The sequence below is a fragment of the Loxodonta africana genome, chromosome 23, assembly GCF_030014295.1.
Source record: "Loxodonta africana isolate mLoxAfr1 chromosome 23, mLoxAfr1.hap2, whole genome shotgun sequence".
Classification (NCBI taxonomy): Eukaryota; Metazoa; Chordata; class Mammalia; order Proboscidea; family Elephantidae; genus Loxodonta; species Loxodonta africana.
The window spans coordinates 57,377,779-57,666,136 of NC_087364.1; the positions used below are offsets into that span (position 1 = coordinate 57,377,779).

General features: G+C 44.1%; 2 protein-coding genes across 2 annotated transcripts; both read right to left on the reverse strand.

Moving 5' to 3' along the window:
- Nucleotides 1-31,976: 31,976 nt before the first annotated feature.
- On the reverse strand, nucleotides 31,977-63,780 carry RBP1 (retinol binding protein 1). The gene is given in 5 exon segments (XM_010595986.3): nucleotides 31,977-32,265; nucleotides 34,312-34,413; nucleotides 62,807-62,985; nucleotides 63,454-63,613; nucleotides 63,615-63,780. Coding segments are annotated over 5 exon segments (597 nt in total). The 5' UTR covers nucleotides 63,717-63,780; the 3' UTR covers nucleotides 31,977-32,211.
- A 24,542-nt stretch (nucleotides 63,781-88,322) lies between these two features.
- Nucleotides 88,323-221,670, reverse strand: NMNAT3 (nicotinamide nucleotide adenylyltransferase 3). Its single transcript, XM_010596010.3, has 5 exons — nucleotides 221,323-221,670; nucleotides 158,539-158,688; nucleotides 109,850-110,033; nucleotides 97,629-97,708; nucleotides 88,323-90,252 (listed from the first exon to the last, which is right to left on the reverse strand). Exons 2-5 carry the CDS (start codon nucleotides 158,645-158,647, stop codon nucleotides 89,870-89,872), a joined length of 756 nt encoding a protein of 251 aa, XP_010594312.2. The 5' UTR covers nucleotides 158,648-158,688; nucleotides 221,323-221,670; the 3' UTR covers nucleotides 88,323-89,869.
- Between the last annotated feature and the right edge of the window lie 66,688 nt (nucleotides 221,671-288,358).

The window sequence follows — 288,358 nt, forward strand, 5'->3', positions numbered from 1 at the left end:
TATTACCTACTGTTTTGTTTCTGAGCAGTGGTTTGACCCATGATGGGAATAACAATCATGACCTTTTGTTGAGTGTGCTGAGCCCTTGTCCTGGTTTGTTTCATTTAACTCTCTCACAACTTTTCAAGGGAGGGATTACCACTGAATTCTCACTTCAACAATATGAAGATGAGGTCGAGAGAGGTCGAGTACCTTCCCAAAGGTCACATAGGAGTAAGAAGACAGCAGATTTGAACCCGGACACTTCTCTACCCAGCCTATCAGGTCTCCTTTACTCCTTGAGGAAAATGTAATGTTAAGGAGCCCTGAGGTTGCAACAGTTAAGGATGTGGCTGCTGACTGAAAGATTGGTGGTTTGAACCCACTCAATGGCTTCATGGGAGAAAGACCTGGCGATCTGCTCCCATAAAGATTATAAAAAAAGATTATAGCTTAGATAAATCCTATGGGCAGTTTTACTCTGTCCCATTAGGTCACCCTGAGTCAAAATCGACTTGACAACACATAGCAACAAAGCAGTGTTGAAGATTAAATAGGACAATGTTTGAAAAGAATTCAGTATAGGGGTTCTTAAACTTTAGACCTATCAGAATCACCCAGTGAACTTGGTAAAAACAAAAAGAACAGGCCCCATACTACTTCAGGGATCCTGGACTCTGTGAGCTTTATTAGTTCCCTGGGTGATTCTGATACCCACCAAAGCGTGAGAGCCATTGACGCAGTGTGTTACATGTACCACAACGTGGGATAGCTGGAAAACAAGCAAGCAAAAACAAAATTCTCATGAGGCTTGGATGTACAAAGAGAGCAGAAGGTGTCCAACGATGTAGGGCTGGACAAAACATCGGCATTTTATGATCCCCTCAGTGCCCCACATTACACAGGTGCTGCTCCCTGGACTTGGGAGAACCACGCCTCAGAAACAGGTATTAGTGATGGCCATGGCCAAAGTCACTCTCATGCCCACAGGGGCCTCAGGCCAGCCACTGCGAGAATGTCACTGTGTTTGGGCCAAAGGTGGGGAGCCTATGAGGAGAACCGGTGCTGGCCTTGACCTCCCTTGACTTGCCCTAACCAAGGACATTTGTCAGACTTCATGTTTCCCAACCAACACTGCCATTGGGGGTGGGGGGGAACCAAACCTGTTGTTCTCGAGTAGATTCTGACTCATTAGCAACCCTATAGACAGAGTAGAACTGGATTTCCAAGGAGCAGCTGGTAGATTCGAACTGTCAACCTTTTGGTTAGCACCCAAGATCTTAACCACTGTACCACCAAGGCAGGCAAGTCAAATTTTCATTTGAACCAGTTGTAATATTTTATGGGTTCCTTCATTAATTAATGAGTTAAATAAAACTTTGCCATGTGTTCATTTTATATTTATAAGAGAGTTATAATTTTGTCTTTAAAAGAATGTATCTTTTAACAGTTTTGGAGGTCCTGCTTAGATGCCCAGTAGATTCACCTAATGGACCAAGTAAACTTGGTGCCCAAAAAGCACACTTCATGGGAAGCTTAAGCCAAAGCACATTTTTTTCTTGGCTTCTAGAGGCGAATTCCAAGTGGCAATAAAACGTTAACATTGCTAATTCTTTGGGTTGGTTTGCTTTCTGTCTATTCATTTTGGGTTTTGGTTTTGGTTCATTTAGAGTCAATAAGCTATACCTCCCTGGTGACAACACCAACTGGGAATCTAGTTTTATGGCCTGACCATTTGGTGATGTCTACAGATGAATGACAGATATCATCTGTTGGGTGAGCAATGATAGAGAATTTACTTCTTTAGCCCTTTTTTAAAATTATTTTTCTATTTATTTGTTTTTGTTGATTTCTCTTTTTGTGTATTTTGAGCTCAAATCAATTAAGAATTTTATGCCTCCCTCACACACACACACACACAAAGGATTTTATGCCTGCTGGAAAGGTGAACAGCTCTTTGACATCTGGACAGGTGAGTTATTTTATGTCTGTGTCCCTTGTATTACTTGCCCCGTGGCTAAAAATTGTAGAATTAAAGCTATAAGCTCTCCATCTGCCTGTAATTCAGAGCAGTCTTTACCTCTCAATGTGTGAATGCAATATTTTCCTATCTCCAGAGAGTATAAATAAATTAGATTGCTAAGTCTGTTAAAGGAACTCTGTTCTAGTAGGTTTATAGAATAAGTAAATGCTTAAAACCAAGAACCAAACCTGTTGCCATAGAGTTGATTCTGACTCATAGCGACCCTACAGGACAGAGTAGAACTGGCCAGTAGAGTTTCCAAGGAGCAACTGTTGAATTTCAACTGCCGACCTTTTGGTTAGACGCTAAGCTCTACCCCAAAAAATAACAAAATTGAATTTTTAATATTTTTAAATGTGCTATAAAAATAAGCTAAAAATTATTCTCCATGAAGCTAACTCAGAAATGTTTTCAGAATCCAGATTCATATAATTAAGGTAAATGTTTGGCAAACAAAACTACTTTAATAATGTAATGTTAATAAAAACAGCTTTGTCTTCTTTGATTTATTACTGTTAAGTGTAATACAAGCAAACAGTTTATTTTACTCGGGTATGTTTTAGGAGCCCTGGCGGCACCAGTGGTTAAGCACTGGCCTGCTGACCAAGGGGTTGGCAGTTTGAATCCACCAACCGCTCTTTAGAAACCCTGTGGGGCAGTTCTACTCTGACCTATAGGGTCACTATGAGTCAGATCGACTCAACAGCAAGGGGTTTTACGTTTTTCTTAAACATTTCTGGGTTCACTGATCAAATAAGCTAACATTACCCTTACATAAGGTTTAAGATTACAAAAAATGTAAATTTGTATTCAAATAAGTTAAATCATTATTCTGACAGATTTTAAATTCCGACAGTAATTTGTGTTTTGTAGTGTGTCCGATAACTTCCAAGATTTCTAGCTAACACTCAGTAACTTAAAATCTTAAACTGATGTTAGATTGAGTTAACTAATGTTTAATCCATGGGTATCTTTAAGTAAGATAGAGCACTAACACATTGTTTAATAACATAATTTTGCTTTTCTAAATATTTTACAGAAGAGGCTGTATCAATGGGTCATGTGCTGATTTTTGCCACACAGGGTTGTATGTGACTGTGGAAAATTGTATTAGAGGCTTCGTCAATCTGCTAAAACCCTTGAGTGTGGCAGAAAGTCGTCAATTACCCACTCTCTAGTCTTCTCTGGTGGCACAGTGGTTAAGAGCTCGGCTGTTAACCAAAAGGTCGGCACTTGGAATCCACCAGCCACTCCTTGAAAACCCTGAGGCAGTTCTACTCTGTCCTACATAGTTGCTATGAGTGGAAATTGACTCTACGGCACTGGGTAATTGTAGTTAAAAGTTATGATTAATACAACTGGTTGCAACTGCACTAAGACCAACAACCCCCCCCCCCCAAAAAAAACCCCACCGTTCCTGTCAAGTTGATTCCAGTTCATGGCGACCTACGCGTATCAGAGAAGAACCGCCTGCCCAGGGTTTTAAAGGCTGTGACATTTCTTTGACTTTTTCAAAGCAGACTGCCAGACCTTTCTTCTGAGGCACCTCTGGGTGTATTTGAACCACCAACTTTTTGGTTAGTAGTCAAGCACTTAACTGTTTGCACCACTCAGGGACTCCACTAGGAGCAGCTGCTGTTAGTAGGTGCCATCGGGTCGGTTCCGACTTGTAGCGACCCTGTGCACAACAGAAAGAAACACCGCCCGGTCCTGGGCCAACCTCACGATTGTTATGCTTGAGCCCATTGTTGCAGCCACTGTGTCAGCCCATCTCGTTGAGGGTCCTCCTCTTTCTTCCTGACCCTCTGCTTCACCGAGGATGAGGTCTTTCTCCAGGGGCTGATCCCTCCTGACAACATGTTCAAAATACGTGAGACGTAGTCTCACCCCCTGTGCTTCTAAGGGGCATTCTGGCTATATTTCTTCCAAGAGAGATTTGTTCTTTTGGTAGCCCATGGTATATTCAATATTCTTCGTCAACACCATAATTCAAAGGTGTCAATTCTTCTTCGGTCTTCCTTATTCATTGCCCAGTTTTTGAATGCATGTGAGGCGATTGAAAACACCGTGGCTTGCATCAGGTGCACCTTAGCCTTCAAGGTGACATCTTTGTTTTTTTAACACTCTAAAGAGGTCTTTTGCAGCAGATTTGCCCAGTGCAATGCGTCATTTGTTTTCTTGACTGCTGCTTCCTTAGGTGCTGATTGTGGATCCAAGTAAAACGAAATCCTTGACAACTTCAGTCTTTTCTCTGTTTATCTTGATGTTGCTTATTGGTTCACTTGTGAGGATTTTTGTTTTCTTTATGTTGAGGTGTAATCCATACTGAAGGCTGTGGTCTTTGATCTTCATCAGTAAGTACTTCAAATCCTCTTCACTTCCAGCAAGCAAGGTTGTATCATCTGCATAATGCAGGTTGCTAATGAGTCTTCCTCCAATCTTGATGCCCCACTTCTTCTTCATACAGTCCAGCTTCTCACATTATTTACTCAGCATACAGATTGAATAAGTACGGCGAAAGTATACAAACCTGACACACACCTTTCCTGACTTTAAAACATGCAGTATCCCCTTGTTCTGTTCGAACAATTACCTCTTGATCTATGTATAGGTTCCTCATGAGCACAATTAAGTGTTCTGGAATTCCCATCCTTTGCAATGTTATCCATAATTTCTTATGATCCACACAGTTGTATGCCTTTGCATAGTAAATAGGACAGAGGTAAACATCTTTCAGGTATTCTCTGCTTTCAGCTAGGGTCCATCTGACATCGGCAATTGTGTCCCTGGATCCACATCCTCTTCCGAATCTGGCTTGAACTTCTGGCAGTCCCCTGTAGATGTACCCCTGCAGCTGCTTTTGATTGATCTTCAGCAAAATTTTACTTGTGTGTGATATTGATGATATTGTTCGATAATTTCCACAATTGGTTAGATCACCTTTCTTTGGAATACGCATAAATATGGATCTTTTCCAGTCATTGGCCAGGTAGCTGTCTTCCATATTTCTTGGCATAGATGAATGAGCACTTCCAGTGCTGCATCTCAATTGGTTGGTATTCCATCAATTCCTGATGGCATTTTTGCCAATGCCTTCAGTGCAGTTTGGACCTCTTCCTTCAGTACCACCGGTTCCTGCTCCTATGCTACCTCCTGAAATGGTTGAACATTGACCAATTCTTTTCAGTATAGTGACTCTGTGTATTCCTTCCATCTTCTTTTGATGCTTCCTCCATCATGTACTGTTTTCCCCGTAGAATCCTTCAATATTGCAACTTGAGGCTTGAATATTTTCTTCAGTTCTGTCAGCTTGAGAAATGCCCAGCGTGTTCTTCCCTTTTGGTTTTCTAGCTCCAGGTTTTGCATGTTTCATTATAATGCTTTACTTTGTCTACCTGAGCCACCTTGAAATCTTCTGTTCAGCTCTTTTACTTCATCATTTCTTCCATTTGCTTTAGCTGCTTGGCATTCAAGAGCAAGTTTCAGAGTCTCTTCTGACATCTATTTTGGTCTTCTCTTTCTTTCCTGTCTTTTTTATGACCTCTTGCTTTTTTCATGTATGATGTCCTTGATGTCATTCCACAACTTGTCTGGTCTTCCGTCATTAGTGTTCAACATGTCAGCTCTATTCTTGAGAGGGTCTCTAAATTCAGGTGGGATATACTTAAGGCCGTACTTTGGCTCTCATGGACTTGTTCTAATTTTCTGCAGCTTCAACTTGAACTTACATATGAGCGACCAATGGTCTGTACTGCAGTCGGCCCCTGGCCTTGTTTGACTGATGATATCGAGCTTTTCCATAGTCTCTTTCCGCAGATGTAGTCAATTTGATTCCTGTGTATTCCCTCTGGCAATGTCTACGTGTATAGTTGTGGTTTATGTTGTTTAAAAAAGGTATTTGCAATGACGAAGTTTTTGGTCTTGCAAAATTCTCCCATGTGATCTCTGGCATCATTTCTATCACCAAGGCCATATTTTCCAACTACCAATCCTTCTTTGTTTCCAACTTTCATGTTCCAATCACCAGTAATTATCAATGCATCCTGATTGCTTGTTTGATCAATTTCAGACTGCAGAAGTTGGTAAAAATTTTTAATATCTTCATCTTTGGCCTTTGTGGTTGGTGTGTAAATTTAAATAATAGCCCTACTAACTGGTCTTCCTTATAGGCATATGGATAGTATCCTAGGAGCAGTAGTAGCAAAGAAATACAGCTGAGTATATGCCTTTTTTTTTTTAAAGCAGTGGTTATTGTGGTTTTTGTTCTTCAGACCACTTTACACTCTCAGAACTTACTGAAACCCCTAAAGAGTTGTTGTTCATGTGATTTGTAACTATTTATACTTGCTACATTAGAAATCAAAACTGAAAAATATTTAAAATAGTCATTTATTGATTCATTTGAAGATAGCAATGATTTATGCTTAATTTTTTTATTATTATTATGAAATTCATTTTTACCTGTGAGCCCCTTGAGATCTGTGTTAGAGTAAAAGTATCAGTTTGTAACAGAATATGAAAGAGTGTAATAAAGGATAGAACTTGGAAAGTGGATTTTGCTTGCCTTGGTTTATAATACAAAGTTTGAAAGGAAGCTATAAAATATGTTAAAATTTTTGCAAAGTTCACTCAATCTTGATAAACTTGCATCCTTGGTTTACAGATTAACATCTTCACCTAGAATATGAAATGAGGCAGTGGTGGTTAGGTGTAGAATTCTCACCTTTCATGTAGGAGACCTGGGTTCAAAACCTGGCCAAGGTACCTCATGAACGCCCCTGCTTGTCTGTCAGGGGAGGCTTGCATGTTGCTATGATGTGGAACAGGTTTCAGCAGAGCTTCCAGATAAAGACAAACTAGGAAGAAAGGCCTGGTGATCTACTTCCAAAAATCAGCCAGTGAAAACCCTATGGATCACAGTGGTCTGAATCTGCAACAGATCATGGGGATGGTGCAGGACTGGGCGGTGTTTTGCTCTGATGTGCATGAAGTTGCCACAAGCAGGGGCAATGCTTCCTAGACCATAACCCAAAACCAAACCAAGCCCGTTGTTGAGGCAATTTCAACTCATAGAGACCCTATAGGCCAGAGTAGAAAGGCCTATAGGGTTTCCAAGGCAGTAACTCTCTATGGGAGCTGATTGTCATATCTTTCTCCCGTGGTGCGGCTGGTAGGTTTGAACCACTGACCTTTTGGTTAGCAGCCGAGCTCTTAATCACTGCGCCACCAGGGCTCCTTTCCTAAACAATAACTTCCTCTTTTTTCTCCCTCTCTTCCGCCCCTGGTAGAAATCAAAAACCAAACTAGTTGCCATCAAGTTGATTCCCAGTCATGGCAACCCCAGGTGTTTCAGAGTAGAACTGTGCTCCACAGGGTTTTCATGACTCTGACCTTTTGGAAGTAGGTCACCAGGCCTTGCTTCCAAGATGTCTTTGTTGGTATTTGAACCAACAACCTCTCTGTTAGTAGTCGAGCTCTTGAATGTTAGTGCCATCCGGAGACGACTCCTGCCCCTGGTAACCACTAATAATCTTTGGTCTCTGTGCATTTGTCCATGATCATATCTTAAGGTAAGGGCCCAAGTCTTCCCTGACAAATTTTTGACTTTTTCCTTCCAAAAATTGGGTCTGAAATACAGAAAAAAACACAATAAAACACTTAGGATATCTTTTACACTTAAAATGGTCTTTGAGATTTCCCACAAGACACCTGGAAAATCACAAAGATTGAATCTTTTCCTTTATAAAAAGAGATGCTAGAAATAATTGGGTTTGGTGAGTTGCATGGGAAGTGTTGACATATCAGAAGAGCTATTCCAGTCTTCTCTAAGTTAAATTTGTATAGGTAAGATGTTATTAACATAAATATTTTAGAAATTTCATGCCTTTTGGGAAGTCCCCAGAGATTTGCCATGTTTTCGCTTTCTGTGTTGGCTTTAACTTCAGGGAAAACACTGACCAAAAGTCTTAGGTTGAATTTTCCTGTGTTTTTCCAAGTCTTGTCAGTGCTTTGCCCGATAATATTGAAAACAACAATATATTTTAATTATTGTTAAAAATGTTGATTGACCACGGACTTTTTTTTTTTTTTTAATTTGAGTCAACTAACTTCTAGACCAGTTGTCCTCAATGCACGTCAGATCTGCTCAGGAAGTTTTATAGAAATGTAGGTATCTAGACCCTACTCCACATTTGCTGAGTCTCTTTACCTGATAGTCTTGATATATCGTCTATATGGTAGGTCTTGGGTGCTACAAAACCTCAAGGTTGGTGGTTCAAGCCCACCCAGCAGTGCCTCAGAAGACATGCCTGACAATCTGCTTCTGAAAGATCACAGCCATTGAAAACCCTGTGGAGTGTAGTACCATTCTGTACCCAGAGTTGCCAGGAATCAAAATCGACTTAAAGGCAACTACACAACAACAGCACATATATTGTATATCTTAAGATTACCATATTAGGTGTCAAGAATTTTTCCTCTATAAAAAAATTAAAAAAATACATCCATCCAATTTTATAAATCAGAAATGACATTTACTGACTTCTTAGGAAGTCGACTTAATATATATATACTAATATATGCTAATACATATTTTGTGTAAAATTTTGGGGGAGAATGGGTTTATTATCTTTGTTTTGCATGCCACAGAAACAACCACAATTTCCTTGTCAAGTACATTATTATTATCATTAACTCTATTCAGTCCTTTCACCTTGGAAAATTTTCAGTAATAAAATAACCATAGGTCTGTCATCTACAAATAATTTTTGCTTTACTCTAAAGCTTGTCACAATATTGACATTTCAAAAATAGGCTCTTGGGTACAGGTATCTGAGTTGGCGTTACATAGGCAACTTTCAGACTGTATCTGTGAAATGTCAGGATTTCTAGCACTTTCTTTAGTTGAGAAACAGATGGCTTCATAAGACTGCTACTAACCCAAGACCCAATGGAACAATATGAGTGAAATTTTATTGTGGTTGTCTGGAATATTGTTGATGTTTGTTTAATGTACTATTTTCCAGGTATATAAGGAAGTCTTTTCTCTTTCTTCTTAAGCACTATATAAGGCAGAGAAATTTAGTAGATTCTGCTTTAGTAAACAAAAATGAAACATTTTTCAATGATATCTAATTCTACCAATACCCTAGAATTCAGAAAGTCTTATGGAGTTTCTTCACTTTTCATGGAAATACAATTTTTTGCATAGGTTTAATAAGAATGTGTCTTTTTACCAGAACTTAAACAAATTGATTATACAATCAATGCCTTCCTGGAGTGTCACGTTGGAGAACACTACTCTTCTTTTTCTGTTTTAATAATTTATTTTCTTTTTGTTGCAGTTGTTGAGAATATAAACATCAGAACATACACCAATTCAACAAATTTGTACCTGTACAATTCAGTGGCATTGACTACATTTTTCGAGTTGTGCCACCATTCTCACCCTCCTTTTCTGAGTTGTTCCTCCCCCATTACCATAAACTCACTGCCCTCTAAGTTTCCTATCTAATCCTTTGAGTTGCTGTGGTCATTTTGATCCCTTATAGATAAAAAAAAAAAAAAAAATATAGATAGTTCTTTAAAAAAGCACAATTCTCAAGGCAGACTTTCTTTACTAACTAAGCTAAATTATTATTTGATTTAAAGAAGACTTCAGGGATTATTTTTGGTTTAAGGATTAAAAATTATCTCAGGGCAAGAGGTCTGGGGATTCATCCAGGCTCAATGACTCCAGAAAGTCTGGATTCCATGAGAATTTGAGATCCTGTTCCTCATTGAGAATGATACTCTTTTAATCAAACATGGCAAGTCACTTTTAAGAAACAAAGTTTGACTGTATTTATGGAGCTAACGCCTACAGGGTCTAGCCTCACAGGTGGCCTGCCTCACTTTCTGGCAGGCCAAAAAAGCTAAGATACTTTGGAAACCTTAAGAAGAGAAGAATTCATCTAAATTTGCAGATAAAATCTGGTAGGGAGAGTTTCTTGGGCTTGTTCCCTAGCCTTAGGATAGCAACTAATGTTGTTGTTGTTAGGTGCCATGGAGTCCGTTCCAACTCATAGCGACCCTATGCACAACAGAAAGAAACACTGCCCGGTCCTACGCCATCCTTATAATCTTTGTTATGCTTGAGCTCATTGTTGCAGCCACTGTGTCAATCCACCTCGTTGAGGGCCTTCCACTTTTCCGCTGACACTCTACTTTGCCAGGCATGATGTCCTTCTCCAGGGACTGATCCCTCCTGATAATGTGTCCAAAGTATGTAAGACGCAGTCTCACCATCCTTGCTTCTAAGGAGCATTCTGGTTGTACTTCTTCTAAGACAGATTTGTTCGTTCTTTTGGCAGTCCATGTTATATTTGATATTCTTTGCCAGCACCACAATTCAAAGGCGTCAATTCTTCTTCTGTCTTCTTTATTCACTGTCTAGCTTTCACATGCATATGATGCGATTGAAAATACCATGGCTTGGGTCAGGCGCACCTTAGTCTTCAGGGTGACATCTTTGCTCTTTAACACTTTAAAGGGGTCCTTTGCAGCAGATTTACCCAATGCAATGTGTCTCTTGATTTCTTGACTGCTGCTTCCATGGCTGTTGATTGTGGATCCCAGTAAAATGAAATCTTCAACTTCGATCTTTTCTCCGTTTATCATGATGCTGCTCATTGGTCCAGTCGTGAGGATTTTTGTTTTCTTTATGTTGAGGTGTAATCCATACTGAAGGCTGTGGTCTTTGATCTTCATTAGTAAGTACTTCAAGTCCTCTTTACTTTCAGGAAACAAGGTTGTGTCATCTGCATAACGCAGGTTGTTAACGAGCCTTCCTCCAATCCTGATGCCCTGTTCTTCTTCATATAGTCCAGCTTCTTGTATTATTTGCTCAACATACAGATTGAACAGGCGTGATGAAAGAATACAACCCTGATGCACACCTTTCCTGACTTCAAACCAATCAGTATCCCCTTGTTCTGTCTGAACAACTGCCTCTTGATCTATGTTAAGGTTCCTCATGAGCACAATTAAGTGTTCTGGAATTCCCATTCTTTGCAATGTGATCCATAATTTGTTACGATCCACACAGTCGAATGCCTTTGCATAGTCAATAAAACACAGGTAAACATCCTTCTGGTATTCTCTGCTTTCAGCCAGGATTCATCTGACATCAGCAATGATATCCCTGGTTCCACGTCCTCTTCTGAAACTGGCCTGAATTTCTGGCAGTTCCCCCACGTGTCTGTCAGTTTGTCTTACTGTGGGGGCTTGAATGTTGCTGTGATGATGGAAGCTATGGCACCAGTGTTCAGATACCAGCAGGGTCACCCATGGAGGGCAGGTTTCAGCTGAGCTTCCAGACTGAGAGACTAGGAAGAAGGAACCAGCAGCCTACTTCTGAAAAGCATTAGTGACTAATAGAAGCTTTTAAAAGTTCATTCTGGGGTTTACTATGAAAACTTTTAGGCATGACTTAATTTTATAATGCTCAGTATTGTTTGGCTCCACAAAAAGTCTTTGAATGGTGCAAATGGTTTGCACGTGACTACTAACCTAATGGTTGTAGGTTTGAACCCACTCAGCGGTGCCAAAGAAGAGAGGCCTGGCAATCTGCTTTTGTAAAGATTATAGCCTAGAAACCCCTGTGGAGCAGTTCTACTGTGTAACCAGTGGGGTTGCCATGAGTTGGAATGGACGGGATGGCAACGGGTTAGTTAGTAGTTACATGCTACAAAGCAAACTTAGAGATCTGTATTAACATTCTTACTGCACCTACGGAAATAAGCAGGTCAAACTGAGACAGGATTAACTGTGCTGACGGAACAAAAGAGTTGTTAAAAGATTACCATCTGGAAGTTGGGTAAACAGGAACGACACCCTGTCATCATGAGATAAGGCTAAAATACTATCCCCTTCTTAGTGTTTTTCTAGTCCCTTCCCCCTTTACAGGCTCCTGCATGCACAGAACAAAGTATGACTGCTGTTTAACCTTCCTTAGCCCGCTGAAGATGGTGATGTAGTGCCAAAGATCAGTGCGCCTGTGCTTTATCCTGTAATAAGTGATGCTAAGGCTGCCAAGAGGACTCCATCTTGAATATCAGTGGGTTCCATCTTGAATTCCAGATGCCGTGCGACCTAATTAACACACACCGCCATTCTGAGAAGTACCCACCCCTTAAAAGAAGCCCACTAAATATTCATCACTCTGCTGTCTCCACCAAACCCATGTAAGCCCTAGCCTTACTTCTCTTTTCGAGTCAGTCTTTCGGAGAGGCTTAGATCCCTGCTGACTCCTTTTGCTTGACTCAAGCAAAATAAAGCTTGCTGAAGGTAAAGTTTGTCTTTCGCGTGTATTCTTACACGGGAAAAGACAAGAACACTGTGTCAGATTGGCAATTGGTAACAAAACCTAATGAGAATAGTTTTATTTTGTGATCAGAACAATCTTTCTTGAGATTATTATGATTATAACAAGTAGGGGAGAGTGTTAATAAAAATTAAGTTTGAAAGGAAGCTATAAAATGTGTTAAAATTTTTGCAAAGTTCAATCTTGGTAAGCTTGCTTCCTTGGTTTACAGATTAATGTCTTTACCTAGAATATGAAATGAGGCAGTGGTGGTTAGGTGGTAGAATTCTCACCTTTCATGTAGGAGACCTGGGTTCAAAACCTGGCCAATGTATCCTGGTGGCATAGCCATTAAGAGCTACAGCTGCTGACCAAAAGGTTGGGAGTTTGAGTCCATCAGGCACTCCTTGGAAACCCGATAGGGTAGTTCTACCCTGTCCGATAGGGTTGCTATGAGTTGACGGCAACAGGTTTGTTTTTGGGGGGGCTGCTTTGAGGAGGGTGCTCTCCCTCAATTGTATCTCGAGTGCCTTCCAATTTGAGGTGTTCATCTTCCAACACTATATCAGACAATGTTCCACTGCTATTTATAAGATTTTCACTGGGTGATTTTTCAGACGCAGACTAAGGTCCTTCTTTTTAGTCTAGAAGCTTCACCAAAACCTGTCCATCATGGGTGACCCTGCTGGTATTTGAAATACTGGTGGCATAGCTTCCAGCATCACAGCAACATGCACGCCACCACAATATGAGAAACTGACAGGTGCATGGCCAGGTAAAAACGCTTAGCCATCAAGTCGATTCTGACTTATAGCGACTCCTATAGGACAGAGTAAAACTGCCCCATAGAGTTTCCAAGGAGCAGTTGGTGGATTCAATCTGCTGACCATTTACTTACCAGCCAAACTCTTAACCACTGTGCCACCAAGGCTCATGTGGTGGGGTAATTATGTATTATTCTTTTAATGTGCTTTTTGATTCTATTGATTATATTTATTTAGAATGTTTACATATACATTTATGAATGAGATTAATGGAGGTTTTTTTTTTTTTTAGAGTATCTTTCCAGTTTGGGTATAAATACTGTGCTGGTTTGTATAATGAATTTGGAAGCTTTCTTTCTTTTATTCTCTGTTCCAGGTTATTTTAAGTAAAAAGGTATAAAGATTGGAAATGAAGACATAAAACTATTGTTATTTGAGATGACAAAACCATTTACTTAGGAAAAACCAACAGAATCAACAAGCAATCTGTTGAAACTGATCAGAAAGTTTTCCAGATATAAGAGCAACCTACAGAAATCAGTAGCATTATCCTATGCCAGCCATAACTTACTAGAAAATAAAAGAAAAAAAATTGTTTAAAAGAGCAAGAAATCTACAAAGAATCTAGAAATTAACAGAAGCAAGAACACACAAGACCTCTATGGAAAGTCTTTAAAACCCTGTTAAAGGACATAGAAAATGACTGAATAAAAGACAAGACATTCCATGCTCTTGAATGGGGTAATTTAATATTCTGTAGATCTCTGTTCCTCCAAAATTCAGCCATAAATTGAGTGTAATCCCAATCAAAATTCCAGGTGAATTTTTTTTTTTTTTTTAAGGAACATGATAAAGCTAATGTAAAAGTTATATGAAGGAAGGAAGACCCATAAATAGCTGTCTTTATAAAGAAGAGTGAAGGGCGGGGATTCATCTTACCAGATGTTAAGATCTACTACAAAATGAAAGTAATAAATACAGTGTGTTATGTACATGAACACAGAAAAATAGACCAGTGGAGCAGAATAGAAAGTTCATAGACAAACCCCTGTGTATATGGAAAGTTAATGAGTAATAGAAGGGACACCACAAATCAATGCGAAAGGGACAGAAAGTGAGTGAACTGGCTTACTAAAAAAAAAAAAAAATAAAGCTTACTAGATAGACGAAAATGAAAACAGACACCTAACACCCTATAAAAAAAAAAAAGCCAAACCCAGTGCCGATGAGTCGATTCCGACTCATAGCGACCTTATAAGACAGAGTAGAACTGCCCCATAGAGTTTCCAACAAGCGCCTGGCGGATTTGAACTGCCGACCCTTTGGTTAGCAGCCGTAGCACTTAACCACTACGCCACCAGGGTTTCCAACACCCTATACAATGGGGCTTTTAGGTGAATTAAAGACCTCAGTGGAAATGGTAAAACTACAAAGTTTTTGGAAGAAAATGTAAGAGCTTGTCTTTGGACCTAAGGACAAGGAAAGACTTAAAACTTCTGAGCACAAGCATAATGCAAAGCACACACACATACAAATTATTACATTTATTACACATAAATTAAGGATTTCTGTTCAACAAATAATCCCATTGACATTATATGTAATAGAATGGGAGAAGACAGTCACAGTATCTAAAACCAATAAATGAAAATATCCAGCATATACAAGGACTTCTAACATATCATCAGAAAACAACAGCAATCCCAACAGAAAAATCGGCAAAGGATGTACGCTAGCCATTTACAAAAGAGAAAGCCCCACGTTCTTACAACCATATGCAATGCTGTGCAAACTCATTAGGAATAAGAGAAATGTGAATTAGATAATTAGATATCACTGTACATCCATTAAACCGGCTAAAAGTAGAAAGCTGAATAATGCCAGGTGTGATGGGGATATAGGGATACAGGACCCTTACATGTCGCTGGAGGACGTGTAGACAGTACAGCCATTCTAGGGAGCCATCTTGTCCTATTCAGTCAAATTAAGTCTATGTATTCCCTGGATCCCAACACTTCTGTTCCTGAGTACATACGCCAGGGCAGTTCTCACATAGACCCAAGAGAGGATGTTGGTGGAAACCTATGTATCCGTTACTGAGCAGGTGGAGAGTTGGAATGTGATATATACACAATATAAAATATTATGCCACAAGTAGATGCAATTAATTAAATATATGCAGAGCAAAGTGAGTGAATCAAAAGTACAGTGCTTAGCAAATCAATAAGTAAGACAAAGAAAAAAAGCAGGAAACACGATGAGATATATTACACAATACCATTTATATAAATTAAAAATACAGTGCCACAAACACACACATCTTGCAAGAACATGCTAATATTAAACCTACTAAAATGGCTACTTGTGAAGGGGGAGTGAATGTGAGGACAGAGATAAAAGGGAATAAATATATTCACACTAAAATATGAGAGGACGCCTTGAATGAAAAAAAAAATGCAATGCTATTATTTGTTCTTTGAAGATGTCCTAAAATTTGCCTATGAAACCATCTCAGCCTAGCGCTGTTAGGAGAAAGGGTAATTCTTTGACAACTTTCTCCATTTCATCCAAGGTAATTGCTCTCTTTAGATTTTTTATCCATTCTGAGGTCAGTTCTGGTCATTTATATTTTACTTGAAAGTCTTCTATTTCTTGAAGAAATAATTGTATTTACTTTTATGTCCTCTGCCTCACTGATTAATTCCCTATTCTAATTTTGTGTACTTACGATTTCCTCACTTTTTCTTGGTTTGGTTAGCTAGTCGTTTCTCTGTTTTATTTTTAAACATGCAACTCTTGGATTTGTCATATTTTTCTGTTTTCAAGGTCATTGATTTCTGCCCTTTGCTTTATCGATTCCTTCCTGCCGTACGCTTATTTTACTATTTTTTCTAACTTAAGAATTTTCGATTTACTTATTTCCATGTTTTCTTTGTTGAATAATATTAAGTGTTTAAAGACATGAATATTTTCTCCAAGTCTTATTTTAACCATCCCTTTAGGATTTTATATGTAGTGTTATATTTCAAGTTTTTTTTTTTGAAATAATTATAGACTCACCAAAAGTTGCAAAAACAGTACAGAGAGGTTCCATCTACCTACCACACAGCAACTAACAGCAACAAAAACAAAGGCTTTGTTGTTGTTAACACCTATGACTTTATTTTAGGGCTTTATTGTTAATGTGTTTTTTCTGTTTGATTTTTTTATTTCCTATGAATTCAGAGAATGTAGCTTCTATTATATTTACCATTGGAAATTGGTGACGTTCTCTTTGTGCTCTAATATGTGATCAATTTTTTGTGAATGATCCCTGGGCTTGAAAAAATAACTTTTATGTTCAGTTTTCAGGGTATAAATCCAATATGAAAGTATTAGCTCTACCTAACTAATTATGTGATTTTGGTCCCCTTTGCCCTTACTTATTTTTGTTTCCTTGATCTGATACTGACGGTGTGGGGTTCACGGGAAGAATTTGTGTCTGGCTGGACAATGGTGCCCTAAAACGTTGGCTTAAGCCCCTTGACCAGCTGGAGGAGGCTTTTGGTTGGATACTGGCTCTGTTCTGTGGTAATTTGACTTGATAATGTGTTTGAAAATAGAAGAGGCCTCTGCATAGAATGTACAAATGACACAAAATTAAGATGGAAGCCAAGATGTCGGCAAACAGAAGCAGACCTCTGAAAGGCTGAAACAATGGGCCATAAAAGAAGTAGAAAGGAATAATGTTACAATATCAGTCAGGAGAAGTCATCTGGAACTGATAGGAGAAGGCGTCTTGCTTAGGTAGGGCCGTTAGCTGAGTCTTGAAGAATAGGAAGGGCTTGGGGGAAAAATTGTGGTTGATCACAGCAACCTTGAGGATTATCAGCAGGGGATATAAAATGGCAAGAGTTCCAAAGTGCAAAATAGTAAAGGTTTTCTTAAGATAACCCCAGGCATTATCTTGATACTCCGGATTAGATGTTGCAATGGCTACCTCATCTGAGCAGCCATACTCTCAAGAGTTAGCCTCTTCTATGGGTCAAAGGTCCCCACTCATTGCTTTGTGACAGGGAGATTTCTTAACACAGCCCAGAGGTCCATGTTAAGGACTTCAAAGAAGGACCATAAATGAAAGTGTGGTCAAGGTTGGGCTGATAACCACAGACTGTGAAGTAAAAATTAATTAACTTACCTGAAGAGCCCGGTACCCAGTAACTCAGAGAATACTGGGTGAAGTGAGGAGGGAGAGGAGAACAGCATGAAACCAGGGCTGCCTGACTGGAGATGGTCTGATAGAGACCACACAGGTGATCAAAAGCAAGAAAGAGCTCCTTCGGTGTGCAACCTGACTTGACTGTTTTCTATCAAGAACACAGCAGCACTGAACCAATGAAAACCAAATGGAATTAGTCAGGAAAAGGTCAGTCCAGAAAGACTTCTTGGAGGAGGGATGTTTTGAGCAAGTTCATAATAATTTTCTAGAAAGGGACGAGCAGGGCATTTTCTAGGGGGAAATGAGAAGAGCAATAATGTGGAGTGGGACCCATCATATTCACTTAAGGAAAGGAATCGCTCAAACAGAAAAAGAGTATCCAGGATGTTTAGGGAACATAGTAGCAGCTTAAGGGGGGCTTTGAACACCGAAACGAAGAGGCAGGTGCTATATGACAGGAATAAAGGCAGCACTGGTGGGTGCAGGCAGTTCTCCAGACTCTCTTCTACGCCACCTGTTATGGTATCTGAGATGTCAAGAAGGGCCTAAGACCACTTCTTCAGATTAAGGCATCAACTACTTCATCTTCCTCTTTTACAAGCAAAAGATCTGAAGATACTTCTTCCCCGGTCAGTCCCACCACACGATGAGTGAACCCAAAGTGCTTCAGAAAGGGCTGTATCTCTGTGCTCACATGTGATGAAACACATACGAAATTGTTCACTACAGATTAGTAAGTAAGCACAAGTAAGTCCATGTTTACCTTGGTTACTGGGTCATCTGCCTCATCAAACCCGAAAACCCAGTGCCGTTGAGTCAATTCCGACTCATAGCGACCCTCATCAGGGATGGTAAATTTGAGAGAGGCTTTGGTTCTGTAGGAAGATGCTGTGGGGTTGGAAGAGAGACAGGTGCTGGCCATACCTAGAAGCAGAATCTTTGATGTGGTGAAAAAATGTGCAATTGTTCATTTCAGATGATCTGGTAAGCCTGTTGTATAATCTGCTCCTGCACCAGGGGCATAGCTAAATCCCTCAAGGCCATTTTGAAACTGGTATTTGACATTGCCTCCTGTCTATTTATTTAGTTTTGTTGAGTTTTAAATAGTTAATAAGAGAACCACAGCTTATTCTATCTTCTAATTCCTGGTTTTTCTAGGTTTCAAAAGAATAGGAGATTTGTTGGCTCTTTCCTCCTCCTCTGCAACACTGTCCCCTTTATTCCATCTCCTTGGCATCTAGGCTCAGATACTTTGGCCTCATGGAAAGGGTGCGGGCTCCAGCATTAGAAAGACCCAGCTCTGCCTTTTGGCTCTGCCTGTAAAGCCCTGGAGAGTAGAAGGGAAGTCTTACTATCAACTGATATGTCATACTTACGGGTTCCAGAGGGTAGGCATGACATTCCTTCATGGTTCCCATAAGATATCATCAGTTCACACAGAGGCCACCCTAGTTGTGTATCTGAGAGTTTCTGTATTAGCTTTCTATTGCTGCGAAACAAATACCCCACAACATAAACATTTATTATCTCTCAGTTTCGATGGGTCAGGATTTTGAGAGCAGCTTAGTTGGGCTGGAAAATCTGTTCTTAAAGGTAGCTCATATGTTGTTGGTGAGAGCCTCAATTTCTCCATGTGAGTCTCTCCACAAGGCTGCTCAAGTATCCTCATTTCCTGATGGCTGGTTTCCCTCATAGCAAGTAATCTAAGAGAGTATTCTTTTTGTGCCCTAGCTTCAGAAGTCACAGAATATCACTTCAGCCACCAACCCACACTCAGAAACCAAAATCAAGCCCATTGCCACTGAATTGATTCTGACTACTACCTTTTTATTGAGGTGTGTCAAAGATTTTGCCAACATTCTTTAAAACCACCATAGCTCCTCTCTCCCCTAGGTCTCCCTCCCTCTTCTCTGTCTTCATTTCCTTTGCTCTTCCCTCCATCCCAGAGTCTAGGCTTAAGCCAGAGTGGAGTGCGGAGGGTGCCAAATTAGATCCTAGAAGTCTTCGGAGCATTGGAGGGAGCTTTAGGCCCTTCCAACTTGAAAAATTAAGTACCTGCAAGAGAAATATTGAGACTGTTTCAATATCATCGCCAAATGATAGAGAGCACCTTTTCCCCCCAGTAGTTTCAACTGAAAATCTAGGATGATGTGCTTGTCCCAGGTCCAGTGACCTTGGATTTGATTGGGTCGGCCTGTGTGAAAACTGGTTGGGGCAGGGAGGTCGGCCTTGTCCGAACCGCGTGGATGGAGTATTATTACCAGAAGAAAGCGTAACAGACACAGAACAGACAAATTGGCAATGGTCCACTGCAGTGATGGTGAGGACTGAAGGAGATAAAATAAATAACATGACCAGCACTTTATTGGAATTTTTTTTTTTTTTCCTGGATTCTTCTTTCCTGTCCCTCCATATTTAATCATTTACATTCTATGGATTCTCCCTTAGCATTGTTGCTTGCAATTGCTCCTTCCTCTCCATTCTACTACCCCTGCCCTGCTCTGGCCTCTCACTGACCCTACCTTGGACAATGTTGGGAGCCCCATCCCAGTGACCCCGCTCCAACTCTCTCAGAGCACCTGAATCTGAATCCAGCTCTGGGAGACCTATCACCTCCACACACTTTCCTATGGCCCCTTAGCTACACAGGTCCAACTACATGGGTTATTCCGGAGAAAGATGCAAATGGGCAAGAGAGCTAGCTAGCTGGGATGGAATGAAGGTGCATGGTGACCATGGCGCTGGGCACTTTGTTTTCCAGTGCAACCCAAGAGACCAGAGCATCTGCGAGCTGAGGGAGACGAGACGGCCAGAGTGCACTACAGCCTCCCAGCCTCCACATCTAAGCAGCTTCACCCTCCATCTTCTCCAGAGGAGAAGGGATTACTTTCCATACTTCGATCTAAAATGAAAGTGCCTGGCTCATCTGCTGACCAGCTCTGCAGGGATATTTATAGTGAAGCAAGATGGAATTTGATTTTGCGCAGGCTTGTTTATTTCTTTTAAATTTTGTTTACTTTAGTTTTTAAAGAAGTTTTTATCATGGAAAGTTTATACAAGCTGGCAGAATAGCTGAATAAATTCCATAAGCCTATCACCCAGTGTCAGCATTTCTCAACTCTTAGCCTCCTAAGTTCCCCAATTATTTTGAAGCAAATGTAAGCCACTATATCCTTTTATCCATAATACTATCTTTCCAAAAGATAAAAGTGCTTAAAATACATGGCTCAAATGCCATTATAATACCTAAAAATTTCATAGTAATTCTGATAATATCATCAAATATGCAACCAATATACACATTTCCCTAATTATCTCATATATGTTTTTATTTTCATTTAGTTTAGTTTTTTTTATAGTCTGTTTATTTGAATTAGGGTTCAGATAAGGACTATGTACTGCAATTAGTTGGCTCTTGAGTCTCGAGTCAATTTTAGACTATAGATTCCCTGTCCATATCTTTTTTTTTTATTATTGTGGTAGAGTATTTTTAGAGTATATATGAAGAAACATGAGTCATTTTAACCATTTTTACATGACAATTCAGTGACATTAATTATGCTTCCCGTGTTGTACAAGTATTGCCACTATCCATTTCCAGATTTTTCCATCACCTTTAACAGTGCTCCTTAAGCAATACCTCCTAATCTCCCCTCCCACCCTCCCCTCCCTGGTAACCACTAATAAACATTGTTCTCTATGCATTTGCCTATTCTAGATATTTCATATGAGTGGGCTCATACAATGTTTGTCCTTTTGTGTTTGATATTTCACTCAGTAGGATGTTTTCAAGATTCATCTATGTCATAGCAAGTATCAGAACTTCATTTCTCTTTGTGGCTGAGTAATATTCCATTCTATGGGTATGCCACAGCTTTTTATCCATTCATCTGTTGATGGACATGGGTTGCTTCCATCTTTTGGGCTATTGTGAATAATGCTACGATGAACATTGGTGTACAAATATATGTTTGAGCCCCTGCTTCCAAGTCTTTTGGGTATATAACTACGAGAGGAATTGCTGGGTCATATGGTATCCATATCTTTTTGTTCCTTATGATTTATTTGTTGAAGAAGCCAGGTTGTTTGTCCTGTAGAGTTTTTTTCACAGTCTGGGTTTTGCTGATTACATCCCTGTATGTCTTCCTTTAACATTTTCCTCTGTCCCTGAATTTCTTGTAAATTAATAGTTAGATCCAGAAACTCAATCTGGTTCAGAGTTGATTTCTTGCAAGACCACCTCATAGGTGGTGGTGTGTACGCTGCACACAAGGTCTGATTTTCTATTTTGTGATGTTAATAGAGATTATTCTCATTGTTCCAATTAAGGGTTAGTCACTATTTTTTTATTTCTAAAGAGAATATGTTCTTATTTTAAAAATAACTTAAATCTTATAGGGAGATATAAGGTGGAAATCAAAAGTGAATTGTCATTCTCTCTCTCCTGGCCCTCCAAATTCTAGTCTTCACAGGTAACCACACTTACCATGACTGTGCATTTTCAGGACTTTTAAAACTTGATACAATTACTCCAGGAAAGTGGGCAGGGCTCTATTGTGAAGACATGGTAAGTGTGACACACACACAAACCCACGTAATCTATCATATGTGTAAACAAGTCTATTATATACATAAAACAATCTAGTTAACTAAATATAATATTATATATTATATTTATCTAAACAATATAGAAGACAAATAACAAGCAAGGCAACCACCTACGGAAGTCTCAAGGGATACGTTATGAATTACCAAATGAGTGACTACTTTAGAAAAGACTTTTGGCTTTGAATAAATTTGAGAAGCTGCTTAATATACATTTGTTGAAAACCTCACTGGCTTAAGCCTGAAAGAGAAATTTAATATGGGGATACAGGAATAACTCTTGGAGGGTATGGTTGGGAGGGCACTTGGCATGAGAGAAAGTTGTTGTGTCCAAGACCTGAAAAGCCACCAAGAACACAGCAGCTGTCTTCCCAGCCTGCTTTATTCTTCTCTCTGCAGACTGGCTTTTTTTGCTTTTCTACATGCCATATGCTCACCCTTGGAGCCCTGGTGGTGTAGAGGTTAAGAGCTCAGCTGCTAGCCAAAAGGTCGACAGTTCAAATTCACCAGCCAGCCCTTGGAAACCCTGTGGGGCAGTTCTGATCTGTCCTATAGGGTTGTTATGAGTCAGAATTGACTCTATGGCAACAGGTTTGGTTTTTTTTTTTTGTTTATATGCACCCGCAACCCCCAAAGCTCTGGGTCCTTAATTCAGCAACAGTGCAACCTACCAGCATCCCTGAATCCCCGTTCCCAGGAGAGATATCTGATTGGCCCACAGTCAGGTGTCCATCTACCCCTGGTCCAATCACCTATGGCTGTGGGCTAGGGCATACAGCACTTACATGGCTACAGCTCACATTCCATCCCCCACCTTGTATAAAGGGATGGTATCAGAGAAGGAAGGAGAGTTATGAGATGGGCAAATATCCCCAAGAGGTGTATTAGTCAGGGTTCTTAATGGGAACAGAAAGCATGCTAGCTAACTTAAGTGGAAAAGAAACTTATCACAGAATTTTAGGTATCCCATAAACCTCCAGCGTCAAGCTTGAAGGCTATGTGGCCAGGGGCAATAACAATCTACACTGAACGTTGCTCAGTGTCCACTGACAGGTTAGCTAGCACCCATGGCACTGGACACCAGGGACACCGGAAACCAGAGCCTCTGCCACTGGTGCACCCCAAAGCCAGAATCCTGGGCTGCTACCATTTCCCAAGGATCAAACCCGGACAGTCCACCTTCCTCACATGGTTCTCTTCCAAACCAGAGATACAGTCAGGTGCATCTCATTGGGGAACCTAGGTCTCCTGCCTGAATCCTGGTTGCACAGTGGGATGGGAAAGTGAATTCTTCCTTTTAGTAATTCCTCAGGGAGACGGAATTCCTAATGAAGAAAATTCCCCAAGCATGGAGAAGCTGTTCCCAAGATGGTACCAGTAAACCAGTGGCCATCAAGTAGAGTCTGACTCAGAGTGACCCCTGTGTGTCAGAGTAGAACTGGGCTCCATAGGGTTTTCAAAGGCTGCTTTTTCAGAAGTAGAGTGTCAGGCCTTTCTTTCAAGGCACTTTTGGGTGAATTTGAACTTCCAACCTTTTGGTTAGGAGCTGAGCACATTAACCATTTGCATCACCCAGGGACCCTAAACCACAAGATCATAGGCATCCACAAATGTGACAGATGTCTACCTGGGTGTCTAGGACTATGAAACTACTGAGAGTTACATGTTAGGATCAAACACAGCCTACAGTGGGGACATGCAGTGCTGGGACAGGGGCCCATTTGGCCCAGACATCACATTCATGACCAGCTGTTCAATTTTTGACTTTATCCCCATTATGAATTGAATTGTATCACCCCAAAATGTGTATTGACTTGGCTAGGCTATAATTCTCAGTATTGTAAGATTGTCCACAATTTTGTCATCTGATGTGATTTTCCTAAGTGTTGTAAATCCTATTTATCTTTACGATGTCAGTGAGGTGGGTTTGGCAGCAGTTATGTCAATAAGGAAGGACTCAATCTATACAATTAGGTTGTGTCTTCTGTCAATCTCTTTTGAGATATAAAAGAGAGAAGAGAGCAGAGAGACATACCACCAAGAAACAAGAGCCAGGAGAATAGCACATCCTTTGGACCTGTGGTCCCTGAGCTGAGAACCTCCTGGACCAGGGAAAATTGATGACAAGGACCTTCCCTCAGAGCAGAGAGAAAAAGCTTTCCCTTGGAGCTGGAGCCCTGAATTTGGACTTGTAACCTATTAAACTGTGAGATAATAAATTTCTCTTTGTGAAAGCCACCCACTTGTGGTATTTCTGTTACAGCAGCACTAGATAACTAAGACAACCCCTAAACGAAGTCGTACCTAGAGGTCACAGAGAGACACTGACTGGGCTGAATGAAGTTCATTCTCCATCTTTAAACTTACGTACCACAATTGGACCAGACTACTTCAGGTAGACTGTGAATTCATTAATATTATAAATCCTACAATTATCTTGGAACCAGCACAACATAGTTACATCACATTGTATTTTTTATGTGCTAAATTGTTACATGTAACCATTTAAAATAAACTACAACATTTTTGTAATTCTGATCAGGTATTTCTTCATTAGGCCTCAAAAAACAGGAATGGCTAGGATCACTCTTGAGGGGCTCTGAGTTTAGGGAAGTGATCTGGTGGGCTGTGGTGAAGAGAAATAGGAGGAGGTGGGGGAGGAGCACCCAGACTTGTCTCTGAAGGACTGGTAGCATTTTAATTATTGGAGAGGATTGAGACGTGCCATCAATGGCAAGTTTTCCTCCCAGGGTGGATCAAGTCCCTTTCCAAAGGTATAGCCATTTCTGTCTTTCTCCTCTGACAGGAAAGGCCGTTCCTGTAACAGGGAAGAAATAGCAGGCCCCTCTCCCACACCCCTCGTCCCCAGGTGCATTGTCTCAGCCCTCAGGTCCGCAGCTCAGAGTGGATGTTGAGCTGGAGCTGAGGAAGGTGGAGGAACTCCTAGGAGCTGCGGGTTATGAAGATCTCGATCTGCGGGGGGCGGGGAGGGGTGTGGTGTGGTGGGGGAAGGCTCCCTTTGGTGTTGGCATAAAAAACAAATAAACCCATTGCCATTGAGTCAATTCCAGTTCATAATGACTCTATAGGGCAGAGTATAACTGCCCCATAAGTTTCCAAGGAGCGCCTGGTAGATTTGAACTGCTGACGTTTTGGTCTTAACCAATACGCACCAGGGTTTCCAGGTGTTGGCATGGACAGGAACATTTAGAATCAAGCAGCTTCTAACTGCAGTGCAAGTCAAGTCTTCAGCTGCGGAGCTGTTTATCTGCACCTGAAAAGAACTGTCCAAGCGCTTTGCCCTTGAATTGATTCTGACTCATAGCCACCCTATAGGACAAACTAGAACTGCTCTATAGAATTCCCAAAGCATGGCTGGTGGATTTGAACTGCCGACCTTTTGGTTAGCAGCCATGGCTCGCCGTAGCTCTCAATCATGCATCCCCAGGGCTCCAAAAGGAACTGTAGTGGTGTCCTTATTGATTGAGACCAACCAAACCCAAGTCACTCCTGTGGAGTCAGATTCCGACCTATAGTGACCATGTAGGACAGGGTAGAACTGCACCATAGGGTTTCCAAGGCTGTAAATCTTTAAGGAAGCAGGCTGCCTCATCTTTCTCTCACAGAGTGGCTGGTGAGTTTAAACCACTGACCTTTCGGTTAGCAGCTGAGCACTTAAACACTGTGCCACCAGGGTTCCTATTAATTGAGACAGAGGTTATAAATTAAGGCCTCTAGAGGGGTCCTTGGGGTTCAGCTTGTCAGAATTGTCTTGTAGGGAGGTTTGGGAGCTGCACAGAGAATGACATTCAAGGCCTTGGGAATTTAGAGTACAAAGTCCACCCTCCTGTTGTTACCAATTGCCAATCTGAAACAAAGGGTCCTTGTCTTTTCCCAAGTAAGGGTACACGCAAAAGACAAACTTTATCTTCAGCAAGCTTTATTTTGCTTGAGTCAAGCAAAAGGAGTCAGCAGGGATCTAAGCCTCTCTGAAAGACTGACTCAAAAAGGGAAGGTTAGGGCCTATATGGGTTCAGTGGAGACAACAGAGTAATGAATATTTAGTGGGCTTCTTTCAAGGGCACTTCTCAGAATGGCAGTGTATGTTAATTAGGTTGCACTCGTATCTGGAATCTAAGATGGAACCTGCTGATATTCAAGATGGAGTCCTCTTGGCAGCCCTTGGCATCACTTATTATGGGATATAGCGCACGTGCACTTGATATTCGGCACCACATCGCCATCTTTGGAGGGCTAAGGAAGGTCAAACAGCAGTCACATTGCTCCTCTGCACCTGTGAAGCCTGCAAAGGAGGAGGGGACTACAGAGGCACTAAGAAGGAGATAGTAATTCACGGGCTGCCCCAACCCTATCTCACGTTGACAGGGTGGGTTCCTGTTTACCCAGCTTTTAGATGGTCATCTTTTTAAAAGCTCTTTTGTTCCACCAGCACAGTTAACCCTATTTGTCTCATAATAGGGTGTGGTTTCTGTTTACCCAACTTCCAGATAATCTTTTAAAAGCTCTTATGTTCAGCCACCTGCACAGCTAACCCTATCTGTCACTACCTATTATTGTGGGTCAATGTGTCCAAGCATCAGAAGATCAAAAGCCCCAGGGTCCCAATCAGTATCTGGGGAGGTGGGGGTGGCAGAGAAACTTCACATCAGTTTGGCCTGCTCTAGGCCCTCCCTGGGTCACTGAGGTCAAGTCTGGGACTTCCTGCCCTAAATGGGCACCCCCTCTGGGTTTTCGGGATGCCTTTCCTGATTTTGGAAACCCTAGTGGTTAAGTGCTGTGGCTGTTAACCAAACGGTTGGCAGTTCAAATCCACCAGGTGCTCCTTGGAAACTCTACGGGGCAGTTCTACTCTGTTCTGTAGGGTCGCTATGCGTGGGAATCGACCCGACGGCACTGGGTTTGGTTTGGTTCGTGGTTCCTGATTTTGTTGACTGTCTCCCTGGCTTCAGCCCCTCCCACTCTTCTGCTTCCCACACCTTGTCAGTAGTGAAGTCATGCTGATTCCACCATGAAGTGCCTCTCAGATCTCTCCTTTTTCAACCCACATGTACGTTGGCTTGTTATATGCCAGGCACTGTTCAAATCCCTTTGCAGATAAAATATGTATCTGCTCTAAGTTGTTTATTGTTGTTGTTAACTGCCATCAAGTCAGCCACCAATTCAAGAGAACAAAACACTGCCCAGTCCTGCACCACCTCCATGATTGGTTGCAGTCCAGACCATTGTAATCCATAGGGTTTTCACCGGCTGATTTTTGGAGGTAGATTGCCAAGCCTTTCTGCCTAGTCTGTCTTAGTCTGAAAGTGCAGCTGAAACATTTTCAGCATCATGACAACACCTAAGCCCCCACTGACAGATGGGTGGTGGATGCGTATGGGGTGCCTTGGCCAGAAATCAAACCCAGTCGGAAGGTGAGAATTCTACTACTGAACCACCAACATGTATTAAATTCATTTACCCCTCACAAAAACTCTATAAGGATTTGTTAGTCCTGATTTACAGATGAATAAACTGAGGCACAGAGAAATTGCATGGCTCCCCTTAACTTCATAGAGCTAGGAAATAGCAGACCTGGGATTTAACCCCAGGCTGTGTGGCTCCAGAGCCTGGGTGTGCCACCACTTCATCTGCTACCTGTCCTCAGCACTGGTCTCCCCCTACCCCAGGTTCAGCCTCATCAGCTCCCGTCTGAGTTATAATGCACAGCAGTCCTAATTCTTGCAAATTTGAAATTATGTGACATAAATTTACCAATAACGCTCACTTTGTATGTCTTTTGAAATAACGTAGCCCTATGCTGACGTGTCTGTCAGTTTGTAGTACTATGGGGGCTTGTGTGTTGCTGTGATGCTGGAAGCTATGCCACTGGTATTCAGATACCAGCAGGGTCACCCATGGAGGACAGGTTTCAGTTGAGCTTACAGACTAAGACTAGGAAGAAGGTCTCGGCAGTCTACTTCTGAAAAGCATTAGCCAGTGAAAACCTTATGAATAGCGACGGAACATTGTCTGATATAGTGCTGGAAGATGAGCCCCCCAGGTTGGAAGGCACTCAAAAGATGACTGGGAAAGAGCTGCCTCCTCAAAGTAGAGTTGACCTTAATGACGTGGATGGAGTAAAGCTTTCGGGACCTTCCTTTGCTGATGTGGCAAGACTCAAAATGAGAAGAAACAGCTGCAAGCATCCGTTAATAATCGGAAACTGGAATGTACGAAGTATGAATCTAGGAAAATTGGAAATCATCAGAAACGAAATGGAATGCATAAACATCGATATCCTAGGCATTAGTGAGCTGAAATGGACTGGTATTGGCCATTTTGAATTGGACAATCATATAGTCTACTGTGCTGGGAATGACGACCCAAAGAGGAATGGTGTTGCATTCATCATCAAAAAGAACGTTTCAAGGTCTATCCTGAAGTACAATGCTGTCAGTGATAGGATAATATCCATATGCCTACAAGGAAGTCCAGTTAATACAACTATTATTCAAATTTACGCACCAACCACTACGGCCAAAGATGAAGAAATAGAAGATTTTTATCAACTGCTACAGTCTGAAATTGATCGAACATGCAATCAAGATGCATTGAAAATTATTGGTGATTGGAATACGAAAGTTGGAAACAAAGAAGGATTAGTAGTTGGAAAATATAGCCTTGGTGATAGAAATGATGCCAGAGATTGCATGGGAGAATTTTGCAAGACCAAAAACTTCTTCATTGCAAATACCTTTTTCAAACAACATAAACCAAAACTATACACGTAGACCTTGCCAGAGGGAATACACAGGAATCGAATTGACTACATATGTGGAAAGAAAAAAAAAAAAAAGGAAAGAGATGATGGAAAAGCTGAATATCATCAGTCAGAACAAGGTCAGGGGCCGACTGTGGAACAGACCATCAATTGCTCGTATGCAAGTTCAAGTTGAAACTGAAGAAAATCAGAGCAAGTCCACGGGAGCCAAAATATGACCTTGAGTATATCCCACCTGAATTTGGAGATCATCTCAAGAATAGATTTGACACATTGAACACTAGTGACCGCAGACCAGATGAGTTGTGGAATGACATCAAGGACTTCATCCATCAAGAAAGCAAGAGGTCACTGAAAAGACAGAAAGAAAGAAAAGACCAAGATGGATGTCAGAGGAGACTCTGAAACTTGCTCTCGAACATCGAGCAGCTAAAGCAAAAGGAAGAATTGATGAAGTAAAAGAACTGAACAGAAGACTTCAAAGGGCCTCTTGAGAAGACAAAGTAAAGTATTATAATGACATGTGCAAAGAGCTGGAAATGGAAAACCGAAAGGGAAGAACACACTTGGCGTTTCTCAAGCTGAAAGAACTGAAGAAAAAATTCAAGCCTTGAGTTGCAATAGTGAAGGATTCCATGGGGAAAATATGAAAAGACACAGGAAGCATCAAAAGAAGATGGAAGGAGTATACAGAGTCATTATACCAAAAAGAATTAGCCAATATTCAACCATTTCAAGAGGTGGCATATGATCAGGAACCAATGGTACTGAAGGAAGAAGTCCAAGCTGCTCTGAAGGCATTGGTGAAAAATAAGGCTCCAGGAATTGATGGACTATCGATTGAGATGTTTCCACAAACAGATGCAGCTCTGGAGATGCTCACTTGTCTATGCCAAGATATATGGAAGACAGCTTCCTGGCCAATTGACCGGAAGAGATCCATATTTATGCCTATTCCCAAGAAAGGTGATCCAACCGAATGTGGAAGTTATAGAACAATATCATTAATATCACACGCAAGCAAATTTCTGCTGAAGATCATTCAAAAACGGCTGCAGCAGTATATCAACAGGGAACTGCCAGAAATTCAGGCCGGTTTCAGAAGAGGATGTGGAACCAGGGATATCATTGCTGATGTCAGACGGATCCTGGCTGAAAGCAGAGAATACCAGAAGGATGTTTACCTGTGTTTTATTGACTATGCAAAGGCATTCGACTGTGTGGATCATAACAAATTATGGATAACACTACGAAGAATGGGAATTCCAGAACACTTAATTGTTCTCATGAGGAACCTTTACATAGATCAAGAGGCAGTTGTTTGGACAGAACAAGGGGATACTAATTGGTTTAAAGTCAGGAAAGGTGTGCCTCAGGGTTGTATTCTTTCACCATACCTATTTAATCTGTATGCCAAACAAATAATACGAGAAGCTGGACAATATGAAGAAGAACGGGGCATCAGGGTTGGAGGAAGACTCATTAACAACCTGCGTTATGCAGATGACACAACCTTGCTTCCTGAAAGTAAAGAGGACTTGAAGTACTTACTAAAGAAGATCAAAGACCACAGCCTTCAGTATGGATTACACCTCAACATAAAGAAAACAAAAATCCTCACAACTGGACCAATGAGCAACGTCATGATAAATGGAGAAAAGGCTGAAGTTGTCAAGGATTTCATTTTACTTGGATCCACAATCAACAGCCATGGAAGCGGCAGTCAAGAAATCAAAAGATGCGTTGCACTTGCAAATCTGCTGCAAAGGACCTCTTCAAAGTGTTGAAGAGCAAAGATGTCACCCTGAAGACTAAGGTGTGCCTGACCCAAGCCATGGTATTCTCAATCACCTCGTATGCATGTGAAAGCTGGACATTGAATAAGGAAGACCGAAGAAGAGTTGACGCCTTTGAATTGTGGTGTTGGCGAAGAATATTGAATATACCACGGACTGCCAAAAGAACGAACAAATCTGTCTTGGAAGAAGTGCCGCCAGAATGCTCCTTAGAGGCAAGGATGGCGAGACTGCGTCTTACATACTTTGGACATGTTGTCAGGAGGGATCAGTCCCTGGAGAAGGACATCATGCTTGGCAGAGTACAGGGTCAGCGGAAAAGAGGAAGACCCTCAACGAGGTGGATTGACACAGTGGCTGCAACAATGGGCTCAAGCATAACAATGATTGTGAGGATGGCACGGGCCTGGGCAGTGTTTCGTTCTGTTGTGCATAGGGTGGCTATGAGTCGGAACCGACTAGACGGCACCTAACAACAACAACCCAGTTAAAAAAAATGTTAAGAATTTTGTACTTTCAAGTTGGCTAGCCTATGGCATTGTTGCCAGGTGAGCTGGTAAAGGAAAACCTGGTGGCACAGTGATTAAGAGCTACGGCTGATAAACAAAAGGTCAGCAGCTTGAATTCACCAAGCACTCCTTAGAAACCTTATGGGGTAGTTCTACTCTGTCCTATAGGGTTGCTATGAGTTAGAATTGACTCCATGGCAGTGGGTTTGTTTTTTGAGCTGGTAAATGGGCCACCTCCACCCTTTGTCAGTACCAGAGCTTTGAACCAGTTCATTCCGGTTCCCACTCCCGCTGGAAATTTGCATTTCTAACGAGTTCCCAGGAAGTTATAAATAAGAATCACCTGGGGATCTTGTTAAAATGTAGATTCTGATTCATTATATCTGGGGTAGAAATGCAAATTCTCAGCAGGGGTTGGAACCAAGAAAGAACTGTCTTTTAGGGAGAATTTCAAGTTAAGCCTCATCTATAACGGGAAAAAGGAAGGATTTTCATCAGTCCTTAAATGGGCAGGTGGTGGTTGTGGGGTGGGGAAGGGATGTACTTAAGACGTCTCTGAAATCAAATCTGATAGGTAATCGTCTTTGATTAAGGTTCATCTCGTTCTAGCTTGGGGCTTAAAATTCTGTCCAGTTCCATTTCATTCCCAAACAGTTTCTGGAGTATCTCCTATGTGTATGGTGCAATTGTTAACCTGTTCTCTGTTGACTGGATCTCCTTAAGTAGGCTCTGAGTTCCAGGGGTGGAGGGCTTCTTTTCCTGGTATGCTTTGGCTGTGGCTGGACCCACAGTTGTACTTAATACACAGATGACTGACTGTCACGCCACACGCACACCTGGTACCCAAGGCTGTGCTTCTGGGGAAAGACATGCACAGTATAAGGTCTGGACTCAATCTGCAGGGGGCTGGCTGAATCCCTCTCTTCTGCCCAGGGGTGGTATCAGAGAAGCCAGCCTCAGAAGTCCAGAGAAGTGAGCACAGTGGGGATTTGAAGCTTTTCCAAAACAGACATCAACAGCAGAGATCGCTTTTATTGGGTTGGCTTCGTTTTAAGAGAAGGAAGAGAGACAAAGTCAAGAGACACTCTGCTAACAGATGCCTGGTTGGCAAGGGGCTGGGCATTTTTGCTCCATGCTGTGCAAAGAAGGGGATCCTGGCCCCGTGCTTCACGTCACTCCTTCCTGGAGGGCACGGCCTGGCCGTCCGCTGGGCTTCACTGCACCTTCTTGAACACCTGCTTGCAGACCACACCCTGCACTCTCATCTCCTGAAACACAAGCAGAGGCATGTCAGTCAATGGCCAGAACAAGCTCACACCTGGGGTTCGGTGCGTCAAGGGCAGGAACTCTGAAAATCCTCAATGGCTGCTAACTTCTCCCAATAGTTGGAGCAAACTAACCAATGCCTTGGAAAGTAGGTTGAACTTGAGCAGTGGAGATCCAATTCTGCTGCACAAAATATGTGGAGCTGGCTGGGGAATGGATGTGGCTCAGAGCTGACCAGTAGGACTCCTGATGTCCCCTTCCCAAGGGGTAAAAAGACTCTAAGAACCTCAGGCCAGAGCCCAGGAGAGAGACTGCGCCCAGCCACGCCCAGCATGGAAGAAATCAGGCCCAGACTCATGGTTTAACCCACAAAGGAGCTCAAATAGTTACCACAGACCAGGGGTTGCAAACTAGTAGAGTGGTTCTGAGCTTCAGTTATACCTTAGAGTCACTTGGGGAGTTCGAAGAGCTCCTGGAACCACTCTAGACCAGTTAAACCAGTATCTCAGGGAGTAGAAAAGAGTGGAGCATGGGAATTGGTATTTTTAAAAGCCTCCCAGGTGGCTCTAAAATGCAGCCAAGAAAGCCCATGCTCTGCCCACAAGGGCAGCCCCTACTCGGCCCCTGCAGACTATTTTCAAGGAATGACAGCACAGGGTTGCCACATTTTCCAAGTTTTTTTCTGAAGGAAGCTGGAAATATGGGTAATTATGTGACATCTCCAATTTTTAAGTTGTTGACTGAAAAGTTCGAAGTCTTGTGAGGGCCAAATAAAACAGGCCTCTGTGGTCCCCAGTTTAAAACCTCTGACCTATAGACTCACAGAGCTATTGAGCTGAAAGGGCCAATGGTCATTTCGTCTACCCTCTTTGCTCTGAGTTGAGGAAAAAGAGGCCCAGGGAGGGACAAGCTCACGCTCAGCCCCCTCAGCTAAGCAGCCTCTGAAAATAAAGGCCTCTTGCCCCTCCTCAGCACTCACATTCTCAAAGCTCTCACGGACCTTGGTCTTCACAGAACTCCTGCGTGGTAGGAAGCCATTTTGTAGTTGGGGACAACGGAGGAAGGGACCTGCTTGAGGGCAACCAGTGAGTTGGAGCTAGGACCCAGATCATCTGGATCAAGGTCCTACCACAGAATGAAGACATTTGGTAGGTCCAAGGGGGTGGATGGGGCAATGAGGGCTCTCCCTTTAGAGGACATGTGCTATATCCAGAAAACATGGGGCTCCACTAGGTCCCTGGGTGGTGCAAACTGTTTGTGCTTGGCTACTAAACTAAAGGTTGGCAGTTTGAACCTCCTCAGTGGCACCACAGAATATAGGCCTGGTGATCTGTTTCTGTAAAAATTACCAAGGAAACACTACGGAGCTCAGATCTACTCTGTACCACATGGGGCCGCCATGAGTCTGAACTGGCTTGATGGCAATAGGTTTTTGGGATTTCCTTTACTATGGATCTGTGCATTTTTTCCCCAGTGGACAGAGTGGAAGTGGTTTTGACCTGAGGCCCCAGGCTGGAGGACAGGATGAGTGGGGCCCACCCCCCAACTGAGGAAGACTTCTCCCCGTAATCTAGGCTGCGATCATGTCTTACAGAAGCTAAGAGAATTCGTATTGGCTCTGGTCTGCCACAAGTTGGCAGGGTGAAAATATACACCATTTGGGAGCACATTCTGGTTCTGCCACTTTCTAATGTGCAACCTGTATGTTTAATTTAACCTTCCAGAGCCTCCATGCCCTCATCTCCAAACATAAAAAATAACAGTACCTGGTCCATAGGGTGGCTGAGAAAATTGGAAGAGTGAGGAATGCAAAAGGGCCCAGCTCAGTACCTCACACTTAATGAATGTACCCCTCACCTCCTCCCTCTGACCGGACAACCCCTAGACCTTGAAAATACATTAATCATAACGCTACCTGAGTAACTTCTCCAGGCCCTTGAAAGGGAAGCTTCAGAGAGAAACCAGGGTCCAGCCACAGTGCATTCTTACAAGGCCCATGCAGACCTCTGTGGTGAGCCTGGCCCAGCTCACCCAGCCCAGGAACCTACCAGGTGCAGCTCGTCACCCTCGATCCATTGGGTCCAGCCACGTCCCTCTTTCTCGCCCTTCTGTACACACTCGAGCTTGTCTCCATCCCAGCTCACTGTGGTCTGCCAAGCAAGAAGCACAGTTGTCATCCCTGAGCAGGCAGTCCCTGGAGCCGGGGCGGGGGGGTGGGGGCAGGCTCCAACCTTGATAATCCAGGACGTTCTCACGTCAATTCATTATAGATTTGTACCCCAACACTCCTTACCTGTCCCCTGCTCTAATTACAGTGTGCAAATCAGTTTTAAAATTTATGGAAACCTTCATAAATTTCATTTAAATGAGTAATTGGCAGGGAAAAAGTCACTGGGGCAGAGCTGTCAGTGCCAAGGCTGAGAATGCGGATGAGAGGTGAGGTGGGGCTCCTGAGGCTGAGAGCAGATCAGGTGTGGGCGGGGTGGGGCTGCTTTCCTGCCTGTTGCTGGTGAAGGACAGGCTTCACAGAGTACCCTGCCTGTCCCTAGACATTTCAATCATCCAATCACTGTTTCAACCCTTGCTAGGTCCTGGGACACCAGAAAGACCCGGCCCCTGCCTTCAAAGAACTCATCATCTTCTGGGGAGAATGACCTTAGGCACCAATGGCAGACACTAGCTGCCTGCCTGCACCGCCGGGCCCTCTCTGTGTTGTCTCTAAGTCCTCGTGACTTTTCATCTGGAGCATAGACTGGGATTTCCATTTTACAGATCAAGTCAAGGGTCTTGCCAAGGTCACCCAAGTGGGCAATGGAAGTGCCAGATGTGAGCACAGATCCGTGAGGTGCCAAAGTCCCCTTCTCAGTGTACCACATTGCTTATGTGCCCGGTGTCGCCAGAGCTACAGACCAGAGGCTGTGGGAGCCCAGAGGGGCATCAAGGGAAGTGGAAGCTTGGGGAGGAGAGGGCACCAGGCAGAGGTCTGACGGAGAATGGAGCAAGGAGGTGCTGGGGGAGAGGGGTCCACTGGGGACCACTGATGAAGGCACAGAGATGTGACATCACAGGCACTCTCGGGAAGCTCATCAGGCAGGCACCAGGAGCCACAGGGGAGAGAGGAGGAAGGTCCTGCTGCCCACCTTTGTGCCCTCACAGCTCCCCTGGGCACTGTGTGGCCTGCCAGGCACTGGACATGCTGAGGGGAGACAGACAGGGGGAAGAGAGGGCCAGCCATGACTGTGGGAGGAGATTTCACAGACTTGTTGGAGTGGCAAGGGCCCACCCAGGAACACAAGACTCAAGAGTGCTGGAATTTAGAGCAAGAGAGTCCTGCCTCCCTAGTGTGGCCATGAGCTCATTGTCTAGACTGGGGCCTCTCTTTTTCCTGTGTCCCCAGCGCTGGGGACACAGAAGGTGCGATGGGCATCTCTCATATTCACAGCTGCCTACCTCCTTTTGAATGGCCTTTCTGTATGGAGCAGCACCACAGAAGAGTGACTGAAGGGGCCAGAACTCGGTCTGTGTCTTGCTCACTGTGTGGCTCTGACCAAATCCATCCCTTCTCTGGGCCCAGTGTTCCCAACTGTCACATAAGGGGGTGGGTACTATTAACTCAGAGGTCTTGGCTTTAGAGAACTAAGGTTCTAGGATTCTTGTGTTCCCTGCCAGGTTCAGCTGAGATTCAAGACAGTCAGCCACAGCCTGATAAGGATTTGGCAGAGGAGAAACCTGGGAAATGGGTGTGGAGTGAGTAGCGCCACTTCCTATAGGGTAACACCTTCCTTCCCCCACTTCCTTTCTGGCTTGCTGATCACTACTGCCCTCTGCTGTCCAGAGGATGTCAGCAACGATCCGCACGATGGAGGCAAATGGGGCCAGTGTACCCCCACAGCTTCCACAGGAGGAACTCTGACCTCTGCTCCTGAGCCTGTTCCCAGAGGGAGATGGGACATAGGAGGACGTGGAGCATGGGCTGATGGCTCCTCTTGCTGGTCCAGAGACTTCCCCGGCGCAGACGTCCAACCCCAAGCCAAAGAGACTCCAGGTCAGAACCCAACTTGGTCAATGTCTGAAGAGACATGTCATGGGGAAAGACCACTAACAACCAGAGGCCACATTGACCATGCCAGGCCTGAGAAGGGAAGTGGGGACTGAGAAATCAGGCAGTCCTGGACTTCGAGGAGGTCGTAAGACAATTTAGTTTACTTATCAACTGACCTCTTCGTGTGCTCATCCAGAAGTCTGCTCTTTATACTAAGAGCTTCTGAATTAATCAGAGGCACAAGAGGGAATCGCTGGTTCTCAGTTATGATCTATACACTCTGCCTCTACTGGAAATATTAGAATTAGCGAGCATACTCACACCTTCTGCATTGGAAAATACAAAAAAAGTTCAAAGAAGAAAAATAAATATAATACCTGTAATCTCAGAGATAATTACTCCAACAGTTTGGTATATTTCTGTCCAGTCTTTTTTATTAATCTTTCTTTTTTTTAAACGAAATTAGGATTTCATTTCTTTTTTTAATAAAATTAGGATTTGATCATTTATGATTTTGTATCCTAATTTCTTCATGTTTTTAGGTGCCCTTAACTTGATATCAACTCGTAGTGACCTTCTGAACAACAGAACAAAACACTTCCCAGTCCTGCGCCATCCTCACAATCGTTGCTATGTTTGAGCCCATTGTTGAAGCCACTGTCTCAATCCACCTCATTGAGGTTCTTCCTGCTTTCTGCTGACCGTCTACTTTACCGAGGATGATGTCCTTCTCCAGGAACTGGTCCCTCCTGATAACATGTCCAAAGTACGTGAGAAGAAGTCTTGTCATCATCACTGTTTTTTTTTTTTTTTGCCATCATCACTTCTAAGGAGCTTCCTGGCTATACTTCTAAGACAGATTTATTCATTCTTCTGGCAGTCCATGGTATGTTAAATATTCTTCTCCAATACCATAATTCAAAGGCATCAATTCTTCTCTGGTCTTCCTTATTCATTGTCCAGCCTTCGAATGTGTATGTGACAATTGAAAATACCATGGCTTGGGTCAGGCACACCTTAGTCCTCAAAGTAACATCTTCGCTTTGTAACACTTTAAAGAGGTCTTTTGCAACAGATTTGCCCATTGCAATGCATCGTTTGATTTCCTGACTGCTGCTTCCATGGGCGTTGATTGTGGATCCAAGTAAAACAAAATCCTTTACAGTATCAATCTTTTTTTCATTTATCCTGATGTTGCCTATTGATCCAGTTGTGAGGATTTTTGTTTTATGTTGAGGTGTAATCCATACTGAAGGCTGCAGTCTTTGATCTTCAGCAGTAAGTACTTCAAGTCCTTTTCACTTTCAGCAAACAAGGTTGTGTCATCTGCATATTGCAGTTTATTAATGAGTCTTCCTCCAATCCTAATGCTGTGTTCTTTTTCATATAGTACAGCTTCTTGAATGATTTGCTCAGCATAGATTGAATAGGTATGGAGAAAGGATATAACCCTGATGCACACCTTTTCTGACTTTAAATCACACAGTATCCCCTTGTTCTATTTGAACAGCTAAGCTGCCTCTTGGTTCTGCACGAGCACAGTTAGGTGTTCTGGAATTCCCATTCTTTGCAATGTGATCCATAATTTCTTATGATCCACACAGCTGAATGCTTTTTCACAGTCAATAAAACAGAGGTAAACATCTTTCTAGTATTCTCTACTTTTAGTCAGGATACATCTGACATCAGCAATGATATCCCTTGTTCCACATGCTCTTCTGAATCTGGCCTGAATTTCTGGCAGTTCCCCATTGAGGTACTGCTAGAATGGTTTTTGAATTATCTTCAGTAAAATTTTACATGTGTGTGATATTAATGATATTGTTCAATAATTTCTGCATTCTGTTGGACCATCTTTCTTTAAAATGGGCACAAATACGGATCTCTTCCAGTTGGCTGGCCAGGTAGCTGTCTTCCAAATTTCTTGGCATAGATGAGTGAGTAGCTCCAGTGCTGCATCCGTTTGTTGAAACATCTCAATTGGTATTCCATCAATTCCTGGAGCCTTGTTTTTTGCCAATGCCTTCAGTGCAGCTTGGACTTCTTCCTTCAATACCATCGGCTCTTAATCATATTTTACCTCTGAAATGGTTGAACACTGACCAATTCTTTTTGGTACAGTAACTCTGTGTATTCTTTCCATCTACTTTTGATGCTTCCTGTGTCGTTCAATATTTTGCCCATAGAATCTTTCAATATTGCAACTTGAGGGTTGAATTTTTTCTTCAGTTCTTTCAACTTGAGAAATGCTAAGTGTGTTCTTCCCTTTTGGTTTTCTAACTCCAGGTCTTTGCACATGTCGTTACAATACTTTACTTTGTCTTCCGGAGAAGCCCTTTGAGATCTTCTGTTCGGCTTTTTTACGTCCTCATTTCTTCCATTTGCTATAGGTACTCTATGTTCAAAAGCAAGCTTCGTTTTGGTCTTTTCTTTCTTTCTTGTCTTTTTCATGACCTTTTACTTTCTTCATGTATGATGTCCTTGATATCATCCCACAACTCATCTTGTCTTAGGTCATTAGTGTTCAATGAGTCACAATCTATTCTTGAGATGTTCTCTAAATTCAAGTAGGATATATTCAAGGTTGTACTTTGGTTCTCGTGGACTTGTTTCTTTTCCAGCCTCAACTTGAACTTGCATATGAGCAATTGATGGTCTGTTTTGCAGTTGGTCCCTAGCCTTGTTCTGACCGATGATATTGAGCTTCTCCATCATCTTTTTCCACAGATGTGTTGGTTCAGTTCCTGTGTATTCTATCTGGTGGGATCCACGTGTACATTGCTGTTTACGTTGTTGAAAACATGTTTACTTATTACAATTTCCCACTCCAGCATATATTCTCCATAAGCATTAAGTATTTCGGAAATGGCTACTTAATTTGTGAGGCCCAGTGAAAAATGAAAATGAGGGGCCCCTTGTTAAAAAAGTATTAAGAATTTCAAGGTGGCAAGAGCAGAGTGTTAAATCAAGTGAGGGATCCTTGTGAGCACAGGGCCCTTACAAGTCGCAGCCCATGAAGCCAGCCCTGGTAGTATTGCTTTGTACATACATAGTATATTGCTTTGTACATATAGTTATCTACTCTTGGACATTTAGATTGTTTATAACTCTGTGCTACTATAAATAAGGCTTCCATATAGACAGGATTTTGAATACATTGTTTCCTTAGAATAAATTTCCAGAAAAGAAATTGCTACGTCAAAGACTGCATATTTTAAAGGCTGTTGATAAGTAGTACTGTCAGATTGCTCTTTGTAAAGCTCACGCTTGTTTACATTCCAATACTAGGGTTGGAGAGTGACCATGCAAGTGATAGTACCCTTTCCAGATCATTTGGCACCTTTTAACAGGGGCCATCGGGTATAAGGAAACCCTGGTAGCATAGTGGTTAAGTGCTATGGCTGCTAACCAAAAGATCGACAGTTCGAATCTACCAGGTGCTCCTTGGCAACTCTCTGGGGCAGTTCTACTCTGTCTTGTAGGGTTGCTGTGAGTTGGAATCGATTTGATGGCAACGGGTTTTTTTTTTTTGTTTGTTTATTGGGTATAAACAATGTAACACCTTAGTCCCAAAGAATGATGAATGGCAGAATTTCAGGCATTATCATAGATCGAGAGATACAGCGAGGGGAAGACTACTCGAGTGTCAAGAACTCTTTTCTGGAGTCCTAAAACTCAGGCCTTTCAAAGAGCAGGGTTCCTAACACATGAATATGCATTGGTTTCCAAAGAAGCACTTTCTCAACCCCAAGCTCCTATTGATTCTGATCCTGGTTGAGCTGGACAGAGCAGAGACTAGCCTTTTCTGTATTGGATGTAGATAGGCTAACAAGCTCAGAGAAGGTAAGTGACTTGGTCAGTGTCACGCAGCTAAGAGGGAAAGAACTGGGGCTAGAACGTTGGCCTTGCATGTCTCAGTACCCCTGTGTTTCCCAGCCCAGGGTGGGCACCCCACAGGTGCTAAAGGTGCGGATGCTAAACTAAAGTCTTTGGGCTGCAGAAACATAGACATTGTGTCGCGACTCTGAGCAGAAGAACACCCTTCAGTGCAGTCCAGCCATGGCTGGGATTGGGAGCTGGGAGCCAGAGATGGGTCTTAAAGGCCCCTGCCCCTAAAGAGACCTCTGCAGAGGGCAGACAGAATGCACAGGCTGTGACGGTCCAGTGTGGTGGATGCTGTGATCAGGGGAAGCACAGGGCCTGGGGTGCCCAGAGGAAGGTCCTAATTCTCAAAGGAAACAAACTAGTTACAAAGTGGGAGGACATTCCAGGCAGACTGTTGGGTGGTGAAGGAGAAATGACAAGCAAGCCAGTTATGTACAAGCCTCTACTGGAGTTAAGGATAGGGAGGAACAAGGCTGAGGGGTAGACAGGTTCACAATGCCAGCCTGCAAAACTCAGACTCTGGCCTGGAGAATGTTTTCAATGCCTCGCAATGCTGCCTGCGCCCTCACACAGCCCCCTGGCTGTAATCCACTGGATAGAACCATCGGGGAGGGCACCACAGGTGTGCCTGGGAATCTGCCAGGCTGTCCTCTTGGTCAAAGAGACCTGGAAGCTCAGTAGCCATTTAAACTGGGTTCCTGGTTCTTTATCCCTTCCCACTCCCTCTTTAGAGCAGGCTGGCTGACTCAGAACTATTAACAAAGAACTTGTTCTTGGGAATCAGACCCTGGTCCCACATCCCCGGCCATTTGGAATGTCTTTGAGGAACCAGGTTAACCTTTTTGAGCCTCAGTGCCCTCAAGTGCGAAAGAGGGCTAAATGATTCCTACTGGGGCAGACAGTTCCATATGGGGCCCCCAGTGAATCACAACTCCTGGAATTCATGCCCTTGTGAAGTTCCCTCCCACACTGACTCTGGGTCTGGCCATTCCACTTGCTTTGACCAATGGGACATTAGCAAGCATGATGCAAGCAGAGCTGTCATCTTATGCATTTGTACAGCTGGGGCTTGTCCTCTTGGAACCCAGCTGCCATGCTTTAAGGAAGCCCAGGCTATTCTCCTGGAGAGAAAGGCCACATGGAGACCCCCAGGTGAATGAGACAAAGAGAAGCCACTAGAAGTAAGGCACCACAACTGAGCTTGCAGCCACACGGAGCCAAAGAACTTCCCATTTTACCCACAGAATCCTGAGAATAAATGATTGCTGTTTTAAGCTGTTAAGTTTTGGGCTGGTTTATTACATGGCAATAGATAACTGAAACACCTACTATACCAGGTTGTTCTGAGAATTAGAGAAACTATATGTAAAATGCATAGGGCTGGCACATAGGAAGCACTAGATAATGATAACCATGATTACCATCCTGGTGCTCAGCCCTGAGCTTGAATTTGGATGGCGTTTGCTTATTGACTGGAGTCCCTGAATGGCACAAACAGCTCAGCACTTGACTACTAATTGAAAGTTGGTGGTTCGAACCCACCCTGAGGGGCCTTGGAAGACAGACCTGGTGATCGGCTTCCAAAAGGTCCCACCCAAACCCACTGCCGTCGAGTCGATTCCGACTCATAGCAGCCCTATAGGACAGAGTAGAACTGCCCAATAGCGTTTCCAAGGAGCACCTGGCAGATTCGAACTGCCGACTTCTTGGTTAGCAGCCGTAGCACTTAACCACTATGCTACCAGGGTTTCATCCGAAAGGTCACAGCCTTGGAAATCCTATGGAGCACAGTTCTATTCTGTATATATGGGGTCACCATGGGTCAGAATCAACTCAGTGGCAATTGGTTTGGTTTGGGGTTTCTTTTTCTTTGTTTGTTTTGCTTGCTGAACTCAAACAATAACTGATTTTTTTTTTTTAGGAGTTGGATCTTCATGGGGCAGTGGTGGACATGCTATTGACGAAGGGTAGGTTTTTCGGAAGCTCCTTCCCTTCCAGGAGACTTGGATCCCAGAGGAGACCTCGCAGGGTCTGCCTGCAGAGCTAGGCGCCCAGGAGCACTGTGATTCCTGCTGCCCTGAAAGTTTAATTAGTTTTTGTTTAAGCCAAAGATCCATTTGGAGACTCCCCAGTGAGAGCTGTGATAACTCCGGGAACGTAATTCAGTTCTCCTACTTCACTACCCCATGCTCACTTTTGATGGGATGGGTTTTTTTTTTTTAAGCTTTTTATCCTGTGGGTCACTGTGAGTCAGAATTGACTCAACGGCAACAGGTACGGGTACAGTATCCTGTGGGAATGACCTAGCCATTTTCCAGAGGGGTCGGATTTGTCCAAAGAAGAGAAAAGGAGGGTGGGGAGTCTGGGAGGGGGCAATCACTTGTAAACAAAACAAAACAAAAAAAAAATTTTTTTTTTTTTTTACAGAAGAGAGTAAATAAGGAAATAAGTAATGTTGGAAGAGGGATGGGTAATGAACAATGGCAACTGGCTTTCTTGTGACACAAAATGTAACTTCTGATACAACCTTCCCGAGAACCCGAGAACTCATTCCATGACCTCTCTCTGCGTCAGAAGCCAGCCACCTTTGCTAGACCAGGAGCAGTGGATGGTCTGGAACAAGGATTTTGCCTTATTTGATGCTGGATCTAAGAGAGTTTTTTTTTTTTTTAATTAACTTTTATTAAGCTTCAAGTGAACATTTACAATTCCAATCAGTCTGTCACATGTAAGTTTACATACATCTTACTCCCATCTCCCACTTGCTCTCCCCCTATTGAGTCAGCCCTTTCAGTCTCTCGTTTCGTGCCATTTTTGCCGTCTTCCCTCTCTCTCTATCTTCCCATCCCCCCTCCAGTCAAGAGTTGCCAACACACTCTCCAGTGTCCACCTGATTTAATTAGCTCATTCTTCATCAGCATCTCTCTCCCCCCGCCGCTGCCCAGTCCCTTTCATGTAAGACAGTTTTTAAGAGATTGTTGACTCCACTTTCCTTGCTCAGACACTCTCCATTGCTTAATCCAATTAATAAAGGTCTAATGGGGGAATGGAGCCCTAACGGCGCAGTGGTTAAGAGCTTGGCTGCTAACTAAAAGGGCAGTAGTTTGAATCCAGAAGCCACTCCTTGGAAACCCAATGGGGTGGTTCTACTCTGTCCTATAAGGTTGCTATGAGTCAGAATAGACTCGACAGCAATGAGTTTGGTTTTTGGAATGGGGGAATTTCAGGCAATAGCATGTTTCCGCTGTTTTTCAAGTCAACAAGAAAGGCAGATATATGCCTGTGGGGAGTGGGAGTGGAAATGGGTACAAACCAAGGGGGGCTGGAGAAGGTCATATGGTCCCTGATTCATTCATTCCATACATATTCTGAGTGCTCAGCTGGGGCCCAGCACTGAGCATGGCCTTAAGGCTGGACCCAGGCTCTGCCATGGAGCTGCTCAGTCTGGAGGGAAGACAGAGACATCTATAGTGACAATGACACTCCCTGTGATCTGTGCCAGGATGGGTGATGGGCACCCAACCCCGTCTGGGGGTGGCGGGGTTAGACAAGGCTTCCTTGTCATTAGCACTGTTACCATCATCACCATAACAACATGTATTGAGTACTTGTTAAGTGCCCCCACCCTCCACCATGGGCTCTGGGACACCCACCTTGGAAATGAACCCACCCAGTGCCGTCGAGTCGATTCTGACTCATAGCGACCCTATAGGACAGAGTAGAACTGTCCCATAGAGTTTCCAAGGAGTGCTGGTGGATTCGAACTGCTGACCTTTTAGTTAACAGCCATTCCACTTAACCAGTACTCCACCAGGTTTTCCTTGAAAATGAAGCCCAGGTAAATCCAAGGACAAGGGACAGGTATGGCCGCCTTCAATTCATCTCCACATCAGGAATACTCACACCATGTTGTTGTTAGCGGCTGTAAGGTTAAAGTCTCATGGCAATCCCATGCGCACAGAACAAAACGTTGCCTGGTGCTGCACCATCCCCATGATCGAATCATTTGGACTGAGCCAATGAAATCCTATGCATCACTGACCCCACAGACCCTCTGGACATCTGCAAATGGGCTGGAGCCTAGGGCAGCTGGGTGTACAAGGAAGCTGCTCAGACTTTTCTGTTAAAAACTAAGAATAACTCCCAACACTTTGGCTTTGTCAGCAGCTTTCCCAGAGAGACATGCATCAACAGATGAATGCAGACATCTTTGCACCACTATGACAAGGGGCTGTCACTTAAAAGCCATTATCCAGCTCCCCTGACCACTTAGAAACCCAGCCCACCACTGCTGCAAGGGGACCAGTGACACAGAAAACCTGACTCCTGCAGGCAGCCCGAGTGAGCATGTCCCAAGGATGCCACCAGGCCCACTTGCCCTTTCTGGTGACTAGTATTGGGAGTGACAGACACTTCCCACTAAATGGAAATATCTCTTGGCAGTGACCTGGTTTGATCCATGAATGGCAGGACTCATCTTGGCTGCCGAGAAGTTTGTGACACTCATTAAGGCTCCCACATGCCCAAACCACCCAAACAGCAGAGGGATGATCGGTCACCCTCAGACCCTCTCACTCATCCGCCTCTGCTATGACCTATCCCCCAAGTGCAGGGACTGAATCTTGTCCATCTCTATGGTTCCAGACCAAGGTTTTAGGAGGTGACGTGTCTTGCCCATGAGGATTCTGTTTGCAAAGGCCAGAGCCAGGACTGACCCAAGTCTGACCCCAAAGCCCACGCTCTTTAATTCTGGGGAAACATTTAAAAATCAGTCAGTGACTAGGCACTTTCTATACATAACAGGAATCACTAAAGGTGCAAAATGGCCTTTCTTCCTAGAGTTTGCTTCTCTCTGGGTGATGCAAACAGTTAACGCACTCAACTGCTGAATAAAAGGTTGGAGGTTCAAGTCTACCCAGAGGTTCCTTGGAAGATAGTCATGGTGATCGATCTACTTCTGAAAGGTCACAACCGTTAAAAGCCCTGTGGAGCACAGTTCTACTCTGACACACAAGGCGTTACCATGAATCAGCACCAATTCAAGGGCAACTGTTTTTTTCCCTCACTTTGAGGCTCTGTACGCTCCTGGGGCAAAGAGAAGGGTTCTCAGCCTCTAATTCTTGTGTTAAATCGGAGGCAGAGGGCAGGAGAAGGTAATAGAGAACCTGCAAAGTGCCAGGAGCTTTCCATAATGCTTCACTTAACCTTCAAGCTTCAGAGCGGAAAAAACTTAGCCTCATACTAAGTAACCAGCCCACGTCACCCAGGGGGTCAGGGGCACAGCCATGACTTGAACCCAGTCCTTCCTGTCTGGCTGCAAAGTCCACGAGCTGCCCGTGGGGCTGGGCTGAGTGCACAGCCAGCGTTGGCTCTCTCTTCTTCTGCTACATCCCTAGTGCGCTGGCGATGATCTAAAATCAGCACTTTTGGGGGGAAAGCCAATTTCACCCTAAAAGCTGATTAAAACTAAATTAATAAGGCCTTAAAATACAAATGAGTAATTAGAGACATAAAAGCTGTTAAAAACAAATGCTACGAACCAAGAAGCCACAAGAAGGCCTCTGTGGGCACAAAAGAGTGCAATTCCAGTGCCATAAAGAAGCCAACAGCAACTGATAACACAATTCTTAGGACAAACAAAACGATAAAATGTAAGACTAATCATCTCAATGTCTTATTTTTTTACTCTTTAAACTTGCCAGAAAGTGCCCAAGATCAATTTGAAAACAAGAAACCATCAGACAACTCAAGGCTCCATGAAGGCCAAGGTTTTAGATGAAGGGTTGGGAAGTGGGGGCTGGAGAATGTCACATGGCCCCTGAGGACCTGGATTCATTCTTTCCACACGTATTCTGAGTGCTCAGCTGGGGCCCAGCTCTGAGCACGCCCGACAGCTGGACCCAGGCTCTGCTATGGAGCTGCTCAGTCTGGAGGGCAGAGACGTGTACAGTGGCAATGACGCCCACTGTGATCTGTGCCAGGGTGAGCGATGGACACCCAACCCAGTCTAGGGAGGTTAGGCAAGGCTTCCCAGTGGAAGTAGTAGTATCGCTGTCATTAGCGTGTCACCACCATCACCATGACAACTCTTTCCGAGTACTTGTTATGTGCCAGGCAGAGTAGTAAACAAATCAAGTTGAATGCTTACAACCTCCTGGATCGGGTACTTGTCTCGCCATTTTACAGTTGTGGCAACTGAGGCCTTAAGGTCACCAGCTATGAAGGAGTGAGAGGAAATTTGAGTCTGGAGCCTGTGCTCTGGGACACAGTGCGCTTTAGTTCCCTGATCTAAGCTGACCCTTGAATGGCCCGTAGGATCTGGGGGGAGGAGTTTGCAGCATGATTCTGTGCAAGGGGTCAGGAATCAAGGGTTCTACACTTCTTCCTACACGTTAGCCTTGGGGTGCTGGAAATGGAGCAAGGAGAGGCCCCAGCTCTCCAGCGCTCACAGACTATGGGAGAAGAGAAGCAGATAAAGAATCCCAGCAGACTGGAAAGTGCTGGGTAGGTGTGAGCGCTGGAGGTTACGCAAAGGAGAGATGGGGGCAGAGGACCATCAGGGAAGGTGTCCTGGATTAGGTAAGTCTGGAACTGGAGCCAGAAAACACCGCAGGGATTAGGCTGAGGAGAAGCAGAGAAAGGAACACGGAACCCCAGACAGAGGGAAGAGCACGGACAAACACAGGGAGATCAGGGCCAGCAGGGACTGCATAGGCGAGGCTTCTACGTGGGCTTAGCCAGGCTGGGATCTCTCGGCATGACCCTCCCCACAGTGCCCATTTCTGCACTTCCAACCCCCAAATTTACTGGGGAGACTGCTCACAGCCTCTCTTCCTCCTCGCTTCATGTCTTAGTGGCTCTAGCCCACCAAACCTGGGCGATGGAAATTCCAGATGCTTGCTTATGTAGCAGGCAGAGCTGGCTCTGCTACCCAGGCCAGCACAGTGAATCAGCCTGTTATCATGTCCACCCCCAGGGTTGGGGGAGGGGGGAGGCATCCCGCCAGAGAGTGCTCAGAGGGGCTCTGACCTAGGCCTTCCTTCCATAGGAGCTTCTGGTGCTGCTTTTTATCTTTCAAGACGAATAGCAATAAACAGCCCCAAGAAGATAAGATGCGGTAGCTCCATTACCTGGGAAGCGTGAGCAGGTCAGAATGTCTTGACCAAGTGTGAGTTAATCGGGGTCTAAAAGAAATCAAACCAAACCAGTGGCTGTGGAGTCGATTTTGACTCAAGGTGACCCCAGGTGTGCCAGAGTAGAAGTGTGCTCCATAGGGTTTTCAATGGCTGATTTTTCAGAAGTTGCCAGGCCTCTCTTCTGAGGTGCCTGTGGGTGGACTCAAACCTGCAACCTTTCAGTTAGCGGCACTTAACTGTTTTTGCTCCAGGATTCCTGCCCCCCAGCTCTGAATCCATGGCAGACAAAATGTGCGTTACCATTTGCTGAATGAATGGATGAGTGAATGAATGAATGGGTGAATGAAAGGATGAGTGAATGAATGAATGAATGAGCAAATGAATGAATGGCAGACAATACTCTAGGGGGACTTGCGATTTTTCAGGCAATGACTGCTCCCCTCCGACCCCAAGACAAAATATCCTAGGCAACATGGCTGGCATAATAGCCTTACAGAAATAGGCTAGCAATTGGCCATACATTGGCCCCAAGCCTCTGAGAATTTATTTCTTGGGTCCCTACTACATGCTAGGAACTCTCCACACCTTTGTTTGCGTAACTATCAAGCCACCTTTGGAAGCTGGGTATCATTGTCCCCATTTTATAGTTAGGAAATGGAGGCTCAGGGTGATTAGGCACCCTGCCCAGGGCCACACAGCCAGGAAGACTATGAGCTGGGATTCAAACTCCCTCTGCCTGACTCTGAGCCCAGTCTGCCCACTGTCCCACCTGGACCATAAGTTCCCACGCAGCAGCATCGTGTGTGGGAGGCTGTGGCTGATGAGTAACACTTGGCAGGCTGCAGGCCCAGCCACCAGACAGCAGCTCACCTGCCTGAGTGGGCATTCAGTACGAACCCATTGACAGATCTTGGATAGAGATACACCTGAGCTCAAATCCATCCCCACCTCTTTCTAGCTGGGTGACCCTGAGAAATCTACACACCTCTTTGAGCCTCCATTTCCTAATCTGCAAAACAGGGCTAATAAGCCCTACCGCACAAGACAGCCAGCAGGATGAGATGAAAACAAGAGGCTCCAAGGACCTAGTTCAGTGCAGGACACATGAAATACTCCCGAGGCACTACTCCCCTCTGCTTTTGGCCTTGCCCAGCCTGTCCTCTGTGGGTGAGGAGGGGCACTGTCCTTCCTGCTCATTGAGCCCAGCCAGCTTTTCTCTGGATGGCCAGGTGTCCCTTCACACCTGTGACCACCACCAGAATGTTATCTTCCAGAGGTCATGTCCACAGGGGCACGAGGGTAGTAATCAGAGCTGGTGTTTATGGAGCAGTGGCACTGCAGGCCTTTTCTGTACATCGCTCTTCTAGCCTCACCAGGAAGTAGGTTTTTGCTGTTGTTATTGTCAGCTGCTGTTGAGTTAGCCCCCTACCCATGACGACCCCACGCATGATGCAATGAAACACGGACTGGTCCTGAGCTAGCATCACGAATCGTTGTGGATCGGACCATTGTGGTCCATGGGGTTGTCACTGGCTAATTTTTCAGAAGGAGATTTCCAGGCCTTTCTTCCTAGGACTTCTCAGTCTGGAAGCTGCACTGAAAGCTGTTCAGCATCATTACGACACACCAGCCTCAACTGCTAGACAGGCGGTGGCTGTACATGAGGTACATTGGCCTGGAATTGAAACTGGGTCTCCTGGATGGAAGGTGAGAATTCCACCACTGAGCCACCAATCCTCCCTACGTTACAATTATCCCCATTTTATAGACAGGTAGAGGTGCAGAGAGATGGAAAAACATTCCTAAGGCCACCCAATTTGTAAGTGGCAGAGATGGGATTCCAAAGACAACGGTCTAGCTGCAGAGCTGAAATGGTAATGATTCAGCCCAGCTGCCAGGCCCTGCCTCAGAGAGAGCTGGGCTATAAATAAAAAAGAGCTTAAAGAAGGGCCAGGCACAGCTGCCTTCAGCCCTTAAAGCTGGAGTTCCCAGCCAGGGATGCAGCCTCTATCATCAGGGAGAATGGGATGCCATCCAGACCTCACTCCCCTGGAGCTGACCGTTCTTCCCACACCACCACTCCTTCATCGGGGCATACCTTCCATGTTAGACTTAAAAAGGCTCACAGAGAAATGAGTCCAGAGCTCTCACCCCTTAAAATAACAGCTATTACATCTCTCCCTGGTAACAATATGGAATCAGATGGTCTGGGTTCAAATCCATGCTCCACCAGCTAGCTATATGACCTCAGACAAGTTATAGCTCTGTTTTGTATCTCATTTTCTTCATATAAGTTATAGGAAAAACACTGGTACCTTCAATCATAGAAATGTGACAAATGAAAGAATAAACGCATGAGAAGTGCTTACAAGTGAAAGTAAATAAATAAATAGTTTTAAAAAAAGTGCATAGAATTCCTGGCCCATGGGAAATACCTAGGAAACGTTGTTGTTGTTAGGTTCGGTCAAATTGGTACTGACTCATAGTGACCCCACGTACAACAGAACAAAACATTGCCTGATACCGCTCCATCCTTATAACCAGTGCTATGTTTGAACCCATTGCTGAAGCCTCTGTGTTGAGGACCTTCCTCTTTTTCACTGACCCTCTACCTTACCAAGCATGATGTCCATCTCCAGGGACTGGTCCCTCCTGATAACATGTCCAAAGTACCTGAGACAAAGTCTCACCAACCTTGCTCTTAAGGAGCACTCTGGCTGTACTTCTTCCGAGACAGATTTGTTCATTCTTCAGCAGTCCATGGTATGTATACTCAATATTCCTCACCAACACCGTAATTCAAGTGTATCAACTCTTCTTCAGCCTTCCTTATTCATCGTCAGCTTTCGCGTGCATTTATGAGGCAATTGGAAATACCATGGCTTGGGTCAGACTCTTTAGTTCTCAAGGTGGTATCTTTGCTTTTCAACACTTTAAAAAGGTCTTTGCAGCAGATTGTCAGGAGTCGGAATCGACTCGACGGCAACGGGTTTGGTTTTTGGTTTGCAGCAGACTTGCCCAGTGCAATTCATTGTTTGATTTCTTGATTGCTGCTTCCACGGATCCAAGCAAAACGAAATTCTTGACTTCAGTATTTTCTCCGTTAATTATGATATTGCTTATTGGTCCACTTGTGAGGATTTTCGTTTCTGTTATGTTGAGCTGCAGCCCCTACTGAAGGCTATATAGTCTCTGATCTTCATCGGTAAGTCCCTCAAGTTCTCTTTCTTTAGTTTCAGCAAGCAAGGTTCTGTTATCTGCTTAACGCAGGTTGCTAATGAGTCTTCCTACAATCCTGATGTTGCGTTCTTCTCAAATAGTCCTGTTTCTTGGGTTATTTGCTCAGCACACAGACGGAATAAGTATGGTGAAAGGATACAACCCTGATGCACTCCTGATTTTAAACCATGCAGGAAACGTTAGCTATTATTAAACGGCAGGGGGATCTTGCAGTGATAAAATCGATGGTGACCATTTACATTATTTGAGGTTCTGCTATTTTTAGTTATATTCACTGAATGGGTGCTTTGGAGCCCATCGTGTTAGGCACTTGAGATACAAGGGTATGGGGCCGCTGTCTAGAACCTTACAGGCACCTTGACAAGTGCCACAGGTGCCCCACAAGCACTGTCTGCAGAGAGGAACAGTGGGGTGAAGAAGGGGATCAAGGTGGGATGGGGAGTCAGGACAGGGTTGACGGCGCACTTAAGCCTGGGCTAAGTCTTGACCAATGTGTAAGTATTCTCCCAGGAGGAAGAGGCAAGGAGGTTTAGTTCAGGGAAATAAGCAGAGAGGTCCATAAGAGAATGGAACCCACAAATGGCGGGATGGGACCAAGCACAGGTGTGAGGTAGGGAACAGGGCTAAGGAGTGCCAGGACAAGCCATCTGACCTTTACCTGTCAGCACTGGGGAGTCTGTGAGGGCTCTGAGCTGGGGAGTAGTAGCATGACAAGATTCCCTGTTCAGAGTGTGAAGGATGGGTCAGCAGTGTTGAAGACGGTAGAAGGGAGACCAGTGTGGAGATACTGCAGTAGCTAAATGAGATAACCCATGGAAAGCGCTGAGACTGGCAACTAGCAAGCACAAGAGATGTTTGTTATCATTATTAATGTTATTCCAGGCAGAGATATTCAGAGCAGTAACCAGTTGCCATCAGGTCAATTCCAACTCACGGTTACCCCAAGTGTATCAGAGTAGAACTGTGCTCCATCCGGTTTTCAAGGGCTGATCTTTCAGAAGCAGATCACCAGGCCTTTCTTCCAAGGAGCCTCTGGGTAGGTTCAAACTGCCAACCTTTTGGTGAGCAGTCGGGCGCTTAAGCATTTGTGCCGCCCAGGGATTCCTTTTGGGAGCAGTAGGGATGGAGAAAAGGGGAAAGTGATGTTAAGAGGCAACATCTGTGGAACTTGTTGACTGATTGCCCCTAAAAACTTTTCATTTATCTTCACAGTGATCATTTAGGTGGCTGTGTGGTGGTTTATTGAATTAAAAAGTCAGAGCCTCTCTAGCTAAAACTCTAGCTACTTATGGTTATTTGGCTTTTTTGGAACACCAGCAGGAGGCAGCCTGGTCTATAAATCTTGCAAAACCTAAGAGTTAGATATCTCCAGTCAAATTCCAGGGCCATGGGTAACCAGCGGTATGAACCTGAGCAGGACCCTTGGCTCCGTATCTGAAAAATGGGAGAGTAGCATCTATTCTCTAGGACTGCAAACCAAAACCAAAGTAAATCCATTGCTGTCAAGTCAGTTCTGACTCATAGCAATCCTACAGGACAGAGCAGAACTGCTCCACAATTTCCAAGGAGCGGCTGGTGGATTTGAACTGTCAACTGTGGGAGGCATTAAATAGATAGAATACAGTGTTAGGGCAGGGCTTGCCACGTAGTAGGCCCTCAGATGGTGGTTATGCTGTTATGGGTTGTTAAGGATTATGACCACATAGCTACAAACACCTTTGTACCAATACATAGGTTGTTTTTTTCCCCTCTCTCTTTTGAATGATTTTCCTGGAATATATTCCCAGAAGTAGTATCTCTGAGTCAAAGAGTAAGATGATTTTTCTGACTTGCTGCACCTTGTCAGATGGAATTGGTTTTTTCTCTTCATCTTCTGTGTGCAGGGCCAGTTCCACTGTGAGGCTGGCAAAGGAGGTTTTTGGAGCCTGGGTTCTTCTCCATCCCTACATTTGCACCAATCTTATTTTTATAGTTTTTGCAGAGTACTTCTATGCTGTCCTTGGATCCTCAGGTCAGGAAAGAAAAAGAAGGAAAAAAGGGAGAAGGAAGGAAGCAAAGAAAAAAGGAAGGAAGGAAGCAAAGAAGAAAGGAAGGAAGAGAAGAAAGAAAGAAGGAAGAAAAGCAGGAAAGAAGGAAGGAAGAGGGAACTCATTGATATCCCTGTATTAAAGGTAGGTAGCTACCTAGCACTCTGAAGGAAACCCTGGTGGCATAGTGGTTAAGTGCTACGGCTGCTAACCAAAAGGTCAGCAGTTTGAATCCACCAGGTGCTACCTGGAAGCTCTACAGAGCAGTTCTACTCTTTTCTATAGGGTCACTACGAGTCAGAATGGACTCGATGGCTAAGGGTAGCACTCTGAAGTATCTGCATATTAAAGGAAACATCTAGGTAAGTCTTTAGATATTTACCCAAAATAAATGAGCTCTAATGGTGGAATTTCAGACAACGTGACAGATACCTGGCGTTCTTCTTTGGAGGACAAGAGGGGTCAGGGAGGCTGAACTATAGCACAACTCAACTTACAGAACAGAGACTGCTACAAAGATGGTTCCCAGGGAGGTCCGGGCTACTGTGAATCAGGTACAATCTTTCCTCTCGGTAAGTTTTCAATCAACTCCAAGTCAAAAAATCTAATGAATCCCCTCTTCTCCCCTACACGTGAGATGTCTCTAATAGGACCTGAGGTGCAGGGCTGGTTTCCAGGGGACGTATCACCATGGGGGCAGTTGGTTTGAGGAAAGGCATAAATTTGCTCAACTCACTTTTCTCTTCCAACAAATGGGCAGTCATCTGCTCTCACCTTCAGGACCCCATGATGGACACCCCTCTTGTGGTTCCAGGCCCTATGGGTTAGGGGAACTGGATTGATTGTGAAGTCCAGAAACACTCAGAGTCTAAGATGGTTAGATCAGGGAAAAGGAGGCTCCCATGCTGAGCTCCTGTCTAGAATGTGGCTTTAGCTACTGTTCAGACCCTTCTACTTGGGAGTTTTGGCGGGGGGTGCAGGGCTGAAGGAGAAATCCTGAGCCATCCCCAACACTTGCAGGTTTTCCCACATGACTTTCTCTTTCACCTTCCAGCCTGGGCACCAGCCTCCCCTGCTGGGCCCACCTTGGGTGGCACCAGCCCAGAGAGGTGAGGAGTCCTCTCCCTAATTGTAGAGGCCCAGCTCCGGTGCCACGTACTGCTACTCCACTCCCACACCCGCACAGATTCCACAGCCTCACAAGATTAGTCAGAGGCAAAACAGCCCAACCCTGACAGACCTTCAAGGCTTAGTCAGACAATGTTCCAGCTTCCAGGCACTGCGGGAACAGCTCAGCAGGCACGGAGCACATTCAGTTTTTCTAAAGTAACTTCTACCGCACATGCTCGTTCAGAACCTTGCCACAACCCCATCAAGATGTGGGGTCTATGCCCCTCCCTTGACGATGGGTGGCCTTTTTGACTACTTCACCCCGTAGAGTACAGCAGAAATGTTGTAGTACTTCAGAGGCTAGGTAGATCATAAAAATGCCATACAGTTCTGCCTTGCTCTCTGGGCACTCTCATGCTTGGAACCCAGCTGCCATGTTGTGAGGAAGCCCAAGCAGCCAGTGGAGAATGAGTATGACTGAGAGTGGATCCTCCAACTCCCAGTTAAGCTGCCCCAGCTGACACAGCACACAGCAAGGACAGAGGAATCATCCCCTCTGAGCCCTGCCCGAACTGCAGATTTGTGAACAAAATGAATGATTGTTGTTGTTTTGAGGCACTATGTTTCGGAGTGGCTCTTTACACAACAATAGATAACAAATAATTCATGACCACATTTAATTCCCCAACAACCTCATCAGGTGGGTACATTTTACAGATGAGGACCCAGAGGCTCAGGGGGATAAAACACCTTGCCTGAGAAAACACAGCTGGAAGACAGAACCTGGATTCAAATCCAGGTTGGTCTCAAAGCTAAAGCTCTTAATCTCTCTTGCACCCCACACTTATGCAGGTGCATATACTACTGAGGTCACTTCCTCTGACTCTTGGTTGCAAACCATTGTGGGCTGCTGCCAGTTTGGTGCCTCCAATCAGCCTCCACCCCTGGGGACAGAAACGTACCTCTCCACCCCAACTCACCTCCCAGAGCAGGTATCTTTAACCCCAAACCAAGCCACCGGCTGCCAAGCCAATTCCAACCCATGGCGACCCCATGTGTGCAGAGTAGAACTATGTTCCATGCGGTTTTGAAGATGTGACATTTTGGAAGCAGATCACCAGGTCCTTCCTCCAAGGTGCCTCTGGGTGGGTTTGAACTGCCAACCTTTTGGTTAGTAGTAGAGTCCTTAGCTGTTTGCACCCAGGGACTCCACACCCTTAACTCTAGCGTGAGTTTAATATACGGAGTCCTGACAAGATCGTCCCGATGAGGTCGACACTGTAGGCCAGTCCACCTTGTTATTCTTTCTTACTTATATCAGAACCATGGTCACCGAACCAAGGGCGTCAGCATCACCTGGGAACTTCTTAAAAAAAATTCTCAGGCCCCACCCCAGACCTAATGAATCAGAAACTCTGGAGTTGGGGTACATTCAAGTTTGAGAACTACTGCTCTAAATATTTATATGGGTTTTAGCCCATAATCTCTGGACTCTGAATGTCTTAGGATGTTTTTAGATGTATGTGACAGAACCCAACTCAAATAGCTTAAGGGGAAAAAAGGGTATGTATTGGCTCAAGCCTGTAGAACACTAGGAATGGAGCTAGTGTCTGGAACTCCAGTGATCCTCCAAATGTCTGTCTCTCTCTCTCGTTTCTGCTTCTTTGCTGGCTTCATTTCATTTTTCCCTTCTATGGGGTCTCCATGCAGGAATGGAAGGTGGGGTAGGAGGACAGGCCTCAGAAAGCTCCAGGCTTACATCACACCAGCTAATCAACCTCAGAGGAAAGAGAACTCATTTCTCTCCCAGGGCCCCTAAATAAAATCTCAAGAAACAGTGTGATTGGCTCAGCTTGGATCTCATGAATGTCATGTGACAGGCAGGCCATAGGGCACTGTGGTCATCCTGGTTTGAGCTGCTCATGCCAGGAGAGACAGTATACCAGAACCTACAAGGTGAGATGGGATAATTTCCACCAAAAGGGGGTGTTCCTTGGAGGGGGGGCCAAGGTCAGTCAGAAAAGGAAACAGCTATAATGTACCCAATAACCATTGGCCATTGTGAGTGACTGATTATGCCTCACCCCTCATTCTGGGGTATCAGAAGGGGCCCTGGCTACTTGTTTGACATAAGTAAGTACTTTGGCTTCACAAGGCAAATTCCCTTGAACTGTCCCTACCATCCCCAGAATTCACCTTGTGGGACAGGAGGAGCAGCAATCAGGACACCCGTTATGCAGATGGGGAAACAGAGGCAAACTAACCATTCAAAGTCTCTCCACCAGTTAGGTAATAGGGGAGGATTCTAAATCAGATGTTCTGACTCCTTCTGCACACCCTGTGTCTCTCATCAATACCGTCTGTTTTATCTCCAGGTTGCAATGAGACTTACAATAAGGAATGGAGGTGTCAGCCCTCAGCCCAGCTCCCACTGGTAGACCCTGTGTTAGAGAGCTTTATAGCAAACTGGTTAGAATCCTTCCTCTGCCACCAGCCAGCTGGGTGACCTTGAGCTAAACAGGCACTTGCCCTTTCTGAGCCTCAGATTCTCATCTGTAAAATGGGTATGATACATACAGAACAGCATTTGCTGTGCGGATCAAAGGAGAAAAAACACAAGTACTTGGTGCAGGCATGACAACAAGAACTTTGTGTTATTTTCCTTTGTTCCTGCCTGACAAAAAACAAAACCAAAAAACCAGTGTGATTTTTGGAAGCTGCTTTGTGAATTTTATTTGGGTTGCTTTAATTCCTCTTTCTGTAATCCTCAAAAACATACTGCTGACACTGATTTCAAAGGTCGGAGAACTTTAACTAAGACATGAAAGAGACCCTGTGTTTCCATTCCGGAAAGGGCCCAGCAGAGTGCCAGGAACGAGAGCAGATGGAAAGCAGGTACTTCATCTGGGCAGGGTGGCTGTGAGGAGGCTCCCAAACCTGAGACACTCTCAGCTCTGCAGTCCAGGGAGTTAATGCTGCCATTGGCACTTTGCTTTTCAAAATAAGAACAAAGACTTTAAGGAGTCAAGAACAGGATTAGAAAGCTGGCAAGAGTGTAAACGAAAGCAAGCTTGGTGGATTTCATATTTTACCATTGATAATTGGATGACTGGATTGGATGGATGGATGGATGGCTAGATGGACGGATGTGAGGAAGGAAACAGATAAATGGTTAAAAAATGAATTCAGAAAATCGGTGTAATTGCTGAATATGGAAAGACGTCTAAGAAAAATCATTGAGTGAAAAAAATACAACAATGGACAGAGTAGTGTGTAGTATGGATCCTCTTTTTTTTTGTGATTTAGCAAGAGATACTAACCTACTCGATTGATCAGTCGAAGGATAGCTTATAGATGTGAGGAAATTTCTTTACAGATCTACCAGAAACGTGACAGCGATAACCTCTGGGAGTGGGAATGAAGCCAAGTGAGGGAAGGGGTCCTTTCCTTTTCACTCCACTCTCTCCTGTGTTATTTGAATTCTTTTCCTTTAATAATAAAAACAAAGAAAGCGGCAGGGGGGCTGTGGGCTGGAAGCAGAAGGCAGGCTCTGCAGCAGCGGCAGGGTCATCTGGAGTTCAGAGCTGGATGGGAAGGCGAGGCCTCAGCCAGGGGAGGAGGCGCCAGGCTCCAGAGTGAACAAAGCCACCTCCTTCAGGGAAAACCTGAGCCAGTGTCCACCGTGGAATGACAAATGGCCCTTCTGCCACCACCAAGCAGAGTCAGGCTCATGATTCCTGACCGAGGTTCAGTCTTCTCCCACAAGGCTACTCATGCTGGGAGGAGTTGGGGGGCAAAGAACTAGAACATTCTAAGGGACTCCCTTGCCCATGGGGAACATGGTTTGAAGTTGAAGAGCACCTTCCTTTCTCAAGGGCCCCATCCTGCCAAGTCCACATCTGTTCCATCCAATAGATGACAGTGGTATCCATCTGGGCCCCATATTGCATTTTAATGGGCAAAGGCGTGCAAGAGGCAGTGGAGAAAGGGGCTTCTGATTCCAGCAGCCACCATTTCTACCAAAATGATAGCCCCTGCTACTCTTGGGTCAGAGAAAACCTGAAGACACAGACCAGACTAGAAATCTGGGCTGTGCGGTCCAGGGCTACACAGGTCTGACCCTCTCCACGCCTCAGCCTTGGGAGCAACCACAGAGCAATTTGGGGTGGTTTTGGCCATGGACAGCAGTGTCCACTGGGGTCAGATGATGGACTAAACTGGCCAGGGGCACCTGGCCCTCTCAACCTAACTGTCTCATTTTCCCACCTTTTCTAGAGATGCAGATTAAAAAAAAAAAAAAAACCAAACCTACCGCCGTGGAGTTGATTCCGACTCCTAACGACCCTTTAGGGCAGAGTAGAACTTCCCCATAGAGTTTTCAAAGAGCGCCTGGCAGACTCGAACTGCTGACCTTTTGGTTAGCAGCCGTAGCACTTAACCACTACGCCACCAGGGTTTCCAGAGATGCAGATACAGAGAGATATTTCTTTACTCCAAAGCAGTGTGTCTCAAACTTTAGCTGTATCAGACTCACCTGCAGGGCTTACTAAAACAGAGACTGCTAGCCCTGCTCCCAGAACTGGTGCTTCTGTGGGTCAGGGGTGCAGCCAGAGAATTTATATCTCTAACAAGCTCCCTGGGATGCTGGTCCACGCTTTGAGAACCATGCTCTAAAGAAAGCCAAAGTGCAAACAATGATGACTCGCCACTCAATCCTCAACTTCAGGCAATCGGGTGGGGTGCGGGCTGTGGAAAACTGGAGTGTCCCATCTAAAGCGAGCAACTGCACAGAGCTCTAGGGCTTGAAATCACGTAGGAATAAACGGATGCCCAGTGTTTGGAAACCCTGGTGGCGTGGTGGTTAAGAGTTACAGCTGCTAACCAAAAGGTTGGCAGTTGGAATCCACTAGGCACCCCTTGGAAATCATATGGGGCAGCTCTACTCTGTCCCATAGGGTCGCTATGAGTCAAAATCTACTCGACAGCAATGCGTTTTTTTTAGTGTTTTCAGCAATCTTGACTTTTTCTTTTTTGTATGAACAGCCAGAAATCCAGATTTTTCTATGAAATTTTCTACTCTTTGACAACTACCAGCAGCTAACAGTTTCTGAAAATTTTCAAGTATCATGTAGGTCAAACAAAACACATCTGTAGGCCGGATTTCACCCTCTGGCTGCTGTTCCAGGACACAGATAAGGTTCCCATAGAAAAGAGGCAGGATCAGAGAGCTCTGAGCCAGGGAGCCTCTGGGCCCTCTGGGACGTATGTCTGCCTCATCAAGCCTCTCCCAGAGTACAATTCTGCAAAGGCTCCCAGCTGCCTATCGGCACATCTAGGCTTCTTATCCAGCTGTCTTCACTCCGCTTTTCCTCAGCCACATTGTGGGGTCCAGCAACACTTAAATCTTGGCAGACTGCACCCCTCCCACCACCAACCCCTTCCTCTAACCAGGCTTTTTCTCACCTGTGGGCCTTTGTGCATGTGGTTCCCTTTGCCTGGAATGCTGTTATCCCTTTCCCACATCTGCCCTAATTCTTACTTGTCCTTCAAGGCCCTGCTCAGCGTATCACCTCCTCCGGGTTGCCTTCCCTGACTACTCCCTAGCTGTGCGGTCTTCAGCCCTCTGTGTTTCCACCCCTGAGCTATAACTGCCTGAAGAGGCATCTGTTACCTTTGCTCCCTGGGCACTCCATGAGGCCTTGCTGCCTCTGTGCCTCAGGTCTGAGGCCAGGGCTGGTGTGGGTCAAGTCTGAAAATTATTTGCCAAATGCTGTTCTCTTGGCCTTGACCTTCCTCTCATTCCCTTTCTGATTGCCTGGCTACTTATTGTCTACCCTTCAAGTTACAGCTTAGATCCTACTTCCTGTGGGACCCTTCTCTGACCTCCTGACACACTATCATATCACACTGTGACTGGCTGCTTTGGTCCACCTCTCCCACTACAGTGAATTCTCTGAGGGCAGGAGCCATGTGAGATTCTTCTCAGTACCCCTCTCCCTGGCCCAGAGGCTGCAAAGATGGAGTAAAAACAAACACACACACAAAAAACACCAAACCAGTTGCCATTGAATCGATTCCGATTCATGGCAACCCCAAGTGTGTCAGAGTAGAACTGTGCTCCATAAGATTTTCAATGGCTGATATTTTCAGAAGTAGATGCCGGGCTGTTCTTCCGAGGCACCTCTGGGTGGACTCAAAGCTCCAACCTTCTGGTTAGCAGCTGAGTACATTAACTATTTGTACCACCCAGGGACACAAAGAGAGTAAGCACCATGAGGAATGAGATCCCTGTACCACACTGGGAAGAAGGCATTAGAGTAGGGTATAGAGCCGACCTGATGCTGATAACTGCCCTCCTCCATGCCACTGTTCCTGGCTGCTGGGTAGAGAGGGCACGAGGCTGAAGGGGCAGTAGTGGAAGTTATCTTTGGCAACCACCTTGCTCAGGACCCCTGGGGACCCTCAGAATTGTCAGCCAGTGTAGCCTCTTGGCATGTAGCTTCCCTCAGGCATTCAAAACTCCCAGGCTCCTCCATTTCTATAATTCTATTACCCTGCATGCTCTCCACCCATGGCCCTCACAGTGGTCCAAAGCTGCACACCACACAGTGGGGTGGTCCAGAGAGAAGGGTGGTCAAGGGAAGCCCCGAGTGGAGGGGCCATCCCTCCAGGAGGCAACAAATGACAAGGTGAGCGAGTGGCTGTCTACTGGGAGTGGGCCACTCTGGGACCTCCGGCAGCAGAGGTGACCATGAGTCCTAGCCCAGTTCCATCTAGTTTGTCCAGCTGCAGCTCCCTTGTCTGCTCACCCACTAGTCCTGGTGCCAGGTGTAGAAGAGGTGGCCACATGCTGCTCTGTTCATGGCCCAGATACTCCCTTCCTACCCGCCTTGTCCTTTACAATTAAGTTCTGAAGTCACCTCCCCCAGAAATCCCTCTGGGATCCCTCCTATGCTGTTGTGATCCCCCGTGCTGCCCTTTGTCACTTCTGATCACACTGTGTGAGGGACATCAGCAACAGTGACGTGCTAGCTATGTCCCCACTGCTAGCTCAGGTGAGGAAAAGCAGCAGGCAGAGAGCAGTGGCAACACAGGGACCCTGGAGCTGGATAGATCCAATTCAACGCCCCCTCCAAAAAAAAAAAGAAACAAAAATTTTTTTTTTTTCCACCACTTACTTAACTTGCCCAAGGCCACACAGCAAGTAACCCTGCCCTGGGTTCCTTATCTGTAAAATGGTGTTGTGAAGACTGAGTAAGTTCATATAAAATTAGAATAAAAGCACCTGACACGCAGTCAACACTTGAAGATTATTAGCTAGTATTATTATTAGGTAACCAATAAATTTTTTTTTTTAACCAATAAATGTTTCATGCCCTAATGGATAAAAGAAGGAAGGAAAGAGGGAAGATAATTAGCCAAGCACAAGTCAGCACATTCCAGAAGTCACATTGACCCAAAATAAACAGATATGTTCGATTTGCTCTGTGAATACCTCAAGAGCGTGCTGGGGACAAAGACTGCTCTTACGGTGGCGCGGAGTTCCATGGAGCAGGCTTGAGAAGAGATCTTGGGGTTTGGTCAGAAACACAGGGCCCAACCTCACCAAGACAGGCCCTTCTGAAGGCCTCCTCTCCCACTGAGAGCCTCTCCAGCAGGTAAGAGGCCTTGAGCCTTTTAAAGGCACAATCTGCCATTTCCCTACAACAATAGTGATTTCTCCCACTAGCAGCCCCTCTAAGGACATTCCTGCCGGCCACCCCTTCTTCCTCCATCGTTCCAAACCACAGACTCAGATACCAACTCCTGAGCGCCTTCGGATGAATAAACAAGGTGGGGGAGTGAGTCGTCTAGGCCTGGGGCTTCTTATTCCCAGAAGCGGCACTCCTTCAATCACAGTGCTAACGAACCTCACCCATCTTGTTTCTGCAAAGGCTACCAGCAGAGAGGAGCCTGACAGAGAGCAGGGGTGTGGGTTTCAAAGTCAAAAGGCCTAGGGTTCAAATTCCATCTCTAGCACGTCTCCTCCCCAGTCTGAGCACTAGTCATGGCATGATACAGCGTTACGAATCCCTCCCTCACTGGGCTGTCCTGTAAAGTAACTGGCACCATGCAGGGCACACAGCACAGTGAAGGGTGGGGGTGGGGAAGGGCACCATCAATAAGCAAGGCGGCTCCCTGAGAGCAGGCATAAGCCACTTCTGGACCCAAGGCCACGAAAGGAGACCAGAAGCATCCTGGCCTCCCAGCGACCCGGGAATGTTGATGGAAGCCTGGGGCTGACCTTCCGGAGTCTGTTGTGGCAGTGCTAATTGGGGTCTCCAGGTCACCAGCTTCCCGCCCTTGTGGGGAGGCTAGGCTGCTCCCCCCCTCCCCCCTGCAGCCTAGGTGGCAGCAGCACTAACCTACCCAGGTGTAGGCAGCACCAGTTTTAAGGAAGCACAGTGGGCAAACAGAAGACAGAGTGGGGCAGGAAGTGCCCAGGAGCCGAAACCCAGCTTTGGGAAGAGGAGGGGGTGGGACAGAGGGTCAGAGGGTTTCAAGCGAGAACATAGCGCCCCCTGCCTTTGAGTGGCTTCATGCCAGGCCATAGGGGAAGAAAACACTTCAAAGGGGTCCCTGTGTTTCCTCTTTCTTTTCTCTCTTCTCTTCTTTGTCCACCAGCTGATAGAGCAGTCTAGGAGAAAGTCCAGACTGCAGAGTCAGACAGACCTGCTTGTGATTCCAGCCTCGCCCCTCCCTAGCTCTGCTACTCTGGGCATGTTACTTCTTCTCTTTGTAACTGTTTCCTCATCTGTAAAATGGGTGTACTCATATCTCCCTCAAAGGTTGCTGTGAGGTTTCAGTGAAGTCATGTGTACAAAGTACCTGGCCCAGTGCCTGGCCACAGTGGAGACTCAACAAACCGCAGCCGTCATAACTCTCACCATCCGGTTTCGACGGAGGGGATGCCCGACGAGTCGGTGCTGCCTACCGTGGGAGTGGGAATATCCCTGGCCCTGCGAGCAGGTACAGCCCTTGCTCCCCTCCCAGGTGAACTAACCCAGCCCCTGGCCGGGCCCCCTGGGCAGGAGACACCGGGGACGTGCTCAAGAGTCCTCACCATGCACTTGCGATCGTCTATGCCTGTCAGATCCTCCTCAAACTCCTTCCCGACCTGGAAGTCCATGATGTAGTTCCTAAAAGTGCTCAGCGTGCGGATAATCATATGGTCGCCGTCCTGCACGATCTCTTTGTCTGGCTTCAGCAAGTTGGCGATCTTGCGCAAGGCCACATTCACATCTGCAGGGGGTGCGGGGTTAGAGAGGGGCAGAGGGTTGGCAAGGAAACCTCGGAGAACTGTTCCCAGGGCAGCAGAGGCCCGGGGAGCCCGCTCCGCCCGGAACACCATTAGGGCTTCCAACGGCTTAGCGCTGTCTATGCGCGCAGCCCGTCTGTGTCTTTATTGGCAATAAAGTTTTCTGCCCTGGTGCTAACCCTTTTAAAACAAAAGCTAGCAAACCAAGTCCAGTTTTCCTAATGAAATTACCCAGGTCCAGAGCCAACTGTGAGGCATTTGCCGCCAATTAACCCCAACAACGGCCAGTCCTCCAAGACGCGAGCTACGGGCCACCCCGAGCCGTGGCCGCGGACGCCCCGGGCGCTGGTTCGCCCCGGCCGGGAGCGGCTGCCGCGGGCTCGGGAGGGCTCCGGGGAGGTGCCGGAGCGGCTTCGCTGGCCCCCGGGCCGAGCGCGGCGGCAGGGGCTTACCGAGCGCGCGCAGGTACTCCTCGAAATTCTCGTTGCTCAGCATCTTCCAGTACCCGGTGAAATCGACCGGCATTTCGGCGGGGGACTGGGGCCGGACGGCCAAGGAGCGGGCGGGGGCGGCCTGGACTCTGCCGGGACAGCGGCTAACCGAGGCGCGCGGGGCGGTGGGCGGCCCGGAAATGCGCGCCCTCCGGGGGCCGGGGGCTCTGGGGGGCGGCGACAGCTGGATTCCAAGCGCGCACAAAGCCCGCAGGAGGATCCATTGTAGCCGTCGCTCCTCCCCGTTTAGTGGGACGGGGGCGGGGACAGGAGCGGGGGGATGGCGGAGAGCCAGGTTTGGCCCTGGCCCGCTGCCACTTCCATCCAGACCTTCAATTCGCGTCCCTATAGACGAAGAGATTGGTGGGGTGCTTTATTGGCCCCACCTCTTGGGTTCCTGAGGGATTCCTTCAAACGCCACGAACTTCTCACGTTCAGCGGCCACTTGAGGGTTGGGAAACAGTCTCCTCAGACTTGCTGGAGTGATTAGGGACAAAGGGTCAATTTACAGGCCTTTGTCAACAGCCTTTCAAGCGAGGGCCGAGGCTGGTGGGCGGCCCGGGTCGGGAAAGCTGGGCAGTTCAACTCAGGACGAGAAAAGTGAGGCACTCACCATGTCTCCCTCCAAAAATAAAAGGCAGGGTTGATGCTGTTGGAAGTGGAGGTGGCTAGAAAAAGCTCCACCACCCCAGGGGCTGACTTGGCAGGCTCTGTCCCTGAAAGCCCAACCCTCCAGCCTCCATTCAACTCACTTCCCAACTGTGGCTAGTTTCCCAAGAAACTAAGTAAAAATCAAATCCTCTGGGAAAAGTCACCCAGCACTGTGGGCCATACACTGGACTAGCCACTTTCCACGTTAACTCATTGTATTATCCCCGGATGGAGCAACTACGGTGAGGTTATGTCATCAGCCCAATGGTGCAAGGATTAAGTGGCCTGGATGGGACTGATACCAGGCTCTCCTGTATGAGGACAGGGTGATGCAGTCTGGGCTCAGTAAGGCTGGGGAGCCTGAAATCTCTCACGGTCCCAGAGGCCTAGCCCCACTTTGGACATAGGGAGGCCCCATCCATTTGCTTATTGCCGCTGGCTATGTGCTAGGGTATGGGGACTTTGGTGGTTCGCTGGTAAAATTCTCACCTTCCATGTAGGAGACTTGGGTTCCATTCAGGCCTGTGCACCACATGCGCAGCCTCCACCCATCTGTCAGTGGAGGCTTGGTTTCGGCACCTCTGTTGCTGAATGGGAAACCCTGGTGGCCTAGTGGTTAAGTGCTATGGCTGCTGAACAAAAGGTTGGTAGTTTGAATCCACCAGGCGCTCCTTGGAAACTCCACGGGGCAATTCTACTCTGTCCTATAGGGTCGCTGTGAGTCAGAAGGGACTTGACGGCAACAGGTTTGAGTTTTTTTTTGGTTGCTAAGTGGCGGAGCTACCAGACTAAATCAAGCTAGGAAGACAGGCCTACCTACTTCTGAAAATCAGCCAGTGAAAACCCTATGGATCTCAGTGGTCTGATCCCCAGCATGCACGGGGTCTCTATGAATGATATCCTGGAGGAGAAGGCTGGGCCCACCCAGAGGGCCCCTGCTCTGATAGCTTCAGGCCCAGTGTAAAAATCAAACCAAGCCCATTGCCATCAAATCGACTCATAGCTACCCTATAGGACACTATAGAACACGGTAGAACTGCCCCATAGTGTTTCCAAGGCCAACTTACAGAAGCCAACTGCCGCATCTTTCTCTAGCGGAGCACTGGTGGATTCGAACTGCAAACCTTTCGGTTAGCAGCTCAGCACTGAACCACTGTACCACCAGGGCTCCTTCAGGCCCAGTATGCAGACATGCAAATCCAGAAGTAGGGAAATTAAGTTTCCTACAGCCTTTATTGGAGAAAAGATTGAAGTTGTCAAAGATTTCATTTTACTTGGATCTACAATCAATTACAATCAATAGCCATGGAAGCAGCAGTCAAGAAATCAAAAGACACACTGCATTGTGTAAATCTGCCGCAAAGGACCTCTTCAAAGTGTTGAAGAGCAAAGATGTCACCCTGAAGACTAAGGTGTGCCTGACCCAAGCCATGGTATTTTCAATCGCATCATATGCATGTGAAAGCTGGACAATGAATAAAGAAGATGAAGAAGAGTTGACACCTTTGAATTGTGGTGTTGGCGAAGAATATTGAATACACCGTGGACTGCCAAAAGAACGAACAAACCTGTCTTGGAAGAAGCGCGGCCAGAGTGTTCCTTAGAGGCAAGGATGGCGAGACTGCGTCTTACATACTTTGGACATGTTGTCAGGAGGGATCAATCCCTGGAGAAGGACATCATGCTTGGCAGAGTACAGGGTCAGCGGAAAAGTGGAAGACCCTCAATGAGGTAGATTGACACAGGGGCTGCAACAATGAGCTCAAGCGTAACAACGACTGTGAGGATGGCTCAGGATGGGGCAGTGTTTCTTTCTGTTGTGCATAGGGTCGCTATGAGTAGGAACCGACTCAATGGCACCTAACAACAAGAACATAGCTTTTACTGGAAACCCTGGTGGCGTAGTGGTTAAGTGCTACGGCTGTTAACCAAGAGGTTGGCAGTTCGAATCTGCCAGGTGCTTCTTGGAAACTCTATCAGGCAATTCTACTTTGCCCCATAGGGTCGCTATGAGTCGGAATCGACTCAACGGCAGTGGGTTTTTGGGTGGGATAGCCTTTATTTACTTTCATCGCTGTTTGATTTTTAGTTGCCTTCAAATAAGTAATTCACAAAGTTCAAAGTTCAAAAAATATAGAAAAGTACATAGTAAAAATTGTACTGCTCACCCCTGCCTCCGGTCCCCTAGTTCCCCTCCCCAGAGGCATCCAATGTTACCTCTTCCTTGTCCAGTATTACCTGTTCCTTGTTAATGCTCTCAGAGATCCTTTATGCAGTGGTTGTCAAGGTGTGGTCCCCAGAATAGCAGTACAGTGTCACCTGGGAACTTGTTAGAAATGCCAGTTCTCAGGCTCAACCCAGACCTACTGAATCAAAAGCTTTAGGGGTAAGGTCCAGCAATCCTTGCTTCAACAAGCCCTCCAGGTGATGAACCTCCAGGTTCTCCAAATCTGAGAACCACTGCTTTATGCAAATGCCAGCCATTACCATACTGTTTATTATTATCCTCTCCTTAATTTTTTTTTTTTTTTAAACCTAATGGCAGCACAGTACTCCAGAGTTCTGCACTTGGCTTGTTTCACTTAATATAATATATCCTGGAGATCTTTTCTTTGCATATATCCACATCAAATGTACCCTCCTTCCTTTTCACAGCTGCAGGATATTTCATTGTTTACCCAGCCTGTCCTCTATTGATGGACAATTTCATTATTTCTGATCTTTTACTATTAGAAACAGTGACTCAATGAAGAGCCTTGATCACACCCACTTCCCACCTGTACTGTTATGTCAGAGTGCTTTAAAACGTGTCTTTGCCAGCAAGAAAATGGCATAATCACATGGGTTGACTTTTTGACCCGCTATTAATGACTAAATGTCTTTGTTTAAAATTGCTTTTTGCATAAATCACACAGCCTAGGAGAGGGCTGGTACATTCTTTCTCCTCTCCAGCACACCAAGGCACCCGCAGGGCTCGTGTTAGCTCTCTCAGTGTTTCTGGCTGAATTAGGAAAATGTGCCCGCTCCTGAAGGTGGAGGCAGCTTGGATTTCAGCCCCTCTCCCCTGCTTGTTCTACACCAGGGCTTCTCAACCTCAATGCTACTGACATTTTGTGTCAGATAATTCTTTGTTGTGTGGGGGCTATGCTGTGCGTTATAGGGTGTTTAACAGCATCACTGGTTTCTACCCACTAGATCCCAGTGGCAGATATTCCCTCCCCTGAACTGTCACTATACTCCTGCCCTTCTGGGCCTCTTCTGGGAGGCTTCTTCGAGGTGCAGGTCCTGGCAGCCCCAGAGGCAGCTGGGGTTGGTTGCGTGCACAGGCTCTGGAGGTAGGATGTCTAGTTTGGAGCTGGCTGTGTTACTGTCTAGCTGAGTGATCTTGGGTAAGTTACTTATTCTCTATGTGCCTCAGTTCCCACATCTGTCAAATGGGCACACTTGGACTACATCTCAGGGTTGGTAGGAGCAAAAGAGATAGGGATATAAGGGCATGGTACAGATGACTACTCCAGATACACTGTGCTTGAGCCCCAGGAGACTTAGAAATGAGGAAACGGGGAAGGGAGGGAAGGTTGCTGGTCTGTGCTCCCTTTCTGGGGCCTTAACATCAACCCAGTGATATGAAATGGAAAGTGCTCTCAGGAAGTGTTGAGGCAGCATTAAGGACCACCCTGTTTATCCATCCTCAGCTCGCTCCGTCATATTCAATTTATTCCGTTAATCAGAAAGTATTTTGGAGCTCCTTTCTCTCTGGGGTGATATCACTTGGGATGGGCAAAGCAAAGAAAGAGCAACTGAGGACAGTGTGTGAAGAAGAGGGAGAGGTGGTCTGTGGGGCTGGCAATCAGCGAGGGCTCCCTGGAGGGTGTGAGGCTCTGCTAGATCTTAGGACAGCCCGCATCAGAGAGGTGGGGGGAGGGGAGACAAGGGGGGAGGGAAGAGATGGGAGAACAAAGGATTGTGGAAGGAAGGGACTGACAGGTTAATGAGAGAGAGAGAGAGAGTGAGAGAGTCAAATACACTATGACTTTTCTGATTGGGCTTGCTTTATCCACTAGCTTTAAATAAAAGAGTAGAGATCCAAGACCAATTCTTGGAGGCCCAAAGAGCCACCAAGGGCATGAAGACTAAGAGCCAGGGAAGTGTGAAACTGCCCTAAGACTGTGTGTAGACAGTAGAACAGTCAGGCATCACAGGCAATCCTGGTTTAGGGGGTAAATGGGGAGAGGAGAGAGCTAAGTACCCTGAGGGTGGGCTCCTGAGTAGGGGAGCTCTGGGGAAGCTGCTCTGGGTTCTCTCTGTGAGGAAGGGGAGAAAATGTGCCTTTTCATTCTTTAACTGCTCAGTCTGCCCCACGGGGATAAACAGAGCTCAGGGAAGCATCTCAGTGAAATTATTGCCCGTGATCCTTGCAACCACCCTGTGAGGTGGGAAGTGCTATCCCATCTCCCTTAGAGCCCAAGGAGCTGGCCCAGGGTCCTCAGTTGTAGGGGGGGCCACAGAACTTCCTGAGGGCACTGGGGTTGGAGCTGAGAACACTGGGGCAGACCCCCAGGTTCCGTCCTTCCCCCAAAGAGGCTCCTCCAGAGATACTGGGGTGGGCATATGCCCTCCAGCTTTACCTCCCGGTGGGCCAGGACTCCCACACCTGGAGACACTGCCTGAGCTTTCAGGGAGCCCACTGCTTCTAGCAGGGGATGGGTGGCCTCGTGCTGTGCCTCAGGATTATAAAGAAAACCTTCCTCTGCTGATTGCGCTGGCTCTGACACCACGGACCTGCTACTCTTCTCCAGGCTCAGTGTATTTTGGTGACTTGTGAAATCTTTTCTTTTCCCTGTGTTCCAATGTGTCTCTGGAATTACGCTATGGAGAACAGCCTGCTCGAATCCCCAAGCTGTCCTCTGTGCCACCTGTAAGGTTAATGTCTGATAGGATGAAAAGTGGAGCAACAAAGCTGTCTTCCCGCGGCCACAGTGTCCTGGAGCAAGGGGGCTTGTTAAGAGGCCACAAGGGCTGAGGGGCACTTAGGTCTCCTGAAGAAGCTCTTCTTTGATGAGTTCATGAATATTCAAACATGCAAAATGGCACACCGTGTCTACAAGCTTCTGAATCTTAAACTTGCTCTGAGGGAAGGAAGGCGTGGTCTGGGGATATATTTGTGTTCTAGAAAATGGTTCTGCAGAGTGGGTCAGTTAACCTTCCATCTGACCCCCTCATCCAGTCATGTGACAATTGTTTATACAGATTGTGACACACACTGCATGGGAAGGATTTCTTTCCCTCTCTTCCTCCCTTTCTCCCTTGCCTTTTCTCTTTTTGTCTTACTTTCTTATCTATTTTATTATGCAAAAATTTAAACCTATACAAGCATAAAGGGAATAGTGTATTGAACCCCCACATATTAATTACCCATCTTCAACAATTATTAACCCATGGCCAATCTTTTTTTGTCTATATCCCCATCCACTCCTCCAATTCCAAAATTATTTTGAGGCAAATGCCGGACATTCTGTCACTTCCTATGGAAATATTTTAAGAAGAATCTCTAAAAAATAGGAAATCATTAAAAAAAAAAAAAAACAAAACCACAACACCATTATCACAACCTCAAAACAATAATATTAATTTCTTAATATCATCAAGTATCTAGAAAGTGCTCAGTTATCTCATAATTTTATTTTATTTTTTAATTTGTGTGTTTGAGTTGGGGTCCAAACAAGTGTTGTATGTTGCAATTGGTTGATACTTCTCTTTTATTTTGTGGCTTATCCTTCCATTGAAATATATTAATATATTGCATATTCATATTTCTTTCTTAGATAAATGGTAGCATTAGAGAAAAAGTTGTTGTCAAGTAGATTCTGACTCATGGTGGCCCAATGTGTGTCAAAGTAGAACTGAGCTCCAGAAGGTTTTCAATGACTGACTTTTTTGGAAGTGGATCACCAGGCCTTTTTTTCTGAGGTGTCTCTGGGTGGATTCAAACCACCAACCTTTCAGTTAGTAGCTGAGCACTTAACCATTTGCAATATCCAGGGACTCAAAAAAATGGTAGCTTATCATATACTTTATTTCAACTGAATAGAAAGAACATCCACAGTAACATAGGGAGAGAGTCTTACTTCCTTTTTACTGCTGTGGAGTGCTCCATTGTGTGGATGTATCATGTTTATTGAGCCACTCCCCTACTGATGAACGCTTGGGTTGTTTCCAATCTTTTGCTATTACAAATACAGTCATGTGCCACATAACGTCTGTTCGGGCAATGCCCAACCACATTTACGTCTGTGGTCCCATAAGGGTTATTAAAAAAAAAAAAAAAAAAGCCCATTGCTGCTGAGGCAATTCCAACTCATAGTGACCCTATTAGACAGAGCAGAACTGCCCCATAGAGTTTCCAAGGAGTAGCTGATGGATCTGAACTGCTGACCTTTTGGATAGCAGCCATAGCTCTTAACCACTGTGCAACCAGTGCAGAAATCCCTACTGGAGAACAGAACGTAGCAGACGTAACCACACACAGAGAATGCAACAGCTTCTTGCACACAACGCATGTATCTCATGTCTCTTGTACACAAAGTGATTGTGCTGCCAAGCGTATCATGGTACAGTACATATATAATGTATAACACACATGTCTTGATAGTCATAATAAATGCCTGTGTTACCGGCTTATGTATGCTCTGTACTGTACTTTCTATCATAATTATAATGTGAACTTTCCCTACTCACAGATAAAATCTTTACCGTATAACAGGGTATACTTCGACTCGTAGGCAGCAGCATCCGATCTTGTGTACTGTGCATCTTGAGTGTTGTAGTATTACATGTTTAATTTTCTTTTGAAAATATTTCTGTGAAGTGCCTCGTGGTTCCCAAATGCCGCAAAACTGGCACTAGTGATAGCATCAGCAAGAGGCAGAGGAGAAGTATCAATTTGGAAGTGAAACAAAAGGTAAGTATATAATATGGTGATCCCACAACCTCCAAATCATGGAACATTCTATTTCACAGAATGTATTGTGGCCGTTAAGCAACCCAGGAAGGTAGCATGTGGTACAGTGAATTACTTCATATGGCTCTCCTAGCCATAGTCTATTCATAAGGTTTTCACTGGCTAATTCTTTCCAAGAGTCCTTCTTCCTTGTCTGGACACTCAGCTGAAACCTGTTCGCTATAGGTGACCTTGCTGGTAGTTGAATACTGGTGGCATATCTTCCAACATCACAGCAACACGCACACCCCCACAGTATGACAAACTGTGTGCTGAGCAAATAATCCAAGAAGCTGGACTGTATGAAGATGAACAGGGCGTCAGAATTGGAGGAAGACTCATTAACAACCTGCATTATGCAGATGAACAACCTTGCTTGCTTAAAGTGATGACAGCTTGAAGTACTTATTGATGAAGATCAAAGACTACAGCCTTCAGTATGGATTACACCTCAACATAAAGAAAACAAAAATCCTCACAACTGGACCAATAAGCAACATCATGATAAAAGGAGAAAAGATTGAAGTTGTAAACCATTTCATTTTACTTGGATCCACAATTAACGTCCATAGAAGCAGCAGTCAAGAAATCAAAAGACACATTGCATTGGGCAAATCTGCTGCAAATGACCTCTTTAAAGTGTTAAAAAGCAAAGATGTTACCTTGAAGACTAAGGTGTGCCTGACCCAAGCCATGGTGTTTTCAACTGCCTCGTGTGCATGTGAAAGGTGGACGATGAATAGGAAAGACTGAAGAAGAATTTGACATCTTTGAATTGTGGTGTTGGTGAAGAATATTGAATACACCATGGACTGCCAAAAGAATGAACAAAACTCTCTTGGAAGAAATACAATTAGAATGCTCCTCAGAAGCAAGAATGGTGAGACTTCATCTCACATACTTTGGACATACTATCAAGAGGGATCAGTCCCTGGAGAAGTCCCTTGGTAGAGGGTCATCAAAAAAGAGGAAGACACTCAAGGAGATGGCTTGACACAGTAGCTGCAACAATGGGCTCAAGCATAACAATGGTTTTGAGGAAGGTGCAGGAGCAGGCAGTGTTTTGTTCCATTGTACATGGGGTTGCTATGAGTTGGAACCGACTCGATGGCACCTAACAATAGCAACAGACATAGTCTTTCTGACTCCCACAAAATGGTGTTTGTAGTCCACCAAGAGGATTAGACAGTCTGCTGGGAATGCAAATAAGGGGCATGGAACACTTGTGAGGGTGGGACCATACAAATAAGGTATATAGAACCCTAATGAGGAGATTGGTCAGTTTTGCCATCCCACTAGGCTTAAAAAAGAAAGCCAATCCCAGAACAAAGGGGAGGGAGGGCTTCACTACCACCAAGAAGAAGAGACAGGAGCATTGCATGTTCTTTGGATCTGGGGTCCCTGCTCTGAGAATCTCCTAGACCCAGGAGATAGAGAGAGAGAAAAAAGTAACATCAGAGACGGCTTGAGATGGTGAGAAGTGGCAGCAGAGAAACAGTGGCAGCAGAAGCAGGAGGCTGGCTCAAGATGGTGCATTGGGCTTCCTGGCCCACGGAGCAAGATGGATACAATGGGTGTGCCAACACAGGGAGTGAGAGAGCTGCACTTATTGGAAGAGCTAAAGAGCTTTGTAACACTTATAACCCCCAAATTGTGAGCATTGCCTGTGAATGAGTTCTGTGTGGCCATTGCAACAAATTATCAAAACCAGCAGAGAAGCAGAGGGTGCCATAGGAAGAATAGCTGGTGTCAGAATGGGTAAAAAGGTTGGAGGGTGAAGGTATACTTGATCTCTTCTCATAGAAACCAGACTTGGACTGCTGATCTAGATTCTCCTTCCGCCTTGTGAAATTAGAGGAGTTCAGATGCCTCCACCATACCATTTTTCAATGCAGTGCTACCTACATACAATGAACAACTTAAGTCTTTTTGTATTTTGGATAGTGTATCTTTGGGATAGATTCCTGGAAGTGAGATTCTTGTATCAAAAGACAAATACTTACATACTTTTGCTAGCTATTGTCTAATTTCCCTCCATAGGATTGGACCTTTTGCCTTCCCACAAACAATGTATGACAGCTTGTTTCCCCACAACCTTGCTAACAGATTGTGTTGTCAAACGCTTGAATTTTTGCTGGGTGAAAAATGGTATCTCACAGTAGTTTGCGTTTGCATTTGGGGGGGGCTTTGATACTGAAAAGTGAGCAGTTATTTTCTTATTTATTAAGGATTGTAACAGCCTCAGTTGATCCCGTCTGAATGTGTAAATGACCATCAGAATGGGAGGAAGAGCTGCTGAACACAATTATGACTTTTAGGTTGTTTTATTCAATTAGGTGTATCAAGTCCATCTGCAGTCCTTAATGTGACTTCTCAGTATAACACGTTACCAGGCTCAGGGCTCGAGGAAAGTGGCCCCTCCACCCAGATTTGGGAAGATGGGAGGTGGGCTTTCTTCTGGGGCTTCCCATTGGGTAATGCAAGGGCCAGCCTAGTTTTTGGGAGGGGGGTCATTTTTCACATGCCTTCCTGCTGCTACACCGGCAGAAGATTGCCCGTGGGAAACTCTTCTGGAATGCTCGGAGATGGCTGGGACACTGAAAATGGTGGTAGAGAAGGTGGGCATTGGAAGTGTCCTGCCCAGAGTGAGGACAATGTGGTTCAGTGGGCAGATCCAGGGCCCTTATTGAGGCAACTGTTGTTGATCCTGGCAGTTTTCTAAAAAAGAGAAAACCTTTTTTTTGCAAAGATGTTGTTACTGTTAGCTGCCATCAAGTTGACCTTGACTCATGGCAACCCAATGCATAACGGAACAAAATACTGCTTGGTCCTGTGCCATCCCCGTGGTTGGTTTCAGGTGGGACTGTTGTGATTCATAGGGTTTCCATTGGCTGATTTTGGGAAGTAAATCACCAGACCTTTCTTTCTAGTCCACTTTAGTCTGGAAATTCTGCTGAAACCTGTTCAACATCATAGCAACATGCAAGCCTCCACTGTTGGATGGCTGGTAGCTGCGCATGTGATGCATGTAGTGCATCGGCCGGGAACCGAACCCAGGTCTCCCACATGGGAGGCAAGAATGCTACCATTAAACTACTGATGCCTTATTTTGCAAAGATCCCTGGGTCCAGATTTTCAAATTCTGAGACCTCGAAGACATTTGTTTGTAAAGTAGTCTGAAGCATGGGTCCTGTGGGATCCTATGTTTTGTGTGTCAGAGGAGTTACCCACCAGCTATTGGGATAGTTCAGGCAGAAGCCCTGAAAAGACAGATCACATGTCTAGGGCTCCAGGGCAGTCATTGTACCCTTACCTTTTATTAAGAGAGAAAGGAAATAAACAAGTAACAAATTAAAACAATGGAGATCATTAGGATGATGACATAGAGAATAATTGGGGTGAGTGACTTTGGGTAGGAGGTTTGGGAAAGTTTATAGGAAGTGCTATTTGACCCGAGACCTGAGGGCCGAGCAAGCCTTTGGAAGATTCATGGGGGGAAAGTATTCTGGGAAGAAGAAACCAGTATAAAGGCCTGCAGTCAGGAAAGAGCCCAGTGAATGTGAGGCTGGTGCAGAGTGGGGGATGTTAGAGGATGAGGTGGAAAAGTTGAGCCAGATTATGTATGAACTGGTAGGCCACCATCAGGAATGTAGAATTTATGCCATGTATCTTGGGAAGCCATTGAATGGTTGGAATTACATATGTGAGTGGGGTGATTTACTTTGCATTTTTAATATACCTGTCTTTATGGTAGGTAGAGAGGTCTAGAAAAAGGCCCCTTGGGACTCACTTCCCTACAAGAACCTGGGCCACCCAAGACAGCTGTGTTAGGAAGCTCAAGCCCAGTTGATCTCAAAGGTAGCTTCTCTCCACAACCCACTCAATGCTCCCCATCCTGGGTGAGACAATTTCAGTCTCCTGAGATTTCCACCTTGGAGAGTCCACCAAACTTGTTTCCCTGGAGGGTATCCATCTCACACAAGGCCTTCCAATGATGTTAGGGTTGGTGATTTCATCCCGAATTGTGGGAGTTGATGGTCCTACTCTTGGCTAACTCACCTCCCTCTACCCATTTCTATTTGGTAGCCCTGTTTGAATGCAAAAGTCACCATCTCTTTGCCATCTTCTCACCACTTTGTTCTCAGCAGCACCCCTAGTGTGTCCCCAAAACTGGGGTATCAAAATTCAAGCCATATGCAATTGGACAATTAGAGCCTGTGGAGAATGACCTTGTTGGACCGTCCTATACTGTGGAGACCTTATGGAGTAGAAGTCCTCCACCCTAGAAGAGGAGACTGGGAAGATTTAGTGGAGTTATGGACACCTAACAGGATGGTCCTATAGACAATGGTTCAGCTGAGAGAGTGTCTTTGAGTGTAGTGGCATAGTAGGCAGGAGATCAGAAGCAGTCAGCCTTTGAGTTTTAGTCTTACTTTAGTGTTACATGGCCATTTCATCCCATGGGAGAGCCAGTAGATGGAAAGACTGGAGAAGTCATGTTTCCATGCCTCATCATGTCATGACAGTGATGCAGGGATCATTTTTGGTCAGAAGCAATTACTAAGAAAATTTTAAGAGAAATGTCAGTCGCGGTTAGGTTATATCAGAGTCGCTGAATGGTGGGCAAAGGGACAATATAATTTATCTGCCTACGAATGCCCAGCCAACCTCCCCTCCCTGGGACTTATCCATAAAATGGCTAATGTGGGAGGTGGGACAGGTTATCTGAGAAGCTGGGCAACTAGAAGAGGCCATTGTCAAGTTCATTTTAGATAGAAGATAGGTGTAGACAGATTCTTGATCCACAGGACTGTTTTATTTTTAATAGGCCCATTGGGCCAATGGCTGGGTAAAAAAAAAAAAACCCAAACCAAACCAGTTACCATTGAGTTAATTCTGACTCATGGTGATCCCAGGTGTTAAAACCAAACCAAACCTGCTGATTCCTACTCATAGCGACCCAATAGAAGAGTAGAACTACCCCAATAGGGTTTCCAAGGCTGTAATCTTTACGGATTAGGAGTGCTAGTGGTGCAGTGGTTAAGCACGTCACTGCTAACCAAAAGGTTGGCAGTTTGAACCCACCAGCCTCTCTGTGGGGAAAAAGATGTGGCAGTCTGGCTCCGTAAAGATTATAACCTGGGAAACCCTTGGGGCAACTCTACTCTGTCCTATAGGGTCCCTGTGAGTTAGAATAGACTTGACGGCAAAGGGTTTGGGTTTTTTTTTTTTTTTTTGCAGTCTTTATGAAAGCAAACTGCCACATCTTTCCCCTGTGGAGCAGCTAGTGGGTTCAAACCACTGACCTTCCATTTAGCAGCTGAGAACTTAGCCACTGCGCCACCAGGGCCCCTCAGTGGCTGGGTGGGGGGGCTACATATATATATATATATATATATATATGTATGTATATATATTTATCATTTACCTTGAACACTCTTAAGTACTTGGTGTAAGGTCTCGTGGTTTAGGGTATGATCTCAAGGTTTTGAGACATAAGAAGATTTACAAATTTTGTGTTTTCACTTTGAATGATACTCTTAAGATATTCACTATGGGGTAGCTATGAGTTTGTATCGACTTGACAGCAATGGGTCTTAAGATGTATTTTTGGCCAGTAATAAAACAAAAAAAAAATGATTTTATATATTCACAGCTTATCCCACTTCCATACCTTCCAAGGTAGATTGTGTTTGTTTACTTCACCTCAGGCCTTCTTATTGGGCTAATCAGGGGTATTGGGTGGAGGCGAAATTGGAGGTGGCCTTGAAGAGCTGACTTGGTGGACAGAGAAATAGCAAGCAGTTACACTTGGAAGAAGAGAGGATATTGGGGAAAGGGTGAGGGATGGGAAGCATGGTGTGCGGAGACAGGAATCCTTATACAAAGTTAAGTACTTTTCAAAAGTAATTATTATAACCATATGTAGTTTTTGTGTTGATGATAGAATAGAATCGTGGGTAAGACATGGCTCTATTGGGTCTTTTTTTCAGAAGAAGCTAGGGTTTAGAGAAGTTTTGTGATTTGCTCAAGTTCACGTGGATGATGAGTAGCAGGGCTGGGACGGAATCTGTGTCTGGCTCTGTTGGACCCCAAAGCCCAAGGTCTTAAAATCCACTTATTGTTTCCCAAAGGAGGTCAAGATCCATGGGGATGTGGCGGGTCTGCTACACCTGATAAATATGTCTACAAAGGAAATCCCAGAGATAAAATAAGTCTCCCAAGTCATCATCAACATGGAAGTAGAACTTGAATTCCCATGTGAAACCAAAACACGGGGCATATATTCTAAGCAGAAAAATCTATAAACAGTTAAAGATTAATGTACCTTACTGAGGCTCCAGCCAAGTTTAAAAAGAACAAATCTTGCCAGACCAATGTTTTTGCATTCTTGGGGCAGAATTATACAATGAAGGGATGAAAGGGAAGCAGCTGGTCAAACATACATTGATTTCTGGGAAGCACGTGAGGAGTGTTCTGGGACTTCCCTGCCAGTGAATACAGATCAGGACTTCTGCTGACTCTGGGAGGGGGAAGTGGCCACACAGGGCAGGATGGCAGGAGCAAGGTGGGCCCAGCTTAGGGCTAGCTTCAAGGCCACAGTCTATGTCTTGTCTCCTTAGAAGCAGTAAGGGGTAACAAGTTTTTAGCCGGCGTTCTACTCTTGTGGAGGGTTTGTAGATCCAAAAAGATAAGAAATAGGCCAGGAGCTCAGTGATTCAAGGACAGCGAACACATTTCAAATAGCATTATAATAATCTCTATAAAAAAAAAAAATCTCTATAGTGACCTTCTAATCTGTGACCTTCCTTCCTGCTCAACTCTGCCCACTGCCTCTGGATTGATAAAGAATCCAGTGGAATGAACAAAGCTGGGTTTTGGAGTCACACTGGTTTTGAATCCTCACCATTTCCTAGCTGTGTGATCTTGGGTAAGTCACTTAATATGTCTGAGACACCACGGTCGTAGCACCTGGTGCACACATCTTCTGTAAATTCTAGTTTCCTTCACTTCCTTGTCATGAAGGCCCTCTGCCATCTTGCCCCAATGTCTTTTCCCAACCCTGCACTCATTTTTACTCCAGTCAACCTCCCATGCTTGTCTTCTGTATCCTCACACCAAGCCTTATTTCTGTGGATCCTCCAACCGAAATCCCCTCCCTCTTCTCCTTCTCCTCCACCCATCAAAGTCTTCACATCCCGTTTTCACCATTCTTACTTCTCTGAATTCTGAGCTCTCCCCATCATGTTGCTTTTGCCCACACTGCATCAGGTGGACTGAGATCTTTCTCATCTGTGCACACTTGTGCATGCCTGCTTCAGCTTCCTCAATGAGACTCAATGCTTTGGGGGCCAATGACTGTGTCTTAAATTTCTTCTATATTCCTCACAGCACTGGTCAAGAGCTGGACACACAGTAACATGAGCCCACGGACACTCACTGAGAGAACTGGAGGAAGCACCAAGGCTGTAAGCTTATGTGTCCTACAGGAAACGCTGTTAGAAAAACCTGCTAGGTCCCTGGAAATGGGCTCAATGCTTGGGTTACTGCCATGAGTGAGACAAGACCCTAAGAAAGTTAGAGTCTAGCGGTAGACAGAAATGTAACAAGTAGAAGCTTCAGGGACAAGATGGTGGTTAAGCATAGGAACAAAGCCTGAAGGATAAGTAGGCATTTGCTAGACTGAAGGTGGAGAGGGTACAACAAAGAGGGAAAAGCAAGTGCAAAGGCACAGGGGTATGGGGAAGCCTGGAATCTTTAGGAAACGTGGAGTCATCAAACGTGGTTACAGCATGGCTAATGGAAGTAGTGGGGCAGGAGGGATGGGAGGGTGTGACACACTGGGGGAAATGCTGGAGAGTCACGTGGGGCCAGGCCATGGAGAGCCTTTATGCTGTAACAAGCAACTTGGAGTCTATCCTCTAGGAAATGAGAATCCGTTGAAAAGTTTCAAGCATAGGAGTGTCATCATGATGGAAAGGGAAAAGGGAAAAACTCAGCCATGGTAATAGAGCTCTGGGAGTGAGCCTCCATGGCAAGCCAGTACGTCCAGGAAGAACAAGGCATAGGGCAGGGGTGCAGTGGGAAGGAAGGTGGCATGTTCTGCCTGCCAGGAGATTGTAAGGATTGTACAATGACAAGTGCAGATGCCTTGTTCCTGTGCCATCATGTCCCTGGGGTACAGGGATGAGGGTAGGAGGTAAAAATCACCTGCTCACCTATTCATAAATTTACCTAACCATTTGTCTACTTACAGGTGCAGCCATGCATCACAATCCATTGAGGCAAGTATTCACCCATCCATCCACCCACCTATCAACTGCCTATGTTCACCCATTCCATTGCTGTGGAGTCGATTCTGACTCATAGCAACCCTATAAAATAGAGTATAACTGCCCCATAAGGTTTCCAAGCAGCAGTTGGTGGATTTGAAATGCTGACCTTTTGGTTAGCAGCCAAATTCTTAGCCACTGTGCCACCAGGGTTGCTATGAGTTGGAATTGACTCAATGGGAATGGGTTTGGTTTTATATTCACCCATATACCTACCTATATCCATCCATCTACCCATCCATCCATCCACCCACCCATCCATCCATCCATCCATCCATCCATCCATCCATCCATCCATCCATCCATCCATCCACCCATCCATCCATCCTTTTTTTTTTTGTTTTGTTTTAACAGTCTTTTACTTCAAGGCATAACTAGGAACTATAAGATATACAGATAAATGTTCAAGGCCTGTGGTAGATTGCAAAAGTGGCCATCAGCAATAGACAATTGCTGGGTGCTCACTGGATACAAGGATCTCCTAAGAAACTGTGAGCAATCTGAGAGCTAGGGCTTGGCTTTATGGTCTCTATTCACAGGTACTCAGTAGGTGTTGTCAATCATTACTCTGATGGGAGAGGGCACCACAGAGCCTGAAGAAATCTTTGAGAACTGAATTTTCTAAAATCATTTCCACAGCTGGCTTTATGTTAACATAGATGTGAATGTGTGGGCTTGGTCTGGCTACTCCAAGAAAACAATATTGCTCATCCACTGCCCTGCTGAGGGTAGGCTCTCCATTTAGACTGTGGTCTTGTTTCATTCATTCATTCACTGAGTGTTGGAGTTAGCTTTTCTTTCTTTTTCTTTAATTGTAAGGAAAGGAAACAGAGTCTGGAGAACTTAAAATAAGGAAATTTACTGGAGGATTATATAAAGTATTCACAGAATTTATGGGAGGCTAGGGAAATAAGAATAATAAGTGTGACTTTGTAGTGGGAACTGGTTAGGACATGGCCACCAGGACAAATAAACTAACCATTTTCAACCTGTCACTCTGTTCTAGATTTGAATTCCAGGAAGCAAGCACCTGGGTACACACCATCAGGCTGAATCAAATGAGGAAAGGAAGTCCTTCAGAGAAACGCAGGATGCTGTTAGGAAAGGGGAGTGGAACACGTGGTCTGGCGCTGAGCTGATTCCAACCCCACCGCTGCCCTCAAGGGGCGAACAGTCAGGTGGGGGAGACAGCCATGGAGACAGCAGCAACCAGGGTGACTGGGGCTGCGATGGAGGATGAGCAGGGGCTGTAGGAGCACAGAGGAGAGGCTCTCCTCCAACCTTGGTGATGGGCAGATTGGGGTGGCTAGGGGGGCAGAATTAGGAAAGCTAGGTCTGTGGATGAGATGCCATCTTGAGATGAGAGGGAAATCCATACCTCACAAACATCCATGTGCACCAATTTGCTGTCCTGCTGAGAAGTCAGTTGGCCAAATTAGTACCAGAAAGAATCCTGGTAGTGCATTGGTTAAATGCTCGGCTACTAACTGGAAAGTTGGCAGTTTGAACCCACCCAGTGGCTCCTTGGGAGAAAGACGTGGAGATCTGCTCCCATAAAGATTACAGCCTGGAAAACTCTATGAGGCAGTCCTATTGTGCCACATGGAATTTGCTAGGAGTCGGAATCCACTCAACAGCACTGAACAACAAGAGGGCTCCCAGGGGGACTGTGAAGGACAAGACAAGGCTCTGGGGTTGCCGAAGGGATTGGAACCCCACCCCGGGCTCAGTGCACCACGTTCTGGCTTCTCTGCAGAAACGTGATGCTGCTGACCAGGTCACCACTCCAGTTGCAGTGTTCTCCATCTTCCCCTTACGAAGTCAGGCTCCCCCAGACTCACTGTCATTCAAGTATGTGCCCTGACAATGCCTGTGGGCACAGGGGGGCTCCCTCTAGCTTCTGCTCAGCCAGCCTGCCTTTGACCCAGTTCCCCTCTGCTCACAGCGGAGGGAAGACAAGTGGAGAATGAATGACTGACATCCAGATGCCATCTGCACTCCATCCCTCCTTTCTTCCCTCCAGTGGCATGCTTCTTCCCCCAGCATCCCTTCCTATTCTGGCCTCCAACAAAACAGGAACAAAGGGGACATAAACAAACTGCTGGGTTACTTTGTGATTTATGATCACTTACTCCAAGTGGTGGACGGGCCCATCATTTCCTTCCTGCCTGCCTACCCTCTCCCCTTACGGAAATGTCACTGCCACCACACCCACACAGACTGTGGTGGACAAGTCCATCTCAGGCCAGTGAGTCCCTCTCTGGAAATGTGGAACTGTGATGCTGAGATGAGGGGCTAAGGTAGAAGGTCATGTAGGCACAGGTGTTCAGGCCGCTATGTGAGCAGCAGTGGCTGAGGAGCAGAGAAGCCGTCTGTAGGTAGGGGAGGAGCAGGGAGAGGAGAGTGAGGAAGAGTGAGAAGACAGGAGAGACAGAGAGACGGAAGAAGGTGGAAGAGGAGGAGGAAGTACAGGAGGAGAGAAGAAGGAGGAGGAGAAGAAAAAGAAGAGGGAGGAGGGAGGAGGAAGAGAGAGAAGGATAAGGAGGAAGTAGGGGGGAGAAGGGAGATTAGAAAAAGGAAAAAAAGGAGGGGAGGGGACATCAGTTCCTCCTTTCTTTCCAGTTACCTGTGAAATCTTTAGGTAAGAACTTCTAAACTGTTCCTCTTAGCACTGTGTTCCACGCAGTGTCAAGTGTATGTGCGTAGAAAAATGGATCCTGTGTGCAAACATCCTTAAAGAACACAAGTTTAAACAGAGTCAAACAGGTTTGTTTGTTATGGGCTTTTCAGAACTATTAAGATACTTATTCAAACATTCATTTATGAAGTATTTATTGAGCACCCACTGTGAGTCAGGGAGGAGCGCTTGGTGGTGAAAACGGTTAAGGGCTTGAGTACTAGCCGAAAGGTTGGCAGTTCGAACCAACCCAGAAGCACCTCAGAAGACAGGCCTGGCAATCTGCTTCTGAAAGGTCACAGCCTTGAAAACCCTGTAGAGCAGTTCTACTCTGCACATATGGGGTCACAATGAGTCAGAATCAACTAACGATAACAACACGAGTCAGCAGCAGTGCTGGGGAATAAATGCAATGATCATGGCAAAGTTCTTGCTTTCAGGGAGCTTATACCAAAAAAAAAAAAAAAACCAAACCCATTGCCATCAAGTAGATTCCAACTCATTACAGTCACCACCAAAATGAATGGGCTCAAGTATAACAATGATTGTGAGGATGACGCAAGACCAAGCATTGTTTCGTTCTATTGTACACAGGGTTGCTATGAGTCAGAATCGACTCGATGGCATCTGACAACAACAATGGAGTCACCACTGAATCAGTGATTTCAAAATCTTTGAGTGTTACAAAGGAGGAGCACAGGGAGCTAGGGGTACAGTGGGCACATCTAACATAACCGGAAGTCTGAGAGGGCTTCCTGGAAGAAGTGACTTGGAAAAAGAAGAGGGACTTGGTCCAAAGAAAGGGAAAAGAAAGGTAGGATGACAAATAGAAGGAACACATACGCAAAAGCACTGTGATGGGCAAGAGAAAGATAGATGTGAGAAACTGAGAAACATCCTAAGTGTCTGGAGCAGAGCACAAAAGAGCTGCTGGAGGTAGGGGGGGCCATGCCAGGAGGAGTCGGGCCTTCACCCCAAGGGCGGGTAGAGGAAGCCCAGAATGATATTTTTTATACAGCTTTATTGGGGGTATAATTTAAATACCATAAAATTTCCCCATTTTACATGTAGAATTCAATGAGTTTTTGTGAATTTATATAGTTGTACAACCATCATCACAATCCAGTTTTAGGACATTTCCTTCGCTCCCCAAAATTCTCTTGTGCCCACTTGCAGTAAATCCTCACTCCTACCCCCCAGGCAACCACTGATCTTTCTGCCTCTATAGTTTTGCCTTTTCTAGAAATTTCATACGAATGGAATTATACAATATGTCATCTTATGTATCTGGCTTCTTTCACTTAGCGTGTTTCTGAGGTTGATTCACGTTGTTGCAGGTATCACTAGTCCCTTCTTTTCATTGTCGAATAGTATTCCATTACGCATAGAACTCATTTGGTTTATCCGTTTACCAGCTGATGGGCGTCTGGATTGTTTCTGGTTTGGGGCTACGATGAACAATGCCGTTATGAACAGCCGCGTGCAAGTCTGAATGGACGTATGTTTTCATCCGCTTTGGGTAGACACCTAGGAGCGGAATTGCTGGAGTGATCTTAACCGTTCTAGTGTCTGTGAAGTGGTATCTCATTGTGATTCTAGTTTGCATTTCCCTGATGACCAAAAGGTGGTGCTGAGTCATCTTTTCATGCATTTATTTGTCATTCGTGTACCTTCATTGGTGAAGTGTCTTGTTTTGGGGTCCCACATTTGGTGACTCACTTGAAAGATCCACAGAACTCAGAATCCGTTGATGCTCATGGCTATGGTATAACAGTGAAAGGACACACAACAAGGAAAAAGACATATCAGGTGGAGTTCAGGTGCAGGTTTCCAAAGTTCTATTTCCTGGGGTGGGAGGAGGATCACACAGAACACACCTCATCCCCCAGCAACGAAATGCAGCAACATGTGTGCACTGTCCAGGGTTTACCTCATGGGCTGGCGGAGTCGGTTGCCGTGGAATCAATTCCGACTTATATCGAACCTACGTGGAAGCCCCCCTCCAGAGCAGCATCAGGCCTGCAATTTAACATTTCCTGCTCATGACTTTTCAAATCTTTTGCTTACTTTTTTATTAAGTTGTTAGTCTTCTTATTTTTGAGTTGTAAGAGATCTTCGCATATTCTGGATACAAGTCATTATTTATATACTTTGAAAATATTTTCTTCCAGTTGATAGGTGTCTTTATTTGCTTAATGGTGGCCTTCAGAAGTTTGGGCAGGGAAGTAGTATGACCAGGTTTGTGCGCGCGCGCGCACACACACACACACACACACACACAGCTGCTCTGGCTCCTGGGTGGAGAATGAATTGCAAGGGCGAGGATGGATGTGGGCAATCCCACTAGGAGGCTGTTGCGGTGATCCAGGGAAACGATGATGGTGGCTTGGATACGAAGGTGACAGGAGGGATGGATGAGAGGCTGTGTATGAAGGCTATACAGAGGGTACAAAATGACGGGGCACACAAACACCCATCGTAGATTTCCAACAGGACAGAGAAGGTCAGCCTCTTCAAACTTACTTGTCTACAAAACACATTATTATTCTTTTTTTTTTTTTTATGGTGAAACTCCCGTTAATTTGTGGGATTCTAGAATGTTCTGTCTGGGAAATGTGGAACCAGGTGAACTTTAGGGTCCCTTGTCAATATCTGCTGAATAGGGTTCCATGAACAATCCTTTTTGGGGTTATTTTAACAATCTAAAGTAATCTGAGGTGCGTGCCTGGGTGTACTATTATACATTGTTTATCAGTCACACATGTGTCTCTGTAACTGAATTTTGGCCCAAGAAAATAACTTCACGGTTGAAATTGAACACAATCTATGCACAGAGACCCTTGCAAAAAGCGAGGGCAAAAACATTGTTAGCATAGGAAGTGTGAGAACAGAAAAGAAAATTCATATTCATGTATTAACCCAATTACCAAACGAACCTTGGAAATCTGGGGCGCTAGCGGTTTCAAATGGGTTTTCATATCATTCCGTCCCAAGTCACACAGACTGTATCACAAATGAAAAATTCTTTCCTCGGGCTGGGAGACGGAGCTCTTCTCGTTTGGACAGCGTATGCTATCACAAGAGAACCTTTATTTAAGGCTAGAAATTGTATTTACCCAGGAGCCCAAACCACTGCTTTTCTGTTCTTGCAAAATAAACAAAACACCCTGGCCAATTAGATGCAAAGGCAGGCCTGAGGGAATGGAAAGGAATGTGAAATCAGGTGCGCGGGTCAGTGTCCGTGTAAGAATCAGACACACAGCGGTGATAACAAGCTTTCCCTTCTCATGCTGATAAAAGGCAGGCTGCATGAATCACTGAGGCAAAGCGAGTACAGAAATGAAGATATATGTATATATGTGTGTGTGTATGGATTTTATAAAGTAGGTTTTATTGTGTTTTACTTCCGTAGGAGACCATGTATAGGCTCAGAATGGATGTCTTGCCTGTGGGAACCCCCACGATACAGACATGGAGGCAGGCATACCGGGCAAGCCTGGCTGGGCCAGGTGCCCTGAGCCTATGGAAAAGCTGGGCAAGGCAGACAGCAGCATGCAAAGACACCTGTCAGGAGCTTGCTGTAACAAAGAACCCTTTCTTGAGGGGTGATGATGAATCATCATCTAGCCTCCAAGCCTTTGCACATGCTTTTCCCTTTGCCTGGAAGCAAGTTGCCTCCACCCGCCCTCATGCTTGTGAACTCATCCTTCGCGTCTCAAATCCACCATCATTTCCTGGGGGCCCTGCTGTCTACACTGTCTTCAGGGTGAATCCATTTTGTGAGGCCAAAATCCCTGGTGGTGGAGTGGTTAATCTTTAGGTTGCAAATCAAAAAGGTTGGCAGTTCGAATCTACCAGCCGTTCCTCGGAAAACCTATGGGGCAGCTCTATAGGGTTGCTATGAGTCAGAATTGACTTAACAGCAATGGGTTTGGTTTGGTTTAAACCTTATAACCACCACCAGTCTGTCAGCCTGTCATGCTGTGGTGGCTTGCCTGTTGCTATGATGCTGGAAGCTATGCCACCAGTATTTCAAATACCAGCTTGGTCACCCATGGTGGACAGGTTTCAAAGGAGCTCCCAGACTAGAAAGAAAGGCCTAGTCATCTGCTTCCAAAAATTTGCCAATGAAAACCTTATGGATTGTTCAATATAGTGCTAGGTGATGAGCCTTCATTAGACATGGCGTCAACAACAGACTCAAGCATACCAATGGTTGTGAAGATGGCAGAGGACCAGGCAATATTTCATTCTGTTACATATAAGGTTGCCATGAGCTGGAGCTGATTTGACAACTAACAACAACAAAACCTATACAATTTTTAGGATACTTTTCCAGAAAGAGAATAAAAATTAGGACTTCAAAACTTAGGGCCCCTGTAGGCCCTTGGAAAGAGCTGTGGCTGGTGAGAGACCCTGAAGCTTCAGCTTGATTAGCTTCATGGTGAATCCGCCATGGGCTATGGGAAGACACTGCGGATTTTCCCTCAGGGCCCTCATCAGCTTGCAATCACATTCAGTAGTGTGATTATTTGATTCATGTCCCTCTCCCCAACTGGACCGTAAGCTTCTGGAGAGTAGAGATGTGTGTATTTTGCTCACCATTGTACCCCTCGTGCTTAGCCCAGGGCCTGGCCCATGAGTGGGCCTCAATAAACAGGATGTGAATAAATAAACACTGAATATTGAATAATAATAATAAGTAGCTTCCCCTCACTTGAGTCTCCATTTTCTGGCCCCGGATGTCAGTGCTGAGGACACAGGGCGTTTCTGAATCCTTAGCCTGTAAGAACACGGAAGGAAAGCCACTATGGGAACTTGGACAGAAAGGGAGGCCAAAGCTGAGGTATGCCTGTGAGGCAGGGGTTAGCTTCTATTCCTACTGTCAACAGCACAGTGCCCCTCAGAACAAACGGGGCTTCATGTGTGAGAGGAACCCTCTGACACTACTCATTTACCAGAGGAGTCTATTCTAAGGCTGCGGCTTTCTGATGGCCCCGGTTGGGAAGTAGAGAATCCCGCCCGAGAGAACCCTCCTCATACAGGCACACCCTTAAGCCAGTGGTTCTCAACCAGTGGTGATTATTTTGTACCTCAGGTAACATCTGGCAATGTCTAGAGGCCCTTTTGGTTGTCACAATTACTGAGACAGGACTAGCATATAGTGGGTGAAGGCCAGGGACGCTGCTCAACTTCCTACAATGCACAGGACAGCCCCCACAAGAAGGAATTAGCAGGCCCCAAATGTCAATAATGGAAACCCTGGTGGCGTAGTGGTGAAGAGCTATGGCTGCTAACCAAAAGGTCGGCAGTTCTAATCCACTAGGTGCTCCTTGGAAGCTCTATGGGCCAGCTCTGCTCTGCTCAGCAGGGTCACTATGAGTCAAAATTGACTAGATGGCAATGGGTTTTTCAAAATGTCAATAGTGCTGAGATTAAGAAACTCTGCCTTAAACTCATAAGCTTCTTCTCTATCACTTTTCTGAAGACTACAACTATTTGCAGAGCTTTGTTTGGTTTTCCCCGCTGCCCTCTATATACCACACGGAAGAGGGAGGCAACGTTGCTCAGAGCGTAAGGAGGAAGAGATCTTCACCACAGTAAGTGTGACATAATTTCGACCATACATTCAACTAATATTTATTGTAACAGGCACACCGAGTCCCTTAGGAATGCTATTCAAATGCAGATCCCACGTCAGTAGGTCTGGGGTGGGGCCTGAGATTCTGCATTTCTAACAAGCTCCCAGGCTATGCAAACACTGCCGGTCAGGGGCACACTCTGAGTAGCCAATTTCTAGGCACTTGGGATGCCTCCGTAAACAAAAAAAGGTCCCCTGCCATGGGGGAGCTCCCAGTCTGGCTAGAAGTTACTGGACACAAAGAAGGATGGACATCTGAAGTCAGAGGCACTCAGGGTCTTAGAAAACTAGAGCTGGAAGAGAAATTTAGAGGATGTCTAGTTGCTATGGAGAGTACCTGAGGGACACAAACAGTTCAGTGCTGGGCTGCTAACTAAAAGGTTAGTGGTTCAAACCCACCCAGCGATACCTTGGAAGAAAGGTCTGGTGATAGGCTTCCGGAAGGTCACAGCCATGAAAACCCTACGGAGTGAGACGCCACCCTAAAACACACGGGGCTGCCATGAGTTGGAATTGACTCCACGGCACCTGGCTTAATTGGCAGGAATACTGAGGCTTACAGTAGGGAAAGGAGTCAATCAGAGTCACACAGCTTGGGGCGGCAGCTTTTGGACAAGGCTGTTTGATTTCTAGTCCCCTGAATTATCAGCATCTTCGGGGACCTCTTGAGGGCAGAGGTCAGTCAGGGTGGGGAGTGGCTTTAGCAGTTGCAGGGGTGGTAGTGTGGGGACTCCCCATAGAACGGTCCCACCACTCAGGATTCCGAAAACCCTGGTTTCCTAATTCACTCATCTCCTTATGACACACATGCAAACGCTGAGATATTTTGGGGGGATATTAGATCCTTTCTGGTTGGCCCTTTGTTTTTCTGCTTAAGTAAATCTGTAGGGCAAAACGACAGAGAAAGTAAATTCTGAATGCGTTATGCCATCTGGTTAGCATATGTAAAGAGTAAAGCCAAATAGAATCAGGTCAATCAAAACTGCTTCCTAATCCGGTGTGACAAGACCTCAACACACCCGAGGCTTCTGTTCCCATCTTCCAGGGCCCACCAGAAAGGAGCCGTTCACCCAGCGCTTCAAATTAGAAAACCGTTGGTTATCCTACGGAGAAGCAATTGCTTCCTTCACGGCTACTACTCGGGAACAGAATCCTTTAAATTCATGCCAGTTCGATTGGAATAGTAGCAAATTTCATGGAGTAGCTAAAAAAGAAGAGCAACAGCTGGTACGTTAAAAAAAACGTTAGGCATTAATAATATAACAAAGGAAGGAAAAAAGAGAAACTTTTCATTAGGACTTTTTTGATGTGAATTTATTATTTATCTCTTTGCCAATATTCAAACAGGCAGGCAGTCATAAAACATTCAAAAAGAGCCTCTAAAACAGTCAAGGCATCTGTTCTACCTCAGCTCCTTTTAGAAATCCTGAAATCAGGAGCTCTGCGTTTATAGGACGGTGGTATTAAAAATATCGCTGTTTCAAAAATACTGTTTGAGGACCACTCCTTAGAGTTTAGTTTAAATTTTATCAGTGGTCAGGAGGCAGGCAGGCAGAGTCGATGTGAATCAGCAAAGTGCTGCTCCCAGGTTTTTGACTCCTCAATATTATTCTGTGTGCAAAAAGGGAGACAAAGCCCATTTTTGGGTAAAATTAGCATCCTGTCAAATCTCTCCAATCAAGAGCCGCATGCTGCATGTTGAAGAACACATTGTGGGCAATTTTGATATGACCCTCGGGGTCCCTGCCATGCCTGGAACTGCATCCAGTGTGCACGCTCCCTGTGGCTTGTCACAATTAACGATTTGCAGGAAATGAATAGGCCTCTTCATCCAGGGGTTCTGAGAGACTGCCTAATCCTCTGACCTGCCACCATCTTCTTTGATAAATGTCTATCCCTGAGACGTAGACAGAGAGATCCCCAAAGAAGGAATCGTCCCTGGAGCAGAGAACTCCTCAGAAGTAAAATCATTGTAGAAATAAAACAAATAAAGGCAAAACAAAACAAAAACCATCCCAGCCCTCTCCCCAGGAGGAGCTCTGCGGAGGAGCAGCAGCTGGCTTTTGGGATCTCACTTAACTTGTCTTTTCTTTGTTCCTCGGGGTGCTGTTGCCTGTCGAGGGACTGTCGTTGGTGTAGAGCTTGTGGTCCTTGATGTAGGTGATGACGGAGTCAGGGAGCAGGTACTTGACGCTCTGCCCTTGGCCCAAGGCGCGCCTGACGTAGGTGGCGCTGATGTCGTTCTGCACAGGCTCCCTGGCCAGGTGGATGTTGTGCTGGTACTTTCGGAGGATGGGCGACTTCAAGATGTACTCCTCAGGGTCGTGGCCTGCCCGGCCCACGCACACCAAGCCGAACTTCTCCACTATCTCCTGGACGTGCGCGTCTCTCCAGAGGCCGGGAATCTGGAAGGTCTTCAGGACGTCTGCCCCGCAGAGGAGCTTCAGTTCCGGCACAGCTGGAAAAACAAGGGTGGATCCCAGCAAAGTTACACGAGGGTCACTGCCAGTAAAGATGACAGCATACTCTGCCTGAAAATTTCACAAAATGCTTTCCTTGGAATGTTTCAGAATTCAAATGTCTCGGTGTTCGTGACTTAAAAAAAAATAAAAAAGCATCTAAATGAACCTGAAGCCACTTCAGGATATACAACCAGTAAACCAATTGCCACGGAGTTGATTTCTCCTCGTGGCAACCCCACGTGTGTCAGAGTAGAACTGCGCTCCACAGGGTTTTCAGTGGCTGGTTTTTCAGAAGTAAATCACCAGGCTTTCCTTCTGAGGCACCCGAGTGGACTCGAATCTCCAACCTTCCAGTCAGCAGTCAAGCTTGTTAACTGTTTGTACCACCCAGTGTAATAATTTAATCATTTTTTTAAAAAAGTTATCTGTGAAGTGTCAAATAATACAAAAGATTTTTTTCCTCTTATAACTTGTCTGTCTGTAGGTGCTGGATCCCACGGCAGAGTGGTCCAAAGTGGCTGGCCTGTACCAAGGACCCCATCTTCCATTAGAAGGTGAGGTGCATAAAGCCCTCAGGTGAGCAAGCCGTGGGCCTTGCCTCAGGCAAGTCACTGCTTCACTTCAAATCCATCTCAGAAATCCTTTCCTAACACTCTGAGCGAAGGCCTAGTACTGTTAAGTACAATCTCATCATAAGGTTAATTATAAAGTATCTTTTGATAACCAAAAGATCCCTAAGACCCTGGCTCATGGCCCTTTCGTTTCATTTTTCAATGAAACAAAGTGCTAGAACAGCTGATCAACGTGCACAATCCTTTGGAATTTATTCTCACAGGAAGATGACTGTGGTGATAAAATAATAGCTAACATTCACTGGGTGTGTGCTATGGGCAATATCATTAAGTGCTTTTTGTGTATAATCTCATTTGATCCTCACAGCAACGTTATGAGGAAGGTACTACCATTGTGCCCATTTTGCAGAGGCGGAAACCGGAGCACCGGGAGGCAAGTAACTTGCCTGAGGTCACACAGCTATGCAGAGGAGTTTGAATTCAAACCCAGGCTTCAGATTGGGCAGTCAAAACTGCAGGGCTCTGCTGCCTCCTGCTGGCAGGCATCTGTATATGCATCATAACCAAGAAGGCCTTCTTGGAGTGCTCAGGGCCAGGCTGGAATTTTCCTGACCCCGCTGTTCATATCTCTTTTGAATGGACCAATCTAAAAAGGAAAAACCAAGTCCACACAAGAAGGAAGTGACAGGATTTCTGGTCTTTCTGGAAGCCAATGCCAGCTTCAGAAGAGGACAGAAGCTGGGCGTCTAGAGCACTGGCATCTCCCAGTCACCAGGATGCTGCAGTTAGGAGCGGCTTCTGGGCTACCACCTGCTGGGGCAAACCTAATGTAAGTGTCAGTTCCGGCTCCTCTAATGGGGAAGCTTGGAGGGAATCTGGACATGGGCGAAGGAAAGGGCTCTACAAAGGAGCACTGGACTGACCATGGAACGGAAAGTGAGAAACTGGAAGCGTCACTGAGAGGTCTGAGTTCTGCCTCAGTTGGGCCATGTGCTGCTGTGGGGGGTGGGGCCAAGGCCGTTCCTTCTCTGGGCCTCAGTGTTCCCACCTATGAAGTGATGGGCATCAGACTCATTTACTTATTTTAAAATGGCAGATGTAGCTACAGGAACACACTTTTCAAGCACTTTAGCAGCCTAATTACAGATACAACAAAGGAGCTTAAAGAAAATTCTATTCAAACATTGGCACATTGATGCACACACGTCATTCTGAGTGGTGAAGAGCTAGGACTCTAGAATGGACCCCTGAGGTTCGAATTCTGGCTCTGCCATTCAATAGCTTGTGTGACCTTGGGCAAGTTACTGCTCTGTGACTCAACTTTAAATCGAAGATATGAATAGTACTTACCTTATAGGGACATTTTAGAATTAAATAAGTTCTTAAGTGTGAAGTACTTAGTACCCTGGCACAGAGTAAGTGTGATATGTGTTAACTCTCATTCAGCCATTCACCCATCTACCCATTTATCCACAAATCCATTTATTTAAACAACCATTTAACATTTATGGAGTATCTCCTAAGTGCCTGAGCTTTTGAAACCAATAAAACTGCATTTAAAACTTCAATAACTCACACTTTCACTCTTTTGGGCTGGTACTATGGCTCAAAATGTGTATATGGATTTGGACTGTCCTGCATCTGTGAGATTTTACTCTAGTTTCTTATATTTCAACTATTATAGTATAGCAAGAGACTAGTGTTTGGCCTTTCAAACAACTGGGTGGTTTCTATACCGCCCTCCTATCTGGGAGGTTGAATGATACACATTTAATTACAGGGTTTCCTGTAGCCAGGGACACATTCCCTCTGGTCCCACAGGTTAGAGAACAGAGAAAGACATTCTCTTCTGCTCCCAGTGGATTTTTGCGGGGAGTTTCCACATAACAGCATCAAGATCAGGTGCTGTTTGATTAGTTAATAACACCAGTAGGGAAAACTAAAGGACCCCTGGTGGTGCAGTGGTTAAAGCACTTGGTTGCCAACCAAAAGGTCATCGGTTTGAACCCACTGGCCACTCAGAGGGAGACAATGTGGCAGTCTACTTCCATAAAGATTACAGCTTTGGAAACCGTATGCGGCAGCTCTACTCTGTCCTAGAGGGTTGCTCTGAGTCAGAGTGGATACTATTTACTCTGAGCGCTTGCCTGGAGGGGTCAAGTGCCCCCCCACCACATCAACTAAGACGAGTCTGTGGGGCTGTGGGTTCCTACTCTTCCACGATAATACAGTACGATGGACCACTTGTGGCTACACTTGCCTCAGACCCTAGCTCTGGGCAGTCCTGTCACCTAGGCTCACAAAGGCAATCACATAGCCATTTCAAATCCGTTCAAGCCATCACTATGGCATTTTTAGACTGAGTGTTTGTTCAAATCCAAAGTACCAAGTCTGAGGTGTTGTATTTTTCACTCATAGCGGTCGAGTCAATTCTGACTCAAAGCGACCCTATATAACATAGTAGAAGTGTGCCATGGGGTTTCCAAGGCTGCAATCTTTACGGAATCAGACTGCCACATCTTTCTCCCACAGAGCAGCTGGTGGGTTTGAACCACCGACCTTTCGGTTAGCAGCCAAGTGCTTAACCATTGCACCACCAGGGCTCCTGAGATGTTGCATAATGGCTGCCAATATGGTTTGTCCTAACAGTGAGAAAGTTGCATAAGTAGAATGTTCATGGGCATTTCGGGGCTAGTGTCTTGTCTTTGAGTAGCCATGGGCTTTGAAAAGCACGTGAAGCAGAAGTGTACATAGACCATGGGGTAAGTGCCATCAGGACCTTTTCCTTCGCATGTTTTGTTGTGCTCCATCTGTGACATCAAAGGGTACCAACCTTGAGGCCAGTCAGCACGGGGTTTCAATTTTAGATCTGCTGGGACCCTGGGAAAGTTACTTAGCCTGTGAGCTTCTGTCTCCTCAGCTGCAAAACAGGGATAATAAAACCTACTTTGGAAGTTATGGCAGTTGTATGATGGAGAGAATGCAGGGTGTAGTGCCCGTCTGGCTCAGTATATGAACATAGCCACATAGGGTGATGACTGTCGTGGCACCCCACAGACACACTCAGATGGGTGGGACATCTGGGTTGAAACAGAAGGGGGCACCAGAAGGACAGCCAGGTATTGGAATTTGAAGAAAACAAAACCTGTTACTGTGGAGTCGATTCTGATTCAGGGTGACCCCAATGTGTGCAGAGTAGAGCTGCTCCATAGGGTTTTCTTGGCGGCAATCTATACAGAAGCAGATTGCCAGGCCTCTCTTGTGGTGGCACTAGGAAGGTTCGAACCGTCAACCTTTCAGTTAGCAGCAAAGTGCAAACTATCTGCGCCACCCAGGGACCGGCCTCTGCCGCCTTGGACTATTCAGTGTAAAATGGAAACAGATGAAGTGCCCACTCTAGGTGGGTGGAAAGGGGAGCCTTCAATGGTTACTGTGCTGTGCTCAGCCCATCAGCCAAGGGCAGGACCATCCTTCCCAGAAGACAGACGGACAGAGTGGAGCTGAGGTGTCATTCATTATACAGTGTCACACCCAAGCCGCCCAGAACTCAGCAATCTCCAGGACTTGGTGGGGGAGTCCAAGGAGGGCTGCAAATCACAGGAGGAATGGGCAAAGCTGGGCTCTGGCTGCCAGAAGATGCTGAGGTCATCATGTAATCTGCAGCCGCAGAGCGTAACCGCACACAATAAAATACGCAGTATGCAAAATGGCCCTCTAGAAATATGTCACTAGTAACATACATGCCAGCTCATCAGAAGCAAATTAGGCTGAGAAAAACCCCACCTTGCTTTTTTAAATGGCTGTTCCCTGTCCCCCGCCCCCCCTCCTGCTGCAGATTACAAACATGAAATTTGTAACCATTATGGAACATATGAAAAATATATACTTCAAGTAGAAAATAACAATCATTGATAATTCTGCTTCCTAAAAAAAAAAATCACTATTTTGGTATATTTTCTTAACATGCAAATAGATATGAAAGTATATTCACCTGCTTTTTCTACATACTTGAAATGACAACAGTACTGTAGCTTGGTTTTTCCACTCACCTCATAAATATTTCTCCATTACCTTGAAAACATTTTGTGTAGATTCTTCATCGTATGTATACAGTATAATTAAACATTCCTTATGTTTAAATATCGAGGCTGCTTTTATTGTCTGCCATTGAAACTACTGCTGTGATAAACATCTCTTCTTTTTTGCATAAATCTTTGTTTCAATTTCTAATTATTTCCTTAGTCAGATTCCAAGAAGGGGTATTTATTGATCAGAAGGCATGAACATTTTTAAGCCTCTGTTATATTTTGATAAATAGAAAGGCCTACTTTCTTTTTCTGTTTAGAATTTTCAATCCATTTTATTCATAAAAGCTAAAGAGCCATTTTACATCATGCTAACGATATATGACTGAAATGACTTGAAATTCATAGCATCGATAATTGCTACCACTAACAGTTATAATAATTTCTGAAAAAGAATGAGTAAGAGAAAACTATTTTTCTATCAAACATTCCCAATTTTTCAGATGTTTTCCTGTAAAACATATTTTAAGGAGTTTGCGAAACCACAAAAATGCTAACAATGGGTAACCATAACGTCACCCATATGTGTACTACATCTATTTACTGTTATGATTAATAAGATGTACATATATGAAAAAAATTAAAATCGAAAATAAATTTGTCACTCTGAATGTTTCTCAATCACCAGAAACAAAAAAATGGAGCTACTCTTTCATTTGTTAAAGGTGTAGAGAGTCTGTCAGTTGCTTTAGAAGAGAACAAAATGAGTAGGATGTAGGGCCTGGACAGAGAGAGAGGGGATAAGGGACAAACCCCAATATTATAGTGTCGAGTAGAGTAGGGTAAGAGCCACTAGAAAAATAATGCGGAGTGAGAAAGGCCATCCTAATGAAGGTGGCTGGGACCAGTTTCACAGGGAAAGTGGGTTCTGATTGAACCCCACAGGGGAGGAAAGAAGGGGTAGGCCAGGCAATGAGCTGGGATTCTGGAAGTGTCTGCAGAGAGGTGAAGCGTGAGAAGCTGAGCTTGCCCGCTTGACGGTCTCTCTGGGCATCACTTTGGCTGTTCCCTGCTCTCACTGGACGAGGCTTCAGCTTCCCCAATGCCATAGAGTACCCACCCTTACCTATTTCCTGCCTTACCTAGGCTGTCACTTTGCCCAGAAATGGGCCCAGCCCCAAATAAGCTGCTCGTCCTGCTAGTCCTGGTGCAGGGGTCTCCTCTTCTGGGAAACCTTTCTAATCCATGCCTGGGCTCCCAGCCATTCAGGGGCCTGTCTCCCCAGCTCTGGGCCGGGGTGGGGCTGGCTGTCTCTGTTCTCACTCAGCCTGAGCTCAGAGCCTGGCCAGGGAGGTGCTTAGGGAGCATCTGCAGAACACTGTTGGGAGGGACTGCTGAGGCAGAGATGACAGAGAAAGGAGGCAGAGGCTGAGGATGGAACCCCGTGCCACGTCATGGCTGGGGGCCAATGAGAAGGAGCCCATGCAGCAATGGAGGAGAGACAGAGACCAAAGGAATATAATGAATGTTATACAAGTGGATTACAGAGGAGACATATAACTCCTTCTTTCTCAAATTCCTATTCTAATTCATAGTTCCCAAAACTGGCTGTAAGGTCAATCCCCAGAGCACTTATTACAAATCTAGATTCCTGGGCCCCACTCCCATTCAGGAGGTCTGAGGAGTAGCCTGGGAATCAGTGTTTTTAACGCGTCCTTGTGAGTGGTTCTTTGAGCAGCATCTGGGGACAGCTGCTCCAGGGCATGTCAAGAAACTTCGGCCATTAGGGTCCGGTGGCATTTTCAAGTCCTTTTGGAAGAGTGTTTCCCAGGCTGTGTTCTGGGGAACACTAGGTCTGAGAAATAGTAATATGCACTAAAAAAAGGAGGTCCAAAAGTGATAAGAATCACTGCAGGCTATTTCCTTTTCTTGTAGAGTCCCAGTGCACATGAACCCAGTAAAGGCTCCGAAAAGTCCTGCAGTAAAGAAATTATTTTAGGGTTGTTTGACCTTGGCCTTGCCAAGCCCTTCTGATCTGGGAAGTATTGTGCCATCAACCAAAGTTGGGAGCTCCGGTGGTAGGAGCTGGAATTCTGGCCCAGTGAGCTCAATGACTCTTTGCTCATTCCCCATCCTGCACTCCTACCATGCTATGCCTCTGTTAGCTTGCACGCTGGGGCCCCGGGCACCAGAGTGGACATTAAAGAAGAGAAACTGATCTGACATCACGGTCAACAAGGTTCCACCAAACACTAGGAGTTGGCCACAGGGTAGAAACCCAGGGTTACAAATTAAGAACATAATCCAAATCGGCTTTAAATTCCCTTAAAAATAGTTTCCCTCATCTGTTTTCATAAACCATTGTGTGAAATGTGTACAGTGGCTATAAAGGGTTAGTCTCTCTGTTGAAGTTTTATAATGGCACACTGTGTATTCAAAAAGGGGGAGGCTTTTAAAAGAACCCCAGCATCACTCACCAGTTTATCCCTGTGTGGCCTTGACTGTAATCCATGTCACAAGTACAAATCACAAGGGGAGGTAAGCTCATTTGGGACAGGAAGTGCCAAATTAGCATAATAATTTACAAGGGGGTATTGGTAGTAGATGCTTGTCTAATCCGACCTTTCAATCTCACTAAGTGTCTTCCATCCAGGCAGGCTCGATTCCTCATCTGGGTCCGGAGGCCTGGACTCAAGTCCCATGGCTGTGACTGCCCTGGTTCTTGCAAGAATGCCTGGTACCTCACCCTGTACAGACAAGAGGGTCAGCACCCACCTGCAGGGGCTGGGGAGACTGGCTTGTCACCAGGGCCTTCCGTCTGCGGCAGGGATCTGAGCAGTTCGCTGTGGTGATGCCTGTGTGGAAAACATAGAGCTCAGGCTGTGTCCATCCTCCAGCCCCCACAGCCACCCAAGGGCTCTTGGATTTTAAGTCTCAGCCTGCTTTAGTTCACTCATTCCCCAAATATTTGTGGAGGGTCTCCTATGCGCCAGGCACTGTGTCATGTGCTGGGGTAGGAAGCAGACACCACCCTGGTCCTCACGGAGTGTCCTGCCCAAACAGTTCACCGCCTTCCGAGAGATCTGCGTGAAAGCAGGGAAATTAGCATACCCCTACTCTTTTAACGTTTTCTTTCAATGTTCTCACTTTTTAATAAAGGAAGACAGTGTTGAGTAGTGGTTAAGGACATGGGCTATTAGAATCAGACAGAACTGAGTGAAAATGCCGCTGGGTTCCCTAGTCACGTGACTTCAGACCGTCTTCTTGGAGCCTCGGGTTTTCATTTGTAAAGTGGGGATAATAACACCTACTTTCTAGACTTTTGTGACAGCAAATGAGCGAATGTACACTCAGCACTGGCACAGTGCATGGCCTACAGCTAGCTCTCATAGGGTGTGCTCTCTGGTGATAAGCTAGTAATTTAGAACTCAGTAGACGAAGGCCAAGAGTCAGGGTTCTGGAGCCAGGCATTCGGGGTTGAGTCCCTGCTCGTCTACTGGCTGCTGTGTGACCCTGGCCATTTCAGGTCTCTGTGTGGACGTTTTCTCATCTGCAAAATGAGGAAATACGATAGTAGCCACCTCCAATGCCGGTTGTGAAGATTAAAGGAGTTAAAGTACGCACAGCTAGTTGAACAGTGCTCATTCAATGTTAGCATTTAAACAGGATTATAGTTAATACCATTTTGGCATGCCCAGCTTTTTAATAATCTATCTTCTGCAAATAGACACTTGTACCTTTTTTTTTTTTTTAAACAAAAACAGGTAATCAGTATACACTTTTTCTCCTATCAATTTGATCTTCTGTCTCCCATTTATGTATTATGTACCTACTAAGACCTGTATTTGGGAGAGAACAATGCCTAGTGGAAAAAGCATGTGCTTTGCAGCCAGAGTGAGTGGGTTCAAGTTCAGGCTCTACTGCCTGTATGAAGGTGGACAAGTCACTAACACTCTGGGAGCCTCACAGACCTCATTTAATTGGGCGTGAAAATATGCACCAGTCTTATCTGTGCAGAAGAAGCACAAGCTGTAAGGTGCCCGGGAAGTAGCCTGATGCTGCTTATTACGGGGACGGGGTGCAGCGTAAAGGTTAGGGTCTAGAATTAGACTGCCCGGATTGAAATTCCGATTCCAGCTAGCAGCTGTGGAATCTTGGGTGGGCTCCTTAAGCGATGAGTCTCCAGTTTTCTCATCTGTAAAATGGGGATAAGAGTACCTAGTCCACAGAGTTGTTGTAGTTGTTGTGAGAACTGAGCGAGGTGATGTACACAAAAAGCCCCCAATAAAAGCAGTTGTTATTATTATCATTAAGGAGCCCTGATGGTGCAGTGGTTAAAGCGCTCGAACGCTAACCGAAAGGTTGGCGGTTCGAAACCACCAGCAGCTCTTTGGGAGAAAGATGTGGCCTTATGCTTCCGAAGAGATTTACAGCCTTGGAAACCCTATAGGGTTGCTATGACTCAGAATTGACTTGATGGCAGTGGGTTTGGCTTGGTTTTGGTGTTATCATTACTCTCAGTCTATTCCTCTCTTCCACCCCCTGCCCCGCTGACTGTGAACAGGGATCCCATTTTATTCATATTTATAGTATCTTAGTACCTAGGAAAGGATCCACTGAAGGCTGCTGGATGCAGGAATGATGGGAGTGGAGGAGTAAGTACATTTAGCCCAGGTCAAAGTCCTTCCTGATGACCTCGCCTGGCAGCTGAGTCTTCTTAGGGCCTGGCTGGACTCTGGCTGTAATTACTGTCTTATTTTTTGCTCTGGTTTTGATGAGTTTCATCTCTGAGGATACACTCCTGGGTTGGTCTGGGCTTTAGTGTCAGATTGAGGTAGGTTTGAGTCTCACTTCCACTTACTAACTATAGAATTTAAGTATGTATGTTATTAACCCTCTTTGAAACCTCTGTAAAATGGGGCTAAATCCACCTATCACCCAAGGTTGCTGGGCTGACTAAAAAAAACAAAACCAAACCCGTTGCCGTTGAATTGATTCTGACTCACAGTGATCCTATAGGACAGAGTAGAATTGGCCCATAGGGTTTCCAAGGAGCAGCTGGTGGATTCAAACTGCCAACCTTTTGGTTAGCAGCCAAGCTCTTAACCACCATGGCACCAGGGCTCCACTAAACATAATAAATGTGAAAGAGCCTGGTATTTTCACATATAATAAGTAATGAATAAAAGGTGGTGCTTGGAGGGCGGGGGCCAAGATGGCGGACTAGGTGGACGCTACCGCGGATCCCTCTTGCAACAAAGACTCGGAAAAACAAGGGAATCGATCACATACATAACAATCTACGAACTGTGAACAACAAGCACAGACTTAGAGACGGAAAACGAACAAATACGGGCAGACAGCGACTGTTTTCAGAACTAGGAGCCAGCGCACCAGCTGACTACTTGGAAAATCTAGTTTCCCAGTGATGGCTCGGAGACAGCAGTCCATTTCAAACCACATAAAGAAACAGACCATGACAGCTTCTCCAACCCCCCAAACAAAAGAATCAAAATCTTTCCCAAATGAAGATACAATCCTGGAATTATCAGATACAGAATATAAAAAACTAATTTACAGAATGCTTAAAGATATCACAAATGAAATTAGGATAACTGCAGAAAAAGCCAAGGAACACACTGATAAAACTGTTGAAGAACTCAAAAAGATTATTCAAGAACATAGTGGAAAAATTAACAAGTTGCAAGAATCCATAGAGAGACAGCATGTAGAAATCCAAAAGATTAACAATAAAATTACAGAATTTGACAACGCAATAGAAAGTCAGAGGAGCAGACTCGAGCAATTAGAATGTAGACTGGGACTTCTGGAGGACCAGGGAAACAACACCAACATAGCTGAAAAAAAATCAGATAAAAGAATTAAAAAAAATGAAGAAACCCTAAGAATCATGTGGGACTCTATCAAGAAGGATAACTTGCGAGTGATTGGAGTCCCAGAACAGGGAGGGGGGATAGAAAACACAGAGAAAATAGTTGAAGAACTCCTGACACAAAACTTCCCTGACATCATGAAAGAAGAAAGGATATCTATCCAAGATGCTCATCGAACCCCATTTAAGATTGATCCAAAAAGAAAAACACCAAGACATATCATCATCAAACTTGCCAAAACCAAAGACAAACAGAAAATTTTAAAAGCAGCCAGGGAGAAAAGAAAGGTTTCCTTCAAGGGAGAATCAATAAGAATAAGTTCAGACTACTCAGCAGAAACCATGCAGGCAAGAAGGGAATGGGACGACATATACAGAGCACTAAACGAGAAAAACTGTCAACCAAGGATCATATATCCAGCAAAACTCTCTCTGAAATATGAAGGAGAAATTAAGATATTTACAGATAAACACAAGTTTAGAGAATTTGCAAAAACTAAACCAAGACTGCAAGAAATGCTAAAGGAGATTGTTTGGCCAGATGACCAATAATACCAGGTACCAGCACAATACAAGGTCACAAAACAGAACGTCCTGATATCAACGCAACTCAAACAGGGAAAGCACAAAAACAAACAAATTAAGACTAATTCTAAAAAATAAATAAATAAACAAAATAATACACACAACAGGAAATCATGGAAATCAATAGATAAACGATCAAAATAATCAAAAAGAGGGACTAAATATAGGAGGCATTGAACTGCCAGATGGAGAGTGATACAAGGCGAAATAGAAGGATACAAGTTAGGTTTTTACTTAGAAAAATAGGGGTAAATAAAAAGGTAACCACAAAAAGGAATATCAATTCCATAACTCAAGAAAAAAGCCAAGAAAAACGTAACGACTCAATAAACACAAAGTTAAACATTAAGAAAATGAGGATCTCACAAGCTACTAAGAAAAACGTCTCAGCACAAAAAAGCATGTGGAAAAATGAAATGGCCAACAACACACATGAAAAGGCATCAAAATGACAGCACTAAAAACTTACTTATCTATAATTACGCTGAATGTAAATGGACTAAATGCACCAATAAAGAGACAGAGAGTCACGGACTGGATAAAAAAACACGATCCATCTATATGCTGCCTACAAGAGACACACCTTAGACTTAGAGACACAAACAAACTAAAACTCAAAGGATGGAAAAAAATATATCAAGCAAACAATAAGCAAAAAAGAAGAGGAGTAGCAATATTAATTTCTGACAAAATAGACTTTAGACTTAAATCCGCCACAAAGGATAAAGAAGGACACTATGTAATGATAAAAGGGACAAGTGATCAGGGAAGACATAACCATATTAAATATTTACGCACCTAATGACAGGGCTGCAAGATACATAAATCAAATTTTAACAGAATTGAAAAGTGAGATAGACACCTCCACATATATAGTAGGAGACTTCAACACACCACTTTCGGAGAAGGACAGGACATCCAGTAAGAAGCTCAATAGAGACACGGAAGACCTACTTACAACAATCAACCAACTTGACCTCATTGACTTATACAGGACTCTCCACCCAACTGCTGCAAAATATACTTTTTTTTCTAGCGCACATGGAACATTCTCTAGAATAGACCACATATTAGGGCATAAAACAAATCTTTCCAGAATCCAAAACATCGAAATATTACAAAGCATCTTCTCAGACCACAAGGCAATGAAGCTAGAAATCAATAACAGAAAAACTAGGGAAAAGAAATCAAATACTTGGAAAATGAACAATACCCTCCAGAAAAAAGACTGGGTTATAGAAGACATCAAGGAGGGAATAAGGAAATTCTTAGAAAGCAACGAGAATGAAAATACTTCCTATCAAAACCTCTGGGACACAGCAAAAGCAGTGCTCAGAGGCCAATTTATATCGATAAATGCACACATACAAAAAGAAGAAAGAGCCAAAATCAGAGAACTGTCCCGACAACTTGAACAAATAGAAAGTGAGCAACAAAAGAATCCATCAGGCACCCGAAGAAAACAAATAATAAAAATTAGAGCTGAACTAAATGAATTAGAGAACAGAAAAACAATTGAAAGAATTAACAAAGCCAAAAGCTGGTTCTTTGAAAAAATTAACAAAATTGATAAACCATTGGCTAGACTGACTAAAGAAAAACAGGAAAGGAAACAAATAACCCGAATAAGAAACGAGAAGGACCACATCACAACAGAACCAAATGAAATCAAAAGAATCATATCAGATTACTACATAAAATTGTACTCTAACAAATTTGAAAACCTAGAAGAAATGGATAAATTCTTGGAACAATACTACTTACCTAAACTAACACACTCAGAAGTAGAACAACTAAATAGACCCATAACAAAAAAAGAGATTGAAACGGTAATCAAAAAACTCCCAACAAAAAAAAGTCCTGGCCCAGATGGCTTCACTGCAGAGTTCTACCAAACCTTCAGAGAAGACTTAACACCATTACTATTGAAGGTATTTCAAAGTATAGAAAAAGACGGAATACTACCCAACTCATTCTATGAAGCTACCATCTCCCTGATACCAAAACCAGGTAAAGACATTACAAAAAAAGAAAATTTTAGACCTATATCCCTCATGAACATAGATGCAAAAATCCTTAACAAAATTCTAGCCAATAGAATCCAACAACACATCAAAAAAATAATTCACCCTGATCAAGTGGGATTTATACCAGGTATGCAAGGCTGGTTTAATATCAGAAAAACCATTAATGTAATCCATCACATAAATAAAACAAAAGACAAAAACCACATGATCTTATCAATTGATGCAGAAAAGGCATTTGACAAAGTCCAACACCCATTTATGATAAAAACTCTCACCAAAATAGGAATTGAAGGAAAATTCCTCAACATAATAAAGGGCATATATGCAAAGCCAACGGCCAATATCACTCTAAATGGAGAGAACCTGAAAGCATTTCCCTTGAGAACGGGAACCAGACAAGGATGCCCTTTATCACCGCTCTTATTCAACATCGTACTTGAAGTCCTAGCCAGGGCAATTAGGCTAGACAAAGAAATAAAGGGTATCCAGATTGGTAAGGAGGAAGTAAAGCTATCACTATTTGCAGATGACATGATAGTATACATGGAAAACCCTAAGAAATCCTCCAGAAAACTACTGAAACTAATAGAAGAGTTTGGAAGAGTCTCAGGATATAAAATAAACATACAAAAATCACTTGGATTCCTCTACATCAACAAAAAGAACACCGAAGAGGAAATAACCAAATCAATACCATTCACAGTAGCCCCCAAGAAGATAAAATACTTAGGAATAAATCTTACCAAGGCTGTAAAAGACCTATACAAAGAAAACTATAAAACTCTGCTACAAGAAATTCAAAAGGACACACTTAAATGGAAAAACATACCCTGCTCATGGATAGGAAGACTTAACATAGTAAAAATGTCTATTCTACCAAAAGCCATTTATACATACAACGCACTTCCAATCCAAATACCAATGTCATACTTTAAGGGAATAGAGAAACAAATCACTAATTTCATATGGAAAGGAAAGAACCCCCGGATAAGCAAAACATTACTGAAAAAGAAGAAGAAAGTGGGAGGCCTCACCCTACCTGATTTCAGAACCTATTATATAGCTACAGTAGTCAAAACAGCCTGGTACTGGTACAACAACAGGCACATAGACCAATGGAACAGAATTGAGAATCCAGATATAAATCCATCCATTTATGAGCAGCTGATATTTGACAAAGGACCAGTGTCAGTCAATTGGGGAAATAATAGTCTTTTTAACAAATGGTGCTGGCATACCTGGATATCCATTTGCAAAAGAATGAAACAGGACCCATACCTCACACCATACACAAAAACTAACTCCAAGTGGATCAAAGACCTAAACATAAAGACTAAAACGATAAAAATCATGGAAGAAAAAATAGGATCTACCCTAGGAGCCCTAATACAGGGCATAAACAGAATACAAAACATTACCAAAAATGATGAAGAGAAACCAGATAACTGGGAGCTCCTAAAAATCAAACACCTATGCTCATCTAAAGACTTCACCAAAAGAGTAAAAAGACCACCTACAGACTGGGAAAGAATATTCAGCTATGACATCTCAGACCAGCGCCTGATCTCTAAAATCTACATGATTCTGTCAAAAATCAACCACAAAAAGACAAACAACCCAATCAAGAAGTGGGCAAAGGAGATGAACACACATTTCACTAAGGAAGACATTCAGGCAGCCAACAGATACATGAGAAAATGCTCTCGATCATTAGCCATTAGAGAAATGCAAATTAAAACTACGATGAGATTCCATCTGACACCAACTAGACTGGCATTAATTCAAAAAACACAAAATAATAAATGCTGGAGAGGCTGCGGAGAGACTGGAACTCTCTTACACTGCTGGTGGGATTGTAAAATGGTACAACCACTTTGGAAATCCATCTGGCGTTATCTTAAACAGTTAGAAATAGAACTACCATACAACCCAGAAATCCCACTCCTCGGAATATACCCTAAAAATACAAGACCCTTCACACAAACAGATATATGCACACCCATGTTTATTGCAGCTCTGTTTACAATAGCAAAAAGCTGGAAGCAACCAAGATGTCCATCAACGGACGAATGGGTAAATAAATTGTGGTATATTCACACAATGGAATACTACGCATCGATAAAGAACAGTGACGAATCTCTGAAACATTTCATAACATGGAGGAATCTGGAAGGCATTATGCTGAGCGAAATGAGTCAGTTGCAAAAGGACAAATATTGTATAAGACCACTATTATAAGATCTTGAGAAATAGAAAAAACGGAAAAGAACACATACTTTTGTGGTTACAAAGGGGGGAGGGAGGGAGGGAGGGAGAGGGCTTTTTATTGATCAATCTGTAGATGGGAACTGCTTTGGGTGAAGGGAAAGACAACACTCAAAACAAGGAAGGTCAGCCTAATTGGACAGGATTAAAAGTAAAGAGGTTTCCGAGATAAAATGAAAGCTTCAAAGGATAGCGAAGCAGGGGCTGGGGTCTGGGGAACTTGGTTTGAGAGGACTTCTAAATCAATGGGCAAAACAATTCTATTATGAAAACACTCTGCATCCCACTTTGAATTGTGGCACCTGGGGTCCTAAATGCCAACAAGCAGCCATCTAAAATACATTAATTGGTCTCAACCCACCGGGAGCAAAGGCAAAGGAAGAACACCAAGGTCACACGACAACTAAGAACCCAAGAGACAGAAAGGGCCACTTGAACCAGAGACCTACAATATCCTGAGACCAGAAGAACTAGTTGGTGCCCGGCCACAATCGATGTCTGCCCTGTCAGGGAACACAACAGACAACTCCTGAGGGAGCAGGAGACCAATGGGATGCAGACCCCAAATTCTCATTAAAAGACCACACCTAATGGTATGATTGCGACTAGAGGAATCCCAGAGACAATGCTCCCCAGAACTTCTGATGGCACAGGACAGGAACCATCCCCGAAGACAAATCATCAGGCATGAAAAGGACTGGTCAGTTGGGGGGAGAGAGATACTGATGAAGAGTGAGCTAATTAAATCAGGTGGACACGGGAGAGTGTGTTGGCAACTCTTGACTGGAGGGGGGATGGGAAGATAGAGAGAGAGGGAAGAAGGTAAAATTGGCATGAAATGAGAGACTGTAAGGGCTGACTCAATAGGGGGAGAGCAAGTGGGAGAAGGGAGTAAGATGTATGTAAACCTACATGTGACAGACTGATTGGAATGGTAAATGTTCACTTGAAGCTTAATAAAAATTAAAAAAAAAAAAAAGTAGGAGAGGCATTGAAATGCCATTCTTAGTCTTGGAAAGATTGATGATAAAAAAAAAAAAAAAAGGTGGTGCTTGTCATTTTATTTTACTTACCTTGAAGCTCCTAGGAACCCTGGTGGTGCAGTGGTAAAATGTTTGGCTGCTAACCAAGAGGTCAGCAGTTCGAACCCACCAGCCGCTTTGGGGGAGAAAGATGTGGCAGTCAGCTTCTGCAAAGATTTGTAGCCTTGGAAACCCTATGGGGCAGTTCTAGTTCAAGTTGACCCTTCTTTGAATATTAGCTGCATCTCTGAGCTTTGTTGTGCAAATGATTATTTCCAATAGTAAATACATTTTCCCCCCAGACTTCCACTCTGCCTTTGTGGGCCAGTGGCCACTGCCTTTCTTGTTGTCAGTCTGAGTGGTACCCTGGTCTCCACTGACATGTTCTTTGTGACTTTAGCAGTCTCACTGACCTCCAGGGAGGCCCTATCAGAAGGTCATTGTAGCAGTAGCAAAGTCAGCCACATCGTGTTCTCAGCCTCTAGGTCACCATTTTTGAAGATGGCCATAAGCATGGTTTTGGAGTCCACCAGACTGGGGCTCCACCATGTGCTTATTTGTTGTGTACCCTTGGTTAACTTAGCCTCTTTGAGCCTCGGTTTCTTCATGTGTAAAATGAAGGCAACATGAAGATACATGATGGTGATGGACCACTTCAAAAGACATTGTGACCAATGGGGAAAAGGTGGCTGAAATGCTACCAAATGCCCTTTAAAGCATGGAAGTTGGCCTAGATTAAATAAAAGAAAGAAAAAGAATAAAAACAAGCAACCCGATATGACACAATTTATCTCAGTCACTGTGACGTAGAGTCACTGTGACCCTACCAAGAGGATACTAAGTGGAGCAAAAGGTGGGACAGTTTTCTACCATGCTTCTGAAACTACCTGACTACAATTTTAACCAAATTTTTAAAATCTTAAATAAAATGCATTTGATAATTTCAAGAAAATGTTAGTAGTCAAATTTTATAATTCAATGAACACATTTTGGAGAGGAAGCTCACTCTAAATAATGAAAACGTTTTCTTAACGAGCCATCTTATACAACTGTGTTGAATATTTATATCGAAGATTCTCAACCTTGGTTGCATAAAATATATCATCTGGGGACCTTTAACAAAACACACACACACACCCATGTCTACCCCAGACGGATCAGAATCTCTGAGAGGTGAGGATTTTTAAAGAGCTTCCCAGGAGATTCCTACAGCCAGGTTGAGACCACTGGCTAGATGAATCTCAGCTCCAATCATCAGCCTGATTCAGACAGTTGGTGCCTGATACTGTAAGGTTAACCCCAGCCACCCATTAGAATGCTCAGGAGAGCCCTTAAAAATCCCAGTGATGCCCCACCCTGACCAATTCCATCTGGTCTCTTGATGATAGCCAGGCATTAGTACTTGGGGATTCCAGTCTGCAGCCAGCATTGAGAAGCACTGGACTAAGAGATACAGTAAAACAATAGAGAATACATTCAGCGAAATCTCCGCTCACCCTGTATCGTGCAGGAGTGGTGCTAGTCACATGACGTAGTACCGCGGTCAGCGCCCATCTATCCACGAATGGCTAAATGGCTCTGAGGATAAATGATGAGCCAGTGCTAGGAACACAGGGAAGGTACCTAACATTATTAAGCACTTACCATAAACCAGGTGTTTGGCCGGCATCGTCTCATTTAATTTCCACTGCATCCCAGTGAAGTAGGTGATGTCATCCCTGTCTTCGTAGGTGAGGGACCGAGGCTCAGTGAGGCTAAATCACTTCGATCACGTCACTTAGCTAGAAAATTTGGCTCCGAAGCCCTGTACCCTCGGCCACCCTGCCTCTCATAAGGTGGCAGAGAAAAAATGTCTGTTTCTGGCTCCATATTAAAGCTAAATGACTTGTTGGCTTATCTATGGCTTTGCTTCTATCCCCCTCTATGAGCCTAGATAAATAAGAGATGACTACATGCCTTGTTCTGAAAGGATGATCTAGTTGTCAATTTATTCCTTACATAATTTTCATTGTAAGGTTCTTTTGCTTATACCAATGGGTGGTTAAAAAAAAAAAAAAAACAAAAAACGGCAGCATGTACCCTAAATAATTATTTCCTATTTCTTCTCCTTTTAATTTGGTAATAGGTTCTGAAGCAGCATTGTGACTGAATATTTCCAGTCAGTTCTTTCTAGCATAAAAGGCAAGTCACAGGAACCAGGAATGGAGACTACAAGGCTAAGTCACTCCCAAGTGACTCTGACGATGAGTAAAAAGTGAAAGCCAAAACAGATTATGAAGAGGCCTGCCAATTATTTGACCAGGTGCCTTGTTCTCTAACAATCCTTGTGCTTCAAAATAGACAAAAGACATGGCCCACAATTTGTAGTCCCTTCCAGCAGAGTTGCTTGCTGTGACTGACGGGTGGGCCTGGCTTACCTCACAGCTCTGACAGCTGGGGGTGGTGGGCTTGTGGATCCCACAGGTGAGACCTGCTTCTCTGGTAACCTCCACTTAAAGGTTCCCAGACACAAGTCAGTAGTAATATATCTCCCTAGTGTACAGGGTCTTTTAAACAGTTACCTTACTAATGCGGAATACTAACAGCAATTCCAAAAGAAAAAAATCCTGAGTACCTATGTTTAGATGTATAGTGTATTTTTTTTTCGTCCTATTTTAAATAAAAGTCTGAATTTGTAGAACCCAGGACTTGTACCATTAGAAAAAGTGGCTTATTATCTAAATTCAGTTTTCAACCTAGGCCGTGATGATGTAATAATAAAAGGTTGCCTTTCGTAAATATTATGTGGTCTGGGTCACATAAAAAGTTATTCACATTTTTTAATCCCCCTTAAGTTTCATTGTCCTCATTTTGCACGTGAGAATGTCTCTCAGAGAAGTTAAGTCACTTGCCTATAGCCTACACAGCTAGTAAGTGGTGGTCCTGGAGCCTTAGTGCTACAGCTCTGCAATAAGAGTGGGCATTTCTACAGGGTGCGTCCTGACCCTAGACTGAGGGCAGTAGGTTTGTAACTTCTTTTGCTCAGGAACCTCCCTGAGAATGGGAATCTATTGGTTTCTCTCCTGAAGATGAAACATTTCTTGGTTTTGGCTGAGAAGGTCTGGACAAAGTCCCACTCAGCTCTCAGCCCTGCGTTTCACCTGTGGGCCCTGCAGATGCCTCCCTTGGCCCCTGGTCCTCACACGAGAAGACACCCACCGTTACCTCAGCACCTTCACTGTCTCCATCCACTGCGCCTGCTCACTCTCCCAGGGGTCCACCCGGATCCAGTCAGATGTCTGTAGCGCCAGCTGAGCCATGGCCACCCGGTGCTGGGCTGCTGTGAGGTCTTTCTTCCCGTACTTGTCATTGACAGGGGAGATGATGCCTGCGATCACCTGGTACACACCTAGGCAAGGGAAAGCAGTGACACTCTACACACAGAAGCTTGCCACCTGCCAGCCTTGAAGTCAGCCAGGTGCTAAAAGTCTCTTGCCTCGTCCTGAGTGGGAGCAGACCCTGGCATTCTCTCCTGGGTCTGCCAGCTCCCTTAAACAATGGCAAAGTTGCTACCTCAGGGACCATGAACCTCTCCTCCAGAGTCTTCTACAGGAGAAGCACTTCGCCGAGAGGAGCGCTGTGGAGTGGAGCTCAGGCCAGGCTCCGGATAGCAAAGTGCACCGTTAGGGTCAGAATGTGTTTGAAGACCATCATGACATCCTCCCGGGGCACCACTGTGGGACACAGTTCATGTGGTTATTTAGCACAAATGGGATTTTGTAGATCAAAGATGAAGGGATGGGGCCTAGCATGAGCTGGGCTTGGTGGATGATGGAACATAAATTACCTATAGGCAAGCACCATTGACTTTGGCTGCATGTGGCATGCTGCTAAGGGACCAGGAAGGCCTACTTTCCTAGACTGGAGTAGAAAAATGCGAGGCTGATTCACGATGCTGCATGGCTTAGGGGCTGGAGAATGGGGCATTTTAAACTAGAGCTACAGTGATGTTGAGGAAGCTACAGAGAACTTCCACCGTGGGAAGAGCACAGCTAGGGCTCAGAGCCTCAGGTGGGAGCTCCAGGTCCGTCACTCACTAGGATGCCTTAGGCAAATTACCAAGTTATTTAAAAAAAAAAAAAAAAACAACTTAGACATTTGAACTTCAGTTTTCCCATCTGTAAAATGGGATAATACTTACTTGGCAGGATCTTGCTATAAGGGTGAACTTAAATAACGTTTATGCAGTGGGATACTATTTTGACTTAGTATATAATGTATTTCTTCATAAAATTTTATTATGAAATATAGCGGGCACATAACCCAAAACCCGTTGCTGTCGATTCCAATTCATAGTGACCCTATAGGAAACAGCAGAACCATCCCATAGAGTTTCCAAGGAGCGCCTGGTGGGTTTGAACTACCGACTGTTTGGTTAGCAGCTGTAGCACTTAACTACTATATCACCAGGGTTTCCACAGAGTTGGCAGTGGTGGGATTCGAAACCATACCCCCGCAGAGACTGGAGCCTTAATCCAGGTTCCTTAGACCATTCGGCCATGCTACCGTACAGCAGGCACACAGAAGAGCATAAAGCACACGCAGTGTGCAAACAGTTATAAAATATATCCTGTTTCAACCATCATCTAGTGAGGTACAGAACACTTCTGAAACCCCGGAAGTTCCCTATCATAACCCCCACTCTGACGGGAGGTAATCACTATCTTTACTTTCATGATATCAGTTCCCTTGCTTTCCTTTATAGCTCTACCACATAGTTGCCTATCCTTAAAAAGCAGATTTGTTTGCCTGTTTTTGAAAGTTTTATAAATATGTAGAATCATACTGTATTCTCTTGTTACGTCTTTTCACGTTAGGTAAATAAAATTCAGGTAGTCCATCCCATTCTATTGCTGTATTATATTCTTTTGTATGACTGTATACCAAATAATTGAGCTAGTCTATTCTTGATGGGCTTGGTATGATGATGGGTTTGGACAGTTAAAAATGATGCTGCCATGAAAAACCTTGCACATGTCTCCCTGTGCACACAGGCACACATTCCACTAGGACCCATGCCTAAGAGTGAAACTGCTGGGTCGCGAAGCAGGTTTGTTTCAGCTTCCTTCCACATGATGGAAGTTTTCTGTCCATACTCTTTTTCGGTGGTGGCAGACACAATGCTACGCGTTCACTAAGACCTGCTTACAGTTTCCTCTTCCTGGGCATACCGGAAGCTAATGTTTCCCAGTTTCCCTTGAAACTGGGTTGGGTTTATCTGATTTGACAGAGTTGTGGTCAATGGGACGTGGGTGGAAGTGATGTACGGCTCATCCAGGCTTGGCCATAAAAATTCTTGCATGATCCCCTAGCTCTCTCGCAGTGAATCCGGAAGCCACATTTTAAGACGGGAAAGCCACAAGATGGGGCCTAGTGGAATTCTTGAGACACTGCTTAGAAGGAAACTGCCCTGTAGATCTTCAGAACCCGCATGGGATTTATCTTAGGAGAGATAAACTTTGATGTGGTAGGCCACTGAGAATTGGACAATTTGTTATTGCAGCCTAGACTATCCTGACAAATGTGTTACTTTGTAAGAGACATTCCCTGCTGTTATGGATTGAACCCCATCCTCCAATACCTGTGTTGTAAATCCTAAACCCCTACATCTGTACATGCAATTCATTTGGGAATAGGACTTTCTCTGTTACATTAATGAGACTGTGTCATGTGTATTTTAAATTAATCACCTTTGAGATATAAAAAGGGCAGATTAGGCCCAGAGAAGTAAGGACAAACTGGGGAAGATAGATGCCACAAGGAGATCGCCAAGGAACCAAGGAACAGAGTGGAAAAGAGACAAGGACCTTCCGCCAGAGCCCAGAGAAAATCTCCCTCTTGAATTCAAACTTCTAGCCTCTTAACTATGAGAAAATAAATTTGTTTGTTAAAGCCACCCACTTGTGGTATTTCTGTCACAGCAGCACTAAGAAACAAAGACACCTGCTATCCCTAGTTTAAGAGCTTTTGTCATAAATGCATGCTGAATTTGTATTAAATGTGTCTTTCTGCAACTCTTGAAATGATAGTGTGATTTTTCTCTGTTATTCAGCTAATATGCTGTTGTTACCTGCTGTTGAGCCAGCAGATTGTGATCCACAGGGTTTTCGCTGGTTAATTTTCAGAAGTAGTCAGCCAGGCCTTTCTTCCTGGCCCATCTTAGTCTGGAAACTTGCTTAAATCTGGTCAGCTCTGGAACAACACGCAAGCTTCCACTGACAGACTAGCTGAACTGCACTGGCCAGGAATCAAACCTGGGTCTCTTGCATGGAAGGCAAGAATTCTACCAGTGAACCACCACTGTCCTCACAATGAATTACATTGGTTAATTTTCTAATCTTAAACTAACATGGCATTCCTGAGATAAGCCTGATGTATTATCTTCTTTATGTATTGATGGGTTCACTTTGCTAACATTTTTAAAGGAAGTAACACATGTCTGTAATTTTCCTTTCTCTTTCTGTCCTAGTCAGGTTTTGGTATCAATGTTATGCTAGTCTCATGAAATGAGGTGGGGAGTTCTCCTTTTACTATACCCTAAAAGAGCTTGTGGAGGATTGGAATAATATTTTTTTCTTGTGTTTGATAGAACTCACCAGTGAAATCTCATGATGCTGAAGCTTAATTTGGGTGAAAAAATTTTGACTATTGATTTAGTTTCTCTAATGGTTGTAAGGTGATTCAGGTTTTTTATTTCTTTACTACAATTTTTGGCAACTTATATTTTTCTGTGATTTTATCCATTACATTTAAAATTTGAAATTTATTGGCATAAGGTTGTTCATAATATTCTCTTTTTTGTTTAATGTCTGTAGTATCTGTAGTGATGTCCTTTTTTCATCCCTAATGTTGATTCTGTCTCCTTTCCTTTTCTTTGCTCAATACTGGTCAAGTTGGTCATTTTACTAGTCTTTTCAAAGAACCAACATTTGGTTTTATTAATCTTCTCTGCTGGATTTTATTTCCTATTTCATCAATTTGTTATTTTTATTAATTCCATTTTCCTACATTCTTTGGGGGTTGTTTTGCTGTCCTTTTCCTAACTCCCTCCAATGGATGATCAGCTAATTAATTTGCACTTTATCTTATTTCCTAATTTCCTAATATGCACATTTCAGGCTATAAAATTTACCTCTAAGCATGTCTTTATTTGTATCCCACAAGTTTTGATATGCAGTGTTTTCATGATCATTCAGTTTAAAAAAATTTCTAATTTCCACTATGATACTGTTTGTGATCCATGAGTTATTTAGACACATTTTTCTTTATTACCAAACATATGGGGGATTTTTCTTTCTTTCTTTCTTTTTTGTTATTAATTTCTAGTTTAGTTGCATTGTGATCAGGTTTGGAAACCCCTGGGTGGGTTTATACTCTGTGTTCCACCTGAAATTTCTCTGCAGCCATACAAAACAGCACCAATAGAGGAGAAATGGCAGTGTGGCATGTACAGATCCCCCTCAGCTTCACTTGGGATAGATGTGCATAGCATTTCCCAGAAACCCTGGTGGCATAGTGGTTAAGTGCTATGGCTGTTAACCAAAAGGTCAGCAGTTCGAATCCACCAGGCGCTCCTTGGAAACTGTATGGGGCAGTACTACTTTGTCCTATAGGGTCACTATGAGTCAGAATTGACTCAATGGCAATGGGATTTTTTTGAGTTTATTCACAAAAATCATGGCTCAGGAGCAAGTTGAGTTGTTGTAGAAAGCAAAGTAAGTTACATTTCTGCACACCTGAGTCCCAGCATGTAAAATCAACCCCCTTGTTCAATACATACTTCTCTTTTCCTTTTCAAAAGAAGTGGGGGCTGGGAGAACTAACTCTTACTGGATGCCTACTCTTTTGGGCAATTTACCTTTAAATTTAACCTTACATTAATCTCTGTTTTACAGTTGAGAAATCCTGGGGTGGCACGGAGGACAGGGCTCCTCCAGGTAGCTGTGCTGGGCATTTTGGATACCCATGTGTCACCTGTGATGGTTTAGCTCATCTTGACAAGGCAGGTCGAGCACTGAGAAATCAACACTTTGTTATATAACTCAGGAGAGGAGAGTCAATAAAAATAAAAATTTGAGCTAAAAATGAAAAAGGAGGCCAAGAATAATCCCACTAATCTCTTCTTCCCACCCTCCAAATGGTCACCTGAGTCCCATTCAGGCTTTTCCCCTTCCCCACAACTCTAGTGTTGCTTCTGTGAAACCATGGCCTCTCATTCCTTCTACCTTCTCCCCTCTCCCCTCATTAGATGCAGGTACTTCTCCTGTGCCCCCACTGCTGCCCAGACATACCTGCTGCCCAGACATACCAGACATCTCAGTACCATATGATAATGATCTGCTTACCTTTGTCTTTCCCATGAGACTGATTGGTCCTTCAGGAGAGCCTATCTTTTCATTCCTGGTAACATTTCTAGAACATCACTTAGCAGGAAGCATATGGTAGCTTTATCTTGGGGTTTTCAAAGTAGTACATAGCTGCCAGTTGAACATTGTAGACAGAACACCTTATTTATCTCCACCCCCTCTAGAAGCCCTAACAAAATGACAATAAAGGAATTAAAGAGAGTGGAAAAGGAGACAATAGTGGATAGTAGATAGAAAAGGTCAATAAAATTTTGGAAGCTGGAGAACTGATGAACATGTGGTAAAAGGACAAGTATAGGCTGCAAGCAGGGACAGCTACAAGAAGCAAGTGGATTGGCATATCTGAATTCCAGAGGGGCACAGGAACTGGAGGAGAAAGTAATCTCTCCAGGTCGGGGTGCGGGAAGGCCTGAAGATAGAAGGACTAGTTGAGAGTTTGTCTACAGAGTCCTGAGATCCACTCTCAGCCCTCAATTGCCTACTTTAGTCTCCCATCCTGGAAGAAGGCCAGAAGTCTGCTTTTTGCTGAGGTTGGATCAGAGAGGCCCCTGCTGCCTGACTCCCAGATACAGGTTCAGGTAAGGTCAGGGTTAGGTACCATCCTTAAGACAGGAGGATTAAGTTTGGCTCCCAGAATACCAGAGTAGAGGATGTCTCTCTGGAAACAGGCCCATCCAGGAGAAGAGGCCTATAGCTATTGACTATCATCTGTCTTTGAACTATGGCCTGATCCATATACCTACATGCCCAGTGCTTCCAGTCAACATTTTAGAGCCTGTCTTGTAATGGACAGCCTAAGAGGGGACATATTTTAGAAAGGTACTTAATATGAAAGACAGAGACAAAAATAACCACCAGGAGAAAAGAAATTCAGCAGAAGCGATGCAAACAGCAAAAGAAAATTTCAAGAAACTCCATATAACACTGTCAGAAAGGTAAGAGATGATATCAAATCCATGAAACAAGAATGGGATGCTTTATAAAGCAACAATCAGAAAACAACAAGGAGCTCTTGGAAACTAAAATTATTCACCCACTCAAATATTTGCTGACTGTCTATTACGTGCCAGGTACTAGGGATATACAAAAGCCTGGAACCCATTGCCGCTGAGTTGATTCCGACTCATAGAGACCCTATATGACAGAGTAGAATTGCCCCAAAGGGTTTCCAAGGCTGTAAATCTTTACAAGAGCAGGCTGTCACATCTTTCACATACAGTGGTAATAAAACAGACCTATTCTTGCCCTCATGGAGTTTATAATCTGGTGGATAACAGCAGCAATAAAATCAATTAGTAGAAGAATTGGAAAATAAATTTGAGGAAATCATATGCTGAAAAGAAGATAAAATTAAAAGATCGATTTTTCTGATGGTTCAACATCTAAGTAACAGAAATTCCTGAAAGCAAACAGAAAAACAGAGGGAGGGAATTATCAAAGAAATAATACAAATATTTTCTCAGACCAGGTTTTCAGTCTCAAAAGTCTTCTGATTGCCCAGCACTTTGAAGAGATCAAGATTCAAATGATGGCAAAATATTACAAAATTTCATACCACCAGGTTTAAAGAGAAGATCCTAGAAGCTTCCAGAGAGAAAACCGAGGTGAATGTACAGGACTGGGAACCAGAAAAGCAACCCTGGAATCCAGAAGAGAGTGGAGAAATGTCTTTAAAGCATTGAAGGAGAATAATTTCCCATCCAGAATTCTATATCCAGCCAAACTGCTAATCAATTAGAACAGGAGTCAGCAAGCTTTTTCTATTAAGAGCTAGGCGGTACAATTTTAGGCTTTGTGGGCCACACACAGTCTTTGTTGCATGTTCTTTAAAGATGTAAAAACCATTTGATGCTATTTGCAGGCCATACACGAACGGCAGGATATAGTTTACTGACCCCTGAAATGGAGTAAATTGGAATAAAGTTGTGTTTATATATGCAAGTTGTCAGGAAATTTACTCTCATTCTTTCTCAGAAAGCTGGTGGAGGATGCACTCCACCAAAACAAGAGAGTAACTCAAAGAAGTGGAAGGCATGGGACCAGAGAAACAAGCATTGTGAATCAGCAGATAGGCAAATGGAATCCCCAGGAAAACAGTAAAGGGGAGTCCCAGAATGACAGCTGTGTAGCAGGCATAGAGAATCAGCTGTCCAGGTAGAAGCTGGAGAACAGAAACAATATAAAACAGACAAATTATCTGATGAGTTTGCCTATATAAAGAGTTTTAGAGATCTTTTGGAAGATTTAGGACTGAATTAAGGATAGGTATTTTTTTTTTATAAGGAATCCAAGGAAAGGAATAAATGAAACAGTTATTAAGTATAAGAAAACCAAGTTTATATATGAGAGGTAATGGAATCATAGAGTACCGCATGGTTCAGTTATAAACACTATTTAAAACCAAAACCAAACCTGTTGCTGTAGAGTCAATTCCAACTCATAGGGACCCTATAGGACAGAGCAGAACTGTCCCAGAGGGTTTCCAAAGAGCAGCTAGTGGATTTGAACTGCTGATCTTTTGGTTAGCAGCCAAGCTCTTAACCACTGTGTCACCAGGGCTCCAGACACTATTTACACAGACATAAATTTAAACAATAAACACTGATTTAACTAAATGTTGTGAACTAATCAACTTGGGGGCATATGGTGGAAGTTGGGGTTCTGGGGTGGAAGTGGAGCATGAGTTTAAGGGTGATGGTGTGAGAAGGCTAAGGGTTCACTTTTCATAACTGAATGACGGTAGATCATATCAAAATGGAAAAAGCCTGAAACAATAGTATAAGCTTATTATTTAGAAATAGTGTCAAATACCAGAGAAAACAGCTGAAAAAGACAAGTGATTGCTCTGGAAACCAGGCATCAGGGCTGAGGAAGAATGGAACAAATAACACTATAAGCCTTTGTCTTAGTTATCTTGTGTTGCTCTAACAGAAATAGCACAAATGGATGGCCTTTTTTAACAGAAATTAATTTTCTTACTGGCTCAAAGCCCAAATTCAGAGCGCCGGCTCTAGGGGAAGGCTTTCTTCCTCTGTGGGCTCTGGAGAAAGGTCCTTGTCTCTCTGAACTTCTACTCCTGGGTGATCTTCATGTGGCTTGGCATCTTTCTTCCCCCATCTCCACTTGCTTGCTTATCCTAATCTCTTTTATATCTCAAAAGAGATTGACTCAAGATATACCCTACACAACTCCTGCCTCCTTAATATAACAAAGACAGCCCATTCCCAAATGAGATTATAACCACTGGCTTAGAAGTTAGGATTTATAACACATATTTTGGGGGGACACATTTCAATCCATAACAGCCATATAGTATATTTCATTTTATATATCTATACATATACATGGAAACCCTGGTGGCGTAGTAGTTAAATGCTACAGCTGCTAACCAAAGGGTCGGCAGTTTGAATTCACCAGCTCTTCCTTGGAAATCTATGGGGCAGTTCTACCCTGTCCTATAGGGTTGCTATGAGTCAGAATTGACTCGATGGCAATGGGTTTGGGTTTTTTTTGGTTTATACATATACATATATATTCATGTTGTTGTTATTATGTGCCATCGAGTGATTTTGACTCATAACAACTCCATGTGTTGCATGGTAGAACTGCCCCATAGGGTTTTCTAGGCTGTAATCTTTACAGGAGCAGATTGTCACGTCTTTTCTCTCTTGGAGCTGCTGATGGCTTCGAACTGCTGACCTTTCGATTAGTAGCTAAGCACTTAAGCATTGTATCACCTGGGCTCCTCACACACACACGTATAATACTCTGATAAAAGTGAAAATAAATTTAAAAATTAATGCTCATTGTAGAAATACTGAAGAATACTGGTGAGTATAAATGATCAAAAATTAACAAAATATATCTAAATGGCTAATGCTGTTTGTATTTTGGTTCATTTTCTTCTGTATATTTTTCTTCATGTAATGTAAATTCAATTTTGTGTCTTTTTTATTTGTTGTTGTTAGGTGCCATCAGTCAATTTTCGACTCATAGCGACCCCATGTGACAGAGTAAAACTGCTCTAGAGAGTTTTCTTGGTTGTAATCTTTACGGAAGCAGACTGCCAGGTCTTTCTCCAAGGAGCCACTGGGTGGGTTCGAACCACCAACTTTCAGTTAGCATTGGAGTGCTTAACCATTGTGCCACCAGGTCCCCTTCTTTTTTATTTAGATTGGGCAATGAGCATTTTTTTCATTAACACTCTAGGAGATGTAATGGCAATTACAAAAAATAAAAATAACTTTTTTGGCGGTAGAATCCGTATATGGTGACTATCTGTGTAGATTCATCTCAGTTGCAAGCTTTAGGTAATTTTTAAAGATAAATTATTAGAAAGAAAAATTACTGGCTTGAACATTTTGGGGGCTTTTGCTACATCCCATCAGGCTACTTTTTAGGAGTTCTGAACAAGGAGACAGGGCCGCCAGCAGAGTATGAGAGGGCCATCTCATCCCACACAGCCGGTATTGGACATATTTATTTAAAAACATTATTGTCAATTTGTAGGAACTTTCTGTCGTTTAAAATTCACATTTAAAAATTACTTATGCAACTGATTTTCTCTTACCAGTAAAGCCAGTTGCTGTCCAGTCAGTTCCAACTCAGGGCTCCTCCATGTGTGTCAGAGTAACTGTGCTGTACGGGGTTTTCAATGGCTGATTTTTCAGAAGTAGATCTCCAGGTCTTTCTTTCAAGGCATCTCTGGGCGGACTCAAACCTCCTTTTCCACTAGCAGCTGAGCACACTAACTGCCTGCACTACCCAGGAATTCATTATCTATTAGATATTTATATTTCTCATTTTGTGAACTTGCTGCTCACATTCTTTACCCATTTATCTACTGAGATGTACAAACTCTTTTTAACAAGTATATTAAATGTCTGCCTGTTGAGTTTGTGTGGCAACTGTATAAAAAGGATCCTCTTCCAAATCATGGACCTTTTCTTCCAGCTCCTGTTAAAAAATCATGTCTGGGTTTTAGTCCAACTAAGACACTTCTCCTCTGTCTTAGTCATCTAGTGCTGCTATAACAGAAATACCACAAGTGGAAGGCTTTAACAAAGAGAAATTTATTTCCTCACAGTAAAGTAGGCTAAAAGTCCAAAATCAGAGCGTCAGCTCCAGGGGAAAGGCATTCTCTCTCTGTTGGCCTTCTTATCAATGTTCCCCCGGACTAGGAGCTTCTCTGAGCAGGAACCCCTGGTCTAAAGGACACGCTCTGCTCCCGGTGCTTCTTTCTTCGTAGTATGAGGTCCTCTTGTCTCTCTGCTAGCGTCTCTCTTTTATATCTCAAGAGATTGTCTCAAGACACAATCCAATCTTGTAGATTGAGTCCTGCCTCACTACCATAACTGCTGCCCATCCTCCCTCATTAACATCATAGAGGCAGGATTTACAACATATAGGAAAATTACACAATACCGGGAATCACGGTCCAGCCAAATTGATAACACACATTTTTGGGGGGACATAATTCAATCCATGACACCCTCCCCAATGCAAAGTAAAGCCTCCAATCTTTATCTCATGGATAATTTCTTTAATTGTCATTGTTCTCTGCCTGCTCTATTCTCTTGCTTCGATTCTCTATGTCTCCTCTCTCTAGTAATTTTCATCTCCTTATCTTTTCTTGAGTTCTGGAAGAAGTCCTTGGACTGGTGTTTTAATTCTCTGTTTTAGCTGCAGAAGTATCCTTCCTGCTGCCCATCTCCACTGAGCACTGACTGGGCAATTCTATGTTTCACTCCAAAATCATTTCACTTTCCTCACACTGCTCTTTTTTTATGACAGTCTGTTCCTTTGCTATTATCACATTTTCCTTTTAATCTCATTGAGAAGCAGAGATGTAAAAATTTTTCATCTTCCTCTTAAATGGAGGGTGACTTGCCCTGAATCTGTAGGCTGGTACATTTTTTAGCACTGCAATATCCTCTCAAGCAGAGGGTCAGCTAAAATGAGGGAAACCCTCAATGAGATGGATTGGCACAAGAGCCACAACAATGGGCTTAAACACACCAAAGATGGTGAAGATGGTGCAGGGCCGGGCAAAACTTGGTTCTGTGATACAAAAGGTCTCCGTGAGTTGGAGCCAACTCAACAACTAACAACATCTTCTCATACAACTTGTGACTTTTCTTGACAGTTCGTCCTCCTCCAGGGAGGTCTATCTGTCTAGTATGGGCTGCACGGTTGCCATGTCAGAGCCCAGGTTGGTCCCTGTTTAATTATTTCATCGCAGCAATAGGATAAAGGCAACATTTAGGTTTATTGTAATTTTTCTTTGCACCATTACACTCGTTTGTGTAACGGGTCAAGAGAAATAGCCATTGACACGGAATTCTCTATGCAAAGGGTTTACCCTTAGTATTTTATTGTCTTAAATATATGAGGTAAGAAATAAAATTGTTTTTTTTCCCCCAAATAGTGTGACTGTCCCATTTCCTTTTATTAAATAATCTGTCTCAATCCCCAGTGATTTTTTGTTTTCCACTATCATATATTATCTTTTTATATAGACTTTATCTTCTATTATGCTGTCTGGAGTCAGTATCACACTCATTTAATCACTTTTATTTTATATTACATTTTAATATTTGGGAGAACTTTCTGAGCACCTCATTATTTTTCCAGAAGAACCTCAGGATACTTTTCTCAAGTTAAAACATTAAGAAAAATACCCACTGGCGTTTTCACTAGGAAGTCAGTCAATACATGACCACTTTCCATGAAGAGCTGGTCATATTTCCATTAGTCAAGTATTACAGCAGAGGGGCCAAGCTGCTTCCCTGGGTGCCATTCACGTTCCTGGTTCATGTTAGCCCTGGGTATATGTGTGCCTTGCTGTTTCTGCTGTCAATGGGCCTTCCCCCTGCCCTCTGTTTTACTGTATATATTTTTCATTATAGTGTATTTAACCGTTGTACAGGAAACCCTGTACTTGGATAGGTTTATTTTGAATCTGGGCTGCCTTATTGTTATGGATTGAATTGTGTTTCCCCAAATACGTGTTGGAATCCTAACTCCTGTATCTGTGGATGAAATCCTATTTGGAAATAGAGTTTTCTTTTATGTCAATGAGGCCATACCAGTATAGGGTGTGTCCTAAAACTAATCACTTCCCAGTGACAAAAAAAGCAGATTAGACACAAAAGAACACACACATGGAAGACAGATGCCATGTGAGGATTATCTACAAGCCAAGGGACCACGGAATGCCCAGGGCTTCCAACAAGGAATGAATCGACCCAGCCAAGACCTTGATTTGGACCTTTAGCTTCCAGAACTGTGAGAAAATAAATTTGTTCTTTGAAGCCACTCACTTGTGGTATTTCTGTTATAGCAGCACTCAGAAACTAAGACATGTACTGAACTTATAAGTTTTTCGAATGCTTCTCCTGAATTTTCTAGGGATACAGCACCAACATCTGCAAATAAAGAAAATGGAGTCTTCTTTCTATAGCTGTATTTCTGATGTTTGACTGAAGCCACTGGAAAATAATAGTGGTGAGTAGGTATTCTTATTTATTTCCTTGCTTTTGTGGGAATGTTTCTGACACGTAATACCATGATGTAGCATGCTAGGGAAGGCTCCTAACAGCTCTAATTTACTAAGAGCTTTTTAAAAAAATCCCCGAGTGGGAGTTGGATTTTATTGAATGACTTTTAAGTGTGTATTGAGGTGGTGATTTATTAAGACAAATACCTCGCCTTAGTAATGCGATATATTAATAAATATTTTTATAGTATATTATCCTTGAATACCTGGGATAAATTCTACCTGGTCATGTTGAATTATTCTTTTATTAGCTCTCTGATAACCTCCTACTTTATGTGGGTATTTTTGCATCGAAGATTATACTGTTAAACACTAGCCGTAATGCCACAATATCCTTATTCAATTTTCTTTGTGCTAGAAAATAGCTATGGTAGGATTGAATTATTGGTCCCAATTCCTCTCTTTGCTATTATAGTATTACACATCCACACCTCGGCCACAGCTTCACAATGGGTGGAAGGTACACCTCAATGTCCGTTGACTTCGGGCTTGGCCATGAGATTTGCTGTGGCCCATGGGATATTAGCAGATGTGATGCAAGCAGGAGCTTAAAATTTGTTTGCTTGTTGGGGCTTGTACTCCTGTGCCTCTGGCATCACCTTGAGAATACATTATGTAGCCACTGTCCTTCCTAGTCTCCTAGACCCTAGATGACAAGGCGAGAAACACAACTGACCCACAGAGCTGTCCTCAAGAAACAAACTTCTTGTGCTATTGATATTTTGTGGTTGTTTTTTATGCAGCTGAAACTGATGGATATAATATCAACAAACAAAAAAGTGTGTGGATGCTATTTTCAAGACCTGAGTATTTTAAACTGGTGAGAATTAGGTGAGAGAACATATGAACAGTTGCTGGTACTCAGCTGGTGCTCAGAAATTGTTACTCTCTCCACTCATCAGCCTGGCAAACATAGCAGAGAGGGAATTGTGGCAGATTGTATTAGGTAGGGCCACAACACTATCTCCCATCCCACATGCTCTTTTAGAACTTGGCCACTCCTCCATCAATAGGTGAATTTCATGCTCCTCCCCTTGGAACTGGGCACATATTTGTGACTGCCTTAACCAATGGCGCAGCACTGGTGGTGCAATGGTTAAGAGATCGGCTACTAACCAAAAGGTCGGCAGTTTGAATCTACCATTTGCTCCTTGGACACCCTATGGAGCAGTTCTGGTCTATCCTATAAGGGTCACTATGAGTTGGAATTGATTCAATGGCAGTGGGTTTGGTTTTTGGGTTTAACCAACGGCAGAAGTGATACAATGTGATTTCCAAGGCTAAGCCATAAAAATGTCATGCATTTATGATTTCATGACATCTTCTCTTAAAACCCAACTGCCATGCTGTGAAAGCCCAAACTAGCCTAGGCAGAGAGGCCATGTGTAGGAATGCAGATCAATGGTCCAGCTGCCATCCCAGCAGATAGCCAGCATCAGCTACCTCACGTGTGAATGGAAAAGTCTCCAGATAATTCCTGCCCCTGTCAATTTACTCTCTTTGAGTCTTTCTAGCTGATGCCTTAGATATCATGGAGCATAGACAAAGCACTCTCCCACCCCCTTGTGTTCTGTCCAAATTCCTGACCCACCAAATCTGTTAGCATAACAAAATGGTCAATTAACAATAAATTTTCTAGGTTGGTTTGTTATGCAATAACTGGAGCAGGATCAGAGGTTCAGAAAGGTCACAGGATTTTCCAGTGGTTAGCCAGTTGCCATCGAGTGGGTTTCGATTTACAGTGCCTCCCTAAGGCTCAGAGTAGAACTGTGTTCCTCCACAGAGTTTTCAATGCCTTTTTTTTTTTTTTTTTGGAAGTAGACCTTCCAGTCCTTTCTTCCTAGGTGCCTCTGGGTGGACTTGAATCTCCAAGCTTTTGGTTAACGGCCAAGAGTGTTAACAGTTTGCACCACCCAGGGACTCCTTCTAGTGGTTACTGTACCAGGAAACAAACAGAATTGGGATTTGAACCCAAGTTTGCCTATACTTTTTCTATTGCACCCTACTGATGACAGAAAGTGACTCTGGAGAGGTGGTGACTAAGCTAGCCATAGCTAAGAAGCCACCCCCACCCTATCTGTGTAGCCCCAAACCAGGCCACTCTGGGGTATGATGAAGAAAGTTTCCCTTCCCTCCCTCCACCCTCTCTAGAGCTGACGTGAACAAATGAGATCATCTTGCCTAGCAAGACTGGGCTTCAACAAGATGTTTCTACTGCTTAAAATGCTAGCAGCCTCACAAACCGTGAAGCAAAGACTTAACAGCATTCCAAACTGTGAAGGCTTCATTATTCCCTCTGAGAATGCCTTACTGCATTTATTAGCATTTTATTAAAAAAATCACCATACATATTTAAAACAAAGCTACACTTGTCAAAACAATTGAGAAACGTGTTAGGTAATGCTCTGCCTTGGGTAGTCTGCAGCACAGGTTAATTTCCTAATTTTCCTCTTCCCTCTTCCAGACTTCAGTTCCAGGGCTTTTGCTGGGAGAAGCTCAACGTCTCCACAGGCAAAGCCATGGTCTGCCCCTTACCCCATTCGTGGATCCTTTCATCCGTTTGCTTCTTTCTTTGGTTGTGTTGGCTGAAAAGCACCCTGGGAAACAGGTGCTAGGAAGGCAAAATGTTTGAAGAATGAGCAGGAGCAACTGTTGTAAGTGCTGTTGGGAATCAAGTAAACAAGGAAAGGAAGCCAGGACGATGATATAAAACCAAAACCCATTGCCAATGAGCTGATTCCGACTCATGGCAATCTCGTGATAAGCAAGTTGGAAAAAAAAAAAAAAAAACAGAATGTCAACAGAATGGATATGCATGCCTTTTAGAAGAGATTATTGTGATTAAACGTAGTCTCTAAGCTTGCCTGGAAAACATGGTCTGGCTGAAGCTATTGAGGATTGGAGGCTGTTTTGGCACCCTTCTCCTGATTTTCTTCATCGGATTTCAAGCTTATTGGGTAAGTTTAGTATTTTGTTTTCTCTTCAGCCAGAGCTCTCTTAGCCCTCATGGTCCAAATGAACTTGAGGCAGTCTATTTATTGTTCTGTTCTTTGCCCTGCTGGCCAGAGTGCCCTCCAATTTCAAAAGACACTGCATACTTACATCTCAGAAGCCTGTGAGTGGAAGGGAGTAGAACAGCCTCAGGTAGTCCCATTACCCAGGAGTAGAATTTCGACCCTCTGGAACCTTGAGGGCCTGATGGGACTAGGGGGGCCATTACTATTCACCCGCCCTCCCTCCTCGGTGCCCTCCGAGTCTTCTGTTCCTCTGTCTACCCTTAACTCCCTCCATTCTTTTGGTGCACAGAACCTTCCTTTCAATTAGCAAGCTCTTCCTGCACACTACAAAGCCCCCTCGGGTCCCCAGAATCTTTCAATGCACAAGCTTGTCAGTGTGCGGTTTCTGTTTCTTCCATTTCTTTGTGTGTGACTTCTTAAAATGTGACAAAATAAACAAACCAGCAGTGTTTCATAGGGTTTAAACTCCCTCTCCGATCCTGAATAGAAAGGCCTGTTTTGTTTCCTTGTTCTCCCGCCCTACTCTCCATAAATCATCTTCGCCTTTCAGGCACTTGGCACTGGTCAGCTGGTCTTCTGTTTGAGCAGGATGAGGCCTCCCCATTGGTGGCTGATTCTGTGGGATTCTACACACTTTTAGGATATCAGAACCTTTTTCTCTTGCATGCCTCTGTCTTCCACCATTAACTCCCAGCTATGTAGAATTGACACCTTTGAATTATGCGGTTGGTGAAGAATATTGAACACACCATGGACTGCCAGAAGAATGAACAAATCTGTCTTGGAAGAAGTATAGCCAGAATGCTCCTTAGAAGCAAGGATGGGCAGACCTCGTCTCACATACTTTGGACATGTTATCAGGAGGGGCCAGTCCCTGGAGAAGATCATCATGCTTGGTAGAGGGTGAGCAAAAAGAGGGGAGATCCTCAACAAGATGGATTGACACAGTGGCTGCAACCATGGGTTCAAGTATAGCAATGATTGTGAGGATGGCACAGGATGAGGCATGTTTCGTTCTGTTCTACACAGGGTTGCTATAAGTCGGAATCAACTTGATGGCACCTGACAACAACATGTCTCTCCATCTGATGAATGGAATTAGTGTCCTTTCAGAGTACATTGGTTTTCAAAAGAATTCACTGGTATTCCCAAATGCCAGGATCTCATGACTTCTCAGAAACTCATGGAGGTTTACAACCCAGCAGGAACTTCACACAAGAAAAAAGTAGGGCTTCCAACAGGTTCGAACCAGTTCAGTCATGGCTGACGAAGTGATACCAGAACAGATCTGAATTTTTACAATTTGGGTGATACAGAATGGTAACCAGAATGGGAAAAATTATAGGTTGAAGCCCTGGAATGGGAGACTGAGAAAAGGCATAGTGATCCCTTTCAAGAGCCTGATGAGTGAGACTGGATTACTGGCAGGACTGTGGAGAGCAACGCCTCGTTGTTGGCTGCCATCTCTGAGCGCGGCACCACTGTTTCCGACTCTGCAAAACCTAACAGGCAAGAGATCTGGTTGATAAGCAACGTGTATGCTACCCTTGTTTTCTAAGAGGAAGACTAAGTTTCTAGCGGAGCTTGGACTTGTAATTTTTTTCCATCCCAGCTACTGTTTCAGTCCACCCAAATTCTAAAAATTTGGGTGTGTTCTGGCGTCGCTTCCTCAGTCATGACTGAACCAGAAAGAATCAGTTGAAAGCCCTGGAAGAAAGGCAGTGGGGGGCAGGTTGTAATTGGGCAATTGTGGCTCAGTATGCAGCCCACTGAAGGCTTCGTGGGAAACAGCTCAAAATACTGGCTTGGGCACCCTCTGCAAGTGGAATCTACACAAAGCAGCCCTGTTCACTACTGACAAATAACCAGGCCTGGGCGATACGTCACTTTAACTGTCCTCTCAAGACTGACTGTGTCTTGGCAGGAACTTGGGGTCAAGTGGGCAGAGGCCAATCTGAGCATGAGACTCAGGTTCTGATATTTATGGGCTGTGTGACCTGGGAAAAATTACTTAACCTCTCTGCACCCCTGCCTCTTCACCTGAATAATGAGAGTAATGCCATGGGCTGGTGTGAGAATCAATTGGGCTAGCACAGGAGACAAAGACCAGTTCAGGGGCAGACACACGGTCACAGAGTACACTAGAAATATCATCGAATCTGAATTCTTCCCTACCTAACCATCGTTCTTGTTTTCGGTACAAACACCATTTTTCTTCTGAAGACAAGAGGAGGCCCATTCATTTATTTAGCAAATATTCTGGCATACACCTAAAGCTAGGTAGTGCATTAATAGGAGTCTCTGGGTGGCACAAATGGTTAAGTGCTAGGCTATTAACTGAAAGGTTGGTGGTTCAAACTCACCCTGAGGTACACTGGAAGAAAGGCCTGGCGATCTATTTCTGGAAGGCCACAGTCATTGAAAACCTTGCAGAGCGCAGTTCTATTCTGACGTATCTGGGGTCACCTTCAGTTGGAACTGACTCCATGGCAACTGGTTTTCAGTCCTGTGGGGAGACAGACAGCCACCATGTGGGTGACTGCTGCTAGGACAGAGGTATACAAAGGAAGCTTCTGGAATCCAGGAGGGGCCCTGAACAGGTTGGAGCAGGTTTCTCAAGGAGGGGACATCTACACTGACTCACGTAGGATGTAGAAGGCAGATAGCAACCTGAAGAAAGGTGAAGCCTTGTTAATCAAATCAATTCTTTCCACTTTAACTGTATTGAAAAGAGACTTCTTTTTTTTTTTTTTTTTATATATCTTCAGAACAATTGAAGCTTGATGACTCCTTGATTCTGCACTAATATCCTTGCCCATTTCTTGATACCTTTTCAATTTACCTTCACGGTAATTTATACTCGAGGAAGCTGTCCAAGATCTGCTAAGGGATTCAATAAAACAGGTCATGGAGTTAAATGCTGTGGTGAAACACCGGGCTTAATTTTATGGATAAAATTTAAACTGCTTAGCTGCCTTTTTGCATTATTCGTGTTAAGACTAATGATGACTCAGTGAATGGGAAGGGACTTCCTGCAGAATTGGGAAGCTGCTTTCCTAAGTCTTTAAGCACATCTGGTAGGGCTGTGGACTTTGCCCTTGAGGTTAGCGGACATTACATTAGGGTGAGATCTGAGCGGCCAACTAGTCAGCCTCCACAGCCTGGGCCACAGCTGAAAATGCAGGAAGAACAAGACTCTTGAAACTGGGATTTTCCCCAAGATTGACACTGGGTGGGTTGAGCAGAAGGAGGACAACGCTTTCACATAAGCTCTTTACCTGGTTATTTCTCAAAGTGAGGTCTGCATTGATATGATTGTTAAAGCGCGTATTCCAGGCTGTGCCCCAGACTTGCTCAGCCTAACTCTGTAGAAGTAAGGCCTGGGAATTTTAATTTTTCACAAGCACCCCAGGCGACTCATGCACCAGTGAGAACCAGGGATGGGCACTGACTACAGAGAGGCCACTTCCTTTCGGTTATCCAAGGTCATTTATTAACCCAGCACCGCATCAAAGAAACAAGGACCACTTTTCTCTAAGGACCAAATTATCAGCTTCATGAATATGGAATAAAAGGATATGGGGCTCTTTAGGCTGTAAATGTTTTCTGGAGTTACATGCAATTTCATTTTTGAGGTTCTTTTCTAATAATACCTCTAACTTACATGTCTAATGTATTCATTGATCAATTCTGATTATGTAAATTTAAGATGATCCTTTCCATTTGCAATATAAGACATAATTTGGAGTTGATAAACTAACCGAAATGTAACATTATCACAAAGCACTAAAAAAATCAGTCCCTCTGGGGGGAAATTTTTTTTTTTTTTAAGTTTTCTTTTTCTTTTCATTTCAAGTGTTGTTAATGTTTCTCTTAAGTGTTCCATGTAATGGTTAGTAGGCAGCTACTGCCTCCCCCAAAGAAAAAGGGCTCAGTGATTGAGTAAGGGCGGGAAATATCAGGTAGACGAATTAAAACAGGTTTCTTTACTGCCGATATTTGAGAGTGCGTAACATGCGGGTGAAGGATCCCTGGTGACCCAGTGGTTAAAACACATGGCTGTTAATGGAAAGGTCGCCAGTTCAAACCCACTAGTTGCTCCGTGGGAGAAAGGTGTGGCAGTCTGCTTCTGTAAAGATTACAGCCTTGGAAACTCTATGGGGCAGTTCTACTCTGTCCTACAGGGTCGCTATGAGTCAGAATTGACTCGATGGTGATGGGCTTAACATGCGGATGTGCACGGTAACCCTCCAAGAAGGGGACAGAAATCTCAGGGTTTACCAAGCCTCGCTGGACTTTCATGGAACATTCTGGTGGATGAATATTCAGAGGACCACACTTTGTGAGATACTCAGTTAACTCCATTGGCAAATTATGTCAGGGGATCAGGCCACTTTCATTTAGATGCGCTGCCCATAAGACTCAGACCTAGGACAGTGTTTATGACTGTAGGCGTAAGTTAGGTCATTTGGGGAGTTTCTTCAAATACGAATCCCTGAGACCTCATATTCCGGTTTAAGAATTGCTCTAAATTATGGCCAACGTGGCCACTATCATCAAATCACAATCAACGCTATTGACAAATATCACGATCACTACCACCACGACCCCAATGATATTGCCACCACCATCATACCATGACCAACATTAAGACCACTGCCATCACACCACCATTAACTACACCATCACTACCACTACCACCACCAATGCCATACCAATGCCACCACTACCATGCCATGACCAACACCAGTACCACTGCCAAGACTATACCAGCACCACTGACCCCATCACCAACACCACCGTCACCATCATTATCACACCAATAACATCACCACCACCAACCAGACTACAACCAACCAACATCACTGTCATTATTACCACCATAATCTACACTACCACCACTACCACTAGCTCAACCGTCATCGCCACCACTGCAATCACCAACACTGCTGTCAGGGCAGCTCCCACCACTGCTCCCATTGCTGCCACCATTCATATACCACGTCCAGACTAAAAAAAGAGAAAGGAACCATACCTTTTGTTATTGCAGGTTGTACTCCAAAGTTGGAAGGCTAGATAAATGTACACATCTTTACTTAGTTACTATGGCACCCCCATAATCACCAAGTGGAAGCAATCACGGTATCTCAGTGGAAACCCAGGATCTAAAGTCTACAGTCTAAACAGAACTTCTGATCCAAAGTAGGGGTCCCTCAAGTACCTCCACGACAGGAGTCAAAAATGTCACACAAGGCTACCATGTCAGCCAATTTGACTGAAAGATTCAGCTCCAATCTACCTTCAGAAATGTGCAATCTAGACTTCACCTAGTTGGTAAGGGGTAGCCCTTCCTGCTAAGTCGTGTGGGAACTACTGAGAGCCTTGGAAACCGGCACAGAAATAAAACTCATTATTTTGGTGAGCCAGTTCAGGGGAGTCACAGCAGACAATGCTTAACTGTATGCTCCGATACGTATAATTAAACCAATTTAAAGTTATATTTTATGTATCCCAAACCCAAACCCACTGCCATTGAGTCGATTCTGACTCATAGCGACCCCAGAGGATTTCCAAGGCTGTAGATCTTTACAGAAACAGGCTGCAAAATCTTGCCCCCATGGAGCCGCTGGTGGTTTTGAACTGCCGATCTTTCGGTTAGCAGTTGAATACTTTAACCACTTTGCCACCAGGGATCCTTACACATATCTAAATGTATAATAATAATAATGATAGTAATGGCCAGCATGGATTGAGTGCTAACAAAGTGTCCAGAACTGTTCCAAGGACTTTACAGATACTATCTCTTTAAGCCTCACAACCTGTCTATGACAGAAGTGTGATTGTTATTCCCATTTCCCTGATGAATAAACTGTGGCACAGAAAGTAACTGGCCCAAGTTATTCCCATTTTCCTGATGAATAAACTGTGGCACAGAAAGTAACCAGCTCAAGGTCACAAAGCCAATTAATTGTAGCACTGGATATGAACTCACGTAGTTTGGATCCAGGGCCCATGATCTTATCCAAAACTTGACAGTGTTTACGCAGTCTGCGTTGTCTACACACATAAGTAGTGTATAAACATCAGTTGTACACACATCTTCCTACACAAGATGGTTTAAGGGATTTTCAAGGGTACACAGTTTTACAACAGTTTTTCAACGGATTTTTGATGGTTGCTGCAGTACATCAATCAACAGGGAACTGCCAGAAACTCAAGCCAGATTCGGAAGAGGACGTGGAACGAGGGTTATCATTGCTGATGTCAGACGGATTCTGGCTGAAAGCAGACAATACCAGAAAGATGTTTACCTGTGTTTTATTGACTATGCAAAGGCATTTGACTGTGTGGATCATAACAAATTATGGACAACATTGTGAAGAATGTGAATTCCAGAACATTTGATTGTGGTCATGTGGAACCTATACGTAGACCAAGAGGCAGTCATTCCAACAGAACAAGCGGATACTGCGTGGTTTAAAGTCAGGAAAGGTGTGCTTCAGGGGTGTATCTTCTCACCATACTTAATCTGTATGCTCAGCAAATAATTCCAGAAGCTGGACTACATGAAGAAGAATGCAGCATCAGGATTGGAGGGAAGACTCATTAATGACCTGTGATATGCAGATGACACTATCTTTCTTGCTGAAAGTAAAGAAGACTTAAAGCACTTACTGATGAAGATCAAAAACTACAGCCTTCAGTATGGATTACACCTCAACATAAAGAAAACAAAAATCCTCACAACTGGAAACAGTAAGCAACATCATGATAAACGAAAAAAAGGTTGAAGTTGCCAAGGATTTCATTTTACTTGGGTCCACAATCAATGCCCACGGAAGGAACAGTCAAGAAATCAAATGATCCCAGTTTGACGAGTGGCATATGGGGTCTTAAACACTTGTGAGTGGCTATCTGAGATGCATCAGTTGGTGCTATCCCACTTGGAGCAAAGGAGAATGAAGAAAACAAAAGACACAAGGAAAATATTAGCCTAAGAGACTAAAGGACCAAATGAACCAGAGATTCAATCAGCCTGAGACCATAAGAACTAGATAGTGCCCAGCTACCACCAATGACCGCCCTGAAAGGGAACACAACAGAGAGTCCCAGATGGAGCGGGAGAAAAGTGTAGAGCAGAACTCAAATTCACACAAAAAGACCAGACTTAATGGTCTGACAGAGACTGGAGGAACGCCTTAAACTATGGCCCCCAGATGCTCTGTTAATCCAGAAGTGGAGCCATTCCCAAAGCCCACTCTTCAGACAAAGATTAGATAGGACTATAAAATAAAAAATAATATATGTGAGGAGTGTGCTTCTTAGGTGAATCAGATACGCGGTACCAAACGGGAGGCTCCTGTCCTGAGGCAGGATGAGAGGGCTGGAAGGGACAAGAACTGGTCTAATGGACACAGGGAACCCAGGGTGGAAAGTGGGAGTATGCTGTCACATTGTGGGGATTGTAACTAATGTCACAAAACAGTATTGTATAAATTTTTGTATGAGAAATTAATTTGAGCTGTAAACTTTCACCTAAAGCACAGGTTAAAAAAAAAAGAAGAAATCAAAAGGTACATTGCATTGGGCAAATCTGCTGCAAAAGACCTCTTTAAAATGTTAAAAAGCAAAGATGTCACCTTGCGACTAAGGGGAGCCTGACCCAAGCCATGGTGTTTTCAATCGCGTCATATGCATGCGAAAGCTGGGCAATAAATAAGGAAGACTGAATCCATTCCCTTGAATTATGGTGTTGCTGAAGAATACTGAATATACTATGGACTGCCTGAAGAATGGAGCCCTGGTGGTGCAGCTTGGCTATGAACTAAAAGTTCGGGAGTTGAAATCCACCAGCAGCTCCTTGGAAACCTTATGGAGTAGCTCTACTCTGTTCTGGGCTACTCTGTTCTGTGGGGTCGCTATGAGTTGGAATTGATTCAATAGCAGTGGGTTGCCAGAAAAATGAACAAATCTGTCTTGGAAGAAGTACAGCCAGAATGCTCCTTAGAAGTAAAGATGGCAAGCCTTCGTCTCACATACTTTGGACATGTTATCAGGAGCGACCAGCCCCTGGAGAAGGACATCATGCTTGGTAAGTAGAGCTTCAGCGAAAAAGAGGAAGACCGTCAATGAGATGGATTGACACAGTCTCTGCAACAACGGAGAGGACATCATCGATTTTGTGGATGGCGCAGGACCGGGCAATGTTTCATTCTGTTGTACACAGGATGGCTCTGAGTTGGAACCAACTCAATGGCACTTAACAACAAGGGTACTAAAGATATGTGATTTGTTTCATGTGCTAATTTTTGAGCCTGACCCCAGAGGAGATGTTAAGTCCACTGAAAAATAAGGGTAGAAAAGAGACCTGAAAGACCACCGACTGCAAAACAATTTGGTGTAAAATATGAATGCTGCAGTGATGACCACTCTTGGCAAAATTCTCATTAACTCATGTAGTAGGTGTACAATGAGGGGCTGCTGTGTGCAGGGCTGTGGGCAAGGCAATGCCAGCCAACCTGCTCTTATTCTACAGCTTATAAAGTGTCTTTAGGTCCTGAGCAGGGCTCAAGAATGCTTGTAAAGTTTTCCAAGCATTTCCACTGCTGCCAAGGGTCATGAGAGACAGGCTGGGGATGATTCCTTCAGGGCAGTGCAGAAGGGGCCGGTCAGGCAGCCGGCAATCCTTTCTCCTCTATTTCATTCATTACCCATCTTGATATTTTAAATGCTCACTTTGAGAATGTACCTCTTGTTAAACCTTAAAATACACAAATATATGTAAATTTAGCAGGTATATTCTGCACATATACCCAGAGAGTTTTTTTTTTAAATACCAATGGACTTTCCCCAAAAGTGTTAAGCTGGGCTTCACTCTAAGCGTACACACTGAGGCCCGAACCTTATCAGGCATGCTGGCTCCTGTCCTGGCGGAGGCTGCTGGGCTGGATTTACAGCCAGAGGCACTTAGCTCTAAGGTACCATCATCCATATCACCCATGCCTCCTTCAGCACCCAGGAGGTGCCAGTCTCTGTGCTGATGTTTACAGGGTTTCTACCCTCACAGCAATCTCAAAAGGCGAGTGCCATCATCCTCCCGTTGCTGGCAGCCGTGGAGTTGGCCCCCGACGTGTGGCAACCCCATGCACAATGGGAGTGGACTGTTGGATCCACAGGGTTTTCCTCAGCTCATTTTTGGAAGTAGATCACCAGGCCTCTCTTCCTAGTCAGTGCCATCACTAGGGGAGGCGAAGGGGGTGCAGTCAGAGGAGGTGACACCAAAATGACTGTTCTATAAAATTTTTGTGCAGTGTTTCAGCAGAAATTTATTATTTTTTATAAAAATATCCCTGTAGTTAGTCATAACAATAAAAATTTTTTTTTGTAAGCCCAGCTTAAACCTGTTGCTGTTGACTTGATTCTGACTCATAGTGACCCTACAGGACAGAGTACAACTGCCCTATAGGGTTTCCAAGGAGCAGCTGGTGGATTCGAACTGCCGACCTTTTGGTTAGCCTCTTAGCCACTGAGCCGCCAGGGCTCCCCTGTATTCCTAGTCTCTTCCAATCTGGGACAGCTCCTCAGATCTTTCATGACCTGGAGGTGTTAAAATGGTACTGGCCACTTATTTTGTAGAATGCTTCTCCATTTCGTTTGTCTGATGTTTTCTCCTGATTAGACTGAGTTTATGATCTTTAGGCAAGATCGCCTCAGAAGTGATGCTGTGCCCTTCTCCAGAAATGCATCACGTCAGGGCATACGGCATGCTGACTTACCTTAATCCTGGCGATATTACTTTGATCACTTGGCTAAGGCAGTGTCTGCACATTTCTCTACTGTCAAGTTGCTATGTTTCCTTTTGTAATTGTAATTAATGAGTACCTGGTGGTGAGATACTTTGAGCTGATGCAAATATCCTGTTTCCCATCATACGTCTGCGTATTAATTTTAACACCCATCTCTGATGCCTACCTACAATAACTGTTACTGCCAAATTCTATTTCCATCATTCCTTCTACCTTATAAATCAGAATTCTAAATTGTCCTTTCTCTTGAATTTATTTATTTATTCAATCATTTATTTAAACCAGTATGGACTCGCTGATGTTGATTTTATTCTGTGAGGTATAATCCATTACTATCATTATATATTTTGTTCTTCAAATTATGGCAGATTTTCACCATGGGAGCTCCTTCAAATTGGCTCCTGTGTCTTTCTGACATGGCCTCATCATTTCTTAAGCACTTCCTTGCTTCCTGGAACTATAAAATATTCAGGCTCATACTTTCCATGCCTCAGTCCTGGAATCAACCATTTTTCCAAGGAGTCCTGATTTCTCTTATTGAAGAATGGCACTTACAAACCAAGGGGGCTAGTTGTGCTCACTGTTCCTGTGATATTGTGGCTTCTAGGATCTTTTACAGGACAGAGAGAGAAAATACACACACACACACACACACATACATACATAAAACCCAGACCAAACCTGTTGTGGTCCAGTCGATTCCAATTCATAGTGACCCTATGGGACAGAGCAGAGCTGCCCGATAGGGTTTCCTAGGCTGTAAATATTTATGACTGCCACATCTTTCTCCCATGAAGCAGCTGGTAGGTTCGAACTGCCGACTTTTCAGTTAGCAGCCAAGCACTTAATCACTGTGCCACCAGGGCTCCTCATATATATACATACGTATATTATTAGGTGCCATCAAGCCAGTTCAGACTCGTAACGACACTATGTACAACAGAAGGAAACCCTGACCAGTCCCGTGCCATTCTCATGATCTTGTTATGTTTGAGCCCATAGTCGTAGTTACTGTGTCAATCCATCTCGTTGAGGGTCTTCCTCTTTTTCGTTGACCCTTTACTTTACCATGCACAATGTCCTTCTCCAGGGGCTGGTCCCCCTGATAACATGTCCAAAGTATGCGAGATGTCATCTCACCATCCTCACTTCTAATGAGCGTTCTGGCTGTACTTCTTTCAAGACAGATTTGTTCATTCTTCTGGCAGTCCACGGTATATTCAACATTGTTCACCAACACCATAATTCAAAGGCATCAATTCTTCAGTCTTTCTTATTCAATGTCCAGCTTTCACATGTATATGAGGTGACTGAAAACACCATGGCTTGGATCAGGCTCACCTTAGTCCTTAAAGTAACATCTTTAAGAGGTCTTTTGCAGCAGATTTGGTAAATGCAATGCGTCATTTGATTTCTTGACTGCTGCTTCCATGGGCGTTTATTGTGGGATCCAAGTAAAATGAAATCCTTGACAGGTTCAGTCTTTTCTTCATTTATCACGTTGCTTATTGGTCCAGATGTGAGGATTTTTGTTTTCTTAATGTTGAGGTGTAATGCATACTGAAGGCTGTAGTCGATCTTCATCAGTAAGTGCTTCAGGTCCTCTTCACTTTCAGCAAGCAAGGTTGTGTCATCTGCGTATCTCAGGTTGTTCACGAGTCTTCCTCCAATCCTGATGCAGTGTTCTTCTTCGTACAGTCCAGCTTCTCACATTATTTGTTCAGTGTACAGATTGAGTAAGAATGGTGAAAGGATACAACCCCAGCTCTCACCTTTCTTGACTTTAAACCATGAAGTAGCTATCCCCTTGTTCTGTTGGAAAACTGCCTCTTGATCTATGTACAGGTTCTTCATGAGCATAATCAAGTGTTCTGGAATTCCCATTCTTTGCAACGTTATCCATAATTTGTTATGATCCACACAGTAGAATGCCTTTGCATGGTCAATGAAGCGTAGGTAAACATCTTTCTGGTATTCTCTGATTTCAATCAAGATCCATCTGACGTCATCAATGATACCCCTTGTTCCAAGTCCTCTTCTGAGTCTGGCCTGAATTTCTGGCAGTTCCCTGTTGATGTGCTGCTGCAACCGCTTTCAAATGATCTTCAGCAAAATTTTACTTGTGTGTGATATTAATGACACCATTTCATAATTTCCACATTTTGTTGGATCACCTTTCTTTGGAATGGGCACAAATATGGATCTCTTCCATTTGGTGGGTCAGGTAGCTATCTTCCAAATTTCTTGGCATAGACAAATGAGCATTTCCAGTGCTGCATACGTTTGTTGAAACATCTCAATTGGTATTTCATCAATTCCTGGAACCTTGTTTTTCACCAGTGCCTTCAATGCAGCTTGGATCTCTTCTTTCATTACCACAGGCTCTTGATCACATGCTACCTCCTGAAATGGTTAAATATTGACCAATTCTTTTTGGTGCAGTGACTCTGTGTATTCCTTCCATTTTCTTTTTATGCTTTCCGTGTCATTTAATATTTTCCCCATAGAATCCTTCACTATTGCAACTCGAGGCTTGATTTTTTTTCTTCAGTTCTTTCAACTTGAGAAATGCTGAGCGGGCTCTTACCTTTTGGCTTTCTATCTCCAGGTCTTTCCACATTTCATTATAATACTGTACTTCGTTTTCTTGAGCCACTCATTGAAATATTCTGTTCAGCTCTTTCACTTCATCATTTCAAGCCACCGACTTTTTGGTTAGCAGCCGAGCACCTAACCATCTCATCACCAGGGCTCCTCATATATGCTTGTATATCTATATCTGCCTATATCTATACCTGGGGCCCTGGTGGCACACTGGGTAAGAGTTCAGCTGCTAACTAAAAGGTCAGCAGTTTGAATCCACCAGATGCTCCTTGGAAACCCCCGTGGGGCAGTTCTACTCTGTCTTATGGAGCCGTTATGAGTTGAAATTGACTCGATGGAATTTTTTTTTGTTGTTGTTTGGTTTATAGTTATACCTATATCTATGGAATTATATTTTAGAGTATATGCTCATAAAATATATATAGAAGTCCCTGGCTGGTGCAAACAGTTAACAATCTTGGCTTTTAACTAAAAGGTTGGTGGTGAATGCCTTGGAAGAATGCCATTGCAATCTACTTCTGAAAAACCAATCACTGAAAACCCTATGGAGCACATTTCTACTCTGACACACATGGGGTTGCCATGAGTTGGAGAGTTGGAGTCATTTATTGGCAACTTTTTTTTGTATATATCAGGTGGGTTTGGTTTGGGTATATATATATATATATATATATATATATATATATATATATATATGGAAACCTTAGGGCTGCTTAGCACGACTGAAATGGCTAATCCCAGACCTAAACTGAAATTCTATTTTAAATAAAGCTGCAGCTAGGTTTGAAGAATGCCTCTGCCTTCTACACAAGACAAGTTGGCTTCCTGTGGAAGTTCTGATTGCTTGTGTTACAGAGTATAGAGATCCGGGCCCTAGTTTATGTAAATAATCTTGCTATCTTAACTACTCTCAGTAAATGCCTAGCTGCTAACTCACTCCCTCTTAGCCGGCTGGGCAATGTTTTTATTTCAAAAGGCTTCAGGCTGGGAGCTGATCTAATCTCCTTCCTATCCAAATAGTCGACTTTTACTTTTCAAAGACTCCAACTAGGGTTCACCCAGCCTACAATCAATCAGTAAACCCCCATATGTTTACATGGTGTGCTTTAGAAATATTGCCTTAGTCAATTTGTATCGGGAAACAAGAGATTGATGTTAAGCTAGAAATGGATGTTAGGCAAGTTTGTAACTCGACAATCCCTTGTAAATTTTCTTTCCTTCCCCTGTACCCCTCAACCCCTTTGATATGGAGCCGCTGTTGCTGTGCCTGATAAATACCTCACTGCTCTCCCCGTGAGTCGGCAGAGCATGCGCAGTAGCCTCTTGTTTGAGTGCTGGTGTGTCTATTTTGCAGAATGATTTTGTCTTTTTCCTTCAATAAAACTCTTGTTTCAATTTCTAGTGAAGCATCAATCTCGTGTTTTTCCAGAAGACACACGTGTATATACACATACCTCTATATTTGTTTCTGTGACTATCCATCCAGGTACATATGCTAGAAATCACGAGTTCATACTGATACCTTGGATTCCCAGCCAACACCGCAGAGTTCACTCTAGCCTCCCCACTTTCTTTATTTGTTACTCCTTTCTTCAACAGTGAGAAACCTGGCTCTATTATCTACAACAATTTACTCATTTTTTCAATCCTAGGATGTACATAAAGTAGCTCAAAATTACTAACCTATCCCCTGTGAAAAACAATTTACTAACTACAGAACAATACTTATGTACAGGTCTTTCTGTCTTTTATTTTTCCAGTTCCCAGTCATAATATACTACTTTCCAAAGTTACTGTGGTTAGTGGCTCCATTGTGGTTATGTATTCATTTGTAACACAGCTAGGCTCATTTATCACTGTTTGGTATTTCCTCTTGGGTTTCCCTCACATCCTGGTTGACTTTAATTATGTATTTAATGGTAAAGGTATGTGACATCATGGTTCAAAGAGTCAGAACTATAAAAAGAGGTACACTCAAGGAAGAGTCTCCCCACTCTTATCCCAGCTTCTTCCTGTTCCCATGCCCTCATTTTTTCCACTCCGTTTCCATCCACCCCCTGTAAGTAACCAATCTCATTAGCTTATAAAATCTATTCTTAAATGATTTTGTCCTTTTAAGATAGATTTATTTTCCCTACAATTATTAGTAATTCATAAATCTCCCCCAAGGTCTAACTCTGCCTTGACAACCCCATCTGTAGAAATATTTATACAGACACATCTTTTTCAATTCCTTTTAATTAATGCCCTTTGTGCTGTTGGGATTTTACTTCACTGTTTTATCTGATGTTGGTCTGAGCTTTCTGAATGCTATTTGCTTGGGCTCTCTTTATGGTCTGCTTAGCAAAAAAGCCAAGTGCTGGTTCCTGATTCAGAATGGGTTTCCCACTCGGAAGACAAAGATGGCCACAGGCCCTGCCATATTAACCCTGGAGATGGCCCCTCAGGGCATTTGGCCAGGCTAGCTGGTACGGCAGCAGCAGGTGGAGGACCAGACAGGGTTTTTCAGAAGATGGAGTGCCCCCTGGGGAGATAAGCACTGGCTTTGTAGTCATAAGATGACAAGAGTACTGGCTTTGTTCTCAAGGAGATCTGGTCTTTGTCTTTCACTTGCTGGGGAGAAGGGAGTGGAGGAGCATCTCAGGCAACATAGTTCACATGTCCAGGCCTCAGTTTCCTTATAAAACCAAACCAAAGCAAATCTGTTACCATCCAGTTGATTCTGACTCGTAACCACCCTACAGGACAGAGTATAACTGCCCCATAGGGTTTCCAAGGAGCAGCTGGTGGAGTAGCACCGTCGACTTTTTGGTTAGCTGCCATGGCTTTTAACCACTGTGCCACCAGGGCTCCCAGTTTCCTTACACAAAACAGGTACCTATAAAATGGAGATATTATACTTACTTCACAGGACTGTTTTGAAGATGAAGTGACTCTATTTGAAAACCTCTGGCATGGATGAGGCCCAATGGACAAGGTTACCTCCTCATTTTACCCCTTCATCCTTACATTAATAAAGTATGTTGTTTCAATATTTTTTTGTATTTTCAATTAAATTTTTAAATTTTAAGACAATTGTGGATCATATGCAGTTGAAAGAAATAATACAGAGATCCCATGTGCCCTTTACCAGGTTTCCCCCAATGGTAAAAATGGTAACATCTAGCAAAACTACAGTGCACTATTACAACCAGGATACTGGCATTGATACAATCCACAGATCTGATTCATATGTCATCATTTTTACATGCTCTCGTGTGTGTGTGTGTGTGTGTGTGTGTAGTTCTACAAAATTGTATCACATCTGGAGGTGGTCCAGGTTTCTATATCCTCAAAGCCCTACCCCTAGCCCCTGGCAACCACTAATCTGTTCTTCATTTATATTAATTGTCATTTCAAGAATGTCATATACATGGAGTCATACAAAATGGAACTTTTTAGGATTGTCTTTTTTCACTCAGAATAATTCCAGTTTTGGGCTATTATGAATAAAATTGTAATAAACATTTGTGCACAAGTTTTTCTGTGAACACATGTCTTCCTTTTTCCGGGTTAAATGGCCAGGAGTACAGTTGCTGCGTCGTGTGGTAGCTGCATGTTTCATTTTATAAGAAGCTGCCAGAGACTGTTGGCCAGAGCGGCTGTGCCATTTTATCGTCCACCAGCAATTTCGAGTGATCCAGCTTCTCTGTATCCTCACAAACATCTGGTGTCAGTGTTTTTTTTTTTATTTTAGCCATCCTGACAGTGTACGGTGATACCTCGCTGCGGTTTTATTTTGCATTTCTGTCATGCTTAATGTTGTTGAACATCTTTTCATGTGCTTATTTGCCACTTGTATATCCCCTTTAGTGAAATATCTCTTCATGTCCATTTTCTAATTGGATTGTTTGTGTTTTATTAAGTTTTAAGAGTTCTTTGTATATTCTAGATACTGGTCATTTGTTAGATGCATGGTTTGAAACTTCAAATCTTTTTGAGAATAAAGCAGAGTAAAACAAAATAAGTGAAAACGAAAAACCAGTAAGTTCATTGGCTTTAGTTTTCTAGGTCCCTGGGTGGTGCAAACAGTTTGCAACCAACTACTAACCTAAAGGTCGCCTATTCAAACTCACTCAGCAGTGCTGTGGAAGAAGGTCCTGGCAATTGGCTTCCATAAAGATTACAGCCCAGAAAACCCTATGGAGCAGTTCTACTCTGTGACAAAGGGGGCCACCATGTGTTGGAATTGATTTGATGGCAGTGGGTTTGGTTTGGTTTTCGTTTTGTACTTGGTTGAGGGGAAAAGCGAAGGGGGTGGGAGGGATTTCATAGTTTATGAGACTATGAGTAACGGCTCCTCATTTTTTATAGTACTGTGTGGATCAGCAGTATTAAGACAGTGGAAGCACAGAGAGCAAGTCTTGCGGAAGTGTCCGAGGACCTCATTATGAGGCACCCTCGTCTAGGACGTGGTGTTTATGCCAAACTCACAGGCTGCTCCCCCGGTCTGGAGCAGTCTGAGTCTGGCCTGAGAACACAGCCCATAGAAACTGCTTCCTCAGAGACCCTTTCAAGATCTGTTCCATTTAGACCACATGGCAAGGCAGACGTATAAGGATAAGGAAAAACGCTGATTTGTTATGAAAGCAGAGAACCACCTCCTTTTGAAAGAATTTGGAATGTAACTCTTAGCAGCCTCAGACCCTTAAAGCCACACCTGATAGGGAGAAAATGATCTCAGTCCAAAACAATTGCTGGAGTCATTCAACAGTCTTCAATCCATCTCCTCCAGAAAAATCTTTTAAATTACAAATGTGGAAAAAAACAGTTTTTCAGAGCAGGCTGGAGAATTGCCCATGAATATATATTAAAGTCACTCTACTTGATTAATAAATGTCTGTGTGAGCCCAAGAGCAGAGTAACATGCTAAGCTTATATAATATTAGCTCATGGTCTGCTGATATCTCCTAAAGCTCAGGAGACTCAGAACTGGGGCTGTAGCTGCCTCCAATAGAATTATTACAGCTTAATTTCCCCCCGATCTCCGATTATACTGCATCCCCTTATCAGGATGCATTTAATTCTCTCCATATTCACTGTGTAACAGAGAATCAAAATTAAAATCGCAGGGGTGGCAACAGCACCATATGCCTCATGCTGGACACTGATCAGACACTTTCATTTCACAGAGAAAACTGTGGGCATAAATGATATGGCAATAAATATGCTTCAGTTTAAAATGTAAGTTGCTGAGAAGAAAAACTGGGAGCCATAAAGTATCTTTCCCCTCCTCAAGGTTGTTCAAAGGGAAAAAAAGGACAAGGCTCTGGACTAAGTTGTTATCTTTACGATGCAATTTAATCTGGGATGCCACAAGCACGTGGAGCAGGCTCGTTAGGAAATAACATCATAAAGTATCAAGAAAGGGCAAAAAAGAAAACAGGAGAGACTGTTTTGTGGTTTTCTTACTTCCATGCATAGGGACGAGAATATTATGTTAACCTGTCTGGCCATGGCCACAGGAATGGGGGGATGCTTTAGTTGGGGGCCATCTCAGGATGTAAGAGAAGGGACCAGACATTTATTGGACATGTCACATGGGCTAGGCACTTCATGTACAGCACCTCATTTAAGCCTTATAACAAATAACCCTGCAAGGTTAAACCAAAAACTCACTGCCATCAAGTCGATTCCGACTCATAGCAACCCTATGGAACAGAGTAGAACTGCCCCATAGAGTTTCCACGGAGTGCCTGGAGGATTTGAACTGCCATCCTCTTCGTTAGCAGCCATAGCACTTAACCACTACACCACCAGAGTTTCCCCTGCAAGGATAAGTATTATTCCCATGTTACAGTTGAGAAGACAAAGGCTGGAGGAGTGAAGTAAATTGCTCAAGATCATGCAGCTAGGGAGACATCATGGTGGGGTGCAAAGCCAGTCAGTGCTCTTTCCCAGGGAGGGGAGCAGCATCTTCTCTGTGCTTCAACACTCGCCAGTTGTTTCTCTTGTGCACTGTGGCATCCAAAAGAAAGCAGAAGGATACATGAGAATCCCAGGACCCAGGACCCACCAAGTCAGAGCTGAGCATGGTGGGGCAGCAAGCCAAGGCTAGGTAGCATCTGTGCACTAGGCAGGCTGCCAGCCACACGCTCAGCATCCTGAACCCTGCGTAGGACAGGGCAGAGATTTGGCCAGTAGCAGGTCTGTGCCCGTTCCTGCTCCATGTGCCTAGAGAAACCAATGCCATCCTTTCTGGAAGCACATGTTGAATCAATTACAGAAAAAGCAAAGAGGATAAATTCCGGAGACTATAGTCTGTGAGCTTGAGTTCTACCCAGAGCAAACTCAAGGAGCAGAGTCTGAGATTGACAGTTCCTGAGCACTTGGAGTAAGTGATGACTGCTCAGAGCTAGCAAGATTTCACTGAGAATAAGTCATTTCCCTATTCAGTAGTTTTTCCAGATGAGCAGGCAAATAGCAGCCATGAGTGCGGAACTTTATCCAGGCATTTGACAAGGTCTCACAAGATCACCTTGACAACAAGATGGGAAACGCATGCTGGACCGAAATGCAGGCAGGTGGAGTTGTCCTGGGCTGCACAACTGCCCCCAAGGGGCGAGTCCTGCTACCTCTGGTGAAGAGGGCCCAGGCTCTGAATCAGTGAGTCCTGGCACTGGATGGGGCCTTGGCTATCTAGGTACAGGTGGCTGAGAGCATTCTAGCAATTGCTCCTCCAGAGGCTCTCTGAGGAGACATGTGCCAGAAGGCAGGCTGTGGGAGCTGTAAACCAAGGTTCCTTCCACATCCAAGACTCTACCCGGTGGGCACCCAGTGGGCCACTTGCTTAAAGAACTTCAATGACTCCCTTTCACCTAAAGTCCATCTAAATGCCTTACTTGGCATTTCAGACTCAAAGATCAAGCCTCAACAACTTGTCTACTTTCTGCTAGTCTACCCAGGCTCTGCTCTCACCAAATCTGTCCTTGGGACTTGCAAGCTCAGGGGGTCTCATAAGAGCCTGCTGTTGGATCTCTGCAGCATGGGGCAGTGAGAAGAACACTGGCCTTGGGGTCAGAGACCTGGGTACAAGACCCCGCATCCCCCCCATAATTAGCTGTGTAGGCAACAATCTGTCCGAGCCTCAGTTTCCTATCGGTAATGATAGAGATAGTAGTACCTCCTGACCACTGAACACATTCTGTGTCTCAGCCCTTGTACTTACACAATCTCCCTCAGTCATCTTAGCTCATGTGATGCTCTGTTGTCCGTTGCCATTATTCTGGTGATTAAAGTACTTCTTCTCATTCCAGTCTCTCCACTTGCCCCATTTGATTTCAAAGCTTTTTGAGAGTAGGAACTAGAAGTACTGTACCTTCATCTTTGTAAAATCCTTCTGTACTCAGAGGTTTATACATTAATAAGGTGCTTATCTTCTATCCCATGGTCATTTTCGTAAGGTTCTGTACTTCCCAGTCCTGACTCAGTTGTTCAACCTTCCCAAACTCTTCCACTCTGCCCTCCATATCTCCACACTCTCCTGTATCTTCTTCACTGAGAGGTCCTGATCACACCCTTGCCCTTGGCTTCTATCTATCCAAACTCAAAATCAAACTTGTTGCCGTCAAGTCAATTCCTACTCATAGTGACCCTATAGGACAGAGTAGAGCTGCCCTATAGGGTTTCCAAGGAGAGGCTGGTGGATTTGAACTGCCGACCTTTTAGTCAGCAGCCAAGTCCTTTGATCACTACGCCACCAGGGCTTGCTAATAATAATGATAGCTGATATTAAAGTATAGTTTACCCAACAGCATGGGGATTAAGACTACCTACCCACTGATCTATAAAACCCTAAGTTTACACCGCAGCTTTAGCACACGGGACCTGATGCTCCTCTCTGCCCCTGTCTCCCCGCTACCAAATACCACTTCCCCACATCTGCCCTCGTCCTGCCCCTCTGCCCTTCGTTACAACAGCGCAGCAGTCTCTGGGGAAGTCTGTGTATCTCGGCTTGGGCTCCCATCCCCTCCTGCCCTCACGGAGGCTGCAAACTGGTCAGCTGCGCCCTAAATCTACGACGGCAGGTATGTCTTACTTGGTCTACACTGTGTAATTTTTTTCTTTAATGATTAAATATTTAATACTTTTTTTTTCTTTTAACTTTTTATTTTGACATAACTTCAGACTTAGGGAAAAGATATAAGAGTATCACAAAGAATTTTCATAGACCCTTCACCCAGATTCCCCAGAAGTTAGCATTTTATCACATTTGCTTTATCTCTCTCCACACACACACACAATTTTTTTTCTGAACCAGTTCAGTAAGTTGCAGACACAATATATCCTTTCACGTATTTCCTAAAAACATTCACCTACATAACTACAATGATCAAAATCAGGAAATGAACATTGATACAATGTTATTGTCTAAACTACAGACCTAATTCATATCTCACTACCTATCCCAATAATATTCATTTTAAAAAAAAATTGCCATTGAGTCGATTTCGACCCATATCGACCCTACAGGACAGAACTGCCCTGTAGGGTTTCCAAGGAGTGGCTGATGGATTCGAACTGTTAACTTTTGGTTAGCAGCCAAGCTCTTAACCACAGCACCACCAGGGCTCCAGGTGTTCATTATAGCAGTAAATAAACACATCCCAGATCATAAATTGCTTTCAGCTCTTCTTTAATCTGGACTAGTTCTCCAGTCTCTCCTTGTCTTTTACAATGCTGACCTTTGTACATTTGTATACAGGCCAATTTTTTTGTAGAATGCTCCTTAATTGAATTTTATCTGATGTTTCCTCGGGACGAGATTCAGGTTATGCACTTCGGTCAGGAAAAGCACCAAAATGATGGCATGCTCTTCTCAGAGTATCTCATCATGAAATTCTTGATGTCAGTATGTCCCATACTGGTGACGTTAGCTTTGATCATTTGGCCAAGTGGTGTCTGCCAGGCTACTCTACTGTAAAGTTATTATTTTTTCCTTTGTAATTAGTAAGTATATTGTCAGGCATTATTTTTCCACTATACAGATATCTTGTTATTCTAATCTACTGGTTTTAGAATCTATTCATGAATCTCATGGGAACCAATAATTAGGATGGTGACTGTCTATTAGCTGGCATTCTACTTAAAAAAAAAAAAAAGCTTCTCTTCTTCCCCATTTATTTGTTTAATTATTTAATATAGTTGAGTCTCATGGATTATCTTATTTAATGACTTATAATCCTTTACTTCATCAAGTATTTCTACTCTCAGATTGTTCCGGATTTGACCAGTGGAAATCTCCTTTAAGTTGGCTCCTGTGTCCTTTTGACTTGTCCTTATTATCTCGGTACTTTCTTATTCTCTGGGACCACAAGATGTTCTAGGTTCATCTTGTACTTTTCCTGTCCCAGCCCTGGAACCAATCATTTTTCCAAGGAGCCCTTTTAGTAAAGAATGGTATTTAGAAACCAAGATTTGGTTACTAGGTTGTACTATTGCTGTTGTTGTTGTTAGTCGCTGTCGAGTTGATTCTGACTCATGGCAACCCCACGTGTGCAGAGTAGAATTGCTCCACAGGGCGTTCAAGACTGTGACCTTCCAGAAGCAGATTTCCAGGCCTGTCTTCTGAGGTGCCTCTGGGTGGATTTGAACCACCAATCTTTTGGCCAGTAGTCAAGTGCTTAACTATTTGCGCCACCCAGTCATTCTGTACTGGGGTATAATTATTTCTAAGCCCTCTTAGCAAACAGGGCTAAGATAATAGATGAATGCATTTCTGTATACATACAGAGATCTATGTCTGTCTGTCTGTCTATCTATCTATCATCTATCTAATCTTGCTATCATTTTATCTATCCATGAGTTCACACCCATACTTCTAATTCCAATGCCATATCACAGGGTTATTTCTATCTTCTCTCTATTGATATTTGTAACTCCTTTCTCCAAGATCAAGAAATCTGATTCCCATTATCCACAAGATATTACCTCCTTGCTCAATTCTAGACATATAATAAGTAGTTTCAGAATTGCTAAACCATATCTCTGGGAGAAAGAAACCTACTTATTAGAGTTGAATGTTTGTTTACAGTTGACTATTTCGTTTCCACCTACCAAACAATGCAACAATCAATAATATTTTAGGCATAAAAATTCCTACTTCCAGCTTCTCTTGAAAACTCAGAAGATATGGTTATCCCCTGTGAATAGGACATGTGTGCTCCACTGGGCTGCTGGTCTCAGTGTGCCACTTCTGCCACTCGCTACAAATAAACCCGCCTTTCTCTTGTACATTCAAACTCTGTTCTACCTCTTCTAGTTGCCTCTATATCCTCTCCCCCCATTCTCTCCTGAACTCAGAGTCAATCTGGTTGTCAGTATCACTGCTTCAACAGAACCTCGGCCACAGAGATCGCCACAAAGCCCACATTACTGAACTCCACAGGTATGCTTAATCTTCATCTAATTCGACCTCTTGATAGCGTTAAACGCTGGAGAGCCCTCCTCTTTCTTGTCTTCTATGACAAACCACTCTAGTTTCCTCCTACCTCTTGGATCTCTTGGGCTCTTCTGCAAACTTATCCTCCTTTGTGGAGTTGCTAACTGCTGGGGCTCCTCAGGATTCATCTCTCCTTATAGCTCTCCCTCTGTGATCTCATCTACTCCTGCTGATATCTTTATCATCTACAGGTGACTCACACATGTCTCTCTTCAGTCTCATCTTCTCCTTTGAGCTCTAATCACCAGCTTCTCTTAGATGTCTCACAAGTCCTTCAAATTCAACGTTTCTGAAGCTGAATTGGTCCGTTCCCCAAGTCTGGTCCTCCTTCAGGACCCTCTCTTTCTCAATGGGCAGCACTTTTTTTCTCCTTCAGATCCAATCCATTGCCCGTTCAATTTTACCTTCTGATTAGCTTCCACATCTATCAACTTCTCTTCACTGCCTCCTCATGTCCTTGTCAAAAGTATTACTTCAACTGCCTTCAACTGGTTTCCCTCCAGCTACTATCACTCATTTCAAACTACATGCTATACACCAACACGTGTGTGTGTGTATGTGTGCATATGTGTGTGTGTAAAGTGCAGGTCTTCTCACGGCTCTTAGGAGCCTTGGTGGTGCAATGGTTAAGTGCTCAGCTGCTAACCAAAAGGTTGACAGTTTGAATCTACCCTGCAGCTCTGCGGGGAAAGACCCAACGATCTACTTCTGTAAAGATTACAGCCAAGAAAACCCTATGTGGTAGTTCTGCTCTGTTATGTGGGGTCGCTATGAGTCAGGATCTCAATGGCACCCAAAAACAACTCATGACTCTTAGGATAAAAACAAATGCCTTAAAAATGGCCTGTAAGACCCTCATGGTGTGTTCCTTTCTCTCTCTGTAGCCTCACCTCCTGCAACATTTCCTTTTTCTCCCTGCTACCCGGTCATCATGACCTGTTCATTCCTCAGTGGTCATAGTCTCTTCCACCACAAGGCCTTTGCACACACACTTCTATACCACGAATGCTCTTCCTTGCATCCCTTGCCCCAACCAACCCCACTTTGTACCTAAAAAGTGCCTCATCACTCTTTTCTAGTTCAGTCCTTACCTTCTCAGAAACATCTTCCTGGACTCTCTGCCTAGGTAAAATTTGCCACGTGGATAGCATCAGGAACATCTCCATTGTGGTATCTGTCACTGAAGTGATTTTACCTGTGTGAGATTTGATTAATGCTTGTCTCCCCCACCGGAGTACAAGCCCCAAGAAGGAAAGAGCCCACTTTTGTTCCCTGTATTGTTCCTGTACCTAGCACAGTGCCAAGCACAGACAGGCACGCAACAAGAATTTGTTCATTAAATGGAGACAGTACAGCAGGTGGTTAAGAGCATGGATTCTGGGGTTCTACCACTAACTGGCTCTATCTCATTCAGCTTCAGCTTCCTCGTCTGCAAAATAGGGTTATAGTACCCACCTCGTAGGGCTGTTCCCAAGATTAACTAAAGTTCCCAAGATTACATGAGTTTATTCAATGCACTTAGAACTCTAACTGGCAAATAGTAAGGGTGAGACAAGTGTTTGTTAAATACATAAAATGAAAAATACTGATTCATTTAAACAGTCGCTAAATGAGTAGGCATTCATTAAACTGGCAGAAAGTTTGACTAAAAAAAAAAAAAGAAGATACAAGTGGACTGCTGTTGAAATACAGGCCAATGGTAAAATTACATTGACTAGAACAATATAACAAACAGTCTATCTAACAGAAAACAGGATTTAAATTTAATTCAACCTCCATTAGTGAGTTTGTGACTACACGTTGCAGAAACCACCACTTACAACTGGGAATGCATCCAACATCTTAAGAATGATGCAGGCTCGAATTCTCAATATATTCTATGAATGTTTTAGGTATGTCTGAAGGTATTGCCTAGTCATAGGTTAAGCTGTGTCATTTCTGTCAAAAGTCTGCAAAACAAAAATAAAAATCCCAATTGAACTTTTTAAAAATGCCCACGCCTACTCCACAAATTCATCCATGGGGCTTCTGATAGACTTCCCCCTGAGAGCCCAGCACCACGCACGGCACAAGGCAAGGGTGTGCCTATGATTAACGGACCAGCTTATAAAATACACAAACTCCACAGACAACAAACATTCATACCAGCCCATATTTTGGTCCAAAACATTCTTTCAAGTAAAGGAGTGTTATTAAAAAAAAAAAAAAAAGAAGTTAGGTGCAACATTTTATCCACTGAGTATGTATGACTTTGTCCATGTATTACTAACAGTGAAAATGTCTAGATACAAGTTTCTTTTTTATTTAATGTACAGTTATTTCATTATACCCAGTGCCGTAGAGGTTTTTATTTTTTTAAATCACAGAACTAAAGGTAGTTCATAGTTTCAATAATTGATAATGCCTCTGTCAGCTTTTAAGATTTGTTGTTGTTTGAAGAGAAAAAGGAAGAAGTAAACAGAGGAAGGGCAATTGTGGTTTGAAGAAGGGGTGCTCCTGACGGAAGGGAAAGAGTTGAAAACAAAACAGGAATTAGAGCTACTTCAGCAAACTAATGCAAAAACCAAACCCAGTGCCGTTGAGTCGATTCTGACTCATAGCGACCCTATAGGACAGAGTAGAACTGCCCCAGAGTTCCCAAGGAGCGCCTGGTGGATTCAAACGGCCTACCCTTGGGTTAGCAGCTGTAGCACTTAAAGCCTACGCCACCAGGGTTTCCTTCAGTAAACTAGGAACCAAAAAACCCAAACTCATTGCTGTTGAGTCGATCCCGGCTCATAGCCCCCCTATAGGACAGGCTAGAACTGTTCCATATGCCAATCTTTTGGTTAGCAGCCAAGTGCTTAACCACTGCACCACCAGGGCGCCTTGGCAAACTAGGAGGATGCTATTAATCTGTATTTAAAGGTACTAAACCAATTGCTTCAGTTTGTTTAATTCAATTTATATGCATGCAATATCGAATTAAAATTGTGAGTTGTTTTCGTGAAAATACACCAACAGAAGGGAGATTTATTTTTCTTCACCAAAAAGAGAGTCAGCTGTGGGGCCAGATTTCCAACCAGCCTCAATGGTGAGCTGATTCCAATGGAGAGTCAATGCACTGTTCAGCTATCTGTCCCTGGAGAGATGACGGGTCGGGTTACAGCTCAGTGTTCATCTGTTGGTAGCGGAGCAGTGGCCAGCATCCAAGGCTATGGGCAGGAGATGATGCCTGACATTCACACTTTACATCCCTCACGGTGGCAAGAAAGTCCCCCAATCTATGACCTGGGTCCTCCCTGCCTATTTAGTTATTTGGTACTGCTACAACAGAAATACCACATGTGGCTGGTTTTAACAAACATAAATGTATTTTCTCAGCGTTTAGGAGGCTAAAAGTCTGAATTTAGTGTGCCAGCTCTAGGGGAAGGCTTTCTCTCTCTGTTGGCTCTGGGAGAAGCTCCTTGTCTCTTGCCAGCTTCTGTTACTTGGCTTCTTAGGGATCACCATGTGGCTTGGCATCTGTCCTTCCCATCTCTGCTGGCTTGCTTCCTTGCTTAATCTGCTCTTTTATATCTCAAAAGAAATTGATATAAGACACACCCTACACTAATATTGACTCATTAACATAACAAAGAAAACCCATTCCCAGATGGAATTATAACCACAGGTGGTGGTGGCGTTGTTAGGTGCTGTTGAATCCATTCCGACTCATAGTGACCCTATAGGACAGAGTAGAACTGGCCCATAGGGTTTCTAATGAGCGGCTGGTGGATTTGAACTGCTGACTTTTTGGTTAGCAGCCAAGGTCTTAACCACTATGCCACCAGGGCTCCACTACCATAGGTATAAAAACCAAAACTGTTGCCATCAATCCCAACTCATAGCGACCCTATAGGACAGAGTAGAACTGTCCCATAGGGTTTCCAAGGAGTGCCTGGGTAGATTAGAACTGCCAACCTTTTGGTTAGCAGACATAACTCTTAATCACTATGCCACCAGGATTTCCAATCATAGGTATAGGGATTAGGATTTACAACACATGTTTTTGGGGGCACAATTCAATCCCTAACACTACCCTACCAGCCTAATCTCTCTCCCAGATACTGGAACTTGATTCTCCCCCACCTCTGTGCTGTACCCATGCTGCTCTCTCTGCCTGTAATGCCCCCCTGAACTGTGCTAAGTCTTCCATATTTGTCAAAGCTTGGGTGTTGCTTCCTCTAAGAAATGTCCCCCCACTGCCGGATGGGGAGATGCCCCTCTTCTGTGCCTGGTGCCACAAGCACCTGACACCATGTGTCTCTTGCCACCTACACTGTGCATTCCCTTTGGGCAGAGGTTGCAATTTATTCATCTTTATGTTTGTCAAGAGTCAAAGTGTCAACTCAATGTACGACCTTCAAAGACACAGGTAGGAGAATTCATTCTGGACTTTCAAAAATGACCCAGCACTTTCCATACAGGAATGAGGGAGAATAAAGGGAAGAAGGTGCCTCAGGTCATCTGTGACCTGACCAAGGCCCTTCTACCTCTACCTGTTAATATCCCTAGCAAAAGCAATTATATGATATAAATATACAATGTATCCATATGATTAACTACCTATGCATGGCTGTGGTTACCATGACCTTTGGGAACTAGGAATTTTGGCCATGCCAAAGCCTTACCAAGAGGCTAAAGAGTCTGCAAGTACTTTATCAAGTACCTTACTTCTCCGGTACAGTTTATTGATCTTGTTGTCTGTGAAGCCGCTCATTCTACCCAGCAGAGCACAACTCTGCACCATGATGAACCACATAACAAAAAAAAAAGGAACCCAGCAGCATGTCTGAAGAGTTGGCAGGAAAAGCCACCCAGTGGCTAGGAGTCAAGCTGATATTTATATCAAGTCGAGTAGAAGATATATATCCTGAAAATAAATTTTACATTATTTTCCACATTATTTTAAAATATACCGGGAATACATTCCTTCTTTTCCCAAAATGGAAATATTCTTTTCTTTTTTTTCCTTTCATGCACTTGCCTTTGGATAAATTTTGAGCAGTGGAGTTGTTGGCCCATGGGTACATACTTTATTTCCAAGAGATAAGGACACTTTATTTTCAATACAACAGTAACACTATTATTGGCCCTGAAATTAGACAATAATTCTTTAATACCATTTTTTTTAATATGTAGTCTGACTTCAAATTTCCCGAACTCTCTCATGAATATCATTTTGTAGTTGATTTTGTTTAAAAAAGAATTCAAATAAGGTCCATCTGGTTTTAAAAAACAAACAATAGCCCTCCAGTTGGTTCTGACTCACGGCGACCTCAAGTGTGTCAGTGTTGAACTGTGCTCCACAGGGTGTTGAATGGCTGCTTTTTCCGGAACCTGTCAGGGCTTTATCCTGAGGTACCTCTGAGTGGAGTCCAACCTCCAACCTTTTGATTAGCAGCTGAGCCTGTAAACCCTTTGCACCATCCAGGTATTTGGTTTATGTATCTCCTAAATCCCCATCAAACTGGAGAGTTCCCTATTCCTCTTTCTTGCTATTTATTTGTTAAAGGAACTGGGTCATTTGTCCTACAGAATTTATCATATTTTTTTATACGGCTGAAGCAACCTTATGAAGTCTTTTTATTTTTTTAATTTGACATTTTTTATTGAGGTATAATTGACAATATACTGCACATATTTAAAGGATATAATTTGGTAAGTTTTGACAGGTATACACCTGTGAAATCAACACCAGAATCACCCCCTAAAGTTTCCTTGTGCCACTCTGAAATCTCTCACTCCTGCCCCTTGCTGCTCCCCCAAACCCCAGCTACCAATCTGTTTTCTGTCACCGTAGGTTAGTTTACATTTTCTAGAATTTTACATAAATGAAATATAGTATGGAGATTTTCTGGTCTGGTTTCTTTCAGTATAATTATTTTAGATTCACCTATGTATTTGATTCGTTCCTTTTTATTGCTGAGTATTCTCCTGATTTATTTCTTCGTACCGATAACTCAAAATCTGTTTTTTTTAATTCATATATTGATGGACTTTTGGATTGTTGCCAGTTTACAGCCACCATAATTAAGGTTGCTCTGAGCACACATGTACAAGCCTTTGTTTTTCATAGGTATCTTTTTTTTTTTTTTTTTAATCAGGTTGAGGAAGTTCCCTTCTATTCCTAGTTTACTGAGAGGTTTTTATTTATTTATTTATTTAAATCAGGAACGGATGTTGGCTTTTAACAACTGCCTTTCTTTGTATTTTTGACCACTGCTTTTGACAATTGCCTTTTCATCGAGATGATCATGTTTTTTTCTTTTTTTTAGTTTGTTAATATATTAAATTACATTGATTGGTTTTTAAGTGTTAAACTAATCTTGTATCTCTGGGATTAACTCCACTTTGTGATGCTATGTGATCCTTTTTATGTATATGTGGATTTGATTTGTGAAAATTTCCTTTAGGATTTTTGAATCTATGTTCATGAGAGATATCGGCATACAGTTTTCTTTTCTTTTCTTGTCACGTCTTTGTCTGGTTTTATATCAGAGTAATTCTGGCCTCCTAGATGGATTTGGGAATTTATCCCCCATCTTTCGTTTACTGGGAGAGTTTAAATACAACTGCTATTATTTCTTCCTTACCTGCTTGGTAGAATTCACCAATGAAGCCACCTTTTTCTTTGTAGTAAGGTTTTTAAACCACCAATTAAATTTCTTTTAACCAATGCAGACGTATTCGAGTTATTTATTTCTTCTTGAGTAAACTTTGGTAGTATGTCTTTCCAGGGATTTGCTGATTCCAATGAAGCTGTCAAATTTACAGACAGAAAATTCTTCATAATATTCCCTTACTGTCCTTTTACTATTGGTTGAATCTGTAGTTATGTCATCTCTCTAATTCCTGATACTAGTATTTTGTATTTTCCCTCTTTCTTTTCCCTAATTGTTTGACTAGAGGTTTATCAATTTTATTGATTTTCTCAAAGAAACAGCTACTGGTTTCATTGATCTTCTCTAGCTTGTTAAACAGATCACTGTTATGTTAATTTCCCAAGGGATAGAATCAAAGCACAGGGCAGGTTACAGAAAGTGGCACAGTGGCTAAGTGGCCTACCTGTTAACAGAAAGGTTGGCGGTTCAAACCCACCAGCCGATCTAGGGGAGAAAGATGTGGCAGTCTGCTTCCGTAAAGAGTAAAGAGTACAGCTTTGGAAACCCTACAGGGGCAGTTCTATTCTGTCCTGTAGGGTGGTTATGAGTCGGAATCCACTTAACAGCAATGGATTTGGTTTTCAGTTTGGTATAAGTCATTATCATGTTAATTTCTCAAGAGATAGCATCAAAACACAGGGCAGGTTACAGAAAGTCACCAAGGACATGCCATACACCCTAAAACAGCCTCTAGTCAGATCCTGGGGTTCCTGCTTCCTGAAGCTGACTGCACATAGATAATTTTCCAAAAGAACCCAATGCCTAAGGCAAACACTCTCTGCTAGGCTGCATACTAAACTGTTGATTTGACCTGAAGGCGACTCCAGGGAATCAGTTCCATAGGGGGCAAATGGCCTGGGTGGGTGCCCCAATTCCATGAACCTAGAAATTTGGATTCCAGGAGAATAAAAACAATTTTGTCACTCCTTCTCCTCTTTTCTCCTTCAAGGATTCCAATTAGAAGTGTATTAAGCTGCTGAAGCTATTCCACAACTTACTGATATTTCCTTTTTTTCCTTTCTTTTTTCTTCTTTTTCTATGTGTTTTGTTTTGGATAGTTTCTGTTGCTATATCTTCAAGTTCACTCACTTTTTCTTTTGCAATGTCTAAACGGTTGTTAATCCTATCCAGGGTATTTTTCATCTTACACATTGTAGTTTTCATCTATAAAAACTTGATCTGGGTCCTTTTTATATTTTCCATGTCTCTACTTAACTTTTTGAACATACGGGGTATAATTATAATAACTTTTAATGTCCTTGCCTGGTAATTCTAGCATCTTGTGTTAGTTCTGGTTTGGTTTCAATTGGTTAATTTTTCTTCTCATTATGGGTATGGGTACAGGATTTTGAATTTTTTTTTGACACAGAACACCAAATTGCCCTTCAAGGATGTTTATCGTTCTTCCTATCACCGTTGGCATAGAAGAGTGTTTGTTTCACTATCCTGGGAACACTGAATTTTGTCAATATTTAATCTTTGCCAATCTCATAAGCTAAAACTATTTACTCCCTGCTTAGTTACTGAGTGCTGCTGTAACAAAAATACCACAGTAGGCTGCATTAGAGAAAGAAATATATTTTGTAGACTTGAAGAGGCTACAAGTCACAATTTGGGGCACTAGTTCTAGGGGTAGGATCTCTCTCTCCTGGCTCTAGGGTAAGATCCTCATCTCTTGCAGGTTCTGTAGTCCTGATGCTCCCTGGTTTCTTGGCAACCTTCACATGGCATCTTCTGCCCACCCTCCCACCCCCTACCACATGCTTACTTCTGTATCTGATACGCTTCTGTTATACTTATAACAAAGAAACTCCTGTTCTAAATAGGATTGCATCCATAGGCATAAGGGTTAGGATTCTAACACATACTTTAGGGGGACACAATTCCATTCATAACACCCCCTCAACAGACATTTGCTGAGCATGAGTGTATGCCCAGAGACTAATGGTGCCAATTTTGTGCCACTCAAGCAGCTGTAGTTGCTGTCCTTAGGGTACTTATAACCTTGTGGTGTTTATCATGATTTTATTTGCATTTTTGATCATTATTAGTGATGTTGAGCATCGTTTCTCAAGTATATTGGCCATTTATATTTCTTCTTTGCCAGGCTGCGTATTAACGTCTATTGACGGGTTTTAACTGGATTGTTTGCCTTTTTTATTCCATGGTAAGAGCTATTTATTTACTGAGGGTGAACACCCACTTTCACTTTTGGAATAATAAAAAAAACCCTGTGTTTTGTAAACAAAGACATTTTCCTTAAAATAAACTAACACTTATATATAATTTCTCCAAAGAAATTATTTACACGTTACACAATTACTAACTTCTTCCTAAATTAAAAGTAAATAGGAATTGATTCTGGTATAAAAACAATGCCCTTAAAGGCAAATTTTTTTTTGAAAATACATAAATATAAAATACGTATATAAACACATAATACATAAGTACTTTCATATATATCTTACATTAACATAGAAATGACTTATATTCTTTAGAAATAATCACACAGATTCCAAATGCCGTTTTACTCCCTTAATGATAAAATGGAAAGTCAAGGAGATGAAACATTTCCAGATTAAATATTTCTAGCTGATTAAATATTTCTGGTAAAGCCAAGCCACCTGTATTATAAATGCCCTGCATACAAGCTTGTTAATTTGTAACTGCCAAAGATCTATTCTCCAAAGGAGAAAATGTCAAAATCCTCATTAGCAAATCTCTTACTACCTACTATAAGGTAGCTGTTGTTGTTAGTGGCCATTGAGTAGATTCCTACACATGGTGACCCCATGTGCACAGCATACAACTGCTCCATAGTGTTTTCAAAGCTGTGATCTTTCAGAAGCAGATTGCTGGGCCTCTCTTCCAAGGCTCCCCTAGATGGGTTTGAACTGCCAACCTTTCAGCTAGTAGTCAAGAGCTTAACTTTTTGTGCCACCCAGGGACTCCCCACAGAGTTACAGGAGCTCTCAAAGGCACATGCTACCTAGTAATCTGGCTGTGTAGGTAAGTGTTGGGAGCCCCAGATGGGAGGCCCTAATTGAGGCACAGGTTCTATAAAGGGTCCAGTGTCTTTTTAGCATTCATGCATAATGTGAGGTCAGGTGGTGGGGCAGAAGTGTCCAACTCCATGGCCAGGGGTATGACTTGTACACACATCCCATGGCTAAGAGTGGGGTCACTCTGAGTATGATGGATGAAATGTATGCCACCAATTATGTTGTGAATGAACATACTAAGTAGTTTTACCAATGATGATGATGACAGCAGCCAACAAATCCTCACAAGCACCAACCCACCAGTTCTTTTATAAGACCCGGGCCCCCGGACTGACCTGTTTGGTGTAGGTGGTCTCTGGCCACCTCAAACAAACGCAGGTGCATGTTGGTGATGGGGTTGAAGGAGCCACAGGCCAGGAGAACCACAGGGATTCGGCTCTTCATCTTGTCAGGCACATCCACACCCCCTGCAGCAGCCACCGTGCCTTCATGGGGACAAAAACTCAAGTCAAGGAGTTGGCACTGAGATAATTTTCTAGATCAGTGTTTCAAAACTATACACCGGCCATTATTCCTCACTTGCAAGATGAGTGAAGGAGGCAATAATAAAGATAACAGCATTTATGGAGGGCTCATCATGGGCCAGGAGCTATGCCAAGCGCTACACCAAAGTATATACATTCTCCACCCAAATCTTGCCAACAACCCTCAGCAGTAACTTACATGGCTCAGGGACATTTAAAGCAGCAGGGTCAGGACTAGAACCCAAGCAGCGTGACCCCAGAGCCCACGTTCTGCTCTTAACCCTCCCTGGGCTCTGACAGGTCACCTTAGGCTCAAGAGGAGGTTTGAAAGACCCCCATAACATCATCTCTTACAGTACAAACAGAACTCAGGAGGATCCAGGACAAACTGGCACTTTTAAAAGACTTTTAATTTCAAAATAATTTCAGACTTACAAAATCAGTACAAAGATTTCCTGTATGCCCTTCATTCAGATTACCCAAATGTAATGTATTTTACCACATTTCTCTCTTTCTCTGCATAAAAAACCCCATTGCCGTCGAGTCAATTCCGACTCATAGTGACCCTGTAGGACAGAGTAGAACTGCCCCATAGAGTTTCCAAGGAGCGCCTGGTGGATTTGAGCCGCCGACCTTTTGGTTAGCAGCTGTAGCACTTAACCATTACACCACCAGAGTTTCCCTTTCTCCACGTGTACAATACATATTCACACACGCAAATGCATACATATATCTGTATAAATCTATAAACAAATTTTTTTTTTCCTGAAATGTCTGAGAGTAAGCTGTAGGCATGGTACCTCTTTACTTCTAAATACTACAGCACATGATTTCCAAGAACAAAGGCATTCTCTCATAACTGCAGAATAATCAAAATCAGGAAATTAACATCATTATAGCATTATTATCTAATATACAGACATTATTCTCATTTCATCCACTGTCCTTTATCTGCTGTTGTTGGGTGGCATCAAGTTGACTTTTGACTCATAGTGAATCCATGTGACAGAGCAGAACTGCCCTTAGGGTTTTCTTGGCTGTAATCTTTATGGAAGCAGATCACCAGGTCTTCCTCCCATGCAGGCTCTGGGTAAGTTCGAACCACCAACCTCTTGGTTAGCAGCTGAGCACTTAACTGTTGCACCACCAAAACTCCTCGTTCTTCATCTAGGGCCCAAGAATTATCTCATCTCTCCACTCTGTGGCTTTCAGCACCAGTCTAAGGTTAAAGGAAAGAAGGGAACAGTCTGGGCATGAGGGCAGGCTGGCAGACACAGCTCTCCTGACTCTACTTCACATTCCAGCAACAGAGAACTAATTATCAGTGATTTCTTCATGAGCTCCTCATAGCTTTTTGCCTTGAAGCTTTTGCACATGTTATTTCTGTTTCTTCCAACCAGAACCTCCTAAGCGTGTCCCGATATGTCAAGACTCAGCTAAGGTGATCATCTAATTCATGAATTCAACTACTATTTGTTGACTGCCTGATAGACGCTTGTGTCATTTGGGAATGTATTTGGCTGCAGGCCCCAGAAACCGAAAGTTAGGAATGCATTTGACTTTAAGTCCCAGAAGTCTATCCTCAGTGGGTTAAACAAATAGATGATTATTTGTTTTTCACATGACAAAAAGTCTGGAGGTCTGCAGCTTGGATCACCGTCTCAACATTGACCTGTAGATCTCCTGGCTTTCTCTTCAGGGTCATGAGATTGCTGCAGCAGCTCTAGCCATTATGACCACATTCAAATCAAAAAGATGGAGCTATACAAGCCTGGCTGCCCCTGTTAATCAAGAACCAAACCAAAAACCCATTGCCACTTAGTTGATTTCAACTCAGAGTGACCCTGTAAGACAGTGTAGAATTGCCCCATAGGGCTTTCAAGGCTTTATTCTTTTTTTTAAAAAAAGTAATTTTCACTGTGCTTTAAGCGAAAGTTTACAAATCAAGTCAGTCTCTCACACAAAAACCCATATATACCTTGCTACACACTCCCAATTACTCTCCCCCTAATGAAGACAGTCTGCTCTGTCCCTCCACTCTCTCTTTTCATGTTCATTTCGCCAGCTTCTAACCCCCTCCACCCTTTCATCTCCCCTCCAGGCAGGAGATGCCAACATAGTCTCAAGTGTCCACCTGATCCAAGAAGCTCACTCCTCACCAGCATCCCTCTCCAACCCATTGTCCAGTCCAATCCATGTCTGAAAAGTTGGCTTCGGGATGGTTCCTGTCCTGGGCCAACAGAAGGTCTGGGGGCCATGACCACAGGGGTCCTTCTAGTCTCAGTCAGACCATTAAGTCTGGTCTTACAAGAATTTGGGGTCTGCATCCCACTGCTCTCCTGCTCCCTTAGGGGTTCTCTGTTGTGTTCCCTGTCAGGGGTGTCATTTGTTGTAGCTGGGCACTATCTAGTAATTCTGGTCTCAGGATGATGTCGTCGCTGGTTCATGTGGCCCTTTCTGTCTCTTGGGCTTGTAATCGTCAAGGCTTTATTCTTTACAGGAGCAGATCACCAGGTGTTTCTCCCTCAGAGTGGCTGGTGGGTTCGAACCACTCATTTTTTTGGTTAGCAGCCAAGCGCTTCACCACTGTGCCACCAAGGCTCCTCTAATCAAGAACACAAGTTTTTCCAGAGGCCCCCCTGTAGATTTTGCTTCTGTCCTATTGGTCAGAATTGGGTCACATGGCCACTGCAGGCCTTTTTTCCAAGGCAATTCTGGGTTGACTCAAACTTCTAACCTTTCGGTTAGCAGCCAAGTTCATTAACCCTTTGCACCATCCTGGGACTCCTGCTTCAACTAAACACCCTTCCATACCCAAACCCAGAGAATACAATGATGGGGTTGAAATGGACTCATTCCAGAGACCCACCAGAAGAAAAACTTCCCGTCAGTACTCAAGCCTGGCTCCGATCTGAATGCAAACCTCATCAGACACACGGCGAGGTGTATGCCATGAAGGTGACTCATTTGCCCTCATCATCTAACAATATCCAGTGAGACAAAGTGAGCGTGGGAGACTTGATATTGGGAAGGCTTCTCATCGATAAGCATGTAACGGAGTCCACAGAGCCATTGATAATTTCCGCTAAGGATTTAACAAGTTGAGAAGGTGGTGTATGGTCTTCTTGGAGTTTATCATTAAACCGGAGACAAGATTTTACCTCTGGCCCTTACCCCTCTCCAGCCTCCCGCCTCCTACTTCACAGTCATCTAGACAACACTTTATGCTGCTCCTCAAACATGACACGCTGCTTCCTGCCTCCTCGCCCTGCAAATGCTGTAGTGGCCACCTGAAACACCCTCCTCACCCCTGCCACCCTGGCCATCCGCCTTCAAGGTTATCTCCTTGGGACCTTTACTTGAAGTCCCCTCCCCACCGTGCTAACCTTGTACCTGCTCCACACTTTCTTCTTTCATCCTCCACAGAACTGTCACCACTTTGTTTCCATGTCACTCTTTCCCGTACCAACTGCAAGCTGCTGGCGGGTGGTTTCTTACTCATCTCCGTCCCCTCAAGTCCTAGCACTGTGCTCAGCACACACAGCAGGTATTCAGGAAATGTGGAATGAGAGAAGAAGCAACTGAGCCCAACCAAGTGTTCTCCATCTCAAACAGTCACCTGCTCTCTTTGGTTCTGTCCTTTCTGGGGATGTAATGAGCTGGATCTTCTTGAGATAGAAAATGACCTTTCTAGCTTTCTCCATTTACTGCGGAGTCAGCTCTGACTCATGGCAACTCCATGGGTGTCAGAGTAGACTGTACTTCACAGGGTTCTTGATGGCCAATTTTTCAGAAGTAAATCACTAGGCCTCTCTTCCAAGATACCTCTGGGTAGACTTGAACATCCAACCTTTCAGTTAGCTGCCAAGGGCGTTAACCACCTGCATCACCCAGGGACTCCTGGCTTCCTAGAGGCACTTAAAGCCCCTCCCCAAGACTGAATCCCACCCGACTCAGTTGAAATCAAACAAGACATCTCTGCCATGTTATACCATGATCTCATCAATAGGGATATATCGGCCTCCTGCAAACTGACACCAAGATCATCCCCGTACCCTGGAGAACCAGATGTTAACAGCTGGTGCTCTGCCAGATCAGAGTCAAGATGCATGCCCTTAGAGACCACGCAGTTTCTCCACAACAGCCAGGTGGCTAACAGTGTCCAGCCTTCCAGCTGTGCACTCTGCAACTGAGTATTATGCATTTGCCATTGGTCAGGCCCTCTGCTGGGCACTGGGGGTACAACAGATGGCAAAGCAGATGTGGTCCTTGTCCTCACAGACACCAACGGGAAGGACAACTAAATATGCAGTAACTGCCAGGGTGAGGGCTCATAGCTGGCACAGCTCACTGTAGCAGGCTACCTCATGGCTCCCAGTGATGTGCACGTTCTAATCCCCAGACCCTGGGAACTTGTTACCTCACATGGCAAAAGGGACTTTGCAGGTGTGTTTAAGTCAAAGCCCTTGAGATGGGAAGATTATCCTGTTTATCCAGGGGGCCAATGTAATCACAAAGGTCTTTATAAGAGGGAGGCAGGAGGGTCAGACAAAGAAAAAAGAATTAAGGACAGAAGCAGAGGTCAGAGAGGAGAGGAGAGGCCATGCTGATAGCTGTGAAGATAGAGGAAGGGGCCACAAACCAAGGAATGCAAGTGGCCTCTAGAAGATAAAAAGGCAAGGAAACGGATTCTTCCCAGGGCCTCCAGCCTGCTGACATTTTGATTTCTGACTTCTGACCTGGATCCAGAACTCTAAGAGAATAAACGTGTTGTTTTAGCCACTAAGTTTGTGGTCATTTGTTACAGCAGCAGTTGGCAACTAATACACTCACCTATTTAGGGGCAGGCTCTCAAAAGCAACCTTCAGGCTAAGGCAGAAAAAAGGAGTAGGAATTGAGCTGGTGAGGGGGATCTGGAAGGGTGTGCCTGGCACATAAGCAAAGTTCTAGAAACAACTACTCCACAAAGCAGTGGCTTGCAAGTGGTTGTGCGTCAGCCTGAGAGTGGCCCAAAAAGAAGCTGCATGGGGTGAAGGGCACAGACCACGCAGCTCCCCACCCCCCCCTTGGAGTTTAGATTTTACTCTCTGGGCTCTGAAGGATTTTAAATAGGAGCATGTCTCACTCTGATTTATGTTTCAGGGAGAGCCATCCAGTGCCCCAGGATGAGGGAGTGGTGCATCGGAAGCCCCAGGATGCTGGGCAGAGGAAGCTGCCCCAGGGTCCTCAGCCTGGTGAAGGTCAGGCCGGCCCCAGCTCTCTGGAGGATGGCCTTCCCTGCACCTACACCTGACCTTGTTCGCCAGATCATATGATACTTTCCAATGTCCATACGTACTAAATTCTCACAAAGGGTGCACCACCATTTGTCACAGGCCGTGGCGGAGACACAGAAAAAAAAGGCTAGTGGGAAGGTTAAGTGCCCTCACTGCAGATGTAATGTGCTCATGCGCGTAGCTTGGGAGGCAGTCAATTTACCCTTCCCTGCAGGAGCGCCTGATGCAGGACCTGGGCCCGACAAAGTGGCCACGGCCATGCCTGTTTATTACAGACATAAAGCAGATGACTTCGGGCAGAATGGAAATAGATTCCACAAACATCTTTCATTACACAGACCTCTTGACCAGACTCCTCATCTTAAAGAAAACAAGAGACACAGTTGGTATTTGTGGGGTTGACAGCCACATTTTTCTGGACCCAGGGAAGTCACTTCCATCTGGGCGACTTTGTCAACTTCTCCAGGGCAATCAACCTTCATCCTAACTCCAGGTACTTTTTCTTTTCAGCTTTGTTGGATCACCCACTGTTGCTATGGGCATACTGTGCTGCCAAGAACAAAAGCAGAGAGAGTCTTCTTTGTCAGCTTAAGAATCCTTGTTGCTCACTCCTTCAAGGAAAACGAACATGACAGTTAAGAACTCGCTGTAATTATGCGCCTCCCAGGAAAACAGTGAGCCCATCTCTTCAGTTTTGAGAACTTTTAAAGATTGGAAGGAGCGAACAGGATGCAACAAGGGCTCTTACAACCCCACGCTCATGAGTTTGGGACAGATTTCAACTGCTGGAAAAAGGTACAACTGAGGTACAACTGAGGACCTCATGAGGAGCCCTGGTGGCACTGTGGTTAAAGCAATCAACTGCTAACGAAAAGGTCTGCAGGGTGAAAAACCAGCAGTGGCTCTGTGGGAGAAATAGGTGGCAGTCTGCCTCCACAGACATTTACATCCTCGGAAACCCTATGGGGTCGCTATGAGTTAGACTTGATGGCAGTGAGTTTTGGTTTTGGAGAAATGAATGACTACTGGGTTTATTGGGTGATAGGTCAGGTAGGGTCAAGCTTTACACACAGTGATGCTAATTCTTTGAACACGCCTGGAAGGGAAGTGTTTGTGCTTGCATTCTGGTGAAGAGAATAATCAATTTCTCTAAGCCTCAGTAAGCCATATGGAAAATGGTGATAATTACACACACTTCCTCAGGATATCAGAGGTAGGATGGTTATCAAAGTTGACCCAGGTAGCACAGTGTCTGGTCCAGAGGCAGTTCTCCAGAAATATTAGCTCTTTTCTTGTTTCTTCAAAACATGATTCGCTGCCCCTGGTACTGGCTTCTAACTGCCTGTTCCCTTGGTCTGAAAAAGAACCCAGCATTTTTCTAGTCACCCATGATCAAAACTTGCCAGCCCTCAGGGCAACTTCAGCATCCTCCTGCCTGTTAGTCAGCTTGCTCTGACCAGCTTGGCCTGGGGTGACGTGACCATTGAAAGGTGCTCCTGAGGAAGGCTGATCCCACATGGCCACTGCCAAGTTTTCCACCCAGCTCCAACAACCATGAGCAAGAATCCACTCAACGGCAATAGGTTTTTGTTTTGTTGTAAGCATTACTTTTCTCTGGAATTAAGTCAATACCAAGAGACAGAGGAACAGGTAGTTTAATGTCGTTATCATGTAGAAATAACATCTCCTGATGATGAAGAATTATTAAGCTTTAGAATCAACATCTCCCAAATCACAGCTGACTTGATAACTTGGAACAACAAAGGTAGAAGAGGGGGTAGAAGGTGACAAGGAGTGCCTGGGGAATGCAAATTAGTAGATAATCAAAAACACAAGCTCTGGGGTCGATAGGAGCTGGAATGGGCTCTGTGGCAAGGGGTCTGGTTTTCTGGTTACCAGGTATTGTGCTAGTGACCCTGGAGATAGAGGGATAAATAAAATCTGGTTCCTGTTCTCAAGAAATTTATAGTCTTGCAGGATAAACAAACATCGAGGACCTAAGGTAGTACAAATCTTCTGGTGATCTCCCAATATCCATTGTTCCTTCCTTTTTAGTAACAGGATCCCTGTCTTTAGCTGGGGATATAGCTACCCTTTCCCCATCTCCTTTGCAGCCAGGTGAGGCCATGCAACCAAGGTCTGGCCAATGTGCTATGAATGGAAGTGTTATGTGATACTTCCAGGAACTCTCTTTAAAAGGGAAAGGTATGCTCTCCTCCTCCCCTCCCCTCCCCTCCCCTCCCCTCCCCTCCCCTCCCCTCCCCTCCCCTCCCCTCCCCTCCCCTCCCCTCCCCTCCCCTCCCCTCCCCTCCCCTCCCCTCCCCTCCCCTCCCCTCCCCTCCCCTCCCCTCCCCTCCTCCTTCTCTCTCCTCTCTTCTCCTGTCCTGTTGTCTGGAGTATGGCAGTATAAGGGGCCCTGAGGACAAGGGACAATCTCAAATTTGACAAAGAATAAGCCAAGACAAAAGCAGGACCTTGATGACTTTGTGAAGCTGCCTTACTAGCTCTGGACTGCCCACCTCCAGGTTTATTTGACTGAGGGAGAAATAATCTTCCAAGCTGCCATTGTTCCCTATTTTTCTGTTATAGGTAGTTAAACATAATCCTAACTGATATACTAATACCTCATAAGTGTTTATTGAATAGGAGCTCTGGTGGTGCCGTGGTTAAGAGCTATGGCTGCTAACCAGAAAGTAAGCAGTTCAAATCTGCCAGCAGCTCCTTGGAAACCTTATGGCGCAGTTCTACTCTGTCCTATAGGGTCACTATGAGTCTTGACAGAAATGAGTTTGGTTTATTTTAATGAATGTTTATTGAATTAGTATATAAAGAAATGTAAACTTTTAGAAGTTTCTATTGTCCCAGTTAAACCTATTTTATATGCAGAAACTCAACTGGATATTGTTTGAAAGGGAAAATAAACATAAGAAAAATTTTTTACCATAACCTAATTTTCATATGAATTTTTCAGAGGGGAGAAACCCCTAGTCAGGACTCTAGAAGGTTGAAACCTGCAGCAAATCTGCTTTTCTGTAGATCATAAAAGGCAGATGCTGCCCTATCTCCTTCCCCCCAAAACAGATTCATTATGGTGTGTCGTCGTACCCTGCTTCAAGTGGGCATTTGCCATATGGCTTGGCAGTTTAATGGTCTTCTGATACTTGACAAAAATGAAGCACAATCATTTTGCAAGGAGTTTGCATTCCTAGATGGGCCTTTTCCAAATAACAGCTGTGCCTCAAAATTGAGTTACTCAATTTGCAATTTGTGGACACAATACTCAAACATTTATAAGTGAGCAAAACCTCAAATCACTTGGGCTATTTCCAGGCTTCAGAGTTTATTAAGTTTTTAGCGATGTTATGAGTGTGCAGCTGTCAACAAGCTCAAGCCAACATCTCTGAAGGCAGCAACGTCAGTGGGCCATGTGGAGTCGACCACAAACCAGTGAGAAAGAAAGAACATGAGAGAAAACAAGCCTCACCCAGAGCCCATAGTTAACTCCCTATGCCTTTCTCCTTTCTCCCTTCCCTTTGCGTAGACGATACCCAAATCTACAGCTCTATTCCTGACCCTACTTATGGGCCCCTTTATGTCCAGTGGGATGCCCACCTGGCACTAGCTTGGTAGCAAGCCAAAGAGAGTGCGATTCAAAGCCAATACCACTTCTTAACAGATTTGGGGCCACTCTGCATAAACTGATACATCTTGAGTGACTGTATCAGTCAGGAAAGGCCAGGTGAGCTGCAGTAACAAACAACCCCAAAATCTTAGTGCCTTGAAACAATAAAGGTTTATTTCTTGTTCACATTACATGTACAACTCACGTTGCTTGAGGGCTCTGCTCTGTGTCACCTTTGTCGTCAATCCAGGAGCCAAGCAGATGGAGCAGCTACTATCTGGAATATTGTTAGCCATCAGAGCTGAGAAAAAGAGGGCTCTGGAGGGTTCCTCACCAACAATTATATGCTTGGCCCTAAAATGGCACATATCACTGCGATATGACCCCAACAAATCAAAGAGAGTTAGAAAGTACAATCATACTTTGTGTCCTGAAGGTGGAAAGCCAGAAATATTTGGTGAAAAGCCTTGTGCCTACCACAGCGAGTTAATCAACTTCTCTGAGCCTCAGTAACTCACATGGAAGATGGAGCTAATGACACATACCTCCCAGGGCTGTCATGGGGGCTATCAGAGTTGACTCATGTATAGCACCTAGCATAGTGCCTGGCCCATAAGAGGTTCTCCAGAAATTTTATCTCCTTTCTTTTCCTTTCATTATGTTCAGAACATAATGAACCGTCTCCTATACCTGCTTCCAGCTACCTGTTGCCCTTCTCTGAAAAAAAAATCCCATCGTCTTTCTCTAGTCACCCATGATTAAAACCTGCCAGTCAGCTATGACATCTTCCTCATCCTTTACCATGACCCCCAACACAGCTGGCCAAATATGGTCAAAACCCCCTAATAAAGTCTGCACTTTCTACCACTACTGAGGCCCATCCTAGTATAGGACTTCATTACCTTGTATCAATTAAGATTCTTCTGACTGTAAGCAAGAGAAACAAATTGGTTATCTTGGTCCCTCTCCTCATTAAAGGTAACGCAGGGAAGGAGCATGAAAATCTTAGAAGGCTCCTAGGGCACCTCACAGAATAAAGGAAGAGCTGAACACGAGATCTCAGGTAGGCAAGGAAAAGGGAAGCAACTGGGTCTCAGCATACAAGGCCCCCTATTATAGACATGGTCACTGGAGCCCACACCAGTGTACAATGCTGTTCTCGGAGAGGGGCAATTGATGCGAACTGGTCAGTTTTCACCTCCCGCCAGGTTCCACGCTTGTTAAGGTGAGAGAAACTCTGGAATCACCTTCCCACTCCAATTTGGCCCCAATCCAATCTATTCTCAGTGTGTTAATTCTCAATGTGGATAATCTATTCTCAAGGTTATCCAGTCCTGAAGCTTGGGTTCAACCACTCAAACCAATATGGTAAACTATTGAGGGTCTACCAAGTACTAACTGCCATACTAGGCATGGAGTTCCCAGGATGAATAGAAATCCAGCCTCTTATGTCAACCCACTAATAAAGGCATTGGTAATTTATTCTCCCCTGGCACTTTTCTGCTAGGCCATGTCCTACATCTAGCATCAGGATGCTGGGGATTTGGGTCTCACTCTACCTCTTCTTCTTGTCTCCCAACCACCCTCTGTTCCTGCATGTGCTCTGTTTCCTCACTAAGCTAGGGCCACTTGCCATTTTCTGATGAGTCTTCTGTGTATTCCTGCTTCTTAAGCCTCCGCTTATAATGTTTCCTAGTGCTGGAATCCACCACTCGTCTGTCAGTTTGTCATAATGTTGTAGTTTGTGTGTTGCTGTGATGCTGAAAGCTATGCCACTCATACTTCAAATGCCAGCAGGGTCACCCGTGGTGGGCAGGTTTCAGCAGAGCTTCCAGACTAAGAAGACTAAGAAGAAAGGCCTGGCGATCTGCTTCTGAAAATTAGCCAGTGAAAACACTATGGAGCATAACCGACTCTAGGACCGGGCAACGTTTTGTCCTGTTATACATAAGGTCACCATCAACTGGAGTTGATCTCATAGCAATTAACAATAAGAAGGGTCTCTATGCCAACTTTCCCACTGAGCTTCCCCTGGTGACCCACCTGGCGGTGAGTATGCTTTCCTCTAGCCTTTTAAAGCTCAGGTGACACACTGCCCATGTTGTTGAGCTCTGCTCTCTTGTTGCCTAGCTGATGGTAACTCCCTGAGGGCAGGGACCCTACGGGGTCTAATCAGCTTGGATGGTGAATAAGGAATATTCACTTTATTCCTTGGGGAACAAGGTAAAAGTGAAAAGTAGATCAAAATGAGAACAAGGAACATGGCTCACTTCACGGCATGGACTTGGCCAAAGCAGGTAGAAGCAGCTGAGGAATAAACACCCCCCAAATCAAAATGGCAGCGCCCCAGGTGATCCACCCTCCCATCCCCATTCCCACTTTTCACACCCACACTTCCTGGTTTTCTGGCTTGTTTGGTCTATCCCTCGTGAGTTTCTGTCTCCCAATCTCTGGTGTCAGGCTCCCATCTGGACTTAAATTTGCTCTCACCCAATGGACTGTGTCTACTGCCTTGGTTGGGCCTCACCCCAGGACCCTGATTCCGGATTCCCATCTTAGAGGCATCACCTGATTCCTCTGACCATACCTAGCCCCACAGGCCATGCCCAGGATACCCACTCCTGTCCAGCAGAAGGCAAGGAGCCACTTTTAATGGTGGAAAACCAGTCCCATATCCCCTACAGCCCTGTGGGCTTCTCTGCTGGACCAACTGTTCATGATAGCAGGGGATGGCTAAATGGCCTTTCTAGTGCCCAAACTGTAAAACTGGTGGCCATCCAGGCCCTTCTCTCCCCCTTGCCTGACAGCCTGTCAGCTCCACCTTTGAAATATCTTTATTATCCATCTTTCTCTCACTCTCCATGGTCACTGCATTAGATTCAAACCAAAACCATTGCCACTGAGTTGATTCTAACTCACAGCGACCCTATAGGACACAGTAGAACTGCCCCATGAAGTTTCCAAGGTTGTAATCTTTATGGAAGCAGACTGCCACATCTTTCTCCCACAGAGTGGCTGGTGGACTTGAACTGCCATCCTTTTGGTTAGCAGCCACTGTGAGTCAGAGTCGACTCAATGGCAACACGGCATCTTAGATTAGGGCTCGTTATTTCTCACCTGGACCTGAATACACTCTTAACCTGACCTCTCAGCCTCTAGTGTCGCCTCCTCTGATTCTACACACCATGGAACCTTCTAAAATTATATCTGATTTCCCTACATAAGGCCCTCAAACCCTTCCCTCCCCCAGCTGCATTCTGGACAATGTTAAAACTCCTTAGCTTGGCACCCACAGCCCCTTATAAATAATTTTGTCATGACTGGCTTCCCCAGCCTCATCACTTAGCCTACAATCTCCTAACTCTGCTCTATCATTCTATCCTAACTGTTGTCATCACGCTCATCACTTTATGCCAGGCTAAAAAAACCTACTTCTCCTTCAGATCTCACTGAGAGTAGACCCTTTCCAGGGAACTTCTAAACTCCTGTTCCTCCCAAGCTGAGTTGGGGTCCCCTCTCCCCTGGGCTTCCACATCCCCTTGGACCTTTCTCCTTCCTATCTAATCCCATCTGTCTTAGTTATCTAGTGCTGCTATAACAGAAATACCACAAGCGAATGGTTTTAACAAACAGAAATTTATTCTCTCACAGTCTAGAAGGCCAGAAGTCCAAATTCAGAGCATCAGCTCCAGGGGAAGGTTTTCTCCCTCTGCTGGCTCTGGGGGAAGGTCGTTGTCAGCAATCTTCCCCTGGTCTAGGAGCTTCTCAGGTGCAGGGGTCCTCTGCTCCAGTGCTGCTTTCTTGGTGGTATAAGGACAAGGAAAACTTGCTGAGGAAAACAGACTGAGAGTTGTTTCTCTTATGCTACTGCTGGCTTGGTCCCTGTGGTCTCAAATCTTCTTGGACTGAATTTTAGGACCAGCCCAAAAATCAAACCTAAAAATTCTAATAAAGAAGGAAGCTTTGTTTTAGCTTGCTTACTCATTCATTCACTGATAAAGGAAAGTCAGTTTTCACTGCCACCAAGTTCCTCAACGGAGCAGAGGATGCAGGGGAGATCCTGAAACACTTGGGCAGGTAGAGACCTGGGCAGTCTCCCTACGAAGGCAGAACAGACCAGTGGAGGCCCAGTAAACCACAGTGAGGGTGAGGGTGGGGGTGACAAAGACAAGAGTCTTGACGCTCAAAGGTAGGTGTTCATTTCAGGATTTCACTGGGCACAACATAACCAAGTCCAGAACAATTGTCTCCACTCTCACATCCAAGTAAGCATTTCCTCTAGAAACCATGAGCAAACCAACCCACCTTCCCTCCTTTATTAAGCTGTGAGCAGACCGCCGTGATCACGAGTAGGTAACTGCAAATCTGGGCAATGATGTATGCAGTTGGAGGAGATCTGAGCCAGGTTTGGGGGTGTGACGAATTAAAATTTATAACCAACTTTGCCCAACATATATTTAGTGGTATGCATAATTGCTATTGTGTTGGCTGAAAATTGGGCCAAAAATGGTGGATAGTTTACAGAGACGACTGCAGTCTCCATGAATCTTAAGCAGGCAAGTCTTATTCCACAGTTTTCTTCCCTCAGTTACTGCTTCAAAATCCACTGGCAGGGCTAGCTCAGCGTGCCCTGTCTGTGCTTCCATCAAGCCTACGCGCAGGCTAACATTTCTCATGCTCAGGCACACAAGGACGTGCGCATGCGAACAATGAAAGACATGGGGCACCTCTACCAGCCTTGAACTGAGGTTGCCTGTGCTCGCAGTTGGGAGGATCTCTATGGTGGAAAATGCTGGCATTTACAAGGTCTCTGACCTTCACGAAGCCCTTCAGTTCTCTGTAAGATGAGGTTAACCACAATGCTCATCCCATGGGATTGCTGGGAGGACTAACTAAAAGAAAACTATGCCTCCTCTACCTCCTATGCCCCTTTAAGCAGACAGGGAATAGGATTCACATGTGCCAACCCTGGGTCAAGCTACCACTGTCCATGACAGATCACCTGTTCCTGTAAGAGCAGGCCAAGTAAAGCCAATACTTTGTCTACGGGTGTTCAGCCCCACATAGCACAGAATCAGGGATTTAACAGGGCCACTGTTCCTACCTACTCAGCACTGGGCTGGGCAGTCTGGGAAGCCCGAGACAGGTGCCAGCATTTACACACAACATTCCACTGATCCTGTACCCAGCTCCCTCCCATAAAAGCAGGACTTGTTGACTTTTTTTCACTATGTATGAATTCAAACACCAGCAAAGAAGTTAATTTACTTCTACAACATCCAAAGGACTGGAGTCTTTATCTGCTAGACCTTTGCCACCAGGAAAGGCCAATGTAACACATGGTGATCTGAGAGTGCATGCCACAAACATAGGACATGGATTCCAGGAGGTCCAGGCGAAGAGGGACCTGGCTCCCAGAGGCAGACATCAGACATGTCCCAGGGCCGCAGAGTCAATGGACAGAGCTAGAATCCAGGCAGGTCAGAAGGACTAAAGGGCATTCCAAGCCCAGAGACTGGGGTAAAGCCAGTTGCAGACATCTGGGGGGATCAGTTCCAGGGCAGCTTCACCCCACAGGCATATAACTCATGTGACTTCACCTGTAGGTGGTGGCCTCACATACCAGTAACATAATAGCTTATATGAAATAAAACGTAAGCCGTCAGGAAATGACTTAAGCTCACTGTCTCCCCCAAGCACATGTTCCAGAGGGCGTGTGGTGTGGCAGAGGAGAATCTGCTGGTCCTTCCTGAGGCACAGTGTTCCTGACTTCTCCTTGCTAACAAGCCCTGATTTGGTTCAGCTTCTGGGCAAGGGACACAGCTCCAGACAGGAATGACATTACCACACCCACCATGGCAATCCCATGCCCTTTGCCAGTGATCGGTCTAGGTGTAGGCATGTGACCCAATTCTGGCCAATGAGATGGAAGAGGAAGTGCCTGGAGGCCTCTGGGAAAGATATTCCCACCTGACGAAAGAGTGATGATGAAAAGATCTCCTTTTGCCCCTTCCCTCACTTTCTGCCCTGGACACTATAGTACAGGGATGAGATGCCTGGAGCTGGTACAATCCTCCTGTGACCACCGAGGGAAGGCCTAAAAAACTGCAGAGGTGACAGGCAATCCAGAGACTTGGTTTCATTAAGTCACTGCATTAACCTTAACTACCGCTCCCTGGGCTTATTATTATGTGAGCTGCTAAAATATCTTTATTGCTTAAGCCAGGACTGGTCAGGTATTCAGTAACTTGTGGCCCAAAGCACCTAGACAGATACACTTCAATAGACCCCAGTTCTTGCGTTCCCCTCAGTGTGTGTACCTCCGTGGGCCAAGTGTGATTCCAGTGTGTAAAGAGGCTGTAGGTACTTTCTGCAGAACATAGCCCTAAAATCAAGGCAGCTACTTCATCTGAAGAGAGTTGAGCCTGTGCTTAAGGGAAACCTGCCATCTGGAACCTAGGAAGCGATGGTATGTTAAACCCCAAAGTGGTACTGTACTGGTAATTTTCCAGGGCTGTTTTCAACAAACAAGATTTTGGTTCAAACTGTGACTTTAGAACCTGACCTTGGAGGAAGACCCCAAACCTCCTAACAGGCCCTGCTCAACGGTATTTGCTGTCCCCACGGGCACCCCAGGGACCTTTCTGAGTATAGCTCTGTACCTGGTAGGACCGTCTTCACATCCTCATGGCTCCCCAGAAGTAGTGCCTTCAGTGCAGTCCCCTCAGTCTGTTCTCCACAGGCGGGAAAAGCCCTGCGTTTCCCAACTTAGGTCTGGCTGCTTAAAGCTCAACTCAGTCCGGTGACTCAAGGAACCCTGAGCACACCCTGTATTGTCAACTCCATGCTTTGCTCCTGCTGGGCCCTCTGCTTAGAATGCCTTTTCTATCCATTTCTACCTATTAAACTCTCTTCTACCAACACATTTTAGGATGTTCATAAATGGTCTCCTTTGTGAAGCCTCTGATGCCAGGCTTTGACTCTACTGCCTTGCCTGTGAATCTCTCCCTTGAGTCCTTAACTTCTGTCCTATCGGGATTGTCTGGAGACCTAACTAGTTGTGTAAGGCGGCAGGTAGATAATTTCTGCAGAACATCACAGAGAATCACAGAATAACAGAACTGGGGCCCTGATTGAACGTCTCTTAAAGTTGGCCCTACCTGGGGTCTTTTTACGTGAACCAATAAATCCCTTTTTCATCATGTAAGTCAATTTGAGTTAGTGCCCTCTACTCAGAACCAAATTCAACCTAATTGATAATTCTTACTGTTGCTAACTGCTGTCTTGTAGACCCCTGACTCATGGCAACCTGATGCACAACTAAACAAAATGCTGCCTGGCCCTGTGACATTTCCATGATCAGTTGCAAACTGGACCATTGTGATCCACTGGGTTTTTATTTGTTGATTTCTGGAAGCAGATTTCCAGGTTTTTCTTCCTAGTCCATCTTAGTTTTGGAAGCTCTGATAAAACCTGTTCAGTGTCATAGCAACACACAAGCCTACACTTATAGACAAGTGATGGCTGCATATGAGGTGTACTGGCTGGGAATCAAACCCAGTTCTTCCTCAGGGAAGGCAAGAATTCTATCACTGAATTGCCAATGTTCCATAATTGATCATACATTTGCTCTGATATACCACAACGCCAAGAATAACGAAAAGGCCCTAAAGATTTCCAGAAAATAAGAAAAGGAAAGTACACAGACAAAGGAATGAAAATAAGACTGGCATCTGGCCTCTCATTTGCAATGTTATATGCAAACGTCAACAGAACAATACTCACTTCTGAGGGAAAATAATTTTGAATTACATATCTAGCTAAACTATCAGTGAAGTATGAGTGACTTTAGATATGAAAGGACTCAAAGTTTACCTCTCAGGAACTCTTCCTAAGAAAGTTCTTTGAGGATGTAGTCCAGCAAAACAAAGAAGGAAAACCAAGAAAATAGAAGCCAGGATGAAAGCTATGGAGCCAGGAAAGCAACAGTTCAGAGCAGGACTGTTTTCTTAGAACCACGCAGGGTTCTAAGAAAAAAGGTGAATGCCATGAAATGGGTACTAGCTGAAGAGGTTGGGTAAACTCAGGATATAGTGAAAAGCATTTCTTTCTTGACAATAACCAAAAAAGAAAGAATATTAGAAATTCCAAATAAAACAAAAAGCTATATAAATAACATGGTCCAAAAGTAATGTAAATGAAACTGTGGCATGGTTTTAAGCTCGTGACTGAATATGAGAAAAGAAAATTCACTTGACCTTGATATTAGGAATTTCCCTTTGAGTGGTCCAGGGCTACTTGACCCTAGAGTGAACAATATTTATGTGGTATAATGATTTAAATCCTGTTTAGAGGCTTTCAACTTTAATTGTGATTACAGATGAAAAAGGTAAGTTAACACCCTTGACAGTATAAGAGTACACCTACCAGAAGGGAAGTGGTTAGTGGAAAAAAGATGGAAGAGAAGGCAGAAGCACTAATTTTTCCTCTTATCCCTTCAAGAGTCTAGCTACTTATTAAAGTTGATGAACAAGAAACAGATTTGGCTATAAATAACAGAAACAAGAAAAATACTGCCTTAAGCAAAACAGGGCTTTATCTTTTTCCCATAAAATGAAGTTGGAGCAAAGGCAGTTTGGGGCTAATGTTTCAACTCTGAAGTTAACAATACCCCAGGATCCCTCTAGATTTCTTCTCTGTCATCCTTAGAACATGGCTTCCCTCTACCCTCAGATTGTCTCCTGGTTGCATTATGGCTACTGAAGCTCCAGCCATCACATCTGTGTTCCAAGTAGGGAGGAGGAAGAAAATGAAACGGCAAAAGAGGTCTGCCTGATGATTCAGACTCCTTTATAAAGAGCTTTTCTGGACATGCTGTATAAGAACTTCTGTTTACACCTCACTGGCCAGAACACATCATGGCTGCTCCTATGAAAAGAGAAATTGAGAAGTGTTTTTTTTTTTTAAGATGGCACACTGCTGCTTTCAACAAAACTGGGTTTGTTTTCATGAGGAAGAAGGGGAGAGTAGATATTGGGAAGGTGACTCACTGTCTCTGACTCAAGTGATAATTACTTAAAGTCAAAATGTAACCGATAAAAGAATTAAAAAAAAAAACCATCAAAAATCAGAGGAAGGAGAAAACATAAGGTGGGGGGCATATGAATTAAATTCTAATCTTTCATAATAGGACTCAGTGAATATCTTATCAGCATGCAATTTAGAGCTATGCATTTAACCCCCAAAAAGAGGCTACAGGAGCTTGCCTTTAGGAAGTGGGCAAGAGGGTGGGAAAAGGGTTGTAAATTTTCACTAAAAGCCCTTCTGCACTATTTAATTTTTTTTAAAAAACCATGTGCATGAATTATTTCTATTAGAAAAGAAAACAATGTTTAGAGTATTATTCTGGGAAGCAAAGCTTCACTGTATTTCCCTGTTTCGGTGGTGAGCATTCTGGTATGTTTTTTAACTTTCTTCACTGGCTTAGAAAGTGACAGAAACCAGCCATATTCAGCATTTTCTTTATTTCACTTGTTTCCATTGATTGTTACCTCTTAAACTCTGGCCGTTCACATTCGAGGTTCTTTATCTGGCAGACGCTTCACCTTTTCTCTGTTTCTGCTGGGGCATACTCACCTGTGCCCAGGCCTCTGTCTGGACGAGGCAGTTGGCATCTACCCACCCTCCTTCCCCCTGGGGCACTCCCGTTGGCTGTGGACCTCTCTGCAGGGAAGCACATTTTGTACCTGCCAGGTCCGCACCCTGAAATCGCTGTTCTAACGTCTTTATGATATATTAACAGGTGGGGGCCCGAGGGAGTTCTGCTGAAACAGGCAGTAGTTTGGGCCATTTTGGACTAAATCCTAGAATGCACACGATAATGCTGAGAGATGCAGTTTAATTTATGAGCATGCAGGTCTGCTGTGAAATTGGGAAATGGAAGTATAAGACGTTAGCATCCACGTGGCAAGGGCAGGGCCAAGTCCAAAACTGTAATAGGGCTTTCACAGGGAGGGCTGGGGAGTTCGCAGCAGCAGACACTCTGTCAGTTATATGTGTGATCACGAACCTCATCCTTGTATCTTAATGCCACCAATCACCTGAGAGATTGGCACCCCTCCTGGCATTATGCCTGTAATACTGCCTAATGCCCGCCATTGTCCTTAACAACAGTACAACACCTGTCTGCACATCTTCTGGACAGATTTAAAAAATGAGTTTCATGGTTTGGGTGTGGTTTGATCCGCAGGGAGGAACATACGACAGACAACTTCTCAACTTCCTTCCAACTTGGGCACACAAACTATTATACATGGAAACATTTCTAAGCTAAAAAGGGAAAGCAGGCATGTTTGTAACTTACCTCGTAGCAGTTGCACGTGCAGTTCATGCTAAGTAGTCTCTGGTTTGAGGAGCCTGCCCAGAGATTTTCTGTCTGACCTTGGCTCTCCCACTTCACCTTCCTAGCCAATTTATCAATGCGCAGGGTAAAATAACATCTATTTCTGCCTTCCTTATGAATGAAAATACATTCTTCTCAAGAGTTCAAAGGGAATATCAAGCGTGTCCCAGCAGTAAGGTAAAATATATTGGAAAAGAGGTTGGAAAACTCCATTGTAGTAGGCTGAGTAACGTCCACCAAAAACATCAGGTCCTAATCCCTGAAACCTGTAAATGTTACTTTATTTGGATACAGGGTCTTTGCAGGAGCCCTGGTGGTGCAGTGGTTAAAGCACTCGGCTATGAACTGAAAGGTGGGTGGTTTGAACCCACCAGCCTCTCTGTGGGAGAAAGACATGGCAGTCTGCTTCCATAAATATTTACAGCCTTGGAAACTCTATGGGGCAGTTCTACTTTGTCCAATAGGGTCGCTTTGAGTTAGAATCGACTCGATGGCAGTGAGTTTGGTTTTTTGGTTTTAGGGTCTTTGCAGATGCGATTAAGCGTTTTGAAATGAAGAAATTATTCTAGATTATTCAGGTTAGCACTAAATGCAATCGCATACATCTTTATAAGAGGGAGATCTGACACACACACAGAGGAGAAGGTCATGTGAAGACAGGGCAGAAAGATATTTGAATATGCAGGCCTTGAAGACTAGAGTGATGTAGTCACAAGCCAAGGAATGCCGGCAGCCACCAGAAGCCAGAAAGGCAAAGAATTGATTCTCCTCTCGAGCCTCCGAAAGGAGCATGACCTTGTTGACATCTTGATTTTGGCCCACTGGCCTCCTGAACTGTGAGAAAATAAATTTCTGTTGTGTTAAGGTGCCATGTTTTTGGTAATTTGTTATAGCAGCTATAGGAAACTAATATACCCATAGAGGTACTGGAAGGAAGGGTTTCAGTTTGTGCAACAGCTATTCCAAACACTCTAGGATGCTTCTGATGGTATCTGGCAGAATTCAACTTCCTCCCTCCAGCAGGTAGGATGTGAGTGGGTCGAGCACTCAGCAGTCAGGTCCATGAAGTGTGGGTTAAGAAAACTGACAGCCACACTCCCAGAGGTCCTCAGGGATGGCTCTAGGAAAGGAACCCGACTTTGCAGTGTCCCCTCGTGAATTTACAAACTTATTAGTGTGTAAAGGGGCCCGAGCATATAAAGAAAAAACTGTCCAGTTCTAAAGTAAACTTCCGAACAGGTAAGTGTGAAAGGGGGACCAAGGATTTAAGAAACAACCCATAAATTCACTGCATAGCTTAGAGAGGGGTGTGTGAGTATGTGTGTGTGTCGGGGGAACACATGCCCAAATAAATGCAGTGGGATTATTAATAAGCACCACTAGGTGCCTGCAAGCATATGCTATAAAGCTATTCTCTGAAGGTTTACAAGTAATACTGAAAAATTAGAGGCACAAAGTCTACCAAAGGGGAAAGAGTTAAATTCCATGGAGCGCTATGGAGCTGTTAAAAAGGGTCATGGATATCTATGTATATTGACACGAGAGGTTATTAAAGAGTAAATGTTGGTTTTAAAAAAAGCAAGTTTCAGACAGTATTATAGTACTCTCTCATTTTGGTTAAACTAAACTATTTATGTTGTTGTAATATACAGAAACATTATGTAATACATACAAACCTATGTATGTTTATAAATTCATTGAGTGGGTACCCATCCACCTGTAAGTAGTTACTTCTAAGGAAAAGAATAGGGTTGTTGGTGGAATAAGGGGAGAAGTGAAGACAGACTTGGACTTCTTACTTTAAACTAATGCACTTTTTCTCCCTAAATATGTACCCTTTTTGTAGTTTTAAAACACAAGATGAAAATGCAATCAAAATATGCTATAAACATTGTCTAGTACAGTGTCTGATAAACAGTGGAGGTCCTCAGAAAGTACGTCCTGAACAAAGGGCTGTGAAGCTGATGGTATTTAGAGACTGGTAAAGAAAAAAAAAAAAAATTTTTTTTCTTTTTTTTTTTTATGGTTTCTAGAGGTTTCCTATAAGCCAGCTAAAGCTCCAGGCTTAGAGGCAATAAAACCTTGGCTTTTATACCAATCTCCCTGGTGGTGCTACCATATATTTATTTAAAAACAGAAATGGGCATAGTCAGTAGACTAAGGTCCCAGGCGAATGTGTCTTCTGTCTCTTCCAGAAGTCTGGGCAAAGTCACTATTCACTGACTCAGCAGTTTCACATCAAAGCCGAGGGTAATCTGCCTTTCTAACACTTCCTCCTGCGAAGTTCTACATTAGGACGCTTCTAAAGGTGGTTTTCCACGCTGGAGGGGCGCTTTTCTTGGTATATTGCACCAGGCAGGCGCCCTCCCTCCCTGGTGAGCGGATCTCAAACACAAGGGGGGCCATGTGGAAGGGCCAGCCACTCAGGAAGTGTCTGCTCACCTCCCAATGCCACACAGCCTCTGAAGAAGACACTCCTAACCTCATCAAGAGTTCCTGGGTGGTGCCAATGGTTAACGTCTTCAGCTTAGCTTGTTAACTGAAAGGTGGGAGGTTCGAGTCCGCCCAGAGGCACCTTGAAAGAAAGGCCTGACAATCTACTTCCAAAAAACTCGGCCACTGAAAACCCTGTGGAGAACAGTTTCTACTCTGACACATACGGGGGTCGCCATGAGTTGGAATCTGCTCCATGGCAAATGGATGCTGGTTAACCTCCCTCCTCAGACCAACCACACTCTACCACATGCAAAGCGAGAACTCATGGGTCAGAAAGTCCCCGCAGTTACTCGCCCACTTGAAATGCTGTTTTGGATTAATGCACAGTCAGGCTGATCAATGGTGCACCAAAAAGTTGTTAATACTGCTGGGGGAAATGAGCATTGACCTCACAGTGTTCAATACAGGGCATTGCGAGATGAATGGAAGTGTGTCTCAGGACCCCAAAGCAAAGTTGAGATTTCCAGACAACAGAAACTATGAGTGCAATTCCCTCCTGGATAAATAAAAGTAGAGGCATGAGTTGCTTCCATCTCAAACACATACTGCATGAGCAGAAAACACCAAAAAACCAAACCCTTTGCCTTGCATTGATTCCGCCTCATAGCTACCCTAGGAGACACAGCAGAACTAACTGCCCCATAGGGTTTCCAAGGAGAGGCTGGTGGATTTGAACTCCTGATCTTTTGGTTAGCAGCCAATCTCTTAACCACTGAGCCACCAGGGCTCCAGTTGTGCCTTGAAATCTGCAGGTCTCTACAAATGCGGCTTAAGGTGACAGCTCATGATGAAATGGCAGTTTTTTGCTGAATGAGAGGACACAATGCCTTCTCTCCCTCTTTAAGGTTTGCTGCAAATTTTAAAAGATCACAAGACTTTATGATTCCTTATTACAAATTTCAGGAAAGGCTTGCATCCCCTGTATTTTAAAGAAATTGCCACAAAAACTGTCAAGCTTGGGAGTTGGACTATCTCCTTAGGCAGAGGGAATACGCCCCATCTAGAAGGCTTCTGTTTGATCAATATATTTAACTCTGTTGGTTTTGTGCTTTTATTTGCAGAATGGTAACATGTGACCCAAATAACTATTTTAAAGGTGAGGAAACTGAGGCTCAGAGAGGAGAAGTGGGTTATCCAAGGTCACACAGTAAGTGCATAACAGACTAGAGCCAGTGCTTGGGGCTCCAACTCTCAGGCCAGGGCTGAGATTTCTATCACACGACAATACTACCTTATAAACCAAACTCTTTGGTTATGTTGTTGTCGTCCCTGTGCCATTGAGTCGATTCTGACTCACAGTGACGCCATGTTAACAGAGCAGAGCTTTCCCATAGGGTTTCCTGGCTGTAATCTTCACAGGAGCAGATCGCCAGGTCTTTCTCTCAGGGAGCCAGCGGGTGGGTTCAAACCCCCAAGCTTCAGATTAGCAGCTGAGCATGCCACCAGGGCTATCTTCTTTAGTTATGGAGATTTAAACATTTTATCTAAGAAGTGCATGGTGACATATAGCCCTCATCGCAAGGCCTAATGAGTCTGGCACTCTGGGACAAACACAAAAGCTAAAGATCCCTTCTGTGAAAGTAATAAATTCCGAGAAATGTAAGGCTGAAAAGGACCTGGAGCCCGTGTCTCCTCCATTTCCCTTCCTTGAGGCAGAAGTCTCTGACATCTTTCCAGGAGAGAATTATCTATCTTATTTCTAAAGCCCTTCAGGGAAGATTTCATAACTTGACTTACAAAAAGGAGTATCTGATTTCCCCTCAACAGTAGGAACCAAGAAATAACTGTAGAAAACCACCACAGTCTTTTAAATAAAAAAAAAAAAAATTTTCTTTTCATCTCAGTAACTCAGAAGTGATTTAAAACCTCCTTCTAGTTCAGTCCAAAATGGACGTTTCCACTGTAAAAGGAAAACATTTTGGAAAATAAGATGAGCATGGAGTTGTCATAACCTTAACTATGATTTTTGTAAGAATCTAAGGGACTGACTCAGGCCTAGTTAAATGACAAACACTGACTGAAAGTATAGTATAATCGAGACTGGCAGCATAAAACATTGGTAACATGAAAACTCTGGAGTTAAAAACTACATAATGGCCCCACTGTATGAGTCTCATTTCTAAATTTCATGCGAAGTCCCTGTGTTTTTGCCAAGTAGTTTCTGCATTAGGCCTTAGCTCAAGAAACTACATTTCTAAGTAATCTGATGGAAAAAGAAAATCAAAACAAAATTGATTAAAAACTCCACCAATGATTCCACAAATGTTCACGTCAATGATTTAAAAGCCACAGGTTACTCTGAGAGGAGGAAGTCTGCCTCACATCCGTGATATTAAGAGAGGGAAAGCTAATAATGTGTGGCTCTTGATCCAGAGAAGATGGCGCCGCTGACCCACAGCCAATGGGCTGCAGGCTTTGAACTGCTTTTCCATCAGCAGTGAAGAGATTCCGGGCTTCTTGAAAATCAAAGGGTACATCTCAAAGGCAGCTGCTGGAATTAAGGTGGCCCAAGTCTGTGGACACAGCCCAGGCAACCTGTGTGGGGAGCTGGCAGGTCTGATGGTAGAGCAAACCTCCAGAGTCCTGGCCTTGGTGTCCTGGGCTCTGGGCAAAGGAGCAAACAAGTCTTCCTTAATGCTCCTCCCCCTGCCCCCACCATCCTCCTAATACAGCCATAACTCAGCACTCCTGTTCTGGGGCATATTAGCCAATAAGCAAGGTAAGCATGTGCTTAGGGCATCAACAAAACAGGGGCACCAGTTGTCCAAAGCAAAGGCTCATAGATGCCAAGCAGACAGGAAGTTCAAATGAAAAACGAGTGCCACAGGGGAAGGGAACTGGCAGGGCACTAAATGAAATTGATACGAATCCCAGTGTGCGAGAATGTGCTGGCTGGAAAGAAAATTCACGAAAGTTCACAAGGGTGCCCCGACATGCAAGGTTGTTTAAGCTATGAGGCCGCTACCACCTTACACTGGTTGTTGAAATAACTAAGTTCAATGATGAATTTTTGTTGTTGTTGTTGCAGAATATGGGGAATATTCTTTTTGTAGAAAATGTGGTATATAGTAAAAATCTTAGTACCCCGCATCCAGTAAAAATTTTATAATCCAGTTCATTTCATTCTGCTAAAACGGCATACACCACTTCCGTATTCAATTAGTAACATTACAGTTCCATTTAGAAAGAAGTTACATCATGGATAGCTAAGATGCACACACACGTATCTCTACATGTATATGGCGGCGCCATGGTTAAGAGCTCCGCTGCTAATCAAAAGGTCAGCAGTTTGAATCCACCGGCCGTTCGCTGGAAACCCTATGGGGCAGTTCTACTCTGTCCTGTAGGGTCACTATGAGTCGAATCAACTCAACGGCAACAGGTGTACATAGTTCACATATCCTGTTTGAATTCGTGAGTAAGCAGAGGAGGGGCCAACAGATTATCAGTGTTTAGAGCCCTCCCATTCCTTAATCCAGCCCTGTTCCTGTTCCAGCCATGTCTGCCTTCTCTGATGTTCCAAAGCCAGTGTTCCTCTGCACACCCCTACCCTCAGTCAGGAGTAGGTGTCCAGGAGTCCCCAGTCCACTGACTGACTGTCTAGGGACCCAGCCCTCCTTTCCTCACAGAACGGTGTATCAGAAGCCTACTCCTCCATCTGTGTCCAGTTCTCACTGTTGTACCCAGCTTAGGCCTGAGGGAAAGTTCTAGGCCCTCACCTGGAGCCCAGAAAGTCCAGGCAGGAGGTGATGCTGGGAGGACACATACCCAGGAAAGATGCTCTCACCCTGGGGTCTGCCCTGGGCCAGCCAGTGCCCCAGCCATATGTGGGGTCCCAGGGGAGACTCAGCATCGCTGTCCTCAGGGCTTGGGAAGGAGCCACATAAGTCAACAGTCATAATCCAGTGAAGTGTACCCTCGGGGTACCCACAAATGCAAAGGGACCCCAGCAATGAGGATAAATGGCTCTGTGTGGATGAGCCAAGGAAAGCTGTAGAGAGTTAACATTTGATCTGAACAATATTATCAACCTTTTATGGGACATTGCTGCTAGCTGCTTTCCACATGTTATTTCAGTTATGCTATGACTCCCTCTTTACAGATGAGGAAACCGGGGCTTCGAGAAGTGAAGTAATTTCCTTAAGGTTACACAGCAAGGAGGACTGAGGCTGGATTTGGCCCCACACTGCCAGGCTTCCAGCTGTACTTTTCCCTCCAGGCTGTGCTGACCGGCCTCTCCCAGACCTGGATGTGAACAAGGGCACCCTGTAGGTGGCCACGGCACGTCTCTGTTATGCCATGGGCCCCCATGATGACGCACTGTTGGAGACCTCACAGCTCTGAATCCCAGGATCCCGACAGCACAGTGTTTAAGAGGAATTGCAAAATTCTCAAAACCAAATAAAATTCACTTTCATTTCCTCTTTCCCTAGGAGAGGGTCCTGAGATCCAATAAACCACCAAACCTTTCCTCCCTCCTGAGAGAGGCTGGGAATCGCTGGTGGAACCCAAAGCAGCCCTGCCTTTTGGAAAGAGAAGAGCTCTGGTCGTAATTCTAGACATCTAAAAGCAAATGCAATGAAAGGCAAACCTAGCTTGATACTCTTAACCAACGATGCGCGCATTCACTTAGAAGAGGATTAAAAAAATCCCAAGTACACAATGGGCTTTCCCATAAGCATCTTGCCCCCATTTTCTTGAAAGAATGGAGTTAAAATGTCAAAGGAAAGGGTGGCTACACGAGGAAAAATGTTACCAGTGCCAGTCCAAGGAATTTGCTTCATAAATGTCGCCTTATTGGCTTTGTTCTGTCATTTTATGTCTCTACGCCATTTTATAAAAATACTTACGTTTAGATTAAAGAGTTCCTAACAGGTCCTGTGTGTCATCGTGAGTCAGAGCCAACTCAACAGCAGCTAATAATAGTAACAGGTCTTCTTGCAAATAAAATGAGACTCATGGGCTGGATATTTAAAAATTCAGATGTAAAAAGCCCCACACCTCTCAATGTGCCATGGAATAACGCAAAAGGTAAGTGATATGGTTAAAAGCCTCATAATTTAAAAAACGGTTCACTGAAAAAATAATAGAAATCAGAAGCTATAAAATGCTTATTCAAGTTTGAAGCCGTTGCTTTCTGAGCGATCAGGCAGATCACTTATCACAGTCCCTTTATTATTAGCATTTTCCTCAACCAGAGTCCTGGTTGTAAGATAGGTTGCATTCTGAGACACCAAGCCCTATGAGTCCACCCTTTAGCCTGGCCTTTCTCTCTGCTCCCTTCTTTGTCTCCACTTCCTAAGGCATGTTTTCTGGTCTCTTGCTCAGGCCTTTCTGGGCCAGGCTTGGGTTCACCACCTCCTGAGACTTGACCTGCCACAACACACTGCTTCTCCATCAGGGAGGCTCCTCATCCCACATTATCAACCCTGCTGACACACCATGGCCCTTCCCCTGCCCCATCTTAGGCCGGAAACCCCATGCCTCGCCCCCTTCACAGCACACAAGCACCTTTCTGGTTGGCCCTCCCTCCTGTCTGAGACTAACACACCTGTTCTCAGTATTCCTGGTGTTCACCCTGGCACTAATAAATGTTTGCTGAATAAATGACATAGGCACCTTGAACCCCTTTCCTTGACACACCTGGCCAGGAGCTGCTTGCTTCCTTCCTCTCCTTGGAACTACTTTGTCCACCTGGAGTGCCCCCATCACCTCTGCTTATCTATACTTCTCCAATTGTCCATAAACAAACAGCACCATCATCCAGACAATTGCTTGGAGTCATGCTGGTCTCCTCTCTTTTCTGCCCCACTCCAATTCATCCATTGTCAAATCCTGTAGAGTCAACTCCCCAGACCTCTCTCTAACCTACCCACCCCTTCGCTCCCTCTGTACCACCTGGTCCAGGCCCTGCTCTCTTCTCATGCTGGGGCGACTGCATGGTCTCTTCTGCTCCCCACTCCCCTGTCCTGTCTTTCTTGAATACAAACCTGGCCTCCTCCCTACCCTGCTCCCCTCTGTCCTCAGCCTAGAACCCAAGCTTGTGAACAAGGCACAATGATGACCCAAGATCTGGCTTTTGCGTGTCCCTTAAAATCTCACTCCTCGTGGTCAGCCCCTCAGCCCCACCCCAGCAGTCAGCTGGCACCCAGTTTTAGCTGATGGGCCTGGAGCCTTGGCTGGCTGGTCAATCAGAAATCAATAGTTAAAGCAGACAATCATTAAAAAAAAAAAAAAATCTATGTGATGTTTTGTCTTAAAGTAAAACCTATAAAAGTACGTGATTGCTGCAGTGCGAGGCGCTGTTTCGGGAGCATGAGCTGGAGCTCTTCTTGCCTTGCCTTCACCAACCACCTCCATCAGCTGCAAATCTCCATCTCACTTTATTTTAGGTGAAGAGGGTCACGAGAAGAAACACAAGGGCAGAATCATCCAGATTTTTCGATTCCCCTGCCACTGCCCACCGATCCTTTATAGTAGAGTTCTTCACCAACACCTTTGTAGTATAGTAGGGTGCAGGGAGAGGGAAGGGTAGTAATTCATAAGACTGACCTTCTGATGCTGCAGTGTTTGGGTGCCCTTGAATACTTCCAACAGTATCACAAACATAAACTGTAACGTGGCAAAGAGCTGCTGTCCTGATTACTGTACAGAGACATGAAGGATTTAAGACAGAGGCAAAACCATTATTTCTTTCAAGCCAATTTTGTTTTTTGACTCAGAACTGAGCAGGCCTACCTCATGATCTGCTCTTCCACGAACTAAATTCGTTGCAACCGAGTCGATTATGATTCATTGTGATCCTACAGGACAGAGTAGAACTGCCCCATAGCATTTCCAAGGAGCGTCTGGTGGATTTGAACTGCTGACCTTTTGGGTGGCAGCCCATCTCTTAACCACTGCACCACCAGGGCTTCCATGATCCACCCGTACTTAGTCCATCACAAAAATGAGCATAGACACAGAGAATCAAATATCCCACTTAGCCACGGAATGCATTATAGGATTTATTTTATCAATGACTTTATATCATAACAGAAACCCTGGCGGTGTAGTGGCTAAGAGCTGTGGCTACTAACCAAAAGGTCAGCAGTTCGAATCTACCAGGTGCTCCTTGGAAACTCTATAGGGTCACTATGAGTCAGAACTGACTCAACAGCAACAGGTTTAGATTTGGTTTTATTTGCCAGGCAATATGCCAGAAGCCAGGTAGACAGAGAAGGTAGACAGAGACGGGTAATTCTGACAGAGGGCTCACCTGTCTGTAAGGGTGAGGTACAGACAGGCTAAGCAATGGTTACAGTCCAGGGTGTAAGGACTGGCATGAATGGAGGCAGAGGGAGCAGGGTACACAGAGGAGGGCTCTCAGCCCAGCCAGGTTTGGGCAGGCACCAAAAGTTTCTTGGTGCTGGTGTAACAAGAACACCACAAGTGGGTGGCTTTAACGAACAAAAATGTATTTTCTCACAGCTCAGGAGGCTAGAAGTCCAAATTCAGGGCCCTGGCTCTAACAGGAGACTCTCTCTCCCCACTCTGGGGGAAAATCCTTGTCTCAGCCTCCCTAGTATTCTTGGCATTCCCTGGAGATCTCCCCGTGGCCTCTTTCTTTCTCTTGCTAGTTTTTAGACACATTCTGCACTGCTGTGTTCTCATTATCAAAACAAAGAAAACCCTATTCCCAAATGGGATTATTTCCACAGGGACAGGGGTTGGAATTCTAACACATATTTTGGGGGACACAATGCAATCCATAACAAAGTTCCCAGGAAGAAGTAACAGGTGTTTTGAGTTCTGAAGGATGAATAGGAGTTAGCCAGGTAAACAAGCTGGGAAGAGGAAACAGCCTTTGGAAAAGCCTGAGACTATGAGAGGCCATGGGGCAAGTTCTGACTGTACAGGAGTTAAGGTGAAGGGGGATGGCGAGGCTCTCCAAGCCAAGTGGCCAAAGGCCTTTGTTCTATGCTGACAAGGTTGAACTTGATCCTGATGGTGGTGGTCGGTGAGCCCTGCATGTTTTACGTGGGGGTATTATTATTATTTTTACGATCAATCTGAACAGCTGAGTAGCTCTCAGGACACCTTCCTTTATTCACTGCTCCTGAGGCAACACCAACTTAAAAGCCTCATTAGCAAGCAGGTCTCCAACCAAGCCTGCTTTTCCTTCCATAATGCCCTCTCTTCTGAGGCCGCAGCTACTTTCAATCGTATTCTAATTTCAAGAAGTGATAAACATATGCTCGTGTTTCCATTTACAAGTTTTTGATTATCAGCCTGCCATTGTAGCTGCAAATTACCCATTTTCTATTATAATTATTTTTACTTTTTAGATGAAGAAGGAACAAGAAGCACTTTTAAATTACTAAAGTGCCCGAGCCACAGAGGGAGGGAAGAATTAAATACCGCCGCATCTTTTGCCAATGGCAAAATCATAGCGAGAGTTTGAAAAGACGGAAAGTGAGCTGTGGGCTGTGATAGACCAGGCCTTCCGAATGTGCTCACCGTGATCAGTTTCCCTAAAACATGGTACAGATTGCAGCAAACCAGGAAAAAGCTCGGCTGGAGGCTGAAGAGCTGCTCCAAGAGCAGGCTCCTTGAAAACTGGGCCATGTTATGTGACAGGCAGCTCTCACTCTCACACTCCGGGGCACTAATTTGTGTGTGTGTGTGTGTGTGCTTTAAGTGAAAGTTTACAAATCAAGTCAGTCTCTCATACAAAAACTTATACACACCTTGCTATGTACTCCTAGTTGCTCTCCCCCTAATGAGACAGCACACTCCTCCTCTTCACCTGTGTGCATTCAGCCAGCTCCTATCCCCCTCTGCTTTCTCATCTCCCCCAGACAGGAGTTACCCACATGCTCTGCTGTGTCTACATGAGCGAAGAAACTCACTCCTCACCAGTATCATTTTCTGTTATCATCCAGTCCAATCCCTGTCTGAAGAGTTGGCTTTGGGAATGGCTCGTCTTGGGCTAACAAAGGGTCCAGGGACCATGATGTCTGGGGCCCCTCTAGTCTCAGTCAGACCATTAAATCTGGTCTTTTTATGAGAATTTGAGGTCTGCATCCCACTGTTCACCCACTGTATCAGGGATTCTCTGTTGTGTTCCCTGTCAGGGCAGTCATCAGATATAGCCAGGTAGCATCTAGTTCTTCCAGTCTCAGGCTGATGTAGCCTCTGGTTTATGTGGCCCTTTCTGTCTTTTGGCCTCATCTTTACCTTATGTCTTTGGTGTTCTTCATGCTCCTTTGTTCCAGGTGGGTTGAGACCAGTCAATGTATCTTAGGTGGTTACTTGCTAGTGTTTAAGACCCCAGACGCCACTCACCGAAGTGGGATGCAGAATGTTTTCTTAGTACATTTTGTTATGGGGCACTAATTCTTGCTTTTCCTGCTTCTAGTAGGAATTTTAGGAGTCCCTGATGGTGCAAATGGTTAGGTACTGGGCTATTAACTGAAAGGATGGAGGTCCGAATCCACCCAGAGGCATCTGGGAAGAAAGGCCTGAATATCTACTTTGGAAAAATCAGCCATTGCAACCCTATGGAGCATAGTTCTAATCTGACACATACGGCCTTGCCATGAATCAGAACTGACTCGAAGGCAACTAATTTGGATGCTGGTTGGTAGGAATCTTAAAAGATGGAAATGCCACTAACCCAGATGCATCCAAGCAACGAAAGAGTTTGGTCCTATTATGATTGGAATTGTGTAAGGATCCTGCCTTGCTAACTCGGGTCGTGATCTCCTCTCCTAAGAAGACTCACCACCACTCGTCTGCCAGTTTGTTGTACTGTGGTGATTTGCGTGTTATAGTGACGCTGGAAGATATGCCGCCAATACTTCAAATACCAGCAGGTCATCCACGGTGGACAGGCTGTAGTGGCGCTTCCAGATTACAACAGACTAGGAAGAAGGACGTGGCAATCTACTTCTAAAAAAACTGGCCAGTAAAAACCTTACGAATAGCACTAGAACACTGTCTGGTATAGTGCTGGAAGGTGAGCCCCTCAGCTTGGAAGGTACTTAAAATGTGACTGGGGAAGAGCTGCCTCCACAAAGTAGAGTCAATCCTAATGATGTGGATGGAGTAAAGCTTTCAAGACCTTCACTTGCTGATGTGGCATGACTGAAAAGGAGAAGAAACAGCTGCAAATATCCATTAATAATCAGAATGTGGAACGTATGAAATATTAATTTAGGAAAAATTGGAAGTAATCAAAAATGAAATGGGATGCTTAAAGATCGATAACCTAGGCATTAGTAAGCTGAAATGGGCTGGTATTTGTCATTTGAATCAGACAATCACATAGTCTACTATGTGGGGAATGACAAATTGAAGAGGAACAGTGTCATATTTGTTGCCAAAAGAAAAAAAAAAAAATTCGAAGATCTATCCTGAAGTACAATGTTTTCAGTGATGGGATAATGTCCATATGCTTACAAGGAAGATCAGTTAATATGGCTATTATTCAAGTTTGCGCACCAAACACTAATGCCAAAGATGAAGAAATTGGGGATTTTTACTAACATTTACAGTCTGAAATTGATCAAATGTGCAATCAAGATGCACTGGTAATTACTGGTGATTGGAATGCAAAAGTTGTAAACAAAGAAGAAGGATTAGTAGTGGGAAAAAATAAGGCCTTGGTGATAGAAACAACACCAGAGATCAAATAACAGAATTTCACAAGGCCAACAACCTATTTATTGGAATACCTTTTTCTCAACAAAAAGAATGATGACCATCCACATGAACTTTGCTGGATGGAATCCACAGGAATCAAATCACCTATATCTGTGGAAAGAGACGACGGAGAAGCTCAATACCATCAGTCAGAAGAAGGTCAGGGGCCGCCTGTGGAACAGGCCATCAATTGTTCATATGTAAGTTCAGGTTGAAGCTGAAGAAAATTAAAACAAGTCCACAAGAGTCAAAGTAAGACCTTGAGTATATCCCACCTGAATTTAGAGACCATCTCAAGAATAGATATGACACAGCGAACACTAATAGCTGAAGATCAGATGAGTTGTAAGATGACATCAAGGACATGATACATGAAGGAATCAAAAGGTCATTAAAAAGACAGGAAAGTATAAAAAGGCCAAAATAGATGTCAAATGAGACTCTGAAACAGTCTTGAATGCAGAGGAGCTAAAGTGAAAGGGAGAAATGACGAAGTAAAAGAGCTGAACAGAAGATTTAAAAGGGCGGTTCCAGAAGACAAAGTAAAGTATTATAATGAAATGTGAAAGACCTGGAGTTAGGAAACCAAAAGGGAAGAAAATCCTTGGTATCTCTCAAGCTGAAAGAACTGAAGGAAAATTCAAACCTCAAGTTGCAATACTGAAGGATTCTAGGGGGAAAATATTGAACAATGCAGGAAGCATCAAAAAAAGACAGGAGAAATACAGAGTCTCTTGTACCAAAAAGAATTGGTCAATGTTCCACCATTTCAAGAGATCGTATATGATCAAGAACCGATTGTATTGAAGGAAGAAGTCCAAACTGCACTGAAGGCAATGGAAAAAACAAGGCTCCGGGAATCTATGGTATGCCAACTGAGATGTTTCAACAAATGGACATAGTGCTGGAAGTGCTCACTCGTCTATGCCAAGAATTTGGAAGACAGCTACGTGACCAACCGACTGTAAGTGATCCATATTCATGCTCATTCCTAAGAAAGGTAATCCAATAAAAATAATTAATATTACACGCAAGTAAAATTTTGCTGAAGATAATTCAAAAACAGTTGCAGCAGTGCATCGACAGGGAACTGTCAGAAATTCAAGCTGAATTCAGAAGAGGACGTGGAACAAGGAGTATCATTGCTGAAAGCAGAGAATACCGGAAAGAGGTCTACCTATGTTTTATTGACTATGCAGAGGCATTCTGCTGTGTGGACCATAACAAATTATGGATAACACTGCAAAAGATGGGAATTTCAGAACACTTAACTGTGCTCATGTGGAACCTGTATGTAGATCAAGAGGCAGTCATTCAAACAGAACAAGGGGATATTGTATGGTTTAAAATCAGGAAAGGTGTGTATCTGGGTTGTATCCTTTCACCATACTTACTTAACCTGTATGCTGAGCAAATAATCCAAGAAGCTGGACTATATGAAGAAGAACGTGGTATCAGGATTGCATCAGGACTCATTAACAACTGTTGATATGCAGATGACACAACTTTGCTTGCTGAAAGTGAAGAGGTCTTGAAGCACTTATTGATGAAGATCAAAGACTACAGTCTTCAGTATGGATTACACCTCAACATAAAGAAAACAAAAATCTTCACAACTGGACAAATAAGCAACATCACGATAAAGAGGGAAAAAGATCGAAGTTGTTAAGGATTTCATTTTACTTGGATCCACAATCAATGCCCATGGAAACAGCAGTCGAGAAATCCAATGATGTACCCCATTGGGCAAATGTGCTGCAAAAGACCTCCTTAAAGTGCTAAAAAAAAAAAGATGCCACTTTGAGGATTAAGGTGCGCCTGACCCAAGCCATGGTATTTTCAATCACCTCATATGCATTTTTTTTTACATATGCATGTGAAAGCTGGACAATGAGTAAAGAAGAACTGATCTATTTGAATTACGGTATTGGTGGAAAAAAAAAAGAATACTGAATATACCATGGACTTCCAGAAGAACAAACAAATCTGTTTTGGAAGAAGTATAGCCAGAATGCTCCTTAGAAGTGAGAGTGGTGAGACTCCATCTCCAGTACTTTGAGCATCAGGAGGGACCAGTACCTGGAGAAAGACATCATGCTTGGAAAAGCAGAGGGTCATCGAAAAAGAGGAAGTCCCTAAGCAAGATGGATTGACACAGTGGCTGCAACAATGGGCTCAAACATAGCAACAATTGTGGAGATGGCGCAGGACCGGGCAGTGTTTTGTTCTGTTGTGCACGGGGTCGCTACAAGTCAGAGCCGACGCGATGGCACTAACAACAACAAGGATGTCCTATGCAGGGCCATGCCTTTTGTTTCGGTGGTGGGGTGAGCCTTTCGTTTTGGGGGTGGGGAGTGGCTGACCAGAGGTGGGATGAGCGGAAGACGTGGTGCCGGATGGAGGCAATGAATTCCGGGCACTAACTGAAGAGGACTCTAACATGCAGAGCTGCAGCCTATTGGCAGCTTAATGTTCCACTTAATTGCACGTAACATTCATTGACAGAGTAGCATGTAAATGAGAACAAGACTGTGGCTTTGACAGGGTGGTTGGCAGCTTTGTGTCTAAAGTGAAGCTTGGCAAGATGAACAGTTTTGTTAGGGGTGTTGATGTTGCTCACGAAGACACTATGTCATCCATCCAAACCCTGGTCCCCTGCCATGTGTGACTGTGCTCAGTCCTGGGACAGAGATGCCAAAGACACAGCCCCTGCTCTCAGGGGCCTCATTCCAGTGGAGCAGTCAGACGTGGCGGGGGGGCGGGGAGGGGGGAATATGAAACAGCGACTTAAATGTTCGAAATGCCATTTGTGGTAAGAGCATAAATGATCACATCATTGCATCTGCGGAAGTTGCAAATAGTGCTGTTTTCACATTTCAAACTCTCAGAGGTGGCAATAATAAATCATCATCACAATGGATCAATAATAATCATTGGCAATAGCTAGAAGTTATTTAGTGCTATGTCCTAGGCACTGTTCCTGTCTAGTAACTCGCGTTTTGGCAGCATTATGCTCTACCCATAACTACACTGTCTTTTGTATTATCTTTAATCTTTGCAAACACTGTGCAGAGAAGCATTATCATGTATCTGACAAGGACGCTGATGCTCCAGCACGTCCAAAGACAGTTCCAGGAAACACAGAGCAAGTACAAGCTGCTGTCTGTCTGATCACAAAGGCCAGGCCATCTACCTCCCTCCTGCCTTCGGAGGCAGAAACCAGCAGGACCCTGACTGAGCCCAGACTGCCCCTCCAGCCGGGTATCAAGATGGGCTTATTCATTTTTGTAGGAAAACAAGAGATATAATCAGCATATTAACATCTTTAGACATCAATCATAAATTCTTCCCACCAGAGGAAATGGTTGCCCTTCCTGTGTGTCTCAAGATCCTTGCAGAGGAAGGGAAGGTAAAAATAGCTTAACGTGCAGGTACCAGAAGGCTGCCCTTCCTTCAGTAGAACAGGCAAGGGGGTCTTGGCTCCAAGCTCAGGAGGGGTGTATCACAGGGGGAGTGGAGTGGGGGGCGCGCTGGTGCTGTGATTTGGGGGTGTGCATGCAGGGTGCATCATACAGAAGCATGTGCTGTAGGGGGTGCTGTGGACAGTTCTGTTCTGGGAAGTCTGCAGTGGAGGGGTTTGATGGAGAAGGGGGTGTGTGGGGTGTTTCATGGGGAGGTATGCTGTGAAGGTGTAGGGGCAAGGGGAAAAGTTACAGGGGCCGTGCTGCACTGTGTGATGGAGAAAGCACGTTGTGGGGATACATCATGGGGGGCATGCTGTGGGGGTATATTGTGCGAATGTGCCCTGAGGATGTATTGTAGGGGGTTTGCCATGGGGTGTGTCATGGGGATGTGTTGTGGAACGTCTCACATGTGTTGTGGTATGTTATGGGAGTATGCTCTGGGGTATGCTGTGATGCGTTGTAGAGGAGTATGCTCTGGGGGTGTGCTGTAGGGGTGCTGTGTGTCATGGGAGTATGCTCTGGGGTGTGCTGTGGGGGTGCTGTCATGGGAGTATGCTCTGGGGTGTGCTGTGGGGCATGCTGTGGTGCATTGTAGGAGTATGCTGTGGGGAGGTGCTGTGGTGTGTCGTGGGAGAATGCTCTGAGGGGGTGCTGTAGGAGGTGTGCTGAGGGTGGGGAGGACCCTGTAGTCTAGACAGGTGCCTCAGGTCCCTGGTCAGTACTGTGGGGCACTCCTGAGAGCCCCTTACCAGGCCTGAGAAGGCCACTCTTGCCCACTGAACCTTCTGGATTCCCATTATGGTACACTTCAACACTCCCTGGGCTCAGGATACCTGGTGAGATGCTGTTCCCTGGGCTCAGGGTACCCAGTGAGACAGAGGAGTGATGTGTTTTCGGGTCCTGCTATTTGGAGGGGCCTGGGAAGGCATCTCTCCTTGCTTTCTCACCAACTTGTACTCTCTCCCTACGACAAGGCTTAGGTGGTATTTGCAGGTTGCATCTAACACAACTTCCTCTCCTCTCCCAGAGCTCTCAGCTGAGGCGACCCTCCCCTGACACCCCCAGGACACAGCACAGACAAAGGAAATGCCCTTGACTTTCTCCCCCTGCAGTGGGACCCATGACTCTGGAGCCGAGACTCACAATCCTCTCTCCAGTGCAGGAGCCTCCCTTGAAAACCCTCCTCCTGGCTCACCCCTCCTAGCCTCCACCTCACTGGACTTCTGCCAGGAGCAGTCCCTGGCAAGACCCATTGGGGCAGCAATTGCTGAAGGGCTCAGGCATAGAGTGAAATATTTGTTAATTTGTTTAAAATGTGTCAAGTTTTCTCCAACCTTCAATATGAAAAATTTTCAAGCAACCAGCAAAGTTGAAAGAACTTCGCAGTGAATACCTTAATGACCACCACCTAGATTCTACCATTATTATTTTTTTTATTTAGATTCTACCGTTAACATTTATGATGCTTGTTTTATCACCCATCTATCCCCCATCAGTTCATCACTCCTGCTTAGTTTTTTGATGCCTTTCAAAGTCAGTTGCAGACAGCAGGGTGTTTCTCCCTAGACACTTCAGCATGCATACCATTTACTAGAGTTCAATATTTGTTAAGGGTTTTTTCTTTTGCAATAATGAAATGCTCAAGTCTTGACAGCATCATCTGAAGAATTTTGACAAATGCATGTACCATGTAACTCAAACCCTCATCAAGACAGAGAACATCCCCATCACCCCAGGTAGCCCCCTTCCCACAAACCCCCTCTTACTCCCCTCAAGCAACCACTTTTCTAATTTTTTCCCATCATAGATTAGTCTTGCCTGTTGTAGAACTTTGTATGTGAATGGAGTTATACAGCATGTAGTCTGTGCCCGGCTTCTCACACTCAGCAAGGTTTTCAGATTCATCCATGTTGTCGTGTGTATCAGCAGTTTGTTCCTTTTTATAGCTGAGTAATATTCCACTGGAGCCCTGGAGGTGCAGTGGTTAAGAGCTTGGCTACTAACCAAAAGGTCAGCAGTTCAAATCCACCAGCAGCCACTTGGAAACCCTGTTGGGCAGTTCTACTCTGTCCCAGAGGGTTGCTATGAGTCGGAATTGACTCAGTGGCAAGAGGTTTGGTTTTTGGTTTTTTAGTATTCCCTTGTTTGGATATACCACAGTTTATTCTACTGGTGAATTACTTTTTTTAAAAGTAAAGCTTATCACCTAATCGAGGTTATCCTGCCATAAAGTCACTCTCACTTGCATTCAGACATGTTTCTCTTGCTGGGCAGGTCAGGTGTGCTCCGAGCTAGCACATCGCTGCCTATGAGAGTGTGTGACGAACAGAAATAGAATAGTTCATCACCTTTGCAACAGAAAAATGATTGCAAAGCACGGTGTGAAGAGTAGAGACTCTCCAAAAGTATTGGGATGTAAGATGATTCTAGGTAAAGCCAAAAAAACCAAACCTGTTGCCTTCGAGTTGGTTCTGACTCATAGTGACCCTATAGGACAGAGTAGAACTGCCCCACATAAGGTTTCCAAGGAGCGCCTGGTGGATTTGAACTGCCGACCTTCTGGTTAGCAGCTGTAGCTCTTAGCCACTACGCCACCAGGGTTTCCATGATTCTAGGTAAGAACCTCTAAAAATGTCAATAGATAATATATTTGTTTTTACAGGTAAGTCCCATTTATGGCTTATGAAACTAGGTTTCTTATATGAAGGGGATATATAGTTCGTTTTTAAAATAAATTTATTTGTGAAATAAATAAAAGTGTTTATAAAAAACGCTTGATTTAAAGAAAAAAATATTAAGTAAACAATCAAAACTTGTTGCCGTCTAGTTGATTCTGACTCATGGTGGGTCAATCCATGTGTCAGAGTAGAATTGTGCTCTATCAGGTTTTCAAAGGCTGATTTTTCTGAAGTAGATCACTAGGTCTTCCTTCTGAGGTACTGCTGGGTGGACCTGAGCCTCCAAGCTTTTGGTTAGCAGACAAGGTTGTTAACCGTTTGCACTACCCATGGACTCGAGATAAGAATAAACCAAAACCCAGACCAGTTGTCGCATCAGCTCTGGCTCATGGTGACCCCATGTGTTTCAGGGTAGAACTGCTCCATAGGGTTTCCATGGCTGTGACCTTTAGGAAGTAGATCACCAGGTCTTTCTTCTGAGGTGCCCCTGGGTGGACTCAAACCATCGACCTTTCAGTTAGTAGTGCTTAACCTTTTGTGTCACCAAGGGATCATCCAAACAAGGATACAGAAGGGTAAACAGACAGAAAACATCATAAGACGTGTATGCAATGTCTCAAGTGTGGGGAACATTATCTAGGGCAGTAGCTGTCAATCCTGGACGCACATTAGAATCACCTGGGGAGCCTTAAAAACTACCCATGCCTGAGACCCACCTCCAGAGCCTCTCCTGTAATTGGTGGAGGTGGATCCAGGCATCAGTAGGTTTTAAAAGCTCCCCAGGTGATTTTAATGTGCAGCCCAGGCTGCGAGGCACACTCTAGAAAGCAGTGGTTCTAAAAGTGTGATCTTGGGACCAGCAGTGGTAGCATCACCTGGGCACTTGTTAGAAACGCAAATTCTCAGTCCCCACTGCAGACCTGCTCAGTCAGAAATGCTGGGACTGGGGCTCAGAAATCTGGGTTTTAACAAGTCCTCCAGGTGGTTCTGATGCATGCTCAAATTTGAGAGCCACTGCTCTAGGGGCCGGAAACCCTGGTGGCATAGTGGTTCAGAGCTACAGCTGCTAACCAAAAGGTCGGCAGTTCAAATTCACCAGGCGCTCCTTGGAAACTCTATAGGGCAGTTCTACTCTGTCCAATATAGGGTTGCTATCAGTTGGAATTGACTTGATGGCAACTGGTTGGTTTGGCTCTAGGGGCTAGTGTGACAAACCCTGTGCGCAGCCACGACTGACCTCCCAAGGCTGAGGTCTCCCTCATCATGGTACCAACCTAGCCAAGGTCAACCAGCTCCGTCTGGTCCAGCCCTTGGGAAGCCTCTCTCCTTCCTAGGACAAGGGTGGGTAGGTGAGTGGGCACCAGCTGGTGGGCAGCTGCAGACCAATTACCAAAGGGATGACATCCTAGGGACCATTGTGTCTTAACCTCAATTAACCCACAACCCAGTTAATCAGCCCCCAGAAAATCGAGAGTTGGCTATAATTTTAACCATGATTTTTGATCATCAGTGACCTCCTTCCACTCTGTTACCCCTGTTAATCGAGAAGTGACTAGGCAGTTCAAATGAACTTTTTCTCCGCTAACAGAGCTGTACCAGATTCATCTTAAAGTCCCTTGCAGCTCCAAAAATGTGATGAGTCTACAGATACATTGATCGGATACAATTCAATTCACCAAGAATTTATGAAATTACCACTGAAAGGTCACCTATTATACGCTTATCTATCCAAAGGCTTACAGGAAAGGAGTAGAGTCTTCTTTGAAGTATAACACTGTATTTAGAGAGCTAAACCTGTATAGGTGGTCCCTGACTTACAAAGGGGTTCTGTTCCAACAACTCTGTTGTAAGTCCATTTTGATGTAAGTCACATAACTTTTTTTCCTTAGTTTTCATTATTATTGCCTTTTATTATCAGTATCTGCTATGGATTGAACTGTATCCCCCCAAAATGTGTGTCAACTTGGCTAGGCCACAATTCCCAGTATTGTGTGGTTGTCTACCATTTTGTGATCTGATATAATTTTCCTATGTGTTGTAAATCTTAACCTCTATGATGTTAATGAGGCAGGATTAGAGGCAATTATGTTAATGAGGCAGGAAACAATCTACAGGATTAAGTTGTATCTTGAATCAATCTCTTTGGAGATATAAAAGAGAGAAGTGAGCAGAGAGGAGGGGGACCTCGTGCCACCAAGAAAGAAGTGCCAGGGGTGAAGCAAGTCCTAAGATGCTCCTAGATCAGGGGAAAATCGATGACAAGGACCTTCCCCCAGAACCAACAGAGAAAGAAAGCCTTCCCCGGGAGCTGGTGCCTTGAATTTGGACTTCTAGCCTCCTAGGCTGTGAGAGAATATATTTCTGTTTGTTAAAGCCATTCACTTGTGGTATTTCTCTTAGAGGAGACAGCAGCACTAGATAACTAAGACAGTATCTTTATAAATTTGGTCTTTATTTGACTTTGGGGGTTAGAAACATTACATATAAACTTGGAGATATAGGTATTTTAACATTGTATGTGGTACATATTACTAATGATAAGATGTACAAAAAAAAGGTCGTAAGTGCGGTTTGTTGTAACTCAAATACATTGTAAGTTGAGGTCTACCTGTATTTGGCAAAGCCTGGCCGCTATTAAAAGACATTCAACACAATTCTGCAGATTCGGTGAAGTCCTTGGAAATATTGTTCCCTTAGAGTTAGACAGAAGATAAGGTAAGAACAAACCCTCCGAGGGCTGCTCCTCTTCTCCAGCTGACTATTTTGATAAGGAAAATGCAAAGTAAGAAGAGGCCAACAGAAGATCAGAAAATCTGATTATCTATTCCTGTGCTAAGTTTGAAAAATGAACTTCATTGTGAAACCCCACAGATTACAGAATTTGACAAAGAAAATGCGCTGGGAGCTAAGAAGTTTCCCGAATACAACCAAACACTTCGAGGGACGGGTAGTGGCGGGGGGGGGGGGGTCTGGGAACCATGGTTTCAGGGGACACCTAGGTCAACTGGCATAAAAAATTCTATTAAGAAAAAGTTCTGCATCCCACTTTGGTGAGTGGCATCTGAGGTCTTAAAAGCTAGCAAGAGGCCATCTAAGATCCATCAATTGGTCTCAACCCACCTTGAGCAGAGGAGAATGAATAACACCAAAGACACAAGGAAAATATGAGCCCAAGAGAAAGAAAGGGCCACATAAACCAGAGACTCCATCAGCCTGAGACCAGAAGAACTAGATGGTAGCTGGCTACCACCAATGACTGCGCTGACAGGGAACAGAACAGAGAATCCCTAATAGAACAGGAGAAAAGTGAGATGCAGAACTTAAATTCTGGTAAAAGACCAGACTTAATGGTCTGACTGAGGCTGGAGGGACCCAGAGAACATGGCCCCTGGACTCTCTGTTAGCCCAAAACTAAAACCATTCCCGAAGCCAGCTCTTCAGACAAAGATTAGACTGGTCTATAAGACATAAAATGATACTGGTGAGGGGTGTGCTTCTTAGCTCAAGTAGATACATGAGAGTAAGTGAGCAGCTCCTGCCCGGAGGACAGATGAGATGGCAGAGGGTGACAGGAGCTGGCTGAGTGCACACAGGAAATACAGGTTGGAGAGGAGGAGTGTGCTGTCACATTACAAGGGGAGCAACTAGGGTCACATAACAGTGTGTGTATAAGTTTTTGTATGAGAAACTGACTTGAACTGTAAACTTTGATTAAAAGCACAGTAAAAAGAAAATGTGATTGGGAGTCTGAAGCAGGGCTTCAAACTGGTTCATTCCAGCTTGAGCCCCTGCTGAGAATACGCATTTGCACCCCAGATGTACTGAATCAGATTCTGCATTTTAACAAGATCCCAGGTGATTCTTATGTCAGGATCTACACTTTAACAAGATCCCCAGGATCTTGTTAAAATATAGATTCTGAGTCAGTATATCGGAGGTGGAAATGCCTGGGCTCAAATTGGACGGAACCAGTTCGAAGCCCTGGTCTGAAGGGACAAATGTAATTCCCGTTAAGTAGCATGTGCTTGAGAAGATGGCTTGCAAAACACCACGGTTCTTTTTTCAAATCATAATACAGCAAAGGAATAATGCTACCATGAAGGAAAAATTGGCCTGCCTCTCTGTGGAAGGGCACCTGCACACCGGAGGGAATCAAGCAGCAAAAAGGTCTTGGCCAATTGTCTCTTGTTTGCTTGATGAAGCACTGACTACACTCAGCCCCACAAAGCGCCGGTGCAGGCTGGGAGGAACCAGACTCAGGTTGGATGATAGGACCTCCCCTTGGAGCCTGCCCTTCACAACTGCCCCAACCTGGGCCCATCCTACCCTCCACCTCTGCCCCCAAGCCCTGCTCTTCCCACTGTAAAGGGAGCCTCCTACACTGTAGTCAAGTAGCTTATCTGGGGGTCTTCTCACAGAGTATACCACTCTGTGTCTAATTCAGCCAAAGACTGAGAACATCCTAAGTGCTCAAAAACAACAACTTTTTATTATGAAAAATTTTAAGCATTTAGAAAAGTAGAGATGGCATAATGTCCCCAAATGATCATTAATGTGTCTGCATATTTACTTCACCCTTTTTTCCCCAAAGCACATTAAGGTACATCGTGAACACCTTGACATCACACCTCTAAATACTTCAGAATGTATCTCTCCAAAACAAGGACGCTTTCGTACACAACCCCAATAGCATGATCACACCTAACGAAACTAATAATTACCAAAAACTGCTCAAGATCATCTAATACCAGGCCAAGTGTCAGCGAATGTCTTTTTAAGAAGTAAAATCCAGAGCTGTGGTTACTCTAAGAGAGAATGACAGATACAACCAAACCCCCAAATTCTGTTGTAAGTGAGCTGATTCCGACTCATGGTGACTCCATGAGTTATAGAGTTGAACTATGCTCCATAGGGTTTGCTCAGCTGTGCTCTTTACAGAAGCAGACCACCAGGCCTGTCTTCTTTGGTGCCGCTGGGTAGGCAAGTGCAAACTGTTTGCATCACCCAGGGACCTTGGCAGACATGAATGCCCCACAAAAGCCCCAAGATGCAAGTGCACTCGCCCCCGCTGCACCTGGGGCTTCCATCACTCCCAGAGGAGCAGGAGGGCAGGAGGGCAGGAGGGTACATTCCCTCGAGAGGGGGCCTTCTCCTGGAGACCTCAGGAGACTTTGTTCCCACACGCTCACTGCATCCAAGCACAGCGCTCACAGCCCCATTCCAGTCAGCCGCTGGGGGGTGGGGGGGCAGTCAGTCGTCCCTCTTCTCCCATCTGGTGATCAGTTTTGTCCAGGAGGCTGGATCAGGAGTCAGGCAATCCTGGTTTATAATCCCGGCTCTGCCACTTACAAGCTGTTTGACCTTGAGCAAGCTGTCTAACCTCTTGGAGCTCTGTTTGCTCATCTGCAATATGGCAAAATAGTAAACCTCCCTCAAAGGGTTGTCGTGAAGATGAAATGAGACAGCGACACAGGCCCCATATGTCACTGAGCACCTAGCATGGTGGCTGGCCCAAAATAAGCTGTATTATTTCCCTGGGGCTGCCGGATGTAACAAATTATCACAAACTGGGTGGCTTAAAACATTGGAAGTTTATTCTCACAGTTCTGAAGGCTAGAAGCCTGAACTCGGTGTCGTGGGGCTGCGCTCCCTCTGAAAGCTCTCGCAGCGAGTCCTTTGCCTCTTTCAGCTTCTGGTGGCTCCAGGTGTTCCTTGGCTTGGGCTGCATGACTCCAATCTCTGCTCCATTTTTGCATGGCCGTCTCCCCCGGATGTCGTCTCTAAGTTTCTCTTCTTCTAAGAGCATTTGTCATTGGATTTTAGGCCCACTGGTTAATCCAGGGTGATCTCATCTTGAGAGCTCTAACTTAATTACATTTGCAAAGACTCTTTTTCTAAATAAGGTCACACCCAGAGGTTCCAGGAGGTAGGGCTTATCTTTTTGGGGGTCACTACTCAACCAACTGGAGCCCTGGTGTCACAGTGGTTAAGTGATACTACGGCTCCTAACCAAAAGGTCAGCAGTTTGGATCTACCAGCTGCTCCTTGGAAACCCTATGGGCAGTTCTACTGTGTCCTATAGGGTCACTATAGGTTGGAATCGACTCAACAGCCATGGGTTTTTTTTTGTTGGTTTTACTCAACCAACTACATACAGTCACTGAAGTTCAGACTGTGACAATGGGGGTGGCAGTAATCATCTTTAAGGACACAAGGGAAGCCATAGGCATTACCGTGAGTCAGGCAGGAGCTCAGGGGTCAGAGAGAGGCCCCACATCCTACCAAATATCTAAGACAGGACTCTGCCCAATGTAAGAGATCATCAGGTCAGCCCCTCCCTAGCTCTAGCTTTCTTTAATGTAGGAATGGTATGGCTGAAGATGAAGTGCTGAAGAATTGGGGAAGGAAGGCCACGCTGACTGCAGGAGCAGATGTGTAACACACAGGGTGCCTGTGGCCACCTAATCCGGCCCTCTGAGTGTCTCAAGACTCCTCTGATCTCCACTGGTTGGTGAGACCCTGAACCTCACCTCAGTGATTCTTCAAAGACACCTGCCCATCAGCTACTCTCCTTACTCTATATTAACAATCATCACTGCCCCCAACCAACACTACTATCCACCAACGACCCCACTGCCCACCACCAACACCACTGCCCACCACCACCACTGTCCACCAACACCACTGCCTGCCACCACCACTGTCCACCAACACCACTGCCCACCACCACTGTTCACCAACACCACTGTCCACCACCACCACTGTCTACCAACAATACCACTGCCCAATACTACCACTGTCCACCAGAAACACCATTGCCCATCACTACCTGTATCCACCAACATCACTGTCTACTACCACCACTGTCCACCAACACCATCGCTCACCACCACCACTGTCCAACTCACCACTGCCCACAACCACCACCACTGTCCACCAACACCATTGCCCACCACCACTGCTATCCACCAACAACACCACTGCCCCCACCACCTCTGTCCATCAACTACACCACTGCCCACCACTACCACCACTGCTATTCACCAATATCAATGCCCACCACCACTGATATCCACCAACTACACCACTGCCCACCACCACTGCTATCCACCACCAACACCATTGCTCATCACCACCAGTATCCACCAACAACACCATTGCCTACCACCACCACTGTCCACCAACAACACCACTATTTATTAAGCATTTACTACATTTTTCTGGGTGGGTACTACATTTCAGGCACTTTACTGGGTAATCTTATGGACATTATCTTCCTTAGTCCATATTGCAATCTTTGGAATAGGCATGAATATCCTCCTTTACAGGTGTATCAGTTTCCTAATGTTGCTGTAAAAAATTATCACAAAATTTGTGGCTTAAAACAGTACATTTATTAGCTTACAGTCATGGAGATCAGAGTCCAAAATGGGTCTCACCGAACTAAGGTCAAGGTAACGGAGCTTACCCTAGTTCACACAGCTATTAAGTGGTAACAGACTCAGAAGTCAGTTTATGGGATGCAAAACTAGCTCTGCTCCTGCTACTTCACTGTGTGACCTTAGGCAAGACACTTAACCCCTCTGGCCTCAGTTTCCTCACCTATAAAATGAAATGGCTGCCTAAACGCTTTCTAAGATTTCTTCCTGCTCCCACTCATGACTATCTGAGAATATGGGCCTTCTCCCAACAATACGTGGATCAGAAAAATCCAGGATCCCATAAAACCCTTACCCAGTCTGTCCACATGGGCCATGAAAGGGAGAGAAGATGCAGGCTCACGGCCATGAATGGATGTCCTTCTCAACCCTGGCTGGAATTTTCCGAGGCTTCTGTCTTTTTTTTTTTTTCTGTCTTGAACTATGGAAATCTTAAGGATTTAAAGTCACCTGGCTGTCTTCCCTCAACCTCCCCTCTCAGCACAACACACAAATCTTGAGTCGACTACTGAGTGCTCTCCTCCCACACTCAGGCGTAGAGGGACGTAAGGGCTGAAGTTTCTTTGTATGATGAAAATAAAAACAGGGACAGAGATAATCAGCTAGTAAACACAGGGATGTGCAAGATCGCTGGTGGACAGTTCCCAAACCAAGGCAGAACAAACCTCCTTCCCCCCTTTTTGTATGTACTTAAGAAAAAACACTAACAACAACAACAAAAAATTTTTATTACAGAAAATGTCGAATATATATATAAGTAGAGAAATTAGTATAATGAGCCTTTCTTAACTTGCAGGCCCGCCATTTTCAATTCAGTTACTCTTCGCAGTCTGAAATTCAAATAGGAATCACCATCTGTGGTGGGCAGTTCCACTTCACACCTTTGTTTTGAAAACTGTTCTGCCACCATTCCTTGGGGTTCTGGAAGGTCTGTCAGTTAAGTTGGCCAGAAAACTTCAACTTCCTGGAAAAAGCAATCGGTCAAGAAGTGGACACATGATCCCTGCAAGACAAATCAGAGCCCCTCTTCAAGGCCTAATAGGGACACTGGACGAAAGAGCATCATCTTCTGAGATGAGGAGCTATAAGCTTCAGGTACACCCTGATTTGAAGAATGAAGCCAGTACAGTGGGAAGAGCTGAAAGACAGAGAAGGTTCCTAATGCCATCATCTGAGCACCTGGATCCAGCTGTGCCTAAAGTCCCAAAGCTTTTCTATTATATAATAGCCATATTCCTATTTTTTCTTAATCTAGTTTGAGTCAAGTTTCTATTCCTTACAACCGAAAGAATCCTGAACATACACCATCCCGGAAAGCCTTCTTTAAAACAATAAGCACAACTGTCAGCCTTTCTGGTGAAGGATGTGATTTGAATAAAAAGGATGAAATATAAATATACCTAAATGCTCTGGAAGGGTATAAAGAAACTAATAACAGTGGTTGTCTGTGGAGAGGCTAGAGGTAGAAGGGAGGTGGGTGGGATATAGGATGAGTAGGGATATTTTCATTGTATACATTTATGTTTTCTTAATTTTTGAATCATGTAAATATATTACCAACTCCAAAAAAAAGAGAAAGATTCTGTGGCATTTAAGAGAGGAAATAACATTTAAGGTAGTTCTTAAAGGTAGGTATGTTTGGGAATTGTGGAAAATTGGATTTTCCAACATAACCACAATATTAACTCCTGTCTCACATGCTCTTCTTACACTGTGACATTGGCACACCTCACCTGGAGAGATGGGTCTAGGTTTCCTCCCCTTCAATCTGCAGGCCAGTAAGTATGGCAAAGTGTCATTCATCATAAGACTTCTGAAGGGAGGTCATAAAAGGTGATACGGCTTCCACCTGGTCCTCTTGAGATGCTCCCCCTTAGACCTAGCTGCCATGCCATGAGGGAATCCAGGCCATATCCCAAGGCATTCCAGCCAGCAGCCCCAGCTAGGGTCTCAGCTGACAGACAGCATCAACTACTGGACATTGAATGAGGAAGCCTTTGAAATGGCTCCAGTCCCAGCTACCATCTAACTACAACTGAATGAGAGACCCAGAGTGAGAAGTGTTTAGCAGAGCCCAGTCAGTCCCTGGAACTGTGAGATAATAACACAGTGAAATCTGTGAGAGATGGAACTCGGTGGGATTGCCTTGTTTTTCCAGGTCTCGCCGAGTTTTCGCCTTTAACAAGGTGCAGTCTTATCACTTTTCTATGGCTCGCTCTTAGTGGAAAATATTTGAGTTTTCCTTCTCTGATAGGTTTCTGCCTTACAGAGGTTTCAGCTTTTGCAGGTTTTATTGTACAGTGATTATTTAAGCCCCTGTTTGGGGGTAATTCATTAGATAGCAGCAGGTAACTGGAATGGGAACCAAGGAGTAGGCGGAGGAAGGGAGCAGTGGGAAGAGTGTTTTAGGCAGAAGGAAAGGCATTGTAATGGGCTGAATGGTGCCCTAAAATTCAAGTCCACCTGGAACCTGTGAACATGACTTTGTTTGGAAATAGGGTCCTTGCAGATGTAATTAAGATGAAGCCATATGGGATTAGGGTGGGCCCTAAATCCAGTGACTAGTCTCTTTATAGGGACAGGGAGAGGGAGATTTGGACATACAGAGACACAGAGGAGACTCAAGGGAAGAAGGCTATGTGATAATGGAAATTGAAATTGGAGTGATGCAGCTGCAAGCCAAGAAACACCAGAGATTGCCAGAAATCACCAGAAACTCGAAGAGGCAAGGAAGGAATCTTCCCTAGAGCCTTCGGAAGGAGCATGGCCCTGCCAACACCTTGATTTCGGACTTCTAGCCTCCAGAACTAAGAGAATAAATTTGCTGTTTTAAGTCACGCAGTTCGTGGTAATTTGTTATTGTAGCCATAGGAAATTTATATAAAGCCCATTGCTATCAACTCAATTCTGACTCATAACAACCCTAAAGGACAGAGTAGAACTGCCCCATAGGGCTTCCAAGGAGCACCTGGTAGACTTGAACTGCCAACCTTTCAGTTAGCAGCCGTAGCTCTTAACTACTATGCCACCAGGGTTTCCGGAAATTTTTATATAGGCATATACGAAGTCATAGAGGCCAAAAAATACATAACCCAGCAGAGAATGAACTATAAGTAGTTCTTATAAGGGGTACCTTAGCCAGTGCCATGTGTCTCTTACTCTTCTCCTGGCAAAAGAGCAAGCTCAAGTGTTCAGGTCCATTCTAAGCCTCCGCTTGCATCACATCTTTTAAACATTCTATTGAATAACTATTGTCTGCATGACAGAGAGGTGACTAAAAAAGGCACAATCAAATTAACTGTCTCTTGAATTCATCTTTTTTTTTTTCCTGCAGAAGCAGACTATGAAAGGTTCCTTTGTTGACCATTCACAGCAATGGCAGGGAGAAGTCAAAAAAAGTTTGCAAACTTAAGAGCATGGAGAGTCCATAAGTTTTATGTAGTAAGCCAATTCTGGTGGTAGTGGCTGCCTGGAGCACTATGGAGAGGAGGACTGAGGCTCAGGGAGCAATCAATGACATCTGCCACGTGTATAGGACATAGGCATAGTGGAGGAACATGAGATATTTGTATCTCAGTCTTTATCAAATGTATGTTGGATCATAACTTGAAGGGAAATGACCTCATTTCCCTAAAACACTGGGATCTTGAATCCCTTTCTCTACACATTCTAAAAGATCCATAACTCAAAGCATATGAACTTTAGCCGCTAAACTATGTGGAGCTGGCTATATGGACAATTTAAAATAATCTCTTGGAGTAAGGCCTTAGTTTGTAGTGATAAATATCCCAATAGACTTAATAAATACATGAAGAATGGTTCTAGAATTTATGTTATGCTCAAAAATTTCTGCCACTATTTCTCTTCCACGCGTAGAAAAAAAAAAGCATACGAGACAGACTGGGACTCACAAAATGGAGTGAATTAACTTGAAATGTCAGCACAACCATATTGTACGCCTCAATTGTGAATAGAAATTTTGATGAAGAGCTTACTAAATCTTTAGTTTGAGATGGAGTGTTTCTATATAAAGGCAATGACTACAAAACATTTATTATAGTGCCTAAAGCCATAACTACAGAAATTCTCTCCCATCCTCTGGTATCAGTGTCAGTATAGTAAATCCAGTATGAATATTAAAACATGGCACTGAAGATACACACGTGGACCTCGCCAGATGGGATACACAGCAATCAAGTCAACTACACCTGTGGAAAGGGACAATGGAGAAGCTCAATATCATCAGTCAGAACAAGGCCAGGAGCCAACTGCAGAACAGATCGTCAATTGCTCAAATGCAAGTTCAAGTTGAAGCTGAAGAAAATTAAAACAAGTCCACAAGAGCCAAAGTACGACATTGAGGATATCCCACCTGAATTGAGAGATCATCTCAAGAATAGATTTGACACACTGAACACTAACAACTGAAAACAGGGCAAGTTGTGAGGTAACACCAAGGACATCATACATGAAGAAAGCAAGAGGTCATTTAAAAGACAGGAAAGAAAGAAAAGACCAAAATGGTTGTCAGAAGAGACTCGGAAACTTGCTCTTGAACATCGAGTACCTAAGGCGAATGGGAGAAATAATGAAGTAAAACAGCTGAGTAGAAGATTTCAAAGGGTGGCTCAAGAAGACAAAGTAAAGTATTATAATGAAATAATACTTGACCTGGAGTTAGAAAACTAAAAGAGAAGAGCACACTCAGCATTTCCCAAGCTGAAAGAACTGAAGGGAAAAATTCAGTCTTCAAATTGCAAAATTGAAGGATTCTATGGGCAAAATACTGAATGACACAGGAAGCATTAAGAGAAGATGGAAGGAAATACAGAGTCACTGTACCAAAAATAATTGTTTGATGTTCAACCATTTCAGGAGGTAGCATATGATCAAGAACTGATTGTACTGAAGGAAGCTGCACTGAAGGCATTGGCGAAAAACAAGGCTCCAGGAATTGACGGAATGCCAATTGAGATATTTCAACAAACAAATGCAACGCTGGAAGTGCTCACTCATCTATGTCAAAAAATTTGGAAGACAGTTAGAAGAGATCCATATTTGTGCCCATTTCAAAGGTGACCCAATAGAATTTGGAAATTATAGAACAATATCATTAATATCACATGTAAGCAAAGTTTTGTTGAAGATAATTCAAAAATGGTCACAGCAGTACATCAACAAGGATCTGCCAGAAATTCAAATTGGATTCAGAAGAGGATGTGGAACGAGGGACATCATTGCTGATGTCAGATGGATCTTGGCTGAAAGCAGAGAATACCAGAAAAGATGTTTACCTCTGCTTTATTGACTATGCAAAGGCATTTGACTGTGTGGACCATAAAAAATTATGGATAACATTGCAAAGAATGGGAATTCCAGAACACTTAATTGTGCTCATGGAGAACCTGTACATCAACTAAGAAGCAGTTGTTTGAACAGAACAAAGGGATACTGCATGGTTTAAAATCAGGAAAAGTGTGTGTCCGGGTTGTATCCTTTCACCATACTTATTCTATCTGTATGCTGAGCAAATAATTTGAGAAGTTAGACTACATGAAGAAGAATACAGCATCAGGATTAGAGGAAAGCTCATTAACAACCTGGAATATGCAGATTATACAACCTTGCTTGCTGGAAGTGAAGAGGACTTGAAGCCCTTACTAATGAAGATCAGACTACAGTCTTCAGTATGGATTACACTTCAACATAAAGAAAACAAAAATCTTCACAACTGGACCAATAAGTAACATCATGATAAAAGGAGAAAATATTGAAGCTGCCAAGGATTTCATTTTACTTGACTCCACAATCAATGCCCATGGAAGCAGCAGTCAAGAAATCCAATGATGTATTGCATTGGGCAAATCTGCTGCAAAGGACCTCTTTAAAGCGTTAAAAAGTAAAGATGTCACTTTGAGGACTAAGGTGCGCCTGAACTAAGCCATGGTATGTTCAACTGCCTCATGTGCATGTGAAAGCTGGACAATGACTAAGGAAGACTGAAGCAGAATCGATGCCTTTGAATTATGGTGTTGGCGAAGAATACTGAATATACGATGGACTGCCAGAAGAATGAACAAATCTGTCTTGGAAGAAGTACAGCAAGAATGCTCCTTAGAAGCGAGGATGGCTAGAGTTCATCTCACATACTTTGTACTTGATATCAGGAGGGACCAGTCCCTAGAGAAGGACATGATGCTTGGTAAAGTACAGGGTCAGCAATAAAGAGGAGGACCCTCCATGAGATTGACTGACACAGTGGCTGCAACAATGGGTTCAAACACAGCAACAATTGTGAGGATGGCCCAGGACTAGACAGTATCTCATTCTATTTTATTCAGTGGCACCTAACAACAACAACTGAAGATATACCCATGGGTTGATACAAGTGACGTTTAATGTTTCTCCCACTGAATTTTTCTTTTAAGATAATGTACTCAAGAAATAATAGGAAAAACCAAGCCATGACAGAGGTAAAAACACTGCCATTATAAAGATAAATCTTAGTATACACTCAGGCCTTCTTTTAAAGTGTTGGGTCTCCAAGTGCATAGCTGCAAGCACTGGAGTTCTTCCACTTGAATCAAACATTGGTAGTCTATCCCAAGTCACTGGGAAAAAAATATAGTAATATTTTTCATATTTTAAATTTTCTTCCCACGATTTTTTTCTGAAGCTTTTGGGGTTGTTACTATTTACACAGGCTACATTTTAGTGTAAATGGGTTTCTGATTTAGCATGGAATTATAGATTTGGTTACACTCAGTTTGGTACACTGATAACGTTCATGGTATTTAGGGAAGAATGTCACAGCAGACACCCTCAGCGCTCTGCCCTCAACCCTCCGGACTTTCTGTTCTAGAGGAAGTCAGATTGACTTCCAAATGCCAACACTGAATCTCTTGGCCCTGATGCTTTACCTGGTATCTGGAACCTGCCAGAGGTACCAGAGAATAAACTCCCCCTGTGGAGCCTTTGGAAGCCCTGGTCACGTAGTGGTTAAGTGCTATGGCTGCTAACCAAAAGGCCGGCAGTTTGAATCCACCAGGTGCTCCTTGGAAACTCTGTGGGGCAGTTCTACTCTGTCCTATAGGGTGAGTTGGAATTGACTCAATGGCATTGGGTTTGTTTTCTTGTTTTTTTATGAAGCCTTGGTGGTACAGTGGTTAAGAGCTTGACTGCTAACCAGAAGGTCGGCAGCTCGAATCTACCACCTGTTCCTTGGGAACCCTATGTGGCAGTTCTACTTCGTCCTGTAGGGTTGCTATGAGTCAGAATTGACTCAATGGCAAAGGGTTTGGTTTCTTTGGTTTTAAGGAGTCCTGAAAGGAACCCTGGTGGTGCAGTGGTTAAGTGCTCGTCTGCTAACCACAAGGTCTGTGGTTGGAACCCACCACCTGCTCCACAGGAGACAGACATGGCAGTCTACTCCTCTAAAGATTTACGACCTTGGAAACCCTATGGGGCAGTGCCACTCTGTATAGGGTTGCTATGAGTTGGAATTGACTTGACAGCAATGTGTTCCGTTTAGTTTTGGATGGAGTCCTGGCAGTGCAGTGGTTAAGCACTCAGCTGCTAACTGAAAGGCCGGCGATTCGAACCCACCAGCTGCTCCACAGGAGAAAGACATGACAGTCTGCTCCCGTAAAGATTTACAGCCTTAGAAACCCTACAGGGCAGTTCTACTTTGTCCTATAGGGTCACTGTGAGTTGGAATCAACTCAACAACAATGGGTGGGCAGGTGGGGAACAATGCTCAACCAATGACTGACACGAATGGCGTACACAAGCCCAGCCCCTGAGCTCCATGAGAGGACAACTCTGGGATGGCATTCCACACCAGCTCTCCGAGATCCCTGGTAGGATTAAACTCCAGTTGTCCACTGTGGCACGCCTTGGTAGTGCACGCCTCTGGCTGCCTTTCCTTCCCTGCTTCATTTCCTCATTTCTTGCTAGTGCTTCCTGGGATCTCCTCCCCAAAAAATTACTCCAAGTCAAATGAAGGCACATGTCATGATTTCCCAATGTTCGGCCAAGTGACTGAGTTCAGCAACTACTGCTTTAGGACATATGGTTGGCCATGTGCTAGGCTCCTGCCAGCATCAGGCAGCAGAGGATACATGGATATGGAGCCATCACAGGGACAGCTGGCATCAGGAACAAAAAATCCAGTCCCTGAGGTATTGGGGTACCAAGGCCTGAGCAGGACAAAAAGCCAGAGTGAGATAGGGCTGCCCCAGGTAATTACTGACCTAGGTGTGCAGGCCTGCAGGTGTGCTTGCGTGTGTATGTGTGTGCTTTGGGGTTAGGGGTGCTGAAACTATAACTCCACCAATGAGGCCCTCAGAGATTGTAAATCTAAACAATCCCCTCCCTGGGCCCAGGCAGAGACTAAAGAAGAGGTGGGGGTGTGAGGTTGCAGGGGCAAGGAGGGGCAGCAGCCTTCCAGAAAGTGCTCAAAGCTGAACTTAGAAGCCCTGAGATCCAAGTCTACGGGCCAGAGTGAGCTCACAGCAGGACACTCGGCCAGTGGGACCCAGTCTAGCCCAGCCCCTGCACCAGGGACATAAAGGCAAGGAGCCAAGCCTGGCTTTAGAAATTGTTGATTGAAAGATTTTTTTTTTTCAGGATCAAGTCACAAATGTAGCCCCCTCACTGTAAACAGCAAAAGATCCTTGCTTAACTTGGCTCATGCAAGGATTTTTTTTTTTTTTTTTTTAAAAAAGAGTTATAGAAATAATAAGACAATAAAGTTTAAAACATAAAAAAAAAGTATCCATAGTTCCATTGCTCATAAACAACTCTTGCGCCCCTTGAGGCTTCCCCTGCAGACTATGTTCATGGATATGTCTTTAAGGTAATGGCATTCTGGTCCTGTGCTGCTAAGATTCGTATTTTTAAGTATGGCTTAATACTCTATCAGCCAGGTGTGCTATAATTTGACTAACCTCCTATATTATATGTTATATATTCAAGTAACCTCTAAGTTGTCATCATTATAAACATCTTTATATGGTGTCTCTTTCCACTTTTCTGATTATTTTCTTAAGGCAGAACCCTAGAAGTAGCTAAAGGGGATGGACATTTTAGTGATGCCTGACACAGGAGCCCCCTACTTTTATCATCTACAGTCCTTCGATTACTCACAAAAAATAAGGTGGGTACAGACACTGACATCCTTCTTCTTACAAAACAAACAACAACAACAAAAATTAAAACAAGAATGGTCAATAGTACCACAAGAGTTACACAGAAGAAGGCCAGAGGGGGGAAATTAAAAAGCAAAGTACTTTTTTGATCCTAAGGATAGGGTTTTTGCAGTAAACCGCTACTCCTGATTTTTAAGATAAATATTTGAAAGTCAATGCTCATTTCAAGTTCGTTATCAAGGATGTTAAACTCCTACACGCTAATTCAGGTAACAGGTGTTCTGTCCGAATGATCACCTGCTCACGGAGAAACGTCCAGGCTTCTAAAGGCTTTTCTCTACCTGACCTAATGTGATGGCTTTATTGACACTGACATTCAATCTCTCCCACCTGCCACTTAAAAAAACCCAAATTCGGGTTAGTCTGCACCACTTGTTTTCATCTTGGCTTTTTTTCTTTTCTTCCCAATTGCAAACCCTTTTCAGAGAGCAGACTGGCTGCCCTTGTTACTGATCAGCAGGGCTGCCTGATAGATGCGGCTAGGACGCAATTAGGCCGCATCGTGTTTGTCAGCTGAGTTCCATACATTCCTCTTTTCCAAACACAGGGACTAGACGAGAAGGATCAGAGGCAAGGCACTAAAACCCCAGGTGCCTGCTTTAATGTGTTAACTCTGCTTCGACAAGTCAGTTCCAGCACTCATACCTGGGCTCTGGCTTACCCTGACAGCTCGTTTTTACAAGAGGAAGCTGGGGGAGGGGCGATTGGTGGAAAGCAGAAGGCAGGAAGGAAGATTGACTCTAATTTAAAACCATCTTAGGAGCTCTAAAAAGTTCCAGGTTGACTGATGAACATATTTACTCCTTAGAGCCCTTTTCATAAATACCCACCACTTAACATACACTTTCCAGAGGCATAAATAGCGTAACTGTGTGTCAGCCTTTATGGAAAGGGTTTTTCCAGTGCTATTTCTTTTCCCCATGGCTAAAAGCCACGTGGTTACAATTCTATTAGTGGTGTACCCTGAGAATACAGACGTTTTCTACCAGCCTACACACCCCATCAAGAGTGGCACGCAGGCCTTTTCCATTCCTGCACAGCAATGCTAGTTTCTTTCCTGTGCTCCGGGGAAGATGGCAGAGTCATCTGCTATCAGCTCTGGGACTGGTGGGGACTGATGATGTATTCTGTCAACAGCTCAGGCCAAACAAATAAAATAGCTCTCTAATAATATTCAAGTCAAGGAGAGAGGAGGTTTCCTGGGGCTGTTGGATTGTATTTATGCAAAACAGGCATCTTCATTGTATATTCTCCCAGTTCTCAGTGCAAATGAATGGTCTTGAATGTAGGCATGGAGTGGTGAGATGACATGGCTGTATCTGTTGGGGCCCCTTGCATGGACAGGACCACCTGCCAGCTTATCAGGCCACAGCTGCATGCAGACAGGTGGTCCTGCCCTCTGTACAACAGTAGTCAGCTATGCCCTTCTTTCCTCTCAGATGGCAGGCCACTAGCCTCGACACTAGTCTACACTGAGACCTCAGCTGGTGTGCCTGGGGTGGTGTCAAAGAAAGAGAAAACACAGCAGGCTTGGGGCGGGGGGGGGGCTCTGTTGCTCAGAAGGGAGGGGGTTCCAGTGCCTAGTGCACCTGATTTACCCTCAGGTAAGCTGGGCTTCCAGTTGGTGCCACCACCCAGGATGCGATGCACAATGCTGAGAGCTGGCACATTCGGTGAGACAGCATCCAAGGAGAGGCTCTACAAACTCTAACCAGTACCAGCTACTGTTGAGTTGAATTTGATTCACGGCAACCCCATGTATATTACAGTAGAACTGTGCTCCATGGGATTTTCAGTGGCTGACTTTTTAGAAGTACCTCATCAGGCCTTTCTTTTGAGGTACCTCTGGGTAGACTTGAACCTCCAACCTTTTGGTTAGCGGCAGAGCACATTAACTGTTTGCATCACACAGGGACTGTTCTCCCATTTGGAAGCTGAAACACAATTATTTTTATTATCATGCTTTAAGTGAAAGTTTACAATTCAAGTCAGTTTCTCATACAAAAACTTATACACACATTGTTATGTGAACCTAGTTGCTCTCCCTACCATGTGACAGCATACTCTTTCTCTCCACCCTATACTTCCCGTGTCCATTCAACCAGCTCCTGTCCCCTTCTGCCTTCTCATCTCGCCTCCAGATAGGAGCTGCCCACATAGTCTCACGTGTCTACTTGAGTCAAGAAGCACACTCCTCACCAGTTATCATTTGTGTCTTATAGTCCAGTCTAATCTTTGTCTGAAGAGTTGGCTTCGGGAATGGTCTTGGTGTTGGGCTAACAGAGAATCCGGGGACCATGTCCTCTGGGGTCCCTCCAGTCTCAGTCAGACCATTAAGTCTGGTCTTTTTACTAGAATTTGAGGTTTGCATCCCACTTTTCTCCTGCTCCATCAGGGATTCTCTGTTGTAAAGCACAATTATTTTTAAAGGTACACATTCTTAACCAGATTACCTTGGCAGCATCAAACACTGTTTACAAGGATTAATTTTAAAAAATACTATCCAGCGGTCTTCAAAGGTATACGAATAAGTAGACTATAAGCCTTCAAGCAACATTTATGGATCCACTCTATCTATAGTCATAACTGCCAGTCTTTCTAGAGCTGTCCCACCTTTACATACTCCCATGGCATGCCAGGCTCCTTCTTCAAGGCTGCTAACCCAGTTTGTAGTTTGTGCATGTGTGTTTATGTGCTTAACTCTCTCTTCATTAATTCTGTCTCATGATGTCTGTGGGCTCCATGAGGGTCAGGGCTGTGCCGTTTGGGCTCACCGCTCTAATCCCAGAAAACTGCCTGAAGCCTGGCCAAGAGGAGCTGCTCAATCAGTATTTGTGGAAGGGAGGGAGGTAAAAAGGAAGGAAGAGAGAAGGGGAAGGAGATGGAAGAGAAGGAAGAAGAGAAGAAGGAAGGTCAGACAGTATACCAGGCACAGTGCTGGGTACCAGGTACACTTGCCCCATAAGCTGAGGAAGTGTTCACGGCCCAAAAGAGGATGGAATTCCAGGGCAGCTAGAGAAGGGCATACCTGATGGTATCAACGGTGTTGTGAGAAGGCAGAGGAGTGATTTAGACAGGCTTCCCAGCAGCAGGCCATGCCTCTGCAGCTGCCCCAGGGAGCCCAGCTCTAGAGGCAGCTCTGGCCAGAGGCAGGGACAGTGGGAAGACACGGAGATGCGGGTCAGGCCTTCGCTGGGCAGGAGGCCAGGCCCAGAGATAGCACTCCTGAGTGGAAAAAACAGACAGCTCTGACTTCTAGAAGATGTTACCCTCGTCCAACGTACTTTCACCCCAAAACCCATCACTGAACACCTTACATTTCCCCCAAGCTGATTTCCCCAGATTCATCCAACAACTACATGCCTTTCTATTCCTAGTTCCTGGATTGGTGCAGCGGGTCTCTGTGTAGGCAGTAGGCAGCCATGAGGGACTCGTGAGTCCACTGTGGCTTGTAACCATCACCACGCAGAACTGCAAAGCTAAATCAGCAGGGCAGGAGCTGCAATCTGGAGGCCCGCCCCGGCAAAATAGGATCCGTCCATCTCTACTAGGGAATGATGATAAATGAGCAAAGACCGACACTGGTCAGGACAAGCCACTTTATTTAAGAGCTTCGACAGCCCAAAGTGGTTTAACATAGATGCATGGAAGATTTATCTGGATGATAAAATACCTGAACTTGAAAGGCACATAAATTATAATTTTACAGTTTTTTTCCTTCTAAGATTTCACATAGTCAAGTGTTTTAAGTAACGAATGAAAAGTACAGGAAGTTGATTGCATTTTACACAAGCTGTCTGGCTGGCATCTGCAGAGAGCCTTTGCTTCCAGACAGAACTGAGTTCAGAATCAACACCAGCCATCTGTGTCTGTGGCCTTAGACAACACATTTCTACTCTCAGATCTCCTCATCACAGTGGAGATCAGTAAGAAGATTAATAAACATAATAAAAAATAGTAATAACAGCAGTTATTATTGAATGAGCACTTACCATAACACATGCTATGTTACTGAGACGTTAGCATTTCATATACTTATTTAATCCGAGGCCCTGGTGGCACAGTGGTTAAGAGCTACAGCTGCTAACCAAAAGGCTGGCAGTTCAAATCTACCAGCAGCTCCTTGGAAACCCTATGGGGCAGCTCTACTCTGTCCTACAGGGTCACTATGAGTAGGAGTCGACTAGACCGCAAAGGTCTTTTTTTTTTTTTTTTTTTGGTATCTCATTTAATGTTCAACGGCCCTTTGAAAATCTGTTGTTGTTGAGTCAATTTTGACTACAGGGACCCTATAGAACAGCATAGAACTGCCCATAGGGTTTCCAAGTCTGTAAATATTTACAGAAGCAGGCTGCCACATCTTTCTTCCAAGGAGCAGGTGGTAGGTTTGAATCACCAACCTTTGGGTTAGCAGCCAAACGCTTAACCACTGTGCCACCAGGGTTAGGTACAATGCTTTCCATTTTACAGATGCAAAAACTGAGGCTTAGAAAGTTTCTGTGATGCAAGTAGGTCACGCAGGCAATTTTATCCACTTCAAAGCGTTGGCATTCACTACTAAGCTACCACATGCATGGAAACGCTGGGCCCTCAGCAAGTGCTTAAGAACATCAAATAGCTTTCCCTATCTTTATCCTCCTTTCTTTGGAAATCCTGGCGGCGTAGTGGTTAAGAGCTATGGCTGCTAACCAAAAGGTCGACAGTTCGAATCCACCAGGCACTCCTTGGAAACCCTGTGGGGCAGTTCTGCTCTGTCCTATAGGGTCGCTATGAGTTGCGAATCTACTCAAAGGCAACGGGTTTGGTTTTGGTTTCTATCTTTATCCTCCTTTTTTTACAGCACACTTACACACAAAGTTTGCCTCAAAGGCTTATGTTCCTTCACTCATTCATTCATTCATTCATTCATTATGGGCTGCAATTTTCTGGGTTGTGGAGGTTACAGAATTGGACACCACAGTTCCTGGCCCATTGTGGGAGCCAGACCAGTTGTGGGCAATTATATCCATAGGAGGGTAGGGGTCAGCATGGGGGCAGAGGCGGCCCTCACCAGGACCGCTCAGCCAGGTCTCAGAGACACAACCTGAAGAAACAATTTCAGATCTTTTTCAACCCTAGTTTTCCCCATGACTTTGGCTGTGTTTTCTTTGCCCTGAGTCTTCCTGGGACAGCAGGGCTGCCCAGGAGGCCCTTTATCGTGCAGAACACCCCTCTCCTCTGTCAGGGCCAGCACTTCCTGGTAAGACCACTACAGCAGATAATTCAACTTCCCTGCTAATCACCCTACACAGTCCTCATGCCCACCCACTCCCCCAGCCGCCTTGTTTCACCACTTTTTGCCCAAAATAAAAGAATATTAACAATAGTAGCAGTAGCTTTCTACATGTCAGGCACTGCTCTATGTATTTTACATATATTAACTCATTAAATCCCCATGATGACCCCCTGAGGAAGGTGCTATTATTATTTCTATTTTAGTTCATTTGAGGAGGGTGATGGCAGGTGTGAATGAATATTCGGTCAGGGCCTACTATATTCTGTGCACTGCATTAAGCTTGCTCAGTCCCCACCACTCAGAAGCAGTAAGTGACCTGCCCAGGGTCAGTCACAGAGCTGGGAAATGACATGGTCAGGATCCGAACCCAGGTCTGGGACCGCAAAGCCTCGAATATCCCTTCTTCTCAGCGGTCAGCAAGGGGAGACAGAGGCGCTGCACAGAAGCTGCCTTCTCTCTCTCTGCCTCCAACACTTTCCTTTCCTCTGTATTTTATCACTTCCCAAACGTGGTGCCAGACTCCTCCCTCAGCTGTGTCCCCTACTCTCTGGGTCACCTAGTGTTTTCCTGGAACGAATCTGCAACCACACCAAAGGCCTGAGCAGAGTCAAAGAACGAACTGGGATCCTTCAAACCAATAAAATACACCAAGCAGTAGACAGGCATTTCCTGAGGCCCAACACCCTCTCACAAAATCCTGAGCTCTCAAGGCCTGAGGGTTCCTCAGTGAGGGACTAGCAGAATTGCTGCCCTTGTAGAGCTTTCAGGCAGTGACAGCAAGAGCCAACAGGGAAATTCAGGAAGTAACTTAACGCTCGGTTGTGGAGTGTGAGCCATATAGTTCTGGGGGCTCATGGGGCTGGCAATAACAGGTGAGACTTTCTGGGAACTGGGTACCTGGCTGGAAGCTGTCCCCAGGTAAGGCCAATGGGTAAGATGTCCCTCTTCTGGGCTGCCAGAGCACCAAGCCCTTCAGACTGGAACTGTCAACTTCCTTCTCCATTTCAACCGTCCATTGAAACGTGAGCTCCAGGAGAGCAGAGGCCTTGTCTGATTTCTCTCTGAATCCTCAGAGCCAGTCATCATTTTTAGAGAACAGGTTGTTTGAGGGGTCCTTTTTTTTTTTTTTTACCCAGAACTCCTCATTTTACAGGGGAAGGAAACAGGACTCAAGGAGAGGGGAAATGAGTTTGCTCAGAGGCAGACACACTGTTTAGCATGAAAGTCAGTCTCTATCCAGCAACCGCTTCACGTACTGCACAGCTGGAAATGTGCTAAGTAATTTACATTAGACATCTCAATCCTAGAAACAGTCCCATTTTACAGATGAGGAAGTTAAGGTTAAGCAGCTTGCTGAGGCACGCCCCTCCCCAGCTCTCTTCAGGCCAGAGCCACTGACCTTCCTGTTCCTTAAGCAAGCCACATTCTCTCCCAGCTCCACCCTGGAAATCTTTGCGTCATTTGGAAGTTTTCGCTCCAGCGTCTTTTTTCAGTGGAGACATCCCAGCACCGTTCTTTCACTACCTTCATAGCTATTACCAGAGCTTTAAAGTTTACCTGTATGTGTGTGGATGATTCAACTATTGTAGGTCTCTCCCACCAGGCTGTAGCTCCACAGGAGGGGCACCACCTTTGTTGGCCCAGCGTGTAGCTCAGTGGCAGCTACACTGGCACAGGAGAAGTGTTTGTTGGATACTTATTTGTATTTGAGTGCACAAGTGCTGAAAATAAGATTCGAACCCAGGCCTGTCGGTCACGGCTACCGGTGTACTGGGGGTTCGGTTGATTCGCTACGGCTAGAACGGCCTGCGGGCGACGGTGAAGAGAGGTGCCCTGGGGTCGGTCCGACCCAGGATAGGCTGTCAGGCCCCGCGCTCCGCGGCCACCTGTCGCCCAGACGCCGGCGCGCAGGTCCCCGCCACCTCCGCCTCGGGCTGGGAGTCACGTGGGCCCGGGCACCCAGGCCTGGATCCAGCTCCTCGCGGGGGCGCCCGCACACAGACGGCGGGGACAAACTGGGTGGACCAGGGCCGGCAGGCGGTGCTTACCTGTGCGCCGCCGGGCTCCACAGTGGCACTCGGCAAGCCTGGAGGAACGCTGGGGACCGGGGGATCGGCCGGGCCGAACCGGGGCTCTCGACCGACGCACTGCCCAGCACGGGAGGACCGGGCGAGGACTACGCGTGCTCCCAGGACGCGAGGGTGTCTCTGGGTCGGGGAGCCCCAGCACGAGCCTGCCCCGACCCCTCGCTCTGGGGCGGGGGCTGTGGCTAACTTGACCTTGAGCTCCGCCGGGCTCCCCACTGTGGGCGGAGTCTGAGGAAAACTCAGCTCTGCGCCCCGCCCCCGGCTGGGGGCGGGCCCTGAGGAGACAGCGGTTCCCGCGCCCCGCCCCTTCGCCTCATCCCCCGCCCACTCGCCTCGCCCCACCGCACCCCACTGCTACCCGCTGGCTCTCAAATGCCAGGGTGCGTCTGTGTTTTATTGGCGTTTGCTTTTTATTTTCTTATGTTTTGTGTTCAGTTTTGCTTCGTTTAAAATTTTTTTTGATTTTCTTTTTTTAAAACTGAATTAAAAAATACATCAAAGTAATGCATGAACGCGTTTTAAAAAAGAAGATGATCCACGTGTGCATATAATGAAAGCAACAGGCCCCTCTCCCTTGCTTTCCGCCCACAGGGCTTTTATCGTTTCCTCCGTTGAGTTCTTCAGGTGGTCACTCCCTTGTCACCAAAACAATACGCTTACATAGCTATTTCTTGATTTATCTACTGACTTTCTGCCATGTTAGATGAGAATTTACTGTCTTACTGCGTCGCTGCCTCTCTTCTCCCGACATATTTACATCTCTATTCTCCAGTCCTGCCCTGGTGAGCTTTGGGGTGGGGGTAGGGCTCTTTTAGAAAGAGAGAGAGAATTAGGGCTTGCAAGCAAACATTTACTGAGAACGAGAAAAGAAATCACAGCAAATCCTAGGGCTTTGGAGATTTAGGCCCCTATCTCCTGAGACCTTCTTATGTAATTTATGTTCTGAATGCAGTCCGGCTTCCCCTCCCCATCCAGAACCCTCCATAACTCCCATCACTCTCAAGAGCCCTGCAGGTGAGTGGCCCTGAGGGTCAAGATTTAGCAGCTTCTGCCAATAGGATTTCCTAATGGGGTGGATTGAAGAGTGCACCAAAGAGAGATGACAAGGACGATGTCAAGGTTTTGTGACTGTTACACACATAATTTCTGACTTTTCCTAGCATCAGTGACAAGTCCTCACCTTAGTATGGGGAGTGCTTTATGAGGCTGACTCTGAGCCCCTGGCCCCATCACCAGGTCCTTACAGTGCTCCCAAGATGTTGGCTAGCCAAGTACAGGGTCCCCATTCTTAAGAGGGCCCATACATTTGTTTCTCTTGTAGCCTCACAGAGAGACACACACCTGGCACCCATTGAGTACCAGGGTAAAGGAGCTGGTTCACTCTTCCCCAGTTAGACTGAAGAAACAACACCCATGTCTTCCCTGACACTCCCTGTTCTCCTCCGAGAGTTCAACTCTTCCTCTCCTCTGCCTCTTTTCTGGTCACTCTCCCTCTCCTTCCCATTTTCAGTTCCTGCAAGATCAGGGACTTGGAGTAACTCTCACTTCGGTATGAAATGTGGCTTCACAAGGTGACCTTGGACAAGTCACTCTACCTCAGTTTCCTTCTTTGTATCTGGAGATAACAGTCCCAACACACTGGGTTTGTGGGAGGATTAAGTGGCTTAATATCCATGTGTACAAGGAAGATATCTTTGGACATTCCGTTACTGCTAATCCATTTTATCATCCAGCAGGGTTGGAGGTTCGTGAAAAAGCTTAGGGATCTCTAAGAATCTGTGTGTAGCAGGCACACTGCAGGTTGATTACAGTCCTTACACTAACATCAGGGCCAGTTCACTCGGAGTCTTGGACGCTAGCCCTAGGATGGAGAGCTTGGGCACAGAGAGCAAGAAGAGAGACTGGCAACAGCTTTCCTATGCAAGCGAAAATTTCTTTTCCTGGCATTCAACCAAACCCATTGCCAACCAGTTGATTCCGACTCATAGCGACCCTGTAGGACAGAGTAGAAGTGTACCCTAGGGTTTCCAAGGAGTGACAGCAGACCTTTTGGTTAGCAGATGAGCTCTCACCCACTAGGCCACCAGGCCTCCCGGGTAGTGAAGGCTAAAGCTTGTGCTAGGAGGAAGCCTGTCTCTGTGAGCAAGAACTAGTGTCTCCTAGTGGTGGGAGGTAAGAACCTCACATAATAGCCAAGTTTTTCCCTAAACTGGGGTTGTGAGTCAGAATCTACTCCACTGCAACAGGTTTTTTTCAAGGGTTGCCATGAGTTAGAATCCAATAGAAGACAACAGTTTGGTTTTTTGTTTGGTTGTTTGGGAGGAGGGGTCCCTAGGTGGTGCAAAATGGTTAAACACTGGGCTGCTTAACCAAAAGGTTGAAGATCCAGGTTCACCCAGAGGCACCTTGGAAGAAAGTCCTCGTGATCTCCTTCTGAAAAATCAACCGTTGAAAACCCAACGGAGTACGGTTCTACTCCGACACACATGAGGTCGCCATGACTCAGAATCAACTTGTCAGCATTTTTTTTTTTTTTTTTTAGATGTGGGGAAGAGTCCTGGTTGAGAAATCCTTTCTAGAGAGAGAAGCAGGTCCTAATTTTTTAGAAGGTGGAATACCTGGATTCTGGGTGTAATGGGGATAATGTTTTTGGATCTCCCCTTCATTGATAAGTTTGGTTTTTCCTGAATCTATCTGCCATTACGGCTCAGGGGAGGGGGCCAGAGAATACCACTCCCGGGAGGAGGAAGATTTTATATAAAGGATGGCTCAGTTTGGGTTCCTCAGAAGCAGATCCGGAGACAAAAGTGTTAGTAGTTTATTAGGGAGTACAGGGAATACCTTTGGGAAAAGGATACACAATACAGGGAAGGAAAGGCAGCCCAGTAAAGGGTGTGTTGCTAAGCCAGCTGCTGTAAGAGGTGACTGGGCCTTGATCCTGTGGCAAAATGCTAAAAAACAGTGAAAAGAACATTTTTCAGAATTATCCCACCCAAAGAAAGGCTGTGGGAAGGCGAACTCTAAGGGAAAAAAACTAGAACCGACAGGTTAGTTCATGTTTTGAACATGAAAAATTATTTCTAGAAATAAAAATCTGGTTATAACAGTGAGCTCAAGCTATAATATCATTCTGCAGCTTCCTTCTATCACCTAAAAGTGTTCTGCTGACATTTGATAAGAACACTTTGGGCCAGAATCAGTGTGCTCCAATCAAAGTAGGCTGGGAGTTACTGCTCAGGCCTAGAGACATGTCTTAAAGGCATTCTGGAAACCTCACCCTTGAAGAGATTATGATGGGACTGAGGGGCTGGTTCAGCCTCTGTCTTTGGGTGAGCCTTCCTCACCTTGACTTTTGCACTCTCACTGATGAAGAGCAAGTTTGGCTTAGTAAATCTAAAATTTAAAATAGGAGACTGGTGGACTTTTGAGGTGCCCAAAAAGGACAAACTTTTCAATCACTCCGAGTAGTTCAGAAGGTGGTGTTTTCTTGCAAGCAATGAATAGATAATGCCAATGCCAAGCCTTTCTTAATATGGTCATTGAAGTGGGCCTCGCCTAGAAACCCTTTGTTCTGTTAACCTAGCTCATTGGTCATGCTTACTATGGAGCTAAAGTGGTCTTCTTAAAACATAAATCAGTTTGTAACACTCCTCTGCTCAAAAGTCCCCAGTGGCATCCACCTCAAGATAAAATTCCGAGCTGCCATCATGGCCTCCAAGGCCGTACGTGATCTGCTCTATTACGTTGTCCATTCCTCGCCACCATTCTCCTTGGCTTTGTTGCTATTACTTGAACACTCAGCCAGTTTTCACCTCAGAGTCATTGTCGCTGACTGAAAGAATCCATTCTGCCCCACACCCAAGCTCACTTGTCCAGTTCACTAGATTTCCAATAACTATCCTACCTAAGATAAAACAAAAAAAACACTCTGATCCCACCCTATTCATAGCAATTATTGTCTGACATTGGAGGATATTTTTGTTGTCTGTCTTCCCCCCTAACATTCAAGGTCCAAAAATGGCTGGGTCTTTATATATTTTGCTTCCTGATATATCACCACACCCAGAACATAGCCTGGTGCTAGTAGTTATTCAATAAATATTTGTTGAATAAACAAATGGATTAATTCAATTGAGTGAATGAAAAAAATATATAAACCAAAGCAGTAGAAACACAGTTCAGAAATATTCCAAAATGCAGATTTTTTAACTACTCCAGCCTGGATTCCTCTGAAATTGGGAAGGATTGTTGAAGTGGGGGGAGAAAAAAAAATGCAATAAAATGAAGTGGTGGAGATGCCTTATATAACCTGATTCATAATTACAGATGAGCATTAGACTGAGAACTTTAGCTGTTTTATATTTGACCCAATGTCTGTGCTAAATATTTAAGAAAAGATTAGCTCGAAAGGCTACATACTCATTTAAAAGTAGTAAAAAAGAAAAAAAAAATTCTCTTAGTCATTTTAGTAATTCAGACTGATGTTCTGTGGCTTCTGTTGGCTTTTGAGAGTACAACCTGGTAACTGGTTACCTGAAAATAAAGGCCTTGATCAAATATTTAAGATCTCACTTATTTTTTTTTTTTGCTGCATATTTTTTATTTCTCCTTCCCACTTTTTTACCCATTCTGCAGCCACACAATTCACACACGAAAGCTAAAAGAAATGTTTCATGGATTATTAAATGCAGCTAAGCAACGGGCTTTTGCTAGAACATAAGGCCATACTGGGGCCACTTTTCTAACAAAGTAATTTTTCCCTGAAGCTACGGACTATAAATTGACAGAGGCCTCTGCCCAATATTCTGAAGTTTTGTAAGCCAGGTACATATCTGATGCAGTAGAAGCTTCAAAATGAGAAACAAATACTCCGCCAAAACATGTTTGACAGCAGGGCCATTAAGATGCCTTATAATTCAGAACAATTGAGACCACAGAATCGACAAGTGGACTCTTGACGTTATGGCAAGGAGAGACTACATATTGCCCAGTTGCTAATGAAAACTGTGCTAGGCTGCCAACAGCGGTGGAGTGGGCTTTGGTTAGCAGCTGCCTTGGCTTCATTGTCTAAGGGGTGTTGCAGTAGCGGCAACCCAGTGCTGCAATTTGTCTTTCCTAATAGAGCTTTTGGAAACCCTGGCGGCGTAGTGGTTAAGTGCTATGGCTGTGAACCAAAGGGTCGGCAGTTCAAATCCTCCAGGCGTTCCTTGGAAACTCTATGGGGCGGCTCTACTCTGTCCTATAGGGTCGCTATGAGTCAGAATCAACTCGACAGCACTGGGTTTGTTTGTTTGTTTGTTTGCTTTTGGTTTAATAGAGCTTTTACATTCCACCCTGTCGCTAAAGCCCTACTCCAGGCTTTGACGTCAGCCTGTACCTCCTTGGTACAAAGAGGGACTCCTGGAGCAGGTCACAATCATAATACAGTGCTCATCATGGAGAGCCTTTTAGAAATAATTCGCTATTTTAGACACGAGGAAAGAGAACCCAAAGCGGTTAGGTGATTTTCTCGTGATCACAAAGCTGGTCAGAGATGGGGTGGATTTTTTTTTTTTTTTTTGTAACAAACAGCAGAAACGGCCTCTGTTAACTAATTACCCATTGCCAAACCCGTTGCTGTTGAGTCGATTCTGACTCAGCCACCCTATAGGACAGGGTAGAACTGCCCCACGGGATTTCCAAGGAGCACCTATTGGATTCGAACCGCTGACCTTTTGGTCAGGAAGAAGGCAATTCTGCAAAGCTAGAAAAGGAAAACCCCAGAAATGATCTCTTAGCAGAAGCAGCCTAATAGGTTATTCCTGCAGGGAGAGATCGTTAAATTCCAGTCAATTCTTCTGTCTTTGTTTCACTCACTCATGAGTAATGTCCAGGCCAAGATCAGGATACACTCCCCCGGCTGTCATGCATGAGCGAACCCCTTTGGCTTTTGATGTTGAAGTGCAAAACAAACAAACCCACCACCATGGAGTCAATTCTGACTCATAGCGACCCTTTAGGACAGAGTGGGCTGCCCCCATATGGTTTTCAAGGCCGTAAATCTTTACGGAAGCAGACTATCACATCTTTCTCCTGTAGAGCGGCTGGTGGGTTTGAACTGCTGACCTTCCCGTTAGCAGCCGAGTGCCTTAACTACTGTGCCACCAAGGCTCTTTGCTGAAGTGAAGGTACCTGAGTTTGTGTTCCCACTAAGATTCTCATGGTGGAGAGAAGCTATCCCTCAAACCAGTAACCAGTTGCCCTTGAATCAATTCCAACTCATGAAGACCCATGGGTATCAGTTTTGAACTCTACTCCATAGGATTTTCAATAGCTGATTTTTTCAGAAGTAGAATGCCAGGTCTTTCTTCTAACGCACCTCTGAGTGGTCTTGAACCTCCACTGTTTGGGCTAGCAGCTGAGCGTATAAACCTTTTGCATCATTCGAGGATTCCAATTCCCCAAAGGAAACCCCAAAGGGTACTGTTAGTAGGAAGGCAAGGGTGCAGGAAAGCCAGGGTACAATGGAACCCCAATTTCGTTTAGAGTGGTAGATACCCTTGCAATTAGAAGTGGTCATGAGAAGCGAATAAGGGTCTGCTGGGGTTTACGAGGAAGGTTTTGCTTTCCAGACACAGAAGCTCCTTCCTTCTTCTGGCTTGGAATGTAGATGTGAAGCTGGAGGCCAAGCAGCCTTCTTGAGCCTCTGAGGTGACAAACTCCAAAGCCGTTTGGTAAGAATTGCTGAGCAGGTGAGTAGAAAGCATCCAATATGCAAAATATACCATGAAGCTGCCACGCCAGCCCTAAACTGCCTACCTCAAAATTTCTAGTTTTGGAAGACAATTAAAAATCGATTTGGCCAGGCCACTATAGTTGACTATCAGTAACATACAGCCTAGAACAATCTGACAATAAAAATTGGTCCTAGAATTTGGGTCTTTCAGCTCCCTGTGCAGCTGTATGCCTGTTCTACTGACAAAGAAATGGTTCCTGCCTTCAATGGGCTTATTATCTAATTGAATAGGTTAAAACAACACTCTTAAGTAACTGGACAGCAAGAACCTGTGATGTGCATAATACATTCTGAGCAGTAAAGAACAAAGAACAATGGCAAAAGACATTATTAGCCCTTCCGCCCAGACCTGTGTCCCATCCTCCCACATCGACACGCTGTCATCACCATTCTCTTCTGCATCTTAACCTTCTCTTCTCTGCTCCTTTCTCCTAGCTTTTAAATAAGCTCAAGTCTCCTTTAACTTAAAAAAATCCTCCTTTTGCCTGATGGTCTCTGTAATAACCAATCTTTCTCCTTCTCTTATTATTTGAATTTCTCAAGAGAGTGGGCTGTCTTTACTTCCTTGCCTCCCATTTAAACCTCAACCCAGAATATCTAGCTTCTGTCCTCACTGCCACGCTGAAAGCACTTTTGCTGATTGCTAATTCCTGTGAGTACTTCTTTGTCCTCATTTTACTGGGCCTGTGTGCTACGTTTGATAGTGTTGCCACTCCCTTCTCCTTCCTTGGCTCTGGGACCTCACATTCTCCTGGTTCTCCTCCTTCCTCTTGGAGCATGCATACTGTCTTGCTGGGAGTGTTAATCAAGGCATCAGACCAAACCCTAGCTGATGAGAGTATACGTTACTTCTCCTTAGAAACGGAATCATGAGTAGACAGACAAAGACGCTAAAGATGGCGGCATGTTTCCATTTTCATGGCGGTGCCCTGGTGGAATTGCTGAAAAGCTTCTGCTATACAGGGCCCTAGAGCTGCCTGAGTTCCTGTCTGCTCCCTTGCCTTGTTCTTCAGTCCTCAGTGGCCTCCCTCCCTGCAAATCTTTTCTTCTCTTACATTAGACAGAGTCAGTTTCTGTTGCTGGTGCCCAGATAAGCCAGACTGATTCCCTGGTATATGCTGACTTCTGTAAACATATGTGTGCAGAGCAGGCTGTGGGCACCGTTTGTACCTGCTCTCATCAGAGAGCTCACCTTTCAAGGTTCAGATTCAATATCACCACTTCCTCCATGCAGCCCTCCTTGGTCCATGTCCTTGTAATCACACCATGTTGCTCTTCCCACTTTATTGCCTCAGCAAGGCCCTGACCTCCAATGGTCCCTGAGGGCCTGGAGCAATCAAGGGTCCTCTTCGTATTTGACTCTAATGCTCACGGTCCATGTTCGGTCTACCCAGCTGGTTTATTTGGGCCCCAGGGCCAATCCTGGCCCACTAACTAGCGTCACCTAACTTGGCACTGTTTTGCTTCAGGTGAGAGCTTTAGAAGGGTTGACAGGACTCCTTACCACAAAGTCAGATCCCTGAACTTTGATCTGTCTCTTGAGAAGATGCTGGCAAGAAACACTAGCTGCCCTCAGATTACACAGCTCCTGGGTAAAGAGGAGTCTGTTCATGCTTCCCTTCCCCCCTCCCCACTTTTTCTCCTGCCCTTCTGTGCCTGCTTGTTTTCCAGGAAGCAGGTGCTGAGACACAGTTAAAGGTGCAAAAAGGCTTACAGGGGAGTAACATCTGTGAAAGGAAAATGGCGGAAACAGGATTGGACAGAGGGAGCCCTCACACCATGGTGCAGACCAGACAGTCTGCCAGCCCTGTGCGGAGCTCCGGAGCTCAGACTGCTCACTAGAGGAGGCCTGTGTTGGGCAGAAATGGCCAGACCCCTGTATTCCACTTTGCTTAGTCACTGGCTGGGGTCTGCCCAAGAATAGCGAGACCTCAGCCTGAAAACCAGCTCAAGGCCTTCAGGTAAGCACACTCCTCCCACCTGGGAGGTGAGTCCTTTTTGCAGGAGAATTTGAGGAGTGCATCCCAATGTCTGCCACACCTTCTACCAATCAGTATCTGTCTCTAGAAGCTCATGGCGTGACCAAGATCCCCGCATGGCTTCTGGCTCTTTGCCAAAGTTTCTGGCAAAATGAGGCAGGTTAGGGCTGTCTCTGTAGCTGGGGACAGCTTTTGTCCATACAGCCACAATAACAGACTCAAACATACCATCATGAAGATGGCACAAGATCAGGCAATATTTCCTTCTCTTATACATAAGGTCGCCTTGAGTTGGAGCCAAGTCGATGGCAGTTAACAACAAAAATAATAGCTAGAACTGAAAACTTTGTCCTTGGGTTCTTGTACCACAGCCACAAAAGCTCAGCTGTGAATCTTGGCTCTGTCTCCTTCCTCCACCTGCCTGGTCTTGCCCTGCCCCCTTGCCCACACTGTCAGGGCCAAGGAACCCTCTCGTGTGTGTGCTGCCCAGGCTGCGAATGCCCAGAGAGTGCTCAGCTCAGAGTTCTCTCCGCCTGAATGAATTCAATGAATTATGGAATGGATGATGGAGAGAATGATGACGCAAATGAAAGAATGATAAAATGGGAAGAGAAAAGAACAAATTGAACAAAGATACTTCAGCAACAAAAGTATTGACTGAGTCACTTTGGGACGAGATGAGCATGTCTACCCTACAGGGATTCTTTGAAAAATCAATTGGCTGCTTCACTCAGTGGCGGAAGCAGTGTCTGCTCTCTCATCTGCCTGTTCACCAGTGGCGACAGCTATTCTTTTTCCTCCGAGCCCTCAGCTTTTGGTTAAGTTGCCACTCTTCCAGGAAGGCAGGTCTGCTCAGGGCATGGAGAGTGCGTATTGCCTGTGAAGGCTACGTAGCTCTCTGGATCTCAGACTAAAAGGTGGTAATTGACTGTACTACTCCTGAGCCTTCCTTTTGTCAATCTTGATGGCTTCACATTTTGCCCAGAAGGAACCTGAGCCCAAGCCTCAAGTTTTGGTCACAGTTGGTAGAAGCTCAGTGCCCCTTCAGGGGAGGAAAGCAGGCTGTGTGCCACCTTCCACGTGGTCCCTCTCTAATGACTCCCAGCCACACACTACTTGGCCTGCCTTTCTCTGGGCGGCTCTGGAGTCTACATGGGCCCTGACTCTGACAGCTGGCCCCTTCAGGAAAGCGTGCATCCGAAATACGCCCCAGTGCGGGAAATAATGTCCCCAAGATCATTTTCAGAAAGGACGAGTGGAGCTTCACATTGACTTCCGCTAATTTTTCCTCCCAAGGGGAGGATGTGTAAAACGTATTAGTAACTGCTTATGCATTTGTAGTTTTATATATATTGAGTCAGTCAGCTCAGGCTAAGTTACGATGTGGTAACAAAACTAGTTGCCGTTGTGTCGATGCTGACTAATGCAACCCCATGTATGTCATAGTAGAACTGTGCTCCAGCGGGTATTCAATGGCTGATTTTTAGGAAGTAGATCACCACGCCTTTCTTCCAAGGCACCTTTGGGAGGACTTGAATCTCCAGCCTTTTGGTTAGCAGCCAAGCATATTATTTATTTGCATCACCCAGGGAGTCCCTGGGTAAGAAACAAGCCCCAAATCTCAGTGGCTTACAAAAACAAAGATGGATTGCTTGCCCTGGCTACATATCTATCGTGGGCCAACTACAGCTCTGCTCTACTCCTTGTTTGCATTGATGGAACTGACCTTCTTGGGAAAATTGCCTTATGGCAGAGGGAAGAAAGGGACACGGAGAACCATAATCTGGCTCTTAGAGCTTTTGTGAAGAGGTGACATGCCATTTCTATCCATGTTTCGTAAATCAAAGTCATATGCTACTTCTAAGTTCAATGGTCTAAGAACATATGGTTCTCCTATAGGTTACAGAGCCAAGGCCAATGTCAGTGGTGTGGGAAAGTATAATCCTCCCTGCAACAAAAATCCACTGCCGTTGAGTCGATTCCAACTCATAGCAACTGTGTAAGACAGGGTGGAACTGCCCCGTAGGGTTTCCAAGGCTGTAATCTTTGCGGAAGCGGACTGCCACATCTTTCTCCCATTGAGCAGATGGTGGGTTCAAAGTTCAAACCACCGACCTTTTCGGTTAGTAGCCAAGTGCTTAACCGCTGCACCACCAGAGTTCTTTTAATCCTTCCCCAAACCAAAACCAAACCCATTGCTGTCAAGTTGATTCTGACTCATAGTGACCCTATAGGACAGAGAAGAATTGCCTCATATGGGTTCCGAGGAGTGACTGGTAGATTCGAACTGCCAACCTTTTAGTTAGCAGCCGAACTCTTTACTGCTGTGCCACCAGAGCTCCAATCCTCCCCCCTGAGAAGGCTAATATTGTCTATCACAATGCACTGAACTACTTATATTTACAGTGAGGAGTCAAGGGAGGAAGCTCAGATTATCTGCAAGCTTTCAGGTATGTGAAAGACTCCACACTTGCCAGGTGAAGTGGAGGGTGGGCCTCTCTCCTGGCAGGATTATTCAGTGGCTGAGGGCCTAAATTCTACTTTGATTTCCACCCCTGCTTGTGTGACCTTGAGCAGATTGCCTAACCTTTCTGAACCTCCAAATGGGCATATTAATATCTACTTATTAAGGCTGTTTGAAGATTAAATCGGATATCTGACAGGTGCAGAATACACTAGATGTTTTATTATGATAAAGTAGTTGAGGTTTGCTGTGAGCAATTTGGAAAATTCAGAAAAATAGGAAAAAATGAATAACACAACCTTTCTTGACACCCAAAGATAGCCAGTGTTAAAATTTTGGCATATTTCCTTCAAAAGATCAAAGTGTGCTGTTTTTAAAACTGAAGCTGTTTCTGCATTTGGATGGAAGGAAAAGGAAGACATTTATTTGGGGTGATACCTTAATGGGTTTATTAGCTCCCCTTCCTTGCTTTTCTCAGCTAGCCTAGATGGGAAAGGTTGAAACAAAAATGTTCTCGGTTCTCTGTGTACTAAACAAGTTTTCCAGTTCTCTGCTGAAAGCAGAGAGGAAAAGAGGTTCAACTTTGGGGCTCTGGAATTGGAAAACAAAGGACGTGTGAACACGGTGGGAAGTCTAAGGTTAGTTGAGAAAGAGAGAGAGAGACACACGTGGGACAGAGTGAGGGATACACTCCAAGAGGACAGCAATACAGCCTGAGAGTGAAGGTGAGAAAAGGACCCAGAAAGACACAGAGAGGGATAGGAAGGGTCAGGGGAGGGGGAGAAGAAGAAGGGAGACACCCAGTAACCCCAGAGTCAGACTGCCTCCTCAGAGATAAAGGGACTCTGGGCAGACCTTGCGTGGGGCCCAGCATGTTCAATGAACTTTAGACATTCAAGTCTGAGTTTTAACTCTCAGCATGTTAGCTCCTGCTTTTTGGCTGCATCCACCCTGAATGGTCCTCAAATGTTTAGGCTAAAAGTCTGCATCATAGAACAGCCTGATGTTGCTGGTGCCTTGGAGAATGCCGGAGAGGGGCCCTTAACGTGAGAGGGATAAAGGAGCTTAGAGGGAGGACGGGGTACAATGGAATTGTGCAAATAGATCCCAGGGGAACTGAGCCAAGTGGAAGGTTTGGAAGAAGAGGTGAGGGGTGTTCCCTAGAGAAGTGAAATCCTTTGCCCTTAGGGTATCCGTGAAACCTCAAGGAAGAGATTTTGGATTCCTGCAATTCTGTGAGATTGGAGCTTGAGTTGTATTTGCATGCTAAAGAAAGCTGTTAATTCATAGGTACTAAATATTAAATATGTTGTTGCTTGTTAGTTGCTATCGAGTTGGCCCCCAACTCATGACGATCCCATCATGCACAATGAAATGAAATGCTACTTGGTCCTGTGCCATCCCCGTGATTGTTTGCAGTTTACACCATTGTGATCCATAGGGTTTTCATGGGCTGGTTTTTCAGAAGTAGATTGCCAGGCCTTTCTTCCTAGTCTTAGTCTGGAAGCTCCACTGAAACCTGTACAGCATTGTAGCAATGCCCAAGCCTCTACTGACAAACAGGTGATAGCTGACCGTGAGGTGCGTTGGCTGGAAATCACACCTGGGTTTCCATCATAGAGAGTGAGAATTCTACCATTGAACTGCCACTGCCCCCTATAAATACCAACTATAAACCTACTGCTGTTGAGTTGACTCCAACTTATAGCAACTTTATGGGACACAGTAGAACTTCCCCATAGGGTTTCTAAAGCTGTAAATCTTTACAGAAGCAGACTGCCACATCTTTCTCCTGTGGAGTGGCTGGGGAGTTCAAACCACTGACATTTTGGTTAGCAGCCGAGCTCTTAACTAATGCAGTACCAGGGCTCCCTCAATATCAAATATAGTCAGTACTTGTCTTAGTCATCTAGTGCTGCTATAACAGAAATACCACAAGTGGATGGCTTTAACGCAGAGAAATTCATTTCCTCACAATCTAGTAGGCTACAAGTCCAAATTCAGGGCATCAGCTCCAGGGAAGGCTTTCTCTCTCTGTCGGCTCTGGAGAAAGGACGCACTCCGATCCCAGTGTTGCTTTCTTGGTGGTATGAGGTCCCCAAATTTCTGCTTGCTTTTTCCTTCCTTTTACCTCTTGAGAGATAAAAGGTGGTACAGGCCACACCCCAGGAAAAACTTTCTTTACTTTGGATCAGGGATGTAGCCTGAGCAAGGGTGTTACATCCCACCCTAATCCTCTTTAACATAAAATTACAATTACTAAATGGAGGACAACCACAGAATACTGGGAATCATGGCCTAACCAAGCCAATACACATATTGTTGGGGGACACAATTCAATTCATGACAGTATTTTATAATGATAGTTATATATTGAGATCTATGTGTATATTTAACATAGCTGAAGTCATACTGCCCACATATCATATGTTCTGCTTTTACCCCTAAGCAATGCGTTTCAAACATTCTCCCACATCCTAAAGAACTCTTCATAAACACCATTTGAGGGCATTTACCTTTTTACAGGCTTTGAGTTGCCTTCCCTCTGCCTTACCCTGCCTGGGCCTCCCTCTCCTGCTCCTCCCCCACCCCACTTGGTTTTATGAATTCCTCTTGGCTGAGCTAGAGGAGGGGCTGCTGACAAGGTCCTTGGTGGGCTCAATTATAGAAAACATGGCTCGAGTCACGAGATAGTGACAACCGTGTCCCTCCCGCCTGTTACGGGAGCCATCACGAAGATGTTTCCTGAGTATAGGCACAATTTTGTTATTTGTCATTGTAATTAAAGAAAAGATGAAATTGGAGCCTATGAGCACAACACGTAGGCAGTACCATAATTAGCCCTTTGGAAGGTGAAGGATTCCACTTTAAAATAAAAGAAAACAGCTTTACTCCCACAATGAAATGGCTGCAATTTTCCAGCTAATGCAGAACCTGCAATATGTCCCCTAGGTCTTCTATTCATTGTCATTTCTTTCTTTTTCTCTCTTCCTTTTATTTATTTATTTATTTATTACTCCTAGGTGAATTCCCTTTGGAACAAAGGAGGCTAAATAATATTATTTGCAAACAGAAGGAAAAATCTTTTACCTACATGATGAATGCATTTTATTTTGAAAAGTAAAAAATAAATAAAAGGACAAATAATTAAGTTCTTAACGTAGTAGAGCTGGGCTCTTTAAAATGCAGCCAAACCTATATAGGCGAGACTTGGCCTTGTTTCTTGTCAAAGGGTAGGTACCCTAAACAAGGGAAGTGGTTTCTTGGGAGGTAACTGGTCAGTGTGGGGGATCACACGCTGGATGCGGCAGCAAGGGTGGTGGGGTCCAATAGCCTGGGCTATGCTTCAGACTACACCTTGAGACAAACGTCTCACCTCTCTGTGCCTCAGTTTCTTCACTATAAAATGCATAAAAATTCCCACCTTGCAGGCTTATTGTGAGCTTGTTAAAGTGCTTAGCACAGTGCCTGAAACATTGTCAGGGCTCAGCCATAGTAATTATTACTTTTACCCTGTAGCCAATGAATGAATGAACATTTAAGACAGAGAAAGCCTGAGCCGAAAATGACTCAGCTTCCAAAGGCTTATGGCTCCAGAGACTTAGGAGATGGCCAGAGTTAGAATCTTTTCTTTTTCTCAAAGCGGCACTATGAGGGGTTTTGCAGCAAACAATTTTGCAAGACAGATGTGGTTATCCCTGTTTACACTTGAGGAAACAGACTCAGCAACTTGGCAAGGCCATACATCTTGTACGTGGCAGAACCTAGATTTAACTCCTGTTCTGACTCCATAGCCTAGGCTCATTTCTCTGCCAAAAAAAAAAAAAAACCAACCCCAATGCCGTCGAGTCAATTCTGACTCGTAGCGACCCTATAGGCCAGAGTAGAACTGCCTCGTAGAGTTTCCAGGGAGAGCCTGGTGGATTCAAACTGCCGACCTTCTGGTTAGCAGCCGTAGCACTTAACCACTATACCACCAGGGTCTCCACCTTTGCTCAAATCTTGTCCTGGCCCTACCATTTACTAATTTTTCATCTGTAAAATGGGCATATTGCTCCTCAAAGTGGCTAAGTGCATGGCCTTTGTTATCAGACAGACCTGGGTTCAAATCTGGACTTCCCATCTCTTAGCTGTGTGACTTTAAGCTAGGAACTTAACATCCTTGGGCTTCATCTGCAAAATAAGAGTCCTAATATCTCATGGAGCCCTGGTGGCACAGTGGTTAAAAGCTTGACTGCTAACCAAGATGTCAGCAGTTCAAATCTACCAACTGCTCCTTGGAAACCCTATGGGGCAGTTCTACTCTGTCCTGTAGAGTTGCTCTGAGCCAGAATCTACTTAACGGCAATGGGTTTTAATATCTCATAGTTGCTGTGGGCACGAAGGAGCTAGAGTTGGTAAAGCAAGTGTGTGCAATTCCTGGCATCTTGTAACCACCCAGTAAAATGATAGCATTTATGATATCATCCCCTGTTATGGATTGAATTGGATCTCCCCAAAATATGTGTTAAAATTCTAACCTCTATATGTGTGGATGTAATCCCATTTGGGTATAGGGTTTTCTTTGTTATGTTAATGACGCTCTGTTCTGGGTATCAGGGTAGGGTGTGTACGTTTTAGCCCTAATCCCTTTTGAGACATAAAAGGACCAGATTAGACACAGAGAAGAAAGCAAGAATGGGAGAAATATGGATGTCACTTGGAGATAGCCAAGGAATGCAGAGAAGAACACCAGAGAAGCTGAAACGAGAATTTTCCTCCAGAGTGGACAGAGAGAGGGTTCCCTGAGAGCCAGCGCCCTGAATTCAGACTTCCAGCCTCCTAAACTGTGAGAAAATAAATTTCTATTTGTTAAAGGCACTCACTTGTGTTATTCCTGTTATAGCAGCACCAAGAAACTAAGATACCCCCTATGTTGTTGTTGTCATAAAGATTCACTGAGGACACAAACCCCAAGGCTTTATCACTCGGGAAGCCCGAGATCTACATGGGCCACTATGGCAAATTTTTTATCACCAACTTCTTTGCCCCTCCTGGTAGTAATGAATAATGACCTTGAGCCCTTGTAACCTGGTGTGAGAAAACCACCTCCCATCTCTCCATGCCCTCAACTCTGAGCTGTCCCCAGCACTGAGGGGACAGTTGCTGAATAAAAATGTTTGCGTGAGGTTTCAGCAGCCAGCACAGAGGCCTATGCACCACTCACCTCTTCCTGATTAGTTTTGCTGGAGATCCTAGCCAAACAGAGGCCCCTTCTGTACACAGCAACATGGAGACCTGTCAGGGGCAGGGGGAAGGGGAGGCAGCTGATCTGTGATTAAAAATTTACTGCAGATCACTAGCCACAAATTGTGCCCTTCGGGAAGACTAAAAATTGACTGCAGTGTCAATTTGCTGCCCCAGCCTGGGACTGTGTGCCCTGATCTGTAGATACAGAAGTCACTATCTGTGTCGGACTGAGAGTCAGGTGGTGGTAGGAGGTCAGACCAGGTAGGGCTGAAAGGGAGGGATTTGGTAGTCATGTGGGGCCCAGGTTCATTCCTCCTCTTCTCCCTCCCTTCCTTCCTTCCTCCTCACAAATAATTATTGAGCTCCAGTTGAGCAGGGTCCTGATCCAGGGTCTGAGCTATAGAATGCATCTGACCTGACTCTGGTCTCAAGGGGCACAGAGAAGTAAAGGACAATGACACTCATTGATCAGCAGCCATAGAGGGAAGCAAAAGCACCATGGGAGCTCAGAGGGGAGCCCAGCCTCAGTGGTAGTAGTGCTAGGGTGTCCAGGAAGGCCTTCTAGAAGCAACAGCATCTGAGCTGAGCTTTGGGAAGTTAGGATGCATTGGACAGATGAGGTGGGACTTAGAAATGCCTAGGCAATGACCTAGTGACACCTGGGGGGACCACCAATATTAAGCAGGAGTGGTGGGGCCCTGGTGGTACAGTGGTTAAATGTTTGGCTGCTAACTAAAGGGCTGGCAGTTCGAATCCACCACCTGCTCCTTGGAAACCCTACAGGGCAGCTCTACTCTGTCCTATAGGGTTGCTATGAGTCTGAATTGACTCGAGGGCAATGGATTTTTTTTTTTTTTTTTTGGTTTTTGGAGGGTGGTGTGGCAGAGCAGGGAGAGCAAGAGTGGAAAAGAATGAGGCCAGAGAGGCAAGCTAGGGCTGGGCATGAAGCATCTGGTAAGCCAGGCCCTAATGAGAAGAAAAGGAACCTTGGTGGTGCAATGGTTTAAGTGCTCAGCTGCTAGCTGAAATTGTGGCTGTCCAAATCCACGTAGTCGCTCCTCAGGAGAAAGGCCTGGTGACCTGCTTCCATAAAGATCACTGCCAAGAAAACCCTATGGGGCAGTTCCACTCTCATATGGGGTGGCTATGAGTTGGAATCAGCTCTACTGCACCCCACAACAACAACAGTGAGAAAAAGTGTCAAATAGGCCCATTCAGTGACGGGTGGCTTCAAATCCCAACTCTGCCACTCAGCAGCTGTAGGCCAGTTTCTCATGCCTGAGACTCAGCTTCCTCACCTACATAAATGGGAATTCTAACACCTACCTCATATATCTCCAAGCCAGTGTCCAGCACACTTGGACACTCAGCAAATGGTACTTTATTCTTTCTCTAGGTATGGGGGTTGGAAGGAATGTGGGACAGGAAATCAGGAAGGTCAGTTTGTCTGGTCAGCAAACCTTTCATCTCTAGTAGAATCATCTATTACCCAGGTTTTTTCAGTTGGCAGTAGAGCCCTAATGGTCTCCAAATTCCAACCTCTCTTTTGGAGTGTGTTATGGATTGAACTGTGTCCCTCCTCAAAATATGTGTTGGAATCCTGACCCCTATACTTGTGGATGTAATTCTATTTGGAAATGGGTTTTCTTGGTTATGTTAGTGAGGCCGTATCAGCGCAGGATGTGTCTTAAACCTAATCACTTCTGAGTAATATAGAGAGTAGCATAAACACAGAAAGAAGCAAACACAAACAGGGAAGACGGCTCTCTGATGGTGACAGAGGCAGGCACATCTACAAGCCCAGGAACTCCAGGGATGGCTGGCTACAAGAAACTGAAATAGACAAAGAAGGACTTCCTCCTAGAACCACACTTTGAATTCAGACTTAAAGCCACCTCCCTCGTGGTACTGTTGTTACAGCAGAACTAGGAAGCTAAAACAGGCTGGGAGGCCAAAGGGGAGTCCCTCTGAGTTTGGGCAGCCTCAGGCTGTCACAGCCATCAGACAATTTGTCATGTGTTCCAGCATGGCTGAGGCTTTTAGGGAGAATGGGTATTTACAGGTTGATTGAATCTATATGAGCCTTGGGATTTATTTATTTATTTTAGTTTTATTGTTGTGGTATAATGAATTACTTAATATGGTCCTTCTATCCATGGCCTTTGTGACTCACATACAATGACTGAGTGGGGCTATGCAAATAAGGTCATTGTGGCCCACCAAAGGATTGGTTTTGCCATCCTGCTGGACTTGAAAGATAGCCAATTCCACAGCAGAAAGAGGACACCACCACTGCCAAGGAAGAATGGCCAGGATCCAGCAGGTATGTCCTTTGGACCTGGGATCCTGGTGCTGAGAAGCTCCTGGAGTCAGGAGACAGAGAGAGAGAGAGAGAGCACTAACACTGAAGGCAGCAAGAAGCAGAGACCCAGCAGCGGATGGGATGGTGGGATTTCTGGCCCACTGAGAGAGAAAGCTGGGTGCCTTTGGGCAATGGCTGAAGGCCAGGTAAAGGTGTGCCTGTGAGCACAGCTGGGAAGAAGCTATCCTGATGGAAGAACTGTATTCTGAGTGTTCCTGATCCTAAACTATAATTGTTACTTCCCTAGTAAACCCCATAGTCATGAGTATGGTCTGTGAGTTCTGTGTGGCTATTGCAATGAACTACTGAACCTAGCAGAGGAGTAGAGAGTGCCGTGGTAGGGACGGGTGGTGTCAGAATTGGTAAAGACGGCAGAGAGAAGGGGCATGTCTGGCCTCCACCTCGTAGGAGTCAGCCTTGGGCTGTTGCTCTGGATTCCTCTTCCTCCTTGTGAAGTTAGAGGACAGTAGGCTCTGCCTTGAAACCATTTTTATAATTATGTTTTAGGTGAAAGTTTACAGTGCAAATTGGTTTTTCATTCAAAAATTTACACAGAAATTGTTTCATGACATTGGCTGCAATGTGTCAGCCCTCTTCCCCTTTCCCTTTACACCCTGGGTTCCCCATGTCCATTCATCCAGTTTTCCTGGCTTATAATATTTGTCCTTTTGCAATTGCCTTATTTCACTCAGCAAAATGCCCCCAGATTCGTCCATGTTGTGAAATGTGAGCCTTGGGATTTATTTGTATACTTTTACCAGAACAAAGGACCTTTGAAGGGGAAACAGGTGTTCTCCAGCACGTAGCTTAGGCTTGTCACAGAGCTCAGCAGGTGTCTATTGAACAAATACCTGAGTTGTCTGCTCTTCTTCAATTTTCTGTTTCTCTCCAGCAATGCCTGCCTCCCTCAGTACTATAGGAAGCCCCAACTTACGGGGTCCAGGGAAGTTAACCTAGAAACAGTTCTTCCCATTGCCCTCCAAATGTTCTATTCCCATTTCCACCTGGAGAAAATGGCAGGCTTAGCCAGGTGTGTTGGGGCTTGCTGCACTCCTTGAAAAGATCTCGTACACATTCTGGATAGCACGGTGCTATCTTTCCATTGAACAGAGGCCTGATGCTGAGGTAGGACAGGGGCTTCCTAGAGCCCTCAGAGGTCAAATCATAGTACAGCTATGGCTTTGAATATTCTGAAAGCCACCCTCACTCTCACACTTCCAAATCCAGAAGTCATGGTCTATAGGCAAAATCTGGTTCACAGATACTTTTCCTTGGACTCAAACTATGTTAAAAACCTCAAACCAATATATATTTTTAAAATTTCATTTATTTTGTTGTTGTCATTGAGAATATACACAGCAAAACATACATCAATTCAACATTTTCTACATGTACCATTTACTGACGTTGGTTACATTCTTCAAGTTGTGCAACCATTCTCACCCTCCTTTTCTGACACGTTCCTCCCTCATTAACATAAACTCATTGTCTGCTAAGATTCGCATCCAATCTTTCAAGTGTTGTCACTTTGAACCCATAAGAGCATAATGCTCAAGGCAGACTTTTTTTCACTTGTTAGACTAAACTATTGCTTGGCTTTAAGAAGACTCCAGGAAATATTTTTGGTTTAAGGTTTAAAGTTTATCTCAGGGCAATAGTTCAGGGGTTCATCCAGCCCCCATGGCTCCAGAAAGCCTGGAGTCCACAAGAATTTGAAATTCTGTTCTGCATTTCCCTTTTTGATCAGAATTCTTCTATAGAATCTTTGGTCAAAATGTTTAGTAGTGATAGCTGGGCACCATCCAGTTCTTTGGTCTCATGGCCAAGGAGGCAGGTGTTCATGGAGGCAATTAGCCACATGTTCCATATCCTCCTTCTGTTCCTAACTCTCCTTCTTCCTCTATTGCTCCAGGTGAATACAGACCAGTTGTTGTACCTTGGATGGCCACTTCCAAGCTCTTAAGACCCCAGACACTACACCACCAACTAGGAGGTAAAACAGAAGCACTAACCATTTTATTAGGCCAGTTAACTGGGAGGCTCCATGAAACCATAACCCTAAGCCTCCAAACCAAGAAACCAAATCCCATGAGGTTTTCGATTGTATATAAGTAGCCTCAGCAGCTACTTTTTTTTAAATCACAGCCGGAAATACATTTATCACACAACTTTAGCCAATTCAACCTTTCACAGGTGTATACTTTATTGACAGCAATTACAATAATTGGCTAAGCAACCCTACCCTTAATCAATGTGATATTTCTATCACCATTAACCCTTCCCCCTTTCTTTCTCCCTCCCTCCTCCCTGGTAAGGACTTTGTTCTCAAACCAATATTTTAAAATAAAATTTGACAAAAAAGGATTTGACTTGCAGTTTCTCTTGGAGAAGCGCCAACCATGGTCTTCATTCCTGCATGGAACAGGGCATACAGTCTCCAGTTTGCCTCATCCCACCTCCCTTCACACCACGGTGAGTGCAGATGTACTTGCCAGCCAGAGACCCTTAGGAACTTTACCTGCCGGATCATAACTGGCAGTGGGGTGATGAACTCTGCCCACAGCTGTGACCTCAAAAGTGGAGGGGCCTGTGAGTCAGCAGCCACTGAATGAACACGTGGTTTGGCTCCATTCTCCCATCCCATTTCCCCTTCCTGTACACAAGACTCATTCCCATTGATCCTCATCCTCTTCCTTCCTCCAAAATATATACCATGCTTAGGGCTACTCTCTGTGTCTTTTTCCCTTCAGAATTCTTCCATTTGTCTTTTCCCCCTTAAAACTTAACATGTCTTTCAAGGCCTATTCAGCCTCCTCTTCCAGGAAGCCTTCTCTGAGCTCTCTTGGCCTCCTTCTCACTTTCTGTAGCACAGGTTTCCAGACCATACTTACATGGGTACTTTTATAATCTAGAAGTAATATCCCCATTGTAAACACTAAGGGAGAGTTTGGGCTGCTCTGCTCTTGCTAAGAGGCCAAGTTCAACATAATGTTTCTATCTTCCCTATCAACCTCTTGTAAAGCTCTCCCCAAGTCTAGCTCCAAAAAAAGCACTGTTGTGGCTTTTGCTGAAGACCTCATAGGGAGATATAGGGGCAAGTTACATCACATGCCTTATATCAAACCTTATAGTCCCTTTAAAAAATTTCCTTAAGCAGCTGTCTCTCTTCTTTCTCTCCCCTTTCTGTAAATCTCCATTCCTCAGGCTTCTTGTGAATATTCTTCTGTCCTACCCCAGGGCCACCACATTGCACAACTCCAGGGGGTACTATTCACATCATAGTCCATGCAATTGGTGTCCCCTGTCCCCTGTGAAGCTACCACTGGTGGCCCTGCTATAGCCTCTTTAAGAACCCAGCAGTTGGTACACCGTCTCCAGCAGACAAAAGCTGCTCATGTTTAGCAACAGGAAAACATGTTCCATGCCCAAACCTTGGCCTTCCATCATCCCACCACACCTGCAGTCCAACAGTGACTGTTCACTACAGGCCTGTGTGAGCTAAATACAACCTTCCTGCAAGGTAGCCGTGTCGTGGGGATGGTCTCTATTTTACACACATGCAAACTGAGGCTCTGAGAGGTAAGTTAAACTGCCAGGTTCACACAGCTGCCAAGAGGTACAGCTGACATTTGAACCTCAATCCTTCTCCTCCAAACCCACTCTCTTCACCATTACACAATACTCGCCTTTCTACTTGGATCGTGGGCACAGAAACACTCTGCTCTATTTTTTATTATCCCTTTAAGACTTATCAAAATGCTGTGCACATACAGGTATCCCCCGCTTTTTGAAAGTTTGCTTTACCCCACTTCAATTTTACAAAGGACGGACATTAGTACCTGTTTTCGCTGACCAAAGGAAATCCAAAGAGAATTAGAGATTTTTTGCTTGTACGAAAAAAGATGAAAAGCCAAAATAGTGTTCAGCAGGAGAGCCACACCAGTTCTCATTCCTCCTGAGCAAGCTTTGTGCTCAGTTAAGTGTCTTTATCAACTCTTTCGCTGCCTGTTTTACATAGCAGCTTGACCAAGCCCATCCTTTCAAATTAACTGAACAACCCAACCACATCCAGTCAAATGCCTGGTGATGTAGAAATGCACCATGGACCACGAAATCCCATCCTTGAGTTATCTATCATTCCCTGTCATTTCTTTCATCCCTCAGCACCCACACTTAATATAAAGCCCCCTCTTCTGTGGGATTCGAACCCTGGCCCTTCAACCTAGCCCCATGTGCCATTGCCAGCTAGGCTGCCATCATCACCACCACCTCTCAGCCTTCCAGTGTGCTCACTGTCTTCCTGATTCTGGTAAGTGAAGCTACACTGTACATACATTATTTCTACTTTATACAGGCTGTGTATTTATCATATTTCTGCTTTCACTATACGTTAGTGGTATTTTAGGCTTTATGTGTTATTTGGTATGATTTGGTAGGTTATTTTTTGGCTCTGGGAATGTTCAAAAAATTTTCCCATATAAATTTTTGACAGTTGCTTCTTAGCTTCTGCCATTTCGGCTTACGGAAGATTTCATAGGAACACTCTACTTTCAGATAGTGGGGGAAATCGGCACTAGAAACAGAATGGAGGACCTCATGGCAAAAAGATCAAAAGCCTTTATATCATAAGAGATACAACTATGTGTTGCATTCCTATCCTGTGTGAGGCAATTAGCATGGTGAATTAGTGTGCAGACTGGAGCCCGTCCGCCTGTGTTGCAAGCCCAGTCCCACCACTGGCTGTGTGACCTTGAGCAAGTTGTTTAACCTCTCTATGCCTCAGTTTGCATATCTGTAATTTTGGGATATTTGCCTTGTGTGATTGCTGTGATTAAATAAATTAACATGTACAAACTTAGAACAGAGCCTGTGCAACTCAACTGCAGCTAATAACAGCCACATATAAGTGTAATGTAGTGTTACAGCTAAAAATCTGGGATGCCACTTTCTCAGCTTGACTACCTTAGAGAAGGATAATAGAGGCACAATAGTGCCTGGATCCTGTTCGTTCAAGAGGTCTTGAGGTCTGGACAATTATTTTGAGGGTATTTTAACAACTTTGCTGATTAGTGAAAACAAAGAATTGATCAGCAGGCCAAACTTTTCCATTCTTGGCTCAGGTGCTGATTCCATCATACCTGCAGCTGAAATCACAAACTCTGATTGCCCCAGGACGCACAGGCGGTCCCAGGCCAGGCTAATTTGCAAGCCTGCATTCCGGTCAACAAAACGGAACCAGCCAAAACAAGTAAGGATGGCAGAGGAAGTCAGGAAGTTTTCCCCTCCTGCATCCAACACAGGAGTAAAGTCCGTTAATGAAATAAATGGATTTAGTCACCCATCACTTCAGAACAATCTCTAAAATAAAAAATAGTTTCCAAATTTCCAAGCAATGGAAATTCCATTTCAAACTCAAGCTACAACAAGAAGGGAGTTTTGGAATCTAACCCTGTGGCTGGAATTTTGACATAAACGGGCCTTTTTTATGAAACTTACGTGATTCCAACTCATAACGACTGCATGTGTGCAAAGTAAAACCAAACAACAAACTTGGTGATGTCGAGTCAATTCCGGCTTATGTCAGCCCTGTAGGACAGACTAGAACTGCCCCATAAGGTTTTCAAAGAGTGCTGGTGGATTCGAACTACTGACATTTTGGTTAGCAGCCAGGCTCTTAACCACTGTGCCACCAGGACTCTGTGTGCAGAGAACTGTGTTATAGGGCTTTCAATGGCTGTGACCTTTTCAGAAACAGATTACTAAGCCTGTCTTCTGGGGTGCCTCTGGGTGGGTTTGAACTGCCAACTTTTTGGCTAGTAGTTGAGTGCCTAACTGTTTGCACTACCCAGGGACACTGGGACTTAATATATTGGCTATGAAAATCATTTTCTCAGCTACGGCAAAAAAAAAAAAAAAGGAAAGCAATATATCCCCTGTATTGCCCTTCCCAATCCCCCTTCTCTAGGCACCTTGTTATGGCTGGGCAGAAGCCCAAGCAACCAGGCCTTCTCTGCTGGAGGGCTCTTCCACGCCAACTACTACCTGGGCTTGCAAAAAAGGCCTAGGCCAAATTGTTTGCTTCTGCTCTGAAAAAAGCCAAGATAATTGTGGTGGATGAGAACAGTGTTGGAATAAGTTTCTACACTTTCCCCTCGTTTTAAAATCTGTGATATTCATGCAACGCCAGCCTGCGCAGCATCTAAGCCCAGGCACAGGGCTGGTGGTCCCCGCGGAAGCATCCTGCAGAACTGTGTGCCCAGTTCCCCGCATGCTAAACGCCGTTTGTGCTGTTTGCATTCCCGTTCAAATCCATAAATACAAACCAATCAAGGCAAGGAGGAAACTCTGCAGGAGGGAGCAGGGATTTTCCTTTTACTACAAGGGGAACTCAAGACAAATGCATTTGCTAATTCCTGCTTCCCTGCCAACACTTCTCAGCACGGTTTCCAACTGGGTAGCCCCGAGGCCTTAATGGGCTGTAAGAGCGTTCATTTTGGTTAATTTTGCAGCCCACAACTTGTCCAGTTTCAGCGGCCTGGAGATGCGATTTGTTAGTTCTCATTAGAAGGGAAAAGGTGTAGTCCTGCACTCCGTGGCTTTCATAAATCACATTTTCAGGTGGTTTTAGCACACGAGAACATTTCGGAGCACAGGGCCTGATATGAATAATCCCAACGATGTGTGTCTGTGTGGGGCGACCTGCACTCGAAGCACCTCTGCGATCCCATCTGTGATTCACGGAACATTTGTAGTGAAGCACAGACAAAGGTGAATGAGTTCTAGACAAAAACACATCAGTGCTCTATTGAATAGTCAATTATTAAACACATAATGGAATCTGTGGTTAGCCAGGCATGCTGAAGATGTGCCATGTTGGCACAATTTCTAACAGGAAAGGAAGGCTGGCTTGCAGTTTTTGAAAAATTAGACAATTCAGTGGTCTCTAAGGTAAACTTGGAGGTGAACGTGAGATTTCTGTTTGCTGTTTGTGTTTTCTTCCAATTCTCCCTTGAATTAGACCTTACTGCGTGCACGCTCTACTCTGGGAACTCAACACTCAGCAATTCTGGAGGGGCCGAACAGTGGTAGACCATCCAGAAAACTTTAGTTTTTCTTTCTGTTTTGGCCTTTATTCAACTTCTGTGTGAGTATGTTACATGCTGTTCTGGAAGTCTTGTCATAGGGCTTCAAGCAGAATAGTGCTTCGTGCAGCTTGCCTTTCTGCCCTGTATCCTCGGACTCAACTTCTCAAATAGATGCCAAGCACGATCTAAGAGGCATTCTCCTCCTTATTCTAAGCTTCCTTCCGCACTACCTCAGACTGTCCTGGATGGGAGAGGCTGTTTCGTGGTCTGGATTCAGAGCGCTGCTCTTGCAGCCCCAGCTGGCCAGAATCAAAAGCAAAGGAACAAAGACTGACGACACTGCCAGGCACAGGTGCTTCCTTAACCCTGGCAGGAGTCAATGGGTGTGAATTGCTCTAGCTTTGGCTACTAGCTGTGTGTCTTTGGGAAAACCACCTCACCTCTCTGGTTTTACTCATCTATGAAATGGGTAGATTGAATCTAAAAAAAAGGATTACTTTTTAATCATCAGGTGTTTATAAACTCATTGAAATCAGATGCCAAATTTTGGATGCATGTGTAGTTTATTGGATAGTTTTAACTTACTCGGGGTATAAACGAGAAGCCTTGGTGGCACAGTAGTTAAAAATGTTTGGCTGCTAACTGAAAAGTCACCAGTTCAAACCCACCAGCCACTCCCCAGGAGAAAAGATATAGCAGTCTGCTTCCATAAAGATTAAAGCCTTGGAAACCCTATGGGGCATTTCTACTCTGTCCTACAGGGCCACTGTGAGTCAGAATCGACTCTGCAGCAATGGGTTTGGGGGTATAAACGTGAGGATTTCATCTTTCTCTAACCACTGTATATACCCACCCATAACCATCGAGTCGATTCCAACTCGTAGCGACCCTATAGGACAGAGTAGAACTGCCCCATAGAGTTTCCAAGGAGTGCCTGGAGGATTTGAACTGCTGACTCTTTTTTTCCTATCCCATAGCAACATCTGGAGCAGATTCTGCCAGTTTTCTGCCACTTTCAGCTATTAGTAGTTGAGTCTAGTTTAAATCTGAAGCTCAACTTAGCTCTCCTCCCCTCTCTTCCCCTAGAGGAGACTTTACCCATGATTCCAGGGACTGGAGAAGGGAGTTGGGGGTGGAGGGTTTGCCTTTTAGATTCCTGCTCTCCTCCATCTTTTGGGTCTGGGTCCCTCAGGGTTGAGGGCAAGGAGGGGGAAAAGAAGGAGCGGAAGTCTTCCTTCACATGATAACTGGCTGGTGGCATTTCACCGTTACTTGGGAAGTGTGATAGGATGAAGCCATCTTGCCTGCACTTGTCCCTGTGGCAGCACCTGAAAGCTGGAGGTGACTAATCTGAGTTCTGAAAGGGAGAAACCATACCTCTGGGCAGGAGTACGGCCTCTTTGGTCAGGGAAGTCATGGCTAACCCGAGAAACAGGTCTTCAGGCAGGAAAGTATCTCAGTTAGGGTGGGCCTCATAGTAGGCCTGAGAGCTGGTACTGTGGGACCTGCCACATGGGGAAAGACCAGGAGACAGGAGAAGGCATCCAATGGCAGAAATTGAGAAAGCTATGTCCTACGAGCAAATAGTCTCTAGTACTGCCACTTCTTGTTTATTTCAGAACATTTAATGAAGCTTAATCCAGGGACCCTTTTCTGGTTTCAGTCATATGCCTAGGCATGAGGGAAGGGCCTCTGTGCCCGAGTAACTGTCTTTCCTCTCCCATCACTGTTCACCTCCCCTGGACACTAACATGGAGGCTGCAGCCCTTCATAGCTCAAGCATCTTAGGTAGGTAGGCTATATCGTGGTAACAAATAAACGTCCAAAAAAATTAATGGCATAGCAGAACGAGAGTTTACTTCTAACTTAGATGAAGTCTGATATGGTTAGCAGGGGTTAGCCTCCACCTGGGACTCAGAGACCCGGACGTCCTCCATTTTGTGATGTTATCATCTTATCACATGTCCTCTAAGATCTCTGTGGCTGAGGATGAGAGGGATAGATCAGACCCCTCTGACTCAACCTGGGGTGCCCTCGGCTTTAATTTCTTTAATGAATGCTGCATTTCTTCACAGGCACTCCAGCCTTTATCAGGTCACAATACCCGTTGCCGTTTAGTTGATTCCGGTTCATAGTGACCCTATAGGACAGAGTAGAGCTACCCCATGTGGTTTCCAAGGAGCACCTGGTGGATTCAAACTGCCAACCTTTTGGTTAGCAGCTGTAGCTCTTAACCACTATACCACCACGGTTTCCATCCCCACAATAGATTATTGTAATGGACTTGTCCAATAACGTTGCAATGAGTTAGGACTTGGCTTGTCTGAGCCTCGCTAGAACTAGAGATGACACCGTGCACTTACACAGCCCTTTTATTTTCCAAGAGCTTTTAGATTTATCATCTCATCTCACTCCTTCAACATCCTTCAGAGGAAGTGCAGACATGCCTCCTCCCCACACTGTCCAGGTGGAGAATCCGGGCACAGTAGGACTTGGTGCCTCACCTGTGCCTACAAGTGTGGCCGGCTTGCTAATGGCACAGTGGAATTAGGGCAAAAGCAGATGGGTGGAACACTCAGGTTCCTCTTGGCCCTCCCTCTCCCTCCCTTCTGCTACCTCCTGTGCAGGTGCCTCAGGGTGTCTTCCTTTACAACCTGTCTGGAAACTTTTCTTGAAACCACCTTAGATCTTGTAGAGATTTGAGCATCCAATTTAATAATGTAGAAATATTTCAGTCCACTCCTATAGAAGACTTGATGATTGGATCCTAAGCAGAGCACATGGAGTTCGAGGCTGGGTAAATGTATTCCTTCTTGAAATTTCCAGAAGACTATTTTTTTAGATTCCAGGAAAATGTGTTAGAAATTGAAAGAATAAGTGATACAGCAATTTAAGTTGTGGATACAAATCACGGCTCTGTTTGGTATAAAGCAGTATAAAATTTCAATTTTTCCAGCAAGAGAAGGAATAAAAATAGAGACATTGAGTTAAACAGGGTGGGTCGCATCTATACCCCCTCCCTCCTGAAATACCACTAAAATAGCAGGACAAAAAAAAAAAAAAAGAGTGTAAAACAGTATAAACTGAAGAGTCAAGGAGAATGGAAGCAAAGATGACAGTGGGTAAGAGACATTTGGGGAAGATGGCATGTGGGTGGAGACAGCTGAAACACCTGTGTCTGCAGAGGGGATGACCATGAGGACGTGACCACTTCACATACCAGGGCCGGAGGTTCACAGACAGGATGCCCAGGAACCTCAGAAGGCAAGGGTAAGACTCAAGATAGGTAGATTGGCTGGAAGTCCGTGTAAGGAGCAGTTAGACAGCCAGCTCCCTCCCTGGCTCCCTTCCCCCTGTTTTGGCTGACCACTGTAGATCACTCTGATGACACTGTAACCAGGAAGGCTCTCAACTCAGGATATCCGACCCCAGAGCAGAGGAGGCTCCAGGGCACAACATTTAAAATGGAGGAATCAAGTCATAATCCACAATTCATTTTCTAAGCTTTCCTTCTCTAAGCTCCCAGAAGAATGCTGATAGAAAAATTTTCCAGAACAGGAACAAAAAGGGTAGAAACACGACCAAAAAAAAAAAGCAACAAAGAAAAATGACAGACTCAATCTAAGAGGTCTAAACCTAACAGAAATCCTAGAAAGAGAGAACCGAAAAGATTAGTGGGAGGAAATTATCAAAGAGGTAATAAAAGGACATCTCCCAGAGCTGAAGGACTTGGGTTTCAGATAGAAAGGACCTGCCATGTGCCCAACCAAGGTGGATAAAAAATGACCCACAGCAAGGCCAGACTATCAGAGATGAGGCAAAGATGCTGAAAACTTTCAGAAAGAGAGGGCGGGGGAGGAGGAAGAGGAGACACATATAGAAAGAAAAAAAAAGAAGGGGGAATAAAAATGATATAGGACTTAACAACAACCCAGAATGCTGGCAGATAAGGGGCAATCCTTCAAAATCCTTAGAGGAAATGTTTTCCAGTCTAGAATTCTCTGCATGGCCAAACTGTCAAGGATAAAACAATTACCTTTCTTGTACCTTTTTAAGGGGAGTGTGCTCCATAAATACGAAGAAGTCAAAGAAAAAAAACGACATGGGATCCAGGAGACAGAGAAGCAAACACAGAGACAGGTGGAAGACATTTGCAAGATGATGACAAAGGACTTCCCAGGATGACAGCTCTAGAGGACAGCTTTTCAGATTGGAGCAGGAGGAGGGAGGGATCCGGAAGAGATGCTACCAGGGAAATACGGAACTTGGAGATTAGTTAGCACATATCTTTGGCTCTAATGAAAATTGTTTTTCCATTGAGTCAGTTTAGCATGAATTAGCGACGGATGCCTAAAAAAACAAGCATATGAAAAAGTAAGGCAATTTCAACTTCAGGAAAACGAAAATGCGGAGAGGGTTAGAGATGTAATTACATCATGGTACTTGGCTCAGTTGTGAACAATACTTACACAGTCCTAGAAATGTAAACACTATAGGGATTCGTCTAAAACTTGTAATGTGATTCCACTGGGAGGCTGGGGAGGAAAGGTCGTGTGGCATGTCTGTGTGTGTGTGTGAGATATGTGGTGTGTGCGTATATGTGTAGTATGTGTGGTGTGTGTGTAATGTGTGTGGTGTGTGTGTGGTATGTGTGGTGTGTGTGTGGTGTGTGTGTGGTGTGTGGTGTGTGTGTATGTGTGTGATGTGTGTTGTGGTGTGTGTGGTGTGTGGTGTGTGTGTGTGGTATGTGTGGTGTATGTGTATGTGCGTGTGGAGTGTGTGTGTGGTATGTGTGGTGTGTGTGTATGTGTGTGGTATATGTGAATGTGTCATGTGTGTGGTGAGTGTGCTGTGTGCTCTGTGTGCTGTGTGGTGTGTGTGTAGTATGTGTGGTGTGCGGCGTGTGTGGTGTGTGTGGTATGTGTGTGCTGTATGTGCATGTGCATGTGGAGTGTGTGTGTGGTACGTGTGGTGTGTGTGTGTTATGTGTGAATGTGTCGTGTGTATGGTGTGTGTGTAGTGTGTGTGCTGTGTGGTGAGTGTGCTGTGTGGTGTGTGTGTGTGGTGTGTATGTGTGGTGTGTGTGTTTGTGCGGTGTGTGGGGGGGGTGGGAGTGGGAGAGGACTTAGTCCTCACCTGTCACAGTAGAAGTTGATGGGTATTGCCTAAAACAGATCAAGGACTAACTAGCCTTATAAGCATCATACTTAGAAAGATGAAGATACACACCAGAAAAACATACGAAGGAGCTGGGAGTTTTTTCCTCTGAGAAGCAGCATGAGGTGTAGGGGAGAGTGGAAAGGTCAGAAAGGGGTAGGTCCAGGTTTTGTGGTACTTCAAACCTACACAGTTTGGGGTCCCTTTTTAAGAAAAGAATTACAAATACAGTATTTGGAAAAAAGCTTTAGCAGGGGTTTGAACAAATTAGGGCCCTGAAGCTTAAGTGTCAGTCACCTCTGAGGTCGGGAACCATAAACCCATTGCCATCGAGTGGATTCCAACTCATAGAGACCCTATGGGACAGAGTAGAACTGCCCATACGGTTTCCAAGGAGCAGCTGGTGGATTTGAACTGCTGACCTTTTGGTTAGGAGCTGAACTCTTAACTCCTGCACCACCAGGGCTCCCTGAAGTCAGGGGTCCTTCATTATAAATCTTATGCCATTATCTATCACTTAACACTATGTCGTTGTTAGGTTCTGTTGAAGCGATTTTCGACTCATAGTGACTGCGTGTCACAGAGCAGAACTGCCCCATAGGGTTTTCTAGACTGTAATGTTTAAGGGAGCAGATCACCAGGTCTTTCTCCCGCTGAGCGTCTGGATGGGTTTGAACCATCAACCCTTCAGTTTGCAGGTGAGCACTTAACCACTGTACCACCAGGGCTCCTTTAACACCATGTACATGTATTATTTTATATACATTTTTTAAACAGTAAAAAGCAATGAGCACATTGGTGAAAACCAATTGGCAGTATCACTTCGATTAAACCATTTCTACTTGGCTTTATGCTCTGTTGTTTGGTCCACACCCATTTGTGCATGTTGGTATTTCACCACATCTCTGTTTCGCTTAGTGCACAAAGTTCTCCTTCTCCCACTTGAAAGAGATTAATGTGAATTTTCTCATGAAGCTTTGTGCTTGCTTAGCTAAGAGCCCTACTACTAAAATGTTGAAAAAAACCTGTACCCCTCCTCTCACCCCTCCCCCACTCACCCCCAAGGTTCAGTCATGAAAGGATCCTGGAGACAAAGTCATCTCACCTTAGCTCTAACTGCTGGACCAGTTCCTCAGGAGTGGAGCCCTTGTTTGGTGGGATAGAGGCTCTCAGAGGGCACTATTGCCGATCTCTTTGCAGTCCCCACAAAGTCATCAAGAAGCTCAATAGTCTGTCAACATGGTTCAGTTGTGTCTGACTATTCAAAATGTTTCAGCTGCATTCAATATACGTTCATTGAACATCAACAGTGTACAAGGTACTCTTCATGGCTCCGTGCTGCAGGGACCCCAAAGCGTCCATGACCCAGTAATCAGGCCATGCCCAGCTCAGCTCAGCCTTGAAACTGCCCTCCCACCCTCCGTTGTTAATTGAAGTCTTTCTGTGTGCCAGGTTCTGCTCTCAGAATTGGGGATTCAGACAAAGATAGAAAAGACACAGCTTCTGCCCTCTTGGAGATCACCTTCTTGCCATGGAAAACAGAAGACAAATCTAAGTGGTCCCTGCTTCAGAGAAAGCTGAAATCCATCTGTGAAGACAAAACACACTTGTTTAAATCTGGAGCTGGGTAGAATGGAAAGACAGAAAAGGTGTCTGAAATTGGAAAATTTCTTGTAGATGGGGTTTTTGTCCCATTTGTCTCGGATTTCTTAAAATTACAAGACAATAGAGAAAAAATCAAGAGCGCAGATGCTCTCTTATTATAAGCATCATTGATCAAATGAACTTGCAGTAACTGCCGTTTTCACCCTTCCTCGGTGTCATGAATTGAATTGTGTCCCCCAAAAATATGTGTATCAATTTGGCTAGGCCATAATTCCCAGTACTGTGTGATTGTTCACCATTTTGTCACCTGATGTGATTTTCCTATACATTGTAAATCCTACCTCTATGATATTAATAAGGTGGGATAGGTGGAAGTTATGTTAATGAGGCAGGACTCAATTTACAAGATTGGATTGTGTCTTGAGCCAATCTCTTTTGAGATATTAAAGAGAGAAGTGAGCAGAGAGACAGAAGGGCCTCATACCACCAAGAAAGCAGCACCAGGGGCAGAGTGCATCTTTTGGACCCAGGGTTCCTGTGCAGAGAAGCTCCTAGACCAGGAGAAGATTGATGACAAGGACCTTACTCTAGAGCTGATAGAGAAAGCCTTCCCCTGGAGCTGACACCCTGAATTTGGACTCCTAGATTGTGAGAGAATAAACTTCTGTTTGTTAAAGCCATTTACTTTACAGCAGCACAAGATGACTAAGGCACTGGGGTGTGTACACATGCTGTGTCCTGAGTCAGGGAAGCCTGAATAACTTCTATTTGGCCATTAAGACTCAGCCCAGGGTCCTCGCTCCAGGAAGGCTTCCCGCACATCCAGGCTAATCCTTCCCTCTGTGCTCCCAAACTCCCTGTGAGTCCTCCTATCAAAGCACAGATCATATGGGCGGAAACTGCCCTGTAGAGAACCTGGCACATGGTTGATGCTCAAAGGCCATTTCTTACACTGAATCAGGCACCAGTGATATGATTCTCCTGCTCTTGCTTAAGCAACTGACCGCCTTCAGGCTGACTGGGTAAGCAGTGGGGGGAGGGGGATGAGCCCCCCCCTCAGATGTGAATCATCTCCTAATCTGTCCCCTCTAGGTCAGTGTGGGTCTCTGGTCTCAGAACTGGGTGCCACTTCTCATTCTGGGGTCCTTTCTCACTCTGTGTTCACATGGCTGTAAGAGCGACCACCATGTAAGAAACCATCGATCCACTCACAGGCCCAGTGCAGGCCTGTCTGGGGAGAAATGGGCACCCCAAAACTCTGGTTTGAAGGATTACCTCTTAAACTTGTCTTTTTAGTAGTGCACGTCTGTCTGACGATCTTTTTTCTCCATTTTAAAGTAATGTGAAAAAACAACACAATTTGGAGCACAGAAACCAATAAACATTTCGATTGAGTATTTCTAGATTTGACTGGATTAAAATATCTGCAAATCCTAACATAATTGAAAGCCAATCTATATTACAGAGAAAACAAACAAAAAACCCACTGCCAAGGAGCCAATTCTGACTTGTAGTGACCCTATAGGACAGGACAGAACTGTCCCATAAGGTTTCCAAGGCTGTAACTCTTAACGGAAGCAGGCTACCACTTCTTTCTTTCACAGAGCAGCTGCTGGGTTCATACTGCTAACCTTTTGGCTAGCAGCTGAGAGTGCTTTTTTTCCTCCAAGTTATTATTATTATTGTGATTTAGGTAAAAGATTACAGAGCAAATTAGTTTCTCATTAAACAGTTAATACACGAATTGTTTCATGGCATTGGCTACCAACCCAACTATGTGTCAACACTCTCTGCTTCTTCACCCCAGGTGTCCCTGTTTTCATTCCTCCAGTTTTCCTGTCTTGCATCTCATTTTTGCTTTTGGCCTCGTGTGCCCATTAGTCTTGTATACAAGATTGAACTATGAAGAATTTCCCTCGGGTATGTTAATGTTGGCCCTAGCGACCTATCTAATCTTTGACTGAAGGGTAAACCTCAGGAGTGACTTCAGTACTGAGTTAGAAGTGCACCTAGGAACTGTAATCTCAGGGTTTCTCCAGTTTCTGCTTTAACCACTGAGCCACTAGGACTCCATTTAAGAGGATTAAAATCCAAGCAGGCAAATAATCCATTTAAAATATGGGCAGAGATTCTGAATAGACAGTTTTCCAAAGAAGATATACAAATGGCCAATAAGCACAGGAAAAGATGCTCAGCATAATTAGCCATTGTTGTGGTTGTGTGTCGTTGAGTCTGTTCTGACTCATAGTGACTGGATAGGGCAGAGTAGAACTACCTCTTTGGGTTTCCTATGTTGTAAATTTTTACGGGACCAGATTGCCAGGCCTTTTCTCCAACAGAGCAATTGGTGGGTTCTAACCGCCAACCTCTCAGCAGGCGAGCTCTTACCATTGTGTCACCAACCGAAAAACCAAACCTGTTTCCGTCTAGTTGATTCTGACTCACAGTGACCCTATAGGACAGAGTAGAACTGCCCTGTTGAGTTTCCGAGGAGTGCCTGGTGGATTTGAACTGCCGACCATTTGATGAGCAGCCGTAGCACTTAACCACTATGCCACCAGGGTTTCCATTGTGCCAGCAGGGCTCCTTAATTAGCCGTTAGGGAAATACAAGTCAAAACCACAATGAGATACTTCACACCCACTAGGATGGCTATAATAAAAAAGACAGATAATAACGAGTGTTGGCGAGGCTGTGGTAAAACTGGAATCCTCATACATTGCTGGTAGGAATATAAAAAATTGAAAAATCTGACAGTTTCTCAAAAGTTTAAACATAGAGTTACCATATGACCCAACAATTCCACTTGTAGGTATATATTTTTAGAGAGATGGAAACATATGCCCACATAAGTCTAAAACTTAAATTTGGATGTTCATAGCAGCATATTTATAATAGCCCAAAAGTGGAAGTAACCCAAATGTTCATCGACTAGTCATCAATGGATAAATACGATGTGGAATTCATACAATGGAATACCACGTGGCGATGAAAAGCCATGATGTTCTGATAGATCCTATGACATGGGTAAACCTTAAAACCACGCTGAGTGAAAAACCTTAAAGCCATGCAGAGTGAAAGAAGCCAGTTACAAAAGACCACATTTATATGATTCCATTTATGTAACATTTTCAGAAAAGGCGAATCTATGGAGACAAAGTAGATTAGTGGTTGCCAGGGGCTGGGGGGGACAGGTGAATGGGAAATGACTGCTAACGGGTACAGGATTTCATTTTGGGGTAATAAAAATGTTACCAAATTGATTGTGGTAATGGTCACACAGCATGTGAATATTCCAAAAACCATTGAGTTTTATATTTGAAACGGGAGAATTGTATAGTCTGTGAATTATATCTCGTACTTATGTATGAATTATTCCCCACCTGTAAAAGAGTGAGTGGGCTGGACATCCAGTCTCAAAGACCTTGCAGCCTGGACGCCGTGTAACTGAGTCTAGGGGAAGCATCCTGGTTGGGGTCTGGAATATTAATTCTGCCACCAACTCCCCAGGGTTTAAATCTCCTTTCCCCTTTGGGCAAGCATCTTCTTACATGTACTAAATTGAGTTGGGCCATGAGGTCTCCCTGTCTTTTTTCAGCAGTGCCGTTCCAGATGGGCAAACACCCATACCCAGGCCTGGGCCCTTGCTGTGCTGGTGGCCACGCTTACTTGAGCCGAGGATGTTCAGGGGTGGCTTCTCTCCCTTCCACTCTTCAGTCTCAACTTGACCTTTACCTTGTCTTTGGCCCAAAGAAGAAAAGGCAATGCACTGTGATGACAGCATGGTGGGGAGGGGCATGACAACATGGAGGCGGGCTCTGTGCTCAGGGCTGCAGACGGGTGGGGCAGGGGGCCTGGAATTGGCAGCTACATCCAATGAGGGATTTGGGGGAGGGATGGGGACAATGACAGGCATAAAATGGTGGGCATAAGTCAGTTGCACTTGGAACCATTTTGTGTAGGTGCCACAGCAGTGGCTACTTTGGGATCCTAGCTAGCAGCAGGTCCCTATCTTTTTCCCCAGAATAAAACATCTACTTGTCTGCCTCTGGTGGTCTTTGTGTGCACAGGCTTATTCTGCCTCTGCAAGGTTATGTCCACCATAATAAGGGCAAGCACTCCTGTATTTGCAATATTAATCAGTTGCCTTCGAGTTGATCTGATTCATGGTAACCCCATGTGTGCCAGAGTAGAACTGGTCTCCAAAGGGTTTTCTTTTTTTAAATTTATTTATTTTTATTGTGCTTCCGATGAAGGTTTACAAAGCAAATTATTTTCTTATTAAACAATTAATACACACTCTGTTTTGTGACATTGGTTGCCAACCCGATAACATGTCAACACTTTCCCCTTCTCAATTTTGGTTCCCCCTTTCCATTCGTCCAGCTTTCCGCTCCCCTCTTGCCTTCTTGTCCTTGCCCCTCGGCTGGTGCGCCCATTTAGTCTCCTCTACATGGTTGAACTACGTGTATTATTGTTTTATGGACCTGTCTAATCTTTGGTTCACTTTCAGGAGAGACTTCAGTACTGAGTTAAAAGGGTGTCCAGGGCCCATATTCTCGGAGTTTCTCCAATTTCTGTCAGACCAGTAAGTCTGTAAGTGTGAATTTTGTTTTGCATTTTTCTCCAGCTCTGTCCGGGACTCTCTGTTGTTATCCTTGCCAGAGCAGCCAGTGGTGGTAGTCAGGTACCATCTAGTTGTGCTGGACACAACCTGGTGAAGACTGTGGTAGCTGTGGTTCATTAGTCCTTTGGACTAAATCTTTCCTTTGTGTCTTTTTTTTTTTCATTCTCCCTTGCTCCAGATGGGGTGAAATATCTTGGATGGCCACTTACAAGCTTTTAAGACCCCAGATGCTACTCTCCACAGTTGGATATAGAACATTTTCTTTATGAACTGTGTTATGCCAGTTGAGCTAGATGGCCCCTGACACAATGGTCCCCAGCCCTCAGCCCAGTAATTTGATCCTTCACGGAGTTCGGATGAGCCTGTGAAGCTTCTATGACTTTGCCTTGGTCAAGTTGTGTTGACTTTCCCAGTATTGGGTACTGTCTTACCCTTCACCAAAGTTACTACTTATCTATTGTCTAGTTACTGTTTTTCCCTCTCCACAAAGTCCCTCCCTCATAAACATCAAAGATTGTTTCTTTCTGTGTGTTGTGGGTTGAATTGTGTCCCCCCAAAATATCTGTCAACTTGGCTGGGCCATGAGTCCCAGTATTGTGTGATTGTCTACCATTTTGTCATCTGATGTGATTTTTCTATGTGTTGTAAATTCTATCTCTATGATGTTGATGAGGTGGGATTATCAGCAGTTATATTAATGAGACAGGACTCAATCTACAAGATTGGATAGTGTCTTGAGCCAATCTCTTTTGAGATATAAAAGAGAGAAGTGAGCAGAGAGACATGGGGACCTCATAACACTGAGAAATAAGAGCCAGGAGAATAGTGTGTCCTTTGGACCCAGGGCCCCTGCCCTGAGAAGTTCTTTGACAACCTCTCCAACATTTGTTATTTTCTGTTTTTTGATTCGTGTCAGTAATGTCAGGGTGAGATGATATCTCATTGTGGTTTTGATTTGCATTTCTCTAATGACTACTGATTGTGAGCATTTTCTCATGTTCCTGTTAGTCACCTGAATGTCTTCTTTGGTGAAGTGTCTGTTCATATCCTTTGCCCATTTTTTAATTGGATTTTTGTCTTTTTGGATTTTCCTATAGATTTTAGAGATTAGACCTTTGTTGGATATGCCATAGCCAATTTTTTTTTTTCCAGTATGTAGTTTCTCTTTTTACTCTTTCACTGAAGTCTTTTGATGAGCATAAGTGTTTAATTTTTAGAAGATCCCAATCGTCTAGCTCATCTTCTGGTGTTTATGTATTGTAAGTTATGGCTTGTATGCTATTTATGCCATGTATTAGGGTCTCTAGCATTGATCCTGTTTTTTCTTCTGTGATCTTTATAGTTTTTGGCTTTATATTTAGGTGTTTCATCCATTATGAATTAGTTTTTGTGTGTAGTGTGAGGTATGGGTCCTGTTTCATTTTTTTACAGATGGACATCCAGTTTTGCCAGCACCATTTGTTAAAAAGATTGTCTTTTCCAGTTTAATAGACTTGGGACATTTGCTAAAGATCAGGTGACCATAGGTGGATGAATTTACATCTGGGCTCTCGATTCTGTTCCATTGGTCAATGTGTCTGTTATTGTACCAGTACCAGGCTGTTTTGACTATGGTAGCTGTATAGTAGCTTGTGAGGTCAGGTAGTGAGAGGCCTCCTACTTTCTTCTTCTTCAATGGTGCTTCACTTATCCAGGGCCTCTTTCCTTTCCATATAGAGTTAATGATTAGATGTCCATCTAATTAAAGAATGCTATTGGTATTTGGATCGGGATTACATTGTGTTTGTAGATTGCTATGGGTGGAAATGACATTTTCACAATGTTGAGTCTACCTATCCATGAGCATGGTATGTTTTCCCATTTATGTAGATTTCTTTTGTTTTTTTACAGTAGTGTTTTGTAGTTTTCTTTGAATAGCTACTTTACGTACCTGGTTAGATTTATTCCTAAGTATTTCACTTTTTTAGGAGCATTTATAAATGGTATTGCTTTCCTGATTTTCTTTTTTGGTGTATAGGAATCCAACTGATTTTTGTATGTTTATCTTGCATCCTGCTATTCTGCTGAATCTATTAGTTCCAGTAGTTTTCTTGTGGAGTCCTTGGGTTCTGTATCTATATTATCGTATCATTGGCAAATAGGGATAGTTTTACTTCTTCCTTACCACTTTGGATGCACTTTATTTCTTTTTCTTGCCTTATTGTTCTAGCTAGGACTTCCAGCACAATGTTAAATAGGAGTGGTAATAAAGGGTGTCCTTGTCTTCTTGATGTTCTCAGGGGGAATGTTTTCAACCTCTCTCTGTTGATAATGATGTTGGCCTTTGGTTTTGTATAGGTGCCCTTTTATTATGTTGTGGAATTTCCCTTCTATTCCTATTTTATTGATAGTTTTTATCAGGAATGGGTGTTGGACTTTAATGTTTTTCCTGTGTTAAATGAGATGGTCATGTGATTCTTTTGCTTTATTTATACGGTAGGTTACATTGATTGATTTCTAATATTGAACTGCCCTTGCATACTTAGTATGAATCCCACTGGGTCTGGGTATATATATATATTTTTTTTTTTTAATATGATGCTAACTTCTGTTGGCTTTAATTTTTTTTTGAGAATTTTTGCATCTATATGAGAGATATTGGTCTGTAATTTTTTTTTTTTTTTTTTTTGTGGTACCTTTACCTGGTTTTGGTATCAGGGTTATGTTGGCTTCATAGAATGAATTTGAAAGTATCCTTTCCTTTTCTATGTTCTGAAATAGTTTAAGTAGCACTGATGCCAGCTCTTCTCTGAATGTTTGGTAGAATTCACCAGAGAAGCTATGTGGGCCAGGGATTTTTTATTTGTTTGTTTTTGTTTTGGGAGTTTCTTTTATTACCTTTTCAATCTCTTCTTTTGTTATGGGTCTGTTCAGTTTTTCTATCTCAGTTTGTATTAGTTTAGACAGGTAGTGTGTTTTAGAAATTTGTTCATTTCCTCTAGGTTTCCAAATCTGTTGGAGTATAGTTTTTCACAGTACTCTGTTATGGTCCTTTTTATTCCAGTTGAGTCTGTTGTAAAGTCCCCCATTTCATTTCTTATTTGGGTTATTTGCTTCCTCTCCTGTTTTTCTTTTGTCAGTTTGGCCAATGGTTTGTCGATTTTTGTTGATGTTTTCAAAGAACCAGATTTTGGTTTTGTTGATTCTTTTCTCTTTCTTTTTTTTTTTTTCTGATTTTTATTATTTCTTTTCTTCTGGTGGCTGTGGGCTTCTTTTCCTGTTCTCTTTCTATTTGTTGGCGTTGTGCAGCTAATATTTTGATTTTTTCCCTTTCTTCTTTTTTGATGGGTGCATCTGTTGCTATAAGTTGACCTCTGAGCACTGCCTTTTCTGTGTCCCAGAGGTTTTGGTATGATGAGTTTTCTTTCTCATTTGATTCTAGGAATTTTTTGATTCCATCTTTGATTTCTTCTATTACCCAGTGGTTTTTAAGCAAGGTGTTATTCAGTTCCCAGGTATTTGATTTTTTTTCCTTTGTTTTTCCTGCTATTAATTTCTACTTTTACGGCATTGTGATCAGAGAAGATGCTTTGTATTATCTCTATGTTTTGGATTTTATTAAGTGTTGCTTTGTGGCCTAAGATGTGATCTATTCTGGAAAATGTTCCATGTGTATTGCAAAAGAAGTATACTTTGCTGCTGTTGGGTGGAATATTCTATGTATATCTACGAGGTCCAGTTGGTTGATTGTGGTCTTCTGTACCTTTGTTGATTTTCTTTCTAGACTTTCTGACCTTTACCAAGAGTGGTGCGTTGAAGTCTCCTACTATAATTGTGGAACTGTCAGTTTCTCTTTTCAGTGCTGTTAAAGTTTGTTTTATGTATTTTAGAGCCCTATCATTGGGTAGTCCTATAGGGTGGCTATGTGTCGGAATCGACTCAATGGCACTGGGGTATCATTGGGTGCATAGATATTTGCTATGGTTATGTCTTCATGGTGTATTGTCCTTTTAATCATTATATGCAGTGTGAGAGATCACTTTTGTGTGTGGCCTTTCTAACCATGGTCTTGTAACTCCCACCCAGGCGAATGGATGGGACTGTGTGATTGGGTAATTGTGGTCCACCAAAGGGGTTGGTCAGTTTTGCCGTCCCATTGGGCTTGTAATAAGTGAACCTTGAGGCGGAAAAGCCAGGACCCATCACTTCCAAGGAAGAACAGCCAGGAGCCAGCACATTCTTTGGATCCAGTATCTCTGTGCTGAAAAGCTCTTGGAACCAAGAGACAGGGAGAGAGAGAGCTTGAGAAGCAGCAGCAGAGACCTGGCAGCAGATACCTGGCAGCAGGAGATGAGGCAGTGGGCTTCTTGGACTATGGAGTGAGAAAGCTGAGTGCCTTTGGGCAGAGGCCTAGAGCCAGGGAGAGGCATTCCTGCAAACGACTGGGAAGAGGCTGCTGTCCTGATGGAAGAACTGTATCCGGAATTGTAACCTCTTACTTCCCTAATAAACCCCATAAATGTGAGTATAGTCTGTGAGTTTTGTGTGGCCATTGCAGTGAATTATCAAACTCAGCAGAGGAGCAGAGATTGCTGTGGGAGGCATGGTTGCTGTCAGAATTGGTAAAGATGCTGGAGAGAGAAGACATGTCTGACCTTTGCCCGACGAGAATGAGCCTTGGGCTGTTGGTCTTGATTCTCCTTTCCCCTTGTGAAGTTAGAGAAGGTCCAACATCGCCCCCACTCCGTGTTTACATTATACTATGTCCTTCCTTGTCTTTTATGGTAGGCTTTGTTTTAAACTCTGTTTCATCTGAGGTTAGTATTGCCACTTCTGCTCTTTTTTGGTTGCTGTTTGCTTGATATATTTTTTCCATCCTTTGATTTTTAATGTATTTATGTCTTTGTTTCTAAGATATTTCTTTTGTAGACAGCATATTGATGGGTCCTGTTTTTCTTATCCTTTCTGTCACTCTTTGTCTCTTTATGAGTTCATTTAAGCCATTTATGTTCAGTGTGATTATAGATGGGTGTGAGTTTATTGTTATCATTTTGTAGTGCTTTTTTGGTGTGTGTGTGGTGCTACGTTTTCTTTGTTCCTCTTACTGTCCTGAGCTGAATTTCTTTTGTGGATTTCTTTTTTTTTTTTTCATTTTTTTGTAGATTTTGTGTTTACTGAGACTTTATGCTTTTCTTCTTATTTTGATAAGTAGGTTTAACTTTCTTTGTGGTTACCTTGAAATTTACCTCTGACTTTCTATGTTTAAAACAGTCTTTTATTACTTGGTACTGCCTTTACTTACTCTCCATTTGAAAGATCTATACCTATACAATTTATTCTGTCTTTTATTGCACTTTTTTTTTTTTTTTTTTTTAAATGTTTTGATATTGTCTGCTGTCTCTGGGACATTCAGGGTTTATTTCTTTTATTGATTGTAGATTTGTTTGTTTTGTCCTGCTTTTTTGTTTTATCTGGTTATATCTGGGCTAGGCATGTTTTGTTGCTCTCTTGTCTGTGGGAATAATACTTCTCACCATCTTGTCCAGGGGGACAAAGCTAGTCAAAACTCAGCTATGGTGCAGCAGGGCAGGTCCAGTGAGGGGGCACAGGTGAGGATGGTCATTTGTGGCACAGACTGGGGCCAGCAGGGCAGGGTTGGAGGGCAGTGAGGGGTGGGCCTGGGGTCCATGCTGATGCCACTTGGGATCATGGCATGTGGTGCACAGTGTGGATAGGTAGAAGGAAAAGGAAAGGATGTAACGTACAGAGCTAAGTGGGTGAGAGAAAGGAGAGAAACACAAGTGAAAAAACAGCACAAAAAAGGAAAAAATGAAGGGTAAAAAAGTAAAATGGTGGCATAGTGGAATGGGGTGTGGAGTCAGGGCTGACCTGGGGAGGCCATGTGCCAGTGGCTTTCTAGCCTAGTGGTGAAGCTTGGCCTGTTGAGAAAGGGTGTGGGCAGCTCACAGGGCTAGGTAAGTGGGAGAAAGGAAAGGAAAGAGAAGGGAAAAAAAAAGCCCCCCCCCAAATGTGGTATTGAGGGAGCTGGCCATTTGGTCAGGGCAGAATTGGGGTGGCAGCGAGCTGAAATCTCTCTTGCCAGGTTGTGTGGCACGGTCCCTCAGGAAGGGGCAGAGACAATGCAGGGCCCAGGTGGGAGGGAGAAGAAAAAGGAAGAAAGGGAAAGATAAAGAAAAATAAAAAATATGGTGCTGAGGGAGCCAGCCTGTGGGGGTGGCACAGACCTGTGGAGGTTGTGTGCTGGCGGCTCTCAAGCTAAATAATGCAGCATGATCCTTCGAGAAGGAGGGGTGGTGGTGCACAGGGCTAGGTTAGCAGGAGAAAGAAAAAGAAGGAAGGGAGAGAAAGGGAAGAAACAACAGCAACAAAAGAACAAAGCAAACAAACTAAAAAAATATGGCGCAGAGGAAGTTGGCTGGTGGGGGCAGTGCAGATGTGGGGAGGTGGTGTGCTGGCCTCTCTAGCCAAGCAGTGTGGCACATCCCTTTGAGAAGGGGTGGGGACGGTGGACAGGGCTAGGTGGGTGGGAGACAGGAAAGGAAGAAAGAGAGGGAAAGAGAGAAGAGACAAAAATAAAAAAAATTAAAAAAATATGGTGCTGAGGGAGCCAGTCATTGGAGGCAGCACAGACCCAGGGAGTTCATGCATCACTGGCTTTCCAGCCAAATGGTGCAGCACAGCCCATCAAAAAGGGGCAGGACAACACAATGGACTAGGTGGGTGGGAGAAAGAAATGGAAGGGTGGGAAAGAGAGAGAAGAAACAAAAACACAAAGAAAAGAAAAAAATGGTGCAGAGGGAGCCTACCAGTGGGCATGGCATGGAACCAGAGAGACTGTGCTGTTGGCTTTCTAGCCAAGCAGTGAGGCACAGCACATTCAGAAGGGGCGAGGACAGTACATAAGGCTAGCTGGGTGGGAGAAAGGAAAGGAAGAAAGAGAGAGAAGAAACTGAAAAAAATCATGCTGAGGGAGCCTGTCAGTGGGTTGGCATGGAACTGGGGAGGCCATGATGTTGGCTTTCTAGCTGAGCAGTGTGGCACATCCCTTTGAGAAGGGGTGGGGATGGTGCATGGGGCTAACTGAATGGGAGAAAGGAAAGGAAAGAAGGGAGAGAGAGAGAAGGAACAAACAAAAGCTAAAAAATAATTTAAAAAATGGCACTGGGGGAACCAGCCATTGGGGACAGGGTGGATCTGGGCAGCAGTGAGCTGGTATTTCTCTAGCCGAGCAACTGTGGCCCATTGGAAAGTGGCAGAGGCCGTGTACAGGGAAGAAGGGTGGGGGGTGGAAAAGTGTGTATCCTTGGTTACTGGGCACTCTGTCTCCTGTTGGAAGCTCTGTGAAGTTGTCTTCCTGTACTTTCCGTCCGCAGTCCTTAGTGGTTGAGGTCCAAGATGGTGAATCCATGCCACATTAGCTGATGGGGGACCCCTACTCCGTAGCTCTCCTCCTTCTCTGTTTTTTGTCAACTTTTTATTCCATTTAATGCTTGATTGAGTTCTTTGTCCCTTCATTTGACACTTAGGTTCCAGGATTGATGTTTGTATCTGTTTTACTTAGTTTTTTGGGTCTTTGCTGCAAAGGGACAGCATGGTGCTTCTGTCTATAGTGCCATGTTGGCTTCACCTTTCTCCACAGGGTTTTCAGTGGCTGATTTTTCAGAAGTAGATTGTCAGCCCTTTCTTCCAGGGCAGCTCTGGGTGGACTTGGGCCTCCACCTTTTCACTTAGCAAGTCAAGCATGTTAACTTTTCACATCACCCAGGAACTGTTTAAGCACTGCAACTCTTTACCATATCCTTGTAAGGTGATTATTATTATCCTCACTTTACAGATGGGGAAACAAAGCTCACAGAGATCAAGATAGTTGCCTAAAGTTCCACAGAGCCCAGACGTGTTCAGCTCTTTCCATTCCATGATGCTGCTTTTCAGTGATGGGTTCTGGGCTACCTTTTTGCACATCCTCTGCACTCTAAGCCCACTACCTGTGTGCAAAAGCACTCAGCCAATATTCATTGACCTGTTAGTTTTGATCTGCGCTTTATCCTGCAGAAGCAAGGGACTAAGAAAAAAAAAAAAACCCTGGGGCATGTCCCTGAAGGATGCCTATTACGAGCCAGTGAGCGTTGTGGGGTGAACAGCCTCTTATTTGGCTAATCCCATGCCACATTCCTGTGAATGAGTGTCAGCTGTGGGGAGGGGGCCATTTAGAGCTTTATCATCAAACCGATACCTTATTCCCAAATAGTCATCTTGAACCAGTGTCCCACAGCTACTGGACACATCCTCTGGCAGGGGGTTGTAGTCCCTGGTCATTTGGCTGGTGCTGGGTCAGGTTTCACGCATGCTGGCTCTCCTGTCTACAGCACTCTGGTGTCTATAATGGAGCCTCTGTCAAAATGCTTGTTAGGACTATTTTTAAAAAGTCCCATTTAGCATTGAGTGATGCCAGAAATGCAGCCTATAAAAAAGATGACAAATGATCGCTTCCTCTTCCAATTCTGGCCGAGGCCTGAAGCTGAAAGACTTACTGCAGAGTTTATTCTTGGACGTTCAAGACAGAGATTTCTTTTCTTTTTTTAAACTTTTTTTTTTATGCCGCTCAAAGTGTTATCAGCACTCTTTACGAGTCTATGGGTAGTGGATGACCCAAAGAGGTAGAGTATCACCAATGCAAGAGTTGCCATTACAGAAATAAAGGCAGAGTGCTATGGTAATCTATAGTTTTTGAATGCCAACTTCCAACAGTGTTTATGGGGCAGCTATGGTGTGTTGGAACCCTGGTGGTGCAGTCGTTAAGAGCTATGACAAGCTACGGCTGCTAATCAAAAGCTTGGCAGTTGGAATCTACCATTTGCTCTTTGGAAACCCTATGGGGAAGTTCTACTCTGTTTTATAGGGTCACTATGAGTTGGAATTGACTCGATGGCAATGGGTATGGCATGTTAGAGAAGACCCGCAGTGGTATATTCTGAAGGACACAAATAATAATACCAAATACTTCTATAACACTAACACTGTGCCAGATACAGTTTTAAGTACTGTCATACATGTTTATCTCATTTAATCCTCATAATTATTCTAGGAGGTCATTACTGTTATTATCTCCATTTTACAGATGAGGAAACTGAGGTTCAGAGAGGTTAGGTAACTTGCCCAAGGTCATACAGCTGATACATGGAAAAGCTGTAAGCAAAACTCAGGAAGCCAGGCTTCAGCGTGTGAGCTCTTAAGCCCTTCACTGACTGCCTCTCAAATATGTGTTTGAGAAGGTCATGAGGGCAGGGTCAGAGAAGGCTTCCTGGGACAGTGGACAGAGCCTAGTTTGCCCCTGAAATAGTCGAACCTGGGCCTCCTCAGGCCAGCCCCCACTGTCTAATACACTCTCACTATTGTGCTGGCCATAATGTCTTTCCAGTACTTGTGCCTTGTCTCTCACCTAACCAGGTTGTGAGCTCCATGACAGCAGAGTGCAGTCTTTGCCATTTCTGTGCCCCAGCCACCAGGCTAAAGTCTGACCCAGACCAGGAACTCAGTAAACTTAGGCTGAGCCGAGTTGTTGATGAGAGGTAGAAAGGAATGGGGAGGACATCTCGGGTCGGGGAGCTATATGAACAAAAGCATGGCAGTAGAAATAAACAGGGGGCCTATAGAGGGCCTGGAGAGGGAAAAGAGTCCACAGGGAGTCCAGGTCAGAAAGGCAGGATTGTAGAGGGCCTTGAATGCTAGGGAGAGGGATATGAGTTTATTTGGAGGCCAGGGGAACACGAGAGGTGTCTAAGCAGTAGACCAACAAATGCAGACAAGAAAGAGCCTTGGGAAAGTTTCTGATATCTGTAAGGGGATTCCTTAGAGTGGACGCAGACAGGAGGATCAGAGGAGAAATCAGAAAAATCAGAATGTACCCATTAAGAAAATCAGTTAAAACAAAACAAAAACAACTGATGGAAACTCTTCATTTTTAAATGGGTAGCAACTCCCAGTGGATCCTGGAGAACACTTTGGATGCAGTGGTCCTGGCTTAGCCTCCCTCCCTTCCCCAGGTGCTGCCTCAGAGAGAAGCCTAGGGTCTGTTTAATGTCACCAGTTGACTGTATCCCATTGGATATCAATAGCCCACACAGTGGTTCTCACTATAGTCATCTTTCCCATCACGTCAGCTGAGCCTACAGGCCTTCATCTTTTCCCCAAGGCTGCAGTTTCAAACACATTTTTCTCTGGCACAAGGAGCCAAACTCTTTTATCCCAGCCCATCACACTGGAATAAGAAAAAAGAATTGCTCACTCTCAGCAAAATTGATGCAAATGCCAACTCTGATTTGAAAACAGCCCCGTCATTGGAAAGCTGAGTTTCTCTCTTAGAAGCTCCTCTTAAGTTCCCAAGGGAAGTAGAATAATCATTTACAAGAATAATAAAATAATTTTCCTGGGTTGACAGCATCTGCTTGCTAGCATGCTCAGCTATGAAGCAGGTTTTGATTCTTGGGGACCCATTTTGCTAACAGACCCCCAGTCTTAAGTGCAGCAAAGCCACTTGGGTCTTTCAGCATTGGAAGTCCACTGCACACCCGAGCTAGTAACTTACAGGCAGAAGTGAGGCTAGTCAGACAGAGGGCTCTTTGCTCCTTGTTCCCTCATTTGTTCATCTTTGATAGGATGTCCTCACCTACCTTGGGATGCCCTCCCTCTGCCCTCAAATCCGCTTCCATCTCCCAGGCCTTTGGACAAATGTCATCTGTTCAGTGAACACATACATCTCCAGGACTTTCCTTGTCTGGGGAAGTTCTAGGTCAGCTGCAGTCCAAACCATCTGAATTAGACCACAGAGGGTCTTTTGATGCTGATCTTGATTCTGATGTGTGAGTTCCCTCTCCTCATCTAGGTGGTGGCCATTCAGTGTGGTGTTCATAGCTAGCTGCACCTGGGCTGGACTCTGGCTTTATCAATTTACAACCTCATAGGGTTTCTTGCTATGAGTATTGTTGTTAGGTGCCCAGGTAATTCCGACTCAAAGTGACCATATGTGACAGTACAACTGGCCCCGTAGGGTTTTCTAGGCTTAATCTTTACAGAAGCAGATCGCCAGGCCTTTCTCCCTTGGGGCTGCTGGGTGAGTTCAAACCAACAACCTTTCATTCACCAGCCAAGGGCACAACTGTTATGTCACCAGAGCTCCTTTCTGTGAGTACTAAAAAAAAAAAAAAAAAACATGATTTGTGTAAAGCCCTTAGCATAGTACTTGTGCAGGGACAGATTACCCAATAAGCAAGGTAAACGTGTACTTAGGGCATCAAAACAAAAACAGGAGTACCAGTTATCCAGAGCAAAGACCAGTAGATGCCAAGCAGACAGGACACAAGGAAAAGTGAGCACCACAGTGGAAGGGAACTGGCAGGGCACTAAATGAAAACGATAGCAGCTCCAGTGCCTGAGAACGTGCTGGCCGCAAATAAAGTTCACACAGGGTCACCAGGGTGCCCAAGAGCAAGACTGCTTAAGCTATGAGGCCCCTACCATTTCAACATCTTCGTTGACATCTGCCTCCTATGGTCCCCTCTTGTTTAATTGAAGCTCCTTATCTCAGCGAGTCTCTTGGGAGTATACTATTTCTTTCTAATAAACAAGAGGTGGCAGTGGGTTGTCAAGTGCAAGTCTTGCTACATTCACCCATCATGCAACTAGATCCAACATGAGTTTTTACTAGGCAAGGATGGATTATATTAATAGATAACAGGTCACTAATCCATTTTGAGAGAACCATCTTGTACCACCAAGTCTGCTGATCCAGCAGTTCCAGCCAGGAGGGCCAGCAATGCTCTTTGCCATGATATAAACACAAGAGTATGATCTTACCCACATTCTGATAAACAGCCAATGGGAACTCCAGTCCCATATGATGTGCGAAAGCAAGGGAACTCTAGTAAGTCGGTCACTGCAATGAATTAAATCAAGTTACTTTTTTTTTTTTAAATAATTTTTATTGTGCTTTAAGTGAAAGTTTACAAATCAAGTCAGTCTCTCACACAAAAACCCATATACACCTTGCTACACACTCCCAGTTACTATACCCCTAATGAGACAACCTGCTCTCTCCCTCCACTCTGTCTTTTCGTGTCCATTTCGCCAGCTTCTAACCCCCTCCACCCTCTCATCTCCCCTCCAGGCAGGAGATGCCAACATAGTCTCAAGTGTCCACCTGATCCAAGAAGCTCACACCTCACCAGCATCCCTCTCCAACCCATTGTCCAGTCCAATCCATGTCTGAAGAGTTGGCTTCGGGAATGATTCCTGTCCTGGGCCAACAGAAGGTCTGGGGGCCGTGACCACTGGGGTCCTTCCAGTCTCGGTCAGAAAATCAAGTTACTTTTTAACTGCATAGCATTTACGTAGAGTTATGTCCTAAGTAAAAATCTTAGTACCCCGCATCTGCTAAAAATTTTATAACCCAGTTCATCTCATTCCACTAAAATGGCATACGCCACTTTTGCATTCAATTGCTAATATTACAGCCACATTTTAAAAGCAGTTATATCATGGATAGCTATAACACACACACATACACACATACAGGCATGTATATATATATAACTCATATGTCCTGCTGGAACGCGTTAGTAAATAGAGGAGAGGACACCACAGATTATCAGTGTTTAGGGCCTTCACATATCTTCATCTTGCCCTGTGCCTGTGGTTAAAATGAGTCATCAATAAACGGTAAAAAAAAAAACAAAAAAAACCATTGCCATCGAGTCGATTCGGTACCTCTAGCCTTATCATTATCGTCATCATTCCTTATATCCGCAAAGCATCTAACAGTTTGGAGCAAGTACCAGGTGCTCAGTAGAGGACCAACTTACCTACTTGGCACAGTAGACACTGCTCAGAGCCCACAATTCTTTTGGAGGACTGTAAAAATGTTGTAGCTTTAATTTCTTTGAAGATCAGAAGAAAAAGATGAATAGGACAATATAATAATGAATCTGCCTGGATTGCATTTATCTTTATACCAACGGTTATAAAATATAATTTAAAAGTTTATTGTACTAAATTGTGTATAACATAAATTTTGTCATTTTAACCATTTTTAAGTGTACAATTCAGTGACATCAATTACATTCACCGTGTTGTACAATCATCACCAAAATCCATTTCCAAAACTGTTTCATCGCCCCAAACAGAAACCCAGTACTCATTAAGTAATAACTCGCCATTCATCCTCCCCACCCACTGATCTGCTCTGGTCTGTGTGCATTTGCCTATCCTATGTATTTCACGCAAATGGGATCATGCAGTATTTGTTCTTTTGTGTCTGGCTTATTTTGCTCAGTATAATGTTTCAAGGTTCGCCCATGGGTAGCATGTGTCAGAACTTCATTCTTCTTTACGGCTGAATAATAATCTATTATATGTATATATATTACATTTTGTTTATCCATTCATCTGTTGATGGCCACTTGGGTTGTTTACATGTTTTGTGAGTAATGCTGCAATGAACATTGGTGTACAGTATTGTTTGAGTCCCTGCTTTCAATTCTTTTGGGCATATACCCAGGAGTAGAATTACTGGATCATATGGTAATTCTATGTTTAATTTTTTGAGGAACCGTCAAACAGTGTTTCCACAGTGGCTGTACTGTTCTACATTCCCAGCACCAGTGCACGCAGGTTCCAATTTCTGCATATCTCTCTGAATCCTGACCAACACTTAATTTCCTTTTTTTTTCTTTAAATAATATCTATCCTAGTGAACATGAAGTGATATCTCATTTTGGTTTTGATTTCATCTCCCTAATAGCTAATGATGTTGAGCATATTTTCATGGGCTAATTGACCATTTGTGTATCTTCTCTGGAGAAATGTCTGTTCAAATCCTTTATCCACTTTTCGATTGGATTTTTTGTCTTTTTGTTGCTGAGTTGTAGGAGTTCTTTACATATCCTGGGTATTAAACTATTACCAGACATACGGTTCCCAAATCTTTTCTCCCATTCTGTAGGTTGTGGTTTTTTTTTTTTTTTAACTTTCCTGATAACATTCTTTGATGCATAAAATATTTTAATTTCGATGAAGTCCAATTTATCTATTTCTCCTTTTGTTGCTGGTACTTTTGATGTCATATCTAAGAACGTACTGCCAAATATAAAATCTTGAAGATTTACCCCTATGGCTTTTTTTTTTTTGTAAGAGTATTATGGTTTTAGTTCTTATATTTAGGTCCAAATATAATTATATACATATATTTTTTTAATAGAGGAAGTGGCCCCCGCTTTTTTCTTTTTTAAATGGATGCAAAAGTGTGTAGGGCCCACAAAAGCTATAATAAGGCTCTGGGTCAATAAACATCAGTTAGGAGATCTGTCTTCAGATGTTGCCGGTAATATCAGTAAAGGTGACAGTATCTCCAGGGCTGGAGCTCACTGGAGCTGGAGGGCCTAGTACAGGGCTAAGCACCCAGTAGGAGCTCAGGAAATGGGGGCTTCTCTAAAAAGACAGAGAAATTCTCCTGTCTTTTCTAGCAGCTCAAGACATGTCATGTGGCTGAAAGTTTGCGAAAATCTTTCAGGCTCCAGAAGCGTAATCATTAGGAATCTGGAAGAATAAAGTCCAACCAAAGTGGAGAGTCACTATTGGGCAGATAGACTTTAGTCATGAACAGTCTTGGAAATTTAAAACATCTTTACTTGGGCAAGAGCGAACAGCTCTAGGACGCCCAGAGGCAGAATTAATCCTCCAGTGCCGTTGGCAAAGGCTGCCTTAGAAACCCATTAGAAACTCCTTAGAAAACCCCAAAGAGCTCTGCCTTAGAAGCCTTGGGGTAGCTTAAGTCTTGGAGTCTTCTAGCTATTTTAGTCCACCAAGGGCCACGTCTCCCTGCTTTTCCCCTGAACATGTCTTTCATTTCCATGGGAACAGCATGGAGCTACAGGAAGAAGGGGCATGAGGGTGTATTTGTCCCCTGAGCCCTTTCCCTGGCAAACAGACCCAGAACCCTGGGAGTCCTGCCACCCTCATGGCTCCTAGGAGGTGTTGGACTCACCCACGGTGTGGGTGTCTTGGGAGGGATTTACCATTTGGGGAAAGGCTTTTAGGTTGAATCCTTTTTCCACTTGGAGATGCCCAAATGGAATTTCTACCACCCCTGGCCATAATAAGAAATATTTAAAGCGTGCTTGCTATGTGCACATTCAACACTCAGCACAACTTTGTAAAGATACTATTTTTATCTGTATTTACAGCTGAAGAAAATAAGTCACAGAAAGTTTAGGAAACACAGCTAGTGTTTCCAAGACACAAAACCAGTTCTTGTGACATCAGAGCCATGTCCTTCTTACTATTCTCCTGCCCAGCTCTCAGCAGTGTTGCTGCTATCATGTTGGGCACAGAAGAGGTAATGGCGGAAGCCATTTTGGGTTTCAGAGAGAAGGTAGTTATAACAAGGTCCAGGGTGGAACTAATGCTCTGGCCACATTTTATTGTACTGCTGGTGGATTAATGGCCCACGTATGTCCTTTTTACCTTTCACTTCAGGTCTTTTAGGTATACAGTATTACTATTGAACACAGAATCCATGGGTGGCACAGTGGTTAAGCGCTCAGGCTGCTAACCAAAAGGTCGGCAGTTTGAAACCATCAGCTGCTCCTTGGAAACCCTATGGGGCAGTTGTACTCTGTTTTGTAGGGTAGCTATGAGTTGGAATTGATTCAAAGGCCATGGGTTTGGTTTGGTTTTGGTAATATTCACTAGGAGCCTTTGGGTGGTACAGATAATTAATGCGCTTGGCTGATAACTGAAAGGTTGGGGGTTCAAGTCTACCCAGAGGCACTTTGGAAGAAAGGTCTGACAATCTACTTCCAAAAAATCCTATTGAAAACCCTATGGAACACAGTTCTACTCTGACACACTTGGGGTTGCCATGAGTCAGAATTGAATCACCAGCAACTTTTTTTTTTTAATGTTCACTAGCTCCTACTAGACATGGGTAACATTTAACCTTCAAAGCATTCTTTAATGTAGATACTGTCAGCATTGTTGTTCTGCAGCTGAAGAAACTAAGGCAGAGAGCAGTGAAGTAACCTGCTCATGGTCAAACCTATTAAGTGGCAAGACCAGGATTAGAAAGCAGGCAGTCTTGCCAGAGAGCCAATGCTGGTTCACTGGCTGTTGCCAGTGTGCTCTCTCTCCTTTGTGCTTTCCTCCCCTCCTCCTCTGATAGGACCTCGGGTCTTTCTTCTCCATCACCATCAATCCATGCAGAGCCTCCAGAGGTCTATCTGCTGCTCCCTTGTTCCTCCATCTCTGATCTCCTTGCTCACTCCCGCTCCCCTGCAGGCCCTTACTCTAACAAGTTTTATATAAAAACTTAAATTGCATGCCTCCTTATAAAATATCTGGAGTTGCTTTATGCATGCTTGGGTTTTAATTTATATAAAAAGTACTATGCCATAAAAACCACTCTGGTTCTTACTTTTCCCACTCAGATATATGCTTTTAAGATCTATCCTTGTTGATTTGTGTACATCTACTCCCAGCTTCTCACTGCTGCCTGGTCTTTTATTCTCCAGCACATTTCACTTAATTATCCCTCTAGTGATGGACCCGCAAGTTTAACTCCCTGCTATTACAAATAATAACACTGTTGACAAACATCCTCATACTGGTTCCCTTATTAGATCTGTGAGAAATCACTGGGTTATATAAACGGAGGTGGAATTGTTGGATCACAGGACATAAATACCCATAATTTTACTAAATTCTGCTAAATTGCTTTCCAGAACAGCTGTACCAACTTAAAACTCCCACCAAGCAGTGCACAAGAGTTCTCATCTCCTCATGTCCTCACCTGAACTACAAATCACCCACTTTTTCAATTTCTGCTACTCTGATGGGTATAAAGTACTGTCTCATTCAGGATTTGATTTGCGTATCTTTGATTACTAAGGAGTAAGAGTATCAACTCATTATTCATTTGGCTTCCCATTCTGTGAATTGCCTATTTATATTGGGTTTCCCATCTTTTTCTCGATGACTCAGAGGGGTTCCTGGTAGAGCCTAGACTAGATATTAATCCATTATTGGCATTTGATATGCAATATCTTCTTCTTCCAGTCGGTCATTGGTCTATTGACTGTCTGTGGTACTCTTGGAACCCTGGTGGTGCAGTGGTTAAGAGTTAGGCTGCTAGCCAAAAAGTCAGCAGTTGAAACCCATCAGCTGTTCCTTGGAAACTCTATAGGGCAGTTCTACTCTGCCCTATAGGGTCACTAAGAGTTGGAATCAATTCAATGTCAATGGGTTTGGTGTTTTTGGTTTTTGGTGGTACTCTTCGTTGGACCTCATGACTACCAAGTTGTGAGAGCTACCTCTTCCTTCCTTCCTTCCTTCCTTCCTTCCTTCCTTCCTTCCTTCCTTCCTTCCTTCCTTCCTTCCTTCCTTCCTTCCTTCCTTCCTTCCTTCCTTCCTTCCTTCCTTCCTCCCTCCCTCCCTCCCTCCCTCCCTCCCTCCCTCCCTCCTTTCTTCCTTTTCTCTCTCCCTCCCTCCCTCATTCCCTCCTTTCTTTTGTTTCTTATGGTTTGTGCTTTCGGGTACTTGTTTATAGATATTTGACTACGTTTTCTTCTGTGTGGTTTAGTTTTATTTCCCATGCTTAGGTGTTTATTCCATTGGGGATTTTTGGCATAAAGTGGGTATGCAGCTTTATTTTTTACCTTATATGAATTAGTTTCCAAACATTACTGGCTAAACAATGTTTCCTTTTCCTTGCTCTGTGGTACCACCTTGACTATAAAGCTCCTTTATGCACAAGTACCATTGCTTTATTGGGTAACGCTGATCTGTTTCTGCTCCTGTGCCAGTGCCATACTGTTGTTGCTACTATTTATTTGTAGTATGTTTGGTGAGTCTCCCTTCTTGGGTCTTTTTCGTTTTTTTACTTAGCTATTCAGGGTCCTTTATTTCCCCTTATAAATTTTGGAATGGGTTTGTCATATTGGTCTAAAATCCAAGTGCAATTTTGATCAGCATTGCTTTGAAATTTTTATATTCATTTGGGAGAATTAACTTACTGTATTTTTAATCAAGTAACACATGCCTTCTACATTTGTATGCCTACTGCTTCCTTCCCCTGTGAGGTATTTTTATAAGCACTGCTATGCCAATTTTTTTTACATGTTGCTGTAAAAAAATATTAGCTTAGTGGTCTTATGAAAATACTTCAAGGGGAGGGAGTGGTTGGCAAACAAACGCAGAAGGCGCACGTTATTTGCATAAAAATACAGTATTTATTATACTCAACTGTCTCAACCATAATATTGTTTACCTCTTCAACTATACATATCTTCGTGTATAGAGTAAAAAAAAAAACTCTATACAGGTCTTATTGAATTCAGAGATACTTGAAAGTTTTTGATCTTATCCTGTACAATGTCCTATTTTTTGAATTATGTTTCATAATTGATTATTGCTGATGTGGATTGGGATGCTATTGATTTTTGTGTGATTATCTTATACTAGTCACCTTGCTAGGTTCTCTTAAAGTTATAATGGCTAACTAGTTTTTTTGTTGTTTTTGGCTACTTCTATAACAGGTATATTATCTTTACAAAGTGGCAGCCATATATTTTTCTTTTTTATTATTATTGATATTCTTTTCCTCTTTATTTCTGATCTTTAGCATAGGCCAGGACCTTCAGTGCATGGTTAAACAGTACTGGACAGCAGCCTACACACTTTTCTCTCTGCACAGAAAGTTGTAATGGCATTGGCCCTTGGGCTTCTTTTCAAGTCCACGGCTGAAAGCTTACAAGATCACAAGCTGCCCCTCCCTCCCCTAAGATTTATTTGCAACTTATTATGAAATCTTAGTGTTTTTTACTGGGAAAATGGGTATCACTTTATTCTTGATTTTTAAACTTTGGCCTTTTATCTAAGCTGCACAAAGTGTCCAGCAAGTAGCCAATGGGAGAAGGAAAAGATGAAGGAGGTATAGGAAAGAGCAAAGGACAACAAGAAGCACCGTTGTTGCCGCTAGAGAACTCTGTCTCCATCCCTGCTTGTCCAGAAAGCTTTATCTCAAGTTTTGATTTTTCGGGGGGGGGGGGGGCGGGGGAAGACTCAGAGTAGAATTCTGGTATTAAAAACGTCTTTCGATGCATTTGCATAGTTAAGCATCATTAATTCCTTCAACACCTACTGTGCTAGACACTGGATCTGATTTATGTCAAGAAGTTTTCACTGGAGTCACTTGTTTCCATAAGAAAAAACACATGCTTACAACACCGAAAGTTTAAGCAATACAAGCATGGCTTTGAGGAAGTGAGCCATGGAAAGTACAAGAGCCTACTTGAAATAGGACAGACCACACCAGCAAATATACTGCCCAGTGACAGTAATCTCATATGAGGTAGAGATAGTGAAAGCTTTTTAATACTTTGGCCCTACTTCTTCTGAGCTCACACTCTAGTTAGGAGCACAGCAGGCACAACAACACAGTTTCCGCACAGCGTGGTTGATACCCAACTAGAGGTATGAGCAAGGCACATGGACATATGGAGGAGAGGATGGTTGGCTGTGACTAAAGTGAGGAGGGAGAGGCAGGGATGGCCTTGCTGGGGAACAGACTCAAGTTGGGCCTGGAAGGGTAAGTAGGAGGCTTAGAGAACACATGTGCATTGAGTCAAGGAATTTCATAAAGGGCTTAGGGTTTATTTATTTATTTATTTTTACTATCATTGTTGATTTCTTTATTTTTTTTTTTATAATTTTTGTTGTGCTTTAGGTGAAAGTTTGCAAATCAGGTCAGTCTCTCACACAAAAACCCATATACACCTTGCTACATACTCCCAATTACTCTACCCCTAATGAGACAACCTGCTCTCTCCCTCCACTCTGTCTTTTCGTGTCCATTTCGCCACCTTCTAACTCCCTCCACCCTCTCATCTCCCCTCCAGGCAGGAGATGCCAACATAGTCTCAAGTGTCCACCTGATCCAAGAAGCTCACTCCTCACCAGCATCCCTCTCCAACCCATTGCCCAGACCAATCCATGTCTGAAGAGTTGGCTTTGGGAATGGTTCCTGTCCTGGGCCAATAGAAGGTCTGGGGGCCATGACCACTGGTGTCCTTCTGGTCTCAGTCAGACCATTAAGTCTGGTCTTATGAGAATTTGGGGTCTGCTTCCCACTGCTCTCCTGTGCCCTCAGGGGTTCTGTTGTGTTCCCTGTCAGGGCAGTCATCGGTTGTAGCCAGGCACCATCTAGTTCTTCTGGTCTTAGGATGATGTAGTCTCTGGTTCATATGGCCCTTTCTGTCTCTTGGGCTTGTAATCACCTTGTGTCCTTGGTGTTCTTCATTCTCCTTTGATCCAGGTGGGTTGAGACCCATCAATGCATTTTAGATGGCCGCTTGCTAGTGTTTAAGACCCCAGACGCCACTCTTCAAAGTGGGATGCAGAATGTTTTCTTAATAGATTTTAGAATGCCAATTGACTTAGATGTCCCCTGAAACCATGGTCCCCAGACCCCTGCCCCTGCTACGATGGCCTTGGAAGCATTCAGTTTATTCAGGAAACTTCTTTGCTTTTTGTTTAGTCCAATTGTGCTCACCTCCCCTATATTGTGTGCTGTCTTTCCCTTCACCTAGAGTAGTTCTTATCTACTGTGTAATTAGTGAATGCCCCTCTCCCACCTGCCCTCCCTCCCCCCTCTCGTAACCACAAAAGAATGTTTTCTTCTCAGTTTAAACTATTTCTCAAGTTCTTATAATAGTGTTCTTATATAATATTTGTCCTTTTGCAACTGACTAACTTCACTCAGCATAATGCCTTCCAGGTTCCTCCATGTTATGAAATGTTTCACAGATTCCTCACTGTTCCTTATCAATGCATAGTATTCCATTGTGTGAATATAACATAATTTATTTATCCATTCATCCGTTGATGGGCACCTTGGTTGCTTCCATCTTTTTCCTATTGTAAACAGTGCTGCAATAAACATGGGTGAGCATGTATCTGTTTGTGTAAAGGCTCTTATTTCTCTAGGATATATTCCAAGGAGTGGGATTGCTTGATCATATGGTAGTTCTATTTCTAGCTTTTTAAGAAAGTGCCACATCAATTTCCAAAGTGGTTGTACCATTTGACATTCCTACCAGCAGTGTAGAGGTGTTCCAATCTCTCCACAGCCTCTCCAACATTTATTTTGTGTTTTTTGGATTAATGGCAGACTTGATGGAGTGAGATGAAATCTCATTGTAGTTTTGATCTGCATTTCTCTAATGTCCAATGATCGTGAGCATTTCCTCATGTATCTGTTAGCTACCTGCATGTCTTCTTTAGTGAAGTGTCTATTCATTTCTTTTGCCCATTTTTTAATTGGATTATTTGTCTTTTTGCAGTTGAGTTTTTGCAGTATCATGTAGATTTTAGAGATCAGGTGCTGATCAGAAACGTCATAGCTAAAAACTTTTTCCCAGTCTGAAGGTAGTCTTTTTACTCTTTTGGTGAAGTCTTCCGATGAGCAAAGGTGTTTGATTTTTAGGAGCTCCTAGTTATCCAGTTTTTCTTCTGCATTCTTTGTAATGTTTTGTATACTGTTTATGCCATGTATTAGGGCTCCTAACATTGTCCCTATTTTTTCTTCCATGATCTTTATCGTTTTAGATTTTATATTTAGGTCTTTGATCCATTTTGAGTTAGTTTTTGTGCATGGAGTGAGGTATGGGTCTTGTTTCATTTTTTTGCAGATGGATGTCCTGTTATGCCAGCACCATTTGTTAAAAAGACTGTCTTTTCCCCCATTTAACTGTTTGGGGGCCTTTGTCAAATATCAACTGCTCATACGTGGATGGATTTATGTCTGGATTCTCAATTCTGTTCCTTTGGTCCATGTATCTGTTGCTGTACCAATACCAGGCTGTTTTGACTACTGTGGTGGTATAATAGGTTCTAAAATCAGGTAGAGTAAGGGCTCCCACTTTGTTCTTCTTTTTCAGTAATACCTTATTTATCCGGGGCCTCTTTCACTTCCATATGAAGTTGGTGATTTGTTTCTCCATCTCATTAAAGGATGTCATTGGGATTTGGATCGGAATTGCATTAAATGTATAGATCGCTTTTGGCAGAACAGACATTTTTACAATGTTAAGTCTTCCTATCCAAGAGCAAGGTATGCTCTTCCACTTATGTAGGTATCTTTTGGTTTCTTGCAGATGTGTACCGTAGTTTTCTTTGTATAAGTCTTTTACATCTCTGGTAAGATTTATTCCTAAGTATTTTATCTTCTTGGGGGCTACCTTAATGGTATTGATTTGGTGATTTCCTCTTCGATGTTTTTTTTGTTGGTGTAGAGGAATCCAACTGATTTTTTTATGTTTATCTGGTATCCCGATACTCTGCTGAACTCTTCTATTAGTTTCAGTAGTTTTCTGGAGGATTCCTTAGGGTTTTCTGTGTATAAGATAATGTCATCTGCAAATAGAGATACTTTGACTTCTTCCTTGCCAACCTGGATGCCCTTTATTTCTTTATCTAGACTAATTGCTCTGGCTAGGACCTCCAGTACAATACTGAATAAGAGCAGTGATAAAGGGCATCGTTGTCTGGTTCCTGATGTCAATGGGAATGTTTTCAGGCTCTCTCCATTTAGAGTGATGTTGGCTGTTGGCTTTGTATAAAAAAATGCCCTTTATTATGTTGAGGAATTTTCCTTCTATTTTATCATGAGTGAGTGTTTATCATGAGTGAGTGTTGAACTTTGTCCAATGCCTTTTCTGCATCAATTGATAAAATCATGTGATTCATGTCTTTTGTTTTATTTATGTGGTGGATTACATTAATTGTTTTTCTAATGTTGAACCATCCCTGCATACCTGGTATGAATCCCACTTGGTCATGGTGAATTATTTTTTTGAAATGTTGTTGAATTCTATTGGCTGGAATTTTGTTGAGGATTTTTGCATCTACATTCATGAGGGATATAGGTCTGCAATTTTCTTTTCTTGTGGTGTCTTTACCTGGTTTTGGTATCAGGGATATGGTGGATTCATAGAATGAGTTTGGTAATATTCCATCCTTTTCTATGCTCTGAAGAACCCTTAGTAGTAGTGGTGTTAACTCTTCTCTGAAAGTTTGGTAGAACTCTGCAGTGAAGCTGTCCAGACCAGGGCTTTTTTTTTTGTTGGGAGTTTTTTGATTACTTTTTCAATCTCTCCATTTGTTATGGGTCTATTTAGTTGTTCTACCTCTGTTCGTGTTAGTTTAGGTAGGTAGTGTGTTTCCAGGAATTCATCCATTTCTTCTAGGTTTTCAAATTTGTTTAAGTATAGTTTTTCATAGTAATCTGATATGATTCTTTTAATTTCAGTTGCATCTGTTGCAATATCGCTCATCCCATTTCTTATTTGGGTTATTTGCTTCCTCTCCTGTTTTTCTTTTGTCACTTTGGCCAATGGTTTATCAATTTTGTTGATTTAAAAAAAAAATCAGCTTTTGTTCTTGTTAATTCTTTCAATTGTTTTTCTGTTTTCTATTTCATTTAGTTCAGCTCTAATTTTTATTATTTGTTTTCTTCTGGTGCCTGAGGGTTTCTTTTGTTGCTCTCTTTCTATTTGTTCAAGTTGTAGGGATAATTCTTTGATTTTGTCCCTTTCTTCTTTTTGAATGTGTGCATTTATTGATATAAATTTGCCTCTGAGCACCACTTTTGCTGTGTCCCAAAGGTTCTGATAGGAAGTGTTTTCATTCTCATTGGATTCCATGAATTTCTTTATTCCATCCTTAATGTCATCTATAATCCAGTCTTTTTTGAGCAGGGTATTGTTCAGTTTCCAAGTATTCGATTTCTTTTCCCTGCTTTCCTGTTATTGATTTCCACTTCTATGGCCTTATGGTCAGAGAGGATGATTTGTAATATTTCAATGTTTTGGATTCTGCTAAGGCTTGCTTTATGGCTTAATATGTGGTCTATTCTAGAGAATTTCCATGTGCATTAGAAAAGAAAGAATACTTGGTTGCTGTTGGGTGGAGTGTTCTGTATATGTCTACGAGGTCAAGTTGGTTGATTGTGGCATTTAGATCTTCCGTGTCTTTATTGAGCTTCTTTCTGAATGTCCTGTCGTTCACTGAAAGTGGTGTGTTGAAGTCTCCTACTATTATTGTGGAGCTGTGTATCTCACTTTTCTATTTGTTTTATGTATCCTGCAGCCCTGTCATTGGGTGCATAAATATTTAATATGGTTATATCTTCTTGGTGTATTGTCCCTTTAATCATTATGTAGTGTCCTTCATTATCCTTTCTGATGGATTTAACTTTAAAGTCTATTTTGTCTGGAATTAATATTTCCACTCCTGCTCTTTTTTGATTATTGTTGGCTTGATATATTTTTTCCAACCTTTGAGTTTTAGTTTGTGTCTCTAAGTCTAAGGTGTGTCTCTTGTAGATAGCATATAGACGGATCTTGCTTTTTGATCCATTCTGCCACTCTCTGTCTCTTTATTGGTGCATTTAGTCCATTTATATTCAGGGTAATTATGGATAGGTATGAATTTAGTGCCATCATTTTGATGCCTTTTTTTTTTTTTATAATTTTTATTGTGCTTTAAGAGAAATTTATGTCTTTTTTTTTGGGTTGTTGACAGTTTCTTTTTCCCACTTGATTTTATGTGCTGAGTAGATTTTCTTTATATATTGTCCTTTCCTCATATTTGCTGTTGTTGATTTTGTTTCTGCTGAGTCTGTATTTTTCCCTTGTATTTTATTTCGATGAGTAGGATAGTTTGTCTCCTTTGTGGTTACCTTATTATTTACCCCTATTTTTCTAAATTTAAAAGTAACTTTTATTTCTTTGTATTGCCGTATCTTCCTCTCCATATGGAAGGTGTAGGATTACTTTTCTTAGTCCCTCTTTTTTATTTTAATGTTGTCTTCTTTTATATAATAACATCACCGTTACCCTGTTTTGGGCTTTTTTTTTTCTATAATCTTGCTGTGTTTTTTTTTTTGTTTCCCTGCCTGGGCGGACTTCTGGTTGCCCTGTCCAGTGTTCTAGTCTTGGGTTGATACCTGATATTATTGATTTTATAACCAAAGAACTCCCTTTAGTATTTCTTGTAGTTTTGGTTTGGTTTTTATGAATTCCGTCAACTTGTGTTTATCTGGAAATGTCTTAATTTCACCTTCATGTTTAAGAGACAGTTTTGATGGATATATGATTCTTGGCAGGCAATTTTTTTCCTCCAGTTTTTTAAATATGTCATCCCATTGCCTTCTTGCCTGAAAGGTTTCTGCCGAGTAGTCTGAGCTTATTCTTATTGGCTTTCCTTTGTAGGTGACTTTTCATTTATCCCTTGCTGCTCTTATAATTCTCTCTTTATCTTTGGTTTTGACAAGCTTGATTATAATATGTCTTGGTGACTTTCTTTTAAGATATACCTTATGTGGAATTCGTTGAGCATCTTGGCTAGATATCTTCTCATCTTTCACAATATCAGGTAAGTTTTCTGTCAACAAATCTTCAACAATTTTCTCTGTGTTTTCTGTTATCCCTCCCTGTCCTGGTACTCCAATTACTCGTAGGTTATTTCTCTTGATAGAATCCCACATGATTCTTAAGGTTTCTTCATTTTTTTAAATTCTTTTATCTGATTTTTCTTCAAATATATTAGTGCCAAGTGATTTATCTTTGAGTTCAGAAATTCTAGCTTCTACTTGCTCAATTCTGCTCCTCTGACTTTCTATTGGTTATCTAATTCTGTAATTTTATTGTTAATCTTCTGAATTTCTGATTGCTGTCTGTCTATGGATTTTTCCAGCTTATTAAACTTTTCATTATGTTCCTGAATAATCTTTCTAATTTCTTCAGTTGCTTTATCTGTGTGTTCCTTGGCTTGTTCTGCATATTGCCTCATTTCCTTCCTGATGTCTTGAAGCTTTCTATATATTAAACTTTTGTATTCTGTATCTGGTAATTCCAGGAATGCGCTTTCCTCTAGAAGATCCCTGGATTCTTTGTTATGAGAGCCTATTGAGGTGATCATGGTCTGTTTCTTTATGTGACTTGATATTGACTGTTGTCTCCAAGTCATCTATAAGTTATTGTATTCGTTTATGCTTGCCTACTGTGTCATAGCTGCTTGTTTTGTTTTGTTTTGTTATACCCCTATGGGTTGCTTGAGTGAGCCAGCTTGATTATTTTCACCTTTGGAGCTCTGATGTCCTGTCCCCAGCTGGCTAGAGCTGTTATCAGGTATATTAGTCTATGAGTCCATTGAGTTTTCTTGTATGAATTCAGCTCAGATTTCCAGGCAGCTGATCATCAAGTGTGTGGTACAGGCTCTGTTCTACAGTCTTAGAGGGTCAGGGGTGATTGGCATATTTACCGGTATCTGATTGCAGCAGGGCTCATGCTCTGAGTAAGGCAGGGGGCTGAGAACCGACCCCCAAGTGTCTCTGAGGATAACGTGCCTCTGTTCCCTAGAGTGTGTTGGTGGGTGGGTTTTGAAGAGGGGCCATGGGCACCCAAAGTTTTTGGTTGTAAGGACTGGGAGGTACCAGTTACCTTTGGACCCCTGTCGCGGGTGGCTGGGTGACCTGAGTGGAGCTACCAGTCCTTAGGTGCCTCTTGTGGGTAGGTGAGGACCTTGTTTAATAGGCAAAGCAATGTCAAACATCAAGCACCCATCTCTCCACCACACTGCTGAAATGGTTGGAGTTTGCCAGCAACGGTCTATCCTCCCAAAATAGGACCACACAGGTCCGTGCAGAAGGGAAAGGTACTCAAGGTCCATGGATGGTTTATGCCTGGACAGGAGCTACTTCTGTCCTGAGCTCCCCCGGTTAGTGGAGCTAGCAAATTATCTTTTCCCCCAGTTGCAAAATTTTTCCTTCCCCAAGGCCAGGAGGATGGCTCCAGGTGCTCACCAGGGTCTATCTCAGGCCTGGGGATTCAGGCACTGAAGCTGCCTGGGGGCGGGGGGGGAGGGGTGCGGTAAAATATATGCAAGTGCTTAGCTTTTGTCGAGAGCACCATTCTCCTCAGGCTCTGGGGATGTGAGCAGGCTGTGTGGCTGACTGCTTCTTCCTGAGGAAACTGCAGCCGAACGCTAGTACCAGCCCACTGCTGCTGCTGCAGTTCCAGGAATGGTGCCTGAGGGCTCCCTGTGATTCAGGTCCCGTAATTCCTCTCCACTTCTGAATGGTCTCTTCCTTCCCCTGCCTCTCAGTTCCTTGTCTAAGCCTGCCTTTGATGCTCAGGGCTCCCAGCTTGTCACAAATATACTCATTTCACTTGTTTTTTTGGGTCTTTATTGTAAAGAGGGCTCTCCAGAAGTGTCTGTCTATCCTGCCATCTTGGCTCTGCCTCCTGAAGGGCTTAGGGTTTTGAGTCAGGCAGAACAACATGTGAGTCAACTCTTCACTTATAAATTATGTAGCCTTGTTGAGCTTCTATAAAGCAGTGTTAACACTACGAACAATCAGGGTTTTTAAGACCTATTAGAGATAATGTATGTAAAGCACTCAGTAACGGGCATAAAAGAAGTTCAGATGGCTGTAAGTGAACAAGATGGAGATGGGTACAGCATTGTAAGGTTCTAATTGTGTCTTGGAAAACCAAGGCAAGGAAATATGGCCTTGTCCATTTCCTGGTGCCAAAAGAAAAGACTAAATGCTTGCCTCCCACCTCCCAACTTTGGGGTTTAGGAGCTTGTGATCATTAAGGTTGTGTGTCAGCTTGGCTGGGCCATGATTCTCAGCAGTTTGGCAGTTATGATGTAGTTTGGTAGTCATATGAAGATCTGGTCACCTCCATGATGAGATTTGATATAATGTGATCACCTCCATGATGGGATCTGCTGTGAGTAGTTAATCAATTGAAAGGGAGTTTCCTTGGGGGTGTGGCCTGCATCCCATATAGGTGGACTCTCTGGCAAAGCTCACAGGCTTTGCTTGCTCTGGATCCTGCTGCTGGCTTCTGTTCATCTGACCTCTGGTTCTTGGGACTTGAGCTAGCAGCTTGCCTGTGGTCTTGCCTGCAGATCTTGAGATTTGTCAGCCTTTGTGGCCTGTGAGGAAGAGCCCTGCTGTCTGACTTGCTGATCTTGGGTTTGCCAGCTCCTGTGGCTATGTGAATCAGGAGAAGCCTCTCTCCTGACCCACAGACTGGGGACATTCCAGACTCTGCAACTGCGTGAGACATTTCCTTGATACAAATCTCTTTCTCTGTTTTTTTTACACTTTACCGGCTTTGCTTCTCTAGGGAATCCAGCCTAAGACAGAACTCTCGAGCCTTGCCAGAGAGTCCACCTATATTGGTACAGGCCATACACTGAACTGATTGGGTGGTGGGGCTTGAACCTAGGTCTTGTCCTCCTTATAGGCAGGAGGAATGGCTGAAGTCAGGAGTTACTCTAGGTTACCTGGAGACTAAGAACTTCTGACAAGCAGGAGCTATCTTTTGCAGAGTGTCCCTCCTGATGCAGACCAGCACTTCTGTATCTTGCGCAGCAGTGCAGGAGAGATCTGGACACTGATGGGTGCCATGCTTAGAAAGGATTGCTCTCCAGTGGGGTTGCTCACCTCCAGAGTGCTGAAGAACACATTGGGATAAGGACCCCTGGGCAGCCTTAGTCCCTGGCTCAAACCTGGCTTCAGAGGAGCAGTCTCTATGGTATATATGAGTATGTGTAGAGGCTGACTTTGATTACATTGGTCTGAGTTTGAAGTCCAGTTGAACCACCTCTAAGTTGGGTGACCTTGGGAAAATCACTTCATTTCTCTGAGCCTTAGTTTTCTCACTTGCAAATGGGACTAACAGTACCCATGTCATAGAGCTGTCAAGAGAATCAAATAAAGTATGAAGTTCCATGCACATTTCCTGGAAACTTAGTGAATGTTTCCCGGAACATAGTGAGTGCTTAATAAATGGTAGCTACCTGGGTGTCAAAAAAAGCCTCACAGAAAAGGTGGTGCTTGAAAGATGAATGGACGCTTGCTAGGCAGCTATGCTGACAGGGCTTCCAGGTGGGAGGGAGTAGTCCAACAAAAGGCCCTGAGGCGTGAAATAGCCTGACATTTCAGGAAGCTGTAAGTGGTTTGGTTTGGCTGGAGCATAATGTAGAGGAGAGGAGGAAGAGCATAGTCTGTGGCATACACACAGAAAGTTAATTATACAGATGGTCTTAGGTGGTTCTCTAATTGCTTTGTGCGTGTCTGGTCATCTGGAGCAGATGGCTATTTCCTTGGTGCTGGGGGCTCCTCTCTGGGGCCCTGCTTGGTGGCTGAAAGAGGCCGTGCATCCTTGAGAAGGGCTGCTTCTTCAGATTCTGGGTTTAGCTCTCAGCTCATTGAGTCGTGCTGGTGGGGAGACTGGAGACATCTTGGTCTGGAGTTGTTGTTGTTAGCTGGTGTTGAGTTGGCTCCTGATTCATGGAGATCCCATGCACAATGGAATGAAATTCCATTGTCCTGCCTGTCCTGCTCCACCCCCCATGATCAGTTGTAATCCTTGACCTGAAGAGACTCCAGCCCACCCGCAGCCAGAGCCCTCTGCTGTCTCTCTGCAGGCTGGAGGTAGGTTGCACTTCTGGGCATGCTCTCTGCTCAGCTGTCACAGCCCTGTGGCTCCTTCTAGTCTGTTGCTGCAGCTGGCCTCCCCTGACCCCACTACTTCTCCAGCTGCCTCCTGCCACATGGTCCCAAAGCCAATGGCACTTATTTTTATTTT

Bases quoted from the DNA above. Each gene is read 5' to 3' on its own strand.
- NMNAT3 (XM_010596010.3), bottom strand. From the start codon at position 158,647: ATGAAGAGCCGAATCCCTGTGGTTCTCCTGGCCTGTGGCTCCTTCAAC. The intron at 110,034-158,538 runs GTCAGTCCGGGG...TCCCTTGCCTAG, and splicing joins AGACCACCTACACCAAACAG to GTGTGTACCAGGTGATCGCA. The intron at 97,709-109,849 runs GTAACGGTGGGT...TTTTCCACACAG, and splicing joins GAGACAGTGAAGGTGCTGAG to GCATCACCACAGCGAACTGC.